This window comes from Mesocricetus auratus, unplaced genomic scaffold (assembly GCF_017639785.1).
Source record: "Mesocricetus auratus isolate SY011 unplaced genomic scaffold, BCM_Maur_2.0 Super-Scaffold_100004, whole genome shotgun sequence".
Taxonomy (NCBI): domain Eukaryota; kingdom Metazoa; phylum Chordata; class Mammalia; order Rodentia; family Cricetidae; genus Mesocricetus; species Mesocricetus auratus.
This window is the reverse complement of record NW_024429189.1, coordinates 39,478,185-39,732,850: the sequence shown is the minus strand read 5'-3', so window position 1 is coordinate 39,732,850 and position 254,666 is coordinate 39,478,185. Positions and strand designations below refer to the sequence as shown.

Below are 254,666 nucleotides of genomic sequence, written 5' to 3'. Positions count from 1 at the left end.
AGAGAGGGAGAGAGAGCTAAGCTTACTCTAGAGATACATATGTTTCAACAAGGTCACACCTCCTAATCCTTCCCAAACTTTTCCACCAACTGGGGACCAAGTTTTCAAACATATGATAGGGGATCATTGTCATTCAAACCACCACTGATGTGAAATGTAACAACTGTACTCTTTAAGCTCACCAACTAGATAGGGATGACCACTGTCTCCACTTAGTATAGTTCAACATCTGGGTACCGTGAGAGAGGAAGGGAAGAAAAAAATTAAAGTTAATGGTTTCAGAGGGCATGACTGTCCACATAAAAAATCTGAAAAAACATACAGGTACTTTAATAGCATCTAGAATTCAACATATTTCTAGAGTCCAGGGATATACCAAGAAATACAACTCTAAAGATGTTTATTGTAAAATATGAAAATAAGATAACCAGAAATAAACCACAAAGAAAATATGTGTACAGAAAAAAACGGTGAAAGTTAAAACTATTGAAGACTTGGAGACTTGCTCATAGGCCAGAAGTTCCAAATCTGTAAAATGAAAACTTTGTAGCTTAACAGAGTGTAGGAGAAAGACATATCCACATATTGATAGATGGAACAATAGCAGTAGGATTTTATATTCATTTATAAATAAAGTAAACTATGCTCTTAGAAAAACTGGGAACAGAAGGAAACTTCCTTAATTCATTGCAAATCCCATATTCCATGGTGATAACATGGCATCCCTCTAAACCAGTGTTCTCGCCCTTCCTAACGCTGTAACCCTTTAATACAGTTCCTCGTGTTGTGGAGACCTCCATCTATAAAGTTATTTCATTGCTGCTTCATAACTGTAATGTTGCTACTGTTATGAATAGTAATGTAAATATCTGATATGCATCCCAAAGGTGGTCATTGAGAACTGCTAAACTTAAGGACAATTATATAATATCTGCATTGGGTGGGTGCGGGGTCTAGGTTATGCAACAAGATAAGATGATAGAGTAAGTTACAGGCAATTTATTAGCATTAATAAGTTTGTGGAGCCTTTTAATTTATAAGATTAAAGGGAGCTGGAGAGATTGCTCAGTGGTTAGTGCTAGCTGGTCTTCCAAAGGACCTGACTCTGGCTCCCAGCACTCGCAGGCCTGTGATACAAAAAGCAGTATTTTATAAGCAGACAAGGCATGATATAGAAACCAAATGCTTCGGTTTAGCTGTAGTGTAAGTTTGTGAAATACCAGTCATTGTTCTGATCGACTGATAACATACTGTCTGAACCTAAAATTAGGCTCATGCAAAAGCCAAAACCAAGACAATGCTGTGGGTGTACTTACAGAACAGAATGTTTGAAACTATGATGGATTTGGGAAATGGATGTTCTATTTAACCTGGATTGGCTGATTGTATAATTCCAAGGCAGTGCTTTTCAAAATTTACTGTACATAGAGTTACTCAAGGAACATGTGCAGGTCCAGTGATGGGGATCTGGGAACTGAATCCAGTGCCTTGTGAATGCTAAGCAAGTGTGCTACCATTGAGCCTTTAGGATTGTTTTGAAAACAGTTTCTAGGCCCAACCTCCAGATCTTCTAATTCAATGCATATCAAAGGTAGGCTTGGAGAGTTTTAAAACAATATGAACTAACAATGGGCATTGTATTGTTATGAAGGTTGTATAGGTTATCAAAGGGGCTTGACAACTGTCTACATTACTATGGCTTGTGACTGAAGTTCAAAGGCTTCTAAAGTTGGCCAGCCAACTCCCTTGAGTACCTTTAAATGTTATTCAATATAGGACAAATCTAAACGGTCTGGAAAGTTTGCTCTCCCTGTTTCATTAGGAAGTTGCCAACAAGTGATTCATCTGCAACTAATCACATAAATATTTTTTATTTTATATAGACAGAGCATAAACATCTTCTTGGAAATGAAGGCAAAATCGGCTCTTGATTCCACTTGGCTGCACTCAGAGCCAGCTTTGTTCATTCACCTAATTTTTAAGATGACAAAACAAAAAAAAGATTTTTCAATGAATTCTTTTACAATACACTCTGTGAAGCCACTTTAGGTGCTTTCCTAACTCCCTGTCCCCAGAAAATAGCTTCAAGACTAGTTGAAATATGACCTGGGGTGAGGGGTGTTACTCAGTGGTATGATATTTACCTAGTATCCCAGGGTGGAGCCTCAGAACTGGGGGTAGAGGTGTCCTGGAAATGTAGATATATCTTTAAAACCATCTGTAAATGTAAAGTAAGAGTTAGATCAAGTCTTTTACCTGGGCTGCTTTTGAATAACTGACAAATAACCTCTGCATTTACCACACCGTCAGGACTGGTGACCTGGCCCTCAATGATGGGAATTTACATTCATTTTCTGTGTGTTAGGGCATGCTGTGGTGTGGCCTGACTTGGTAGTTCCCATGAGCAGAGGCTCCCTGAGACTACACAGTTCATGTGAGGATGACGTGGGCCATCCTGGGGCAAACCATCATCACCACCAGCAAATATGTGCAGCCCACATAGTTATGAAGGAGCAGAGACCTACCTGGGCCGACTCGCCTCTGTTTGTGACCCCAGCATTTTTTTCCAGTACCAAATCAGATACCTAATAGAACTGGGTTTTTTGTTTGTTTGTTTGTTTTTCAGGAGAAAGGGAAGGTCTCCTACTGGGGACGCCCAACCCCAGTGCCCCAGTATGTCTGATAGTAATTATAGCTGATCCCAACAACTGCCATTTATATTGAATCGCTGACTATACAAACTCCTGTTATCTATTATCCCTTTTGCTTTCTCTAAGAATATGGTTACATTTAAGAGACCAAGGACTGGAGAGACTAAGGACTGGAGAGATGGCTCCGAGGTTAAGAGCACTGACTGCACTTCTAGAGGACAGAATTCAAATCCAGCACTCACATGGTAGGTCACAACTCTGTGTAACTCCAGTTCCAGGGGATCCAACACCCTCACAGAGACATTCATGCAGGCAAAACATCATTGCATATAAAATTAAGTAAAGTTTAAAAACAAAACAAAACAAAAACAGGAATCCCAGACTGAATCTTTAAAAAAGAAAGAAAAGAAAAAGAAAATGCCTTCCAGTTGGCTAGGGTTGGTTACAGTGCCTTTGTATCTCTGTATTTAATATCCTTTAAACCCTTCAACGTATGTGCCATTTTTAAATTCTAAAATCAAGTCCAAAGAGAGGGTGTGTGTGTGTGTGTGTGTGTGTGTGTGTGTGTGTGTGTGTGTGTAATTTAAAGACAAGGTCTCCCTGTGTAGCTGGAAATCTCTGTGTAGACCAAGTTGGTCCCTAACTTGCAGAGATCTGCTTGCCTCGGCTTTTGAGTACTGGGATTAGAAGCACTTTAGTAATGTGGGAAGTATGTTAAAACCATCTGTATGTCAGACCCATTGTTTTTGTTGTTGTTTCACTTTTGTAACATATATACAAAGGTTAGATGAGCTTTGAAGAATCATAATAGTGCTGATAAGTCACTCCCAGGCTGGTGTAGTTGAACTTTAAGTACACAGGCAGAAAGTCAACTACCATTTTTAACCAAAGGGAAAAGATACATTCAAAGTGCAGATGGTGAAGATACCAAGTTCTCTGAAATTAATTTGAAGCCAAATATCAAACTTTTGTGGTTTTAAAACCAAATTGCCTTGATCTTCTCTTTTCAAAATGTTAAAGAATCATAATTGTACATTTTGTGAGAAAATACATCTGTATGACAGCAGCTAACTCTTCCATTCCCCAGCAAAAAGTCAGAACTATTTATTTCGGAAAGGTTAATCTCAAGTCAAGCTTCACTTTGTGCTTTAAAATAGTCTTGAGCGGGAAGAGTTAGGCAAAGCCTCAGGCTGATTGGTTTAGCGCCCTGGAGACTAATGTTATAGGTCAGGACATTCATCACAAAGCGAGTTTGCAGTGGCAGAGAACTTCGTGTGTCCTCCGCCCCCTTCAGATTTTTAATTGATTGTTTTACAAGCTCACCTCAGTCTAATTGCTTTTAACTTTTTTTCCCCCTTTCCCCTTATAAACCTATGGATTAGCGTCAGCCATGGAAATGTTACCAGTTACTGAAGCTGGTTATCCTCATCAAAAGCATCATCCAAGAGTAGGTACCAAGTAATGCAATATCAAAAGCATCACTATTAAAAAAAATAACATGCTCCATCTTCCTAAGAGAGTTATTAGATGTTACAGAATTCATTTAAATAGAAATTGTCTCTAGATGCGACTCTTCATCCCGTAATTATTTTTATTTTATTTTATTAATTCTACAAACTTTTCATTTATTCTTTCATAAATCAGCCTGAAGAGAGAGAGAGAGAGAGAGAGAGAGAGAGAGAGAGAGAGAGAGAGAGAGAGAGAGAGAGAGAGAACTTGGGTCATATGCCTCCATAAATATTTTCTTCTTCTCTTTCTTTTTCTGTTTGCCCCACTGCATTTTATTTATTAAGTTGCCCATATGAGCTTGGGTGATGAGTTATTTGTTTGAGCAAGGGCTTTCCCAATGAGGTCTGTGACTCCTCCTTGCCCCAGCTGAGGCCTCGAGCCTCTCCATTAAGTCCACTGGTTGGAAGACATTGTTGGATGCTAGATCATTGGTTTTTCTTGGTGAGGAGTTTCTGTAAGACAGAGCTGGCACCTTGGGAAATCATCTCCTGAATACAGATTTCATTTCATTCTCTTTGTCACCATCACCATGACCTAAGGACATAGAAAGATCAAGATCATAGTAGACCTTGAAGGAGAAAGATTTACCTTGTGATCCAAGAAGCAGGGACAGGAACTGATAACAAACAGCGACCTCAGGAGTTCATGGAGACAACCCAAAGCCTGGCAGGAAGGTAGTGAAAGCCTGAAGGGCTTGTCAAATACTCGCCAGAGGTAGCATTTCCAGCCTTCGGGCAGCTAACAGTGTCTGCTGATTTACAGGCCCTGTGAGCTCAGAAACCATCCAACCCCGGCTCCAGGAAACATGACCAGCTGTGTTATGGTCCTGGCAGCCCTTGGCACCTCCCAGCTCTACCGTCCCCTCACCTTTAGTGTTCTCATCTGGAAATGCGCAGGGACTGTCAAGAACATGTGGCACTTGTTCTGGCCAATGCCTGGCGTGGGTCTCCAGTCTCCCTTACTAAAATGGCTTACACATAAGTTCTGTCTTTGAGAAGTGTTGAGTTTCCTGCAAAGCCAGGTGATTGTTTTCTGGAGCGCCTGAAAGCCATTCTTCTGGAACATACTAGAAAGGAGGCAGGCCAGTTAGCAAACACAGGTGGACTAACCATACTCACGTTTTCTGACCCTCCGGCCAGCCTTTTGTGAACTTTTTGACTCTCCTGACTTCGTTTGTACGGCCACCCCTTCTCATGGCTACTTTCGCATTCTCTCTTCGAGATCACCAAATGCCTGAACACAAATGTGATGGGGAGAAGGGACTGCAACAAGGTCAACTCAGCCCCTGCCCTGCAACAATTGCTGAAGAGCTCAGTTTATACTGAACACAAGCCAGTTTTTTTTCTCCCACTGATTTCCTTGCATGTGAGGTTTACTTTTATATTTTTAAAAATAGCTTTAAAAATTGTCTTCAGGATGTAAGTCAGTTGACGCAGTACTTGCTTGACATGCACAAAACAAGCATGTCATTAAACTTAATATGGTTGCACATTGCTTATAATCCCATTACTCCAGTGATGCAGGCAGTGGGAGGAGAAGGTTGGAGTTATCCTCAGGTGCATAGAGAGTTTGAGGCCATCCTGGAATGCACAAAATCCTGTCTCCAAAAATAAATGAATGAGGTAATAAGTTTTGGAGGGTTTGAGACAGGGTTTCTCTGTGGCTTTGGAGATAACAAAATTTTTAAATGGTCTTGGGTTGAAAATATATCTCAGTAACAGAGCACTAGAAATAAAATATGTATTTCTCTTAGTGTGCACATGTGTCTATGTGGAGCATGTGGACACCAGAAGACAATCTGTGGGAATTGGTTCTTTTCTTCTACCATAGGGGCTCTGGGAGATTGAGCTCAGGCTGTTAGGTTTGGCAGCAGGTACCTTTACTCTCTGATCTGTCTCGAAAGACTCCAGGTAACATATTTTAACTGCAGAAAAATCAGAAAGTACTGATGCTGGAGGAGAAAGGAGAGAGGAGATGGAGAAGGAGTAGGGGAGAAAGCCATGAGCACCAGCACACTGTTAACCTGTCGCCATCAGCTTTTCCTCCTACACATACGCATATATGAAAGTAGGGTCGTAAGTAGTTACCAGAAGGCAGGAGGGACGGAGAGATGAAGGATAATGATGCTGCCCGTTCCTCTCTCAGAACATGGGGACAGCAGGAATGTGAGTGTCCTCAACCTCCCTTTAATCAGCAAGGTTCACATGCAGGAGACAACCCTGCAGTCAACCACATGAACTTTGTCCCAGACTATTGTCTGCTCTTGGGGGATCATTAATTTCCCCCTGGAAATCATTTGCTCTTCCTCCAAAACTGCCTATAGCCTCATGTTTTCCCATAGAGTAGTTAAGAACCTTCTAGACCTCACTAAAAGAGTAAATACCCAGCTTCCTGTGATGCCTTGTGCATTGAGCAAACCAGGAGTCTCTTTTCTTCCTACTCCATCTATTGTCAGTTCATTCCGGTGGGCTTCAGTATAGAAATGTCAGAGGACAGAGAATTTCCCTCCATCCTTCTACCATCGTCCTTTGTGGGAACACCAGACCTTGAGCAGAGACCCACTTCCCCTTCTGCCTGGGAGTAGGCAGCTGTAAGACAATGTTTAGTAAAAACATGTTTACTAAAAACGATACAATAAGTTCCTGGCCACTTCCCCTTCTGCCTGGGAGTAGGCAGCTGTAAGACAATGTTTAGTAAAAACATATTTACTAAAAATGATACAATAAGTTCCTGGGAAAGGCCTTCCCACGGAAACCGCCCTGACCTCGACCTTGTCCAAAGACTAACCGCACCTTCAAAAACCCACACACATCCACCTCTGGGAGAGCAGAACCAGCCAGGGTAGAGGAGAGAGCAGAAGCTTCTCTGGTGGGAGCTTTTCTTAGGAAGTTTTTCTTGAACCTTTTTGGAGCCTGTTTAAAGTTCTCTTTATATCATTGAACGAGTCTCTGTGTTTTCAATACCCGACACCCTCCGCACGTTCTCGGACACAGGCCGCGCAGCAGACGTGACAATTGGAGGTCCCACCGAGATCGTGAAAGCGAGGTAAGTGGACGGGGTTAAGAAACTATGGGGAATAGTTCTGGGAAGCTAGAATCATTACAGTATCAACTAAAAAAGTTACTTAAAGAACATGGGACTGCAGTCAAATCTAAAACCCTAGAAGGCTTTCTAAAATCCATCGAACGAGCCAGTCCATGGTTCATTACTGGGGGAAGCTTAAATATTCCAGATTGGGAGGAGGTTCGCCGTGATCTTCATAGACTTTTACGAAAAGAGGGATCTGAGTCCTTGCCCCCTACGACATTCTCCTTATGGAGATTAGTGAGGGGAGCACTTTTGACAGATAAGGTTCGTCACCACCAGGTAGTTCAGGACACAAAAGAGGCTTTTTAGAGTTACAAGAGACTGAGACTCAAGCCTCCTTGAGTTCAGGGGCAGAGAGTGATGATGAAGAGACCGTGACTGAAACTAGAGGCTCCATTGTTAGTGAGGATGAGGAGGAGTCTCTTAGTAACAACAAAAAATGGGTAGACATCTCCGGGCGCGACCCAAAAAGAAGGACTCCGGTCAGAATCGGTTATATCCTTCTCTATCAGACCTAGAAAATGGAAGTAGCTCAGACTCAGACTCGTCACAGTCTGAAAAGGAACGGTTACTTGCTGAGATCGCGGCCCTTAAAAAAGAACTAAAAAAGATTCTAATTAAGGAAAGACAGGACAGGGAGAGAAACCCTTCCCCATACTCTGAAAAAGGGACTCCTCCTATGAGATAACCCAGTCCTTCTCGGACCTGGAGGGAAGACCCAGAGGAGGGGTCCAATGCTGCCCGGTGGTGGCCCCGGTAATGGAAGTTCCAGACCCGAACAATTCTCGACAGATCATTCGGCGCCATGACCCTTTAAGTTTCAAAGATATAAAACAACTGAAAGAGGCAACTTTAAATTATGGAGCACAGGCTCCCTTTACACTTTCCTTAATGGAATCTTTTGCGTCTCTTAATTTGACACCTGGCGATTGGCAGCAGCTTTGCAGAGCAGCTCTGTCGGGGGGAGATTATTTGATTTGGAGAGGTGAGTTTCAGGAAAGATGCAGCCAGACAGCCCAAAGGAATGCACAGGCTGGACAGCCCCAGAGAAATGTGGAGATGCTTACCGGGAGTGGTCAATACGCCACCATTCAGCAACAAATGCAATATGACATCGCAGTCTATGCCCAAGTGGCAGCAGCGGCCCAAGGGGCTTGGAAAGCATTGCCTTCCAAGGAAGGAGGGGATCATCTGTCCAAAATCCTTCAAGGACCTTCCGAACCTTTTCAAGACTTCGTAGACCGTCTCAGTCAGGTAGCAGAAAGAATATTTGGGGGCATTGGGCCTGCGATGCCAGTCATCAAGCAGATGGCATTTGAAAACGCAAATAAGTATTGTAAGGAAGCCCTTCGCCCCTATCGCAATAAAAGTCTAAATGACTATATCCGGATCTGTAGGGACATTGATGGAAACTTCATCCAGGGCCAAGTGTTAGCTGCTGCTATTCGGCCCCAAGTGGGGAAAGAAAGACCTACTCTGGGAGGGAGAAAAACATGTTTTAGCTGCGGTAGGGAGGGACACTTCCGTAGAGAGTGCTCTCAAAATAGTACTGCGGGTCTCAAGAGACCTGGTTTATGCCCCCGTTGTCAAAGGGGATATCATTGGGCCAATAACTGCTACTCTAAAACTGACCGGGAGGGAAATTTCCTTCCTGCTAATAATAATCAGGGAAACGGGAGGAGGGCCCCGCCCCAGGGCCCCAAAACCAATGTGTACGGGGCAATGACCCCTGCTCTGGGCAGTGGCAGGACTCATTTTCTCCCCCAGAGCAACCCCTTCATATCTCAGAACTCCTTAGAGCCACCTCGGGGAGTGCAGGATTGGACCTCGCTCCCTCTGCCCGGGCAATCCTAACACCGGAAATGGGGATCCAGGCCCTCCCTACTGGGGTGCATGGGCCATTGCCCCCAGGCACGGTCGGACTACTTTTGGGACGGTCCAGTACTATTCTTCGAGGCATCCAGGTACACCCCGGTGTTATAGACCAGGATAGTGAGGGGGAGATTAAAATAATGACATCAGTGGGCAGTGGGGTTGTTGCCATCCCTGCAGGAGAACGGATTGCTCAGATACTCCTTCTCCCTACAGCTCCTTGTGAGGCTAGAAAAATTAAAGAGAAAAGGGGCAACCAAGGTTTTGGAAGTACCGGCCCGGCAGCATTTTGGGTAGCCACTATGGAGAACCGCCCCCAGCTTACATTAAAGATAGAAGGCAAGTCCTTTAGGGGCGTCTTAGATTCTGGGGCAGATTTCTCTGTCCTCTCAGATAAATTCTGGCCCCCCACCTGGCCGAAAGAGGAAGGGACAGTGACCCTCCAGGGAATAGGACAGGCTGTGCCCCCAAAAAGCCTCAGAATCTTAAAGTGGCAAGACTCTGAAGGCCACACAGGGCTTTTCCAGCCATATGTTTTGCCTGGCCTCCCTATTAACCTCTGGGGATGGGACCTCATGCAAGAAATGGGAGTGGTCCTCACCACTCAGGCACCCAAGTCCAAAAGCAGGGGCCCCCAGATGATGCAAGGGAGGGGCTGGAGCCCGGGGAGGGAACTAGGTAAACTAGAACAGGGAGAGGTTTGCCCTGTGACATCCCTCCCTTTGGAGACCAGGGCCCCAGGGGATAGGAAGGGTTTTGGCCATTTTTGATGAGGGTCACTGTTGCGCCGCCAGCCCCCATACCCATCACATGGCTATCAGATGATCCGGTATGGGTGGAACAGTGGCCCTTACCAGCGGAGAAACTAAGGGCGGCTCACCAGCTAGTTCAAGAACAATTGGAGGCAGGTCATTTGGTTCCTTCCACGTCCCCTTGGAATACCCCTATATTTGTAATAAAAAAATCTTCAGGGAAATGGAGGTTACTACAAGACTTGAGGGCCGTGAATGCGACCATGCAGCCTATGGGGGCTCTGCAGCCTGGCTTGCCCGTGCCTGTGGCCATTCCTAGAGACTGGCATTTGATTGTTATTGATTTGAAGGATTGCTTCTTTTCTATTCCCTTGCATTCTCAAGATAGTCCTCGGTTTGCATTTAGCCTTCCTGCGATTAACTTTAGGGAGCCTGCACTTCGCTTCCAATGGGTGGTGCTCCCCCAAGGGATGGCTAATAGTCCAACTATATGCCAGATTTATGTAGCTGCCTGTTTAGATCCCCTCAGACATAAGTTCCCTGATCTTTACATTATCCACTACATGGATGATATTCTTTTGGCTGCGGCCGAAGAAAGACAATGTTACATAGCCTTTGCAGAGCTACAGGAACTTCTGGAGGCCCGTGGATTTATTTTGGCTCCTGAAAAGATCCAAAAGAGACCCCTTATACTTATTTGGGTCATCAAATTCAACAAACTGGCCTCCGGCCACAAAGACTCCAAATTGATTGTTCAAATTTAAAAACACTTCATGATTGGCAGAGATTCTTGGGAGAGGTGCAATGGTTTCGCCCTTCTCTTTCTATTAAAACAGGGGCTCTTAAAGCGCTTTATGATATTCTTCCTGGAGATCCTGCTCCAACTTCCCCTAGACAGATTACCCCAGAGGCCAAGGAAGCCCTACAATTGTTGTTAAGAAGTATAGAGCAAGCCCACCTTCAGCGTATAGATTATGGGCAGCCCCTTGTTCTGGTTGTACTTTCATCTAGCTTTTCGCCCACTGCTGTGTTTTGGCAGACTGGTCCTATTTATTGGGTACATTTGTCAGCCTCCCCTAAAAAGGTAGTGACCCCTTACTATGATCTCATTTTACAATTGTTGTGGAAGGCACACAAGTTTAGCATTCAAACCTTTGGAAAGAGTCCTGATAAAATTATCCTTCCTTATGGTAAGGAGGAGGTGGAACATCTACAGATCTTCCATGATGGGTGGACCCTGTTTATTACATCTACAGGCGCACAGTTTGATAACCAATATCCCAACAGCCCCTTGATGTCTTTTTTCAAACAACACCCTGTGATCTTTCCCAAGATTTTAAAGGAGAACCCTCTAGTTGGAGCTCGCTCAGTCTTTACAGACGGCTCCTCCAAGGGTTTCGCGGTGGTGGTTTCTTCTCAGGTGCAGAAGAGGGTACCCACAGGACAGATGTCAGCACAAGCCGCCGAGTTGTTTGCTTGCTTGATGGCTTTCCAAATGTTTGAGGGAGAGCCCTTTAATTTATATACTGATAGTGTTTATGTTGCCAACATTGTTAGACCTTTAGAAACTTCTCCATATGTTCTTCCAACCTCCCAGGTTCGTTCCTTATTAGTTCAGCTCCAACATCTTATTTGGCAGCGCATCCACCCTGCTTATGTGGGATTTATTCGTGCACATACTAACCTTCCAGGACCCCTTGCCCAGGACAATGAAATTGCTGACTCCTTGACCCGCCCTAGGGTCTTATTTACTCAGGAGCAGCTGGCCCACCAGCTCCATGAGAGGTATCATCTAAATGCCCGCTCCATTAAATTTCACACTGGGTGTCCCTTATCCATAGCTACACAGATTACCTCTCAGTGCCCTGATTGTGCCCCTTATCATAATTCTCCCAATGAGGGGGTAAATCCCCGGGGCCTCAGGGCCAACCATCTCTGGCAAATGGATGTCACTCACCTGCCACAGGCAGGGAAATTAAAATATATGCATGTCTCTGTGGATACGTATTCTAAACTGATTTTTGCCTCTCTCCACTCAGGAGAGAAGATTAAAGATGTTATTTCTCATTGCGTGCAGGCCTTTGCCTACATGGGCGTACCCGATGCCCTAAAAACGGACAATGGCCCTGCCTATGCCAGCAATCGCTTTGCTGCCTTTTGCAGGGAACATCACATTGTCCATTCTTTTGGTATTCCTCACAACCCCACGGGACAGGCTATTGTGGAGCGCACCCATGCCACTCTCAAACAGTATTTTAAGAAAATAAAAAAGGGGGAGTATGTTACCTCCCCCAATATTCAGTTATCCACCATACTTTACATTTTAAATTTTTTGACTGTAGACCATAATAATTTGTCTGCTATGGAGAGACATTGGAACAAACCCTCCCAGTCCTTGGGATGGGTCAGATGGAAGGATTTGATTACAGGAAAATGGCAGCCACCCACTCCCCTACTAGCTAGGGTCCGAGGGGCTGTTTGTGTTTTCCCTCCAGGAAGTGAGAAGCCCATTTGGGTCCCCGAACGGTGCATCAGACATGTCGACCCCAATACTACTCCGGATACTAGGAATGCTCACCATGATAAAGATCCAACCATTGCTGAACACTCAGGTAAGGGAAATATGGGTGTTGGTGAAGATTCCCCCCCATGTTAATGCCAGTTAGTCATTCCAGCTCCCTGTTCATCAATTTTTATAACACCAATAATACATTGGGAGCGGCTGCTGCCAATGAGATTAAAAAGTCAGAAACTAGACATTCTGAGTTTCCCCTCCTAAGCCTGATACCAGGGTCAGGAAGTAGGGGAATCCAAGAGATTCCCAGCGGCATACGCTTTAATCCCAACACACCTTTATGCAAGTCCCAGGACAGCCTCCAAACAATACAGAGAAACCTGACTCAAAAAAAAATTGGTACTGGTATTAATTAAAGAAAAAGACAAAGACAAAGGTATATGGAATGGAAAATTTTGTTTACATTTAAGTTCTATTTTGTGAGTCATCTCTAAAAACTTTTGGCCAAAAGCCTGGCCTCTCTACCTTGCATCTACAGAGTTACAAGGAGTAGGTACGGCTGTACCCCATGACTGTAGCTCAAATGGAGGAATGATAAAAACATATAGGACTTTTTAACCTTTTTAGTTCAAGGATTGGCTGGAGTTGTTCTTTTACATAGATTTCAATTAAGGAAGCTTCATTGCAACAGACTAATCATGACCTAGGGAAAAAGGATGACTGAAAGATGCATGTATGTTCTGAATGTATGGTGTGGCCACACCGGTATGTATGAAATGTGATTGTGAATGCGTGAGTGTGAACTGCTTATATGATTAAAAGGATACTTAAATCCCTTCAAAAATAGTTAAGAAGCTACCTAGATTGCTTTAAATATAGCCAAAAGGAACATCCAGCCAGTCTGTTAATGTTTTAACAGAAAAATTTAAGATGCAAATGAGGCCTTGTCAGCTAGTGAGAGCTCTACAGGTTAGATTGGGAAAGACTGCTTACAGACTTCAAATAATTTTCAAAAGTTATTTGGACACAGTATAGTTTACAATCTTTGAGTGATTTTCAGAAGTTTTTGGGAAATATTTAAAGGATATGTCCTTTTTAATGGGCATCTACAAATAATCTAAGTAATAATCCCAATTTACCTAGATAGTTAACCAAGGAGGGTAGACAAATCCTTCTACTGTTATGGTCCAGCTTCAACAGTTCAAAAAAGAAAAAATTTTTTTAGAAAATAAAAAAGGGGGAATAATGACCCCAGTCCCCACATGACTCATCAAATAATACACTCCTCATTTAAAAATGTTATAATGTGAATGCCAGTGAGCTTCAGACAGATTCTGGCATGATGGAACTTGAGCAACCATTGCTCAGGTCAAATGGAGACATCCATACACTAGACAGTGGAGAAGACCCTAAATTGGGGTCGAGGGCATGTTTGTGTTTTCTTGTAGGAAAAGAATAAAGCTTCGGCAGCTGTCAGACCAATTAGTGAGATGCATGGAGCAGAGAAAAACTGGACCTGAGACCATGGGAGCCTACCTAAGCCAGTTTGAGTGAGATCTCCTAAATCAGTGTTCTTGACCCTTGATGTCATCGAATCTAGAGCCCAAGAAAGAAAGAAAACAGTTGGTTCGAGATTTCCAGTTTCTCAACAGACCTGCTGCATCAACCTTCCGGACCCATGAGTTTTCATCGTAAAGCCAACAGAGAAAAAAGGACCCATTTAAAGCATTTGGACATTGGTATGGACTGTGATTGAGTGGCAACAGCCTCTTTTCAAGATTTGAACAGGACATGGTCACTTGAAATATCAGACTTAGTGGTTCCTGTTTCTGGAATCACGACTAGGCCAGTGTATTTTTCTGGAGAAATGCAACTTGTCCTAATGTGACAACTATTGTTCATATTTTTCATAATGCTACATGTGTAACATCAATGATTGTACCTAATGTATCTGTGCAAGTGCACTTTCTAAATGCTTTCCTGAGCAGATCTTGAAACGATTGGAAACTTTATCAAATTGTAAATGTAAATCACATGCGGGTTACCCTTGTAACAGACGAAGGCTGGTAGAATGTTATGGCCCAGATCTGGTGATGGGTATGGTGATGGAGAGGCGCTATGTCGATGGGGGTCCTGGAAATGATGGCAGTGGCAGTAGGCATTCTGGCTTTATGCTGAGCTCAAACGTGCCTTGTTCCAGAGGCAAGAGATCCGTAACCAAGTATTGCTTAGCTTAGCCCATGGCAATCCCGATAGCCATGAAGGTTGGTTACAGATGATTTAAGGTTGGGGTATCTCCGATGACGGACAACCTGTGGGGAAGACCCCTCCCACCTAAAACAGGGGTTCAAGGTCCCCCAAAGACGGGAAAGGGAGGGTGACCCTACTTGACCTAAGCCAGGAGTGCCTCATTTGAAAATAAAAAGGGGTGAATTGTGGGAACACCAGACCTTGAGCAGAGACCCACTTCCCCTTCTGCCTGGGAGTAGGCAGCTGTAAGACAATGTTTAGTAAAAACATGTTTACTAAAAACGATACAATAAGTTCCTGGCCACTTCCCCTTCTGCCTGGGAGTAGGCAGCTGTAAGACAATGTTTAGTAAAAACATGTTTACTAAAAATGATACAATAAGTTCCTGGGAAAGGCCTTCCCACGGAAACCGCCCTGACCTCGACCTTGTCCAAAGACTAACCGCACCTTCAAAAACCCACACACATCCACCTCTGGGAGAGCAGAACCAGCCAGGGTAGAGGAGAGAGCAGAAGCTTCTCTGGTGGGAGCTTTTCTTAGGAAGTTTTTCTTGAACCTTTTTGGAGCCTGTTTAAAGTTCTCTTTATATCATTGAACGAGTCTCTGTGTTTTCAATACCCGACACCCTCCGCACGTTCTCGGACACAGGCCGCGCAGCAGACGTGACAGTCCTTCTATATGGAGTTATTGAGCAGACAGCTCTCTGGATGGAGGACCACTCCTCCAGCTGGGAGCTATAGCTCTCTGCCAACTTACGACTTCTGCTTTTTCATCTTGCTCTTGTTTTCAACTGCATCGTGCTCTTAATGCAATGGCCACAACCTCTGCATGTGTTGACTGGCAGGCCTCTCTTTGGTCAGGTTTTTGACCCAATAAGCAATGGCAAGGACAGGCAAGATTACTTACTGTCTATCACAATGGGCAGTAAGTTGGATGCTTTAGAAGTTTGAAACCAAGTTGTATATTAGAATGTACTAAAAAATAGCTAAATAGTTTGAATGTGTGAGGGATGTAGCTCAGTTGGTAGAGAATTTACCTAGAATGTATAAAGCCATCAGTTCCCCCAGAATCTTATAAGCCAGACATGGAGTCACAAGCCTGTGGCCTGAGCACTGAGGAAGTGGAGGCAGAAGCATCAGGAGCTATTGTGTGACATTATTCCTGGGGACTCATGAAAACATGACTAGTCACCCTGACAGGGAACAACAAACCAAAGTAATGATACCACCAAGAGCCCAAGTTAGTGAACCAATGAGTTTTATCAGGGTTTGTTACAGGAACGTGGGGGAAGAGTTACTATAGGACCAGAAATGACTCAAAGACAGCTGCTTCACCAAAAGTCAACCCAGCCTGGGTGAGAGCAGGAAATCTGGAGTGCACTACACAGCCCGAGAGAGGCATTTTATCGGATTGAAGAGAGTCCTTTCCAGGTAACTCAGAGGGCCTCTGCCTCTTCCGGGATGCTCAGCAGGTCTGAGTCTCTCACCTGTCCTCACAGCTTATATATACTTGGGAGGGAGATATAGTGAATCTGGTCAGTTTCAGGGACTTCCTGGTGCTATTTTAAGTTGTTTGCTTCCTGAGTTTAAACAGATCTTCCAGATGGATGGATTGTCTCATCTCCCCTTAGAACACTCTGTTGTTTCACTCCTCTGTAATCATTCTGTCCTAAAATTCCTGTTACTTCTGTAGGGTAAAAAGTCCAAGCTCCTTCCAGGTTTTGAAAAATCCGTGGATCTCTGATCTCAAAAACCCACCAATCCCAGAGCTTGAAATCCTACCAATCTCTGAGCATGCCCCAAGATCACAACACAAAATCCTACCCATCACAGATCACCCTGGAAAGCCCTGCTTCCCAAGAAACCCTATATACAGCCTGCCTTCTGCTCAGTTCTTTTCTTTTCTTTTCCTTTTTTTTTTTTTTTTTTTGGTTTTTTGAGACAAGGTTTCTCTGTGGTTTTGGAGGTTGTCCTGGAACTAGCTCTGTAGACAAGGCTGGCCTCGAACTCACAGAGATCCACCTGCCTCTGCCTCCCGAGTGCTGGGATTAAAGGCGTGCGCCACCAACACCCGGTTCCTGCTCAGTTCTTTGATTCTTCTTGCCTGAACAGAGGCAGCCACCCTCTTGCATCTTTCCCAATGAATGTCTTGTGTGAGGTTTGTTGTGTGGTGTGACTTTGTGGTATTGCTAGGCTCCAGACTGCCAGGATACATTTCCAACTGAACTGTAACACTTCCACAGGGGAAATATTTCCCCCTTAGAGCTGCAACACTTTAACCCATCAGAGTTGCAACACTTTCAGTCTTGCCTTCCTTTAACAGCCTGTGTTTTAACGAGCCTCTTTCTAAAATGGACACTTTTAATCTCATAGGAAACTGTTACACAATAGAAGCTCAAGGTTATCCTTTGCTACATAGGAAGTTCTAGGGCAGCCTAGGCTATACGAGACCTTATCTTAAAAACTGTGTGTGTGTGTGTATGTGTGTGTGTGTGTGTGTTGTTTTTAAATAAATAAAATGATTCAAGGGATAGTATAAACTAAGCTGAGACCCAAGAAAAGATGTTCATAAGAAACATGTAAGAATGTCTCTGTAGCCTGGTGGTGGTGGTGCACGCCTTTAATTCCAGCACTCGGGAGGCATAGGCAGGCAGATCTCTGTGAGTACAAGGCCAGCCTGGTCTACAGAGCCAGTTTCAGGACAGCCTCCAAAACAATACAGAGAAACCCTGTCTCAAAAAAAACCAAAACCAAACAAACAAAAAGAATGTTTCTGTACTAGTACAGGAAGCTAGGATTAGAAGTGCCAGGAACCGAATGAATTGAAGAAGGAGCATGAGTCTTAATGGTACTTTTTGGTTTTGGCTGGAGTTAGCTTTCTAATTTGCTAGGATTAGCCACTAGGAACTCAGGAAGTGGTATCTGCTAGCAAGGTTTCAGATTAAGGGAGCCAAAGCCTGATGTTCTCAAAGATATTAGAAGGTTAAAGTTATCCCAAAACAAAAGAAAGGGGGAGAGGAGGCAGAGAATTGAGGGGGAGTGTTGCGTCTGCTGCGCGGCCTGTGTCCGAGAACGAGCAGAGGGTGTCGGGGATTGACAACACAGAGACTCGTTCAATGATGTAAAGAAAACTTTAAACAGGCTCCAAAAAGGTTCAAGAAAACCTCCTAAGAAAAGCTCCCACCAGAGAAGCTTCTGCTCTCTCCTCTACCCTGGCTGGTTCTGCTCTGACCCCAGAGGTGGATGTGTGTGGGTTTTTGAAGGTGCGGTTAGTCTTTGGACAAGGTCGAGGTCAGGGCGGTTTCCGTGGGAAGGCCTTTCCCAGGAACTTATTGTATCATTTTTAGTAAACATGTTTTTACTAAACATTGTCTTACAGCTGCCTACTCCCAGGCAGAAGGGGAAGTGGGTCTCTGCTCAAGGTCTGGTGTTCCCACAATTCACCCCTTTTTATTTTCAAATGAGGCACTCCTGGCTTAGGTCAAGTAGGGTCACCCTCCCTTTCCCGTCCTTGGGGGACCTTGAACCCCTGTTTTAGGTGGGAGGGGTCTTCCCCACAGGTTGTCCGTCATCGGAGATACCCCAACCTTAAATCATCTGTAACCAACCTTCATGGCTATCGGGATTGCCATGGGCTAAGCTAAGCAATACTTGGTTATGGATCTCTTGTCTCTGGAACAAGGCACGTTTGAGCTCGGCATAAAGCCAGAATGCCTACTGCCACTGCCACCATTTCCAGGACCCCCATTGACATAGCGCCTCTCCATCACCATACCCATCACCAGATCTGGGCCATAACATTCTACCAGCCTTCGTCTGTTACAAGGGTAACCCGCATGTGATTTACATTTACAATTTGATAAAGTTTCCAATCGTTTCAAGATCTGCTCAGGAAAGCATTTAGAAAGTGCACTTGCACAGATACATTAGGTACAATCATTGATGTTACACATGTAGCATTACGAAAAATATGAACAATAGTTGTCGCATTAGGACAAGTTGCATTTCTCCAGAAAAATACACTGGCCTAGTCGTGATTCCAGAAACAGGAACCATCAAGTGACCATGTCCTGTTCAAATACTGAAAAGAGGCTTTTGCCACTCATAGTCCATACCAATGTCCAAATACTTTAAATGGGTCCTTTTTTCCCCTAAAGGGAAAACTGGCAAAATGAATTCTGTTGTTTTAAGGTGTGTCAAGGGCAGACAGTTAGTCTTTCCAGTTCTCTGTTGGCTTCGGGATGAAAACTCACGGGTCCGGAAGGTTGATGCAGTAGGTCTGTTGAGAAACTGGAAATCTCGAACCGACTGTTTTCTTTCTTTCTTGGGCTCTAGATTCGATGACATCAAGGGTCAAGAACACTGATTTAGGAGATCTCACTCAAACTGGCTTAGATAGGCTCCCATGGTCTCAGGTCTAGTTTTTCTCTGCTCCATGCATCTCACTAAATGGTCTGACAACTGCCGAAGGTTTATTCTTTTCCTACAAGAAAACACAAACATGCCCTCGACCACAAATTAGGGTCTTCTCCACTGTCTAGTGCATGGATATCTCCATTTGACCTGAGCAATGGTTGCTCAAGTTCCATCATGCCAGAATCTGTCTGAAGCTCACTGGCATTCACATTATAAAATTTTTAAATGAGGAGTGTTATATTTGATGAGTCATGTGGGGACTGGGGGCATTATTTCCCCTTTTTTATTTTCTAAAAATTTTTTTTGAACTGTTGAAGCTGGACCATAACAGTAGAAGGATTTGTCTACCCTCCTTGGTTAACTATCTAGGTAAATTGGGATTATTACTTAGATTATTTGTAGATGCCCATTAAAAAGGACATATCCTTTAAATATTTCCCAAAAACTTCTGAAAATCATTCAAAGATTGTAAACTATACTGTGTCCAAATAACTTTTGAAAATTATTTGAAGTCTGTGAGCAGTCTTTCCCAATCTAACCTGTAGAGCTCTCACTAGCTGACAAGGCCTCATTTGCATCTTAAATTTTTCTGTTAAAACATTAACAGACTGGCTGGATGCTCCTTTTGGCTATATATAAAGCAATCCAGGTAGCTTCTTAACTATTTTTGAAGGGATTTAAGTATCCTTTTAATCATATAAGTAGTTCACACTCACGCATTCACAATCACATTTCATACATACCGGTGTGGCCACACCATACTTTCTGAACATACATGCATCTTTCAGTCATCCTTTTTCCCTAGGTCATGATTAGTCTGTTGCAATGAAGCTTCCTTAATTGAAATCTATGTAAAAGAACAACTCCAGCCAATCCTTGAACTAAAAGGGTTTAAAGTCCTCTATGTTCTTTATCATTCCCCCATTTGAGCTACAGTCATGGGGTACAGCTGTACCTACTCCTTGTAACTCTGTAGATGCAAGGTGGAGAGGCCAGGCTTTTGGCCAAAAGTTTTTAGAGATGACTCACAAAATAGAACTTAAATGTAAACAAAATTTTCCATTCCATATACCTTTGTCTTTTTCTTTTACTTAATACCAGTACCTCCTTTATTAACCGTTACCAATTTTCATTTTACCCACTTTTAATCCATCCTCCAACTGAGGGTGATCTCTCAGGTTCCCCTTTCTTTCCTGACCTTGGTGTCAGGCGAAGGCCTGGAGATTTAATCCAATCCACCCTCCAACCTAGGGTGATCTCTCAGGTTCCCCTTTCTTTCCTGACCTTGGTGTCAGGCGAAGGCCTGGAGATTTAATCCAATCCACCCTCCAACCTAGGGTGATCTCTCAGGTTCCCCTTTCTTTCCTGACCTTGGTGTCAGGCGAAGGCCTGGAGATTTAATCCAATCCACCCCCTCAACTGAGGGCGATCTCTCAGGGTCCCCTTACTTTCCTGACCTTTGTCAGGCGAAGGCCTGGAGATTTAATCCAATCCACCCTCCAACCTAGAGTGATCTCTCAGGGTCCCCTTACTTTCCTGACCTTTGTCAGGCGAAGGCCTGGAGATTTAATCCAGTACCCCTAGCTTGGTACCCCTTTTTAACACATCCGCATAGCCTTACTGGCCAGCCTTTTAGATCTCTCAGTTCCCCTTTACTTTCCTGACCTCAGTGGATCAGGCGAAAGACTGGAGATTTTTTATTTTATTTCTTATTTTACCCTTTTTTTTTTTTTTGAGACTGGGTTTCTCTCTATCCTTTTGGAGGCTGTCCTGGAACTTTGGAGGCTGTCCTGGAACTTGCTCTATAGACCAGGATGGCCTCATTCCTTCCTATCTCTGCCTCCTGAGTGTTGGGATTAAAGGCGTATGCCACCAACACCCGGCTCTCTGAATATCATAGCAAACATCCTCCGAATCTGGGACATTTAAGCCTTCCCCAGTAATGAACCATGGGCTCCCTCGTTCAATCCATTTTAAAAAGCCTGCCATGGTTGTAGTCCCCTGTTCTTCAAGCAACTTTTTTACGTGATACTGTAATTTAAACTTCCAGGGACTATTTCCCATTGTTTCTTTTCCTATTTTCCTCCATCTGTCCCTGGCTGGCAAAAGGGACAACCCCGTCCACTTACCTCACTTTCACGATCTCGGTGGGACCTCCAATTGTTGCATCTGCTGCTCGGCCTGTGTCTGAGAACGTTCGGAGGGTGTCGGGGATTGACAACACAGAGACTCGTTCAATGATGTAAAGAAAACTTTAAACAGGCTCCAAAAAGGTTCAAGAAGACCTCCTAAGAAAAGCTCCCACCAGAGAAGCTTCTGCTCTCTCCTCTACCCTGGCTGGTTCTGCTCTGACCCCAGAGGTGGATGTGTGTGGGTTTTTGAAGGTGCGGTTAGTCTTTGGACAAGGTCGAGGTCAGGGCGGTTTCCGTGGGAAGGCCTTTCCCAGGAACTTATTGTATCATTTTTAGTAAACATGTTTTTACTAAACATTGTCTTACAGCTGCCTACTCCCAGGCAGAAGGGGAAGTGGCCAGGAACTTATTGTATCGTTTTTAGTAAACATGTTTTTACTAAACATTGTCTTACAGCTGCCTACTCCCAGGCAGAAGGGGAAGTGGGTCTCTGCTCAAGGTCTGGTGTTCCCACAGGGGAGGAGGCAGGGGATTGAGGGGGAGGAGGCAGGGGATTGAGGGGGAGGAGGAGGCAGATGGATGGGGGAGAGAATGGGAAGAGTGTTGGAGGTGGAGGGAGAGAGGGAAAGAATGGAGACAGAGGTAAAAGAAGGAAGAGAGGAGTAAAGAATGAAATTATTAATAAATTCTGCTTGCATGTGAGGAGAGTTCCTGAAGTTACTGCCGATTCTCACCCCCCCAGTCTGACTTGCTTGACACCCAGGGGCTAAGAAGCAATTCTACTGTGGTGTACTCCATCTTTGTTTCCCAAGTAACCTCATGCTTCTAATTTTCAAAATCCAAGATGATGGGGGAAGTCCTGTACATTTGTCAATAAAGTACTGTTGAGCCAATAGGAATCTAGATGGGTGGGACTAGGAGTCCAGGAGGATTCTGGGAAGGAGAAACACAAGAGAGTCGACATGTAACGCCATGGGGTAGGAGCCCGGAACTATTCTCCGGTAAGAGACATACTTAGATTAACAATTATGGGATAATTACTTAAAGCAGAACTAGTCAGTAAGAGACAAGCAAGGCCAACAGCTTCATAATTAATATAGCCTCCTGTGCGTTTATTTGGGGACTACAATGTGGCAGAGCCCAGGAGGCTGGCAGGGGATAAACCAAAGCGGCTAGCAAGAAAAAGCTTCCTTTTAACACCAAGAAACCAAGGTAGTAATGTAATTTGCCTTCTTCAATATCAGGTCTCTTCTGGATCCTCTGTGGCCAAGCACTAATTTTTGTGTTTGAACTAGACCTGAAGAAACCTAGAGCCAACCCAGATCCCTAAACACACAAATCCCTTAAAATTGAATGTGTCCATCACAGCAGTTCAGGGTGGAAGTCAATCACAAGAGCCCAAAAGAAGCCTGATAAATGTCCAAGACATAAAAAAAATACCTTTTGAGTGGGTATAATTTTTAGCATACCTGTACTCCTAGGATTGGGAAGCTAAGGCATGAGGATTACAAATTCAAGGCTAGCCTGGGCTACACAGATACAAAAAATTTGGAAAACCCACAAGAATTCTTTCCCTATTATAATGGTCCTGGCTGGAATACAATGTGTATTTGCTATGGTGAGGCTAAGGAAATTCACTTTTGGGCTGTGGAGATGGTGCAGTCAGCAAAGGCATTTGTCATCAAGCCAGATGACCTGAGCGCCAGCTCTGCAAGCCACATGTGGAAGGAGAGAACTGACTCCCAAATTATACCTCTGACCTCCACATGCGGACACTTGTATACAACCTCACACACTAAAGCTAAAAAGAAATTTAAAAAAATTAATTGTTGGTAATATTGGGGACTCAGGGTTTGTACTCAAAGCAGAGTAGGATCTTCTAAAGCAGTGTAACACCTTTCTCTCACCCTTCTTCCGGTGTTGAGTTTCAGTAGGAAAAACGTGCTTCGACACTGAAACTGCAGCGTTTGTGGGGAAGTCCTCAGAACTGTGTGTCGATAAGCAGTTCACTCTCAACAGTGGGTTCACTGGATAATGTCCCCTTTACAGGGCTGTTTAGGCGTGCGCATGAGTCCCTCTCCAGTGCGTAAAATCTTACCAATTGGATGTGAGGTGTATTTACAAAGTCAAAACACACCTTGACAGCCTCCCCCCGCCCCTGCCTTAAGTTTTTCTTTTAATACGGCTGGGAATTGAAAGTGGATCTGTCTGCATGCAAGGTGGGTGCTCCGGCACCCAGCCACATCCCCACCCTCCTCCCCTTTTACTTCTTGAGACACACGACCTAAGCTGCCCAGGCTGGCCTTAAGTTCCCTCATCTTCACAGCTCAACCTCCAGGTGGCTGAGATTACGTAGCCGTTGTGTTAGTCAGGGCTCTCTAGAGTAACAGAGCGCATGCAATGATCTGTCTACATGTCTGTATAGACAGGGAATTTATTGGAATGACTTACAGGCTGCAGTCCAGTTAATCCAACAATGGCTGGCCATGAGCGGGAAGCCCAAGAATCCATTAGCTGCTCAGTCCACAAGGCTGGGTGTCTCAGCTGGTCTTCTGTATATGCTGGGATCCCAGAGAAGTAGGTGAAAGAATGGATGTGCTGGCCGGGCAAAGAAAGGCAAACAGGCAGAGAGCAGAAACTTCCTTCTTCTGTATAGGCTCTCAGCAGGAGACGGGGCCCAGATTAAAGGCCTTCCTGCCTGAAGGTCATGTGTACATGTGTGGGTGTGTGCATTTGACTGCAGGTGCCTCCAAGGCCAGAAAAGAGTGTAGGGTCCCCTGGACCTGGAGTTACAGGAACCCTGATATGGATGCTTAGAATCAGAGGTCCTCTGCAAGAGCAGTCAGTATGTGCTGTTAACTACTGAGCCATCTCCTCACCCCCTGACCTCCCTCCAAATGGCCTCCTTTTTGATCTGTGTTTTTATCTAATCATCAAGAAAACCTGTACAGTGCACTTCATGAAACAACTCTTAAGTCTTTCCTGACACAGGAGTCCACATTACAAAAGTAAAATCTCCCCCAAGCAGGAAACTGTAGTTAGGTTGGGCATATAAGGGGGATAGTTTGGAGTGTGTCAACAAGTGTGAGCAACAGGAAACGCTCTGGGGCAACTTAGCAAGGTGTGTGTGTGTGTGTGTGTGTGTTTATGTGCAGGTGTGTGCATATGCATGCGTCTGTGTGCACACATGCATGTGTTTATGCATGTGTGGCTGTGCATGTGTGGGTGCGCATGTGCATGTGTGCATGTGTATTTGGGTCCCCGTCCTCGTTTTTACCATGTCAGGAGGCTACCTCCGGAATGAGGTCTTCGAGCTAACAGCCACCTGTAACTCCGGTACACAGGGTCTGACATCTTCTTCTGGCCTCTGCAGGCATCTATCCACACAGAAAATAAAAATAAAAAGAAATCATTGAAAAATAGTTACTATGGACCAGAGAGATGACTCAGAGGCTAAGAGCACTGGCTGCTCCTCCAGAGGTCCGGAGTTCAATTCCCAGCAACCACATGATGGCTCATAACCATCTGTAATGAGATCTGGTGCCCTCTTCTGGCCTGCAGGCATACGTGTAAGCAGAACACTGTATACATAATATAGTATAAATTTTTAAAAAGTATCTGTAACTGTTTTGGGGGTGGAATAACTTATTTATAGTGTTCAAGGAAATACTGTCCTTTGAAGGTACACTGGGCATATTGAACCTAGGACAGACACAGATGTGATAGTAGTGTTTTGACAGACTTTCTTCTGTTTAATAATGTCAGTGTAGCATTGGTTGGCCTTCTACCTATGTGTGGTTGAGAGGGACCCGGTGCTCAGGGCTCTTAGGAAGGGGCTTGCTCTTCAAACACAAACACAGATCCCAGCTTGCGTCCTCACTGTGCTAGCTAATGACTTTTTTTTTTTTTTAGCACATTAACTTCCCTCCCCTGAGCAAACTGCTCCACTGTTGAAGGACTGCTGTCATCACTCTGGTCTTCTTGAAGTGTCTGGATGCTGTTGAGCTAAACAATCCTTTAGGCCCCAGGGTGCTTATTTAATGAATGACACTGTGGAGTCCTACAGAAACACTCCCAGGTTCCTCCTGGTTGATGCCTCTGATCAGGCCCTGACACCCTGTGGGCTGGCTCAGTGGGGATCTTCACTGCAGCTCATCCATAGTGGCTTTCCGTTTTGTCTGTCCCATTCTAGAAGCCACGGGCACACCTGATGCTCTTCTCTTCCCTTGACGATTGGCCCTCCTGGTTCCACCTACATTTTAGGGGGAAATGTTAAATTGTTAATTGTTAAATATTTTAGAGCTAGTATTTTTTTAAAGATTTATGTTTGTGTGTGTTCGTACGTGTGTGTGCTTGAGAGAGAGAGAGAGAGAGAGAGAGAGAGAGAGAGAGAGAGAGAGAGAGAGAGAGAGAGAGAGAGAGAGAGGAGCTGGAGTTATAGGCAGTTGTGAACCACCATGTGGCACATGGGTTTTTAGAATCAAACTGGGGTCTTACCAAAGAGCTGCAAGCACTCTTTACCATTGAGACATCTCTCTAACCTCTTTGAGATAATCTTATTTGACTTTTATGAGACAGTTTGAAGTGAGAAGGTTGGCAGTATTTCAAATTATATGTGCACATCCAACACACCCAACACACACACACACACACACACACACACACACACACACACACACACACACAATCTATCCTTGCTAGAAGGAGAGTAGAAATAACAGCTGATGTGCTGAAACTGTCGTTCGAACCATAAAATTGTTAAAGAGCTGAGATCCAGTCCATCTTACATCACAGATAAAGCTCTGAGGCTGACGTGTTACAGAGGGCATCTACGACCGTACCAATGAGAACATTAATACTTGGTCCTGCTTAGAAGCAAATCTACACCTCCACCCTGTTGTTGGCTTGAGGAAATAAAATTTGCATTAGGACAACACCCAATGGTTGTACTGTAGACTGCTGCATTGGTGTTACAGTGAGAAAGGAGTAGTTGCCACAGAGATCCCAAGACTGCAAAACCTAAAATGCTTTCACCCCACTGTAGGCCTCCAGAGTCCTCTGCTTCCATCTAGCAGACAGGAGCAGGCACGGGGAACACGTAGTACTCATGAGGACACAGACGACACCAAGCCAGATGTCGCGGGGGGAGCAGAGGAAGCATTGAATGAATGAAGTCCTGAGTGAATGTGTACTGTTGACATGGGCATGGCCATGTCAAAGGCCACAGCCTCAGACCCGTGGGAACGTAAAAAGTGCCATCAAATGCTTCAGTGCCTGGAGCCCCAAGCTCCACTCCTACGGACCTGCCTGGCACATGTTCGTGGCTGCCAGCCTTGAAGCCGAACGGCAAATCTATTTTCGGCATTGCCAGTTCCTTAAAATCATCCAGTGTGCATGTGGACGAGGCTAGGAGGGACTCAGTGACCTCTCTCAGTGGTTTCTTTTTCTGGAATTCCTAAGTATGTAGTCCCAAATCTCTAGCTTGAGACGGTGAGTTTCGATACCGCTATTTCACTGCCGGGATAATTTTAATGCTTAGAGTGCAACGCGTATCTCAGCAGAAACTGTGAAATGACCTCCTCCCTATTTTGTGACCCTAGCAAACATAAAACGTAGAATGAAGCCATTTGGTATTTTCATCTGCTGCTCAGACCCACACTTATGCAAAGCAGTTGCTCATGCCATCGCTGCCGTTATCCTCGCTCTGAGCAAATCAAAGAGGAGTGGGCGAGCCCTGGAAGGAGATGGGTGCTGCGGGGTTCATGGTACCTTGTAATTTTTTAAGTGTCAGATTTGCTAATATGAGTGAAAGATAAACCCAAACCAAGGTTAATTAAAAAAAAAAGGTGCCCAGAAGCTTCCTTTCTACTACCTGGTACTCATTGTGCTGGAAGGTTCTATGCAGTCCAGCAGGAGAGAAAAATAACCAACAGTTTTACCCATCTGTGAACCCTGTGCTCTGCAATAATCACCGGCCTGGCAAGACATGCTCACATGTGCGATAATGGTGGGAATGTTATGGGAATAACCAGCCACTTTCTGGATTGATTTGAAGTCTGTTCCATAAGACAGAACTTATACCTGATGCTCTTAACTGGGCCAAAAACCCATTTCTGACTATGTTATAGGTCCCAGGGAAAATCTAATTATTATTTTCCTAAAAATGCATCTAGTAACAAATTGCCCTCTAAATTATTATCTTATATCTATATATCAATGCATCTTCCCCTATCAGAGAAACTTCTTAAAGATAAACAGATGGGTTTGGCGGTGGTGGCACACATCTTTAATTCCGACAGAGGCAGGAAGGTAGGGAGCAGAGGCAGGTGGATCTCTGTGAGTTTGAGAACAGCCTGGAGGACAGGCAGAGCTGTTACACAGAGAAACCCTGTCCCTGAAAAAGAAAGACAGTCAGAAAGAAGAGAAATAGATGGTGATTAACACAGAGACCTACAACTGGTCAGCACACAGAGAATAAAAGACTATGGATGTTCAAATACACCACACCCTCCTCCCCGAAAGTCCAGGGATCATTGTGGGAAGTTGAGGAGGTAAAAGATGTGGCTGTGGTTTGCCCCTTTGTCTCTCTGGTCTCTCAGCATTTACCCCTGTATGTGACTCTGGGTTTTTGTTACTAAGAACAGTTAGAATACACTGTTTCTCCCCGCTCCTTCCTATGTTCAGATCCAGATGTAAGCATGCTTTGGGATGTCAAAAGCCCACACTGGGCCCGCTGTCACTGTGGATCAGGATGTAGAGCTCCCAGCCACTGCCCAGCACCATGCCTGCCTGCTTCCCACCATGCTGATCCTGGACGAACGCTCTGAAACTGCAAGCAAGTCCCCAGTTAAATGCTCTCCTTCATAAGAGCTGCCTTGTCATGGTGTCTTCTCACAGCAACAGAACAGTGACTAACACTCGGTAAGCCCTCAGCCAGCCAAGTGCATTCCCAGCCTTTTAAACTTTTATTTTCAGAGAATTTTGCTGGCTTCCAACTTTCAGCCTCTTGATAACCCCATAATATTTGTATTAGTCATTTAGGAATTTCATACAATATACCCATCACACTCTTAGGTCCATCCTCACACCCTTGTGTGCCCTCTCGCAAAAAACGAAGTTCAACTTGTGTTGCCTATATATTCATTAGAGCACGGTCAAACTCCCAGAGACCAGCCTCTTAGAGATAACTGAGTCCTTCCCCACCACCCCCACCAGAAGTCATCGACTGTGAAGAGCTACAGGCACTTTAGCATCTTTATCGAAATTTTTTGTTTGTTTTGTTTTTCGAGACAGGGTTTCTCTGTGGCTTTGAAGGCTGCGCTCTTGTAGATCATGCTGACCTCGAACTCACAGAGACCCGCCTGCCTCTGCCTCCCGAGTGCTGGGATTAAAGGCGTGCACCACCACCACCCGGCCTTTATCGAACATTTTAAGGGCTCTCTTCATATCTTCCTTTCTGTACTGTTTTGTTTGGGAGGGAGAGAGGTTGGCACAGAGGGCTTCGGTCTCTCATTCTCAGTTACGTATCCGCAGTCATCTTACAGCTACAAAAGCAGCTTCCCTGGCCACGGCAGCTGGCGGCAGTAGAATCACGGACATCAACAAGCTTTCAGGCTCACGGAACTCTTTCAAGGAGACAACTCAGGAAATGAACCATTCCTCATCTCGGATATCTTGTTGCTCAGAGACAGGGATATTGAGCAGCTGGGCAACACATGGGGGGGGCACCTTTCCGCGCTCCCGGCTGCTGCTCACCGCCTTGCCCTCACTGCCTGTGAGCCAGGTGTTTGTGCTTGCAGCCTGAGGGCAGAGGCTTGGTGCTCTCCTCCCTCCCCCAGGCTAAGCGACGCAAGGCCTGCCAGCCAAGCGGTGGTACCATCCTAGTGGGTGGCGATGGAGCAAAGTGGCCCAGCGGTAGCCGAAGCCTGAACCATACTCCCTTGTCCGCAGGGTCTGTGCCCTGGGTCTCCAGCTCTGCTTCTCTCCGGGGCTGCGCACATCACTCTGTGAGACTGTTTTCTCTCTGATGCCTCCTGACATCTTTCCCAGGAGTGATACTGTAAGTAACATCACTATAGTTATTCTAAACTATTATGCATGTAATAAGATGAAGCAAATAGTTACACATTCATTAGGAACTAAGATGTTCAACACAAACGCTGCAAATATAAAATCAGAACAGTAAATACCATATAGCCCTAAAATTGAATTAGAAATACAAATGCACAACACATTTTAAATGGGAAAACATCCCTTAACTCTATTTACTGGAAAAGTCTGAGCAAGGGCCCAGACTGCGCTGTTTAAACACACCCCTCCCAACCTCATCACCCCCCAATGACCAGCACTTCTCAACAAAGTGTCTAATTTGAGCAGCAAATAATTATGGCCTGAACATTTAGTCATATTAAAAGACAGGGAGGTATAAAAACCGTGCAGTCATGGCTAAGATGTTCATTTTGAGAGGTTTCCTCAGATCAAATGGAGGGCAATTCAAGTATCCAGATGGATATTAGCTGCAATAGACTGAAGCCCATTTAAGTAGGTTTACGGTGATACTAAACAAACAAAATTATTCATCATTGGAAAACCCTAGGGACTCAACTCATACTTTCCGGGTGGAAAGGAAGAAGCTTTCCTCTGCCTTTCCTGGATAGATTATACCTCAGAATGATCAAATCACTGATAGGAGGAAGTTCTTCTAGATAGAGAACTTAAATTAATTAAACTCATTAATTCAGAAGAAATTATCAAGAAAGAATATGATTACCCTGCAACTCACTAATAAGTGATTGAATACAAACTGGTCACCATGGGCGCCTCACCCCTAGTGGAAGACGCCCAGGCATTGTGCGCCCCCTAGTGGAAGTCAGCTATTCACAAAGAATTCTTGAAATACATAGCCACCAGTCAGCCATGCCTATCCATTTCAGTTTCTGTTAATCTGCATTTGCTGTCCAGTAGGGTAGGCACTAGCCACTTGTGGATATGGAACTTAAGTGAATCGAAAGAAAGTAAAAACATCTCTACATCTGCTTTATCATCTCAGGGGCAGATGTGCAGTGTGGGTGTTTCCATCCCCACAGGCAGTTCCACTGGCTGGTGCTACAGGAACAACTTCCAGGATGCAGGAGGTGCACCTGGTTGAAGGACACAGGAAATAGATCCTGAAATGTTTGCTTTCTTTTGCTGTAGTAAAGATCATGACCAAGAACAACCTGGGGAGAAAGGACTTTATTTCAACTTAGAAGCCAGAGGTCAGAATCCGTCCCTAAGGGAAGTCAGGGTGGGAACTCAGGAACCTGGAGGCAGGAACTGACCCAGAGACTATGGAGAAATGATGCTCATTGACTTGCTCAACCTGCTCTGTTCTTCTACAACACAGACCACCAGCGCAGGGATGGCTCTGCCCACACAGGGGCCTATGGGGGCTCTTCTCATTCAAAGCACCACGGTGATCCTTCCATTTCTCTTTATAAATGCCAACTAAAGTAGATGAATAACCGACTATACTCTGACATTCCAGGCCTTTTGTGGGCCTAATACTCCCCAGAGTTTGGAAGATAGAAAAGAAAAATAAAGAGAAATAAGATATTCTCTGGTCCTGTTAGGTAGGATTTACTTGCATGGAATGATTACAGAGAATAATGAGAGAAATCCCAAGTAAGATTAAAGAGAGAGAGAGTTGAAAATTTAGGGATATATATATATATGTATACATATATATATATATATATAAAGCTAGGGCTTAATTCTAATTTAGTGTCATTGGTAATAACTGCTAACACTAGGGTATCGATACACATTAACCCTTTGCAGGAAGCACTCACATATCCTGTCTCAATCAAGTTCATTTGCAAAGATTGAAAATCTAGATCCCAGTGATTTTTTTTTACAAAGGGTGTTATACTGGGTGGCTTTGTGCGTCAACTTGACACAGCTAGAGTCATCAAAGGAAGCAGCCTTGGCTGAGAAATGCCTCCTTGAGATCCAGCAGTAGGTTTGTTCTCATTTAGTAATCAGCGGGAGGGTTGTGGTACCATCCTGGGCTGGTGATCCTGGGTTCTATAAGAAAGCAGGCTGAGCCGGGCATTGGTGGCACACGCCTTTAATCCCAGCACTCGGGAGGCAGAGACAGGTGGATCACTGTGAGTTCGAGACCAGCCTGGTCTACCGAGTGAGTTCCAGGACAGGCTCCAAAACAATACAGAGAAACCCTGTCTCGAAAAACCAAAAAAAAAAAAAAAGAAAGAAAGCAGGCTGAGCAAGCCATGGGGAGCTGCTTACCCTCCATGGCCTCTGCATCAGCTCCTGCCTCCATGGTCCTGCCCTGTCTGAGTTCCTGTCCTGACTTCGTTCTGTGATGAACCACTGAGGTGCAAGCCTACAACACCCTTTCCTCCCCAGCTTGCCTTTTGGTCATGGTGTTTCATCGTAGCAAGAGAAACCCTGAAGCAGGTATTTTGCTTCCACATCTTAACTAGCGAATCTAAGACTGCCAGCACAAGGCTGAGGGGTTGGAAGGGTGTGGTGGGGGGGGTGGGTCAAGACTGAACAGAAGCAATACTGTGCTCTAACTGTGGTGAGACTTGGAATGAAATGGTGATCTAGGTCCAGGTGACTCCTCCTTTGGGGACACTGCCCTGCAAACAGAAAGAACTGTCCCGTTAGGAGAGAGGGAGGGGGCACCCAATAGGAGAGTAACAAGGTAGTCATGGCAGAAGCTAGATCCCATCAAGGAGCTCCAATGGCCCAACCCACTGCTTTCACCCAATATTTGATCAACCAGACTTCCTACTGCTCATGCACATTTATCCCTCCTTATGTGGCTGGTGTGAGTTTAGAGTCTTGAGGTCAGATTTCTTTTTCCAACCCAGTTGCAGCCTTCAGTTTCAACGCAGACTCTACCAGGTAAATAATAAACCCCAGATATGAAATTCTCCCTCTTCCTTCCCTTCTCCACAGCTGGCTACAAATTTGTAGGGTGCACAGGAGGAGTGCAGGTGTCAGGTGGAACACTGGTCTGCACTCCTGCTAGCGCCCCGTAGGGGTCCTGGGTGACCTTTGCTTCTACTGTGTCTAGCTGGAGGCCTTCATCCCAACAGCTTGGAAGCTGGGACCACATTCTAGTTGTTCCTATTTTTGGGTCAGAGGTAGCCACTTCCGAGTTCTCTTTCCTTCAGTGTGTTTCCTGAACCATGCTGGCGCTCTCTGGGTTGGACACCTTGATCCAGTATGGGGCATCCTGACCATGCTGGCCTTCCTCCCCCGCCTGCCATCATCGCCCCATGCTGGCGCAGGAGCAATGCCACACTCTCCTGGGGCTCTCCTCAGCCCCCACCCTGCGGGCCAGGCACAACACCTTCACCATGTTAGCTTTAATTTTCGCCCTCAGCACCCTGCCACGGTTAGCCCTTGCTGGTTGTCCTGGGTGAGTTCTGCAATCTCCCTTGCTCAATATTCACTCAAGTTTCTTTTATTACATTTAGTTAGTTATGCGCTTTTTGCTGTGTGTGTGCACGCATAGCAGTCAGAGGACAACTATTGGGGGTTGGTTTTCTCCTTCCACCACATGGGTTCCGGGTATTGAACTCAGTTTGTCAGGCTTGGTGGCAGATGTCTTCCCCTGCTGAGCCACCTTGGTGGCCCTAGGCACTTTGCTCATGGCAGTACACAGCAATATGCACCTGTGCTCGCTCCTTATGGGGCCATCAGGGCCTCCACTCTAACAGCCTTTTTATCTTATTTATTTATATTTTATATATGAGCTCTCTGTATGTATGCATCCATGCCAGAAGAGGAGTCAGATCCTATTACAGATGGTTGTGAGCCGCCATGTGGTTGCTGGGAATTAAACTTGGTCCTCTGGAAGAGCAGCCAGTGCTCTTAACCCATGAGCCATCTCTCCAGCCCCCACTCTAAAAGTTTTTTCTAAACTCAGGCACTTCCTTAGCACCCCATCTCTAACTACAATAGTTCAAATAAGTTTCTAATTCGCGGGGACAAATTATTGAAGCCACAGCCCCAACCACCTCATTTTATGGGGATTCTCAGGATCTCCCCAATTTTAATCTTGTGTGGTTTGAAGGCTTATGTTCCCATGTAATACAATAAATAAAAGACCCAGAGATAGATACTGGGGTTCAAGCCTCAAGCTGAAAATCAGAAAAGCAAAGCAGTCGGCCACTAGCTCTTACTCTACCTCAGACTGAAAGGCGATCCTGGCTCCACCAAACCTCAGACTGTAATTCCAGACTGCTACCCTATCCTCAATGAGGCTGGAGAATGAACGCCAGTTCTGAGACCTTGCTCCCATTGTATATACCTCTCTAATGCTAGGATTAAAGGCGTGTGATGCCAGGTGCTGGGATCAAAGGCATGAGCTCTGTTACTCTTCACTGTGGTGTAGTTCAGTGTGGCCTTGAACTAACAGAGATCTGTTTACTTCTTAATCCTGAGTCCCAGGATTAAAGGTGTGCGCCTGGCTTTTATGGCATGTGGCTGACTTTGCTTTCTGAATCCTCAGGCAAGCTTTAATAAATGATAAATAATTTATCACCACACCTGTGAGCCTAGCATTTGGGAGGTGGAGGCATGACATTCATGAATTCAAGGTCATCCTGGGCTATATAGCAAGTTTGAGTTTGGGCTACTTGAGGCCTTGGCTCAAACAAACAGCACAGGATGATTTGGACTTGGGACCTTTGGTCATTTGCGCCTTTACTTGTTGTTTTGAGACGCAGCTCACTATGTGTGTAGCTGGCCTCAAACCTGTGCTCCTCCCCTCTCCTCTTGAGTGTTGGCATCACAGCCACGTGAGCTGTAATTGTCTTCAAAGACTGAAGAAGCATGGGGGGAAGTAAAAGCAGAGGGCTAAATGTCTTGAACTTGTCTCGGTAATTAGTTCTCTTTTGCTTCAGAAGAAATGGCGAGAAGTCTAATGTTTCAAAATCACATTAAAACCAAGTTTTAGTGTCTCACGCTCGGCCCTTGGGTAATTCATTTTGTTAAATGGGTCTGTGGAGGAAACAATTTCCTTCAGACAGACCACTTAGATGTCTCACTGGAGGGCAGATCCCCCCTTGCCCATTTTTACGTGCTGAATCCAGCCGATGCCGTGCCTCTCTGAGATTATTTACTTACTCCGGAAAATGAAAAGATGTCGTGGTCTGCGAACTACGAGGCCTTATTCTTTGCCTGCATATCATGTTGGTTTTTCTTCTTCCTTTTTTTAAAAAAAAGAAAATCACAAGGATATATAAAAGTTTTTGATGAATAGAACCCTACATTTTTAGGAGAAAATGGCTGGAACAGTTTGGGGCCTGGGGCCGCCTGTTGCTCTCTGGTGAAAGCTTCCCACAGCCTTGGTTTTATTCCATCGCACGCTTGGTACCAGGATTTACATGGCCGCCACGGGGAGGACAGCTGGATTTAGCATAAAGAAGAATAGCTGCTCTCTCCCTGGGGAGAGACAGAAAGGATAAGTGCATAAGGTACAGAGACAATATTATCAAGAATTATATTTCTGTTCAGTTCTTTTATTCCCTCTGAATCCCGGATTCTGTTGCAAATAACAAAAGCAAGAAACTAGCTGGCCTAGAGCCAAGGCCTGGGATTGTGGAGGAGGCTAGTGAGCCCTCACTAGCTGACAGTTCTGCATCCACGAATCAATCAATCATGGGTTGAAAACAGTTTTTAGAATGCATCTGTACTGAGTGTGTAGATGTCTTTTCCCGTGTAGTTCTCTAAACAATACCATGTAGCTATTTACATGGCATGCATGTTTTATTGGGTACCATATGTAATGAGGAGATGGCTGAAAGGGAACGGGAGGGTGTGCACATCACTCTTACGGGACTTGAACATCTTTAGATTCTTGTGTCTGGAGGGGGACGGAACAGATCTCTAACGGATGACAGTGAATTCCTCGTGGGGGAAACTGATGCTTATTGATGACACCTGAAGGGACATTAGCCACTTAAGCAGGTGACCCTGGCAGGCCTTCCCGTCTTCCCCACTCCCTCTGCCTTGCTAAAACTGTAAGATTACATTCCTAAAGCTAGCCACCAAGGTCTGTTTCTCCTGAGACTAACAAGATCCAGCTATCAAAGTATTAAAGTCCATCAATCAACGGCCCCCTTTGGCTACCCTAATTAACACGCCCAATTAAAATTAAACACCTCATCCTAACATGGGGCTTCCCCCTTACCTTTGTAAACTTTGCTTATTTGCCATGTCTGTCACCTCTCTATATAGGGGCAGTCCTTTGTCCTCCAGGACAGATACCCCTGCCCCTTTCTCTTGCCCCTTCCCCTTCTCCCCTGTCCCTTATCTCCTTTAGCCCCTCATCCTAGCCCATTCTAACACAGACCTCCCCTTCTCCTCTTAAAATCACACCTGCAAGGTCATTAGCTGCTGTGCTCCATCTGAGTCAGAAAGCAGCCACTTTAACTTTTCTCCTCTTCTTAATAACGGATCTCTCTGTGAGAACAGGTGTCTGGGTGTGGTTTGTGCCTAACCCGGAACTGGGAGGAGGGATCTGCCCCTGTGCTATATTATTTGGGTTTACTTTTTGTAAAAGCACAAATTAGTAACTATTTGAAAATAGGAAAAGAAGAATTTCTGCCAGAATTCTTCCTAGCAACACAGATCGTACTTTGTTAGTTTTTTGTGGTTGTTGTTTGGTTGATCCTTGGAGTTGTGTTTTCCAAATAGTCGTTGCTCAGGTATAGCCTAGCAATTCTTCTTATCATTTTACACTTATTTTGTATTTACTTTGCCTGTGGTGTGGTGTGTGTGTGTGTGTGTGTGTGTGTGTGTGTGTGTGTGATACCACATATGTGGAAGTCAGATAACAGCTTGTGAGAACCAAGTCTCGCCTTCCACCGTGTGGTATCTGGGGATTTGAACTCGGGTGGTCAGGTCTGGCAGCAGACTCCTTTACCTCTGAGCTGCCTTGCTGGCCCTAGTTTTGTGTATGGACCTTATTTCCTGGAGCCCTGATAAACACAGGTGCAGCCCAATGATTTCTGGGTTAGTTCTCTGGAATTTCCTGGCTAGCCATCCCCACACAGAGCTCTCCATCATTTGTTCCAGATTGGTTTCTCTGTTGCTGTGATAAAACACTGAGTAAAAGCATCTTGGGGCAGGAAAGAGCTTATCTGGCTTATACATCCTCATCACGGTCCATCATGATCAAAAGCCAATACAGGAACGTGGGGCAGGAACATAGAGGCAGGAACTGAGGCAGAGGACATGGAGAATGCTGTTAACCAGCTGGCTTCCTCAGGGTTGCTCAACTGTCTTTCTTACACAACCCAGAAACACCTGCCCGGGGCAACACCACCTAGGCCTCCTTCTATCAGTTAACAATGAAGAAAATGCCCACAGGCTGGTCTGCTAGGGGCACCTCTTCAGCTGAGGTTCCTTCTTCCCAGATGTGCCAATTTGATTAACCACTATGCATTTCTGGAGCCTTTTGCTTTTTTTTTCCTGGTTTAGGAGCAAGCTGGACCATCTAAATAGAAGTGGTGAGAGAAGTCACCCTGGTCTTGTCCCCAGATGCAAGGGAAATTATACTAAAGTTTCGGGTTTATGGCTGTTGCCATTAGATTTTTGTGATTTCCCTTTATCAGACCTTTTAGATTCAATTCACCAAGAATTTCTAACATAAAAAATGATTATTGGTTTGGATCTGGTAGCTCAAGACCATCATCCCAGCATTTGGGGGACCAAGGCCAGACTATTTCTGAACGTTGTAGGCCAGCCTGGGCTACAGACTGGGAGACTGTCTTTAAGTGGGGGTGGGCTTATTAAGTCTAATCAGTTGCTTTTTAAAAAAAAATCTGTTGAAATAATCCATTTCCATCCATCAGATAACATATTGAATGATGGTGAATGCCGAATGGGCTTTGTAATGTTAAATTAATTTTTATTTTAGACAGTCTCATTATGTAGACCAGGACAGTCAAAAACTCACTGACATTTTTCTGCTTCTGCCTTCCAAGTTTTGGTGTTAAAGGGGTGCAAACCATGCCTATCCTGAATTAACTTTATTGTGGAAATAAATATAGCTTGGTTCCAATGAATTAAGCTTTTAATATATTACAGGTGGAGTTTATTAATACCTTGTTTAAGGTCGTGGAAGGAGGAGTCTTCAGACAAGATGATGGGATTAAAGGAGTCTTCAGCCAAGTTGCCACTGGTCATAAAGTTCCTCAACTATTTACCCCACTTCATCTTTGATATGTTTTACTTAATTTTTATGATTTCTCCATAAAACCTTATGTGTGTTTTAAAGAAAAATTTCTAATATGCTTTTGTTGCGGGTTTCCACCTGGTTCCCATCACCGCTTTAGCCCTCAAAATAACACATGCAGACTCTATTAGTTACAATGCTGTCTGCCAATGTCCAGGGCTTCTCATTGGCTAGTTTTGTCTTAAGTATTAACCTTTGACTACTAATATATATTTCCATAAGGACTTATCTTTCTGAGGATAGCATCCTGACGCATCCTGTCTTCCCCAGGATCACATGGCGATTCCCACTTGTGACTACATTTCCCAGAATCCTCCTCGACTCCTAGTCCCACCTATCTTGCATCCCTATTGGCCAACAGTGCTTTATTTATAAGACAAACATATACACAGAAGGACTTCCCCCATCATGCCTTCATCTCTGTTGCCCTTGTAACTTGGGTCTTGTAAATGCATCTTCAGTAAAGTATAGACTTGAGGTTATATTTTGTATATCGATTTCATTTGCGGCTAACTTAACTCTATTATTAAGTCCATTTCTTTTCCTGAATAACAATTTTTCCTATGTGTCATGACACGAAGACAATAGGCCAACTTGGCCCTAGAGAAAGTCTGACCACAATTTCTGCAGCTGCCAGACAAGATTAAAACTGTGCCTGCATGGTGAGCTGATTGCGGAGATAATGAGACAGCAGGGCCACTGGGACGACTTGTGAGCACAGCCGGTGCTCCCCGTGCTGAGCCAGTGCTCCCCATGCTGAGCCAGTGCTCCCCGTGCTGAGCCAGTGTCTTCAATTTTAAATCTCCCTCGTCTGTTGGTTAAGAACTTGTTTCTTAGCCAGGCAGTGGTGGTGCACACATTTAATCCCAGCACTTTGGAGGCAGAGGCAAGCGGATCTCTGTGAACCTGGAGCTCAGCAGTTTGGATAGGAGTGCTGGCCAGTGAGCCCAGGGATCTGCCCACCCCTCCCTCTCCAATACTGAGAGTATAGTGTTGGGCCCCAGCCCCCACAGGATCTCTGTGAGTTGCTTGTCAGCCAATATCCACAGATGCATCCTGTTTCCTAGTCCTGGTCTTGTCCCACTGGCATCAACCTCTAATTGTGAAAACACAAACTCTTACACCTGGGATTTCTCCACTGTGCTATAAGTCTGTATATGAGGCTGCTCCCTCCTTGCAATAAACTCTCTCTCTGTCTCTCTCGCTGTCTCTCTATCTCTCTGTTTTCTCTGTCTCTCTGTCTGTCTGTCTGTCTATCTGTCTGTCTGTCTGTCTCTCTCTCTCTCAGCACAAACGGCCAGACGTCTTGTCTTTCATTTAAATCTCCAGGCTTTCGCAAGTACATTAGACTTGCTCATGGCGCAGGAGCCACAAGTGGACGTTCCACTGAGACCGGGGTGGGGGGTGGGGTTTGCGAGGGGGGAGCAGGGAGGGGGTAGAGGGGGGGAGAAGACCCTGAGAGATCGCCCTCAGAGGCTAGCAAGCAGAAAAGGATTTATGAGGGTGAATTGAAAATGGGTACCTCAACTTTTAAGAATTGTTAAAGAAACAAGGTACTGATATTAAGTGAAAGACAACTAAAAGACAAGTCCATGGTTTTTACGCTCAGGAGGCAGAGGCAAGCCGATCACTGTGATTTCAAGGCCAGCCTGCTGTACCAGTGAATTCCAGGACAGGAAAGAGTAAACAGAGAAACCCTGTCTCATAAAAGGAAAAAAATAAAAGAAATAGAGTAATAGTAATAAATAAGAAATAAATAAATAAGCCACGTAAAGTTGGGAAATACACAGAGAGTCTGTATACTGTATGCTATTGTGTTGTCTTTGAATTGTTCAATTGCTAAGGAAGGCATACCAACTGCTAAAATACACTTGATTATAAATGCTGCTGAATTAATCCAACTTATATATTTTAAAATGCTTTGACTTCAAAATTTAAGTATGAGAATATGTTACTTTGGAAAAGAGATTTTATTTGTTTCCACATTAAATGAAAAGCGATGGATTCCTTCCAGGCTAACATGGTTTGATGAAGCAAGACCCCCTGAAGCAGTGGACCAGGTGATCCAACATTCAAAACAGCTGGGACAAGGCATCCTTGTAGACTGCTACAGCCAGGATTTCTGGATTTTCTTAGAATCCCCATGGTATTTCAGTGCCCCCAAACAGCAGGAAGCAGTTTGGAGAGAACAACGCCGACATTCCCAAATATTGTTTATAAATGTTTGTTATCATTTAAATGGGGTTGGTTTCTTAGGGGATTATAGATGGCAGGCTGTTTAACGAATAAGCTGGGTCCCTATCTCTGGGCGTTGTTATCATATGCTTCATTTGGCTAAGGGGCCTCAGCACTAGACAAGCCCAGGCTCAATTTGTCACTTGAGGACCATGGAGAATCCTTCAGCTCAACTATGGTTGAGGCCACAGGAAAATTAGGCAGCCAATGACGGATAAGATTAAGGGGATGCCAGTCAACCTAAGACAGGAGGGTCATGCATCCTGGGTGATTTCTCCATTGATGGGTAAGGTTGGTGTTAGCGTCCTAGTTACCTAAGACAGGCGCTAATTTATATATAAAGACAGGGGAGATGTTGGGCCGCATCCCACGGGGTCTCTCTGAGTTGCTTATCAGCCAATAACCACAGGTGCATCCTGTTTTCTAGCCCTGGCCTTGCCCCACTGGCATCAACCTCTAACTGTGAAAACACGAACTCTTACGCATGGGATTTCTCCACTGTGTTGTAGGTCTGTATATAAGGCTGCTTCCTCCTTTCAACACACACACAGTCACTCACACTCTTACACAAATGGCTAGATGTCTTGTCTTTAACTTAAATCTCCAGGCTTTTGCCCGATATATTAGACTTGTTCATGGCACAGGCGCCACAGTATTGGTGTGTGCTGTAATGCCTAGCTTTCTAACAAGATCACTGGGACTTGAGTTCAGGTCCTCCTGTTTATGTAGTAAGTACTTTACTGACGGGGCCTTCTTCTCAGCTCTTTAATTTCATGTTTTGAAATTTCTGTTTTAGTTGTAGATTGAATCTTAATTTTTAAGATGATGGTATTAGGAGGTAGGGTCTCTGAGAAGACAAAGACTTTGCACTTGGTGTTAGCACTTTCACCAAAGAGACACAGGAGAAATTCTCCCACTCTTACCATGTGAGGATGAAGTGAGAAGTCTATGAAATGGGCAATGAGCTCTCACCAGACTCCAAGTCTGCCAGTGTCCTGGTCTTGGATTTAGCATCCAGGATCATAAAAAACAGATTTCCAGGGTTTATAAATAACAACGTTCAGCTGGGCAAAGTCATACCCTTATAATCCCAGCACACGAGAGGTGGTGGTAGCAAGATCACAAGTTCAAGACCAGCTTCAGCTACACAATGAGTTGGGAGCCAGCCTGGGCTACAAAAGGCCCTGTTTTGAAGACACCAAAAATAAATAAATAGCCTACCCAGTCTATGGTATTTTGTTTTAGAAACCCAAAGGTGTTGCAGAATATTTGGTTGCACTGTGATACCCCAAGACTGTTAATAGAGTGGACTTTGAATCAAGGGGAGGAGTCCATGACTAGCTGACCAGAATTAGTCATAGAGATTTTGGAGGACCCAGATAGAGAGACACAGTAAGAGACGTGACGGGGCTTGGAGAGATTCATGGCCTTTCAATCCGGGAAGGTAAAGAGAGAGGATCAGCTAGTCATTACTCCACTGCTTTCTTGATCTATCAAGTTTTTACCCCAATATCTGGTTCCCAAGTTTTTATTAATAATAGAAGTATTTAGATAAATGCTTCACAAAGAGATAAAGATCACCAGAAAAATGCAAAAATATTTAACATTGCATATAATCTTAAGGGGGCCTTCTATGTCCCTAATATCTATTATCTGTGCATAGATGTTCCCAGTCTCTGTAACAGGTAAAAAAATCCTCCTGTAGAATAAGCTTTCCCTTGGCATACCTTGGGAATTTGAGAGTCATTCACTCTTGTTCTTGGTCTGGCATACCCGTGTGCCCTGGTTCTAATGCCCGAGAGACAGCCCTGATCCTCTGCCCTGTAGAGCTCAGTGTGTCATACCTATAGTGTGTTTTCTTGGGTTTTAAAGTTGGTATATGTTTGTTTAGTCAAATTTTGTTATTGTTGGTGAGATAGAATATTCCTATGAAGTTGTGGTTGTTCGAATGAACTTGGCCACCATAAACTCATAGGAAGTGGCACTATTAGGAGGTGTGACCTTTTGGAGGAGACTGGAGGACACATGCCTTTGATTCAGACCTTGAGGCTGGAGGGCATACCTTTAATCTGGGTCACTCTGGGGCGGGCTTTGAGGTCTCTTTTTCTCAAGCTTCCCTCAGTGTGACAGTCAGTTGGCATCTTGTTGCCTGCAAGATGTAGGACACTGTAGTACCCCATGCTGCTGGGGCCTCTGCTGGGTCCAGCTGACATGAGAGGGGGAGTGTGGATTGAGGAAATGAATAGACAAGTGAGTTTGGAGGACACCTGGTGAATACCAGGGTTAGCCCAAGTTTATTGTTCAAAGATCTTTTATACTCCCATCAGAAGAGAGAGAAGGCAAAAGACTTCCTTTCCAATGCTACAAGGAACAGAGTAATTACCTCTTCAATACCCGAAACATCAAGTAATTATATCCTGAGTTAAGTATTCTGTTGTTTAGTCAGAACATGCAGCAACCACACCTTAGCCAAGCATCCTGTCACACTGACTTATTAGGCCAGACATCCTTGTTGTTTTACCTTGGAGGAGCAAGGGCAGGTAAAAACTCTCTGGCCGTCAGTCAAAATGGAACGGAGTCAATTCTGTGGGCTTCCGTAGGACACTCGGCTATTTCTCCAGCACCATGCCTGCCTGCCGCCATGCTGCCATGCCCCCTGCCATGACGGACTGAGCCTCCGAACTGTAATCGAGCCACCACAATTAAATGTTTCTTTTATAAGAGTGGCTGTGGTCATGGTGTCTCTTCGCAGCAGTAAAAACCTAGCTTTGAACTTGGGGCAATCCCCTGCCTCCAGCGTATCAAGTGTTGGGATTACGGGTATGTCCCACCATACTCAGCTGTATTCCTGATATTAACCCTGTATCTTAGGAGAGTGCTCAGAGCCCGTGGGCCCACAGGATAGGGGCCCAACCCTGTTACTATCGGACACAGTTTTTCGGAGTTCTGGCCTCTGCTGACCAGCCTCCCAGAAGTTAGCTGCCAGCTGCTGTCCAAACAAAGCTTGCCCCAGTTATGTTTGGTATGTGCAGCCCTCCAGGGGAAGATCCAACTGGGATCCTTGCAGTGCCTCTCGTATACCAGCATCGGAGGCTGGCTTGCGAAGTATCCTGTTAGAAGACACTGTTTTACCAACCCCAGTAACGGCTCCATAGTGCATAGCTAGCTTTCCTATAGGATGTGTGTCCCTGGTGTCAGTTTTTGTATCTGCTCTGTCCAGGTCCAGATAGTTCTAAGAGTAGCAATGTCATGAGAGTATGTGTTTTCCTTAGGTTAGTAATCCCCAGCCCTGGTAGTTGTGAGTAGAGAGAGTTTTCCACAGGAGATAAATTGTCCCGATCTACTGTGCAGACACGGAACTGCAGCCACCCGAATAGAAGCAGCATCAGCAAGCAGAGGTGCAGAGCCTAATTAGAGAGCTGAGGGGGGGGGGACGGGGACGGCAGAGTGGCGGGTGATTGATTGACTGCCTTGGTGGAGAGAAGGGAGCTCGGCAGAGAACATTGTGCGATGCTATTACGGAGAGCATAGCTGAGAACTGCCGGTCTCAGAGCGGAGAAGGAAAGTACAGAACAGATTGTCCCTTGAACCTGAACCTGACCTAGTTAATTACAGTGGGGAAAAGGACAGAGCCTGAAAGGAACCCCAGGGAGCTGACCAGACAGTGGGAAGCAAACCCACCTCAGAGGATAGGAAATGGAGTCCAGTGGCTTTAACACCTGTTAGACTATTTTCCTTGATAACCCTTCTTTGACATTGTGGCCAAAGGCTCCTCCTTCCTGTTGGTCAGACTGCCCTCATCGTTATCACCCAGATGGCTCGTGCTCACCCCACTCTCCTGATAGCAAAGAGAGCTGAAGGAGGGACTCTCGTTGCCTCTTAAAGGCGTGACCCAGAAGTTGCACGTATGATTTTGGCTTTCATTCCACTTTGAAAACTTCCACAGAGGCCCACACCTTTCAGCCTTCCTGAGAAATGGCTCAGACTTCTAAAATCTGAAAGGCTTCTTGTCCTCGGGCTTCCTATTTTCTTCCAAATTCAGTTTCCCCAAGCCCCTAAATCTGCACGGCAGACTCACGGTTGGAAGAAGTTGATGAAACAATTTTAAAAAGTGAGCCAAGGTGCATCTTCTTTAACACAACAGGGTTGCCCCACACTTAACTTCCGTTCCGCACCTGGAAGAAAGAGGATTCTCAATGCCGCTAGACAGGCGACGTCACCTGCTCTACGCTGAGCTGTTGCACCAGCAGCCACGGCTGGGAACCCTCAGGGGAGATTCCACGGCTGAAGGATGTGCCCACGGTGCTTTTAAGAGCCCTCAGTTTTCCCTCCAGCCCCAGCAGAGGCTTCTGGGGTGAACTCGATCTGTGGGTGTGAAAGACCCCTACCCAGGGCCCCCCTAGGAAAAGAAAAGCAAGGCCAGGCCGTTGCCTAATGAAAGAAACCCAGACCAGGTGTCTCACCCTCAAAACAGGATGTCTGTGATCACTATAGCAGTCATGGGACCCGGATAATAATTGCTGAAGCGTGCTGGGAACTTTCATATGACAATACTAGAAAACCTAGTCCTTGGCAACTACCCTGGCCCCCAATTGTGTCTGATCACTATAGCAATCATGGGACCCGCATAATAATTACTGAAGCGTGCTGGGAACTTTCATATGACAATACCAGGACACCTAGTCCTTGGCAACTACCCTTGCCCCCGTTGTGTCTATGATCACCATAGTAGTCATGGGACCAGGATAGTAATTGCTGAAGTATGCCTGGGTCTTTCATAAAGTAATACCAGGAAACTTAGTCCGTGGGAACTACCCCTGCCCCCAAGATGAGCCAATGAAATGCCTGTTACTTATGTAACCATTGAAACTCTATAAATATTGTACTCCCTGAAAGCCCGGTATGCTCTGCACCCGAGTTGCAGTAGCATCCGCAGGCGCCTGTGTACTCAATAAATCACCTCTTGCATTTGCAGCCAGTGGTCTGGCCCCGGTTCTTGGGCAGAGGGTTCGGTTCAGTGCCCGGCGCTTTGATGCTGAGGTTTTTCAGGTGGAGCAGAGAGATAGACTTTGTGAAGACTGGGGAAGATGCTTCACGAACTGAGACTCTGCAGGATTTAGGACGTGGTCCTGAACCTGGAGGAGCTCTTGCTTGTCTTTATGCTCTGGTGGACTGTTCAGGGCTGACTGACTCCATGTTTTTCTTCCATTTCCTAGCTAGACATGTTAGCCTCTAATCATGTTCCAGGCTGAAGGTCAGCTTGTTTTTCTGACTTGCTCTTCCTCTAAAACCTTGAGATTTACACATCATGAGTTATTTTCATTGTTTCGTGGTATGTTCCAAGAATTGGCTGACCATGTTTCATGGTATGTTCCTATAACTATCTGACCATAAACCCATAACATGTACCTTTTCCATTATCATAAAAATAACTACAAAATTCCACTTTTGTAATCACTTGCTCACCTGGTAGGAAGAGGCTACTCTGCTTACTGTGGGAAACTGAAAGTTTTGCCCAGCCTTAAATACATTTTTACCTTGCAACATCTCAGTGGTAGCTCCTGGGTTTTGACACCATGAGGAACCCAGAGTCTGTGGTTACCATCACAGGGTTTTAAAAACAGTGGAAACAGACCGGGCAATAGTGGCGCACGCCTTTATTTAGTCCCAGCACTCGGGAGGCAGAGGCAGACGGATCTCTGTGAGTTCGAGGCTAGCCTGGTCTACATGAGCTAGTTCCAGGACAGCCTCCAAAGCCACAGAGAAACCCTCTCTCTCTCTCTCTCTCTCTCTCTCTCTCTCTCTCTCTCTCTCTCTCTCTCTCTCTCTCACACACACACACACACACACACACACACACACACACACGCGCGCGCACACACACACACAAAACAAACCAACAAACCAACAAAAAACATAGTAGAAATAGTCATGGAAAGCAGAAAAGAACCCCCAATACAAGATATGTCAGAACATACCTTATTTTTACCTGTGCGTTTCTGTGTGTGTTGCATGCATGTACATGTTCACGTGTGTGCATGTGTTTGTGCAGTGCACACAGAAGTCACTATCAGGTCTGCCTCTGTCACTATTCACGTGTGCTTGTTAGTTTTTGTCACCTTGGCACAAAAGTCACTTAAGGAATCACCTCCAGCAGATTGTGCTGTGCACGGGCGTTTTCTTGACGAATGATTGATGTGGGAGGGCCCAGCCCACCGTGGGTGGTGACACCCTGGGCAGGTGGTCCAGGTTGTAGAAGAAAGCAGCCTGAGCCAGTCAGCAAGTAGCATACCTCCATGGCCTCTGCTTCAGTTCCAGCTTCCAGGGTCCAGCCCTGGCTTCCCCGGAATCATGAACTGTAAACAAGCAAGCTCTTTCCTCTCCGGAGTTGATTTTGGCCAGTGTTTTATCATAGCACCAGAGACCACACATGGATAGCACCTTCTTTTTAAGACAGAGTCACACATGGAACCTGGAGCTCACTGACTGGGGAAGACCAGCCGGCCGCCATCCCCTCAGCACTCGGACGGAAGGCCCTCAAGCTTGGGTGGCAAGCACTTTATTGACTTAGCCATCTCCTCGCTGCCCCCCATAAAAAGATATTTTAATACAAATGAGTATAATTTTGTAAGATTACAAGTCCTTTTTCATGCTTTAAATAAGGTTTTGTTTTTCTAGTACTTTTAGATTCATAAAAATGAAGTAGTTCAGTGTTCTCGAATGTATTTCCTTTCATATAAAGCTTTTAAAAATTCTGACCAGTTTAATAGGAAATTTTCTCCAAAATTTAGCCCGTGCTAGAGTTTTTTTAAGTCTACCTTTCCACTGTGAATACATAAGATATTTAGTAAAATCACCTCACAACTTTGAACCTCAGCTCTGTCACTTGTAGCACAGATGAAGCTGACATTTCAGAGTTGCCATGGAGACAGTGCAATGAAACAGATGCTGTCTATGTGGATGTGGTGATCATTCCAGCCCCTTCAGTATTGTGACCGGTTGGACACAGAGCGAGGTGGCGCGAAGGGGTTAATGTATTTAATTGTTGTGTTACAGTATGAGTCGCAGGCTCACCAATGAAGGGCTGCTGGACTGATGGTGGGGAGCGACAGAAATCCCTAACCAGTTAAATCTCCCGAGCAAGTGGAATCAGTTCCTTAAGACAACAACTACAAAATTAGCGGGTCTGTCACTTCTTCTAAGTAAAAGACTTTCTGAGCAAGGATGGGAGACTAATGGCTCTTCAGTGTCCCGAGCACTCTGCCTCTTGCCAGGGTTAATCTTGTCAATTCAGCCGGACTCCACCACCAGCTGCTGGACACACCTATGGCAGGTTTTCATGATTCCGTTACCTGACTTGTGGGTGGCACCTTCCAATAGCCAGATAAAAGAAGTCACAGAGAGAAGCTTTTCACTTCATTGCCTTCTGGTTTCACTGGCAAGTTCATCTACCCTCTTGTTAATTCTGCTGCTGCTGCTGAGTCCCGCCACTGATGTCAGAAACTTCTTTAGGCTTCCAATGTGGACTGAAGATCGGTGGCTTTCCAGGAATCCATTGGTCTTCAGAGCAGACGGTGACTGCTAAGGCCTCCAGCCTCAGAGACTGGGCAGCGCTCGGTTCTCAGCTTCTCTCCCACGAGGACAGTCTGGCTGGACTACCCAGAGTGTATTATGTGAGTCCATGTAGCACATCCCCCTGTAATATATATAATATATTCAACCAGTTCTGTTCCACTAGAGAGCCCTGACTAATGTTCCTCCTTGCTAGGATAAGGAGCAAAGCTGGGTAAGACGTGAACAGAAATTAGGAGTGAGGGACGAGATTTTTATGTAAGTGAAGGGAAATAAGGCTTCCCTCGCTTGCTGAGTAGTCGGGGTGTTTGCAGTAGGTTGTTAAACAATGGTAATCTGGGGTTTCTGAGCACTTTTTAAATGTGTCCACATTTCCTGCAATGAACAAGCACAAATGACAATGAGTGAGCCCGGAGGACATTATTTTAAATGACATAGACCAAGCACAGGGAAAAACCCCACATTATCTTACTTATATGTAGAGTCCCAAAAAGTCACCAAGGGCTGATGGGTTGGAGAGTGGGGTGGGAGGAAATGAGGAAATGATGGTTAAAGTACACAGAGTGTGTGTGTGGGAGGAGGGAGGCTCAGTGGATAAAGGCACCAGCTGCAAATAGAAACTGGGATGCAGCAACACACATCTGGAGCCCCAGCATTCCCATGTTGAGATGACGGGTGTGGACGCCTGAGGGCCAGCTGGCCTGGAGTATGCAGCATGTCACAAGAGAGACCCTGTCCTAAGGAGGCAGAAGGCTAAACCCGACACCCAAGGCTGTTCTCTGACATCCACTGTCAGTTACTCGGAGAAGTAGACTCCAATGTTCATCACTGGGGGACACAGCACCGCACTCCTGGGAACTGCAGGGATGCTTTCTCAAGCCACCTAGCCTGGTGGCGAACGCTTCTAACCCCAAGCACTCAGGGGGCTCAGGCGAGAGGGGGATGGCAAGTTTGAGGCCAGCCTGAGCTATATGGTAAGATCTTTGTGAGTGAGGAGATGAGGAGAGAGAGAGAGAGAGACAGAGAGAGAGAGAGAGACAGAGAGAGAGAGACAGAGGCAGAGACAGAGAATTTTTACTTCCCCCAAAGTTAGTGGAGTAATGTTAATTTCATTAAGTTAGAAAATCTAGTATGTATCCACATTTCAAAAACATATAAGATTGACAAACGTAATTTTGATGTTGTCTTTTAATTAAAAAGATATTTAAATGTCACATATTAACATTCAAAGTGGATGGCAGGTTATATTACCTGCTGAAATACAAATAGAAATAATATTTAGTTCATCTGACCAAAGTTTTTTAAAGCTGTGTTTCTCAGGAAACAACACAATTATGCTGCAGATTTCCGAAACAGGCCACCCATGAAAATAAACAGATGGTGGATGGGAATTTCTGCTTTGCTTGCTCTGGGGATCAGTGGTGTGGCACCAATTCCAACCATAAAACCATGCCTGGGTGCAATGACAGACACCTGGAAGCCCAGGGAGGCTGACTGGGAACACCACAAGAGCATAGGAGTTCAAGACTAGTCTCAGCCAGGTAATGAGACTCAAAAAAACTACCGCAAAGCCCACCACCCCACCCTTGGATTTTTCATTTGCACAATTACTAATTCAGAGCGGAAGCTGCTTGTGGCCACGTGGAAAGCAGAGAGCGAGTTAAAAATGAAGAGCTAAGCCATTTCTTCTAGAAAGTAGAGCCCGAGTGGACTGGTTTGGATGAGCATCATTGAAAGCACATGTCCAGCTCATCCTTGTCCCTTGTTACTGGGAACTGTGAAAGCGCATGTCCAGATCATCCCTGTCCCTTATTGGTGGGAACTGTGAAACCACATGTCCAGTTCATCCCTGTCCCTTATTGGTGGGAACTGCCCAGCTCATCATCTCTGTCCCTGATTGGTGGGAACTGTGAAACCACATGTCCAGCTCATCTCTGCCCTTTATTGGTGGGAACTGTCCAGCTCATCCCTGCCCCTTATTACTGGGAACTGTGAAACCACATGTCCAGTTCATCCCTATCCCTCATTGGTGTGAGCTGTCCAGTTCAGCCCTGTCCCTCATTGGTGGGAACTGTCCAGCTCATCATCTCTGTCCCTGATTGGTGGGAACTATAAAACCACATGTCCAGCTCATCCCTACCCCTTATTGGTGGGAACTGCTGTGTTGGATAAATTAGGATGTCTAAGATGAGGCCCAGGTGTATTTAGCCTTGTAAGAGTAGATGCTTGTCCTCTCTGCTGTGTCTCTAATACTACATGAGCAGCCCATCCTTGCCGGGGCTCCCTCTCTGTCTCTGACTCCTGGGTCATATTTGGTGTCCTATCGAATTGTACATGACCATGCTTCATCAAATCCAAGAGTAAAAGTAGCCATCCTCCTGTGTCACATGAAACCATGAGTCAATCCATTTGTTCCATGTTGCCTGTGCCAACCAGAGTGAAGGTGTGCTGGTGGCCCTACACCTGGCATAGCATCCCAGAGCCCAGCAGCAATAGAACTCACGTTACTTGCTGGCTTGTAACAAAGCTGTCATAAGGGGTGCAACTACATTGCCAGAGGGAAGTTCTAAGCAGAGGGACCTTGTCCCAGAGGAGGCTGGGGTGTGCCACCTTTCTGCTATATGGATGTGTTCACTGATCAGAAGTTCCTTCCAACATCACCTTCTGGGGGTTTGGGTTGTGATTGATTAAAACAGTGGTTCTTGGTTATTGACTTCAGTTGCTTTCCCGGAGGCCTAGAGTGGGTAGGCTTGCCAGCTCTAATTTTCGAGTCTATTCAGAATAATAAAAGTGGTTACTCTCGCCCCTACTACTAAGGAAATCCCAAGGGTTTTAAGATTTCTGTGCTGAAGGGGCTGGAGGAAGCTCTGAGTGAGTAAATATTCTTGTTGGCATAGAAATGACCTTGTTGAGGACTCCAATGCCTCAGCCCCATGGAAGTGGCTCCCCCAGCCAGCCTCAGGAGGTGTGGCAAAAGCTCTGCTCAGAGGCTGGAAAACAAGTGTTTGTGGATGTTTGACCAGTGTGTATAGAGACCAGCAACCCCAGCTTCCTCCATGGTGTTTACCACCTGAGACTACTCACCTACAGGCTAATAAACAGACCCCATGGGACCCCAGCTCTCCTGTACATATGTCTGTGTGTCTGTCCTTTCTTCATTCTCTCGAATCTCCCCCACCCCCCGTCAAGATTCCAGGGCCCAAGCCACTCAGCACTATTCCAGAACGAGAGATAATATCCTAAAGACGTAAGCTGTAGAAAATTTGGGTGTGTGTTTTGGGTTATTTACAGAGCACAGTTTTTAAACCCCTCCACTTCCACGGTGGTATCTACAGACCTTTGAGTATCTATTAAATTATCTCACAGCGCCCCGAGACTTCAGCACATGAGGCTTCTTTAGGTCCATTACAGGAACAAGGCCGGCTGGATCCTGAGTTCTCTGGGCTCCAGCCAGAGACTGAGCTCTTGGCCCTCAAAACCAGAGCTTCCTGCTAACCATACAGCCCCTCATACCTTGCTGTTAGTACACCCCAGGGCTGTGCTTGCACCCGAGGGTGTGGGTCTCCGTTTACTGGGAAAACAAGGCAATATCAGCTCAGAAGAGTCCGAAGACCACCGCCCTCTTCCTCTGAGAAGCTCGGGTCCTTGGGGAGTCAGAGGCTGGGTGGGTTTGTCTCCGCATTGATTTCAGCTGAACAACCCAGGAGAGGAACCACCCGCAACTACCTGTAACTTACCTGTCAACCACGCAGCCGTTTAACCCGTACCTTCTGTTTGGATAGTCTACGTTTGGCGTGTGTTTTCGGGAAATGTTCACATGCCTAATGCCCTTTTGGAATTTTTAAAAATACACTTTAAACTTTTTAGAGCATGTTTGGGCCCATAGTAACACTGAGTGGAGGTGCAAAGAGTCCCTCCATCCCTGTTCCCTCCATCCCTGTCATCCCCCCCCAAAAAACACGCACACATTCTTTGCCTTAAATTCCTCTGTGTTACATATCACAGTGTGTTCGATCCCTGAGAATATTTAATATTCTCTATATTTCTTCCTGGTCATATTTTCAGAATAAAAATTTACCATAAGGTATACAAAGAGAAGGGGAGCTTTTTTTTTTTTTGGTATATATCAAATTATTGCAGAATTTTAGTTGTGATTAGCATCCATTGTTTTTAATTGAAAATTGTCACAGTATTTCCCCAAACCCCATTTCTGAAAGAAACAACCATATCTAGTTCTAAAGCTAAACCTTCCTGGTGACTGAGAAACCAGAGGTGGCCTCTGCCCCCCTCCAAGGCTGCTATGTTGGCAGTCGTGGAGTTGCTGCCACCTGGTGGATGTTACTGGCAGCGCAGTCAGCGAGGCTGTCCCAGCCGGAGTGAGCAGCCGTGGAGAAAAGACCTCCAGTCAGTCACTTTGATAATGCTTCGGCTGAGCTCACTTATTACCTGGGAAGACGAAGAGCCTGCGCTGTTTATTATGGGTTTGTGGTGTTTATTAATCCACAACAGTATTGTTTTTGATAGACAACCTAAGATTAAGGCTAATAAAGGACTCTGGAATGTGGACTCGATAATTTTGTTGGCTTGAGAACAAAGAAGAAAGTCAGTAAATAGTACCTGGATCCTCCAGTAATTACTCCATCTTATAAATTACTGTTTTCTCCTGTTCCAGCCTACAGTCTGTCATTCTTGAAAGTATGATATATTAATTTTGAGCTAAGCAATATCCACAGGGAGTAATCAGAGTTGGCACCATACAGGTGTTTCCCAATGAAAAAGGTTACTACTGGAATTATTTATAAACGCATCAGGACGCTGAATGTTAACCGAATGATTTTTCATCTGCTCATCAAACCCAGGAGTTACTTATGCACCAAATCACCCCCCTCAGGCTGACATTCCAAAGGTCATACCTCCATCAGGGTGCGACTACCCTTCCTTGCTATCTTTTGAATTTCTCCTTTTCAAAGTTAGTTTTAGTTTGATTATTACAGAGTAGACAACTCCTACTGTGTCCATTCCCTGAATTTCTTGTTCATTGTTCCTATTAACTTCTTTGCACTTTTATTAAAATATACGTATCCATACACAGTATAAAACAGCTCTATACGTTTTTTTTTTAGCAAATGAGTTTTGTTCCTTGATAGTGTCATACATGTATAGGATGCACTCTGGCCACGTGCCCTCCTGTCTTGTTCCTCTCTTGCACCCACCAGGCCCCTCCTTGTGTCACCGAGTCCCCACCCCATTTTCATGTCTTGTTTTTACTTTGTGACCCACCAGGTGGGCATGGATTATGAGCTGTGTGTTTAATACTTTTATTATTAAGACATTGCTTTTTCAACGTATGAAACATTGGTTTGTGTTTGTAAAGCTTTGTTTAAATAGTCAGTCTGTCTGTTCATCTGCCTCCCTCACCTCCACTGTCTCTTTCTCTTTCCAATGTCTCATACAGCCCTGACTGGCCTGCAACTATGTAGCTAAAGATGACCCAGAACTTCCGGTTTTCTGTCTCCACCTCCTGAGAACTGGGACTACAGGTGTGCACCACCAGTGCCTGAGTTACATAGTACTGGGGTTTGAACCCAGGGCTTCATCTATCGCTGGTGGGCATTCTGTTGATGGAACTGCACACCCAGCTCTTGCAACTCTTTCTACGATTTGATTCCCCCCCCCCACTCATCATTATGGTTGAGAGACACACGCACGTCCAAAGGCTCTTTCTCTACAGATTCCTGGCATCCTTCCAGTGGCTAGTTCCCAAGGCAGACGTCCTGATGGCAAAGAGAAAGCAAATGCTGTGTCCCCTTCTGTGACCTAGTTTAAGAAGTCATGAAGTGTCTTAGTTAGAGTTTCTATTGCTGTGATTAAATGCCATGACTGTGGTGGTTTAAAAGAAAATGAACCCCAAAGGGAATAGCACTATCAGAGGGTGTGGCCTTGTTGGAGTGGGTGTGGCCTTGTGGAAGGAAGTGTATCACTGTGGAGGTGGGTTTTGATGTCTCGTATATGCTCAAGCCAAGCCCAGTATCTCAGACCACTTCCTGTTGCCTGCCTATCAAGATGTAGGACTCTCAGCTCTGGCACCATGTCTGCCTGCCCGCCACGGTGTTGCACCATGATGATAATGGACTAAACCTCTGAAAATGTAAGCCACCCCAATTAAATGTTTTTCCTTATAAGAGTTTCTGTAGTCATTGTGTCGCTTCACAGCAATATTGGGGAGGAAAGGGTTTATTTGGCATACACTTCCATAGCTCTGTTCATCATCAAAAGAAGTCCAGACAGGAACTCACACAGGGCAGGAACCTGGAGGCAGGAGCTGATGCAGAGACCATGGGAGGGTGCTGCTCACAGGCTTGCTCCTCGTGGCTTGCCCAACCTGCTTTCTTACAGAACACAGGACCTTCAGCCCAGGGGTGGCTCACCTGTGGGCTGGGCCTTCTTCACCAGTCACTGATTAAGAAAATGCCCTACAGCCAGATCTTATGGGGACGTTTTCTAGGTTGAGGTTCTCTTCTTTCGGATACCTCTAGCTTGTGTCATGCTGACGTAGAACTAGCCAGGACATACAGTACCACTTCTACCACGGGCGGTCTGTTGAAAGCAAGGCACGGAGGCCACACTGTTCCAGGGAATGCAGTTAGATTCTGCCCTCTGTTGGTAAGACTCACTAAAGAATCCTCGGGTATATTTTAAGACCATTGCAGTTATCCCACAGAGCATAAGCTCTTTACATTCTCCTCCAGCTGCAAAATGTACTCACTGCCCAGCTTAAGACCTTTAAACGGTGCATTTCCTGTAGCCTTAGCATCAGGCCTGAGGTCCACGACCTTGACATGGAAATCAAGTCAAGAGGTGGCAGAGGCTCCTTGAGTACTGCTGACTCAGAAATGGGCCAAATAATTGAGCTTTGTCTATTTAAACAAAGGGATCAGGGCTTCTGGGAGGAACGGGAGCGCCGCAGGCTCTGGGAGGCTGAGGAGAGACAAGAGCTGCCCTGTGATGAAGGTGGGGTCTCCCAGGCAACAGTCAGCAATGGCGTCACACCCTATCACTGTTTTCCAGACAAAATGTTGGGGGACTGGAGAAGAGAAGCCTTTGTCTGCATCTGCTATTTATGATGATAGATGGGTGTGGATTTCCTTCCACAGAAGACCAGCTCCTCAGAGCCATGTTGTGCCTGTGGGCTTTCTGAACAGGTAACAGAAAGGGACCAAGGAGAGCACTTAAGGTGGACTCATTTATCCTGCCCCAAGACTTTCCTTAGATGGCGTCCTGCTCTTAAATATCCGAGATTCAAAAGTCTAAAAATTCATTTTGGTTCTAGCCGATCGTAATTCATTAGCAAACCAAAACCATATGGATTGATTTCTAACCAGTTCTGTTGGGCAGAATGCACACCCCCTCCTACTCTCAGACCTCCTAAAGTTTCCATGGGGCTCTCTTAAATCCTGCAAGCCTCTTGTCTGCTTGAAAGGTCCTTGAACACCTCTGGGCAGTCAGCACTTGCATGGTTAAGACTCTGACTTTGCCTCTGGGGTGACCTGGTAGTGCCCTGGATTTGATCCACTGGAGGCAACTTCATTTGCTGCAGTAAACAGTTCCCTATTTGGTTTATTTCCCTCCTGCATTTCACCACAGGCACTGTGGAAAACCAGGCAGTACCTTCCATCCCATTCCGGAAATGGTGCCCTCAGGTAGGCCGTCATTTCATTCTCCTTTTGACCACAGGTGACAATGTTGCCAAACTTTTGCTTCTCTGATCACATCCCAGTAACATTTTCCTAGAGGGATCCCTGACTAATAAGTGAAGAACAAGGCTGGAGGGTTGGCTCAGCAGTTAAGAGCCAAGAGGGTCGGAGTTCAGTTCCCAGCACCCACAGCGAGTGGCTCATGGTGGCCTGTACTCCAGTTCAGGGAATCTGAATCCGCCTTTTGGCTCCTGTGGGTACTGCCCACATGTAGAACATATGCATACACTCAGGCACACACACAATAAATACACAACAGCAATAATGAAGAACAATGAAACTTTCACTAATACTTTCTGCTGTTGTTGTACCTGCTGTATTTTCAGTTTCTGTTGTGGTTAAAGTAACTCAAAACAGTAGCGCCTATCTGCTTTTGAGTCTACAGGCTGGGAAGAATCTGACGGGCTCCTTTCTATTCTCTACTCAGTGTTAGCTGAGCTGATGAGAGATAGGGTAATATAAGAAGGCACACATGTCAGTGACGATGCCAGCAGTGGTGGTGTCAGACAGAGTCTGTGACTGCTCTGTGACTCCTGTTCAATTTGCCATCACCGAATGGTGAACTGGTTGGGTTCCCAGGACCAGCACCCCAAAAGACAACCCCAGAATTAGTATGGTATTTCTGGGTTTGGTGGCGGCTACTTGCAATCCTAGCACTTACAAGAATGAGACCAGAGGAGTGCCTTGAGTTTGAGAGTGTGAATTCAAGGTCAGCCTGGGCTCCCTCACAAAACTGAAACAACATCAACACAAAGAAGTTACACGTCTTGGTTGACGTTCCTGTTGCTGGGATAAAATAACCTGGTTAAGGAAGAAAGGGTTTACTTTAGTTCACAGAGCCAGGTTACTGTCCTTCCATGGAAGTCACAACAGCAGGAGCTAGAGGGCATATCACTTCCACAATCAATGCAGCCACAATGCAGGTGTGCTAGTGCTTAGCCAACAATGCATGTGTGCTAGTGCTCAGCCAACAACGCATGTGTGCTAGTGCTCAGCCAGCAGTGCATGTAAGTGCTCAGCCAACAGTGCATGTAAGTGCTCAGCCAGCAGTGCATGTGTGCTAGTGCTCAGCCAGCAGTGCATGTGTGCTAGTGCTCAGCCAACAATGCATGTAAGTGCTCAGCCAGCAGTGCATGTGTGCTAGTGCTCAGCCAGCAGTGCATGTGTGCTAGTGCTCAGCCAGCAATGCATGTGTGCTAGTGCTCAGCCAGCAGTGGATGTGTGCCAGTGCTCAGCCAGCAGTGCATGTGTGCCAGTGCTCAACCAGCAATGCATGTAAGTGCTCAGCCAGCAGTGCATGTAAGTGCTCAGCCAGCAGTGCATGTGTGCTAGTGCTCAGCCAGCAATGCATGTGTGCTAGTGCTCAGCCAGCAATGCATGTAAGTGCTCAGCCAGCAATGAAGGCATGCTAGTGCTCAGTCAGCAATGCATGCGTGTTAGACCTCAACCCACTCTCTCCTTTTCATTTAATCCAGGGCCTCACCCAAGAAATGGTGTCATTCGCACTTGGGTGTGCCTACTCACTTTTGGTTAACCCAATTAAGAAAATTCAATATCTGCCATGTCCACAGATCAACTTAATTAATCTCAGTGGTCCTCAGCCTTCCTAATGCTGTGACTCTTTGATACAGTCCCTCATGCTGTGGTGACCCCCAACCATAAAAGTATTTCATTGCTACTTCATAACTGTAATTTTGCTATGGTTATGAATCATAATATAAGTATCTGCTGTGCAGGATATCTGATATGTGACCCTTGTGAAAGGGTTGTTTGACCCCCAAAAGGGGTCTGCCCTCACAGGTTGAGAACTGCTGATCTAGATAATTCATTGAGACTCCCTTTCCAGGGAATCCTAAATTCTCAATTGTGTTAAACTGAGACTTAAAACTGACCAGCACACACAGTACTAGATCTATGCCTCTCATTTTTTACAAGTGAATTGCTGCGTTTGGCCCACCTTTCAGGGGAGAAGAATTAAACCTTTGTTCTTGATGGGAGATGTGCCAAAGGATTTGAAGGCCCATTTTTTTTGTTTGTTTTTACGAGACAGGGTTTCTCTGTATTGTTTCGGAGGCTATCGGTCCAGCCTGGCCTCGAACGCACAAAGATCCGCCTGCCTCTGCCTCCCGAGTGCTGGGATTAAAGGCGTGCGCCACCACCACCCGGCTTGAAGGCCCATTTTTTGAAAGCATCAATAATAAGGTACTCATATTAGTTATTTTAACTGCCATGCTTTATATATAGCAATACCATTAAATAGCATTATAATAGAGTGATTGTGATTTAATATAGTTTTTGTTTATTTGTTTTTCAAGAAAAGGTTTCTCTATGTAGCCCTGGCTGTCCTAGAACTCACTCTGTAGACCAGGCTGGCCTCAAACTCAGAGATCCACCTGCCTCTGATTCCTAAGTGCTGGGATTTAAGGTGTGTGCCACCACTGTCCAACTTAATATATTGTTTAAAACTATATTAAGTGAAAAATTTTATGGTTATAAAGCCCCTCCCCCAAAACAAATTAACTAAAAAAATTCGCTTTTTTCTAAATGAGTCTTATGACAAATGTATTCAGAGACTAGTCATGTCTAATTCGTATTGCACTGATGGTTGATGGAAATTGAATTAGACATGCTAATTTCTGTACACACTGGTAGAAGCAGGCTTTGTGATGTAGAGCTGGATTAAGGAGGCAGGTTAAACTAATCGTGGTAGGAGCAATCTCTGTAGGGGCTGTCTTCAGGCCATAAATATCTGAGGAGTAAGCTCTGGCAGACATGTTCTGCACACAATGTCGACACCCATCCACACATGGGCCAGAAGGGAAGGCTTTGCCTTGTTGTTCTGGATCTGAGGATATTTCCCTTGACATGACCATGCTCATGTCAACAACATCCATTCAGTCAGGAGCTCACACACTCAAGGCTTCCTCAGTTCCTTAGATATAACTGTGTGCTACATTGCATGTCTAGTGCCTGAGGGGGTCAGAAGAAGGCATTGGACCCCCGCGATTGGAATTACAGATAGTTGTAAACCACTGAGTGGGTGCTGGGAATCAAACCTGGGTCCTCCGCAAGAGCAACAAATGCTCTTAATTGCCAAGCCATCTCTTCAGCCCCAACCACTCTGGATTCTCACAGAACGCAAAAATAGTTCTACTTTAATATCCAAAATAATGAAATCATCCAAAACAATGAAATTCATACGTCTACCTTAAAAACGATGATGGAGTTGAAACTAGAAAAAAAACTAGCATTGTAACTTCTTCCAAGACTCCTGTGCCTTTATCAACATTCCATCCTTCCTGCCTTCTGCTCCACTCTCTTTTGGTCTTCTAAGTTTCACACTAAGCTCACAGCTACACCTGTGCACGTATGTACATGTACACATTATGAGCTAAGATCAGCATGTGGAGGAGAACATGCAGGGTTTCTCTTTTTATGAGTTTTGTCACCTAGTATATTTTTCAAGTCCACCCAATCCTGACAGATTTCACCTTTACACCTGACTAATATTCATTTTCTATATTGCCGCATTTCCATTCATCTGCTGATGTGCGTTTGGGGTGGCTCCATTTCAGAGGTAGCCTTGTAATAGGACCCTTGGGATTATCATTTTTCCAGGAAATTATGCTGTGGGTTAGGACAGGCCAGCCACGGGGCCCCTGGAGCCAGAGGAGAGATTGGTCTTTGGGGAGGAGGCTTCCCTTCATCCTGGCCATGTGGTCACAGCTAACTTGCACCTGCAAATCTCCAGGCTTTTGTTCCATCCTTTCCACAAATCGTGACGCAGCTACAGGCAAGGTGGAGACAGGCAGAATTTCTTCTCTCAAGATTTGGCCAGAACTAAGCAAATCCATTTCCCCTGCCAATTCCTGGGTTTTGAGGTGATAAAGTCACAAACCTGAGGCTTCATTCGCCTCAGCTCTGTCTTCCGGATGAAGAAGTCCCACCTTGAGAGGGACCCTGAAGTTTCCACACCAGTCGGTGAAATCAGGCTTGGGACCACAGAATGACTGCATTGTAGATATTTAATTGTAGAATATGTAATATGCAATCTCCAAAGCATTGCAATGCGATGATACATTATTTATTATCTCAAATGAGCATTTTTGATACAAGAAGAGCGTTTCATTTATTTTATATAGTGAAGCATGAATTTATTTTGCTTTAAGCATTTGTGTAACAAATCAAACTGGCAATAATGGCTAGGAACATCTGACTTTAGCTCTCCATGAAAATTTATGTATTCCTGCCCACACGCAGTGACCTATATTTGCCTAGGACAACTACCAGGGATCTCTGACATAAGACAGCACTGAATTCTTAGGTCTCTCTCAAAAAGGGAGTGCTCACCCAGTTTTGCACAAAGGTTTGGGGATTGTAATTAAGGATTATGTTTCTATTGTGGTAGATGGTTTTCTTTGTGAATGTGTCGCGTTTCTTGGATGCCCCCCATCATGCCACACGCAGGCATGTTTGCACATGAGTGATGAGGTTACAACCTAATGTGAGCAGTTTGCTTTCCAGTTGAATGTCGCCCAAAGTCCTTGGTAAGCGCTCTGTCATCCAATGAGGGACAGCAAATTGATTTCACAAAATTGTCATTGTGCAATCAGGAAGCACAATCAAATTAGAATATTCCAGAAACAGAACAGGGCAAACCACTGTGCCTAGCAAAGAATAGAAATATCTTCCGAGAAACATAAAAATAGCTTCCCCTGATGCTATTGTATCCTTTATGTCTGTGTTTAGCTCACGCTGCTTTTCCCATGGAGCAAAACGCCAGCCTGTACAGATCCTGGCTCACATCACCACCTTCTCAGAGCTTGTGACTTAGCCATTGTGCACAGAACCAAATCGTCAGGAATAAAGACACCCACTGAGCTCTCTCCCTCGGCAACAGTGGTGGCAAACGCATAAATATTGCTTCGTTTGGACCGAAGAATGACAGATGTACATTCAGACGACCAGCGTTCAGACAGGCTATCGGGAATCCGTCACCTGGAACTGTGGTTATCTCCAGGGTTTTCACTTCATCCCCTTCCTCCACGCTGTTCAGGGCCAAGCGCTGTCTTTTCTGGTTCATGTTTTCTTTAGAAAAGAGATGTATTTGTACTGTCTTCAGTACTGTATATGTTTGTATGTTTGTGTGGGGGTGTGCACGAATGTCTGTGTGGGGTATGTGCACATGTCTGTGCGTGGGGGAGGCTGTGCACATGCATGCAGGTGCCTCAGCAGTTGGAGGTGTCAGGTCCCCTGGAGCTGGAGTTACAAGCTTTTGTGAGCAGCCTGACAAGGAATCGAACTCGGGTCATCTGCAGGAGCAATACCTGCTTTTGACAGCTATTCCCTGTTCTGACCTGTCTTTGATGAAATACTTAGTTTGTTCCCTACTCTTTGGGGGAGTAAGAGGGTTGAGACGGGGTCTCCCTCTGTTGCACAGCTGATCTCAAATTAGTGGGAATCCTCTTGCCACCGAGATCCCCAGTGTGCACCCCCACACCTGACTAAAACTTATCCTTTATTCTGTTATGGTCTCTCTTGTCAGCCTTCCTCAGCCCCACGGACCTTCTTCCTGAGGGCCCTCAAGACCACAACTACCACTCCACTCGTAAGCCATGAGAACTCTGCATCATTCTGTTTAAGGAAGGATAAGTAGGGGTGACAAATAGGGCTCAGTGACCAATAAAGTGTGACTTTAGTTCTAGCATGAGCCTCGCTGAGTGACTGTGAGCTGACCTCAAGAACTAACTGCTAAAAGGATAAAGAAGAGCCTGGTTTTGTAGAGGATAGAGAAACTGGGTGGCTTGTCCAGGGTAACACCTGTAGACCATTACATTATCCTTACGAGAATCCAGGTCTTCCTGCCTGGCCCATTCCATGATGCTATGCCTTCTAGGTTTCAGTGTTTGGCATCAGCTTTGGGAGATTGTGATGCCTTTGGGGACCTGTCAGCTAGCATCTGCAAAGTGGGCTGTCCCTGGGGCTAGGCTAGGTCTGACCAAGTGAGGTGTTTCTTTCCTGACGTTAAGAAAGTATTGCTTTTGTTGAAAACTATTCTCTTCCATTTCTTGTAAGATTAGACTAGGCAAAGACTAGGATCACTAGGCAGATGAGTGTCTGAAAATACATTCTGTAAAGTGCTTGTAGATATTTTTCAGCATAAAAGCAACAAACAAATTAAGGTGTTGCAGTGTGCACCTGTAAACCCAGCATTCAGGAAGCTGAGGCATGAGGGGCACGTGTTTGAGGCCAGCTTAGGCTACACAATGAGACTCTATCTCAAAACAAAACAGTAATAAATGTTAATTATAGAAAATATAGATACAATGGGGGCATTTAAGTTTTCCATTATCTTACTCTGCCCCAAAGATTACAGTTGTTCATTAATTATTTGTTATATTTCATTGCTAATTATGTATGTGTGTATGAAAGAGAGAGAGACAGAGAGACAGATCTCAATGTTGGGGTATCCTCCCCAGGCCCCATCTTGCTCTACATACATCTTAAATGGAATGATCTTCAGTAGGGGAAATAGGGCTGGGACACAGAAACAGGAGAGGGTAAGGAGACTAGGGAAAGACACAGTGGTGCAGGCAGAGAGGATTTAGTTAACTTAGGGCCACTCCCATAGCTTGCTATATGTTCCAGAGCAGCTCTGGGTACCTCACACTAGTTTCTCTCCCTCACTTACTTCCTGTCTCTCTTGCTATGCTAGTCTGTTTATCTTGGTTAATTGTTCATGAACATCAGCAAATATCTAGCTGGCAAAGTCTGCAAATTCAGATCTCAACAAGTGTAGAAGTCAGGGAAGAGAAACGAGGAACTGATAAATCCACCCTGGTGAGACTGGGTAATTCTGGGACCTGGGTTCTACAACCCTGAGGAAAAACACTTCACGCAGAGCAAAGGAGAGTCGGGGCCACAGGAAGCTTTTCCAATGCCTGTGGATCCCCGTGTCAGAGGGCAAGCTGGTCTTAGCAAGATAAAGTGGGGTGAGATGTTTGAGTACATCTTTCCGGGTTCTAGGCTGATTAAAATGACATTTGAAGACAGGGACTAGAGAGACTAGTCCTAAGCCTGGAACTTAGATAATCTATCTGCCATGCCATGGCCTGGTGGGTAAGACTCCTCGCCATTGGGTTTGTGTCCTGGTACCACGTGAAAAGCTGAGGGTAGCAATGTGCACGCCTAGAACCCCAGTGCTGTGGGATCAGACACTGGGCAATTACATAAGCCTAGCTCCAGGCTGTGAGAAATCCTGGCTCAGAAGAACAAGGCGGAGTGACAAGGCAGAGCACGTGACACCCTCCCTGGCCTCCCCTCCAAGTATCATATGTGTGCACCTGTACACACACACACACACACACACACACACACACACACACACATGCACATGCATCACACACTTGCATAATAAAAAAAGAGGATAATTTGCTCTGACATGACGTGCTAAAATGGTGTGCTATTCATTGCTGCTCTAAGTACTTTTCTGAAGTAATAACAATATTATTTTCACTGAATCTTTTTCTTATCTGTTTTAGTCACTGTGAAGAGACTCCATGACCAAGGCGACTTTTGTAAAAGAAAGCATTTAATTGGGGCTCACTTACAGTTTCAGAGGTTTTGTCCTTCATCGTCATGATGGGAAGCAGGGCTGGGGAGAAGGAGGGGACAGTTCTACATCTGATTCATAGGCAGAGAGGGTGAGACTGAGTCTGGCACAGGCGTTTGAGACCTCAAAGCCCACCCAGGGTGACACTTTTCCTCCAACAAGTTACTCCAATAAGGCCATACCTCCTATCCTTCTAATCCTTTCAAATAGTGCCGCTCTCTGGTGACCGAGCATCCAAATATATGCGCTTAGATAGGACAAAGAAAAAGGTGGCGGAACAGAGCAGCACACACGGCAGAGAGAAGCGGAAATAGAGATGTGGCTTTTACAGCAGGTTAGAGAGCGTGGTCAGAGCAGACAAAGGATCATGCCATTGCCAAGTAGAGCTGGTCCTCAGGCCACCACTGGGCCTGCCTCACCCAGTCATCCCCCACTAGGTTGATGCTACTGCTTGGCCTACAGGTCCCACTGTTGCTGCCACTTGCCCTTCTGGGAGGAGGAGAGCATGTGGGCGTGGCCAGGGCAGCCAGTAGCAAGAGCAAGATGAGGTGTAACAGCCCGGAGCTCGTGCAGGTCTCAAAGTCCATGTTAAAAAAAATGCCTTCACCTCGTAGTGAAGGTATTTAGTTCCATGCACCTATTTCTCCTGAATTGGCTTTGTCTGTGTTCTGTGCTGAAGTGTCAGGCTGACAGCACACATTCTTCTCCGCAGAATTGCCGCTTGTTCAGTGATAGAAACTCCAGCGTGCTGACATCTGTAAGCCTTTGGCATTCCGCTGCCCGTTTCTACCTTACAATGAAAGTCAGACTCTCATCTGATCCTGCAAGATGTTTAAAGCAGGTGCTCTTTCCCAGGCATCCGGTTGGCTCAGCTAGAAGTTGGAAGGTCACCTCTAGCAGTGCTGTTTGGATCAGCTTTTCTCCAAGCAAAGCAACACAATTATTCTCCAGCCCTTAAAACAAAAAGCTCTCGGGGCTGGAGAGATGACTCAGCAATCCAGAGTGAGCTTTGCTCTGTCAGAGCCAAGTTCAGTCCCCAGTGCCTACCTCAGGCAGCTCAATTTTCTGTAACTCAGATCCAGGGGACCCAATGCTTACTTCTGGCCTCCTGCATTCATGTGCATAGTCCTAGACACACACACACACACACACACACACACACACACACACACACACACACACACACTTAAAAATAATAAAGATAAATTTAAAAATCTCTTAAAATAAATAAAACAAAAATATGGCGTATTTCTCAAATTGACAAACCAAGATTGATATTATAAGAACTTTAAATTCATAAACTCCACTTGGCCTTTATCCAACATATATGTGAGGTAGACTCCAAGCAACTCATCCAAAAGTAAAATAACAGAGTTTATCCACTGCTTATTAACTGCCTATTAGAGCAGTTTAGACTTTTGTTGTTGTTTTTGTTTTTGTTTTTTGAGACAGGGTTTCTCTGTACTGTTTTGGAGGCTGTCCTGGAACTTGCTCTGTAGACCAGGCTGGCCTCGAACTCACAGAGATCCCCCTGCCTCTGCCTCCCTAGTGCTGGGATTAAAGGCGTGGGCCACCAATGCCCGGCTCGGAGTTTAGACTTTTTAGAGCAGTGATTCTCAACCTTCCCAGTGCTGTGACCCTCTAATACAGTTCCTCACGCTGTGGTAACCCCTACCCATAAAATTATTTCATTGCTGCTTCATTTGCTACTGTTATGAATTGTAATGTGAATATCTGATATGTGACCCCAAAGGGGTTGTGACCCACAGGTTGAGAACCACTGCTTTAGGGGCAAGTAACAGAACCTAGAATCTCTTCAGGTTTCTATTCATGATATTCAAAACACAAGGTACACTGATAGATAAACTAAAACATAGCTATATGCAGTGCATTGTCAAGTGAAAAGGCAATCCATAGGAGTCCATTTTGAAATGACCCAGGCATTGATGGAACTGGAAAGACGGCTCAGCCACTAACAGCACCTACGCTGGTGCAGAAGAAGACCTCCTGGAAATAAACAGTAAGCGCGAGTCTCCAGACAGGAAGGGCATGACAAGAGGCTTGAAACATCAGAAAGTAGTGACCGCAGCAAGAGCAAAGATATGGGGTGAAGTCAACAGATTTTCTTCTAATCTTGGCTTTTCTAACGTTTCTTCACCAGTACCAAGAATTATAAATAGCTCACACCCCCACACAGACACAAAGGCATACACATAATCAAAAGCAGATATTTTTTAAAGTTACTGTGAGCAGCTGTTTAAGAGGCACTGCACTGGACAGACTTGTTTGTGCTTTTCTCCCCATTTATCTGCAGGGTCTGCAGCACCCTTCCGCGTTGCCATGGGCTCCAACTCGGGTCCTGCGCAGAGGGGATGTGTTTGATGTCTCACTGCCTCCAGCATCACAGAAAGACAGGCACTCAGAGCGGATAGAAAAAGCTCTCCGTACTTTCAGTGAAAGAACTAAAAAGAAAGTAACCCAACTGAAAAACAACTAAAAAATAAATCATGGGAAAGAAACTTCGAGAAAAATGATTATACCCACTACCCCAGGACAAACAGATAACGCACACAAAAAGCTTAGAAGTCGCTTTTTATTGCTATATTAAAGGTCAAGAAAAATAGATACATGTATTCCCTACAAAATTATAAAATAGTCAAGACAATACTTTTCCATCAATGTACTGAGATGAAAAGACAAATTTATAGATAGAATTATTTCCCACGTAAAGTGTTCAGTAGCTAGCCCATAAATGAAGAACAGTCATTTTCTCCACTACGTTCCTATTAGACCTAGAAGCTATAGTAGTTTCCTGTCGGAGTTATCTTTTTAAAAATGGACATCTACAGCTAAATAATCCATCACATTACAAGTAGAGTTGGCATAAGGCATAACTTCCTCCTTTGCATTTTCCATGTGCGGCCGTGGCCAATGAGTGTGCACTCCAGCTCTGCAGGGAAGAAAGCCTAATTAATATGAGATGCACAATTGATGCTGCTGTCCTTCAGAAAACAGAGACTACTTGTCACCAGTCCTTAAAAAGTATGCTTGCCTTAATATATCATTCCATTCTAAGTGCACAGATTCAAAGAAAACCACACTGCTAACAGGAAGAACGTGCCGTGGAGGGTGGGCTCTGTTTGACACAAGCACAGGAAAGCAGCACGCTTTTGATGACATTAATTCAATATAGTATATTCATTTGGATTGCTCACCAAGCCCTGGGAAAGATAAGGCTTTCATGTTGACGTAGATCAGTGTTGAAATAAAGCTTTCTTTCCTGAAATTAGATTATGGGGTAAGCCAAGCCAGATAATCTCTGTAGAGGATATAAGCTATAATTATTTGGGGAGGTTTCAATCACTGTTTGGAATTGATACCCAGGGCTTTCTTCTCCCCTATTCTTTGCAGACTTTTTAATGTGATATTTTTTTGGGGGGGAGATGCTTTAGGTAGGAAACATCAGCTTTTGAAAGATAAAGGTATAATTATCATTGGAATAAAGAGCCCATTAAAAGAAGAGTCTCAAATAGAAAGATCTTTTCGATATATTGTGCTATGCATCCTTTCACAAAAGCTGGAGAAGAAAAGAAGTGCCTCTAATATTACCCTCACATTAGCCCACTTGAGAGAAAAGAGAGGGCTGAGATGAGGGGTGCTCTCACGCTCCCAGTGGAGCTATTCCAGTGCCACGCAATCAGCCTTGCACTGAGAGCCTCCGTGGGCCCACCAGGAAAGGAAAGGTACCATGATTCTTGGGGCTCGGTTACGAGCCTGCAATTCCCCCCCAAATCACCCCAGGATTTGACCCAGCTCTTTACAGTGAGTCATCGTTTAGCAAACTGTTTGGTGTAATTACTCCTACTTAGCACTATATGATCTTTATTTATTTGTTGGGCTTCTAAGATAGGTATCATGTATCCCAGGCTGGCCTGAATTCACTGTCTAGCTGAAGAGTGACCCTAGGTTGGTCCCTCATAGTCCTTCTGATGCTGTTAGCTGATTTTGGGAATGGAATTGATTAAATAAGAGGAAAGAAATGATGCACTGAGGGAATTCTGAATTGTTATGAAGTTTAAGAGCTCTGATAGACTGTGAGTTGTACTTGGTCTTTGGAAATAACCATATTTGTGTTTTGTTTTTTGAGACAGGGTTTCTCTGTGAAACAGCCCTGGCTGTCCTGGAACTCGTTCCATAGACCAGGCTGGCCCTGAATTCAGAGATCCACCTGCCTCTGCCTCCCGAGTGTTGGAACCAAAGGTGTGTGCCACCACACCTGGCTGTGGAAATAATCATATTAGCTAAAAGGATTTTTCACTACACACCAAACATGTTGGGTATATTTTGCTGTAAACTACAAGTTTTTTCCTCCACATTGTGTTTTATGTTGTCTCTGTTTTTTATTTAAAAGATAGAGCTGTGCTAAGACGTGGTAGCTGGTGACTCCTGGCACATGCCTGTAATCCAGCATTTGGGAAGTGAAGGCAAGAAAGACTACATGTTCAAGGTCACCTTAGGTTACAAAAAGAGGAAGGCCATCTTGGGTTTCTAGAGACTCCATCAAAAACTCAAGAGAAGGGTTCACTATGTTGCCCAGGCTGGCTTTGAACTGATCCTCAAACATCAGTTTCTCAAGTAGCTGGAACTACAGGCTCACACATCCATGCCCAAGTGTCACAATCAGAAAACAGAGTGAAAGGGTGTGGAGCACTCCCTGACCAGCAGGAAAGACTACCACCAGACAAGGATTCTTCCCAAATCACGCTTTATTGGAGCCTCTTGGTTGAAGGGAGAGCAGGAAGCGAGGGACCCCGAACAAAGACTGCAGCTGCTTATATAGGAGCTGAGGCAGCGTGCAACTGTCCTATTGGTCGAGCACCCCTGGCAGCCACCTCAGGCTCCCTGATTGGCCCAGCAAGCTGAAGACACTGAGCATGCTCGAGCTGGTGACTCTGGTTATGACCCTATATGGAGTTGTTTACTCCAGCCCTGCAGGGGCCCAGTGCCATCTTGGAATGGCGGCCACAACTCATGGCTCCCTGCAAAAGGGGAAAAAAAAAAAACCAATCTCCATGAGTTGCTATTTCTGCAGTTATTACTGCAGGTTTACCTCAGAGCTGACACAGAAGTCTGACCACTGAATTTCACTCCTCTACTAAGAACAAAAGTCAGGAGAGGAACTGCCTATGGCCCCAGGGAAGGACAGCAGCTAGGATTGTGAGGGACAAGCACTTAATCTTGAAGGCTTTCCTAGCCCAGACCTTCCTGTCAGCAAGACAGATAAATGCCCTGTTAAAATTAAAAGGGCGTCGAGGCAGGCTGTGGCTTGTGGAAGTGGCTGAGGCCCCAAGGTCTTCATCTAAGACTTTATGGCGCCTTTCCCACTCTCTACAGGGTCTCCTTGGAAGAGGACCAAGGGTAAGGCAGTGTCCTGTAACAACTCCACTCAGCGACTTTATTCGGGGGTGGACCACAGTGCTGCCAGGAAGTATAAATGGGAAAGGAGCATAGTTAAATGGAGGACCACCGACAGGGGAGCCAGACTGCCAGGGTTTGAATGTCAGTTCCATCAGCTTAGGAGGTATGTGATGTTGGGCCAAGTTACGCACCTCTCCAAGCTTCAGGTCTTTCACCTAAAAACGGGGCTGGTAACAATACCTGTCTACAACGTCTGTCTGGAGACTGAAGGAGCTAGTATGTGTAAAGTGCTTAGTAGGAGAGTTCTGGCACATAGTAAGAGCCAGGGCAGCACTCTGAAAAATAAAACAGAAACTTGATGGAAAGCGTCGTCACGGTGTGTGGGTGAAAAGCGGTTCTTTTGGCTTGAGCTCAGGCGTGTTTGCATTGCAAGAAGTTCAGCTGAACTGTGAAGAAACCAGCTCCTGGGAGTCTAGGCACTGGGCTGGGTGTAAGAAAATCTTCCAGGTCTAACCAGAGATCTCTTTAGTTGTCTTTAACCCAGAAACTGCTCCAAAACACCATCATGAATACTCTCATGTTCAGGGCCCAGGTGAGCCCGAATTAGTTGGAGAGGGAACGGAAGGCCACCATGGGGAAAAGGGAACTAATTATTTCCCTCAAGTGCCGCTCCCCGCAACGAGTTTTACCCACAATAGTTGTGTGGCATAAGGGTCCAAACATTGTTCCAGCTATTTGTGATCTTATTTTAAAAGTCAGGACTGGTTCTACCTCGTTCTGAAATTGCTAGGCTCCCAGAATTAATGGGGCATAGCGAGAAGCCAAGGGTGCTGCTAGCTCGGCAAACAAGCCGCTGGCAGCGTGTCCAGTGAGGGGGTCCTCAAGAACACAGAAGAAACAGTCACTACTTAGGCGGATCACATTCTTTTACATTTGGTAAGTTCACAGGCCTCACAATACAATCTCTCTCAGGAAATCCTCCCTGGTGACCACAGTATACATTGGCACTGCGAACCCAAGTCACCCAAGGCTAGGCAGGAGAAGCTGAACTGTAGGTCTGACTTTGGAAGGAAGCTACATGGCTGTCCATTTCACATGGTGGATCTCTGGCCAGCGTCATCAAGGCCGAGGGTTCTTTTCCTGGCTGCCCTCTCGCTGCTTAGCTCCGCGTCTGCTGAGTCTGGGCTGTGGCTGGTGCTTATCGCCATGGCGCCTTCCATTCCCTCCGCGCCTCCGTTTGGCTGAAGAAGGATAGAGCCGGGTTCTCTGGGACGTTTCCACTGTGGTCTGGTGACAATCCAGAAGATGAGGGCTCCAAATACCACAATCAGAAGGCCCAGGGTATTTGTGAAAACACCCTCTGGTGGGAATGAATGGTATGAAGGATTTTTCCTATGAAGAAAGAGAAAGTGGACCCAGTTATGAGCACACTGCGTACACCGAATCCACCTGCTCAGAGTGAACCACGGTACAGATTCAACATAAATGTCCTTGCAGCATGGCATTAAAGAGACATTTAGGTTATCCTGTGATTCACACTGTAAAATACACTAAAATTCCAAGTAAGAAAAAAATACATATAGCACTTGGGATACCTCATGTCATTTAGAAACCCGAAAAAGATTCAAACAATAATGTATACATACTATAATTACAGTTAGTTTTAAAAAATATGCATCCCCAAAAGATGAATGCACAACTCATAACCCCAGTAATTCTGTTTTTAGTAATATTATATACTATGTGTATGGGATGATAAATTATATTTTAAGTTTAAATTTTAATAATAAAATGACTATGGAGCTAGAGAGATGACCCAACAGTTAAAAGCATTGCTGCTCTTCTAGAGGACCCAAGTTGGTTTCCCAACACCTGCAGAGCGTCTTACAACAGCCTGTAACTCCAGTTCCAGGGGATCTAATGCCCTCTTCTGGCCTCTGAGGGCACTGCATGTATGTAATAGACACACTCATGCCAGAAAAAAATAAATCTTTTGAAATAGCTATCTATATTATATTTCCCCAGTGAGTAAGTACTTAACATTTTCTAGCTTAAGTACTAAGAGAAAGAAGGCTACAAACTTACAGGACAAAAAACAGCTTCTCTGTCACTCCCATGAGGACTGTCGCAATCACTGTTCCGAAGAGGAGAAGTCCAGAATACACATGTATGGGCATGACGACTGCCCGGAGAGACAGCGGAGCCCATGGGAGCAGAAAGATCAAAAAGCCTAGGACAAGCTGAACAGCAGAGCACAATGGTTATCATTACCGTCAACTTTAAATTATTCTTCTAGCTGGGTGTGGTGGCACACACCTTCAATCCCAGCACTCAGGAGGCAGAGGCAGAACCAAGGGGCAGAAAATGAACAGCAAACTTCTCTGTGCACAGTTCCAACACCCAAAGGTAACATCTAGAATAATCCTTGTCTCAAATATCCTTTTAGGAAGTGTGTGTGCGTGTGTGTGTGTGTGTGAGAGAGAGAGAGAGAGAGAGAGAGAGAGAGAGAGAGAGAGAAAGAGAGAGAGAAACAGAGAGAGAAAGAGACAGAGAGAAACAGAGAGAGAAAGAGAGAAAGAAACAGAGACAGAGACAGAGAGAGTCTCCCCAGGCTGGTCTCAAGCTTTGAATCCTCCTGCTTCAACCTCAGCTTCCCAAGGGCTAGGACTGAGTGTGCCCAGTTTACACAGCTGATATTTTTGAATGTATACATGGGCACCTAATTTTTCTAATTTTTTTTTCCTTAACAGTGTATCTTGGGGATCAGCAGATACTTTCATTTCAACATATTTGTCTAGTTTAATTGTTTAATAGTTAATACTCCATTTTAAAGGATATAGAAATTTGTTTACTAAGTATGAAGGGAAACATGTTTCTTGTTTCTTTTTTTCTTTTTCTTTTTTTTTTTTTGTTTTGTTTTGTTTTGGTTTTTTTGTTTCCTCTCCCTACAACCAAACAGAAGACACATAGCTCAATCTGGTCAGCCTACAAAGGTGATGCCAGGCATGACGTCATGACCTTTGATCCCAGCCCCTAGAGGCAGGGGTGGTCAAATCTCTGAGTCCAAGCAAGTTCCAGGACAGCCAGGGCTACACAGAGAGACTTTGTCTCAAAAACCAAAACCAGGAAGAAAGAAACTGACGGTATGTTTCACAAGGAAGAACAAAGGCTGCCCTGGCCGAGTTAGTTTCCGCAGCGACTAAGTCTGCGGTGGACTTCTTTTCAGAGACCGGTTAGATCCCTGCACACGCCGGTCTGTTCCACCTCCACACTTCTGTTAGTTTGGTCCCAGCTCTTGCCCAGTAAGTATTCTCCTCTCTTTGAGAAAATAAAAGATGATGTAGTTGCTATCCGATTATTGAATTATTGATTTAGGATTTACACGTCTAATGAAAAAGTAAAAAGTAGAGAAGACTGAAGAGATCACTAGTGTAATTGTTCCTTTCTCCTGGTACACAGCATGGGGAGACTGAGGAGGGCAGGAGAGCCAGAACACAGGCCGGAGGGGGGTGGTCCAAAACCTTGAGAACTTAGAGTCCATGCAATTTGCATTGTGATGGATGGAGAGCTTTTGATGGACTGTGGGCATATCATACTGTTCACTTAATATCCTAACATCTGAATATACTGTAATGGGCCCAGAGCATGTCTTCTTGGTATTTCAAAATATTCTCACAACTCCTCCAGTGACTATTAGCATCAAAAGTCAAGCTTCCCGATAGCCACAGTGTGCTTTCTGTGTGGAACTATATATAGTTCAGCTCAATGAAAGCTAGGAATTTTGTTTGGTAGCTCTCTGAAACACAACTTTGTATATTTTTTTGGTGGGGGGTTTCCAAGACAGGGTTTTTCTGTAACTTTGGAGTCTGTCCTGAAACTAGCTCTTGTAGACCAGGCTGGTCTCAAATTCACAGAGATCCACCTGCCTCTGCCTCTCAAGTGCTGAGATTAAAGGTGTGCACCACCACTTCCCGGTTGTATCTATTTTTTAGACCTTCTGGTGAAATACATAGTTCTTACATTTGTTTTTTTGATCATTTGGTTTTTTTGGTTTTTTTTTGGTTTTTTTTTTTTTTTTTTGGTTTTTTGAGACAGGGTTTCTCTGTGGCTTTGGAGGCTGTCCTGGAACTCGCTTGGTAGTCCAGGCTGGTCTGGAACTTACAGAGATCTGCCTGCCTCTGCCTCCTGAGTGCTGGAATTAAAGGTGTGAGCCACCATTGCCAGGCCACTCAAAGATCCTTACTATTATCTCATTGATCTCTGTGAGTTCCAGGTCAGGTTCATCTACAGAGTGAGTTCCAGAACAGCCAGGGCTTCATAGTAGTGAGACCCTGTCATGAAAAACAAACAAACAAACAAAAAAACTTATACAAATGATAAGTCACAAAAGAAATGAGATAACATAGTGTAGCCCATTTGCATTTGACAAATTCAGAGAAAATACTTCATTATCTATTCTATATTGGTGAGTTGTACCTAATTTATTTCCTATTCTAATTTGCATTATCAAATTATCTTTTAATGTCTTTCAACCTTTACACTTTACTTACATAAAGTATCTCATTTCTTTTGTGACTTATCATGTGTATATGTTTTTGTTTTGTTTTGCTTTTTGTTTTTTAGGACAGGATCTCACTATGTAGCCCTGGCTGTCCTGGAACTCACTCTGTAGACAAGGCTGGCCTTGAACTCACTCTGTAGACAAGGCTGGCCTTGAACTCACAGAGGTCCTCCTGCTTCTGCCTCCCAAGTGCTGGCAGTACACAGTCAGTCATGTGTCTGTCGTAATCCTGGAGGGCACAATGATTCCAGTAGGCAGGAAGTCAGGCATTTGCTTACAGAGCCTTTCAGCAATTTAAATCTTATTTTTGCTTTTAAAGAAGTTAGTAAAAAAATAAAATAAAATTACATTTCAAAGGGAAGTGGGAGTATTATGGAAGGCTTGGCTTTGTTGAAAGTGTTTCAAGATGTGATGATGCAAACTTACAATCCGTGATAATTCACAGTACTCTTTATTTTCTTTTAACCATCTCAGTCTTACCACCTTACAAGTGAAGACAGAAATTTATAACCTAGTGAACTCAAAAGCTCAAGATCTTCTGTCCCAAAGCCAACAGCTTCCAAAATGTGATTATAGAACACATGACCAGGAGAGCATAAGCCTCAAGTGCCTAAGAGATGCTCTTGAGGCAATTCCTGAGCCCCACACAGGCCTGCTACGTCAGACTTTCTAGATGCCAGATATCTGCCTGTGAACAGGATGTCCTGGTTACTTATGTATGTTTAGATTTGAAGACCACAATCCAGAGAGCAGGAATCATCACTGTGGACACAGTTCTTCACACACTGGATCCTGTCCCGGGAGGTAAGGAGAAATAAAATCTAAAAATGTATTACTTAGAGATGAAAGCAAAACATAACATGATCTTAATCCTGGTTTGTTTGCTTGTTTGGTTGGTTTTGGATTTTCGAGACAGGGTTTCTCTGTATTGCTTTGGAGCCTGTCCTGGAACTTGCTCTGTAGACCAGGCTGGCCTGGGACTCATAGAGATCCGCCTGCCTCTGCCTCCTGAGTGCTGGGATTAAAGGCTTGTGCCACCAACTCCCAGAAAAGGTTTACTTTTATAGAGCCTGTTTTAAACAGTTAAGCTTTACCCAGTTGGCTATTACTCTCTTTAAATATGTGAATATCTCCATTGTGCTATCTTATCCCACCTTAAGAAATAGATGTGTTAGCCCAGGCTGACCTTGACACTCACTAAGCAACTGAGAATGACTTTGAATTTCTGTTTCTCTTGCCTTCAGTTCCCAAATGCTGGGGTCACCGGCCTGTGTCACTGTGCCCTACTGAAACAGTTGTCTTTTTTTTTTTTTAAAGAAGTATATGTGAACTTCGAGACATTTTTACAAAACTTTTATTGCAAAAGTCATTCATGAGAGCAGGACACAGATATACGGCTAGCTTTCATTCATATCAGATATTGTTTGCTTTGTGGGAGACAGGGGTTGGAGGTAGATTTGATAACTCAATTTAGTTACCGGTTACATGGAAGCTTTCCCTACCTCCCCCTCCATCCTTTGCTATTCTACATATGCATTCACGCCTTCATTTTCCATAAATTTTGAAACCTTTGCAATTTTGAACTGGAAGCTGTCTTGAGTGCTAGGTCTGCTGCACAAGATGAGGCAGCTCCCTGCACTCCTCGTGCTCACTGTGCTTGTGTGGGGCTCGCTCTAACACAGCCAGGTGTGGTGGCACATGCCTGGAATCCCAGCACTTGGGAAGCTGAGGCAGGAGAATGACAGCAAGTTTCCACGGCAGGCTGGGCTCCACAGTAAGACCAGTAAGACTTTATCTTTCAAACAGGGGCTGCGTGTGTGTGTGTGTGTGTGTGTGTGTGTGTGTGTGTGTGTGTGTGTGTGTGTGTGTGTGTGTATGCTGGAGAGATGGCTCAGTGGCTGAGGGCATTTGGTGATCTTGTAGAGGACCCAGGTTAGTTTCCCAGCACTTACATGGCAGTTCACAATCTCCCCTACTTCCATTTACTAGGGGTCTGATGCCCTCTTCTGGCTCCAAAGGCAACAGGCATGCACATGGTATACATACATACATGCGGGCAAGCACTCATACATGAGCTAAAAATGAATAAATCTTTCTTTAAATCTTACTGTCGTGTCTAATCTTGTGTTATTCACTGATTGTTCTCAAGCGTGAGCAGACACCCGAATGACCTGGGAGAGTCGCTACACAGCAGATTTCCATCCCCAGTCCCGTGGTTTCTTTCTAATCGAGTCAATCTGGGTGGAAGCTGAGAGCCCACGCTTCTCATTTCCCTGGAGATACCAACGCTACTGCCCTGGTGACCAGGCTTTGAGAAATCCTAGCTTCCTTTGTATCCAAGTCATGGTTTTTACATGCAAGAGCAAGCTGACACTTTGCTTTCAAGGTGAGAAATTCTAGCCAGCATATGAAAAACATGCCCATGGCTGCCCATAAAGCAGATTATGGCCACTGAAATGGCTGATCTGCCTCTGGCCGATACCCTACAGATCCCTGCTGCATCACCTTTCCATTGCGTGCCCCTGGCAACATCCCAGCCTGGCTCAGCCCTAACCGTGGCTGCTGGGTCCAATGGAGAGATGGTACCCAGGGAGGCTGCATCAGTGGAAACTCCTGGTTGAGAGGAGCTCAGCTCTGCTGTCAGCTCCACCAACCAGACCTCCGTTCATGCTGTCCTCCTCATGATCACTTCCTCTTGGCAGGCCAGGCGCTGCTTCCGAGAAGGGCTTTGGTGTGCTGTCAGGATACCAAACAAGTGTTCCAACCCAAGGACTCCTCCCCTGCTTCAGTGACATCGAATCTGGTGTTGCATCTCTGATTTTTCCAGCGGCTCTACAGCCTGCCTCTGGAGACCTGCTTTTACTTTATTGTGTCTTTCCAGTTCTCACATAACCCTCGTTTTCTGGTGGCATCCTGTCAGTATTTTCACATGCCAAAACTTCTCTAATGAAAAGCAGAAGAAAAAACCCACACAAACATTCCCCAAATCTCCAAATACCAACTTCACTCATAGCACTGCTCAGTGACTCATAGACTGCACATTGCCCGCAGTCTTCCTACTCCACTTGCCCAAAGGGCCTGGCAGAGCTTTTCTGCTTCCTCTTCAATCCACCACTACAACCTTGCTTCTGCCCTCCAAGGTCATCACTGACTTCCTACCACCAGTCCTGATGGGCAATTTCCAAATCATGTCTGCAGATCTTCCCTCAAGTCCTGGGGGGGGCTCCCCCCAACCCCGTCCTCTTCTCAACCGCCCACTAACCCTCATCCTTTCAATCGCTTTCTTCCCAAGTCTACTCTTTAAGTCTCTCGCCCTAAATATCATTGGGATCTATCACCCCTCTGTGCCAACGTATCCCTCCTCTGAACCCCAGAACCCCGTCCACTAGACTTCCTATACGGATGCCTTGACATCTGCCAATTCACATTCACACCTGATGGGGAAGTCCTGTGTATATGTCAATAAAGCACTGTTGGCCAATAGGGAAGCAAGATAAGTGGAACTAGGAGTCCAGGAGTACTCTGGGTAGGAGAAACACAGGGAGTCAAGATGTAACCGCCATAGGGGTAAGAAGTCCAGACCCTTTCTCCAGTAAGAGAAATACTTAGATTAACAATTATGGAGTAAATACTTAAGTCAGAGATAGCCAATAAGAAACAAGCAAATGGCCAACAGCTTCATAATTAATACAGTGTCCTGTGTGATATTTGGGGACTACAACGTGGCAGAGCCCAGGCGACTGTTGGGGAAAAACCAAAGCGGCTGGCAAGGAAAAGGCTTCACTCTACACACACCCGTTGGCAGCCTCGATTCCTTCCTCTTCCTCAAATATAACAAACTCTTCCCATAGGCTAGAGGACACTCTGATCTTTCAACCTTAGGACTGTGGCCCAGGTCTCAGTGGAACCTCCTGTTCCTCTTTATCATCAGAGTACTCTCCTAGAACACTTGGAACCCACCACCTACCAAATACCCAGTTACTCGACTCTCTCCAAAAGCATCACAAACACAGAGAATCTGTCTCTCTGAGCCCGTGTTAGTCTTGTGGAATGATGCATGTACCTGCTTAGGAAGATACTTCACTGTAACAGATATTTAACTTTGCTAAATACAAATTTCATTGACATAAAATGCATGGTCTTGACCATGAAGAAGATACCATGACCCCTAGTAAACATGAAAGCTGCCTTTTTCAGATCACAAAGGCGCCTGCCACACGTTTACACTCCAGTGACAACAGTTAACATATCATTTCAATGTGTTCTGCCCAGGGTTGAGCCTTTTCAAGCGTGATTTGCTTTTGATTCCTGTGACTTTGTGAAGGATCATAAGCCTTACTTCCGTAGGTGAGAAGTAACTCACCTAAGGTCACCACCTACCAAATGTAGGCACTGTGTCAAACAGGTCTCGCCTACATGGTGGCATTTAGTTCCAGTATTTGAGAGGCAGAGGCAGGCTGATCTTTAGGAGTTATCCCAGTCTATATAGGGAGTTCTTGGCCAGTCAGAGCTACACAATGAGACCCTGTCTAAAAACAAAACTAAACTAAAACCCAAATAAATAAGAAACAAAACAAACAACCAAATGAGCAAACAACAAACAAACAGAGGTCTCCCTAACTGCAAATCCTGTGTTTGTAAACACTGCCTGTCCTTTGAATGTGGGCAAGGAAGAAGCCACCAGCCAATGTCCCTTGCTCTAAACAAAACCAAGAAGTGTTGTGAAACCAAATTTCTGAGAAGTCCAGAGAACACAGAGGAAAAAGAACTAAGAATCCAGATATTTCAGAACACAGAGAATGTCCAGATGATCAAATAAATTTTCAGTTCATTGTTTAAAAATTTAATCTGCTGATGCCATTGATTATATTAGTGGATTAAAGAAGAGAAATAATGTTTATGTCAATAGAGAAAAAGCATGCAATAAAACCCTACATTTACTCCTGTTATACATAGAGTAATGAAAGCTTCTTACAAAACATCGATAGGAGATGGAAAGCAAGACTACTCCACAGTAAACTCTTAGAAACATCCTTCCCGAAACAGGAGTCAAGGATTCTTATCTCTCATTCCACACACTTCTACACACTTCCAGAACATTCCCCAGTTCCTCCTGTGCTGTCTAGGATGTGGAGATCTAAACACGTGACAAAGCTGCCATTGCAGATGGATGGCGAGAGCAGGGCCGCGTCACGGAAAGATGCCGTGAAAATAATACATATGGAGAAAAATGAAGGGGAAGTACAAAGTCACAGCACATTCCACAGCAGATTCCAGATGGGGTAAGAGCTTAGATATTATTAATAGTCTCAAGGGGATGGAGGCAGGGGCAGCAATTTGAGTTCAAGGCCAACCTGGGCCACATGGTAAGATCCTCTCAGAAAACAAAACAAACAGAGGGAGAGAAAGAGAGAGAGAGAGAGAGAATGCTTTGATATAAGTTAGGATGGGGAAGGTGGGGACTTCATAATAAAGTCATAGAAAGAAAACAAAATTGAAAAACTGTAACCCTACTTGGAAAATGATTCACTTGGCTGCACTGCAACCAAGAATTTCTATTTATCAAAAGAGAGAGAAGAAAAGTGCAAGATTCAAATTGGAAGAAAATACAGTAACACATCTCAATAAAAAGGAAGCTGATTCAGAATCCATGTAAGTCCTTAAAGAAATACAGACCCATTTTGTTATGGACAAAAGAAATAAACAGGTATTAGACAATGAACAAAGTAAGCATGAGAACCACAAAAAGAAATATTTTATTTATTTTCTTACAATCTAAAGTTTTGTGTGTGTGTGTGTGTGCGCGTGCGTGCGTGCGTGTGTGCGTGCGTGTGTGTGTGTGTGTGTGTGTGTGTGTGTGTGTGTAGATGTGCCTTGGTGTGGAGTGTTGAAGTCAAGAACAACTTGTGAGAGTTAGTTCTCTCCTCCCACTTTGTGGGTCCTTGGAATCAAACTCAGTTGTCAGTCTTAGCAGAATGTGCCTTTATCCGCCGAGCGTCTCACCAGCCCAAAGACATCTTTTTATACTCACTAGTTAGAAATTAAGAGTTTGAAGAGGAGAAAGAGGGTTGTGAGTTTGAGACCAGCCTGCACTACATAGTGGGATCCTGTCTCTAAAAAAAAGGCGGGGAGCTTAGGGGCTCAGTCAGTATAGTGCTTGCCTATTGAGTTGGTTAGTTTTCAACTATTAGAGTAATCTGGAAAGAGGAAACCTCACTTGAGGAATTGCTGCCATCAGACTGCTTACAAGGCAAGTCTGAGGGGCATTTTCTTGATTAATGATTGTTGTGGGAAGACAGTGCCCACTGTATTTATAGCACCGTTGGGCAGGAGATCTTGGATGATATAAGAAAGCAAGCTGAGGAGGCTGAAGAGATGACTCAGAGGTTATGAGCACTGGCTGCTCTCCCAGATGACCCAGGTTCAATTCCCAGCACCCACATGGCAGCTCACAACTGTCTGTAACTCCAGTTCCAGAGGACTGGACATCCTCACACAGATGCACAGGCAGGCAAACTGCCAATTCGTGTAAAATAAAACATGTAAATTGAATTTTAAAAAGCAAGCTGAGTGGGCCAAAGAGAGAAAACAGTAAATAGCATATACCATGATGGTCTTTGCATCAGTTCCTGCCTCCAGACTTCTGTCCCGAGGTCCTGCCCTCGCTTTCCTTGATAATAAATAGACAATAACCTGTTTGGTTTTGTTTAGTGTTTCATCACAGTAACTGAAAATCAAGCTAGGACGCCTCACATGCACAAAGCCCTGGGTTATCTCCCAGTGCCACATAAATGGGGTATGGTGGTACACACCTTTGGTCCCAGCACTTGGGAGGTGGTGGCAGTAGAATCAGGAGTTAGATCATCCTCTGCCACATGGTAAGTTGGAGATCAGCTTGGTCCCATCAAACAAACAAAAAGTCTAGATGGCAGCGAACGGAATGAATTAGTTGCTCTAAAAAAGCTGTGGGCTGAAGAGGTGGCTCACTGGTTAAGAGCACTTGCTCTTGCCAGGAACCTGTGTTTGGTCCCCAGCACCCATAAGGCGACTCACAGTCATCCATAACTCCAGTTCCAGGACATCTGATGCCCCTTTCTGGCCTCCAAGGGCACCAGGCATGCTTGTAGTGCACATACATACATGCAGGCAAAACACTCACACATGCAAAAATTTTTAAAAAATTATTTTACATAACATGTAAAATAAAAAAGTTAAAATAAAAAAATTAAAAGTTGCAATTGAATTTGGAATATAGTACAAACCTTTTTAACAAAGTTCAATCAAAGAGGTCAAAAGAATGTAGTACTTTTCCGTTGCAGTGATGATATACAATGAGCAAAGCAATTCATAGAGTGAGGAGGAGTTTATTTTGGCTAAGAGTTCCAGCAGGAAGAGACAGGAATGGTAGCAGGAACAGGAAGTTGAAAGCCGCCACCTTCAAAACAACTGCCCAGCAGGAAGAGTGAGCTAGGTGTGGTGGGAGGCCTCTGCTCTCAAAGCCTACCCCGTGACATACTTCCTCCAGCAAGGCTGTGCCACCTAAACATCCCCCAAAAGTGCCGCCTGGGGACCAAGTATTCAGATGCCGAGACTATGGGAGCCGTTTTTCATTCATTCTACCGCAATGAAGAGCACATTTCTATCTTGTGTCAATCTACTGATTGACAGAATGTGGTAAAAGTATAAAGCAAAGTCGGAGAGCAAGGAAAAGAAAACTCGCGGAGGCTGGGGACTTCTAGAGACAGGAGCAGCTCCAGAAATGCGTGATCAAGACTGGGTGGTAGAGGGTGGGCGGCCCCTGTTTCCCGAACTAGGTAGGCTGTGAAATCACAGACGTTCCTATAGTTATGGTGGTGATTCATAACTTCTATATACGCATGCATATGTGTACAAACGTGGGCTTGTTTGATTTTAATGTCCTACAAGCTACATCCCACAGGGAGAAAAGAATCCTGGACTTGAAATGTTGACAGCCCATCAGGCTGTTGGAGGTATTATAGTTTGCCTTCTTCTAGTTTGTTAATCAAACAACCCAGACACCAACTGTTTGGCAGGCAAATCCTGACTTTACGGTGAACTCAAGCCCCAGAGAACATTTAATCTTAAAATCTCTCTTCCTCCGAATTGGCATTGTTGCTTGCATTGAGCTGAAGGAGCACAAACTGACCTCATAAACTAAGATAGCTTTGCGTGGGAGGCGGGGAGCAACGTGGCTAAGACTGAAGTGTGGCTCTTGGAGACTTAGGTATCCTGTCCTCCCTACAAAAGTGGTGGCCGCAAGACACAGCATTCACGGTGCCACTGTCTTCTTCTCTGGGATCTGAAAACTGGTTCCTCATTACCGTGGATTTATCCTAGAGGCCTTGCACACACCCAGCTATGATCTGCCACCGAGCAGCTTCCCCAGTCCTTACTTTTCATGTTGAAACAATGTCTTACTAAGTTACCGGGGCTGGCTTTGAACTACTGATAGCCCACCCTTAGTTTTCGGTTTGTTTGCTTTGCTTTGTTTCCCCGCTGAGCTGGCCTCTTTTACTCTTTTGGTAAGCTCTTCAAGCCATGACAGCCTTCTGGGGGCGAACCGTGCAAGATCCCAATGCAGACACAGTACGATGCAGACGCAGTACTACTCCAAGCACCGTCTTTTCCCTTTGCTGAGGCTCACAATACAACCTGGATTCTGGCTTTCCACATTCTGGTCTCAGAAGTGCTTTCCGCTGCACCAGTTACCTGAAGAGTCTTAGCTTTCTAGAGGCTCTTACCACCAGGCTCCAACTCTTCTAGGAATACCACAGAATGGGTTTGCTTTAATTGTGATAACCCAAGATGCGTTCTCTCAAGCAAGCTCAAGTGCCAGGGCAAGCATGTGCCACAATGCACTCGTGGAGGTCTGAGGACAGCCTGCAGGAGTCAGGTCTCTCTAGCATGTAGGTCCAAGGGACCCAGCTAAGCTTGTTGAGTTTGGCAGCAAGCATCCTCGCCTGCTGAGCTGTCTCAATGGCCCCAAGCCTTTTCTATTTGGTTGACTTCTTTATCGTTAATGTTTAGTGTTGCTTACCCAATGACACATGGCATGTAACTATTCCCACAGTTTTTAAGTCTTTTCTGTTTACTTTGATGTTTTATGTCACAAACATTTTAAAAAGCAATGTAGTAAATATGCATTTTCCCCCTAGATGACTTTTGGATTTTTTTTGCCAACTTTCTAGCATCCCCTATCTGACACCACACAAATTATACACATTTTTTTCTCTTTTCCTTGTCTTTGGTTTTTGAATTTAGGTCCTTAACCTAGGGGTTTTTTTTTTTTTACTATTATATGATATAGTATGTATGGTTTTTTAAATGCGCAGAATCTGTTAAATAAGTGTTATTATAACATGAAAAAGTTCTTATACATACTTGGACTTTTCTAGCCTCTCTGGCCCTTTCTTGTATTTGTTTTGTTTGCTGATAACTCATTTGAAACAAGGAAGGTGTTCTTTCATTTCATTCTGAAAAGCTTCTTGGTTATTTTGGTTATTTATCCTTCTGTGTAATAATTTTTCATGATTCCCACTAGGTTCACATTGAAAATTACATTAAACATAGATATTAATTGAAAAGGGAAAGATATTTCTACATTACCTTTCTCTTTCAGTATCATTGTATCGCTCTAATCTGCTTGTGGTGGTCTGAATGAAAACGGCCCCCATAGCTCATAGAGAGTTGCACTGTTGGGAGGTGTGGCCTTTATTGGAGTAGGTGTGGCCTTGTTGGAAGAAGTGTGTCACTGGACGTGTGCTTTGAGGTCTCAGAAGCTTAAGCCAGACCCAGAGATCTGAGAGAGGCTCTGCTATCCAACTAAAGCTATTTCCTTATTGATTGGGAAGATTACAGTGGGTGTGGAGTTTTTTTATTCTGTATCTACCTCCTGACTGGCTCCTTTCCATTTCCAACTCATAACTCCAGGATGGCTAATAGATCCAAATAACTAAGAGTGTCCCAAGAGATTAACCATTATTTAATGAAAACACATCATGATTCAAGGTTTAAACAATATATAAGTATCTAAGAGAAAAATGACCAATGTCTGGTGAGAGGGCTTGCTTTCTTAAGTAGTCATTTATTTTAGGACAAGCTTTGAGGAGGTACGTACCCATCTAGAGTCTCATTCTGTAGCCATAGAAAAAGAAAGTTCACAATGATACCCAACTAGGACGTTGCTATACACTGTGCTAACAAGGAAGGACAATGAATCAATGCCATTTGCCAAGATTTCTCAACAAAGTGACAAAGAGCCAAAAGACTCAGAACATTAGCTTTTACTCTGTGGCATAAAACTGGCAAGGGTCACATGCCATTAAATGTCTTTCCAGTACAGTGTTTTCAGAATACAAACCTTAAACAATATATGCAAAGAGTAAATAAAATCATATAAGTAAAACAGAATCACCATGCCTTTAAGACCTTGCAAAAAGGTCAAAAGAATCAGTGTTGTCACGTAGGAAAGGTTAACCTAAAATGCAGCAGAGAATGTGCTAAGGGAACACATAGCTTTCACCTAGGCTACTTAATCCTGAACGTGGAATTGAAGCCTGGGCAATGCTAGTCTAGATGTTAGGAGATGGCACCTTCCCTACCTACAGGTGTCAAAATGACAAATCACACATCTGAGTTCCCAGGCTGTGAATTCTGAGGTTCCTTGCCCCTTGAGACAGGAGTTATTCTGGGCACAAATGAAAGAGTAAGTTTAGAAGACATCTACAGTCACTGGGCTGTTTTGCTCTTTGTTCATGTACACAGCAAGACACTGACCTGTTGGACATAGAGTATGACGGCCGTCAGTCCAACCCAGCTGTGCAGACTGTACATGTGGGGGATACTTCGGGCACTGTGGTAATCAAACACGGCCACTACGGAGATGATGGCGAGGACGGCAGCCACAGCATTTAACCCCGCGTGGATGGATTTCATTAGGAGCTTGCTGCACTTCCAGGTCCATGGCAATCTGTACACGATGATGGCTAAGGAAACAAAGTAGTTTAAAAATCGACACAAAGTAAACCACTCGGCAGTCTCTTTTGCGGAACTTTACCCTTGTCCTCTGCTTCTCCCAGCCTCCCTTTCTCTCCTCACACCTTCTCAGCCTCCCATGTTGCCCCTTCACTCCCAAGTGTTATGCCCCAAAGAAATAGATGCACACATTCACCAGCAGACACCATTTATAGGGGCCCAAATGTCTGCTCTCAGTGCGTGGGCTAGTAATAGATCCACACTATGGAATAATATACACAGGAGACAGTGAATGCACCTTATGTGTACTTCTCAACATATACACTAAAATTCAGTAAGAAGCCCTAGAGCATTTTAAGTGTCCACATTAACTAGCATACAATGAACTTTTGAACTTTTTCTAATTTGTCACAAAGACAACAGTGTGCCCTCTCCACCCATCTGATCCATGTCAGGAAAATTCTACCTCTTTGGAAATGTGTGACAGATTGAAAATTCTGAATAATGTCTTTTGGAAGGCGGGCTCCACTCTATCAGTTGTGGTCCATGTATTTCTTAATTCCAGGAAGTAAGGAAAAGGACCCTGACACTATCAGAAACCAATATAATTTGGGCATATTAAAATTTCTTAGTTTGGAGAGATGGCTCCTGGTTAGAGTACTTACTGCTTTTGCAGAGGACTCGGGTTCAGTTCCCAGCACCCACATGGTAGCTTACAACCATCTGTAATATACAGCCACATCTGGGTAATACCTCTGACCTCCTCAGAGAACAGTCGTGCATATGGTGCAAATACATACATACATACATACAGGCACACATACAGGCAAACACTCATACACTACAAATATGGGTGCGAATGTGACCTTGTTCAAGTTTTCACTGTAGAATACCATGAGTTCCATCCTGTTGTCCCATTCCTGATGCTTTCACCAAGAGGACAGTATTTCTTTTACTTAACCCAAACTCCAAGGGATTGTTGCTCTCTGGTCAATGCGTCTGTGTGCTTTATAAAAATGCTCATTGAGGGCTGCTCAGATGACTCAGGAGGGCAAGGCACTTGTCACAAGTCTGATGACCTGAGTTTGAGCCCCAGAACCCACAAATTGTCCTCTAATCTGGACAACTGTGCCCTGTCACCCCCCCACAGACGTATACACACAGAGAGACTAAATAAATGTAATAAAAGCATGCTCATTACTGATTGATCTTGTTTCCTTGAGGACAATGAGACCCACTGTCTAATCATTTCTGGACTCGGTGAATCTCTTCGAGCCAGTTATCACAGCGCGGCTAGCTCCAGTCACTTCATTTCGTCTCAGCGTTTTCCTGCCTTGCTCTTTCTCCCTTGTGTCCCAGAGCCTAACACAGCCTCACAGTATGAAGGCCCGTGAGGGTTTTCCAAAGTCTTATTTTGAGCTAGTTGTAGATTCGCATGTAACTGTGAGAGCTCATACAGAAAGTTCTCAACACTCTCCCTCCAGGTCCCCTGGGCATCTTACTTACCCAGGACATCACAGACAGGACACCCACACCAGTGTGACTTCCTGCCCTGATAAAGGTTTCTCTAGCTCCACCCACTTGTGTGTGTGAGACCCACAACATTCTTGATAATAAACATACACAAAGCTCTTTCAGCAAACTGGCCAAAATCTAGAAACCAAATTAGTGTCAGCTCAGACACCAGGTTATTCTCCTTTTCTCCTTTAAGTATCCAGGGGCATGTCTCATATAAGCATGGAGAGTGGACGCCTCTCTCTACCCCATGACTCAGTGGCCTTTAATCTATAACATGAAGCCTTTAACAATCTGTGTGATCTGAGAATAGCAAAATTAGTGAAGTGAAAACACACAATACAGAGACACGTAAAATAACTGGAGATATAACACTCAGCGGTAGACCACTTACCTAACCGAGGCCCTGGGTTTGATTCCCAGCACTGGGGGGTGTGCAGAGATGGGGGAATTACACATTCATTCTCTGGTTTAATGTCGTTTCACACACACACACACACACACACACACACACACACACACACTATCAAACATTCAAGGACAACAAAACTTCTGGTAAAATGTTTTTTTCTTTCCAGTACTACAGGCAACATAGAGGAATGTGCCAAAACTTCACATAAAACTGAAACCAAAAAAAGAACAAAAAACAAACAAACAAAGCCCGAAAAACTGAAACCCACCTCGTGCTCCCACCACCTGGCTCAAAACTTGAGTTTTAAACCATTTGCAATCATGTAAAAGTGTGTTTGCTTTGCCGGCTGTTGCTTTGTTTAGAGCAGGATCTCACTGTTACCACCCAGGCTGCACTTGAACTCCTGACCTCAAGGAGCCTCAGCTCTCAGGTGGCAAGCAGTTTTAAACTGGTTTCTCGATAACGTTCTTTCTGCAGTAATGGCAGGGACAGAGCATATTTAAGCCTTCACTGATGGCTGTGGTCATTTTCCTGAGGGGAAAGCCTGAGGCCGTTCTGAAGTGGGTTACCTGCTTTTGTCACTGATCCAAATGAACCCAGACAACTACAATTTTAAAGCCTTGGTGGTACTTTTCCATCTCTTCTATTGTTTCCTCTCAGGCTAGGATTCTCATGAGCTCTAAGTTCAAGCCTAATTTTTTTTTGAAATGTGGTTGCTAATCGTAACATACGTTATCTGTGTGGTCAGGGCACAGGGATTTGTGTGTGTGTGTGTGTGTGTGTGTGTGTGTGTGTGTTATTTTCTGTGTGAGTAAAAGGATTCCTTATCGTTTTAACAGTAAAAGGTGTTTTATAAGTTTGTGAAGGTATAGCCAGTTAGGCTCCACCCGTCACAGGCAGCTGTGTGATGTGAAGTCTTCCTGTGAAGGACTCAAGGGGTTTTCCACATCTGCCCAGGCTTCCCAGAATCTGCACAGCTGAGTGTGTTCAAAAGGCTCTCTGGACAAGTGAAGGGTGGTGTAAAAATGCTGTTTACACATTTCCCAAAATATATAAATATCCAAAATACCGTGGGTTTAAGGAAAACTGGGTGAGCTTAACAAATCAGACCACATTTTTAAAAGAGGAAGCTACTCCTAGCAGCCGTGAAACTGTCTAGAGAGTGGCATGTATCAGCTCTTGCTCCCCAACCCAACCTAGACTGTATTCCTGAGGTTGGGTGAGAAGGAAGGAGAGGGAGCAGGAGTGGGGTGATGAAAACAAGGGTTCTTCTGGGGGCTCTGATCCGAAGGGCCATTCCCACCAGGAAAGGAGGGCAAGCGTGAAATGCAGGAGAAAGACACTCCCAGGGCCCTCCAGAGGAAAAGCAATGGGTGGTAGAACACGCTACTGTAAAAAAGTTAAGATCAAGGGGGAACTCATAACTGCATGTAATTTTCCTCAAGTCAAGACAGAAATGCAGTCAAATTATTAGCAAACTTGTTAGAGCATAGTTGCATAATCAAGACTCAGGATGTAAGAAACTATACATTCTCTAGGAGGTGATCTCTGGATTGATGCCCTCGCTCCTCCCATCTACATAAGCAAGTGTCTGTCACATGTAAAACCCGAGTCTGTCAAACTGAGATCAGGTCAAGGATAGAGGACTTAGGGGGCACATAAGTCCCCAGATACAGAAAATGCCTGATCATAGTTCTCCTATGCTTAAACCTTGTGACTCATGAAAGCACAAACATGTCTATAAACATGTCTTGCACCTGTCACATACTGGGAAGTCACAAAGTATCTGCGGAAAAAAAAATAATGAAGAAGCAATTAATTCTGTATTCTCAGCACATAAATAGATTCTCATGTTTGTTCTGTTTTGTTTTTGATTTTGTTTGTTTGTTTACTTTTGTTTTTTTTTTTTTTTTGAGATAGGGTTTCCCTGTGAAGCCCTGGCTGTCCCAGAACTCACTTTGTAGACCAGGCTGGCCTCAAAGTCAGAGAGATCTTGCCTTTGCCTCCCAAGTGCTGGGATTAAAGGTGTGCACCGCCGCCGCCACCACCTATTCTTTCAACTTTGTTTTTTAAAAGTAAGATATAGCTGGAAAGGATGGTTCCCACCTGTATTCCCAGCACTGAGAGGTAGGAGGATTATTGCTAGTTCTAGGCTAGTCTGGGCTACAGAGTGAGTCCCAGGCCACACTGGGCTACACGATACCCCGTTTCAAAAAAAGATATATTTAAACATTTGAATATATTTAGACCATACAACGTGATCTTTTGTTATGTATTATGAAATGGTTAGGTTAAACTAGCTAACTAGCTGACATCTCAGTTTTTGTTGCAATAGGTCCTCTTCTAAAATTTGTGTGTGTGTGTGTGTGTGTGTGTGTACATGTACTGCTGCCCATGTGTGAAGCTATAGGACAACTCTCAGAAATCAGTTCTGCTACCATATGGGATTTGGGATCAGGTCATCAAGCCTGGCCACAAGCACCTCTATACAGTGCACCATATCACCAGCCCAGATCCTCTTTAAAAAGTACTATCTGGGAGCTGAAGGAAAGGCTCAGAGGGAAAAGTGCTTCGTGTGTAATCATGAGGACTTCAGTGTGGGCACTGGGGCTGGAGACAGGTCCCAGGGGCTTCTTGCTGTCCAGCCAGACTATGCAAATTGGTGAGTTCTCAGTTCAGTGACACACCTTATCTCACAAAATAAGGTGGGGATGACAGAGAAGGATACTTGAAGTTGCCCTCTAGAAACACATGCACATACATGCCTAAGTGCTCCAACACAGACATGTGTACATATATACCACAAACACACACACACACACACATCACTAAAATGCCCAAATCAAAAGCTAAAGACAAACCGCACTACAGACACAAACGTTAGTTTATATAAGATCAAATGGGACTTTCAAATAAGTAAAAAGCATTTTGTTCTTGGGCCCACTTAACAGCATGAAGGGATTTTAAAACTAAGAGTAACTCATTGAGTTTGAAGTACATGGGAATTTGAAATCACTTATGAAGTCTCTGTAAACAAGGTGGGCCTTACACTTTCCTTCCTTCTTAGAATAAAGTATTCTTTTCCCTTCTGGCAGGACATTCATAACAGCGTCATCCATCCTTGGAACCCATTTCCCTGTGTACCTGCTTAACCAGGTCCTATCCAGAGGGCCTCAGCTTTAAAAAGGGCAAAGAGCCCTCTTTAAAATCCTGTAATGGCTATAAGCCACAAGTTTGAAACATGCTGGAATACCAAGAAACTGAAATGAGCCGGGTGATGTGGATGCTTGGGATCTGGCTCAGCATTCTGGCAGGGAGGCAACCAAAATTACAAAGGCAAATACTAGCAAATGTATGTATGAAAAGTATCAGGGCAGGAAGAATTCATCAACTGGCTAGATGTGTTTAATACTGAGGGGTGACTTTTTCTTTTTATATTTTACTTATCTTTATTTTTTGTGTATGGATAGTTTGCCTACCACACACAGGAAGTTCCTGAGGAGACCAGAAGAGGGTCTGGATCCTCTGGAACTGGAGTTACAGACAGCTGTTAACGATTGCATGGGTGCTGGGCACTGAACCCCAGTTCTCTGGAAGAGCAAACTGTGCTCTTAACCACTGAGCCCTTTCTTCAGTCCCTGTCCAGGAGTTTTATATTGTTAGACAATTGGTTGTATCAAAGTACTGGGCCTGATTTAACCTGGTTGCTTGACCATGGCCAAGTTTATGATTGCTCAAATAAGGAGCTGAACAGATTATCCCAGCCAGTTCTAAACATTAAGGGATCCGGTGTCACCCTACACTCAACTGGTCTGGAACTTGGTTTGTAGACCAGGCTGACCTTGACCTCACAGAGATCCTCCTGCCTCTGCCCTTTGAGTGCTGGGACTAAAAAGGCATGTACCACCATTCCCAGCTACAACCTACACTCTTTAAAACAAAAATGTTACTTATCTCTAAATCAAATGGAAACAACTTATAGAAAAGACAAAACTAACTACCTCTCTCCCTCCCTCCCTTCTTCCCTCCCTCCTTCCTTCCTTTCCTTAGGACCCAAGACATGCTAAGCAAAGACATTATTAAGGATTGACATTCCTAGCCCACTGCTCATGTTTTATACAGTATTTGGCATATAGCAACTTTTTAAAAAATTTATATATATGCAATTCAGGGCACACACCAGTTGTCTCAGCACCCAGGACACTGAGGCAGGAGGATCACTGCTAGCTTGAGGCCAGCTTGGTCTGCATAGTAAGCTCCAGGAAGCCAGGACTACAAAGTGAAACCCTGTCTCAAAAACAAATGCACAAACAAATGCCAATCAACTGAATGGGATAATACATGAAGAAACTGGATGAAAAGAGTAAACTCTGGATGGTATAAAGACTGCCATCACTGAGCTTTTGATCTCTCAAGAAAGTTTCAATACTAAGAGAAAGATTTCCGATCTGTCATGGTTAGAGGGAAATTGCTGAAGCTGATCTAGGAACAGTTTAAAAGCTGCAAAGTCAAGACTGAACCCCTTGAAGGGATCTGGAGGATACAGGTTGGAATTTGGGAATTTTGTTCATCCGCATACTGTCGGGAGCTGTTCCTTCACTTATTTAATTTTAATTTGGAATAATTTTTAAAGAAATTTTAATTTTTATTATTTCTATTTTTATTGCATGAGCATGTATGTCTATGTGAGGGTGTTAGATCCCCTGGAACTGGACTTACAGACAATTGTGAGTTGCCACATGGTACTGGGAATTAAACCCAGGTCCTCTTGAAGAACAGCCAGTGTTGTTAACCTTGGAGCCATCCCTCCAGTCGCTATTATTTTTAATTATGGATAGCCATGTGAACGTTAGTGTAGGTGCCCACAGAGGCCAGATGAGTTGGATTCCTCAGGAGCTGTGCCTGATGAGATAGATTGCTGGGAACCAAACTCAGGTCATCTAGAAGAGCAGTATATGCTCTTAGCTGCTGAGCCATCTCTTCCCAGCCCCCTGAGCCAGTTTTTAAATATTTGTGCTCTCTTAGAGAACATGGGAGAATCTAGCAGCTACAGACTGGCATCCCCACATAGCTACACTCTGCTGTTGCTAAGTGGGAGCTCCTGTTTTGCCAGACTTACGCATGCCAGGCCTCACCGCTCCACGCATCCCTATATTTAGCTACGTGAGGATGTAACCTGTGTTACCTGTCCTCATAAAAGAGGCGCTTGTGTACAGTGGTATTAGGCAATGCCACTTACAATAAAAACCCCTGCCTGGTGATCCGTGTCTATCCTTTGAAGAACAACGAAAACCCCATAAATTCTTGATGAGAATGGCAATACTTTGGGTTTCCCAGAGAGCAGTGGCAATTGTTACTATCTTGAGTTTGTTTCCTGAGGCAAATTACCATAAATGTAGCAGTTTAAAAGAATCAAAGTTTGGGGTCTTCAGTGTGGTGGTATACGTAATTTTTTTAATTTTTAAATTTTTTGTGGTGATATATTTTTTATGACTTAGTAAAACTTGCCTGAGGATTCAGAAAGCAAAGTCAGTCACAAGCTATAGAGGTCAGTGGTGGCACACATCTTTAATCCTAGGACTCAGGAGACAGGCATATGGATCTCTCTTGCGTTCAAGGCCACCCAGGATCTCTCTTGCATTCAAGGCCACCCAGGACTATACTAGATTGAATTAGTCTAAAAGTAACAGAGCTCAGGGGCTCAGAGCTGGCATTCATTCTCCAGCCACACTGAGGATAGGAATACACTGAGTCTCAGGAGTCTCCAGTCACGTTGAGGAGAGCATAGCAGTCTGGGATTTCAGTGTGAGGTTTGGTGGAGCCAGGATCATCTTTCAGTCTGAGGTAGAGTGAGAGCTAGTGGTCAGCTGCTTTGCTTTTCTGATCTTCAGCTTGAAGCTTGAACCCCAACATGTGTTTCCAGGTCTTTTATTTTTCACATTACACTTAAAATGGCTCAATAGTTAAGAGCACTTGTTGCTTTCACAGAGGATCTGGGTTCAGTTCCCAGAACCCACTTGACAGCTCACAGCTGTTAGTAATTCCAGTTCCGGGGGATGGAATACCTTTTTTTTTTTTTTTGGACAGGGTTTCTCTGTGGCTTTGGAGGCTGTCCTGGAACTAGCTCTTGTATACCAGGCTAGTCTCGATCGAACTCACAGAGATCCGCCTGCCTCTGCCTCCCGAGTGCTGGCATTAAAGGCGTGCGCCACCAATGCCCGGCGTTATACCCTCTTCTGACCTCCTCAGGCATGCACATGGAACCCATACATATACGCATGCAAAACTCTCACATACATAAAATAAATAATTAATTAAAAAAGAAGAAGAACCAAAATGTGGGCCAGCAACATGGCCCAGTGGGTAAAGGAGCCTGCAGTTAAGACTGATGGCCTGAGTTCAATTCCTGAGACCCACATGGTGGAAGGAAAGAACTGACGCCCATAAGCTGTCTTCTGACCTCTACACACACACACACACACACACACACACACACACACACACACACACACACACACACACACGGTGCTCGCGTACATACACAAATAAAAAAAGTAATTGCATTTTTTCTTTTCTCAGCTCTGAAGGGCAGGATTTCAGAAACAAGGTGTTGACCAGGTTGGTCCCTGTGGAGAATTCGGGACAGTGCATCACTTCACTGCCCTTAGCGCTGGTCTCTTAGCAGGCTGCCCATGGCTTAGGGTACACCTCAGCCTGCAGGCACAGCATGCCACTCTCTGCCCCTCTCCTCCTAAGGCCTTCCCTCTGAGACTTTGTCTCTAGGCCCCTTCCCCTTCCTCTCATAGGGAAGCCAATAACTGAATGTGTAGCCCATCTTCAGCCACGGACGATCTCACTTGAGGGCCTTAATTACATCTGAAAACACTCTATTTTCAAATGAGGGCACATTCTCAGTAGCTGGGATTAGGAGTCAGATTTACCTTTTGGAAGTCATTTTTCAAACACCATAAAACCCTTACAGGGATCCCGGGTCTATAGGGCATCCTAGAAGATGCTGGGTCCTGTGGGGTGTGAGGTGTTTAAGATCTGATCCTGTCAGCACAGTATGTATGCTCTCCTGGTATCTGAGCTGTCTGTCACCCAGGAAAAGGAGTGTGGGGATGACTAAGGAAGTCTGTGGATAGCAGCTACATGGACTGTTGTCCCCGGGGTGCCTGTTGAGAAGTGCTGTAATCTCTGGCTCCTTCCCTGTGTCCCGCTGAACTAGCTGGCTCCTTGGAGTGGTGGCTCCACAGGTCTCTTGTGTAGCAGAAAGATGAAATGATTGACTGGAGAAGGTTCTAGAAAGAGGAGGGGAAAGGAATCATAGACTGCCGTATTGATGCACATTTCAAGTTCTATGGAAAGGTACCCAGAATAGAGTCAAGGGTGTCAGGGTTTTGTGTCTAGGGCTTATTTACTTAGTTCATTAATTGCTTTATGTGTATAAGTGCTTTACCTGCATGTATGTATGTATACTGCATATGTGTCTGCTACGCTCAGAGGCCAGAACAGGGTGTTGGACCCTGTGAAACTGGAGTTACAGATGGCTGTGAATGGCCGCATGGGTGCTGGGATCTGAACCCAGGTCCACTGAGCCATCCATCCAGCCCCAAATGGTGTGGTTTTTAAGGATATAAAACATTGGAGCTAAGCCAACGGGGGAAGAAATTAGCAGTGGGAAGTGTGTGGGTTGGTGTGGAGTGCTGGGCAGTTGTGTAGGCCAGGTGAGACTAGGTGCAGAAGGTGCTCAGGGAGTCACAGGCTATCAACCAAGAAGCTTGGGAACAAAGATGCTTTTCCATTAAGGCGGGGCTCCTTCCTTCCCTGGCTTTGGCTAAGTGGCATTTCTAAACTGCAGAACAATGACTGGGCAACGGGATGGTGCCTTTGCTTCAGATGCTGTTATTATTATTATCATCATTACAAATGAGTGGCTGTAAAATTGCATTTTGTTACTAACAAGTTAATGATGAGACAGGAATAACTCACTCAACAGTTATTTATTGCCAGGCGTATAGCTCAGTGGCAAAGCACTTGAGTGGCATGTGTAAAATAGGCCTGGATTTGTTCCCAGCACAGAAAAAAAATAAAAGATACTTCTAATAAACAGGGGACAGAGGCTTGGAACACAACTCTGTAGTAGAGTATTTGCCCAGCATGGACAAGGTCCTGGATTCACTAATACCACAGAGGAGAGAAAATAACGGGAAAAAATTACTGACCTATCATGCACTTCTAGGTACTAAGGATCCAGCAGGAGCAAAATAATTGTATTTAAAGTGCTCTATCAGTTCCATCATTAAGTGATTCAAAGGTGGGTTTTGTACCAAAAACATGTTTCAAGGTGCTCTGGACTGTCCCTTGACACTCTGTAAAACCCCCAGTTCCCAGAAGCTGGGAGACTTTGTTATCAAGGCTACTTCCCCAAGGCTCTTGGAGAAGTCATCTGGGGACCCTCTCCATTATCTTCTTTGCTAGGGTTTGGTCTATGAGCCTTTTTCAAATATATTTAAGTGATCTTGGAATTTGGTCACTTACAGCTGCATTATGAGGCTATTCCAACTGCCTTTAGTAACTGCTCTCTCTTTCTGTTAGCCTTTTAAATGCTACTAACATGTAGTTTAATTTTCTCACAAAACCAACCTGAGATTATTACCCTATTTAATTTCTCTCCCTTCAGCTTCTGTCACAAAAGCAGTTGCATGTACAGAAAGGAAGGAGTATAGAATTACCAAGACTTCTTTTCACTAATGTAGACAACTGAATTTTCCACTTTTCACTGAAGAATCCATTCCAGCATGCTGAACCTTTAAAAAGGTTAGCTATCATGGAGCCCTTTCCATTGTGGCCTCCTTTACAATGGCCATTTCTCTGGTTTCCCTGCAGTATATTTATTTCATAGGAAGTATTTATTTTAGAGCATACAAAGCCTCTTCTAAACTCTTCCTCATTCATGCCAGAACTGACTAGATTTCCCATTAGTTGGAGACTTTATTTAGCATAGAATAGTGGCACACACCTACAGTCGGTGGTGCGCACCTGCAGTCAGTGGCACACATCTGTAGTCGGTGGCGCACACCTGCAGTCGGTGGCGCCAACGGCACGCACCTGTAGTTGGCGGCACGGCCTGCAGTCGGTGGCACACATCTGTAGTCAGTGGCACACATCTGTAGTCCCTGGACTTGCAGTACTCCAACAAAACCATCCCTTAAGCACAGAAACTCAAGGCCAGGCTGGACACCATAAGAGGTGTTATGTTCATTTCAGAACTCCCATAATCTGTTATACTTTAGGAACACATACATTTCCCAAAGTATATTTGGTAGGGGCCGGAGGGGAGAGATTTACCTTGTGGCTTTAAAAAGAAATTACTTTATGTGTATTTTGCCTGCATGTATGTATGTGTATCACATGCATGCCTGAAACCCATGGAGGTCAGAAGAGGACTAGGAACCCCTGTAACTGGAGTTATGGATGGTTGGGAGTCATCACGTGGGGGTTGGGAATTGAGCCCAGGTCCTTTGTAAGAGCAGCCAGTGCTCTTAACAGCTGAGCCATCTCTCCAGCCCCCTCTTTGTGATTTCCTCCTTCAGCTTACTCCATTCATAAAGGTTCCAAAGGACCCATCTTTATTCTCAACAGTTTCAAATACTATTTACTGTTTGCTTGATGCATATGTAAAATATTTTAAACTTAGCATAGTGACTGTGTACTAGCCATCAAGCATCATCTCCAAGAGCCTAAGAATCATAGAATAACTCACATCACATTCTTTTCTAGAAATGTAACATCTTACAGCATAAAATGTCTATCCCGAGGCAGTAAAATGCCCTGGACAACATGGATAATCTTTGACCCATGTTTATCTCATAGCCTCTAAAGTCAGCTTCAGGTGTCTCCAGAGGGTTTAGGATGGTCAACAGTTTTTCTGACTTCACAGTGGCGTGAAAGCCCTGTGGACTCTGTAGATACTGTACTTTAAGTTTTGATCTACCTAATCTGATTTTGATCTAGGTAGTGGCAAACAGCCAGCCACTCAATCACAAGACACTCTGTAGTGTACAGTCGCTAAGCCATGAGTTGGGTGTAGTAAATACATTCTCAGCTTGCAACTTGCGATGGATTTACTGGGGATGCAAGACCATTCTAAACAGAAGAGCATCTGTGTTTGCTCCTTCCATTGGAACCTTTCTACTGCTGGGCTAAAGAGTATTCGTGGGCCAATATATGGAAGAACTAGTGAGAACTGTTCTCACCAGTATGAAAAGGCTAGTTTAGGCTCCTTAACTGAATCATGTGACTAAAATGTGCAGTGAACCTGGGATCCTCGTAAAAAGGACTGATAATGTTGACAAACCTCGGGACACCAGCACTAACAGACTGACTAAGCTTTGAAGAGCTTTGCCTAAGAGTAGCAGATGGAAGTTTCCAGGATTTCCATATACACACATTGCTCCAAAGTAAGTAACAGATTATGTTCAAAGTTTAGAGAAAACAGAAATCCTTTTAGTAAAAGTAAAATGGATCCCAACATGAATGGAGAGTCTCAAAGTATATTTTAGAGGAAGTTTTGGCTTCCTAAATTGACCACTTTTCAAAAAACAGGCATGCTGCCAAAAAAGCATAAGTGAAAAGTGTTGAGGGGAAATCGTTGAAAACAAGGTGCTGAAAGAGCTTCTGTTTCCCTGGGGGCATCATCACCTCCATGTCTAATAATGCATCTAGTGGGGACACAGCAGACGCTCAATAGTGTTAGAACCTTTGTGTCTGTCTTCTCTTGGGAAAGTCAGGTAACATGTGCTATGATCTGAGTTTTCCTCATCCTCAACTACAGGACACAGCCCAAACCACTGAGATGATGTTTGGGACTGCTTGATTAAACAGAAGGTATTAGCAGCTCTGGCCAAACTGAAGAGCTCCACCACGAAGGAAAGAGCGCTTCTTGTGGCTGGAACTTTGGAACTTGGATATGTTTTCCTCAATTTAGGGTAGTGACAAACAGCTGGGAACTGTGCAACGAAATGGCTTGGACGCCCACCTCACACCGGAGAAGCCTCGGTAGGCTGAGCGTAAGACCCTCCCTCATATTTCTGTAGAAGGTTGGCCATGCTTGCTGGAGGCTGTAGAGCAGGTTTAAGGTGTGCGGGGGGGGGGGGGGGAGGGGAGGGGAGTGGGGACCGATGGTGCGATCACACAGAGAGAGACATTTTTGTCTAGGAACGAAGCCAGCATTTTTTTTGTGTTTGCTTGTTTGTGGGACTTTCAATTTTGATGAAGAGGTGGCCTGTGTAGAGGCCAGGCAGGAGGTTCCAGCCCGCTGGAAAGTCAAAGTTTCTGCGAACCAAGCCCAGCACAATGACTTTGCTTTTCTGAATGCATTCTTAGTGCATTGGAAAAGTGAACTGGTGTTGTGCCGCATTGCCTGAATATGACAGTCAAGTGGCATTGCACAACAACAACAACACACACACAAACACATACACACACACACACACACACCGGCGGCGGCAAACCGGACCCGGGGCGACCAGCCATCCCTCAAGGACAAGCCCTGCTCGCATCTCCCACCCAGATTGGGCTGCGGGCCCTAAGGAAACTCCAAGGAAACTCCGCCAGGGAACTTTCGCCACATCAACAAGTGGAGCGAAGCCAGGCAGCAGCGGGGAGTGCTGGAGGCGCCCGGTGCTCGGGAGGAGAGGACAAGGGGAGAGGGTGGAGGAAAGGACTCCTCTGGCTCCCGCTGAGGATGCTGAGCGGGCACCGGCGCTCCCCACCTTGCTCTCTGCCTCTGAAACCTCAAGTTCAAGGGCAGGCCTCGCCAAAGCATCGGTTCCGAGACCCTAACCGCGCAGGCCCTGTCTAGTTTCGTAGATTTCTCGCAATCCTAGATGGCGTCCCGGTCCCCACCGCGCAGTGACCCCGCCACCGCCCTCGAGGGCCCCAGTACCGATGCCCTGGATGAAGACGAAGCCGGTCACCGCGAGCACCGGGTGCCAGTTAAACTCGAGCGCGCCGCCGTCCCAGCCAAGCCCCTCTCGGTAGTGCAGGACCCAGACGAGCACGAAGATCACCGACAAGAAGCCCACGAGCAGCGCGGACACCAGCAGCCCCAGGAAGCCCCGGTAGCCCTCCATGGCTGTCAGCAGCCCATGCTCCGCGACAGACGGCGGGAGAACTCGGCGCTTCGGCCGCGGCCTCGGGGTACTGTCCCGGCGGCGGGGCCGGGGCGGTGACTCCTCCGCGCCGTCTCCGCCCGAGGGGAGGAGCTTCTTCGGGGTAACAGGCTTTGGGGCCTCCCCAGGTGCCGCGAGCTCCGAGTCGCCCTCCCGCCCTCCACACGCCACCAGGCTAAGCATCCGACCTCCCAGGGTGTGAGTCAGGTCTCAGGCAGTTCCCCACCTGGAGAGCGCCGGGGAGCACAAACCTTACAACTCTCTTTGAACCCTTCCCGCCTGGATCCCTTATTCGTGGGACCGGCAGTGGCACCTGCTCTTGTTACCAGAGAGGCACAGATCCATTGGATGCGGTTAATGCCTATGGTTTTAGTTAAGAAAAATTCCTTGCTCCCGGAGGATGGAGAGAAAGAACTGGGGTAGCAGGTGTGGGTAGCAGGGAACTTGGCCTTACCTAGTAAAGAAGCACCGGTAGAGCCGAGACTGGCAGTGGTGCTCGCACTCCGCCATCCCTCAGAAGGCTGGGGCAGGAGACTAGCCACAGATGTAAACCATTCTAGGCTACATAGTGAGTCCCAGACCAGCCTGGCGACAGAGACCCTGCGTCAAAATCAAAACAGAGAAGGGAGAAAAGAGAGGGCCCAAAGTTCGCCTAGCATGCACGAAGACCTGGGAACAGCTCTGAGACCCTTGGGGGGGGGGCAAGGAAACCGCTGTGGCAGTGCACACCTGTAATTTCACCACTGGGAAAGTAGAGGCAGGAGGATCAGAAGTTTCCTATCATCCCCAGTTACAAGGAGGGTTTGAAGCCAGCCTGAGATACATACTACGAGTAGATCTCAATAGTAAGGACAATAGTGACAGAGAGAGAGAGACAGACAGAGAGAGAGAGAGAGAGAGAGAGAGAGAGAGAGAGAGAGAGAGAGAGAGAGAGAGAGAGAGAGAGAGAACCAACAGCAACAGAAAATAAACCACCTGCAACCTGCACAGGTAGCTGCTGCCCTGAACTTGCCTAGAGTGGTAAAATGGATGTAAAAGATGTCCGCCTGCCCAAACCTTAAACCTCCCCTTGTGACTTACCTTGATGAAGAAGGAGGTGCTGGCATCCTGCCCTTCCAGGTGGGCCAAGAGCAATGTCAGCATTATGCACTGCTCTCAGAAGAAAAGGGTTCTGGGTACCGAGGCTTCTGAAGTGCAGTTGGACATTCTAGTCCCTGGAGAGCCTGCAGGAAATATAGTATGGGGGGGAGTACAGGAAAAAGTATGTGTGTGTGGTGAGGGGGGGTTGCACATCAAGAAATGGTTTTCCAGAGAAAGGTTTTAGGAGCCAGTGAGAATGCTTGGTGGGTGGGTAAAAGCACTTGTCACCAAGCCTGATGACCTGAGTGTGATCCCTGGAACCTACAGGGTAAAAAGGAGAAAACCTGCTCTGCAAGCTGTCCTCTGACCTCTACATCCATGCTGTGCTGCTGGAAGAACACACACACACACACACACACACACACACACACACACACGTACGCACGCACACACACACATGCACACACACACACATGCACACACCAAACAGATGCTTAACAGTAATTTTAAAATAGTAAGAAAATACAAAAATTATTTGAAAGCTTGCTTATTTGGATTTATTTTTATATTGAGAGTTTTGCCTGTGTTGGTCTGTGTACCACATGCAATTCCCACCGAGTGCACAGGATTTCCTTGGATTGTAGTTGCAGAGTTGTAAACCTCCATGTGGGTGCTGGGAACTGAAGCCTGGTCCTCTGGAAAAACAGCCAATGTGATAAACAGCTGAGCCAACTCTCTGCTCCTAAAATATTGTATGGTTTTTTTTTAATAAAGGTTTTAGGCCAAGGAAGTGGAGTGTCAATGCCCTGGTAATAAGGCTGGATTAATGGATACAAGTGTGAGGCTCTGGTCTGTACCCACGACATTAAGCAAATGGAAGGAAGGGAGCTACATCCACAGTTCAAGGCTTCCTGTGATCTGTCTCGGCCTAGCCCACATTCTTGTCACTTACCACCGCCTGACTGCCCCTGAGCTGCCTATTGATCTCTTTTCCTCTACATTTACCAGACATCCACCTCTTCCAGAATCCCTGCAGTCCTTCTAGGCCCCAAACTATATTACTCCCAACCACATCCCCATTCGGTGCCCACACCGCTTACAAAGATGTGATATAATGCCCCATGGCAGTCTCCACTCTCCAGACGGCCCTTTCATCTTCTTTGGCATGTAGGAGTTACTTGACAAATGTTTGTTAGACAATGAATGTGTCTCTAGGGTCTTGACAGAGAATGGACCACATACTCAAAATGAGCAATTTGGTAATGAACAGGACTGTCTACGTTTGTGAGCAGGACATGGGAAACTTCATGGGGTTCATACTGTCCCAAGGAGATAGCAAAGAGGGTTACCGGAGTCCGGAGAGAAAACTGGGGAGGGCAACATTGTGTGAGAGGTGCAGCCAGCTTGCAGGGCCTTCGAAGGAGAAAACCAGCGGGGAGGTAACTAGTCCACCTTTACCCTCCCTGCCCATCTCCTGGAGAGGTCCTCTGGTGGCTAAGCAGAACCTAAGCAGACATCCCAGGGCTGTGATGTATCTCTTACAGGTCAGCTCCCCCAGGCACAGAGCAGAGTTGCAGTAGGGGCAGGCATGGGGACACCTTTCTTCTTACGTGTACCAAGTGTAGACAGAGTTTCTGTCCTGCCCTGTCCCACAGCCGTTTAGTCCCAAATAAACACACTGAGATTTATATTAACTATAAACTGTTTGGGCAGGGGCTCAAGCTGGCTCTCTCTTCAATATTAACCATTTCTATTAAACTTACGTATTGCCATAACAATGCTCCAGCATGTTACTTCTTTGGCAGCTATATGCCGTCTCCCTTCCGACTCTTCTTTGCCTTCTTCCCAGAATCCTCCTAGTCTGGTAGCCCCACCTATACTTCCTGCCTGGCTGCTGGCCAATCAGCATTTATTTATCAACCAATAAGAGAAACATATATTCACACCATAGAGAAGGCCATCCCCCCTCAAAGAAGTCCATTATTCTCAGGGCTGGAGAGATGGCCCAGCAGTGAAGAGCACTGACAGCTCTCCCAGAGGACCTGGGTTCAATTCTCAGCACCTACATGGCAACTAACCACTCTCTGTAACCCCAGAATCTGACATCCTCACACAGACATACAAGTAGGCAAAATACCAAAGTACCAAAAATAGGGACAAATAAATTATTATAAAAAAATAAGCCCATTATTCTCAACCCAAAAAAAGTTAAACATGGTGGTTTACTTTCAGCATAAGTAGACCATATTGTTACATTTCCATATGTTGATTGTGTTGGGCGGCCTATTTGCTCCTCCATTCTCTACCTTTGGCCTCGCCTATGTCCAGGTTGAGAAGTTCTCAACCTTCCTAATGCTGCCACCCTTTAACACAGTTCCTTAAGTTGTGGTGACCCTCAACCATAAAGTTATTTTAATTGCTATTTCATAGCTGGGCCTTTGCTAACATTGTGAATCATCATGTAAATATCTGTGTTTTCTGATGGTCTTTGGCCCATGCTGTGAAAGGGTCATCAATCCCCAAAGGGGTTGTGACCCACAGGCGGAGAAATGCTGGTCTAAGCTTTCCTCGTCTTATGGCTTCTAGTTGTGTTTGGTGGATGGATGCTGCTGACAGGTTAAGGGTAGGAAGGACCTATTAGTCCCAGTGTGTCTCCTTGTCTGTTCGTTTTCCTTTCTGTTGGAACTTTCTGATGTGCTCTCTTCCATATGGTTCTCACGGGAGACGGACTGCACTGCCATGCCGCCTTGCCTCCGTAGGCTTTGAGTTCCTGCAGTTGTTTGTACCTGGTTCTCATCTGCCTTGCTGGGATGCCTTCTGTCTGTTTGCGCCTCTGAAAAAAAGTCATTCAACCATCTCAAAACAAATCCTTTGTGTGAACCTAGTGTTTCCTGACGGATTCTGACTAATGTGAATGGAAAACTAGTGATCCCTGGAACCCACTCGGTGGAAACGGAGAGCAGGCTCCCTGCAGTTATTCTCTGCCCTCCGTGTGTGTGACACATGTGCACCCCAGTCCCCAGTAATAAAATGTAGAGTTCTACAGGAAGCTGAGTAAAGGACGGAGAGCCGGTATCAGTCTCCCCTTCATGGTGGGTTAGTGTTTCGCCGGTAATGGACCGCTGACATTCTGCCTGATAAATGGAGGGATCCATTCAGTGGAACAAAAAAAATCAAAGATGAAATCCCAGTTTCTCCCCTCCTTTTCCCTAGACGAGTGATGAGGGGACCAGAAAGTTGTCTTCTGTACTGCTCAGAAGTAGAGGGCCTGCCAAGAATTCATGAGGTCCTGGGAGTTTGGTCTCCAGCACTAAAAGAAAGAAAGGAAAAAAATGTCCCAATCACTTGTCCAAGGTCAAGAGACTCACGGCTGAGTCTTGGGTTTGTGACGCAAGCCAAGCCCAAGAAATGGTCAAAGGCTCCTTAATGAAACAAAAGGATTAGCGATTTAAAAGCACGAGGTTGGAAGCCTGCTAATGGGGTGGATGTGCTTTCATCACAGGAGGCATATCAAAGACAGGCAGGTAGGTTATCTCCAGGAATTCGTTTACCCTGGGAGGGGCCACACCCTGGGTCCAGCACACCACATACCAGAGATGAATAATACCGAAAATAAGAAAATACAGCGAACACAGCTTGGAACAGTTGTTGACAGAGTATTTAACAACACGTTCATGCAGACAGATTGAGGAGGTTAGAGTCTAAGATAAGAGTTAGCAAGGAGTGGAATGCCCTGAAATGTGTTTCTTATAATAATCAAGCTCCCACATGCAAACCAAGTTTTATAAGCACACTGGGCTGTGTGAGTGGGGGTATTATACTGTGTAAGGAACTGCACTGTGCAATTAAGGAGGATTCCAAACCATAGCTCTACCTCTGGAGATTTTTACTGGGGCCTTTCTGGTAGGTTTTATAATAACAGAAATAGGTATCCTAATGATAACCTTCCCATCACTCACACATTTTTTAAAGGGTTTTCATAGGCAGTATACCTCAGAAATAGATTCCCAGAATTTGGCCTCAGACCTCAGGGCCTTAGTGAAGTTTGAAAGGATGGTGTGAGCATGAAAAACAACTCTCACTAGAACAGTCTTGGTCTCTCTCTCTCCCTTTCAAAACATGTATTTATTGTGTGTGTGTGTGTGTGAGAGAGAGAGAGAGAGAGAGAGAGAGAGAGAGAGAGAGAGAGAGAGAGAGAGAGATCGGAGGACAACTTGTGGGAGTCAGTCCTCCCTTCTACTGTGGGTCCTGGGAATTAGGACACAGGTGATCAGGCTGCTTTACCCATTGAGCCATCTTGCTGTTTCCAGAGAGATGCTAGATATTTCTAAATAAAATTTATGGGCAAATAGTTTCAATGTATCCTACTAGATCTTGGGGAAACTTAATTGTATCTTTGTTACTGGGTGAACGTGTTTTTAAGGAGAAAATTAACTGGTCTAAGTCCAACTTTCACTTGTTTTTCAGAGCAATCAAAGTAGTTTTTTTGAGACAGTCTCTCACTAGAACCTGGGGCTCTCTGATTAGGTGGAGCTGGCTGTCTTGTGAGCCCCAGGGACCTGCCTGTTTCTGCCTCCCTAGGGCTGGAATTACAAGCAAATGCCAGCAGGCTTGATTTTTTTTTTAATTTATTTTTTGAGGCAGGGTCTTATTTTGTGGCTCTGGTTAGCCTGGAACTGGCTATGTAGATCAGGCTGTCCTTGAACTCACAGAGATCCACCTGCATCTGTCTCGAAGGTGCTAGGGGTTAAATGTGTGTGTCACCCAGTATGGTGTTTGCTCTGGAACTTTTTTCTGTAGGTGCTAGGTACTGAACTCAGGCCCTCATGTTTGTGTGGCAAGTGTTTTGCTGACAGCGCTATCTCCTCAGTCCTCCAAATTTTACTTTTGTTCCAAAATAACTTGGCTCCCATCATTTATGTGTTCATTCTATCCAAGCCTAGGTCTTTGAGGCTCCAGGCAGACAACAGGAAGCAATTTGGAACAAGGCACCTGAGCTTGCTGCTAGCCTGCTGTGGCATGCACAGGGACCAAAAGCTGGGCTATAATTTGCTAACTAGTGACAGAATAGGTTTAGTATTATTTAGGGTCTTAACTGGGTGGATGTGAACAAGACACAGATGGGGAAAACAACATTTTTATTTTCATTAACTACTGAATGAAACTGAGCAATGTCTTTATTTATGTGGGTGGATGACACTTTTATTTGCAGTAGCTATCACTTAGCTACAATTGATACTTTTATGGCATAGATTTTTCACAGATATCATCTGATCTCAGCCTTTTTTTCAAAGTAACACTAGTTATTACTGAGAATTGCAGTTAGATCTTATCATTGAATCAATGCCAACAGATACTTTATTACATCAAAAATTTATTTTTATCTCCAAAATGTTAGCAATTCCTTTTCAGGTGTGATTGGTTTCCTAAAACTATGGGTTTGGGACTTTAAATGCACTTCAAAACAATCTTTTGAGGGGGAGGCCTTATTAGCTTGCCAAAGGAGTTCAAGTCACACAAATGATTGAGAGTTCTTGGGCAAAACAGCTTCTAGGGTTTATTTCTGCTTTTAAATCTATAGAGGGAACAGCTGCCAGTCAAGGGAAGGACCAATTAAATCAGATTCACGTCTTACCAAGTCCAATTACCATCCTAATGTCATAGGAGTGTAAGGAAACAACACTTGAACGATTTGATAGTTATCTTAGAAAAAGCAGTCTAGAAAAGCCTTGTATCTTCTTAACCCAACAAGGCTGTGGAATCTGAGTTCTCCCGACTCACACTCCCAAAGGAAGAAAAAGTCCATCTCTCGATAGCTTAGTTTTTATTTACGGACAGTCTGACTGATGTTCTGTCAGCACAGAGTGGCCTGGCCAGAGCTGCAGTCGGGCTGTTTGTTGTGGGCACCTTGATTTGCTAGGCCTTCCTTCTGCCTGGGCCCTTTCCTCCCCTGACTTCATCTCCTTGCCCCAGCACTCAGACGTGGGTTCTACCAAAGCACACATGAGAGCATCTTTCTCTCACTCCAGACTCAGAGGGATTGCCTAGCTCTTATGTGAAGCGTTGGTGATCTGTGCTGATTAAATATGAAAATTATGACTGCTTAGTCATCACTTAGTATATGTCAGATGCACGTTTCCACCAATTTAATGCTTACAGCAATCCCATTCCACAGATGAGGAAGCCAAACCACAAGGAAGACAGTTCTTACAGACAGAAAACCATAGGGTTGTGGATCAAACGTAAGTAGTTTGGATAGAGCCTCACTTATAGACACTGCTATCCTGATGGCTATTTAATGAATTCCTTATTTGTTGGCATCAACATTTGTGCTTTTATAGGTTTTCACTATTCATGAACATCTTTATGTATTTCTGGATGCTTTGGAGGAAAATTTTTAATTGAAATTGCTGAGACAGCTCAGCCATTAAAGGCTAGGCTCATAACCAAAAATATAAAATATTTTAATCAAATAGATAAACTGTCTCACAAAAGGTTGTTGCAATTTTACTGTAACAATATCATCGTGGTCCTTCACACTATGCCCAATACAGTGTGCTACTGTCTCTCTTTTAAAGCTGTTGGTTAAGTTGATGGGCATTGCAAGCACCTACACTTACTTCTGAGAAATTAAACCAGGCTGGGGTTGGAGGGGCCACAGCAAGACTGAGGCTATGACAATTTTATTAAGAGCACTCAGAATTTGTGTACCCTTATCAGAAACAGAGTACAGTGGTGATTGCCGGGATTGATACAGTAGTCGTTGCCAGTGTACAATGATGTTTCCAAGCTATACAGGGAACACAAGATTAATATCTAAGACCAGCTGTCCTGTCAAGTTTCCATGCTTCCTTGCCTTCTAAGGGAACACACAGAGAAACACAAAGTGACCTGAACACTTCACTGCCTGAGGAAACACTTCACTGCCTGAGGAAGTGCCTCGGTTTCTCAGGAACTGGAAGGCACACAGTGCCCCAGGAGCCACAGGATCTAACCTGAAAAACCTAGGATGCATGCCTCTTAAGGCAGTTAGGCTAAGCCAACCCCATGGTTCCTGGCAGGACAGAACAGGACATCTCATTTCATGTGTTAATTAGCTTTCTGTCACTGTGACAAGTACATGGGGGAAACATTTTAAAAGGAGAAATCATTTACATTGGCTTACAGTTTCAGAGTTTCACTCCACAATTGGCTGACTCCATTTTTGGGGGATGGGGTGGGGAGGCAGAATATTATGGTGGAGAGAGCCCCAAGAGTGAAGCTGCTCATCTCCAGAAAGCAGGGAGGGAGAGAGGGAGAGAGACAGAGGCAGAGACAGAGAGAGACAAGAGACAGAGAGAGACTGAAGGAGCTAGGCATAAGGATACTTTGCAGGGCATGGCCTCAGAGGCTGACTTCCTTCAAATAAGTCCTACATCCTATCTTTCTTCCATGGCCTCCCAACAGGCCATCATATTATGAATCCATTAAAGGATTAAACCATTGAGTCAGAGTCCTTATGATTTAATCACCTCTCACCTCTCAATGATTGGATCAACCAACTGGGGACCAGACCTTCAGCATGAGTCATAAGCATATTTGCAGTATAACATTATACTTTGTATTTCTTTGTGGACAGACAGAGGTCACACATATTAAGTGATTGTGTTCATTCTTCAATGATTGCTAGTCTTTGCTATAAGAATTCGAGTATGGACAGAGTACCTCCCCAAAAGGCTTGGTCCCTAGGACAGTGCTTTTAGGAGGTAAGATGGTTTCCACAAGGCAGGATCTAATGAGAGGTCCTATAACTTTGAGGGTATGTTCAAAGGGATCATGAGACACCCTTACTCCACACCAGCCTGGCTGTAATATTCTTTTCCTAATACATTATTAGTATAGTATTTTGGAAAGATTTAATAGGAAAAAAGGTTAGTTCACTGATCATAAGGAGACAGTGATTTTCTATCACAAGACACTGAATTAATTGGGATATTTTAAGTCATTAAAACTGTTGTCATGAACTATAAGAATACTTAAAAAAACAAGTGGGAAACTTGAAAATGACTGGATAATTTTATCTGGGCATTAGTTTCTTTAAAAGCATATTATTGACTTGGTAATGGGATAATGGTCCTGTTTTAGGAGTTGTTATCTTCAGAGATTTATACTGAAATATGTACATAGAAAACAAATCATCTCAGAGTCTTTCTCTCTTAATGACCCAGTGTGGAAAGATATGGAATGATGGAGTAGATGAAAAAAAACTATTGTTATGGATTCACTGTAGTGGTATGTATTGTAATTTCTGTGCTTAAGAGAAGGAAGGATGATCAGGAGTTTGAGGTCATCTTGAGCAACTTAGTGAGTTTGAGGCCAGTTTGGAAAGTATGAGATGCTCTCTCAAAACACAAAACCAATAACGAAACAAACAAAAAAAGATAAAGGGGGTGGGGTGGCTGAGCAAAATGTGTTATGTGTAAAGATCATATTACAGATCCTAGGTCAATTCTCAGCATCCTCTCCTCCCCTGAAGATTATTGAAGATTATTCAACAAATATTTATAAGCAGTGGTGAAGTTAGCATTAGAACCAGATGCCTGACTGTCAAGGCTTCTGTCTCAGGTTAAGAAGGGGATGAGCCGAGGCCAGGAGAGAGGATGGCTCAGGAGTTAAGAGCACTGGCTCTTCCAAAGGACTTGGATTTGATTCCTGGCACACATAGGGTGGCTCACAACTGTCTGTTAATTCCAGTTCCAGGGGGCTGGACCTCCTCTTCTGGCCTCATTGGGCACCAGGTATACACATGATCCACAAATGTATACGCAGATAAAACATTCATACACATAAAATTAAAACATCTTTTAAAAAGGCATGGGATCCTGGCATGATAGCTTACGCCGGCAATCTTGGCCCTGGGAGGGTGAGGCAGGAATACTGCTATGGGCTCAAGGCCAGCTTGGACTACACGGAGTTCCAAGCTATCCTGAGTTTCAGAGAGACTATGTCTTTAAAAAAAGACAAGGAAAGAGAGGGGAGAGAAGTGGGAAGAGATGGAGAAAGGGGGGAAAAAAGGAAGCAAGAAGGAAAGAAGAAAAAAACAAATGAAAGGAAGCAAGGAATGAAGGAGGGAAGCAAGGAAGGAGGAAAGGAAGGAAGAAAGGAGAGAAGGAAGAAGGAAGAAGGAAGGAGTAAAGGAAGGAAGAAAGAAGGAAGGAAAGAGAGAAGGAAGGAAAGAAAGAAGGAAGAAAGAAAGGAAAGAAAGAAGGAAGAAGGAAGGAGGAAAGGAAGGAAGAAAGGAAAAAAGAAGGAAGGAAAGAAAGAAGGAAGGAAAGAAACATTTCAGGGCTAGATATGTAGCTTAGAGGGTGGACTAGCATGAATGAGGCCCCGAGTTTGATTGCCACCATTTGATAAAACCTGGAGTGATGCACACCTACAACCCCAACACTCAGGAGGCAGAGGCAGAAATTCAAGGTCTTCCTGGGCTACAGTGAAGTCAGTCTGGGCTACATGGTACCATGTCTAAAAAAAAAAAAAAAGAGGAGAGGAGAGGGGAGGGGAAGAGAGGAGAGGGGAAGAGAAGAAAGGGGAGGGGAAAGGAGGGAGCAGAGTCAGTGCAATTGAGAAAGTCGCAGCAGATTTAAAATAATAAACGGCGAATGTCTTATCTTCCTGCCTCCAGCATGAGGCCAAGTCTGGAAGTCCAGAGTCCAGGGCCCTTTCCCCCACATCCCCACAGTCTACAATTCCCACACCAGGGAAGGAAGTCCAGAGTTCTCTGTGTCTTGAGGGCTACCAGTTCTTGATCCCACAGTTCAGTCTTAGAGGCTGATCATACAGTGTGGTGCCGGTGCTCTCGCCAGGGACATCTGGTGGGGTTGCATCATTGCAGGAAGATCCTCCAGCAAGAGGGAGAGTTGAGAGATAGAGTGAGGCTGGGCAGGGACCATATTTTCTCCGTGTATTAGTCGCATTTCTATTGCTGTGACAGCACACCATCACCAAAGCAACTCACTGAGGCAGAGTTTACATGGGCTTATGGTTCCAGACGGTGAGAGTCCATGATGGCAGAGGCAGCAGGCACAGTGCCTGGGGCAGAAGGTGAGGGCTCACATATTGAACCTCAAGCAAACACTGAGAATGGCACATGGCTCTTAACCCCAAAATGTGCCCCATGTAACATACTTCCCTCCAGCAAGGCCACATCTCCTTAATCTACCCAAACAGTGCTGCCAACAAGGGACCAAGTATTCAAACATTTGAGCCTATGGAAGATAGTCTCATTCAAACCACCCCAGTCTGTAGCCACTTCATTGAGATAGCTAACCAGGGTCTTGTGAAAACTACAGCCAATTTTCATACAAGAGCAGTACCCTGATTTATTTACCCGCTGGAGGCCCACAGTCTTAGGTTCCACACCTCCTAAGACTCATACTAAATGCCCTTGGTAAATGTACCTAAGGCATGGACACAACAGTACCCACCTGACAGCGTGGTGTACCCCTGTAATCCTAACACTTGGGAGTAGTGGCAGGATGATCAGGCTACATGAGACCCTTCCTCAAAACAAGCAAAACGTTAAGAAAAAATGCTTTCCTCTACTCATGAGGCCAGTGACTGTTAGGAACTATGGTTTGAATCAGCTTCAGCAAAAGTTGAATATGTTGGTTCAGTAGAAGTGAAGGCGTGTAGGAAGTGGACCCTGTCCAGGGTCTGGGGCAGACATGGAACCCTGGCCTCATCCCTTCCTCTGCAAGTCTGAATGGTTTTCTCCTATAGACTGACTTTCTCTGTGTCTCTCAGAAGAATCTGACCTCCAGCAGGTCTGGACTTCATCTCTCCAGTTTTCTACTTCAGAGCAGGAATCAGGGCTCTTTCCGAAAAGACCCAGAGAGTAAACACTGTGGGCTTCATGGTCTCTGCTCCAGCTCTGTGACTGCAGTGTGAAAACAGCCACAAGTGATGTATATACACACATGCATACCACCATGTTCCAATAAAACTTTGATCACACACACACACACACACACACACACACACGCGCGCGCGCGCGCTCGCGCGCACACGCACAGACTGAACACAATTACATAAGTGGAATATACCAAAAGCTCTCAGTTCATCAGGAAGATAACAAGCAACCCACACAGAAAGTGAGCGCATGAGTGTGGTGGGTGGTGTGTAGTCCCAGCATGGCTACAGAATGACACTCTACCTTATTAACCTCTTTAAAAAAAGCCAGGTGTGGTGGTGCACACCTGTAGTCCTGACACTCAAAAGGCAGAGGCTACAAGGTCAGGAGTCCAGGGGTAGTCTCAGCTACACAGCAATTTTGAGACCAGCCTGAGCTACAGGAGACTAAAACAACAACAAAAAGGCCAAGGGGCTCCGTGGTTTAGAGCACTGGCTGCTCTTCTGGAGGACACATTTGGTTTCCAGCACTCATACTGAGCGACTCGTAACTGTCTGTCACTCCAGTTCAAGGCGCCTCCAAAGGCACCCAGGTACATAACCTCCCACCCAAATACACATAATAAAATCCAATAAAATCTTTTAAAAAACTAAACCAAACCAAAAAAAATTGGGCAAATGACTTGGACACTTTATACCAACAGTTTTTTAGATAGTAACTAAGTGCATGGAATGATATTTGAAGTTGCTAATTGTTAGGGAAATACAAACTAAACCCACAATAAGACACTATTATACACTTAGAAGAATGGCCAAAATAAAAATAGCTATGATACAAAATTCTAGAAGGATGAAGAAAAACTGTTTCTCTCATCCATTGGTAGTGGGGATATAAAATGGTACAGATACTGTGTAGATCAATCTAGGAATTTCTTATGGTGACTTATGCTCCGTGGGGATGGACACTTTTCCACCCTGACTGTTGTATGGTTCTCTATATATGAAGAATGTGGTAGATTATACACACAAACAGAAAAGACTAGGACACTGGTGAGACCTGGGTAAGGTCTGTGGTCTGGTCAGTTGTATTGTGTCAGTGCTTTTCAAGGTGTTCATAATAGTGGATACCAGGGGAAGCTATGCGATAGGTACTTGCTCTTCCTACACTTTGTAATTCAGAGAGTGTACAATTACGTCAAAAGACACTTTGACTTCCCTCTCTCTCTCTCTCTCTCTTTCTCTCTCTCTCTCTCTCACGTGAACATAGCAGCTTTATTCATAACAGCAAGAAAACAACAGCAGAAACAGCCCAGGTGCCCATCAATAGGAAAACAGAACAAATTGATATATTCATGTAAAATATTCAGGAATTAAAAAGAATAAACAAGTGATGCTCCAACACAGTGAATTTCACAGTCGTGCTTATAGCTCAGTCTTGGATGCGACAGGGTCAGAGCAGGAGTAAGTGATGCTAGGGTGGCCTGGGAAGGGACTTCAGAGCTTTAAACCTTGAAAAGGATTCGGATTATACAATCACAAAATCTCAGCAAATTTATACAACGCCCATGCATTTCATTACACATAATATTAAATAAAAATTTAAAATATAAAGGAATAATACATTTACTATATGCATGCTAATGTACTGGAATGATCTGACACTTGTGATTTATTTTGAAATGCACTGAAAAGCTAAGTAATAAAAGAGAACAGAACCTATGTGGTTGATGTTTGATAACACACAATAAAGCTATATAAACTTCACTGTACATATAAAATCTTCATCTAATATAGATAGACCTTGCTTAAAATACACAATTCTCCATGTGAGCCAGATTGCACAGCAACACAGGGTACAGACATTAGCTCCTGAGTTTTGTTTACGTTCTAAAATGTCTAACATACACAAACATGGTGAGAAAGAGAAGAAACTGTAAAATATCATCACTACCATCACCTTTTTCTGATAGGATCTTGCTGTATAGTCCTTACTAGCTTAGTGCTCACTAAGTAGCCCAGGCTGGCCTGGAGACTGTGGTAATACTCCTGTTTCTCAAGTGTATAGCCAACAGTCAAAAATTATTGAATTCAAGCTAAATTATAGTAAGAATAGCTATTAACACTGGGATTTATTGTCATCACAAACTATCATTTCTGAAGTACTTCCAATTATTGAACAAAGAGCCATCTCTCTATCAATTTATGCATAAACTCTGCTTTATCAAAATTTAGTCAAAAATGGAAATTATCTCACACACACACAACTTACTAGGAGCTGGGATGTAATAAAAGCATTGCTTAATGTGCATAGAGGACTGGGTTCGATCTTCAGCACTGGGATGGAAGTGCAGACCACACAAAACAAACAAAAACCATCCCACTCTATTGAAAAGGACACTTTCCCACGTCCTTTTTTTTTTTTTTTTTTGGTTTTTCATGGAAGGGTTTCTCTGTGACTTTGGAGGCTGTTCTGAAACTAGCTCTTGTAGATCAGGCTGGTCTTGAACTCACAGAGATCCACCTGCCTCTGCCTCCCAAGTGCTGGGATTAAAGGTGTGTGCCACCACCGCCCAGCTCCTTAATAGCTGTCATTATGCTATGGGACTTTGTACAAGCCTCACATGCTTCCTTGTACAAAGGGGAGAAAACAATGGCTTACACCTGAAGTGGGTTACTTCAGCAGGAATACTTTAAATGTATGGCGATCTTTAGCAGACAGAAAACATTCAGTGTACACAGCTGGGCATGGAGGCTCACTGCAGTTCAAGTACAGCCTAGACTACACAGTAACTTCCAGGGGTGGTGGGAGGGAAAAGGTGAGGGAGAGAGAGAGAGAGAACATGCCCCCTTTTTGTAAAAAGGATACATAAGGTTTAATAAAATGCTCAGATGTTGGGAAACTATGGAATATCTTTATTTAAACAGAAAAAAAATCATCTCACTTGTTAGTTCAATAGCAACAGTGACAGGATTTGTTTTATGTTTCTCCCAGAGCTGTGATAAACGCTGCAGAAAATCAAACAGTAAGTTTGGCATGTCGCTCTGAGACTACAGCTTAACATCTATACTTGCTGAGAGAATAGACCCTACTTCAGAGTGAGCAGGTGCAGACACTGACAAGCCCATACCTTGTGGGGTAGCACACATTGTTTTCCTTGCTGCTGCTGCTACTCCAGCACTGGGTACAGAACCGAGGGCCTCATGTGCAGCAGCCTAGTGCTCTACCACTGAACTCGGCATGAGTGGCATCTACATTCCCTCCATTCTTTTCTATCTTCAGTATCTTTTGCTATCTTTTCCTATCAACCATCCCATTACCAACCATGCAGCTGACATTCCCATAAACTGACAACTGGCCAAAACTAAGCAGCTGTAGCTAATCATGTTAGGTGGACACAGCTCTCTCCTCTCTCTCACACACATACACCTCTGTGTATGTGTATGGACTTGTGTGTGTGTGTGTGTGTCTGTGTGCACATTCGTGTGTGTGTGTGTGTGTGTGTGTGTGTGTGTGTGTGTGTGTGTGTGTGGTATTTGTGGGGGCCAGAAAAGGATGTTAGATCCTCTGAAGCTGGAGTTACACGTGGTTGTGTAGCTCAGTATGGCCTGTAGGCATGCAACTCAGGCTAGCCCCCAATTTGTAGCAGCCCTCCTGTTTCAGCCTCCCATTTGCTAGGATTACAGGTATGAACCATCAGGCTCAGCTTACACTATGAATTCCTAGTGGTCATGCTATATATTTAGACTAGAAATAGCCCATTCCTTCTCTCAGAAATGTCTCAACTGCCTTTCAGAATACATGAGTTTCTTTCTACTAACACACACACACACACTCAAACACACACACAGAAATGATTTAAAGGAGAAGAAACTCGATTATCACCAAAGATTCTCTGCCAAGACTGAAGTCGAAAGACATACTGCTCCAAATGCTCACAAACAGAGCAAATGCTCGCCCATGCAGACCTACACAGCATCATCCTTTCTTCTCTTGGCTGCTGCTCTTCTCACTGGATTTGTTTTTCAGTGTGTAAACTTGTGGGTTAGGTGTGGTGTGCATCCCAACACTTGAGAGGTGGAGGCAGGCAGGTCTCTGTCAGTTTGATGCTAGCCTGGTCTACAGAGTGTAGCAATGCAGTTGGAGGCCTGGTCTAAAAACATCCTCACACACACATACACACACAAAAGGATGCATGCACCAAAAAACAAAACAAAACAAAAAAACTTAAGCAAACAAAAGAACCCCGCCCAAACAACAAAACAGCAAGGTGTAAATATGCTAGGCAGGGCTGGGCACGTGTAACTATTGACTGCTCTGTAATTACAATGCTGTCTCTAAAATGCTCTCAGAGCCTCTAAATGAGACTGCAGTAAATCCAAATACAGACTCTTACATGTTACACCTTGCTCACAAGTAATTACCTTCACATTCTCCTATGTAGATGGCAATTCTACATAGGATCAGATTCAGAAAGATTTCTTTTTAGCTCACATACGCTCTCCTTATTCTATGATGTCAATGTATATTAATGTCCATAATCTGGAAATGCAAACGCACGATTAAAATAGTGAGTAAAAGTGCCTTCAGGTTATATACACGAGACGTATTTTTTTGTTGTTTTGTTTGTTTGAGACAGGGTTTCACTATGTAGCTCTGGCTGTCCTGTAACACTCTGTTGACTAAACTGGCCTCTAACTCACAGAGATCCTTCTGTCTCTGCCTTCAAGTGCTGGGATTAAGGTGTGAGACACCACTGCCCAGCCACAAAATATTATTAAACATAAAAAAGAATTTCATGCTTTGACCTTGCACCCATTCCCAATGTACCTGCAAATATTGTAAAATCAGGGGGGAAAAGTGAATTGTAAAACAATTTTGGTCCTTAAGCATCTTGGATAAGAAATAGCCACCTGTAACTTTTTCCTATGCACAAAAAGATGATTTTGTTTCCTTTATTTCTTGATTTACCAACTCTTTGATTTTTAAATAGATAACACCTTTCTCTTTAGTCCTGCTATTATAATCAATTAGAAACATCTTTGCAGATTATCAAGGGCCAACTGGACAGAATCCACTCTTAACATGGCGTCAGGATAAAATGAAAAGACTTTTATACAAATCTTCCAAGCTAAAATTCCATATTTTAGCTTAAACTTGAATCAAAAATGGTTTACTGCTGTTCTTTTATGCTTTGTTGAGACAGGGTCTCATGTAGCTCAGGCTGGTTCTGAACTCACTACATACCAACCTGACACTGAACTCTTGAGTGTCCTGCTGCCTTTGGGATTAAGGCTTTTTGTTTTGTTTTTAAGGCAAGGTTTTGCTTCAGAGTCCAAGTTGGCTTTAAACTTGCAGCAATCTTGCTGCAGTTCCCTGAGTGCTCGAGTTACAGGTGTGAGCTACCTGCCCTGACTGATCTTCCCTTGTTTTATGGTTATTCTTTTGAGGCTAAATTGGAAAAATGAGATGAACATGTGGGTTCTGAGCAACTGGATTTCTCAGGCTGGGAATGTAAATATCCACTTTTCCCCTATTCTTAAGTTACCTTTATCTAGCACTCTGAAAGGTGATTACTGGAATTCAAGTGTCAAGCTTAAATATGTTCTAAGAAGAAAAAACATTCATCCCAAGAACAATCAAAATTCTCAGGCAGGAAAGAACTCCTCCTGGGGTTTCAACTGTGCTACAAGGAAGAGGCCACCAGGGGCCAGCAGTGCATGGAAGTGGCCCAACAGAGGCCCCTTTATATTCTTGACAGATATGAAAGTATTGCTAAACGAAACAGATTTACTGAGTGAATAGGATGGAAAATAAGACCAACATCTTTAGATGTATTAGGAGCTAAACAGGCTACAAATCAAGAAAAGCTTTTGTTTCAATTTTGCTTGGAATTTTTAATAACACAAATATTCAGTGCTGGGAGATAGCTCAGTCTGGAAAGCGCTTGCTATACAATCAAGTTTGAGTTTGACTCCCAGACCCCCTGTAGATATCTGGGCTTGATGGTATGCTTTTAACCTGGTGCTGAGGAAGCAGACAGGAGAATCCCAGACTAGCCAGTCAGACTATTGTAATCAGTGAGCCCCAGATCCCAGTGAGAACCTATCTCAAAACACAAAGTAGATGGCTCTTGAGAACATTCCCATTGGCTGACTTCTGGCCTCCAAATGTACATGTCCACATGTCCACATAAACACACCTAAGTGCACTGGTATAAAGATACACACACACAGAATACAGTCAACGAGAGTATCAGGGCATGGGAATAAGATCATACAAGAAATGGTAATTTGAAAACCAGAATCAATTCTTGATATTGTATAGAAACACACTCTCTCTCTCTCTCTCTCTCTCTCTCTCTCTCTCTCTCTCTATATATATATATATATATATATATATATATATATATATATATATATATATTTTAACCAAGAAGCTGTAATGGTTTTTGGCTCAAAAGTATGTTTTTACATTACAAACCCTATTTCTAATCCTTAAGCAAAGCTTGGTATAGAGTATATAGGACTTATTTATCTTTTCATTGTCATTTTGAGAACAGGTTTCATGTAGACCAACCTGCACTTAAATTTGCTATATAGCCAGTACTGGCTTTGAACTCCTGATCTTTTTGCTTTACATGCCACATGCTGGGATTCATGTGCCACCACACCTGGCTTTTATGTTTAATATTTTTATTTCTGCTTCTCTCTCCTAGCCTTACCAATTAAAACACTATAGTAGTCTTTAAGAATCATGTTAATTATCCCTGCATCAATGATGTCTACTTGACACCTAAATTTAACTGTACTCTATTCCCTAGCATTTTATATTCACATTAGCACCTTGTCTAAAAATTTCAAAATGCTGAGGCTCTTGGGACAGCATTCTAGAGAGCATTTACATAATACAGAGTCCTCACTGCCTTATGTGGCAAGAGTTTAAGCTAGTCCTTTGAAGTTAGTACAAGACCTGTTCTGGAAAATACTGCAGCATGTTCCATGCAGATGAAAAGGAGGACTGGACACAGCCGGTAGGGTGTTTAACCAAATGTCTCAAGCTACGATGATCTCACTGTCTTAGTCCTTTCTGTTGACAATGTCTTCTTCTTCTCCAGGGTCACAGACCATCTGGTAAACATAGCAGCTGAAGACCCGGTTGGGTTTCTGTTCAATGTGTAGCACCAAATCTCTGTCAAAGTAGACTTCATGGCTATATGTCTGTAACAAAAACACAGTCACATGGGGACTGCTTTTCACAAAATCATAGGTACTGTTGTGTCACCAAAATATTATAGCAGTACCCTAGGAACCTTTGTATGTATACAGATGTGGAACAGTTGCCAGAAATGGATTTTTCATTATTTATGTACATGCAGATGACTAATAGAAAATTAGAGACTGGGAAGAGCTATGGACTTAGGAGCCAGAGTACCTAAGCACTGCACATTGTCTGACTGCATGAGCACGTGCATGCACTCGTATGCTCAAGTTCCTTACTGACAGAAAAAGGCCTAGTTCCTTGTAACTTTTACTTTTGTATGTGTGCTGTGGAATGTGTGCTTGTGTGTAGGCCACAGGGAGATGTCAGGTGTCTTCCTCAATCACTCTCCACCTTATTCATAAGATCCAGAGCTTAATGATTTGGCTAATCTAGCAATCTTGCCTCACCGCCAAGTCAGGGCTATCACACCTACCAGCATTTATGTGGGTGCTGGGGATCCAAACTTGAAGTTCTTACATTTGCACAGCAACTGAACCATCTCCCCAACCTCCTTGAAACTTGTTTACTGCCACCACCAACTCATTTTAGGTGGTGCTGGCAAGTGAACCCAGGGTCTCTGGTATGTTAGACTGACTCATACTCTCCCAATGAGCTACATCCCCAGTACATGCATATTTTATAGTATTTGGAAAAACAAATATTTCCAAGTGCTGGAAACTCAACTTGCTCAGATAGTGCCTCTTATTAACTAGTTGTGGGAGATAATTACATTATAATTTCATTTAAAAAATGTTACCAAACTTAAAATTTGAAGGAAAATGAAAGAAAGGAAATAACGTGCCTCAAAAACTTCAAGAGTACTGGTACGAAGGTAACTCTAATGATAAAAGGAAGAAGGCTTAGGACGTATTCATTTTGTCTTGCATGTTGGACAGTAACTTCTTTCATGTAGTCACGGCACAGGTAAGTCTGGCTGACAGGGACATGTTCTAATAAATGGCACCTGAAAAGTAAACTCTTACAACGTAGTAATCAATGGTATACATACCACATCCCATGACTCCACCAATGGGATACTCTTGAGTAGGGTCCCGTACTCATTACAGTGGAAATCCAGGTGAGCTTTTCCTTCGGCATCTATTTGAGTGACAGCTACTACAGATAGCAAGTCCAACTCATCCTCATAGTCCACAATTTTGAAAGTCTTGGAGATAGATGAAAGTTGGGTCAATTCAAGTTAAATGAGCTAGGAATATTCTGTATTTTAAATTTAATTATTCTATCCCAGCAGAAAGAACAAATGGATGAGAGAATCAGTAGAAATGTTTCTGTATGTATATACCTGTAAAGCATGGGCCATTCCCCAGATTTTCAGGTGTTAAGCAATATCCTGGCGACTTTGGCAAACAGAACCAGAAAGAATACTGGATCCCTTGGAATTGGAGTTGTAGGCCTTTGCAGGATACACAGATTGTAACATGGGTGCTGGGACCTGAAACTGGTCCTAATGATTGACTGCTGAGCTGCCTCTCTAGCCCAGCCCAAAAGTATTGCCAGAACAACATCAACTTCATGGCTGCCAGTGTTTTGTTTTCCATTTACTTCTACAGGGATTGAAGCTAGGAGCTCACACATGCTATTCACTTTACTGTTGCACTATATTCATCATTGGCCCTGAAGAATCTGTCTTTTAAGAAAGTGTGTGTGTGTGTGTGTGTGTGTGTGTGTGTGTGTGTGTGTGTGTGTGTGTGCGTGCTTGCTTGCTTGCTTGCACTCTCTGGGAAGAGAGTTCTCTTCTGCTGCCTTGTAGGACGCAAGGATTGAGCTCAGGCCATCCAGTCTGCACCAGCCTGTGCACAGTGCTTCTATCTGCAGAACCATCTTGAGAGCTAGCTATTGAATGCATACCTCACAAAAACAGTAAGCCAATCATGTTTCCAAATTATTTGGCCCTAAAAACTTTACTACAAATGATGCAGAAGATTCCAATTAGGAGAAGGTGGGTGACACTGACTGAAACAACGCTTACCACCCCACTGCAGGGATCCCCTATCTAGTATCTACCCCAGGGCCGGGAAGCATTAATTTGAATGAAAATGGCTGCTGGCTTGGATTGTTATCTTTGACTAAAGAGTACCTCTTGTTCTGGGTCATCATCCAGAAGGTTGACATTTCTTTTCACCACACGTCCAGAAGCTGTAACAGTGACTAAGTTTTCATTCTATCAGAGGGGGGAAAGGAAAATCAGGACATGCTCCACTACATGCAATCAAAGGCAACAGTCCTCAGAAATGTGGTAAAACCAGCTGGCCCTTCCAACACCCACAATCCTTCAGCTGACTGAGAAAATTCCAAATTAAATTAATTTAAATCTAGTTTTCAATCCTTCACTCAGTGAAAAATAATTTTAATAAAGGTTTTAAATGGATAAAATGTTTGAATAGGCAAAAATTAATTAATTAAAGGTTATAGATTTGCTCTTCACTCATCCTTCTGACTTTTGCCTTAGCACAGTACAGACAACTAAAGGTGGACCTGCTTTCAGAAACTTCCTACTTCAAGGGTCTTGGCTTATACACTAGAGGAAAAATAACATCTACAGTTAATGTATGGTATCTCGTTCTAAAAGATTTATACCATACCTAGCCCTAATTTTGCACAACTTTTTAGAACCAAAGATTCACAATTCATCACTAAAAAAAAAAATCGAAGAGAAAAAAAGAAATAGGCAAAATAAATTCAGTATAATCAACTGTCTTCAGATCTCTTCTGCAAGTGAGGTTAGACTAGCGACTCAGGCAGATGCTGCAGAGCTGTGGTTGTCTGCAGCGTGGCAGGAAAACATGCACATTACACGTTACCTTGATGGGTCTACAGAAAGGACATTGATATTTCTGACTTACTCTGTCTTCTCTATTGGCCCAGATGACAAAATCTTCAGAGATCTGATGCTGAGAACTATCATTTTCTACCTCACTTAGCTTCAAGACTCTGAAAAGAAAAAAGAATTCCAAGAACTCAAAATTGCAAAACACCATCAAACCACCAAAGCTGCCTCAAATGAAACTCAACAAATGAAACCTGCAGCAACTCACTTCTCCTCCACCGACTAGTCACACTATTAATCTCATCAGCAAAATCTGCTGCACTCCCACTTGTGAAATGGGAAAGCGAAGCTGTGATGAGCAGCACTGAAATGGTAACACAGTGGCTTCCCCAGGCCTGACTCATTTTTCAGCAGTGTAATGACACCGCCACGCAAACCTCACCTCTTCCTGCAGCAGCCCCGTGTCCCACCCCTAACACTGGAGTAGGGAGTTGTGCTGTTGTTTCTGTAGCATACATAGCTAAGAATAGCACTTAGGGTTAATAGTGACTGAAGCAGGACCAGCAATTAACTGGAATGCAGGACTTTCCAAAGAGAGTAAAATCTGCATCCAACAATACCATGTTTTTTTAGGATTATATTTAAAGATTTGGATTTGCAGAGTATAAATGATCTCATGGGTCAAGATGATTAATTACGAGAAAATAAACTAATTTGCTTCCCACCCACAGAAATCTGTTCACACCATTAAAAGCTTCAAAATCACACTGTTGTCAAAGCTCTAAAGTCCCAATGCAAAGAGAGCAGCAAGGAGGAGCCATCATGGCAGGGACAATTGGATAGTTCACAGTTGACAACAAAGAAATCAGATAATGGTTTTGTTTTTGTTTTTTGTTTTCTTTTTGGTTTTTCAAGAAGGGTTTCTCTGTGGCTTTGGAGGCTGTCCTGGAACTAGCTCTTGTAGACCAGGCTGGCCTCGAACTCACAGAGATCCGCCTGCCTCTGCCTCCCAAGTGCTGGGATTAAAGGCGTGCGGCCACCAACCCTCAGCTAATGTTTTAAACTGATGAATAAGTTTTGTTACTTACTGGAAATATTCAAAGGGCTTTATCTTTAAAGACCTGGGGGAGAAGCCAGGCTTGGTGGTGCATGCCTTTTATCCTAGCACTTAGGAGGCAGAGGCAGGCGGATCTCTGTGAGTTCAAGGCCAGCCTGGTCTACACACTGAATTCCAGGACAGCAGGACAGCTAGGGCTATATAGAGACCTTGTCAAAAAAAAAAAAAAAAAAAAAAGTTTTTGGCATGAGACAGATGAATGGTCTGGGTTAGTATATAACTGGGGTGGAGGTTGGGGGAAGGATAGTATACTTCCAGTTTTTTATATCAAGGGAATGCTAGAATCAAACAGGAAGAAAATCCAGAGTGAGGAGAGAAGACCTAAATACTGAGGGTAAGCATCTGTTAGTGGAAGTCTGGGTAGAAGAGCAAAACCATGAAAGATTATAACAAAGAAGGCTGAGAAGTAGGAGAAAATATTTTCTGTTAGGGAAGCCACTTAAAGACCATTTTAAGGTAGAAGGTGGACTTGAAAGAGGACAGTAAATACCAGTCTATGAGCTCAGAACAAAGGCAAATCACCACCTTTCTCCAACGGTACCAGAGACTGGACCAGGACCACACTCACCACAGGAAAGTGCTCTACTGCTGGACTACAAGTCCAGCACCGCTCCCCCTTTCTTGTTTGTTTGTTTTTTAAAAATAGAGTCTCACGAAGTTGCCCGGGCTGGCCTTGAACTTGTAATCTTCTTGCCTTGGCCTTTTGGGCAGCTGGGATTTCAAGCCTTGCCACACCTGGCTCTGCTATCTTCTCTCTCATCAGTCTTAGAAAATGAAGACCTGTTTAGGTGTGTGGCACACTCTTATAATCCCAGGAGTCAGGGAACAGAGGCAGAAAGACTATGAGTTCAAGACCAGACTGGGCTACAGATATATGCAGTCAGTATGTAATACTTATAGACAGTAATCATAAAGCTAAAGAATTAAACCAGATTGTGTAGACAATAGTCCCTCAGGAAATACTCCGTACAAGCAAATTTTTCATAAAATTACAATGGCTACAAGCAAAATAAAAAAGTCAATAAATGCTATAAAAATTGCTTTTGATTTTAAAGTACTAACAAAATTACTTACTTGACTTGATTTGGGCCAACATGTATAATTCTTCCAGAAGCATCAGGGTGGAAATAGATCCAGTCAGATTCTAGTGAACAACACTCCATTTCTTGGATCCCATTTTTTGCCTGATGTTGGAAAAAAAAATTTAAGACAGGGATTAGAAGGGTAAATAAAATTTCAAATCAACCTTTTTGGTAGCTCCCAGATATAGGAAAGAAAATACAAGGCAGCTGAAACGGGACACAAATTCAGAACATTTCAAGTCAGAAACTTCATAGATTTACCCTGTGCCATGGATAAATAACAGTAACCCAAGCTGCCGCCTCTCCTGCATGTGCTATGCATTGGGGGCTGTGGTGATGCTTCATCACTGTTGGCATTGAATTTTAGTAACACTCAAAGCAAATATCAACCCCACACCGAAACAGGTCTTCATTTTCTAGGGCTGATGAGAAAGACGATAGCTGAGTCGGGGGCATAGGCATGAAATCCCACTGATGGCTAAGAGACTGATACACAAAGAGAACAAATATTTGCCCAGTGGTTTGAACCTATTAAACAGTAGATCTGACTCCAAAGTCCATGAACTTTCCATTACTATACATATGCAGTTCCCTCAGCTTCCTCCTCCCAACCCTACCCACAGCTGCCTGTCAATCAGAAGAGTCTGTACATTCACATAGACACGTAACCAAACCAAGAGTCTCTGACTCAGGTCATATAATCTCCTTGGATAAGTCAAATATTAAACTCTCATATCTGAGAAAAGAGTCTAATACTAATGAGCATTTAAGACAAGAATAGCCTTATTCTAAAATATGTAGGTATACTTAGACATTAAAATAAAGAAAAAAAGCAAAGTAGGTGTTGCTTGCCTTTAATCCTACCACTTGGGAGGCAAAAGCAGATAGAGCTCTAAGAGTTCAAGCCTGGTCTACAAAGCGAATTCCAAGATAGTCAGGGGTAAATAGTAACATCCTATCTCAAGAAAGGGGGGTGGGTGGGCACTGTACGACATATGATTCATGTGTACTCATGTTTTACCTTCTATACAGCAGTACCGGGAACTAATAGCAGTGTGCATCCACTAACTTCTGGCCTTGGTAATTATTTATACATGTGCTAAAATACAGGCCTGACCAAATGCTATAATTGTCATTAGTGAGCATGTGATAGGTATGCTTAAAGACCACTTATTTATTTATGAAAGAACACATAGGATAAATTCTTATGTAAGAATATATGCTTAATATATATAGGATATGCATTGTCCAATGTTTGACTGGATGCAAACTTAGGTGGAATAGAGGGTAATAGGTACTGGTGATTGAAGAAAATCCTGGTTGAGAAGTGAACACACCAGGACTTGTAATGGCAGGAAAATTCTTTGTAAAATGTTACAAAAGGGGGTTTCACTGGGGGAGGAGGACAACAGAGACTGTTACATGTGAGCTAGAAGTGAGAAAATGGAGAGAAAAATGTCCTTACAAAAGTAAACTAGAAGACCCTAAGACATTAGTAGGAGAAGATAATAGGACCCAAGACTATGCTGACTTCCAACATGGTGAAAGGTGGTGGCCCGTGACTCTAAAAGCTACTGGAGCCAATAGTGACTGACTTGCAAGGACCCTGCCAGTCATGGGTGTGGAATACACTGAGTTCACCTCATAAAAATCGAATTTATCTGATATAACAGGAGATTCAGGAGTAAATGACATTAAGTCAGCAATACAAACAAAGATGAGAGTTGCAGCATGGGTCAGTGGGTAAAGGTGCTTTCTGGGCAGGCCCAGGACACACAAATAGGGAAAAAAATCTTTGGGAAGTATATACAACTTGAAGGAAGAAAATGTATCCCCAGCCATGTCTGGTCATGTAGACCTCAAATGATTAAATGGGAAATCAAGAAAAGAAATCATACTTTGAAAGAAAATTAAGATGAATTGAATTGGTTAAACTTTTACTGTTTTGCCATGAGCCATTTCTTCCTGTGGTGCCAGAAGCAACTTGAGAAAACCCTTGAAAACGTACCATTTCAGCGCCAGCACTGTGTGAGCTCCAGAACTCCATCTGGTTCTGCTCTCTTCAAAATCAACAACACATTCCACAGCATTTTCAGAGGCAGCCTGAGTACATTCTAGCAACAGTTCCCACGGCAGCATCTGAGAGATGCTTTCCCTGAGAACCCTGCTGTAAAACTGTTAGAACAAAACCCTTTACTACGTATGGTGACACGTAACTACTGTCACGGCAATTGGGAGGCAAAGATGCGAGTATCAGATGTTCAAGGCCAGTCTTGCCTATGTAGTGAGTTTGAGGTTAGCCTGGGTTCCATGAGTGTCTAGGACAGGGAGGGAGAAATAGAAAGGGAGAGAAAGAACAAGAATCCTTGGTGCTCTGAGACCTTTCAAAAATTCGTGTTCTAAAAATCTGGGTGACAAAACAATATTTCCTATGTTCTCTGCATTTTAAATTGTTCACAAGTGCAGAGTATGGTGGTGCACACCTTTAACCCCAACACTGGGGTAGCAGAGGCCGGAGGATCTCTAAGTTCCAGGCCAGCCACCTCTACATGGAGACCCTGTCTAAATGAGAATGTAATACCTGGCCATATTGAGCTATGAGAGGAGTAGGGAATAAAAATTCTAATATAAATTTACTACTAAAAAGCTGAGTACTCATGATTACCAATGAATTATCTTTTAGGGCACAAATATGGAAGACTCCTTTCTGTTTCTTCTTATTAGGTGTGATGATGTAGTGCCAAGGATGGCCTCCAATCTGAAATGCATTCTCCAGGGATGAGACTTCAAAGAGTGGAGATGGTGAGTCTGTAAAGATGAGCAAGGGAAATTTATTAGCTTCTCATTTTGGGTGGACTTGCACCATTCATTAACTAAGTTCAACTTTTCCTGGTATATATACATACTTTATGAAGTTCCATTAATGAAAAATTACTTTGTTCAAAGGAATAAAATGCAGTCACAAAAGAAGGTTGTTGTTAAGAGAACAGAAAGCTAGTAGAAAACAAAGTTAAATTTCTAGGCATGTATTTTGGTGGGAACTTGAGGCCTACATGAAGACAAAACAAGGGGGGGTGAGGCTGAAGATGCTTATCATGGGGTGAGGGAGACAAACACATAATAAAAACTGCAGCCATCCACAAGGATCTATGTATAAGACTCTGGGTTAGCCACAATGTCAACTCCCTGAACAATCGAGGAATGTAACCAGTGCTAATCTTTCAAAGGCAAGGAGGCCTTCCATATCATAGTGTGACAGATATACCCCAGCAAATATACATACAAAAGCTGTCCTGTGTTACATTTCTTGTATAGAAGAACATTAGTCTGAATGAATGCAACCATCTAGAATGGGGTCTGCCACAATGGAGGCTTTATTGAAGAGTAGGCATCACTACCAGTATTACCATCAAACAAGCTAATTTTTACAGACATATCCAATCAGTCTCTTGGGGATGGACATTAAAGAAAATTTTGTTGGTGCTTTTTTCTCTTCCTCTTTGATCACGGTTTTAATTACAACATAACAGATCTACTCTAAACACTGTAAAGAGAAGGTATTGTAGTGAGGCCACAATTCTTTTGTGGCTATAGATTACACTGCTCATCTATAGCTTCCTGATTTGTGCTTCGATCCCCAGAGTACCTGGTTTATAAAGCCACTCATCTTCAAGAGGTTACTTTCAGAAAGATCATTCATGTAAGAGTTACATGTCAAAATGGAAATGTGTGCTTTGTTAGGGCTCTTCTTACTTCTGAGAGCTATACATAGGAAAAAAACCAAATAATAAAAAGTAGTTTACAAACAATTTTGGGGAGAAAGAACAGGTATAGATATCGTTATTGCAAATATATTAAAATACTTCAAAACCTTTAAGAAAAGGAAAATATCTTTAATAAATAAAGGTCTTTTCAAATAAAAGAAAAATAATAATATTCCAATATAATAACAGCTAAAAGGCTTATGTCAGTAAATCATGAAAGAGATTCAAATGTCATGTGGTAATAAACTCAGGTTCAGTTCCCAGGACTCTATCTACAATTCAAGTTCCAGGGGATCCAGCACCCTCCTCTGGCCTCTGCTGGCTCCAGACATGCATACAGTGGCATATATACAGCAGAGATTTCCCAACATGTTTGTACTGAATGCAGGAATTATTTCTGAGGTTAGGAGGTATTGCTAACTTTTCATTAAGCTGCCCAATTCATTTAAAAATGAATAATTTTAAAGCATTTATTATAGACACAAATGCTAAAAAACAGTTAATAGATATAATAACATCATCATGTGATTGGTCTCAAAATAATCCAGTGAGTGTGTGGAGTAGAGGGAAGGGTAGGATGGGAGCAGAGAAAAACTAAGGCAATATTAGACAAGAAGTAAAAGAATGATGGGCATGTGAGAGTCTTTGAGTAATGACTCGAGATATTCAGTCTTTTTTACAAACACGGAATGGCTGTGTGCCTGCTTATTCTCAGGTCTCCTCCTTTCTCTGGGTCCCTCTGTTGCCCTTTTCTTGCCACTTTATGGGAATAGTCCATAAGACAGAACTTCAGCCACTGAGGAATAGCCAAGACTCCCCTTAAGTTGGGGATAAAAAACATAGGCCACATTGCATGCTAGCTAGCCCAATTTTGGTCACAGCACACTCTTTTCACAAAAAGAAATTGCCTTGCCTGGTTACTTTCAATTTGTTCATGTGTTTCTTTGTGTAACACCAAGATTATTCATTTCCAGCAATGGGAACATTTATAAAAAGGCATAGGACAACAAAAACAAAAACCATTTATTTTGGACTTCATCGATAGCTTAATTGGTTATACTGGGTAGTTTTCATAGTTTATATGATTACCATCTGCCACTAAGCAGAACAGTCTTTTCCTTTCTTGCATCTTTCATTTCTGTGTTTTGACCTATTTGTTGATGATACAATGGCAAATAATGATAGAGAAAAAAATGCCTGTTTTATTCTGGTTATATCAGAAAAACTTTTGGAAGTTCACCTAAAAAAAACATAGTGTTTATTGGTTAAGAATAGATGAAAATGCTCTTAGCATCATAATGAGTGACTCTTAATGAATTAAGAATAGAGACCAAAATACTAGGATAATGGCCTCTTTTAACTGGACTGCAGTCATCAAGCTGTCCTTGGATCTTGGATGCCCGAGAGGAGATCTGGACAGAGCTGCTATCTCCACAGTGTGTGATAGACACTCAAACACCGGATATAATTTGCTAATTTCCTTTAGCAGATAACCCCCCATCATTAAATTATATTGTTCTAAAACAGGAAACAATCTCAAAGACTATGTTTTTGAACATTATTATTTTACTCTTTTTTTTGAGACGGATATCATGCAGCTCAGGCTGGTCATCAATTGCTGGCTTTTTACTACATTACTGAATTTAATAAATTGGGGTGGTTTTTGCTTGCTTATTAGTTTGTTTTGGAGGAGTCTGATGTAGCTCAGGCTGTCCTCAAACTCACTATGTAGTTAAAGATGACCTTGAACTCCTGATCCTCCAGCCTCTACCTTCCAGGTGCTGGGATTTAGAGATGGGCCACCATACCTCGCTCAGTAAGTAAGTTAAATGCAGAACTTTTTTTTACTGTCTTCATTGAATCATGTATAATCTTCTTTTTTATTCTCCATAGTTCTAGGATCTGTCTACCTTTAGTTAGCATAGCATTAATATTTCCTTGAAAAAAATTTAACAAAATTTAAAAAAAAATCCTTATGTTATAAGGAAGTTAAGATGGTATGAATCACCACAACTCATCATTTTCCAGACAGGGAAATCAAGGGATAGGAAGGTGAAATAACTTCCAGTATCCTCTGGCCTTCATCCCAGTGAACATGGACAGAACTGTGTTGACATTTATTCAACAGTAAGATATACATGCTGTATGGAAGTAAAATGAGCCAGTGTACAGTCAGAGAGAAGAGTGTGGGTGCTTTCAATGCAGAACTATTTACATAAGCACTTACTTTCTTAAGTTGAAAGATCCTGTATAGCAGTCATACCTGTGATCTTAACATTACAAGGAATGCCAAAAGGAGCCTCTCCTACAGTCCCAGTAGTCCCGCCCTGACTGCATGCACACCCTAAGTCAAGTTTCTGTTGCATGAACTAAAAACAAAACAAAACAAAAATGGTGGCTTTAGAGCCTAATTATGAAAAAATAGTATCTACATGTACATGACAGAGAAAATGTCTTTACTCAAGTGCCTTCTGTTCATCATCCCCATCCCTCTTGCAAAGGCTACTGTGTCTTTTCATATTTCCATAACTTAACTGTGCAAGCACCTGACTTGTTAAAGACAGTAACAACAAACTTCAGTGCAAGTCTCATACTGAGGGTGACATGTCCAACTGAAGTTTTCTCTACCTGTTCGATGATGGCTTGGAAGCTATACAGTCTGACCAGTCCCGAGCTGTACATCACAATCAATATTCCATGTGACAAGGTAGCATCTGTGACATTCGCGAAAACCTAAGGGGAAGGCAGATGTCACTTAAGAAAAGATCAAAAGCCAATCCTCCCAGTATTCAAAATGTTTGTATTTCCTGCTTTATATTCAGGTCATTGTTGCTGCCTCACCTTAAAACTCAATTAAAATTTAGCAGCTTGAAGCTGGAATGTTATTAGAGGCAAGCAGCAAGCCACTAGATCCACAGGCTGGAGCATCAATGGAAGTATTGCATGCAGGGCTCAGAATGATATCTCAGCATCCATTTACCATACAGCTTTGTCAATACAAGGTAATTAAAAATTCTACTTTCCATGGAACAGTGGTATACAGTGAGGTCATGTAATTTTAAATGAGCATTTATCAGGAATATCCAAAAGAGACTCATTTACACTAAAATGTTCTTCATAAAAGCAAATATTCATAGCGGCTTAAAGGCAAAAAAAAACTGGACATTGAAAAGTAATTACAAGAGAAAAGGCCAGTTGCAGATCCATGTGTGTTTGTGTGCCATGGGTATAGTGCATGTATGTGTGTAGGTACACAAACCCATGCTCCTGTGCGGTACAGGATGACGCTGCGTGTCCTGTTCTACCACTTTCCACTTTATTCCCTTGAGACAGGGTCTCTCTCACTGAGTCCAGAGCTTTCCACTTTTGCAGCTAGGCTAGCTAGCTGGGCAGTGGTGGAGCATGCCTTTATCCCAGCACTCAGGAGGCAGAGGCAGGCGGATCTCTGTGAGTTCGAGGCCAGGCTGGACCGACAGCCTCCAAAACAATACAGAGAAACCTTGTCTCGTAAAACCAAAAAAAAAAAAAAAAAAGCAGCTAGGCTAGCTGCCTGGCAAGACCTGGGAAACCCCTCCTGGGCAGTGCTAGAGTTGCAGGTAGACACAGCCATACCTGGACTTTATGTGGGTGCTGAGGATCTAAACTCACATTCTCATGATTATACAGCAAGCACTCTTACCCACCAAGTCATATTCCTAGTTTCCAACTCCAGATTTTTGTCACTATTATGTTCTTGAATTTCTATAGAGGTTGGATTTCTCAACTGCTTAAAAAGCAAAACCATAAAGAACAAACCCCTACAGACATTTATTGAGAATAAGGTTTTGGCTTACTGTTCCCTAAAATTTCTATTCTTGAATCTTGTGATGATTTTCTCTACAGCTCTGAGAAAGGACACGATTCTGTGTCTACTTTAATATTCAACAAAAAGCAAAGCAGGCAAATATTTATAGGACTGGAAGCTTTGACTTCTATTCAAGGAAGATTACTCAGTGAAGATGTAGCATGGTAATAAGTAGCTTAAGCACATGACTGCTCAAGAGCTTCACCCCTGTACACTTTTAATACATATAATAAGTGAAAGATGCGCTGTAATCCTGAGGGACGATAATCAAAACCAAATCCCTCAGTGATTATGTTGGGTACATTAAAAATAAACAGGAACAACTTTGGCTTTGCCAGTCTTTTTGAGTTTGTTCCCACTGTAGAATGTAATACACATATAATTACTTAATCCACAGCATAAAGAAAACAATGAAGTTACAAGTTGGGCTTTTTGTCATTTTCCTAGAAAGATAATTATGGTTTGCTTTGAGTTGGGTAGCTCTTAGCTTCTTAATTCCCTACTCCTGGTTCCACACTTTGAAAAAGAAGTACTTGGGTAATTCAAACATTTTTGAATTAGTAAACAGCTGCTCAACTTCTAATACAATATACTGTCACAATGTCTCAAAATACTTAAAAGTGACTAGCAACACAAAATAAACTATAAGTGATAACTACTATTTTTCTTCAATTTATGCAATTTAGTATAAGCTTACATAATAGGAAATGTTGAAATAGATTTATCTTGTTTGCTAATGAATAGTAGCAGATTCTCAAGATCTTGTCTCCTACAGTATTTTCAGTGTTTAAACACTAGTACAGGAACCCTGAAGACAACCTTTATACAAAGTGAGAATTTCTAAAGAAAAGTAGACTATTGACTCTTTTACTCAGTTGAAATTTGGCCCTTCTTTTCTCAATGTAGTCCACCAATCAAGACAAATGGGAATACAATAAAAGCCCAAACTGAATGAGTTAGGTAATTTATATATTCTATTACAAGTCTTGTTTATATACTATAAAGCAAGTTTTAGACCTGTGCCTTGTAATTAAAATGAGACATTCTGTTGAAGCCTAATGATCATTTTAACAAGCTTTGACATATTCCTTTTGAAAAAAATTCCTTACGCATTTCATGATTTTATAAAATAGCAGCTTGCTAATGACCACAAGTTTCCAACACTAATAACACTAACCATCTGAGAGGCATAAAAACAAGCAGGAAGCTTAGACTTCTTCCCAAGCCAAATGTTGGCATTTTGATTTGAAAAAAGACAGATCAGTAAGCATTTTATAGACAGAACATTCCCAATAAAAACATCTAATAAATAAAGATATTACACTTAATTGTCAATAAAATATCGCACCTAAGTAATTGTAGTGTGCTGATACACAACTTTAATTCCAGCACTTGGGAGACAGAAGCTGGTAGATCTTTGAGCTTAAAGCTAGCCTGGTCTACATAGTTACTTTGTTAGAGTATTTAATTTTTATGAACTTTCCTTTAAAACAGCAACAAGGTTATTTAGGACTACATAGTGAGATTCTGCCAACCAAAAAAAAAAAAAAAAAAAAAAAGAAAGAAAGAAAGAAAGTTTTCTTACCTTTTTGTTGATCTCTAGAATCCCTACAAGTGAAAAGGGCAAAACCCGGAATACAGCAAGGTACAACAAAACAGGCTGCTGAGTGCCTGCCTAGAAAAAAGAATAAAATTATAGGTAGCTCTACAAACTTCAGAAGACAACTGTCTTCACAAGTTCAAAATATTCATCTACTTAGATTGAAAAGTTACTTCACCAATAAAGCAAGCATACTTAACAAGCTTGCCAATCATCCAGCTCCTTACACACGAAAGTGCACAAACAGAAAACTCTACAAAGGGAAACATAAGCATTTCTTACCATCAAACTGATATGTATTTGTTCGTAAACTGGAGTTCTAACAATGAGCCTAACCCAAAGCATGGTGTTACCATGGTCATATCACTGAAAATACTTGTATTCTGTGACTGTATTGAAGACAGACAATATGCCAATAAAAGCTTGAGTGATTTATCAACTTGGAGAAGAGAGCTCCATTATCTTGTAAAAACAAGCTCCCAACAATTATTCCCATTATGAAATGCAAAATAATCTCTTTACTTCTCTAGTGCAGAATTCAAGGGAGTATCTTCAATTTAGGGGTGGCACAGCTGTTGGCCCCATCACAGCTTGAGCAGAAGTAAGGTTTGAGCATGAAGATAATCAATCAAGACCACAGGAAATAAAAGTTAAAGCACCAACAAATACACAGTGTGATGTTTAAAGCCCTAGAGACCTTCCCTTTTAAAGAAACGCACTTTTACTAAGCTAAGTGCCATGTACCTAAAACCTAAATATTTATATATTGTGGGAACATGGTCTCAAATACAGAAATGCTTATAAGACTTTTAATAACATTATCAGGTGGTAAATAAAAGCCTTCAGAGTTAGATGAAATCCCGGTATTTAAATTCCTAAACAGACACATTAGACCACACACTTCTAGAACTCTCATGAAATGTTGTGTTACTTTGTTAGAGTATTTAACTTTTATGAACTTTCCTTTACCAAAGCAAAGAGCTACACAGTGAATGTGAAAAACAGCAACAACAGACAGCAACCCTGTCTCAGGCCGGCCACCTCAATAATATGAGGAAACGGTCAAGGAGACCCCAGTAAAAGTTATGTAGTTAAGGTATGCTATTAATGTGACTGGGCAAGATATGGGAAATATTTATAAATAACCATCATTAAAAGTAAGTTTAGGTCTGGTGAAATGGCTCAGTGGTGGTGTTTAATTCCTGCAAGCTACATGTATGCTGTGACATGTTCTCCAAGCACCACACATAGAAATAAATTAGTGTTATTTAAAATTCTGAATGAAGTTTAAAAAGTTAATCAGTAGCTTATTTGGTTCAATAGGATATGCAAAACCAAGGAAGCAGGTAAGAGGAATGGAAAGCAGAGTGTGTGGAGTTGATAAGGGAATATCTGATGTGGTTATTTAAATAAGGTAAAAGCAGATGAATTTTTAAATTTGTGACAAGTTTCTAAGTCAGGTACAGTAGCACACACTGGTAATCCCAGCACTTGGTAGGCTGAGGCAGGAGGATCCCAGTTTGAAGACAGACGAGGCTGTACATTCAGACTCTCTAAAAACAACAACAAAAAAAGAAAAACAAAAATAAAAAACCAAACAACAACAAAACCCAAAACCAAAAAACCACCCCAAACAAAGAGTCACCCTAGAATTCTAAGTAAATTACCTGATAGTCAATGTTACAGGAATTTTTTTCCTAACAGCTATGTTTTACATTAAATACAAGAAGTAACTTGAAGACAGATCTTGCCAAAGGCAAACAGAAAATAACTGCTTCTCAATACAGTTGTTTTTACAAATCCTGTCTTAAGTAAACCTCTGAGGAAAATAAAATCTGTATTTTATAAAAATGCTCAATTAAGCCGGGCGGTGGTGGCGCACGCCTTTAATCCCAGTACTCGGGAGGCAGAGGCAGGCAGATCTCTGTGAGTTTGAGGCCAGGCTGGACCGATAGCCTCCAAAACAATACAGAGAAACCCTGTCTCGTAAAAACCAAAGGAAAAAAAAAAAAAAAAAAAAAAAGCTCAATTAAGTCTTTCCTTATCATTTACAACACAAACAAGTTCCCTGTTAAGTCTAGGCTTTACAGATTGTGGGTGATGCTTTTTGGGGGTGGGAACAGAAGCTCACCATGTAGCCCTGGCTGGCCTCCTGCCTATGCTGAGGTTAAGGCCCTGCACTACCACGCCTGGCCAATTCTGGGTGGTTCTTAGAGAGAACAGCAGAGGGGTGTAGTTCAGCACAGAGCACTAGACCAGCGTGCACTAGGTCCCAGGTTCAATCCCCAGAGCCCCAAATTAAATAAACAAAAATAAAACAGAGAGGCGCCCATTTGAACAGTTTGCTTTGAAAGAAAAATGATCTTCAAATTTAAACAGCACTCTTCAGTCACCAAAGGCCATGAGCTTTAACAAGTGTGCAAATGCTTAGTCCTGCAGACCTGCCGGGCCATTGCTGAGCCTTTGTTCTGAGCTGACTTGACTGCAATGACCTCTTGAGGAGTGTCCCAGCTCAAGTACCTTTGGAAAAAACAAAGAGGAATTTAGAGTTTTGGATCAGTCCCTCTATACTTAAAATCAAAGCATTATTTTTTGTTTACCCACCTATCTACTTTTGTTTTACATTTTGCTTTTTGAGATACAATTTGGCCTAGGACGCTTTAGGTAATCCAGGCTAACCTTGAACCTGCCGTCCTACTGCTGAGTGCCTCTCCTACTGAGATGACAGGCATAGGCATAAACTACCATGTTTGGCTTGGATATATAAATTATAAAAGCAAGGTAATCTGTATAAAAAAAATAAATCCTTACATAGACACTTAAAACACAAATCTCTCTGTCTCTCAGCACAGGGTTTTCTGTATAGCCTTGGGTGTCCTGGAACTCACTCTGTAGACCAGGCTAGCCTTGAACTCAGAGATCTGCCTGCCCCTGCCTTAGAGTAAAGGCATATACTACTACAAACTGGCAAATTTTAATTCTTCTAGAGTTTTTAATTTAAAAAAAATTTTTTTGAGACAAAGCCTCAAGTAACCCAGGCTGGCCTTGAACTTGACATGCCACTGTGTGGATAACTGTGAAAGCCTGATCTTCCTGGCTCAGCCTTCTAGGTGTTGGGGGATTAAGAGCATCTGCTGCCAGTCCAGCTAAAAAGTTTCTGAGAAGGATGTTGAGATGGCTTAGTGGTTAGGAGTACTTGTTGCTCTTGTAGAGGATCCAGGCTCAGTTTCCAGCACTCACATGGTGACTCACAACCATCCATAACTCCAGTTCCAAAGGATCTGATGCCCTCTGACTTCCATGGGTACTGGGCACACACAAAGGAAGACGACTCACAAAACATTAATAAATAACATGAGACTTCTATAGAAGCATTTTTAACTAAGAGCATTCCAGCATTAGAAAGTGAAATAACCAGGGCTGGAAACCAGGGCTGGGGTGCAGCTCAGCTGGGAGAGGGCTTGCCCTGTAGGGGTACAGCTCAGTTGGGAGAGTGCTTGCCCTGCAAGCACAAACCTGGCTTCACGGCCCGTACAGAATGAACTAGATGTGATGGTGGCTGCCTGCAATGCCAGCAGTTGGGAAGAGGCAGGAGTTCAAGGTCAGCTTGGGAGCCAGTTTCAAAACGCAAGTAAGCAAACACAAAAACAAAACACCCTCCTGCACACAAAGAGTCACTCCTAATTTATTTTTATTTATTTACTCTTGGTTTTTCAAGACAGGGTTTCTTTGTGTAGCCCTGGCTGTCCTGGAACTTGTACAGGCTGGCCTCAAACTCAGAGAGATCCACCTGGCTCTGCTTCCCAAGTGCTGGGATTAAAGGCATTCACCATTTCCAATTTTAATATAAGAAGTATTAAAAATACTACTTTTACAAATTGCATACTTAAAATCATTCTAAAATGTACATCTAATTATAAACTCATAGTTAAGATTGCATTTCTTGGATTATACTAGAACGGAGAACTCATTAGCCATCTACCTCTAACTATTATGTATAAGATAACTACTTATTAGGGATACAAAGATAAATAATGTAGGGCACTAGCCTCAGATCTTCAGACAGAGAAAAGTAAAGGAACAAAAAAAAGTAGTTCATAGACTGGAATCATAAAATACATTGGAAAAATTGGGACAGAAGGCAGGACTGAAGAGGGACTTAAGATTCCCTGGGCCACAGGTCTCAAAAAACTTTAAATAATAACCTCATAGTTGATACCTGAACTTGCAATAGGAAGCAAGGTATATTTTCTCCAGGATTTCCCCCGTGGTTGCTGATATACGAAGCAGCCAATTATGCGCAGTCAGTGCTATGAGTGAGGACTTATAATCTGATGGGTTGGGAAGTATTTCTCCCTAAAACAAAAGAGAGAAAGAGATTTAAAAAAAACTGCTTGGCTATGAACAATCTGCAGTACTCTGTGTTCAGAGAAAATGGCTAGTTACCTTGTCAAATAAGTAAACCAGAGAACTATTAACTGCACAAATGAAGAAGGGAAAACAAGACTGTGGGTTGTTACTTTAGCCTTTATTATTTATTGCTTTTAAAATGTGTCATCATTATTGTGTGCCTATGGGTCAAATCACAGTGCACATGCGGAGGTCAGAAGACAACAGGAAGACTGTCTTCTTCTTCCTCTTGTTTGAGACAGGGCAGCCTATCTAGCCTTGGCCAGTTGGGACTCACTCTGTAGATACGACGCCTCTGACTCAGAGATCTGCCCGCCTCAGCCTCTTGAGTGCTGGGAATCAAGGCATTTGTCACTATGCTCAGTTCTCCTTCCGCCTTGCTGTTGGTTCTGGGGATGACACGCAGATTGTCAGGCTTAGGTCTCTGAGAAGCACTTTCCCCACTGGCCATCTCACTAGTCTTTTGAACTTACTAGATGAGTTTATTCATGCATACACACAAACGAACATACAAGGTTTACACACCACCTGGAAGAGCTCACTCAGCATCGCGTACCAAGTATTCCCCAAATGCAGCCAACAGTAACAGTTAGCAATGCTGTTGCTGTGGCTAACAGAGCTACTGAAGCTCTTAGAATCAAACAGTAAGAGTCACTGTTTTGACATGGTACAGGTCTGATGCAGAAGGGAAAAGAGGAGCAAATGTTTTGATTTTCGGTTAGCAAAGTTATGAACTGAGAAGTTGAAATTACTGTGGCATTTGCTTCAGTAAAACACAAACAGGAAAGCAGAGGCCATAACCTCTGCATAAACTACAAGAGCTGTCTTCCTTCTCAAATTCCAGGGAAACAACTGTTTGCTTGGCTTTATTTGTTTATTTTTGTTGTTTCTTAGGCAGACCCTGTGTAATGCAGATTGTGAACTGGTCCTCCTGCATTCACACTGATGTTGTAATTTTTAGACGTTATTAATTTTACTTAATTTGTAGGCAACAACACGAATGCTTTACATTATAATGTCTTATGTATCATCTCATGTAGACCTTAAAGTTTTAAACCATCTACTATCCCTACCTAGTTTATTAGGGAGACATTTGGAACAAGTACATATTTGAACTATTCTCTTAAACCCAAAAGTGGCATTTCATACATTATCTCAGAAACAAAATAAACACAGTACTAATTTTAAAGTAGTTTTGCATACGTATATTAAAAAATACACTGTTCCTTTGAGTTCTTCATAGAAAATCTTGTGTCACCACAAATAAAAACAAAATCATTTAAATGTTTATAAAATGAGAATAAGAATTTGGTTAACTTTATTTTTCCAGGACTGCTCTATATTTTGGGTGTTTGAATTGGTATATTCAAACTTTCTCAATTAAGAAACCTATCATTTCCTTAATCCCCCTCAAGAAAATAGATTAAAAGGCTTTAAATTGTTTAGAGCACATTATTTACAGCTTTTAATTAAAGAGGAAGAAAACAGGCTTCAAACTTTCTAATTTTTAAAAAAGAGACCTCTATGAAAAGAGAGTAATTATAGGGAGAATGACAGTTAAAAAAAATTACAGCTCTATGGAAAAACAGCCTGGAAAAAAATTAACATTAAATTCAGACTATTGCTGCCCATGGCTTAGATAGTACTTTTGGTCACAGACTGGGAGTTCTCTTAAAAAGGAACCAGACATGATTAATTCACTTCAGTGTGTCCTTAGAGCATTTCCTAGAAACGATGCCTTGGAAGACAAAAAAAAAAAAAAAAGGAAGAACTGTCCGTCAAAAAAGGGCTGCGATGAAAGAGCTTGGCAAATGGTTTGAGAAGTAGTAGTATTAAAGATGGAGGAGGAATTTTTCAAGTATCCTTGTTTATTTTTCCCCCAGATCAATTCCTCTAGCTCCCCTGGTATCTGCATGCTCACGTCCCACACAAACTGCCCTGAAAGGTGCACACCCAGGGCAACGCTGGCCTTGTGGGATGCCTTTTGCTATTGTAGTTTTCACTTTTATCCTATTATTTTTCTAACTATACTCATAGATGAAATTTATAAGAATTTACTTTCAAAGAGCTACATAATAGCTGTTCACAAGAATGATTGTAAACTACCTTACATTATAAAACTTTTGATCAGTTTCTAACTTTTCAAGATTTCTAAATGATCTCTAATTTAAAATTTTTCATAATAAACTGAACATGGTGGCGCACACCTATAATCCCAGCACTCAGGGGTGGTAGAGTCCAGGTTTAAGTTCATCTCAGCTACATACCAAGTCTTAAGCTAGCCTCGGCTTATACATGAACCTGTTCAAAATAAGTAAATGAATTCCGAATACTGATTAAATTTTATTTGTGTGTGTGTGTGTGTGTGTGTGTGTGTGTGTGTGTGTGTGTTTACAATACTTAAGAAGAGGTCATGAATTTGAGAGGGAGAGTATGTAAGAGGGCATGGAAGGGATTGAAATGGGGAGAGGTCGGGATAGAGATGATGGAAATATAGTATTCATGTATAAGATTTTTATAAATGAAATAATTGTAAAAATAAATAAACAGACAAAACATTTAAGACTTGGGAAGCTTTAAAACAACAACAACAATCCCCAATGCTTCAGAAAGAAATCTCACCACTGGGCATTCCCATAATAAAGCATCCTCAATTTTTTCTGATTTGGAACATTTTGGCATTTCATAAAGTTTTCTTGGCTCTGATGCAACACTGGGAAAAAGAGAAAACAAGTATTATTAGTTTTACACGAAGCAGTCTTTGCTGAAATTTGAGACATTTCTTTCACATGTCTGTAGCCCCAAATTACAGCTTTTATTGTTTTCCTTAACTGTTCTCTTTGGCATTTTTCTGATCAAATTCATAATACATAAACACAGGAAAAACTGTAAAAAAAAACAGTTTATAAAAATTATAAAAAATAAGTTTATAATAGGATCTAGAGAGATGGCTCAGTGGTTAAGATCACTTGCTGTTCTTCCAGAGGACTCATTTGGTTCCCAGCACCCACATCAGACAGCTTACAACTGTCAGGGGATCTGATGCATCTGGTCTCTGCAGGTACCTACACACACACACACACACACACACACACACACACACACACACACACACACACACGTAAGTAAAATTATATAGTTTATACAACAATAAAACCACCAAAAACAAGCACACATTTTGGTTCATCTTCTAGATGTTCCTTGTGTAAATGGAACTACCTGGACATTGCATTACAAAATAGCATTATACTGAATTCTTCTATCCCTAAATATTTACTATAAATGCCTGTTGAATCTATTGAGTTCATTCTATTGCTCTGATACCTAAAAATGACAATGTACAGATTGAAAAGTTCCTATTATATGTTAGCTAGTTTTATGTCAGCTTCAAGCAAGCAAGAGTCATCAGAGATGAGGGAACCTCAATTAAGAAAATGTCTGTGGGCTGGAGAGATGGCTCAGTGGTTAAGAACACTGGCTGCTCTTCCAGAGGTCCTCAGTTCAACATCCAGCAACCACATGGTGGCTCACAACCTCTATAATAGGATCTGGTGCCCTCTTCTGGCATGCAGAGCACTCATACATAAAATATAAATACATAATTTTTAAAAAGAGAGAAAAATGTAAGATTAGATCAGGCTGTAAGTACACCTGTAGGGTATTTTTTAATTAGTGACTGATGAGAGAGGGCCCAGACCATTGTTGGTGGTGCCAATCGTAGGCTAGTGGTTCTGGGTTCTATAAGAATCAGGCTGAGCAAGCTAGAGGGAGCAAGCCAGTAAAAGCAGCACTCCTCTGCATCAGCTCCAGCCTCCATGTTCCTGTCCTATTTGAGCTCCTGTCCTGACTTTCTTCAGGTATGAACAGTGATGTGGAAGTATAATCCAAATGAACCCTCTCCTCCCCAAGTTTCTTTGCTTTGTTTGTTTGTTTGTTTTTCAAGACAGGGTTTTTCTGAGTATGGCTTTGGAGCCTGTCCTGGAACTCACAGAGATCTGCCTGGGTCTGCCTCCCAAGTGCTGAGACTCCTACCACTCCCCTTCCACTCTCCCCAAGTTTATTTAATCATGTGGTTTCATCACAGTAACAGTAACCCTAAGACACACTAGTGTGAGTAAACATTTGTGGATATCTATGTATATTTTATTCTTTTCAGAAATATTAAATATGCATCCAGTTCCACTATCATCGGACATTGTTACCCTCCAGCAACTTCAAGGCTGGACTGGGGTATCCTCTAAGGTACTTCCAGGCACCAGGCTCTGTCCCCAGAACTATACCCACCCATTCCCTACCAAAAAAGTGAACATTGTAGCCTTGGTGCTTACTTTTGAAACAGTATTCGTACTATGCACAGGCTGTTCTCAAGGAATCTTCCTTGCCTCAGTTTCCCTGGGCCGGGGCTACAGTCTGCCACACCCCCAGCTAGTCTCTACTTGTTTGAGAACTACTGAGATGTGGCCATAGATGTTTTCTTTTAATTGATGAACTTTAAAGTTCAACTACAGTGAAGAGAAACAATTTTTAGGATGGCATTTTATTTGCTTCTGATACTCTCTCAGTAACTCAAAGGTTTAAATCAAACAGAATGTCACAGGAGCAAAAGCAATCTCATGTGATTCTAGCTTGGGTACAACACTCCTCAACAGCACAGTGAAGAACTCCGGTGTCTTTAATCACTAGGAAACTAATCAATAGCATCTACTTTGACCGCACTTTTAAAAATCAAAACAACTATCTCTGGCTTGGGAAGGTGATGACCTGGCTTTTAAATGGCACCTAACAGTCACTGTTGATATTGCCAGGTATGATGATGAACATCGTGACCATGCAAGAAATTGTCAGGACGTCCAATGCCAGAGTGACAGCCTTAAAACATACTGCTGTTAGAAAAACTGATGAAAATGATTACAGGACAAGCAAGGAAAGCCTTTGGTTGTTCTTAGAAAAGCACACAGAGAAGCATTTCCTCAAGAAAACCCCCTGAATTCAGTAAGAACAGTAGGAGCCCACAGTGTCTACATCAGGCACAGTGCCTTCCTTCCTCCTTCCAGCCCAGGAAGATGGTATCACAGCTCTCAAGCAGAATAACAGGACCATGACATCACTTCTCTTTCACTGTAAGGCCCAGACTGGCCTTATCTTCCTTCCCTAAGCTGAGTATTCCAGCCAGCCCACCTGCTCAGCTCCATAGTTGGCTTGAAGACTGCCTGGGCAGAGAAGCAGTTCCAAAACAGACAGCCGACAGTTCTTTCCAATAAAACTCTGACTTTATCTGCCACAGATGTGGAGGAGTTCAAGTATATGTACACTCTATAAATCACTGGAAGCCATGTCCAAGGGCGAATGGAGGGGGGTCATGGGTAGATTCACTAGCACTAAAGGCTAAATTGTAGATTGGCTGATTGACCAAAGAATCAAAAAGGATTAACTACTAGAGCAGTGATCCTGATCCTGTGGCTCATTGACCCCTTTAGGATCACATATCAGATATCCAGCACAACACATATTTACACTGCAATTCGTAACAGCAGTAAAGTTACAGTTATGAAGTAACAATGAAATAATTTTATGGTTGGGGGTCACCACGACATGAGGAACTGTATTAAAGGGTCTCAACATTGGGAAGGTTGAGAACCACTGCACTAGGGTCAAGTCAAACCTCAAAAATGAAGTTTTTATCTAATCCAACAAGAAAACAACTCAGATGTTACCATCTCTGAGAACAACTCAGATGTTACCATCTCTGAGATGGCTCAGTTGGTAAAATGCTTGGCATGCAAGCAAGAGGACCTGAGTTTGGATCCCCACTTCTCATGGTTTCTGTCACTTGTAATCCCAGAGTTGAGGAGGCGGAGACAGCAGAATTCACAGGGCTTGCTGGCCAGACCGTCTGCTGGAAACCTAGCTTCCTGGTCCAGTGAAATAAGACCCTGTCTCAACTCCTGAAGAATGGCACTGGAGGTTGACATATTTCCTCAGCACACACAGACAGGAAATGTCCATAATTTTTAGAGACGCAAAGTGAAGGACGTATGTTTAGAATATGCTTTAAAATATTTAACATCAAGATCAAGGGCCAGGCAGGGGTGACACACCCCTTTAATCCCACTACTTGGGAGACAGAGGCAGAGGCATCTCTGAGATAGAGGCCAGCCTGTTCTACAGGTCAGTTCCATAATAGCAAGGGCTACACAGAGAAACTATGCTTCAAAAGTTAAAAAAAAAAAAATGACAAAGAAAGAAGCAAATCAATATTTTTTAACCTAGTTAGTTGGCACGGAAGCATCAATTCACTGTGGCTTTCCTTGCAGCCTCACCTGGAATGGCTGTAGATGAGGTTGTTAAATTTTATGCATCTATAAATACTATGCTTCTTTTTGAATATTTGCTCTTAGGGGAAAAAAAGTAAGCACTTCTTAAACAAAATACAAATGCCTGTCTCCTAAGTAGCATCTAATATTTGTTTTGACTCTGATCTTTTAAATGTTATAAAACAGCAAATAGTGCTGAGCAACATATTATTTTGCCTGTGCTATAATTTTGTGTGAAATAAGTATTTACAAAGATGAAACCTGCAACTTTAGTTTTAACAAGGTTTTAAAATCGCATGCATTTTCCACCTAGTTTTATTATGGGCTCTGTTGTTAAAATGTCTAGGTTTACCCAGTAACCAGACACAAGCCGTGACTCAACGATCCCACGTGGATCAGGGAGGGAAAGGGGGGTGAGAGGTAACCAACCCATGCAGAGCAGAGAGAGAGAGAGAGATAAGATATGAGAGAGAGAGACAGAGGGAGGGAGGGAGGGAGGGAGGGAGGGAGGGAGGGAGGGAGGGAGGGAGGGAGGGGGAATGATGATGAGAGTAAAAGAGACCTTAAGCGGGCAGGGCTCAGTCCTTTAAAGGGATCCTTTGCACCTGCGTGGTTCTCACAGAACTCTGGGCTGGCCAGAGTGTTGCCTGAGTGCATCCTTCCAGGTAACAGGAGGGCAGGCCAGCGTAATGCCTGAACCTTTCAGGCTCCCTTTTCCATTTTCCTATTTCACTAAGTACTAAAGAAGCCACGTGGTTCTATAAAAACTACGGTCAGGTGAATTACAGAAAAAAAAAATCACCATCAATAGTTTACCTGCTGACACAGCACCGGTAATTGTCAAAATATATTCTTCCTCTCTCATAGGCTATAGGTGACTTGGAATGAGTTGTCCAAACATTCTTAAATTTTGTACTCTCCTAAAAGATACAAAGAATTTCAGTTTAGGAAAGAACTCAGCACCCTGCTATGGAACCATTTTTAAGTGGGTCATTCAAGTCTACTGTTTTCAAGTACATTGTTTTTTATTTTTCCTCCCTCTGCCCACACGTGTTGGTTTAACTGGATGCCCAACTTTTAAATCGATTGCTTGCAGGAAGGCAAGAGCTTTTAAAAACTAAAGCCATGAGGCGGACCTGTAAGCATCTATTTACTAATACCCTAGTTGGCTGACACGGATGCCCCTCCCCACTTATGACCCTCAAAGGAAAGCCGAGCGCGTAAAAAAACCAACTGCACCCCGGGAGGAGGATGGACCCCAGGCACGCCGAGTACGGCGGGCGTCACCTGGCACACCAGCTCCCGCAGGATGCCCAGGTTCGTCCTCTGCACCACGCCCGCGTCGCGTGCGAAGAAGCCTAGAGTCCGGCGACTCAGCCTGCGGCACACATTGGCCTTCGGGGTCGGGCCCATGGAGACTCGGGGTCCTCGGGGCCGTGGAGGGGCGCGCCCCTCACTTCCTCGAGAGGTGGCCGCCGCCACCAGCTACTCTCAAGGGAAGGCTGACGCGGGAACCCCGCACTGGGCACTCGGGGACAGAGAGCAAGAGTTAGCACCACTCGGTTTCAGTGCAAATGAAGAGAACCAACGGCGCCTGCACGGCCTTTCCCGCAGCTCGCGGGCTCTCGGGATGAAGGCAGTACCTCGCGGCCCGCCGTAGCCACGCCTTCTCCCGGAAATGTAGTTCCCACGGCCTTTCCCCGTTTCTTTTTCCCAAAACTACAATTCCCGTCAGGCAGAGCGAGGGCTGTCTTAGCCCCGCCCCTCCCCGCCCACAGTCCTCCTCTCCCGAACCTGATAGGCTGCGCCGTAGGGCTGCGCGGTGGGTCGGGTCGCCTTCCGGGCTGCGCGAGGCTAGCCGGGAGACCCTTGGGGGCGCTGTGCAGCCGCCTGCTGGTGGCGCCTCATCTCTGGGTCCTGCACCCGAGGAGCAATCCCTTTCCGCCTTGGTGGTGGGAAGCCTGTCAGTCCTACTTTGGCCCCGCGAGGCTCTGGCCACGTGTCCAGGGGGACCATCCAAAGGTACGCCCTGCGGCCTTCCCTCCGCCGCACGTGGGACGTTGTGGATGAGGTTGACTTAAACATTTGGTTGTATAAACACTTATGCTTTTGTATTGTAATTAGTGGTGAAAGATGCTGGTTTTCCCACCAAAGTAGTATTAAATTTCTCTTTCCCAGTGGTCCTCTCTACTGGTTTTTATGGTGCTTGCTGTGTTTTCCTCTGCCTTGCTTACATTTTCCCCCCCATATAGGGAATAAAATACGAAATGCTTTCTTTTTTTGGTTTTTCGAGACAGGGTTTCTCTGTGGCTTTGAAGGCTGTGCTGGAACTCGCTCTGTAGACCAGGTTGGTCTCGAACTCACAGAGATCCACCTGCCTCGAACTGAACAATTTTGATAGTACAGGTTGATTTACCTAAGTAAAAAATAACATTCTCTGTTAATTAGCTCTGCCTGCGTGTGAAAATTCCCAGCACACTAAAATTTCCATAACTGTGTACCAAATGCCACCATTACCTTGCTGTAAACCTCTGCCACATATGCTTGGTATATCACTACTTAGGTGAACAAAGAAAAAGTCAGCAATCACACCACCTTTCTGGTTGACAGCTTAGAAGTACAATACCGGATGAGTGTGCTGGTCACAATGTAAGCCCTTAAGTTTTTTTGTTTTGTTTTGTTTAAAGGAGGGGGGGGGTAGGAAAGGAAAGGAAAAGGAAAAGAAAAAACTGTCTTTTTACCCTTGATGCATTTTCTTCAGGGTCTGGCTTTTTTTGCTGATATTTCATGACTTGCTTATAGCATAGGGTGGAGTGCTTTGTATATTTTTAGAAAGCTCTACAATAGTTAATTTGGTCATTCATGAATGCAGCTGTCACTGAGAAAACTGGAACCCAGAAAAATATATCTGGATTTTCTTTGGCTGTAGTGAAATGCAAATCATTGCTGAATTGCACTGATCATCTCTCTTCTTCCTGTAGCTCTTATCTCTCAGTGCTCTCCCACAATGGTCCAGCTTTTATATCATCTCTCTTCTTCCTGTAGCTCTTATCTCTCAGTGCTCTCCCACAATGGTCCAGCTTTTATATCATCTCTCTTCTTCCTGTAGCTCTTATCTCTCAGTGCTCTCCCACAATGGTCCAGCTTTTATATCATCTCTCTTCTTCCTGTAGCTCTTACCTCTCAGTGCTCTCCCACAATGGTCCAGCTTTTATATCATCTCTCTTCTTCCTGTAGCTCTTACCTCTCAGTGCTCTCCCACAATGGTCCAGCTTTTATATCATCTCTCTTCTTCCTGTAGCTCTTACCTCTCAGTGCTCTCCCACAATGGTCCAGCTTTTATATCATCTCTCTTCTTCCTGTAGCTCTTACCTCTCAGTGCTCTCCCACAATGGTCCAGCTTTTATATCATCTCTCTTCTTCCTGTAGCTCTTATCTCTCAGTGCTCTCCCACAATGGTCCAGCTTTTATATCATCTCTCTTCTTCCTGTAGCTCTTATCTCTCAGTGCTCTCCCACAATGGTCCAGCTTTTATATCATCTCTCTTCTTCCTGTAGCTCTTATCTCTCAGTGCTCTCCCACAATGGTCCAGCTTTTATATCATCTCTCTTCTTCCTGTAGCTCTTACCTCTCAGTGCTCTCCCACAATGGTCCAGCTTTTATATCATCTCTCTTCTTCCTGTAGCTCTTATCTCTCAGTGCTCTCCCACAATGGTCCAGCTTTTATATCATCTCTCTTCTTCCTGTAGCTCTTATCTCTCAGTGCTCTCCCACAATGGTCCAGCTTTTATATCATCTCTCTTCTTCCTGTAGCTCTTACCTCTCAGTGCTCTCCCACAATGGTCCAGCTTTTATATCATCTCTCTTCTTCCTGTAGCTCTTATCTCTCAGTGCTCTCCCACAATGGTCCAGCTTTTATATCATCTCTCTTCTTCCTGTAGCTCTTATCTCTCAGTGCTCTCCCACAATGGTCCAGCTTTTATATCATTTCTCTTCTTCCTGTAGCTCTTATCTCTCAGTGCTCTCCCACAATGGTCCAGCTTTTATATCTGTGCTTATCTTTCACATAACTTTTTTTTCAGGATTTTTTAAAAATGAATTTGTTTTTTACATTCCAATCCCTCCTCTCCTCTCTCTACCCCCACTCCCTTCCTCCACCTCCCATGTTCTCCCCGAGAGGGTAAGGCCTCCCCTAGGAAGTCTACTAAGTCTGTTCCATCACCTCCTTGAGGCAGGACCAAGGCATCTCTCCACCTCCAAACCCCTGTGTCTAGGCTGGGCAAGGTATCTCTCCATATAGAATGGTCTCCACTAAGTCAGTTTGTGCATTAGAGTTAGATCTTGGACCCACTGCCAGTGGCCTCATATATTGTCCCAGTCACACCATTGTCACCTCTATTAAAGGGGTCTAGTTTGGTCTTATGCAGGTTCCCCATTTGTCAGACCAGAGTCAGTGATCTCTCACTAGCTCCGGTCAGCTGATTCTGTGGGTTTTCCCATTATGGTCTTGACTCCTTTGTTCATATTATCGCTCCTCCCTCACTTCGATTATACTCCAGGAGCTTGGCCATTAGTTGTAGATTTCTGTATCCGCTTTCATCTGTTTCTGGAAGAGGGTTCTAGCTTCTCTGGGGTTGTTGATTGTAGGCTGGGTATCTTTTGCTTTATGTCTGGTATCCACTTATGTGTGAATACATACTGTATTTGTCTTTCTGGTTTTGTGTTACCTCACTCAGGATGATTTTTTTCTAGTTCTGTCATTTGCCTGCGGATTTTAGGATATCATTGTTTCTTATCACTGAGTATAAAATATACCACATTTCCTTTATCCATCCTTTAGTTGAGGGCATCTAGATTGTTTCCAAGATCTGGCTATTACAGATAATGTTGCTATGAACATAGTTGAGCAAATGTCCTTGTGGTGTGAATGTGCCTCCTTTGGGTGTATGCCCAACAGTAGAATTGCAGGGTCTTGAGGTAGGTTGATCCCTCATTTTCTGAGAAATCACCATATTGATTTCCACTGTGGCTGTGCAAGTTTGCACTCCCACCAGCAATGGAAGAGTGTTTCCCTTTCTCCAGCATAAGCTGTCTATGGTGTTTTGATCTTAGCTATTCAGATTGGTGTAAGATGGAATCTCGGAATGACTTTGATTTGCATTTCCCTGATGACCAAGGATGTTGTGTATTTCCTTAAGTGTCTTTCTGCCACTAGAGATTGTTCTGTTGAGAATTCTCTGCTTAGATCTGTACCCCCATTTTTAATTGGATTATTTGGTAGTTTGATTTCTAGTTTCTTGAGTTCTTTGCATATTTTGGAAATCAGTCCTCTGTAAGATGTGGGGTTGGTGAAGATCTTTTCCCATTCTGTAGGGATCCATTTTGTCTTGCTGACTGTGTGCTTTGCTTTGCAGAAGCTTCTCAGTTTCAGGAGGTCCCATTTATTAATTGTTGTTCTCAGGGTCTGTGCTGCTGGTGCTTTATTTAGGAGGTGGTCTCCTGTACTTATGCGTTCAAATGTATTTCCCACTTTCTCTTCTATGAGGTTCAATGTGAGTGGATTTATATTGAGGTCTTTGATCCATTTGGACTTGAGTTTTGTGCATGGTGATAGATATGGATCTATTTGCATTCTTCTTCTACATGTTAGACCAGCACCGTTTGTTGAATATGTTTTCTTTTTTCCATTTTATATTTTTAGTTTCTTTGTGAAAAATTAGGTGTTCATAGGTGTGTGGGTTGATATCAGGGTCTTCAATTCGATTCCATTTGTCTACCTGTCTGTTTTTATGCCAATACCAACCTGTTTTCATTACTATAGCTCTATAGAAGAGCTTGAAGCCAGGGATAGTGATGCCCCAAGATGATCCTTTATTGTATAGGATTGTTTTGGCTATCCTCAGTTTTTTGTATTCTCATATAAAGTTGAGTATTGTCCTTTCAAGGTCTGTGAAGAATTGTGCTGGGATTCTGTTGGGGATTGCATTGAATCTGTAGATTACTTTTGGTAGGATTGCCATTTTTACTATGTTGATCCTACCTATCCAAGAGTATGGGAGATTTTTCCATTTTCTGATATCTTCTTTAATAATTTCTTTCTTTAAAGACTTGAAGTTCTTATCATACAAGTCTTTCACTTGTTTGGTTAGAGTTTCCCCAAGGTATTTTATGTTATTTGTGGCAATTGTAAAGGGTGACGTTTCTCTGATTTCCTTCTCAGCCCATTTGCCATCTGTATATAAGAGGGCTACTGATTCTTTTTTTTAGTTAATCTTGTGTCCTGCTACACTACTGAAGGTGTTTATCAGTTGTAAGAGTTCTCTGGTAGAATTTTTGGGTTCACTTGTGTACAGGATCATATTATCAGCAAATAATGAGAGCTTGACTTCTTTTGCAATTTGTATCCCTTTGATTTCCTTTTGTTGTCTTACTGCTGTAGCTAGAACTTCTAGCACTATGTTGAATAAATATGGAGAGAGTGGACAGCCTTGTCTTGTTCCTGATTTCAGCGGAATTGCTTTGAATTTCTCTCCATTTAGTTTGATGTTGGCTGCCGGGTTACTGTATATTGCCTTTATTATGTTTAGGTATCTTCCTTGTATCCCTATTCCATCCAAGACCTTTACCATGAAGGGGTGTTAAATTTTGTCGAAGGCTTTTTCAGCATCTCATTAGATGATCATGTGGGTTTTTTTTTCTTTCAGTTTGTTTATATGGTGGATTACATTGATGGATTTTCATATGTTGAACCATTCCTTCATCTCTGGGATGAATCCTACTTGGTCATGGTGGATGATTTTTCTGATGTGTTCTTGAATTTGGTTTGCCAACATTTTATTAAGTATTTTTGCATCTGTGTTCGTGAGGGAAAATGGTCTGTAATCCTCTTTCTTAGTTGTGTCTTTGTGTGGTTTAGGTATCAGGATAATTGTAGCCTCATAAAAAGGGTTTGGCAATGTTCCTTCTGTTTCTATTGTGTGGAATGACAATGAGTATTGGTATTAGATCTTCTTTGAACATCTGGTAGAATTCTCCACTGAATCCATCTGGGCCTAGGCTTTTTTTGGTTTCCTTAGGAGTTATAGGTGTATTTAAGTTGTTTATCTGTTACTGATTTAATTTTGATATGTGGTACTTATCTAGAAAATGGTCCATTTCCTTTAGATTTTCCAATTTTGTGGAGTACAGGTTTTCAAAGTATGACCTGATGATTCTCTATATTTCCTCAGTGTCTGTTGTTATGTCCCCCTTTTTGTTTCTGACTTTGTTAATATGGATATTCTCTCTCTGTCTTTTGGTTAGTTTGGATAAAGGTTTGTCTGTTTTGTTGAATTTCTCAGAGAACCAATTCTTTGTTTCATTGATTCTTTGCATTGTTTTCTTTGTTTCTACTTTATTGATTTCAGCCCTCAATTTGACTATTTCTTGTCATATACTCCTCCTGGGTGAGTTTGCTTCTTTTTGTTCTAGCACTTTCAGTTGTTCTGTTAATTCGCTAGTGTAAGATCTGTGCAGCTTCTTTATGTAAGCATTTAGTGCTATTTAGTGCTATGAACTTTCCTCTCGGCACTGCTTTCATTGTGCCCCATAAGTTTGAGTATGTTGTGGGGTCATTTTCATTAAATTTTAGGAAGTCTTTCATTTTTTTTTCTTTATTTCTTTCTTGACCCAGTGGTGGTTCAGTTGATCATTGTTCAATTTCCATGTGTTTGTGGGCTTTCTGAAATTAATGTTGCTGTTGAATTGTAACTTTAAGCTGTGGTGATCTGATAAGATACAGGGGTTTATTCCAATTTTTTGTATCTATTGAGGATTGCTTTGTTACCAAGTATGTGGTTGATTTTTGAGAAGGTTACATGAGGTGTTGAAAAGAAAATATATTCTTTTGTGTTGGATGGAATGTTCTATAGATGTCTGTTAAGTCCAATTGAGTCATACAGAACATCTGTTAGTTCCCTTATTTCTCTGTTAAGCTTCTGTCTGGCAGATCTGTTCAGTGGTGAGACTGGGATGTTAATGTGTGGGGTTTGATTTGTGACTTAAGCTTTAGTGTTGTTTCTTTTACAAATGCAGGAGCCCTTGTGTTTTGGGTGTAGATGTTCAGAATTGAGATTTCCTCTTGATGGATTTTTTTCTGTGATGAATATGAAATGACCTTCTTCATCTTTTTTGATTGACTTTAGTTTGAAGTCTATTTTATTAGATATTAGTATAGCTGCACCAGCTTGTTTCTTTGGTCCATTTGATTGAAAAAAATTTTTCCCAACCCTTTCCTCTGAGGTAATGTCTGTGAGTTTGAGGTGTATTTCTTATATGCAGCAGGAGGATGAATTCTGTTTTCATATCCAATCTGCTAGCCTGTGTCTTTTTATAGGTGAATTGAGACCATTTATATTAATGGATATTAGTGACCAGTGGTTGCTAGTTCCTGTTATTTTTGTTTTTGTTGTTGATGGCATTGCGTGTTCAATTCCCTTCTTTGGGATTTGCTGCTGTAAGCTTATCTATTTCCTGTGTTCTTTTGGACATAGGTATTTCCTTCTGTTGGCCTTTTCCTTCTAGTACTTTCTATATGACTGAGTTTGTGGATAGTTATTGTTTAAATTTGGTTTTATCATAGAATATCTTGTTTTCTCCATCTATGATTATTGACAGCCTTGCTGCATAAAGCAGTCTGGGCTGGTATCCATGGTCCCTTAGTGTCTGCGTAATATCTGATCAGGACCTTCTGACTTTCACTGTTTCCATAGAGAAGTCAGGTGTAATTCTGATAGGTCTGCCTTTTTATGTTACCTGGCCTTTCTCCTTTGCAACTCTTAATATTATTTCTTTATTCTGTATGTTTATTGTTTTGATTATTATGTGGTGAGGGGACTTTTTTTTTTTTTGGTCCAGTCTATTTGTTGTTCTGTAAGCCTCTTGTATTTTCACAAGTATGTCCTTCTTTTGTTAGGGGAAGTTTTCTTCTGTGATTTTGTTAGATATAAAGTTATCTTCAATGCCTGAAATTCTCTCTTCCATGTCTTGTATTCTGTTGTTTATGCTTGTATTTGTGGTTCCTGATCGTTTACTCTGATTTTTCATTTCCAGAATTCCCTCAGTTTGTTTTCTTTTTTGCCTCTGTTTCAGATTTCATGTCTTGAATCATTTCCTTCACTTGTTTGATGGTTTTTTCTTGGTTTTCCCTAAGGGATTTGTTGATATCTTCCAATTTTTTGTTTGTCTTCTCCTCCATTTCTTTCTTTCTTTCTTCTCCTCCTCCTCCTCCTCTTCCTCCTCTTCCTCCTCTTCCTCCTCCTCCTCCTCCTCCTCCTCCTTCTTCTTTTTTGAAATTGGATTTCTTTGTATTGCTTTGGAGCCTATCCTGGAACTCGCTCTGTAGACCAGGCTGACCTCAAACTCATAGAGATCTGCCTGTCTCTGCTCTGTGCTGAGATTAAAGGTGTGTGCCACCAATGCCTGACCTTTTCCTCCATTTCTTTAAGAGAATTTTTCATTTCCTCTTTAAGGGTCTCAATCATCCTCATAAAGTAATTTTTTAGATCATTTTCTTCTACTTCATCTGCGTTGGATGTTCAGGTCTTGCTGTTGTAGCAGCACTAGTGTCTAGCGGTGCCGTACTGCTCTTTATATTGTTGAGTGTGTTCTTGCCTTGTTGTCTATGCATCTCTTCCTCTAATATAGGTGTAGGAGAAGCTTGTGCTTCAGGGGTTTTCTCTTTCTCCAGTTGGTACAGTTGGGGGCTGTAGCTCTGTTGACCACTCCTTCAGGCACAAGTAGGGCAGAGCTTTTGGTGAACACTCCTTCTGGTGGAAGTAGACCCCATGCTCAGGTGGTTACTCCTTGAGGTGCAGGTGTGGCTACACCACGGGTGGATGCTCTTCCCATTGGATGTGTAGATGGGACTGAGGGTTCAGTGGTCAATGTAGTAGTGGGGTATCTCCAACCAAGAAATGGCAGGGGACGCTGATTGGGACACAGGTGCTCTTTTTCAGAGGAACTTTTTGCAATAGTTTCTGGAAGCTGCTGCTGGAAATGGGTCCTGTGGTTTCACCTGGTGGTCATTCCTTGCTCTTGGGCCTGAAGCTGGAACCTCCCTCTGATGCTGCTCCTGGGTCTGAGGCTCATAAACCTCCCTCTGATGCTGCTGCTCCCAGCCTGAAGTTCAGGCCTCCACATAAGCTTTAAAACACCACTATAGTTGAATATTACAACAAAAACAATAGCAAGTAGTGGACATGTGATTCTGCCCTCCACTCATTCACTTCTGCGTGTAAAACGCCAGCAGTGAGTTATTCAGTGGCCAGACACAGACCCCACACACACACATGGTGGACATCACCTTCATTTGCTGCTCCGTTATAATGTCACTGTCCATCCTGGTTTGAATCAAAGTTCCCCAGTTCTAACAGATCCAATTGCTTGTCTCCTGGGAACTCAGTAAGCTTGAGAAGTCTGTGTACATGTTTCTCCATCACTTGCACTCTTACCAGGGTGGTACTTCAAGGCCGGTTACCTCTAAGTGTTTTCCATGTCTTCCTGAGTGGTATCAAGCTTGACCCGTAAGTCATCATAGTAAGTGGTTTCTCTCACCGTTTTCTACAGCCAGTGAGCAGTCTGGAGCTATGGAGGAGCAAGAAGGGACTGCATAAGTGTGCACAGCTTGGGCAGCCTCCACCCTTTTACCAAGCATTGTGGGATGTTCCCTTCCTGTGGTATTTATCTTACCACCAAGCTCCCCAAGGAAAGTCATTAGACTGTCTTTGCCTCTCCCACAACCAAGTCCTTTTGGTTCTATTTCTGTCCAGTCTTTTCATCTGAGTAGTTTAGTGCCTTCCCACTTTTGTCCTATCATTAATTAGCCTTCTGACTGTTCTTTCTGCCTATACTTGGATATTTTCTATCCCAACCTGCCACAGTTTTTGTAGAGTGATTTTACTAATGCACAAAGCTGTCACATTGTTCTTCTTGGCTCCTAGTCACTCACTGCAGAATGTTTCAAACCAGAATCCAACCCAGGATCTTCCATTGTTAAACATATGTAAATATAAAATGATAAAGTCCTATGTTCCTTTTATGCAACTACATTACCAGGCATTTATAAATTAAATGAACATAACTATACAACCAGTAAATTTAAGTGGATGCTTACTCACTTTGATCATTGATACTGTTTTGCTAGACCTTAAAAATTAAAAAAGTCAATGAGTTCTTCATGCATACTGTTCTTACACTGAGATCTATACATGTTTTTCTAGTGTTACAGATTACTCAGTGCCCCAGTCTTTATGTAAACCCCGGAAAAACTTGGTCAGTGTGCCTGGACTTTTTTTGACCCTCACTGGCCATCATTTATATGCAGCAGTGTCTTACTCACTTTCCTACGGTTGTAATGAAGCACAACAAAAGCAGTTTGGGCAGCAGAGGGTTTATGTAGCTTATACATCGTCAATCAGTTCATTGAGGGAAGCCAAGGCAGGCACTCAGACCCCAGTAGGAGCTGATGTAGACGCCATTGAGGAATGCCGCTTCCTGGCTTGCTCCTCATGGCAGTGCTTAATCTGCTTTCTTTTTGTTGTTGTTGTTATTTCTTCTTCTTTTTATTAAGTTATCATTTATATTCCAATCCCAGTTACCCCTCCCTCTTCTCCTCCCTCTCCCCCCACTATTCCATCTGCTCCACAGAGAGGGTAAGGCCTCCTAGGAAGTCTACTAAGTCTGTCCCATCATCTCATTGAGGGAGGACCTCTTCACCTCCACATCCTTGTGTCTAGGCTGGGCAAGGTATCTCTCCATATAGAATGGTCTCCACTAAGTCAGTTTGTGCATTAGAGTTAGATCTTGGACCCACTGCCAGTGGCCTCATATATTGTCCCAGTCACACCATTGTCACCTATATTAAGGAAGTCCAGTTAGATCTTATGCAGGTTCCCCATTTGTCAGACCAGAGTCAATGATCTCTCACAGGCTTGGGTCAGCTGGTTCTGTGGGTTTCCCCACCATGGTCTTGACTCCTTTGTTCATATTATCACTCCTCCCTCACTTCGATTGTACTCCAAGAGCTTGGCCCATTGGTTAGTTGTGGATTTCTGCATCTGCTTCAATCTGTTTCTGGAAGAGTATTTTAGCTTCTCTGGGGTTATGGATTGTAGGCTGGGTATCTTTTACTTTATGTCTGGTATCCACTTATGAGTGAATAATACTATATTTGTCTTTCTGGTTTTGTGTTACCTCACTCAGGATGTTTTTTTCTAGTTCTGTTCATTTGCCTGCGAATTTTAGGATGTCATTGTTTCTTACCACTGAGTATAAAATATACCACATTTTCTTTATCCATTCTTTAGTTGAGGGGTATCTAGGTTGTTTCCAAGATCTGGCTATTACAGATAATGTTGCTATGAACATAGTTGAGCAAATGTTCTTGTGGTGTGAATGTGCCTTCTTTGGGTGTATGCCCAACAGTAGAATTGCAGGGTCTTGAGGTAGGTTGATCCCTCATTTCCTGAGAAATCACCGTATTGATTTCCACTGTGGCTGTGCAAGTTTGCACTCCCACCAGCAATGGAGGAGTATTCCCTTTTCTCTACATCCTCTCCAGCATAAGCTGTCATTGGTGTTTTTGATCTTAGCCATTCTGATCTGTGTAAGATGGAATCTCAGAGTGGTTTTGATTTGCATTTCCCTGACGACTAGAGATGTTGAGCTTTTCCTTAAGTTTCTTTCTGCCATTAGAGATTGTTCTGTTGAGAATTCTCTGTTTATATCTGTACCCCATTTCCTAATCAGCTCTCTTACAGAACCTAGGACCACCTGTCTAGGTATGGCCTGACTCACAATGAGTTGGGCCCTCCCCTATCAATAACTTATTAAGAAAATGCCCTACAGGCCTTCCTGCCTACAGCCTGATCTTATGGAACAGCGTTCTCAACCTTCTTAATGCTGCCACCCTTTAATACAGTTCCTAATGTTGTGATGACCCCAACCATAACATTATTTTCATTGTTACTTCATAACTGTAATTTTGCTACTGTTCTGAATCTTAATGTAAGTATGTGTGTTTTCAGATGGTCTTAGGTGATCCTGTGAAAGGGTCACCAACCCCAAAGGGATCTCGACCCCCAGGTTGAGAACCACTGTTATGGAGCCATTCTTCTCAATTGAGGTTTACTCCTCTCAGATGATTCTAGTTTGTATCAAATTGACATAAAACCAGCAGGACCTTTGCATTACTCAGCACTTGTGGCAAATGTATAGTTTGTTGAATATAACCCAAAATGTGGGACCTGAAACCCTGGACAACACTCAGTTGAAAGGTGGTCATCAATATGATCCTGACTATCCTTTTGTTAAGATTCTTTTATCTTTTGAAGATTTTTTTAAAGATTTATTTTTTTATTATATATATAGTGTTCTGCCTGCAGACCAAAAGGGGGCATTAGATCTCACTACAGATTGTTGTGAGCCACCATGTGGTTACTGGGAATTGAACCCAGGTCCTCTGGAAGAACTGCCAGTGCTCTTAACTGCTGAGCCATCTCTTCGGCCCCCAAAGACTTTTTTTTTTAGATCAAGTTGAAAATAAAGGTTTCTTGCGCAGGCTCACTGGAGGACACATGCATTGGTCCCTAAGGGTCCATAGAGGATCCATCAGGACCACTCAGTGACCTGTATAGGACATGGCTACATCTCAGCCTCACCTCTGACTGTGCTTCTTGTCTGTTTCTGTTCTAATGTTTGTCTACTTGCTCAAGCCTTTCTACCCGATTTTCTTTAGAGTTCCCTTCCTTCTTTTAGCTATTAGGCTCAAGACTCTTCCCAGATGGCACAGTTCTACTTGAACCCTTCCCCTGACCCCTCCACCTAAGCAGCCTTGAGTGTGACACCATGCTACTCTGCATGTGCTTGTGGCACCTGAGCTAATCTGGGCAGGAAAATGAGCTGTAATATTGTTCTGCCTCTTTAGCAGACTACTTAAAATGTGGTTAATCCATGTATATATTGAATGAATGAGTAAATGAATGAGTGAATGAATGACCTACAAAACCAATGTGTCAAACTTATCGGCAACAAAGTGCTTTTAGCATCAATGCAGATTTTGTCTCCTCTTATGCTTTAAATCAATAGGAAGCTACAATAGAAATGAGAAATACAAATCCCTATGAAGTCTACTTTTAAAGCTGGTCACGATGCTGCACACTTTTAGTTCTAGCCCTTGGGAGGCAGAGACAGGTGGATATCTTTTTTTGTTGTTGTTATTGTTATTGTTTTTGTTTTTCAAGACAGGGTTTCTCTGTGGCTTTGGAGGCTGTCCTGGAACTCGCTCTTGTAGACCAGGCTGGTCTCAAACTCACAGAGATCTGCTGCCTCTGCCTCCGGAGTGCTGGGATTAAAGGTGTGCACTGCCTGGCCAACAGGTGGATATCTTAAGAGGTTAAGGTCAGCCTGGTCTACAGAGGGAGTTCCCAGATAGCTGAGGCTACATAGTGAGACCTTATCTAAAAAAAAGAAAGTAGGCGTTTTTCATATGTAAAAGGTAAAGTAGCATTAACAGACACAGCTTATAATTACAGATTCTCTAGTTTGGGGGGGTTGTAAAATAAATACTGTTTTTTTATCCCTTCTTTGTTTTATGTTGTTAAAATATCTGCTCATATTATTTGCTTAAAGAAAGATCTTTTAGCTAAATATTTAGCTCTCAGGCTTTTGAATATTTTGTTCAGAAACAAAATTTGAAGCGAGGCTATTGTAGGCCATTGTTCAACAGTTATTGTCCTCTGCCGGGCCACCTGTTTTGGCACAGAGCATAGCAGTGACTGTGATAGGAGGACCAGCTGGACAGTACTCAAGGTTGCATCTAATCATTATTGATTGAGAGCATTGATTTTCAGGTAATCACTGTAAGGAAAAAGGGAGCCCCACTTTAGCCAGAGTGGTTGGAGAAGGCCTCTCTAAATCTGGGCCTTGAATGAGGAGGAGTACTGCCCTGTGAGGGTCTCATGAAAGAGACGTGTGGTGGCTCATACTGGTAATCTCAGAACACAAGAGGTTGAGGCAGACCAGTCCATGTGAGTTTGAGGCTAGCTTGGGCTGTGAAATTGCAGCAAGAGACCCTTTCTCAAACAAAGGCAAGTGTCCCGGCAAAGGGTGCTCAGCTGCAGGGTGCTAGAGGCCTGTGACAACAAAGCTGTTTGTTCTACGCTGTCCAGAAGTCGGGCGTGGCTCTTTTGTATCCAGGAGGGAGGTAAACTCAGAGCAGTAGGTAGGGACTGAGTCACAAGCAGCCTTTCAGGCTGAAGGAAGGAGTTTGCATTTATTCGTTGTGACAGAAAGCCACAAGAGGCTTTGAGAAGGGGAGTAGCATGATCTAGTTGTTTTAATAACTTCAGTTTGGTTATAGTGTGGAGAATGTACTGGTGGACCCTGCTTCTTAAACCCAATTCCCACCATGATAGGATCCCATGTCTGAATGTGGGGGCTATGGAAAATTTGCCAAAAGTAAAAGGTTTCTGAATGCACAACCAAGAATTAATTCAAAAATCGGGTGTGTGATGGGTCTGAGGGGTTTCTGGCACTGCTTGTCTGTGTTGCAGCCTTAGCTCTGAACACACAGCGTGCACACTTTAAACTGCACCTGCTGTCACACCAGACAGCACACTTCCTGAAAGGCATTAGCTCAGACTCAAGGCTATTGTATGGTATGGATTGCAGTATTTTTACTATCTATACAAGCTCGTCTGTTCTTGCAGAAACATAATGGTTTAAGTATAGTAAACAAAGACTTTTCGTATTTCCCTACCATCATTCCTCAGCATGTGAGAATTCAATTATTATATCGTTAGACTATACCATGTTGGAATGTTTGTTTGAGATTTGCTGTTTGGGTTGCAGACTTGAGTTTCATAAGTAAGTTATGAAATGAATTTTGGCCTGTGATTAGGACAGAATTTCCAACAATATCTGAAATGGACCTGCCTGTTTGCACTAGGCATTTATGCAAAGTGGTATTTCAGCATTTATAATTATAAAATATATATCAACTCTGAGAAAACTTTGAAGATGTTCTACATCCTATGATATCAAACACTCAGCTAAGATTCCTTTCTTATTTATTTATATGTAGCTTATGTGCAAATGCATATGTGTACTGTGGTGTGTGTGTGTGCGTACGCGCGTGCGCGCACGTGTGCATATGTCTGTGTTTATGTGTGTGTACATGCATGTAATGGCCAGAGGTTGATGCAGGTGTCTTCCTTGATTTCTCTCTGCCTTACCTTTGAGGCAGGGTCTCTCATTGAACCCTGTGCTCACCGATTACCTATGACAATCTGTCTATCTCTACTTCTACTTTTCTGGGATATAGATATACACATCCACACCCTGCATTTTTATTTGGTTGTTGGGGGTATATGTAATATATGTCTATATGTATAAAAGCAGCTTTCAACTTAAATAGGGTAAAAAATATGTAGATTTCTCTATAGGACTAAAACTTAGTGGGTTTTGTTTAATAGGTCTTTAACTTGATGTCACAAAAATACCCCCCTTTTTTCTCTAAAGGCTTTAAAAATGTGTCTTTTCTATTGAAGTCTTTAATTAAATGTGGGAATGATGTAAATTAGTGGTCTAGCCACTTGTCCCAGAACCATTTATTGAGTAGTCCTCATTTCTATGTAGAGCTGCAGTGTTAGCTTGATTGTACATCAAATTTCATATGTGGTGACTTTATCTGTCTTGTGTTGCTGTAACAAAATAGCTGAGGTTGGGTACTTAATAAAGAAGTTTATTTAATTCTTACTTCTGGAGGCTGAAAGTTAAGATCCAGTGGCTGAATTTGTGTGTCTTCCTGTGAAGGCTCCCTTGACTGCATCACCACTTGGTTGATGGCATCATGGAGGGAGCATGGATCAGAATGAGAGATCATATGGTGACAGAAAGCCAGAGATTCAGGGGCCATCCTTGCTGTTTTTCTAAGAACCAGGACCTGCCCAAGGTTTGATAGAAACTCTGTTACTCCTTCTCAGGAACAGTGCCTCTGGTGGTCTACTAGTCTTCCAGTAGACCCTACTCTTAAAGGGTCTGCCTCCTTTCCACGCTGGGGACCAAGTTTCCCGTGTGTGAGCCTTTGGGGACACATCTGAATCATATGTAAGCCATGGCATATCGTTGGGGTCTATCTCTAGTCTCTGTTCTGTCCTTTCTCTTGCTGAGCTAATAGCTGACTAAATATTATAGTTAGTTTTGTAACAAAACTTGGCAGCTGTTGGGACAAGGTTTATACCTTATTCCAACTCTTTAGAAATGTCTTTTTTCAGCTGGGCGTTGGTGGTGCACACCTTTAATCCCAGCACTCGGGAGGCAGAGGCAGGCGGATCTCTGTGAGTTCCAGGCCAGCCTGGTCTACAGAGCGAGTTCCAGGACAGCCTCCAAAGCCACAGAGAAACTCTGTCTCGGAAAAAAAAAAAAAAAAGAAATGTCTTTTTTCCCCTGTTTGTACTTTTTGTTTTTAAAACCCCTGAAGTTCCACAGAGATCCTCACTAGAGGTATTTATTGTCTGTCTGTCTATCGATCTATCTATCTAACTCTGTGTGTATGAGTGTGTTGCCTGAATGTGTGTATGTGCACCACCTGCCTGCCTGTGCCCACTGACATAGGATGAGGGCATTGGATCCCCTAAGACTGGGATTATAGACAGTTGTGAACTGCCATGTGCCTCTAGAAACTGAAGATGGGTTTTCTGCAAGAGCAGCAAGCAGTCTTAGCTGCTAAGCCATCTCCAGTACCCCTTGGGATTTTGATTGGGATATCAAATTGAAGAGCATGAAATGCCTACCCATTTCAAATTACTCTATAAAAAATCTTTCCTGGTTTCCTTAGACCTTTTTTAGTTTCTTTGAAGTTTGATGATTTTCCTTCAAGGACTTAAATATTTTGCATCTTCTTAAAATATCATATTTTTAACAAATGTTGTAAATGCTATATGTATATATATGTTTGTTTTGCTTTCTTGAAACAGGGACTCATTGTGAAGCTTCTGGGCATCAAGCTTAATCTTCCTGCCAAAGTGTCCCCATGTTGGGATTACAGGCATGCACTACCATGCCTGGCTAAAAATTAAGTTTTAAATTTGATAAAAATTTTGTTTTATTACATAATGTATTTACTGGGGGAGGGGAGCATGTGCTTGCCATGGTGCACATGGAGGCAAAGGACAACTCCCAGTGAGTTTTCTCTCCTACTATGTGGGTCCCAAGGATCATACTCTGACTATCAGGCTTGGTGGCAAATACCTTTACCTGCTGAGCCACCTTGCCGGCCCAATTAGATTTTTTAATATTACTCTTGTTGTGAGTATATAAACATGCTATGTCTTCTGTAGGTTGAGCAACCTTGCCAGGCTTCCTCTTTAATTGAAATAATCATCACTTGTGGGCTTCAGGAGTTTTTCCAATGTTGATAATCGTTCAGGACATTGTGACAGTTTTGTTACTTCTCTGCCCTTTATCTTTTACTTCAACTTCTTTTTTTACTGTGTTGACCTAAATTTGCAGTTGAGTTTCTACTCAGTTAACAATACTGATAATTGACTCCAGCATTTATAAAGAGAGTAGCTCCCGCTGAGAGTAACATTGCTAGCAGCTAAGGGTCTTGATAGGGTTCATTTTCTCTTCCAGTTAAAGTTAAAAAGCAGTAAGAGGGCAACAGGTAGCAGTGAGGAAATGTCAAACACAAAAACAGGATCAGTCAGAATCAGCAGTGTACTGGGAGTCAGTAAACACATGCATTGGACACACAGAGAAAAAGTCCCCTGCCATACACACACAGAAGGATAACTCAGGAAGTGGAGAAACCAAGGGCTGGGGTTCTGAAGGGTCTTCCTCCTCTGACTTAGGGTTGGTCATTTAGAGAAACACAGGATGACTGATGACTCATAACCATTGTGTAAACATGTCTTGATCTATCTAGATCTTCCCATCTGTCTGCCTACTAGGGAACCTGTAATGGGAGATTGTCTCCATCTATCTTGGTCCCAGTTTCTCTCCGCCCACCAGGTCCTGGCAGCTGCTTATGAAATAACCACTCAGAGACTTAATATATGTTTATAATTGTTTGGCCATTGGCTTAGGCTTCTTACTGGATAACTCTCTCTTAATTATTAACCCATCATGTATCTTGATTTACTGGTGATGCCTGGGTCTCTTGACTCCCCAGTAGCTACATGGTGTCTGCCCCTTCCTTTTCCCTGCCTCTTTGTTCAGAATTCCTGCCTAGCTAAATTCTGCCTGTCCATTGACTGAAACAGCTTTATTCATCAACCGTAAGAGAAACATATTCACGGCATACAGAGGACACCCCCATCAGGAATCTAACTCCTAGTCCCTTAGCATTGCAGGTTGCTGATGGCTCCTCTTTATCAGGTTAATAAAATTCTCTCCTGTTCCATATGGGCTAAAAGTTTTGTTTATTTGATCAGCTAGACATTGGATTTTGTCCATGCTTTCTGCATATCTGCTGCTGGGATCTATGATTTTTTTCTCTCTATTTTGATTATGTGGTAAAGTACATAAATGCACTTCATAATGTTAGACTAAATGAATCCATTTAGATAAATGTGGTGACATATTTTGTTTTGTGCATTGTGGGCTTTGGGTTGCTGCTGGCTCCAGTGCTCAATCAGGTCTGGAATTTTGGTTTCTGGAAATATCTTTCTAGCTTGCTGGCTCAGTGATGTATGTTGTTAACATAATATGTATTTTTGTTTGTTTACCCAACATTTTGGGGTGTTGCTTAGCAGAGAGGCTTTCTGAGGCACCAAGTTCACCAAATTTCCAGAACTAGATTCCATTTCCTCATATTTCTACCATTAAAGCTTTAGTCAACACAGAATAGAATCTACATGACTCCAGCACCCCTTCAGCACCACACAAGTACTCCCACTTAGGGCTGCAGGGAAGGATTGTGTATCGGAAAGAGCATCAGAGCAAGAGTCAAAGTCATGATGTAGCGACAGCAGCAGCATCTACTAAGATCTTGGAAGCCACCTCCTCTCTCTGGGTTTATTCAGTCATCCGCTGAGTTTACAGTCCAGAGAGAGAGGAAGGGAAGGAAAGAAGGAAGAGGAGAGGGGAGAAGGAGGCAGTGAGGGGAGAAATAGAGCTTGCATTTCCCATCCTAAGAGGAGAGGCTGTAGCAGGCTCGACCTCTAGCTCAATGTAGATGCAAATGTGTCCATATGTAAGCACTTAGAGCCATAGATGGGGAATCAGGCTGGTTTGTTATATACATGTATTTGCTTGATTTGTCAGCCAAGAAGTACAGAAGCAAAGATAGCCTAATAGCAAAGAGCATACTCAGTGCCCAGACTCTAATAAAAGAAACAAAGGTTCTTTGGAGAAATGGCTGGTTGTAGTGTTGGATCAAGAATAAACAAGATGGGCTTGTAGCATCCTGCAGTATCAGAAAGTATAAAGTGGTAAAAACAGAAGCACAATGATAGAGGTGTATCTAAGGAATATCTGTGCTTGTGAAGGCCATATGTTGACTTTGGGGGCTTTGCTGTTGTTCTATGTCTTAGTTAGGGTTTCTATTGTTGTGATAAAGCACCATAACCAAGAGGAACTTGGAAAAGAAAGGGTTTATTACAGCTTAAAATTTTCTGGTCACAGTCTATTGCTGAGAGAAGCCAGAGAAGCCAGGGCAAGAACTGATGACAGGAACTGAAGCAGAGGCCATGAGGAGCGCTGTTTACTGGCTTGTTCCTCATGGCTTGCTCAGCCTGCTTTCTTATAGCAGCCAGGACCAAGCCCAGGGTAGCACCACCCACAGTGAGCTGGGTCCTCACATCAATCCTCAGTCAAGAAAACAATGCACCACAGGCTTGTCCACAGGCCAGTCTAGTGAGGGCTTTTTCTCAACTGAGGTTCCCTCTCTCAAAATGACTCTAGCTTTTGTCCTTGTCATTGGCACAAAACTAGCCAGCATATCCTCTGTCATTCTCTAAGTTTTCAGACAAGTTTCTCTCTGAATTTGGAACTTGCTGTTTTGGCTAGGTTTTTGGCTAACAAGTCCCCTCTCTCTGCCCGCCAAGCTCTGGGGTCACAGGCATGCATGGGTGCACCTGCATTTCTGGTAGGTTCACTCATGACTTCACTCTCTGTTGCACCCCTCAGCCCCCAACCACACTCCTTTTTTGTTTTTTAAATTTTTATGTTTTGTTTGAAGAGTTTATCCCAGTATATTAATGTGGCCTTTCCCCTGTTCCTTTTCTGCTCGCTCTCTCTAAAAGTGTTTTAAAATAGCATATGTTATTATGCATATTAATGAGTTTCATTGAGCCACTTTCGTTCATGTACATGATGTATTTCAATCATATTCACCCTATTACTCCCTTTTGTCTCCCCCACTTCTACTAATCGCTTTCCTCTTCCCAGCAAGCGTGCACTTGCACACACACACACAGTACACACACACACACACACACACACACACACACACACACACACACACACCTCATTTTCTGCTTCCAAGTCTTTGTTTTGACCCAGTGAGTTTTATTAGTGTGGGCACCTCACTAGCTGGACACCACTGAAGGAAACATCTCTCTCCCAACAACCATCATCTGTATAAAAATACTCAGGGAAGGGTGTGGGGTCCCGTGAGCCCCTCCCCCTCCCATGACACGGTATTGACCAGCCCGATTTTGTGCGCATTGTGTGCAGGTAATCGCAGCTGCTGTGAGTTCAAGAATGCAGTAGCCATGCTGTGCCTAAGCTCAGCACTCTGTTCTGCTCCCAGTCACTTAAGGCTCTCACATGTACTCTCCATCCCTTCTTCTGCAGGGTTTCCTGAGCCTGGGAGTGGGGGTGAGAGAGCTCTCCTCTTAAAAACATCCTGATCCTTAGAGTGGAAGTGGCATGGAGGTCAGAAAACAATTGGAGTTGGGTCTGTTTTTTCACCTTTGTGTGGGTTCCAGGGACCAGGTCACCAGGCTTTCACAGCAAGTGACTACTTGCTGAGCCACCTCACCAGCCCTAGATGTCCCACCTATGACTAGACATTTGGCAGTCATGTTTTCTCAGTATTCTGACCAGTTAAGGGTCTTCAGTCTCCTCTAGCCAAGGCTGACACCAGCATCCACCTGATTGCAAGCCCCTCCCTTCTTTTTTTTTTGGGGGGGGGTTTTCAAGACAGGGTTTCTCTGTAGCTTTGGAGGCTGTCCTGGAACTCACTTTGTAGACCAGGCTGGCCTCGAACTCACAGAGATCCGCCTGCCTCTGCCTCCCGAGTGCTGGGATTAAAGGCGTGTGCCACCAACGCCCGGCAAGCCCCTCCCTTCTTAAGTCTGCAGTTTCTTTCCAGAGGCTACAGTGCAGAGGTGGCCAAGGTTGGGGGAGTGCCACCGCAGTAAAGAGGCTCATCAAGGACTGCCTCAGCCAGGCGATGAAGACCAACATGAACTGTGGTGAGCCATGGGGAGAACAGTGCTCTTGATGGGATGTGTGTCTTGGGGATATTCCCCCATGAAAGCCATCCCCTTTGGATGGAGGTGCAGCTCAGTGACGGAATGCTTGCCTAGCATGTTAAGGCCTGGGTTTCTGTCCCGGCCCCAAGACTAAACCCAAACAAACCTCATCCTTACTGTGGTCCTAGAAACATTCTACAAAATACCCGCTCATCAAAACACAGGGACCTTGAAATACAAGAAAAGTCTTGCTTTCAGCAACAGAGTCAGAAGATACAAAGCCAGTTGTAATGTGGTATCCTGGCTGGGATTGTGGGAGGGAAAAGGGCCACGAGTGGGGAATGAAGGCACACAGATGAAGTATGAAGTAGGAACCTAAGTTGTAATAATGTTTTCCTTGGTAACAAATGCACCAAATTTATACAAGAGCCGCATGGGGAGGCTGTGTCAGATATTTGGAAACTCTGTTTATCCTTAACGTTGCAGGAAATGTAGAATTAAACTTTTCTTGACTATGGTGAATGGCTCTGTAGAGAAGCTTAGTGGTTAAGATGAGCACAAGCTGGGTCTAGTGGGCACATACCTTTAATTTGGCACAGGCAGGGGCAGGGGAGCAGGGGCAGAGGGCCAGGGGCAGAGGGTGTCCATGCTTTCACAGTCAGTGTGGTTTACATAGCAAACTCCAGGACAGCCAGGACTACTTAGAGAGACCCTGTCTCAAAACAAAGCAAACAAACGAAAAGATGAGCCCACATACTAAGCTGCTGAGGTTCCTTTCTTAGCCTCATTGGTCACCCTAATAACCAAAATTATGTCACATCTCCCTGTCTCCATTGCTGTTTCTTGTTTCCTCCATAAGAGTTATCTCATTATTATTTATGTGTATGTGTCTATGTGCCTGTGAGTGAATATATACATGTGTGTGCAGGTCCCTGCATAGGCCAGAAAATGGTGTTGGATGCCCTGGAACTGGAGTTCCAGGTGGTTATGGACCCCCTGATGTGGGTGATGGGAGCCAAGTCTGGGCCCTTTGCAGAAGCAAGCACTCTTAACCTCTGAGCCATCTCTCCACTGCCTTCTGTTAAATAAGTTCTTCAGCAGTCTAGCTGAGATGATACATGGGAAGGATTTGGAGGACTGTAGCAGTCTGTATTAGTTCTGTTTAAGTCTGGGGATTGTTGCGGTTACAGCTGGATTTCATTGCGTTGCTCCTCTTCTGCATATTGACTTGGGGATTGTCATGCCAACAGAGCTGCATTCGCAATGCTGAATTTGCAAGACCAGAACTTGAGAATTCCTTTTTTTTTTAATGTATATGAGTGTTTTTGCCTGCATGTATATCTGTGCACTATGTGAGTGCCTAGTGCCCAGGTTGGTGACAAGAGGGTGTTAGAATGGTTGTAAACCACCATGTGGGTCTGGGAATTGAACTTGTATCCTATGCAAGAACAAGTGCCCCTTACTACTGAGACATCGTTCCAGTCCGAGAATTCTTAACCTTAGTTTCCTGCTTTCTGTGAGGCAGTGACTGAGTGATGCCAAAGCTATGGAGCCTGGCAGGGGCTTCTGTCAAGGAGGACAGATGCCTTCACTGAGATTCTGAAGTTAACTTTTTGGTTCTTCAGCAGATTTCTGATTAAGCTGCCCTGTTTTTTGCTTTTGTTTTTTAAACACAAGTTCTCAGGTATGTAGCACTGACTAGTCTCAAACACACCTCTGTAGCCAGGCTGGCCTTGAACTTGCTTCCTGCCTCTGGCATCCAAGTGCAGGTGTGTGCTGGGACAGGGTGACAGGCAAGCGAGGTAAGCACACTTTACCCACTGAACCATCTTGTGGCCCCTTCCTCCTTTTTTAATTTTTAAGACAAAGGCTCAGCTATGTAGCCCCGGCTGACCTGGAAGTCAGGGTCCTTCTTCATCTGCTGGGATCCTGGGATTTCTTATTACTGCTTTAACTTAGTATACAAAGTCCCACAACACATAGGATGGAATATATTTTCAGGACAATTTGATGTTTCTCTTTGATGTGGAGATAGAAAGCAAATAGTCTGGAGTTATTTCTTTCAGCAAGCACTTCCAGGAACTAGTTCCCAAATTCCTCACTGAAAAAAAGAAAACCAAAAAACAAAGGCAAATAAAATGCCTAATTGGGAAGTTGTCTTTCTGGCGATGCCAGCAGAGGGCGCACGCACTTTCCCAGGTTTGGGTAGACTTGACTGGGGCCATCTGTGTTTTCTGTCAGATGATTAACAAGTACTATAAATGAAAAAGATCGTGGTGCATCAGAAGCACAGTTGCTAAACGAGGAGAGAAAGCAGCCATAATGTCAATTGGCAGTATGGAACTGTGGTCACTAGAGGGCAGGGAGGGGCGGGAGGAAGGGGTGCCAGGAGATATCCTATATCTGGTACAAAAAATGGAGTAAACTGCCATTCTGCTCATAGTATAGTGGCTGTAGCTGTGACTTCTTAGTATACATTTACAAAGAACTGGAAGAGAGCCATTCAAAGGTTCTCCGCACAGTGACATGATAAATATTTAATAATATAAAATGTTAACTTTTCTTATTTGACCATTACATGTATTTGCATAATTTTGAAGGAAAACAAAAAAATCAAGGTGAATAGGAAGCTTCTAGATGACCGGACTTTGACATCCTAATGGGGGCTTCTGGGACCTTTCAAGAATGAATACAACCTAGTACCCAGACCAGCCTCTTCCCCTCCTCCCCCCTATGTATGAATATTATGTAGAACTTGTTTACTAACTCATTTTAAAAATAATTTGTTTGATAAGTACAAAGGTAATTTGAGGATTTTCCCCCCTTTGGGAGGTGGAGACAGAGGATAAGAAGTTCAAAACCAGCCTTTGTTTGAGGCCAGCCTGGGTTACCTAATACTCTGTCTCAAAACAAACAAACAAGAACCAATCAACTGCCCGACCAAACCAGGAAGGAGCATGTTAAGAGGCGCTGAGACCACCTGTGAACCTGAGTCAGAAACCGGCATCCTAGACCACGTCTGCACATTTGTGTCGGTGTAGGCATACCAGGTCCTGACGGGGGCTATTCGGAAGCCTTTGTCCCTCGCTTTTCTCCCCACCTACTCAATCAAACGACTGGTTTCTGTATTAAGTTTGAAATTTTGACAACATTTTGCACAGATACTTGTTTTTCCTCTTTATGGATATGCATTTACTAATCTAGCCAGTACTATAAAAATAACTATAATTTTCCAGCATATGTACAAACAGTGCTGTGACAAATTCTTAATATATTCTGATTATTTTACAGAACATCTTTCTAAAAACGGAATTTTCCATCATGTTTTCTTATGGTGATGTATACTTTTAATCAAGAAGACAGAGGCAGAGGCCTAAGCAGATCTCTGTGAGCTCAAAGCCAGCCTGATGGACATAGAGTTCCAGGCTAGCCTGAGCTACATAGAGAATCAAGATGACAGCTATTCATTGTTCTGTTTTGTGGGAGGAGCGAAGTTTTCACCCCTGTGACATGTCTCCGTATTATGTGTTTTGTGGGAGGAGCGAGGTTCTCACCCCTGTGACATGTCTCCGTATTATGGAAAATAATAGTTTATCCATTATAGTGGGTCCTCCAAATGTTGACATTGTGTCCTAAATGAATCAAAAGTTTCTTACCCTTAGCAAAGTGGTGCACAAATATTGGAAAGCTACTACCTCACAGTGGTGGACACACATTAGAATTTTAATTTAACCTAAAAGCCTGAATTTTATCAAAGGCAATGTGTGGTGTCTGTTGTTTTCCTGACAGACATACCTTGTTTATTTTTGAGGAAGTACATGACAAAGTAAGAATTGTGCTCTGTGAAGACACTTTTTGTGACTCCATTAAAGAAATGTGTGAGTATGAGTGGTTCCCCCGAGAGCACAGTTAGTGAAGAAGACAGAATTCTCAGCATGGCTTGTTGACGCTCTTTGATTCAGGCCAACCTGCTGTTACAATATCCATATTGTCTACACACCGTTGGGGACTATGGCAATTAACAAAAGGTAAATAACATCATCATGAAAAGGTAATAACATCATCATGAAAATGTATTAACATCATCATGAAAATAGTTCCAACCTCTGCAGATCCTTGATAGGAACTGGGTGCCTCCATGGACCACACTCTGAGAAACTGACTTCTCAGCGGCTCATAGCAGCCCATTCTTTCACCTGATTATTAGCTTGCAGATAATGTGTGACTCAGTTCCTATGAAATTTGAGAGTGTTTGGGGGGGGGGGGGCTTGTGAGAAAGTTTCCTAAAAAGAGACTGAAGAAAGATGTGATCCTTTTCTTTCTCTGGAGGTTGTGATATCAGGGTGATAGCTGGAACTGCGGCAGCCATTTTGTAACCAGCAACAGGAATCAGCCTTATGGTGAAGGTCAAGGAATCTCCAAAGATTTAGGATTAGTGATAAACATTTCTGAGTGGCAGTTTGCATTTATTTTGTGAATGACTATTCATGGCATTAGCATATTTTCTACTGAGGTCATTTCTCCTTGTTTCTAAGCATTCCTAATAAAACATCCTAGTAGTTTACAAATAGCCCCACCATCTTTTACAACATCTTCAAAATATTTTCTCATGTGTTTTGTGTGTGTGTGTGTGTTGCATACCTGTGTGTGCATGTGTCAGTCAAAGGCCTTCCCCTCTCCCTCTCCCCCTTATGGCCTTGAGACAGGGCCTCTCACCGAACACTGAACCGGAAACTCCCTGTTTCCTCTAGGTTGACTCAACAGTAAGCTTTTGCCATCTGCCTGTCTCCTCGCGGGGGCTGCAGGCTCCAACAGCTATGCCTGGCTTTTTATGCGGGATTTGAACTCAGTTCTTCGTGCTTGCAGAGCAAGCATTTTTACCACTGAAACATCTCCCCTGCCCATCAGTTGGTTTCTTTTTATTTTTATAGTTTGGTATCATGCTTAAAAGATTTTTTCCTCTATACTTTTTAGAAATAGTTACCTTTTCTAAGCCCAGATGATATAACTTTAAATTTTTTGCTATTACATTTATTTGTTCCTTGGTGGAGTGGTGTCCCCATGTGTTGTGGCAGGTGTTTGAAGGTCAGAGGTCAACCTGAAAGACCTACCATGCAGGTCCCAGGGATGGGACTAAGATTGTTGACTTGCCCAGCCACCTCATTGACTTAAGATGTGATTGCTTTATGTTAGAAGTGTAATTTATATGCAGTTGTCTGCCCTGACCCGTGGGCACAAGTCAGTGTGGGCTATCCTGGGGGGAGACAGATGGGGACAAGAGACACAAGAAATGGGAGCAAGACAACATGGCTGATCATGCTCGTTTACTGAGGATTTCCTTACAAGCTTATATAGGGGAATGAGGTGGGAGGATGGGGCAGAGGAATGCAGGATATTGTTATAGGCAGGAAGCAATAAGAGATGGGTTATCTTTGGTGCATAGCTTGACCGCAGGGGGTCACCTGAGAAATGGCTTTAGGCTGAGAAATGGAAATTTACTGAGACCTGGTAATTGGGAACTTACTGAGGCTTGTGCTTTGGCCTAAAGACTCAAGGTCCCAATAGTTGTCATGTTTGATGTGGAGCAGAGAAATAATATTTCCCCCAAATGGCAGGTAGCCCACTTTATTTCTTGATATACTTTTTTGAATAATCCATTGCTCTCCAATCCACTGATTCAAAATACTGGCTCTTACAGACTATCTAATATGTATTTTTGATTTGTTTCTGGACTTCCTAACCTGTTGCTTTTGCTGTGGCTCTACCCTGGCATTAGACACATGACCAGGACTTACTGTTTTATAGGGTGCTACAAGGTTTGCCCGACAGGTCCACTGCCATTGTGCCGTCCTGAAGTCCAGCCCAATCTCGCCACAGCACCCTTTTTCTCTCTGGTGTTTTCCTGACACTTCCTGTATGTTTATTTCCCCAAATGAACCCTTAAATTACTTGTTCAAGCTCCCCCAAAACGCTTGAAGAATTCCAACTAGAATTATTTTAATTTTATGGATGGTTTTAGAGAAAATTTACTTTTTCTTTTATTTAACAGTCATAAATCTTTACCTCCAGAAGCTCACATATTATCTTTTCATTAAAATTGTCATTCATGCCATTCTACAGAGTAACATAGCTTAAACATAGCTTTCTTCCTACCAGTCCTGTAATGCTATTTCTTGGTGTCATTTATATAGAGATCCTGACCAGCCTGCTGTGTGTGTGTGTGTGTGTGTGTGTGTGCGCGCGCACTCTAATGTTTTTTTTTCTTTAAGAACATTTTTTAAAACACTCAGTTCATATATCCAGATAACTTTGGCTTGTTCAAGCAGAGTCTGCACTGAGGACTCTCATTTGTGGTGTTACAGTAGATGCTGTGAGCCAGATTTATGAGCTTTGACTGTTGAAGACTGTTTAAGGAAGCAGAACACACCAGAAACTGTTACCGTAATGAATCTGATCTCTGGAGCTGGTTACTTTGGGAATTTATACATTTGTAGCAAAAGAACAGCAACACTCTGGGAAAACAAAGGCTATTGTCCTAGTGCCAAGAGCTCGCCTGGTTGAGACTGTGGAAGAGGAATGAACTGCTGGGAACTGCTCCGGAAATGGAATTTCAAAGCTATTCCATTATTATTTGGGAAATAGTGATCTCTTACTATGACTTATTCAAAGGGACCTTATTTTGATCACAGATACAGTTTAGTTAAACAGCATTACCTCCTGCACACCCATTGTGTCTTGGAGTTGGCTGACAGGTTTTATGTTTTGGTGTTGTTATTGTTGTTTTAAAAGAATCATCATTTAATCAGATTGGTTTTGTGTTAAATAAGATTCAAGTTGCCCCAGGCAGTATGGTTGGCAGTGTTTCAGCTATCTGGGAAAATGGAATTTGCCAGCTTTCTAAGGCCATTTGAAATAAACAAACACATTTCTTTTCATCCACATTATGGATTTAAAAAGCATGTGTGAACTAGCCTGGTATCTTAATTACCACTTAAAATATTCCTATAGAGAATATGCTGAGAGTGGGATGTAGCGGTCTTGCTATCACGCTTGCCTGGCATGCACGAGGCTCTGGGTTTGATCCCCAGCACTACTTGAAAGTAGTCCTGTAACCCTAGCACTCAGGAGGTGGAAACTGGAAGACAAAGTCCAGGGTCATCCCTGGCTACATGGAGTTTCAGGCCAGCCTCAGCTAGGAGAGCCTGTCTCTAGGAGGAAGAAGAGAAAATGTGCTATGAGCCCTTACCACCATCTTACAAATGATTTTTAGGAATAAAACCATTTGTAGGCTGGAGATGGCTAAGATTTCTGTATATGAGATGAAAAGATAATTAATAGTCTCAATATCTGTCATGACATTATAATTCATGGACTTCACTGAGCCTTTTTGGCTTAAAGTACTAGAGATTAAGCCAAGGGCCCCACTGTGCTAGGCAGGTATTCCACCAACTGAGTTATGGGGCCCAGCCCTAAGCTCTTCCCCATGTACTGGGTTGTCATGTTAGCTTACGTGGTTTCTTAGGCTAAGGTTTCTTATGTGTCAGGCAGTAAATGCCTGTATTCTTTTCCTTGGTTTGTAGGCTGTCTGCCCACATCCCAAAAGTGGCCTTTCAGGGTGAAACCTAAGTGACCGTGAAGCTTTGCCTGGAAGGTGTCTGAGAAGACGATGCCTCCTCACTTAGATGCTGGCCCAACCAGTTCATTACAGGTGTTCAGGGAGATCATAGCCATGGCCATATTTACAGCTGCATTCCAGCTCAAGGCTCCGTTCAGAGGACTCTCCCGGGATGTCTTCCAAGATGCTTCCTCTTCCATGTTATTCAATTCTGCCCCGCCCCCAGCTTCAGAGGTCTATAATAGGCCCTTATTTTTCCAGGCTCCTTAACTAGTTTCTCATCTATGCTAGATCCACCTGATCTTCCCCCTGTGCTATTCCTTAGGGGAAATGAAACACATGGCAACTGCCTCCTCTTTCTGTTTCTGCCCGCACTGCTGCAGCAAGAGACTTGGTTTTACTGTCAGTTTGACTTGTACCAACTGAGCCGTTCAACACCTAATTACTCGCAGTGGTTGGTAGGGATTAATTATTCATTAATTTTATTGTGTGTCTTTCTCTTCTTCAATCGTCAGTCAGTATTCCTTAAAAATGTTATGGAGGACTAGTGAGGTGGCTCCAAGGAAAAGATACTTTGGACCAAGCCTAATGATCCTGGTTCAGTACCTAGAACCAGAACCCAGATATTAGGAGAGAACCAACCTCCTTCTATCCTCCATGTGCACATGGCACGTGCACACACACACACACACACACACACACACACACACAAATAAATAAAAACAAAGTCTTTTTAAAAAGAATTAACTACATTTTACACCTGAACCTATAGGTTTAAGCAAAGTAAGTAGCTCTTCCAAAAATCAGGGGGTTGAACTTGGGGCTGATCCTGTTATCAGCTTATCCCTCTTTCCCAGCCCACTTCAATAAGCTTGGTCTTTGGTCTTTGGCCTGCTTGGGAAGTGGGGACTAGCTAGAGCTCTTAACATTAAGAAGCCTCTTGGCTGAAAGCTTGGTCCTTATCTGCAGAACCCTGTGGACACTTTGAGGGCCAAACTAATGCCAACTTTGGTAACATTGGCTAGCATCAAAAGCTAACCATGAACCCAGCAGTATGCCCATGCCCTATGCACTATACCTGTACCTCTTGGAAGTCTCCTGTATTTTGAAATCATCATATTGGCCACATTTTATTGGAGAAACTAAGATGATCAAAGTTATCATGCTGGGAGTTGTCAAACTAAGACAAACCCTGGATGCAGTTCAGGCCAAACCCTTCACCACTTCAATCCCATATGCTCCTGTCCGTCTTGGAGTATTTCTACTACTAAGGAGAAGGAAGAGCACAATCTTCTAGAGTGGAATTTCCTAACACTGTATCTCCCAGTGTTGAGAAATAAGGGACTGTTTCAAGGGAAAATATTCAAAGGCTCATGGGTTGACATAAAATGTGTTTACTATATTGTCTGTGAACACAAATCTAGGTATGTGCTCTTTGTGCATAGAGCACCTATTCATTCAACCATAAAATCGGAATAAGTACAAACACTATGACAAACACAATAAAACTCAAGCTAACAGCATTATAGTGTGACTGCTGTTTTCCTACGGAAGCTAAACCGCAGCTCTCATTATAAACAAGGCAGCGGCCATCACCACACAGGTTCCTTTGACTGCAGCCCATCTGTGCTGTTGTGTACTGTGTGTCTGCTCAATTCCCTCACCGCCTTTCTCTATTCAGAATACTGCGGAATCTTTTTACAGTGTGCTGTATACTCAGATGCATCATTTACATATTACATCTGTGCTGCTTGTTGCCAACAAGATCATAAAAGCAAACACAGGCGTTGAACGAAGCAGCGGCTACACATGTGCTCCTGTTGATTTCGCCTTTAGATTATTATCATCATAAAAACCCAGTGAAATTATCATGGCATCTTTGTTTGACAAAGCCTACTTGAGAAGATATGCCCATGGGGAAACTTTGCCGACTGCCTTTCAGAAGACTGCATTAAGGTGGTGAACAGAGGGAGTCCAGGTTTAGGCTTTTCTCCATTCCCAAGTGTTTTCTTTTCAAAGATATTTGTGGCTTTGTGGTCTTAGCCATGTTGTAAGAATCTCTCACTCAAAACAGCATGTTCTCCTTGTTGTTACAGTGTTACTGGTTTTGTTACTAGGAGATACAGGGTAGCCAGTTTAGAAAGCTTAATTACTAAACCCTTTCTCCTGTCTGTTTCCTGCCCCCTTGTTCCTATTAAACCTGGGCTTCAACCACATCGAGTCCATCAACAACCACATCAAGTCCATCAACCCACCTAATTCTTCATACGCTGCTTTCATTTATTTGTTTATTGCTTATTTTATTTACTGGGGAATGACCTTGACTTTGTACAGGTTGGGTAAATCCCCCTCTCCCCGGTTGAACTACATCCCCAGCCTCTAGTGGTTGAGACAGAAGATCAGGACTTCAGGCCAGCCTGAGTCTTTGTTTCAAGTGGGAAAAAGAAAGAATGGCTAGATTTAGTGACAGATAACAGAAAGCTCACATTGATTTCAATGATTATGGGAATTTGTTGGCTCAATGAGGGAAATAATTAGGGTTTCTATTACAGTGTTGAAACATCACAACCATAAAGCAAGTTGCAAGTTGGAGAGGAAAAGGTTTATTTGCCTTATAATAACATATTGCTGTTCATCATCAAAGGAAATCAGGACAGGAACTCAAACAGGGCAGGAACCTGGAGGCAGGAGCTGATGAAGAGGCCATGGAGGAATGCTGCTTACTGACTTACTCCCAATGGCTTGCTCAGCCTGCTTTCTTAGAGAAACCCTGTCTTGAAAACAAAAACAAAACAAAACAACAACAAAATCCCACAGTTTGTCAGTTTTTAAAATGGGACTAGTGTACTTTCTCAACTTTCTTTTCAGGCACTCAGTTACCGCTGCTTACATTACACTTCTATTTATTTATTTATTAGGGGGACATACATAGGCCAGGTCCCTATATGTGGAGGTCAGAGGACAACTTACAGGACTTAGTTCTTTCTTTCCACCATGTAGAGCCCAGGGATTGAGCACAGGTCTTCAGGTTTGGTGGTAGGAACCTTTACCTACTGATCTGTTTCACCAGCCATCTTTCCTTTTTTTCTCCTCCCTTCTTTCTTCCTTTTCTTCCTGTCTTTCTGCTTTTCAAATGCTAATCCTTACCTGAAACGCCCTGGCTTTTACCTTCATCTACCTGACTACCCCTTACTTTTATTTTCTATTTTTACGTGTGTGTATATAAGATGTGCACATGTATATGCATGCTTGCATATATGTGAGCACACGTGTGTCAGTACGCACATGCATGTAGAACATAAGGTTGATGCTGGGAACAACTGCCAGTTAGGTTTCTACCTTACTCAATGAAGAAGCGTCTCTCAGTCAAACCCAGAGCTCACCGATATGGTTAGTCTCAATATCGCTTCCTCTGGGAGTTTGGAAGACCAGAATGCCAACAGAAATGTGGACAGTAAAGGCTGTTCATGAGATTTCAGAGGGGTCAGGACTCTCCTGGGAACTAGAATGCGAAGAGCTTACTTGTGTTCTATGTGAATGGGCTTGGCCTTAACAGGGCATAGTATAAATTCAGGTTTAAGGCAATTATGAGTAAGGAAAACAAGTAGGCTAATACAGTTCCACCTTCCGAGGCTGGCATATAGGGAAGCTGCCACTTTCACTCTGGGTCAGGGATCTGAACTGTCTTCATACTTGCACAGCAGGTATTTTAGCCGCTGAGCCATCTTCTCGGCCCCCTACTCAGTCCTCTGCTCTCAACACAAATACCGAGAAAGTATCAGGCAGTCATTTGAGATGCAGGTAGTGGCCTACCTCACTCATTCTCCCATGCTTTGCCTGTACTAGATACTATCTATGATTCTATAGCATTCTGTTTTATTTTGATAGGGTTTCTGGTTTATCTGAGGCAGCCCTGGAACTTGTTGTGTTGCTCAGGCTGGTCTCAAACTTGAAATCCTCCTGCCTCAGACTTCTGAGTGCTGGTATTATGGGTATGAGCCCCCAAACACAGCAATTGTAGTTCTTTAAAATAGAACTTACACGGTGCTATCGCCTCTGTCTGTGTAAACTCATCTTACTTTAGAATTGTAGAAATAACCGGCCAGTGGTGGCACACCCCTTTAATCCCAGCACTCAGGAGGCAGAAGCAGGTGGGTCTCTGTGAGTTTGAGACCAGCCTAGTCTACAAGAGCTAGTTCCAGGACAGCCTCCAAAGCCACAGAGAAACCCTGCCTCGAAAAACCAAAACCAAAAAAAAAATTGTAGAAATAAATCATTTTGGACACTTTTATTCATTGAGGATATAATTCAAGTTTTTTTAAGATCTAGTTTGCATTTATGACTGGAAATTTTATAATATTCTATCCCAGCTAGGGCAGTCTTATTGATAAGTGCAGTCCAAACGTGACCAAGTAAATATTGCATCTCGGTACAAGTGTCCTCTGCTACCTAGTATACCTAAAGATAGAAACCCCTACAGGGAATGGGGAAAGCAGGGCAGAACTCCAGGATCTTACCCGTGTGAGCATTTATCACACTTGTAATGGCTGCGAATAGATGAGCGAGCGTGCGTGTGCCTGAGGGCCATTTATCAGCCCACCAAACTGGCTAATACTTCCAAATGTTACCGTGACATAGACATGTAAAATGACAATTGGATGAGTTTAAACTAGTTTTATTCTGAGCCAGCATAATGTATACCATGGCACTCCCAGAGTGATTAAAATAGTAACCCCTTCAGATATTTTGGATCAGTGGGCTTTCCTGAAATCCTTAATTTATTCTTATCCCGAGTCCTAGCAGCCTTCCTTTGTGTAGCAAAAGATGTAACCACCACCCAGGACAGCCCTGGAGAGCAAACACTAACCATGAGACTCCCATTTTGAAGCTGCAGGGCGACTGACGTCATAGCATGATCAAAGTGCTCTGCAAGCACTTACTGTAATTATTGTTGTTGTTCTGTTCTTGCTAATAACCTTATTTATACCCCGAAATTATAATCATGCAAGGAAAGATTAAAACAAGATGTGCGAGTTATGGCGCTGTTTGCCTTGCAGATGGTCACCCTCGGAGTTCTCTGAAATTGCCAGGGTTAATTGAAGCTTCAGTTTTCGCTTTAGTGTAGTCGATACTTAAGTGTTTCTTACCTGATGGCTTTTACTCTCCAAAACAGTGCAACAATAGCACTTTAATTCCCTCTCATTAATGCTAGCCTCTCAGGTGCTGTTTAGTGCAGCTCTGTCTGGATGACTTTGTGTCCCAGAATGAAACCTCTCTACCAGCTTCCCAGCTGAGAGGAAAAGCTTAACAGTTAACAGAGGTAATCTGTTTATTTAAAAGAGACTCAGAACCCAGCATACTCTGAAGGGGAGTTAACTTTTAAGTGGTGGGCAGACGTTTAGCATATGATTAGCACGCTTCTCTCCCTCGGGTTCCAGGGAGCTGACACAACTGGGAATCATTCTTGGGGAGTCTTACAAATAGGTTTGCCTGGAGCCAGCACAGCGCTCCAGGGGTAAGTCTTAAGAGTTTCCCACAAACAGGATTTCTTGCTCTGTTTCCTTGGCATTCCCCTCAGCACCTCAGTCTCCCCTAAAAAACGGGGAAGTTAAAACTTCCTTCCTCCGCTCAGCTGTGCTGCTTGCTTAATGGAAGGACCTGTGGTAAAATGGAAATTTCTTTCCATGATAAAAGTCTCTTGAGGTTTGAGCACTGAAATTTAAAAAAAAGTACTCTCCTCTTCTGGGGCCGGGGTCGCCTAGCTGCATTCCTTGTTGGCTGTTTGATGAAGGCCTAAGAGAAGGAACTCTGGCCTTCCTTAAGTCAGTTTTGAAAAATTAGCAACTGGTTGAAACCTAAGAATCAGTACTGGGATACCTTGGGTATATGTGGTATTCAAAAGTAGTAGGCAAATGAGTTGATAGATAGATAGATAGATGATTGATAGATGATAGATAGATAGATAGATAGATAGATAGGTAGGTGATAGATTGATCAATCGATCAAGGCTGTCCCAACAAAAAAGGACAGAGCAGGGAGAGGAAGGGAGGGAGGGAAAGAAGGGTAGAGCATGGCTTCTATAGTTAGACTGCTTGCATTGGAATCAAGATTTCATCAATTCCTAATTGGGTGATACGAGACTATATTTAATTTGTTACTTCAGGTCAGAGCATGAGTTTCCTTTGTCCTTTATTGATTCCCCCAACCCCTAAATAATACCCTTGATGGAAATGGAGATTATAACTAATTGTGATTAAAAGTATTTGGAGCTGGGCTTGAGAGATGACTCAGAGGTTAAGAACACAGGCTGCTCTTCCAGAAGTCCTGAGTTCAATTCCCAGCAAACACATGGTAGCTCACAACCATCTGGTCCCTCTTCTAATGTGCAGATATACATGCAAGCAAAATACTATATACGTATTAAATAGATAAACATTTAGAGGTTGGCCTGATAGTTTAGGAGGCTCATGGAGGATTTAGAGTTCAAGGATTGCCTGGACTACAGACTGGCTTTAAGTCTAGACTAAGTAACCTAGTAGGGCTTCTCAGAAAGCTTTTTAAAGGGTAGTGGGGATCAGGGAAGGGACTAAGAATCAGTAGTAGAGCACTTGCCTGTAACATGTGGGGCCTTTGGTTCAATCTCTAACACCACACCAAAAGACAAAACAAAGTTTGGGTGGGAAATGTAAGTAGCACTTATAGGCTATTTGCTTATCATTATTCCCTGGGTTGTGTAGTATAATAACTGTATATACAACATTTACATTGTATTCAGTATTATAAACAATCTGGGGAAATGCAGTGGAGAAAGGGCTTAGGCCCTGGTTTTCCACTTTTTATCAAGGGTCCTCTGAACAACAAAAGTAAAGTAGGAGCCAGGCTGTGGTGGAGCACGCCTTTAATCCCAGTACTCAGGAGGCAGAGGCAGGCGGATCTCTGTAAATTCAGGGCCAGCCTGATCTACAAAATGAGTTCCAGGACAGGCTCCAATGCTAGAGTGAAACCCTGTCTCAAAAAACCAAAACAAAACAAAAAAACAAACAAAAATAAAACAAATTAAAAAACCAAAAATAAAGTAGGTCCAAGAAGATGGCTATGTCACTAAAGTGTTTGTCACATAAGCATGAGGACCTGAGTTCAGTTCTAAGCATCCATGTCAGAAAAAACAAAAAACAAAAAACAAAACACCAATCCTGGGCATCGTAGCTTGTGCTTCTACTCCCAGTGCACAGAGGTGGTGACAGGTAGATCCCTGGAATTCACTGGCCAAACAGAGACCTTGCCCTCAGAAAAATAAGTGGAGGGAGGGAAATGGCCATGTAGGTAGGAGTCCTTGCAGTGAAAGCTTAAGGACCTGAGTTTGAGTCCTTAAGCACCCACATAAGAAGCCATGTGTGCCTATAGCTCATGTGGAGAGTAGAGGAGGGATCCCAGAAGTCCACTGGAAGCCACCCAAGAGTAAGCTTCCAGTTTGCTAAGAAACTGTCTCAAGAGAATGATAGAGGCACACAGTATTCTCCGCTCTCCTTTGCATGAGTGTGCATGGACACAGGTGTGCACACACACATACATACACACAGCATGAGAGGAATTTTTATGTGTATTATATACATTTTACCAATCCCAGTAGACTGTGTTGTAGTTGGTATGGGTCTGCAGCTGTATGAATTACTGAAAAGGAGGGTTCATTTTAGTAGAGGACAAGGCATTTGGCAAAAGTGAGTTGGAGCAAACTGTTTCCCACAAGCTGTCCTTTCAGCACTGCTGCCTCTGTAACCAAGTGGTGATGGTGGTGGTTAGCCCAATGGCCTGCCCCTGGCCAGTGGGTATCAAATCCATCTTACCCTCAGCTTGTCATACTCTTTACTGGACCCAGCCCATTTCATGCACTGTTTTCCCCCCCTCAAATTCCAATGTAGGCAGATACTTACTGTTATCATTGGTGTTCTTTTTTTTTTTTTTTTCTAGACAAGGTTTCTCAGTATTGTTTTGGAGGCTGTCCTGGCACTCACTTTGTAGACCAGGCTGGCCTCGAACTCACAGAGATCCGCCTGCCTCTGCCTCCCGAGTGCTGGGATTAAAGGCGTACACCACAAAGGTCAGGCTATCTTTGGTGTTCTATTGGTGCACTATTTCCTTATAAAGGGAAGCATTTAATTGGGGCTTGCTTACAGTTTCAGATGGTAAGTCCACATCATTATGGTGGGGAGCGTGGCAGAATTCAGGCATGTAGTTGGAAGTTCTACATCCAGATCCACAGGCAGCAGGAAGAGAGAGACAGTGGGCTTGGCATAGACTTTTAGACCCTCCAAGCCCACCCCCCATGTGGCATACTTCCTCCAATAAGGCCACACCTTCTAATTCTTTACAATAGTGCCACTCCATAGTGACCAAGTATTCAAATATATGAACCTGGGGGAGGGCATTCTCATTCAAACCACCACACCTGACTACAACTAGAGCTGGCAGGAAACCTGTTGGCTAATCACAGTACACCTCTGTGATCTTGGAGCATAACCAGTGCTACTGGTGGTGACACTGTCAATCTGATGCTTGTGTGAGTATTCTCTCCAGTTGTCTATGAAGTCTTGGCCTTGAGCTCTAAAGGGCTCTGACATTTGTACTCTTGTTCACAGTGAGTTCACCTTGGCCCTTATAGGATTCACGTGGAAGGGTCACTGCCGGGTACTGAGCTGAAAACGGGATAGAGGTAGGAAAAGAAATGCCACTGGGTGACACGGGCTAGAATTTAATGTGGCACATTTGCTTGAGCTAAGGGAAGGGTTACAACCACCTTTCCAGATGCAGAAGTAAACAAAGGTCAAAACAGGTAACTAGGCTGTGTGGAGGTCTTGTTGCTCTATTTCTCTGCTTGGAACTGGAGTGCCATAAACTAAATACAGTTTATTAATGATGGGATACCTTCTGAGAAACATGTCAGTAGATGATTTGTTGTTATGTGCACATGATAGAATGCACTACACCAGTGTAGATGATATAGTCTCCCTTTATACCTAAGTTGTATGTTGTAGCCAATTCTGCTAGATTAAAAAAAACAACTATGAACAACGTTCCTGCACTGCTACCATGACTACTGTAATATAGCAGTCTTTGTCTATCTACACATAGGAAAGGTGTGGTAAAATACTTGGTGGTGGGAATTTTTTTCCCACTATAATCTTTTTTTCTACTGCAATTTTAGGGAAACTACTATATGCAATTTGTCTGTAACCAGCATATTGCTATGCAGCTCATGACTATATCAGCCTCAGCAATTAAAGTATAATAAGGAATGCTCAGAAAACTCTTGCCTAGGCTTTACCTCTTAGATATCCTCAAATTTTATTCCTAGCAAATTCTTTATAACCTGAAAATCTAATGGGAAGTACCATCAGTGAGAAAATTGTATCGTAATGATGTGGCCCTATTCAAACCTTTTTTTTCATACAAACTCATTTTAATTCTCCCAGTGATGCTAGCCTCAGAAGAGAAGCTAAGAAATGTTCTCATCTGCTGTGGGGTTTTGTACTGTTGGTATTGGTTTTTGTTTTTCTTCAGTGTTTGGTGTTCACTGGTGAGGATGTATGTACCAGCAAATCTCTTTGTAGGGAAGCTGTTTGGTTTTTATTGTGGATAAATACATACACCTAAAAGAAGATTTACCATTTTAATCCTTCTAAAGTGTGTGGTTTGCAAGCATTAAACATTCATGTGCAAGTATTACCAGCACCCATCTCTAGGACTTTCCATCTTCCCCGATGGAACTGCACCCAGTTTCTTGGTCTAGCTCGTTCTGTTTTGATTCACATATGCATTAGTCTGTTGAGGACGTGGATTTTGTTTTGCTATGCTTTGTGAGACATAGTCTCGCCAGGCTGGCCTCACACCTTTGCTGTTCAAGTGCTAGGATTATAGGCATGTGCTTCCTGTCAAAATTGCATCTCTTCAAGGTGTGCAGCAAGACATTTTAATGTCGCTGCATGTATGTAGTGAAATCTCACTTATGTGTGAACATGTACCTTTTAAAATTAAATTTTAGGTTGGCATATAAAATACTGGATTTGATCGTGAAATCATCATACATGGGAAGAACACATGCCTTTAAAATTCCTGTTGTGCAGTAGCTCTCTAGGTTTGCTCCTCCAACATACAGCTGGATGTGCTCTCCCTGACATCATTTCATTTCCTGTTTCCTGACCTGTGCCTATTAGACGTTCTCCCCTCTGCAAGCACCACTCTGCTCTGTCACTGTGGATCTGATTGCTCTAGAAGCTGTCTTTAAGAGGAACAATAAAGCGCGTGAGCATTTGTGACTGTCCTGTTTCCTTAGCCTGACTGTCTTTATGATCCACCCCCTATTGTAGCCTGTGTCAGAATACAGTGTCGGGTACTTCTTATTCCTCCTGAGAACACTTCAGGTTGCTTCACTGTTTGTCTACAGTGCCACCGTGAAGCTGAGTGTACAAACATCTTTCAGGTCCCTCTCTGCTTTCATTCCTTCTGAATATATACCCAAAAATGGAATCGCTGGCTCTGGGTCTAATTTTTGGGAAGTTCACGATACTGTTTCCATAGCAGCTGCATCATTTTACATCCTATCAGCAGTGTGTAAGGTTTCCAGTTTCCTTATATTCTTGCCATCACTTGCATTTTCTGATTTATTCTTTACATATATGTGCATGTATACACACACACATACACACACAGAGTGTATGTTAGTCATCATGATCTTGTTTTTATTTAAATTGTAGACTCATTTAGTAAGTTTAGGCTTGCTTCGGTTTTTTTTTTTTACTTGTGACGTTTTAGAAAGTTATTATTGGTAAGTTTTTCAAAGATATTTTTCCCATAAATAAATGAATAAAGAGTTGTCTATAATACCCATTTAGTTTTCCAGTATCTATGGGGTCTTTTTCTTCCTTTATGTCAAATAAGTACCATTTTTATGCAGTCTGTCAAACAATCCACAAATAGCCATGCTCTACTTCAAGAAGCTGACAATTTAGTTTGAGAAGTTTAAATACATTAAAATTATGTATTTAAAAGATTTTTATGTTTCTGTTGGATTTATTAAATATTTATTTAATTAAGAAGATAAATAGCAGTGCATCACCAGATGTGGCTATTAAATATGATAAAGAAATTAAAGAAATAGATGTCTGTGTGGTTAATTAAAGAAGCAGCTGCCCAAACAAGGAAGCTGCCACACATTCAGGCCCTGGCCATACCGAGCTCTGTCTGCCAGCCAGCAGCCTGCAAGGCACACACTCCTGACATTTTGCTCGTAACCAGTTATGTCCAGTTATGTCTTTTGTGTGGTCATTTACAGTGAGAGAAATTTTGCCGTCTTTTACTGTTTTTGAACAGCAGTTAGTATCACATGATCATTGGAAAGGTGGAATCACATTTAGATCCAGCTTTCCTGGGTGGGAATCGTTTGTATCATTTTACATTTTTGAGCATGAATTACCTGTCTTTGTGGGTGTAATCAGTTCTGCTCTTCGGCATACAGAACATTTTATGAATGCATTTAATGCGGAAAGGTCTAAAGATAGTTTTGTAGGTAGAATTTTTATCGGTGTTGTGTGGTGTACTGGCTGCAGAAAGAACAAAGACACGTGAGGGTAAATGTGGAACTGCATGGAGAAGGAAAAGAGACCAAGAGCCGGGGCAGGCACTGCTCACGGATGGAGCCGGAGCTGGCACTGCTCACGGATGGAGCCGGGCAGGCAATGCTCATGGATGGAGCCGGGCAGGCACTGCTCACTGATGGAGCCGGAGCTGGCACTGCTCACGGATGGAGCCGGAGCCGGGGCAGGCACTGCTCACGGATGGAGCCGGGCAGGCACTGCTCACTGATGGAGCGGGGCAGGCAGGAGCTGGAGCCGGGGCAGGCACGGCTCACTGATGGAGCCGGAGCTGGCACTGCTCACGGATGGAGCCGGAGCCGGGGCAGGCACTGCTCACTGATGGAGCGGGGCAGGCAGGAGCTGGAGCCGGGGCAGGCACTGCTCACTGATGGAGCGGGGCAGGCAATGCTCACTGATGGAGCGGGGCAGGCAGGAGCTGGAGCCGGGGCAGGCACGGCTCACTGATGGAGCCGGAGCTGGCACTGCTCACGGATGGAGCCGGGGCAGGCACGGCTCACGGATGGAACCAACCAGTCTTCACTGCCTGACTAAACCCCAACAGGAAAGCCTTGAAGATTGTTGTGAAAGTATAGTGAGATGTTTTTGACATTCTGAAGTTCATCTTCAGTGGGGTAGAAAGGGTTGCAGTTTGATGTCTAACGGCACATCTGATCGCCTTGGTGCCTGTCACGTACATCTCACCTAGCACCGTTTCTATGGACTGGTTACGGCAGTAGGCTGAGGGCCGTGAGGAACAGCTGAACCGCCAAACAGCAGCACAGTGTTCACCGAGAGTGTCTTTTGAACACTTCCATAAAGATGTGAGAGTGACGTGTTTACCAGAATAAACTTAGCATGGCATAGCCTTTAAAGTTTAAATTGTCAACTTAATTATCAACACCAGCTTCAACTGATGATTCTTCTCTTGAGTCAGAATTGAGACATGTGTATTGTATGGGGAACAATATTTTCAGTATTATTGACCATTCTTAAAAGTATCTATGTATACACTGTCTCAGACCCCCTGAACGTGGGTGTCAGTTTGGAGGTCTGGTTAATCTATGGGGCCTCTGGTAGTGGATCAGTATTTATCCCTAGCATATGAATGGACTTTGGGAGCCCACTCCACATAGAGAGACACTGTCTCAGCCTAAACACACCGGGGAGGGCCTAGGCCCTGCTCCAAATGATGTGACAGTATTTGAAGATTCCCCATCCATGGAAGGCCTCACCCTCCCTTGAGAGCAGAAAGGGGATGGGATAGGGGACAGGTGGTGGGTAGGGGAGGAGGGGAGGGAGAGGGAACTGGGATTGACAAGTAAAAAAAAGCTTGTTTCTAATATAAATTTAAAAAAGGAAAAAAGTATCCATGTATTAACTACCAGTCCAGGAGAATGGAAGGTTGTTCCATCATCGAGTAACTGTGATTTCCTTTATCAGAAGCAGGTCTGTAGCAGACCTTTTCTTTTTTAGTTAGACATATTCCTAAATACTTAATCTGGGGGTGGGGAGTGGGAGAAGGTGGGGGGAGTTTTAAATGGGATATTTTCCTACTGTTCTCCTTAGAGAGTACTTTTTTTTGTTATATGTGGAATCTATTTTTTAAAAACACTGATTTATGTATCCTGCAACTTTATTGTAGTTGTTTACTAGGTCTAGGAGTTTTCTTGGGAACCCAATAGGATCTTTTAAGTAAAGAACCATGTTGTCTGCTGATAGGGATAGTTTGACTTCTTCCTTTCCTACTTTTATCTGTTTTATGTCTTTGTCTTGTTGAATTGCTACAGGTAAGACTTCGAGTACTCCAAAAATTAGAAAGAGGAGAATGGACATCCTTGTCCCATCCCTGAGTTAGAGGGAATGCTCGCAGATTGCCTCCGTTTACAATAATGTTGACTATGGTTTGTTGTATATAGCCTTTATTACTTTGGGGCATGCTGCTTCCCATTCCTGAAATCTCCAGAATTTTTCTTGTGAACACAAGTTGGAATTTGTCAGATGCCTTTTCAGCATCTTTTGAAAGAATTATGCAGTTTCTGTCCTTAAGTCTATTTATGCTATATTACATTTATTGATTTACATATGTTGAACCGACCTTGCCTTTTTGGGATGAAGCCCATTTGGTCATAATGTATAATCTTCTTATTGTTTCCCTAAATTTGGCTTGCAAGTATTTCCTTGAGAATTTTTACATCTATGTTCATCAAAGAAATTCATCTGTGGCTTTCTTTTTTTTTATTGTGTCTGCTTGGTTTTGGCAAACTGTTTTCATCCTTGTTGACTAACTAGTTACCTGTTTGTGACTTTGCAGGTCATTTCTAGGATGAATGTGATTTGGAGAAATTATATTTGTCGTCTGAGGCAAGGGAAGGTGCCACACAGATGTCAGAGTGGTGTCCACCCGGCGGCCCCTCTGGGGTCAAGGATTTTAACTGATCCAGCCAAAGTTTTCGAGCACAACATGTGGTAAGTCTTTCCTCAACATTTTATTTATTTATTTATTTATTTATTTATTTATTTATTTGGGAAGCATGTGCCACACAGCACATGGGGAGGTAGAGGACAACTTTCAGAACTCTTTTCTCCTCATCCACCATGTAGGTTCTGAAGACCCAACTTAGCGGCAAGCACCTCTACCCATTGAACCATCTTGCTAGCCCAGTTCTTACTTTTAAATTAGATATTGTATATGTTTGTTAGCTAGATTTTTTCAATATGATCAAGGGAGGATGTTATTGTTTGTTTTTTGTTTTTTGGGAACAGAGTCTCTCCTTGTTGTCTTGGGACTCTCTGTGTAGAACAGGCTGGCCTCGAACTCACAGATCCGTCTGCCTCTGCCTTCTGAAAGCTGGGACTGAAGGCATGTGCCGCCACACTTGGCAAGGAAGGATTTTTTTTCTTTTAAGTTGATGATCTAATTTAGGTTGTAGAAATTCTGAAGCCAGCATAACATGTTGCAGATTCTGAACTTCTTTGCAAATGTAAAGTGGAAGTTCCCTAGTACATCCAGCAACCTTGGCATCCTTGCAGACCCCTGGCCCTGACTGGCCAGTCTACTGATGGAGCCAGGGGAATAGGCCCTTTTCTAAGTAGGACCCTTTTCTCTGTGGCCCTGTTGGTTGAACATATCATGCTTCTGCCTCAGCCTCTTGAGTAGCTTGTATTACAGGTCTCAGTCCCTGGGCTAGAGTTCCTGGTGGTCCACAGGGCCTTCCCTCTTCCCAGATATTTGTCAAGTGCACATTCAGTACCCTTTGCTTCTCAGCATGACTCTGATTCATGCTTGGAAGAAAATCATTCTATTTGGGAAGATGGGTATTTATGAAAAGGTTAATAATTGCAACACAGTGCTTCAAATTCTAAGGGTTGAGTGTTACAGACTGCCATGTAAGAAACAACTTGGGGGAAGGGAATAGCAGGAGAGGAGGGAGGGGAAACTGTGGTCCAGATGTAAAAATAAATTAATTAAACAATTTTTAAAGAAACAACTTAATAATGAGAAACTGCTTCTGTATGGACATAGGAAAGAACTTTTTCATTGTTTTGAGACAGTTTCATATATCTCAGGCAGGCCTTGGGCTTGCTCTGTAGCAGAGGAGGATGTAACCTTGGTCCCTTGTCCTCCTTGTTCCCACCTGCCAAGTGTTGGGATTACAGGGAGAGCCACCATGTCCCACTAAGAAGATGTCTCAAACTGGGAAAACCTGAAATTAGGATTGTTTAGTTTGTCTCCAGTACTTGGGGCAGTGCTTAACACAAAAGCATTTGTTGAGAGCCTAGTGTGGTGATACAGGAAGTAGAGGCAGGTGGGTCTCTGAGGCAAGTGTCTATATAGCAAGTACCAATCCAGCTGGAGCTATGGGATGAGACCGTTCATTTCCACACACCCCCAAAAGTATTTGCTTATATATACAGCATAGCTGGAGCAAGGGCATCTTGCTGGGTAGAAATATAAAACACAGATGAGGATATGTAAGACGTTTTCAGGAGATGCTAAATAAGATTGTCTGCTTTCTTTCTTTCTTTCTTTTTTTAAGGCTTTTCCAGGAGATCGGTGAATCTGATCTCTAGATTCTTATCTCCAATAAGGTTGGAGTGGTATAGGACAGAAGTGGGGTAGAAGCAAGGTGACATTCAGGTACCACAGAATCACTGAGGAGGGATGACACTAGATCCTGTTCTTGCTGACAGCATCATGGACAGGTCAGCAGCAGGAAATGGCCAGTGAGGAAGACCCTGAAGGAAGAAAAAAAGAGGAATTGGCAGAATCAAGGGAATGGAAGAATTTGATGTTGAACTTAGGTCACTGGTAAAAATAGGTAAACTCCCATAGTTTATTTTGGGAAGAAGATTATGTAGATAGTTAAGATAAGCTTTGAGAAGGCATTCCGCTTCAGATGTCCAAATACCCTGCTGGATCATAGCCAAGAGCCGAGGAGTGACTGAAATGCCTGGGATACAGATCCCACTGCCAGGGAGAAGATGATGTGTGTGCGAGGGCTGAAGATGTACCCGAGGAGGCTGCCAAGGAAGAGAGAGAGCATCAGCTCATTAGCACTGCCAGCTCTGCAGCTGAGCTCTCTTCAGGGAGCCCTACTGGGGGGCTCGTGGTCTTGACTCACCTTATGGAAAATAATTTTAGCACCCGTGAGTATGAAGCCAAGTCAATGTTGATTAAGTAAAGTGTGGGATTTATGAAGAACAAAAATAACACATGCTGGGGTGGGTGTAGTGGCACATGCCTTTCATCCTAGAACTTAGCACGCAGGTCTCTGTGAGTTTGAGGCCAGCCTGATCTACATAGTGAGTTCTGGGACAGCCTGAGCTTCATAGTGAGACTTGACCTCAAAATAAATGAATAAATAAAACACTTGCTGAGATTTAAGTGGTTTTAGAGGAAGAGAGCAGGAGGATTAGAAAGAATGCCCCAACCTTAAGAATAAGGCAGTTGTGCACACCCAAAGTGAGCGCTGCCTTCTGCCTTGTGTTTTGACAAGATATACATACATACATACATACATACACACACACACTACACACACACATACGGCTTGGTAGGTTTTAGAGTTACATTGTTCGGGGATTTAAAAGATTAAATTGTCTTGTTACACTTATTTTCCCTTTTGCTTTTTTTAAAGTAGTTTTTTGTTTTGCTTATTTTTAATCTAAAGAACTTTTCTTAGTAAGTGAGATTTTAAGGTGCTTTACAAGGTACATTGTAAAACACAGGAGGCTGGAGAGATGGTTTAGCAAAGGTGCTATGCCAAGCCTGGTGACCGAGTTCAATCCTGGGACCCACAAGGTGGGAGGAAAGAGCCGACGGCCACAGTTGTCCTCTGACCTCCTTACATGTGCTGTGGCACACAGGAGGGTACAAAACATAGCTTAAAAGTAAATTTCCAAGCATAGTAGCATTTAAGGTTAAAAGTGTTTTTCTTATCCATCGTCCACAGCAGATACAGGCATATGTTTTTACTATATATATAGTTCATAATCTTGCTTAGAAGATACCTTTTAGAAAAAAAGATTTCAGTCCATTGCAAATGGTCTGGAAGTTCTAATTAAGAGAGTTAAACCAGTTCCCAGGGAGAGGGGCTCCTGCTCCTCCATCCGAAGAAAGTCCTTTCTTCTCCCTGTTTCTCAGATTGCCTCAGGCCAAGCATGAGGGTTAGGGTCTGCAGTGATGGAAAAGCAATTTGGGGGTTTCTTAGGAATGCAAGTGTTTATTCATTAGTCCTGTGTTGTGCAATAATGATAGCCACTTGACATGTGACTAGTCTAAGTTTAGTTGTGCTGGAAGGGCTGGGGTGATGAACTTAGTTATAAAGTCTTATCACACAGGCCTGAGGACCCCAGTTCCATCCCCAGGGTATACCTGGGAAAAACCAAACAACACTGAAGATGGTATCACATGCTTGTAACACCAGCGCTGAAGAGGCAGTGACTAGCATGTTCCTGACACCCTGGCCAACCAGCATAGCTCTCTAGCCATTGAGAGACCCTGTCTCACAAAGCAAGATGGATGACCCCTTAGAAATGACAGCTGAGTTTGTCCTTTGGCCTCCACATGTGCACACACACACACACACGCTATAAGAGTTTGAAAAGTTAGCATAAAATAAAAGGTAAATTATCTCAAGTTTTATATTGAATTTCATGTTAAAATGATTGACATGTTGGATTTTTTGAGTTAAATGGAAAAGTTTATAAAAATAATTTACCTGTTTTGTTTTGTTCTGTTTTCCTGAGACAGGGTCTCATTATGTAGCTCCAGTTGGCCTCAAACTCATAATCCTTCTGCCTCAGCCTCCCCAGGGTAGACATTATAAGCTTCTTTTCACTTACAGTTATTTTGTTTTTTGGTTTTGGTTTGGGGGCTTGTTGTTGTTAATTTTGTTGAAGAGGTTGCAATAGGTTTTCACATTACCAGGATCTCAAATCATAGTTCAGGCTGTCCTAGAACATATTAGTAGCTCAGGCTGGCCTCAAACTTGAGCAATCTTCCTGCTTCAGCCTTCTGAGTAACAAGATTACCTGTGTGAGTCATACATATGGCTTAAAAAGACGTAAGTTAAGTAGAAAACTTGAAGTTTTATGTGTAGTTCACATTATATTTCCTTATAATTTACAAAAGGCAAACTAAACCACCTTGACTGTCATTCATAGTGTCTGATATTGTAGGCTGTGAGAGAACATGGGTGCTCTCCCAGGCATTGAGAACTCCAGGGGAACTCCCGGCCAGGGAGCACATGGTTCTCCATAAGTCCTCAACCATTCTCTAAGATGTCTGCTCTCTTTCCCCTCTATCACCACTGTCTAGTAGCCTGAGATCCTTGCTCTCTCACTCTTACTTTCTGCCTCATGATGGACTCTTGGGAGCAGCCTTTGGTTCCGGAGGGCTTGTGGCTTTGAGGACCTGAAGAGTTACTGTTTCTCTCAGTTAGAGACGTGGAGACATGGTCCAAGATTTTCAGTCCATCAGGAACTAGAGTTAGCAGCCCTGGATCTAGCTAGAATATCTTTCCTTCAGTATGAAACCTTATTCAAGTGGCATTTTAACATGAGATTTCAATATTTAAAAGGCAAAAACACAGACTTAATGGTACACACCCATAATCCCAATGCATGGGAAGCTTGAGGCAGGTGGGTTGCTGTGAGTTAAAGGCCAGCCAGGGCTACACAGCAAAACTTTATCTTAAAAGAAAAAAAAAACAACAAGGTGAATGAGTGGATGGATGGGTGTAAAAGCAGTCCCACTTTAAACAAAGCAGAGACCTGGGACGTGTCTGCCTGCGCACTGGAAGAGGGCATCAGATCCCATCACAGATGGTTGTGAGCCACCATGTGGTTGCTGGAAATTGAACTCAAGACCTCTGGAAGAGCTGCCAACGCTCTTAACCACCGAGCTATCTCTCCAGCTCCTGCCTCCCTTTTTATTTTTAAAATTTATTATTGGGCTGGTGAGCTAGCTCCGTGGGTGAAGGCACTCCCCACCAAGCCTGGGAACCTGAGTTTGGTGGCTGAACCCCACATGGTGGAAGGAGAGAAGTAACTTCTGTAGGCTGTCCTCCTGTTGTTTTACACCACCCCATCACACACACACACACACACACACACACACAGCATGCATGTGAGTGCACACACACACAATCAGTAAGTGTGACTTTGAGCATTTATTGTTGCTGCTGCTTTGGCCCTCTCAAGACAAGGTCTCACTATGAGGCACAGACTGGCTTCAGTGCTGTCCTGCGGCCGCAGCGTCCTGACTGCTGTGTTTCAGACTGATTAGCACCACCACGCTCAGCTTGCTTTTGGATTTTCCCTATCCAAAATCCTCTCATTTTCCTCTCCGTCTTCTTTAAGAATGTGTTTCTTGTTTTGACATGTTTGATTTTGAAAAAGATGTTCCTAGAAAAGTGCAGTTTACTGCATGGATCAGCCTGTATAGACAGTATGTGTACATGTAAAACAAGACTGAGAGTCAGTGGTTAGCTTTATCGTGGGAGCTGTGCACCCATGTTTTCTGGGGTTTTTTTTTCTGTTTCTGTTTCTAAATGTTGTTCAGACTAGCAGAATTGATTTCATGACTCCCCAGAGGGTTATGACCTTTAGTTAAGAAAACACCGAGCTAAGCCATTCTCTGGAGACTCAAGGTAAGACCTGGATGTTGCAATGTGACCTGTTACATAAATCATGGAAATAATGGACCATTTCCAGGATCAGAAGAGGTACAGATGGCAGGAGTTCTTCATTACATAATCTTCCTTATGTAATCAATGTATTTACTATCTGAGCCTTAGATCTGTAATACAGTTTTAATCAATAAATATTTCCTTTAGCGTCCTCTAGCATGACTTCCCTCAAAAGACACTGTGTAGACATGGAGAGCACAGACTCAATAGTTACCTAATTTTGAGAAGCCACTTGATCCATCCAGAGCTCACATTCTTCATCTGAGAGATAAGATAGTAATCATAATAACCACCTATGAGGTATTGTAAGGATTAAATGACTATATATAATGTAAAATATCTACATATAGTATAAATAATATACCACCTAAGAATCAGCTATCTTATTAGTATTATGATCTATGTACATTTTATGTATATTTTTGGCCTTTATTGACTGAACTGTGTCTCCAACCCTGTACACTTTATTTATACAACTGTTTTTGTGTTCATTATTAGTCTGTATGGTTTTCCAGTGAACTTAGTCAGCTCTGTTTTATAGCTGTAGTCCCTATTTACTGGTGCCTAGTAGCCATATCTTAGTAGTAAATTGGTGTAAAATTGGAAGAGCCAGTCCTTCCTACCAGAAGAAAAAAATGAATATAGTGGCTAAAGGTAGACTTCAGAGTCCACAAAATCTAAGTTCCTATCTCATGTGCCTCTCTGCCCAGTGGGCTTCACAGTCTAAGAGATCTGAATTCATACCCGCTGTGTATCGCTGTTCAGCTGCATGAGCAGGTTCATTCATAGGTCTCCTCTGTCTAGAGGAAACAATTGGAGGATAGCTCTTAGCAGCTCTGACTAGAGCACTCTAAAGACTTCCTTATCATCACTGTCTGGTGGAGAGTGGAGATGCATAGTTATGAATAAGGAACGTAAAGGAATGTGCTCTATCATGGCGATTAAGACAGCACCGCACCTCAGTTTCTATGAACAGGCGACTCGACGAGGAGTGTCCAGACAGACATTTATTTCTTCCTTTTCTTTTAAGATTTAGTTTTATTTTATGTGAATGAGTGTTTGCTTTCATGTGTATTTACATATCACATGCCTGATGCCTGATGTCCAAGGAGGCTAGAAGAGGATGGTGGATCTCCAGGAACTGGAATTAACAGATGTTTGTCAGCCCCTTGTGGGTGCTAGGAACCAAACTCAGGTCCTCTGGACGAGCAACCAGTGCTCTTAACCACTGAGCCATCTCTCCAGCCCCCTGGACCATTTCTGAAGCACTCAAGTAGACCTGCTTAGTTAGATGAGAGGCTTCTTGTACCGAGAAGGATGATGTAATGAAAGAAGGATTGAGCGACTCTGGTTGGTCCTGTCTGGTAACCATGAGGCCTGGGTCCAGTCCCCAGCACTGTAAGAAAGAGCAGGGGAGGAAACACTTAGGAAAACTAATTCAACTCTTCTTGAGGTATTTAAGAGTAAACCATTGTGACACGTGGGATATCCTTTACCCTCATTGTTTGTATACAGATCCAGGCTCCACGCTGGACTAGGTTCTGTGGAGCAGCCAAGGAGTCATGCTCACTATGCTAGTCTATCCCACAGATACACAGGGGCCTTCCAGATAAAGAAAATGGAATGAAAGAAAAATAAAGAATTCCTTCTCAACTAAGTGGGTGAGAATTAGTAAAAATCAAGCAGAACTGTACCCCCAAAAGACATACATACAGAAAAGTGGTGGCTGAGGAAATTATAAATGATGAATTCTTATGTGACTCAGTGGCATCTGACTTGCCTGCATCCCCGAGAAGCCGTCCTGGGTAGGACAGCCGACTAGTAGACTGCAAGACTTCTTCCCGATACTCAGCAGGCATTGGTGGAGGTTGGATGAATCCTTGAAAAGAAATGCTCTTAACGTATCGCAGGGGGATCCATGGCCTCAGCAAAGCCCATCATTTTCTGGGCTCTGTGCTGAACTGAATGGTCCAAAGCTCAGAAGATACTCCAAATGGAGCATATCACACTCTGACTAGGTGAGGAAGCACAGGGCCTGCATGAAACCTTTAAGAACTAACCGCACGATGGCTGTTGAGATTCCAGTGTGGAGAGAGTCAAGGTGCAGCTCTCGTCATGTGTTACACTGACAGGATAACTTATGCCAGCTGCCTTGGCTGTGTCATCCAAGTCAACTCCAAAGATGTCAGAGTGGGTGGTGGAGGTACACCGGAGGAAGGCAGTGCCCCTCCGAGGGCCAAAGCTGATGACGGCATCACCAAGATGGCTAGCAACCAGAAAAATCTAAGCATTAGAGTGAGGTGACCATTTAGGAAAGACAGTTCAGGATTGAGGTGGCACCTTCTGCCTCTGCCCTCCCTGGTCACCAAAGCCCTCAAAAAAACTACTCAGAGACAGTGAAAACAGAAACAAATGTTAAACAGAATGGGAAGAGCACTTTTAAGGAGATTGTCAGCTTGCCTGACAGTCTTTATCTAGGCAACACCCTGCAACTATTAGAGACCTAGGGCTTGCCCGTTCTTGGGTTGCAGGGTTCAGTGTTGCTGCCTCATGGCTTCTTGGATGACATCAAGAGTGGTACAGTAGAATGCTCAGCTGCTTAGGAACCCGTCAATAAAAGATCACTTGACCAAACAAGGGAAAGCGCAGGCTGCAACCCCCATAGAGTCTGCCGGTAGCCTTCCCCTTACTCCACTCCTCCTCACTCTTCCTCAGGCCACAGGAAAAGGAGAAAGCCACAGTGTTCAGCCTCTGGAATGGAGCTTACAAGCTGAGATGAAAAGGTCTCTGAAAGCAATACAGTATCTAGGAAATTCTATGTACAGAACAAAGAAAAGAGAGGAAAGAAAAGAATGTAAAATTTAAGGTAGTTTATACGTTCTGATATTTTCTTTAAGGAGTCAAGTCATACATGCCTGGCCTTCCTCAGCATGATTATTCTCAGGTTTATCCATGTTGTTCAATGTATTAATAGTTTGTTCCTTTTTATCGATGATCTCATAAGCAGAATATTTTTAATGTTCTTGAAGTATAATAATAAAAATCAAGCCAATAAAAATGAACAAAGACAATTATCACTTTACCAAAGAAGATACACCGACAGAAATAAGCTCTTGGGAAGATGCTCAGTATAACAAGTCATTAGAGAAATGCATGAGTCCCAATGAAATACAACTTCATACTCATTAGAATAGCCAAGATTCTAAACACCAACCATGCCAAGTGTTGGTGAGAATGTGGAGGGACTAAAACTCTCTACACTACTAGTGGTAATATAAAGTGGCACAGCCACTTTGAACTGTAGCGTGGCAGTTTCTTGAAAAGTTGAATGTGTGCCTACTATTGATGCACACAATACAGGGTTGGAGATATGCCTCAGAGGTTAAAAGCATTTGCTGCACTTCTAGAGAACTCGAGTTCAGTTCCCAGAATGATGTTGAGCAGCTCACAACTATCTGTAACTCCAGCTGCTGAGAATATAACACCCTCTACTGCCTCCATAGGTACTTACACATATGTGGCAAACATACATACACATGAATAAAAAATAAAAAGATAGCCGGGCGTTGGTGGCGCACGCCTTTAATCCCAGCACTCGGGAGGCAGAGGCAGGCGGATCTCTGTGAGTTCAAGGCCAGCCTGGTCTACAGAGTGAGTTCCAGGACAGCCTCCAAAACAATACAGAGAAACCCTGTCTCGAAAAACCAAAAAAAAAAAAAAAAAGATATATACAACATGTATGAAATTTAAATTCCTATAATGAGGAAAAGGCTTTATGGATGGAGAATATAGTAGTATCCCCTCATCCAATTTCAGTTATGCATGCTTAGTTGCAATTTAAACCTGTGCAGGGTACTTTCTGTACTATTCTAGAAAGCACACATTAATTTTTAGCGATATAGCTACAGGTCAGTGAGTGCTGCTGAGGGTGGAGTGACCTGGCGAGAAGGGGGGGGGGAGTGAAATGGAGGAATTTTGCTTTGTTTTTCAGGTTTTCTTGTGTTTATTTGAGGCATAATCTCATTGTGTAGCCCAGGCTGGCCTCCAACTCTCCCTTCTACCTCATTCCCCCCAGTTCTGGAGATGGTAGCTTGCACAAGCAATGTTTATATGCGTAGGATTGGTTAAATTTTAATTTTAAGGAAAGAATGCTCCCTACCTATTGCATTTCCTTATCTGCCTGGTCCATTGTCTATGCTTTAGTACAGACTGGAACCCCTCAACAATTTTGGGTTTTACCCCATCATTTTCATCAATGACTCACATCTCAGCATCTAATATGTAATAGGATTCCCAATAAATATTTAATTAGAGAGGTCAAGACTGCTGGCTACCTCAAGCTGGCTCCCATCCCATTGTATTTAGACGTGGAAGCTTCAATTTTTTCCATGTTATGTTTATATGTCATTTAGTCCTAAATAAGAAACTGACTTACTACTAATAATAATCAACTGAGATATTTATATGGCTAAAAAGAGAAGTAGGCATCCAGGAGTCAGTAATATAAATTAGCCTAAATAGTGGAAAAGAAGATTTAATTGAAAATAGTTCACATCGTAGCTGATACACCTGTAACAGTTGCAGCTCATCCATTCTGGGAGTTATACTCTTGCACTAATTAACGTCTCTGAAATCACGACACTTCTTACAATTGATGACATCTTACAGTTGTAATTGGAGGAGGGTTTTTTTCCTTACAGGTACAGAAAATAATAGCATCTTAGTTTGATGAAATAGAATAATTATAATTTCAAGCACTTAATTTGAATTCTGTTTTGAGAAGTATTAGTCTTACTTGATTAATATAAAGCAGAGAGACACATACATCAGGATTTATATGCAGAGTATTTGTTATCCTGTTAGAAAAGCAATGAAACCTTTTGAAACATGGATAAATGAGCAGTGGATATAGAAAGTTGAGACAGGAGGAAATACCTGTGAACACTGGGGGGAAATGCCCAGTAGGAAAAGAAATACCAGTTGAAACAATAAGACGCTTTTTAGACAGACAGCGTCACATCCAAAGGCAACACTCAAGTTTGATGACAGCGTGGTCTACTAGTAAATTCCAGGTTATATACTGAGATCTTGTCTCAAAAAACAAAACAATTAAACCAGAAACAATGTGACACCTTTTAAAATACATTTAATTTGCACAAAAAAGTAAGGGAAGGTAGGGAAAGGGAAGGGAAATAAGCACAAGAAGCTGGACGTTGGTAGCGCACGCCTTTAATCCCAGCACTTGGGAGGCAGAGGCAGGCGGATCTCTGTGAGCTCAAGGCCAGCCTGGTCTACAGAGAGAGAGAGTGCCAGGACAGCCAGGGCTACACAGAGAAACCCTGTCTCGAAAAACAGAAGGAAAGAAAGGATAAGATAGCAGTTCTGGTAGTGTTGTGAATTACACTTCTCTGTTACTAAATTGTTCTTTGACAGTTTCACACATGTATGTAGTCAATTCTGATCACACTCACTCTGTCCTCTCTTATCCCCACACCAACCCTCATGGAGCCCTCCCTCGTGTCTTTCAGTTGTTCTTTTTGTTTTGTGACCCACTGAGTTTAAGCCGGGCCTTCTTTTGAACATAGGTATGGAGCTGTCCACAGAAGCATGGGTTATTCACTAGTGACTACAGTGCTGAAGACAGTGACTTCTCCCAGTATCCAGTGTTCCCAAGAGAGGGAAAGGGTCTCTGTGACCTTTCCAACCCTGTGCTTTTGACTAGGTTTATACAGTACCAGGCATGAATTCCCTCCTGTGAAGGAGCCTCAAATCCAATCAAAAGCAGTTGGTTCCCACATAATACTCATACCACTATTGCGCCAGTGAGCATGTCTTGCCTGGTGGGTTGGTGTTGCAACATACATCATCTAGAGTTGGTAAGATGCCTGATGACTTTTCTCCCTCAGCTGCCCACACGACAGCCTCCTCTAGTTCCATGCCATCTGCCAGGCACGGAGGAACCTTCAGTTCAGTCTCAGCTCAGGGTGGATACTGACTTCAGCCATAGGTTGAATATGTAGGTCTGGTGAGAAGCCAAGACCCCTGGCAATAGCCAGCGTTGTTTGGGGGTTGCTGAGGCCTCCTGAACAACTCAGAGAAAACATACCGGACCTGGCATGGGGTTCTTATTTGATCACCCATGACTTCTGGTGGGATTGTCAATACTCAGCTATGCAGAACACCTCCATTCAATCTCTCTCTTTCTCTTTCTCTCTCTCTCATATATAAATATATGCTTATGGGTAGCAGGCTTTGCATGACTTCTTTGCACAGCCTTAGCTTTATAAATTACAATTATCTTTTCTTCTTTTTTCCCTCTGCTTCTTTTTTCCTATCTTGATCTGAATAATTTTTTTCTTCTCTTTTTTTTTTAGTTTTTCAAGACAGGGTTTCTCTGTAGCATTGGAGCTAGTCCTAGAACTCACTTTGTAGACCAGGTTGGCCTCAAAGTCATAGAGATCCTCCTGCCTCTGTCTCTGACTCCCGAATGCTAGGATTAAAGGCATGTGCCACCACCAACCAGAGATCTGAATAAATTTCATACTTTGTATTCTGTTCCTTCTACTGACTCTTTAGCTGTATGTTTCTGCATTTATTTTAGGGGTTTTTCTAGACAAAGGTTTCAAACACTTTGGTCACAAGACCTCTTTATACTCGTAAGTCACAGAGAACCATAAAGACCTATTATTTATGTGAATTATGTCTGTTCTATTATTTTTCATAGTAGAAATTAAAATGGACATTAAAATATTTTTCAAGCTAGGGATGCACACCTTTAATAACAGAACTTAGGAGGTAGAGGCAAGTGGATCTCTGTGAGTTCAAAGCTAGCCTGGTCTACGTAGTGAGTTCCATGCTAGTCAGGGATACATAGGAGACTCTGTCCCAAAACTAAAAATTAGCTCCCCCAAATATATATGTGTGCATGTGTATGTATATGTTATATATATATGTATATATATTCATTTCAAAACAATAATAAAACCATTATATCTTCACTCAAATTGCATGTGTTAAAGAACATATATATCTATAAATTCTCAGAAATATAGTGCGGAAAGATTGTTGCTGTCCTAAGATTTGCATGTCTCTTAGCATCTGATTTAGCTGAGGAAGCTGGAGTCTCACATCTGCTTCTGCATGCAAATTCTGTAACATGTTGTTTAGGTTGAAGGGAGTTTGTTCTCACACAGACATGTACGTATAAAGTAGGGTATTTTTGATAGCCTTTAAAGAACAATTTATATTCATGTGTTTATTTACTTTGGTTAATAGGAGTTGGGCCTTGAACAGCTACCCCTGCAGCCCTTTTTATGCATTGTGTTTTGAGCTCCCGGGCTGGCCTTTAATGGTTTGTAGCCAAAGGAAGCCTTGAACTTGCCCTCCTCAGCCCGGCTTCCCAGCTACCAAGGTCTACAGCCCTGCACCACCGGCCCGCTCAAAGTTCTTCTTGGTATTCTACCAGATACCAGCGACAGTTCCTTAGTTACAGTGTGGGTTATAAGGATAACCCGTGTTCTGGGGTGTTAGAACCTGTTGGTGCACTCAGGACCTTGGAATGGAGTCTTTACCTGTTTATCATTCCATAACATTGAACATGGATGAATTGCATGAGATTGGTTTTCTGCTCTGTGTAAAATCCCCAAATGTTAACACACTTCATTGTATGATGTTTAAAAATCACATTCATTAGTATCACCACCAGTTTTATCAGAAAACTCTGTATTAGGAAGCTATCAGAGCCATGGTGGTAGATGCATATTTTCAAAAATTCTAAATTTCACTCAAAACTCCAGATTTATCACTGGCAACAAATACTGGTATTTGTGTTTCTTGAAGTGACAGGCTCATTTCACTTTCCTTTGAGAAAACATATGCCAAATACCCAGATAACTATAGTTTTATTTGTAGTTGTTCTTTCAAGTAAAAATAGCATCCTATAAAAAAGTTAAGTCTGTCTCAGTACTCAGACACATAGGAAAGCAGCTGTATCTGTACAGGGCACATCAGCGCTTCTCCTCTGTATGTGAGCACACCAGGGCTTCCCCTCTGCAGTGTGAGCACCCCAGGGCTTCCCCTCTGCAATGTGAGCACCCCAGGGCTTCCCCTCTGCAGTGTGAGCACACCGGGGCTTCCCCTCTGCAGTGTGAGCACACCGGGGCTTCCCCTCTGCAGTGTGAGCACCCCAGGGCTTCCCCTCTGCAGTGTGAGCACACAGCACTCCCCCTCTGCAGTGTGAGCACCCCAGGGCTTCCCCTCTGCAGTGTGAGCACACCAGCACCTCTCCTCTATATAATGTGAACACACCAGGGCTTCCCCTCTGCAGTGTGAGCACACCGGGGCTTCCCCTCTGCAGTGTGAGCACACCGGGGCTTCCCCTCTGCAGTGTGAGCACCCCAGGGCTTCCCCTCTGCAGTGTGAGCACACCAGGGCTTCCCCTCTGCAGTGTGAGCACACCGGGGCTTCCCCATACAGTGTGAGCACACCAGGGCTTCCCCTCTGCAGTGTGAGCACACCAGCACCTCTCCTCTATATAATGTGAACACACCAGGGCTTCCCCTCTGCAGTGTGAGCTCACCAGGGCTTCCCCTCTGCAGTGTGAGCTCACCAGGGCTTCCCCTCTGCAGTGTGAGCACCCCAGGGCTTCCCCTCTGTAGTGTGAGCACCCCAGGGCTTCCCCTCTGCAGTGTGAGCACACCAGGGCTTCCCCTCTGCAGTGTGAGCTCACCGGGGCTTCCCCTCTGCAGTGTGAGCTCACCGGGGCTTCCCCTCTGCAGTGTGAGCACCCCAGGGCTTCCCCTCTGCAGTGTGAGCACCCCAGGGCTTCCCCTCTGCAGTGTCCTTCCCCATACAGTGTGAGCACACATCCATGCATACCCTCTACACTGTCTTGAGCTCTGTGAGTTCACAACAGCCTGATCTATGTAGTGAGCTCTAGGACAGCCAGGGATACACAGAGAGACTCTGTCTCAACTAAATAAATATGTAAATGAATGATAAAGGCAAAATAAAACTTACATTTATGTTTCTGTGTATCAAACCTAGGCTTTGCGCATGCCAGACAAGCATTAAGCTTATTCCCTCCTGAGACGCCTGTGGACCTCCCCATAGACCTCACCTTCTCAACACCCCCAACATCTCCAGATGGGAGGGCATGCCTTCAGCACCTGAACCCTTGGGAGACAACTACACTCATACCATAGCATTATTATCCCAGACACTGCCGTTTGGATTTTTTACCTGTTCCTCAGCTGGAACAACTTCTGTGCTCTTCTACAGCATCCATATCTGTTAGGTATATTGGTGAATTTTAAATTTCAGTTGTCATGTGTGGATTCATTGTAGACACTCCATTTCAAAAGAATTGCTTCCATTTCTTTGTGGAGATTTCCCTAACCCTTCATTCTGACGGTCTTTCCCCTTAAATCTGTTTGCACAGGTGGGCCCCAGTACCCCAGGTGGGCCCCAGTACCCCAGGTGGGCCCCAGTGCCCCAGGTGGGCCCCTGTACCCCAGGTGGGCCCCAGTACCCCAGGTAGGCCCCAGTGCCCCAGGTGGGCCCCAGTGCCCCAGGTGGGCCCCAGTGCCCCCCCAGGTGGGCCCCAGTACCCCAGGTTGGGTCCCAGTGCCCCAGGTTGGGCCCCTGTACCCCAGGTGGGCCCCAGTACCCCAGGTGGGCCCCAGTACCCCAGGTGGGCCCCAGTGCCCCAGGTTGGGCCCCAGTACCCCAGGTGGGCCCCAGTGCCCCAGGTTGGGCCCTGCACTCACTGTGCAACCACAGGTTCCCTTGATCGGCTGGCCTTCCTGTTTCCACCTGAGCACTGAGATTACAGGCATGCACCACCATGCTTGGTTTACAGCACTGGGGGGGTCAAACCCAGAGTTTTCTGCAGTCAGTGCACAGTTTGCCAACTGAGTTAAATCCCCAGGTCCTCGCTTGGTTTTTTGTTTTGTTTTGCTTTTTGTTTTTGTTTTTTTGTTTTTGTTTTTGTTTTCAATGTAGCAAAGTTGGAATGTTCCTTTAATTTTAACTAGAATTCAAGCTCAGGCATTAAGAGAGGAAGAGAGCGCTGTGGAGTGGGTTAGGCTTCTGGAGACACAGTGCAGGAATATCCTTTAAATCTTTACATTTTAAAGTCCTCTTAAAGTCACTGTATATGAATTCATACTCTGATAATAGATTTCCCCATCTTTGTTTATTGTTGCTTTGTCACTTTAGTGACACGTCTAACCATGTCTTATTGTGTGAGGGCTATCGTGAATATCCTGCAGTCTGGATCCTGTTGTCACCTTCCAAGATGAGCTATTGTTTGCCAAGTTCCCACCAGATGCTGCTTGGGTCAGGTTCAAGTTGTTTTGTTTCTATGTTGTCTTTGTTTTCTTGCTAGGTAACTCAGGCTGCCTCAAACTTGGAATTCTCCTGCCTCGGTGTTAAAAGTGCTAAAATCACAGGTGTGAATCACCATTCCCTAAACCTTCCTTTTAAGTGTTGTTAGCTGTCTAGTTAGTGCAGCTCTTAATTCTTTCTGAAAAGTTTCTACACCCTTGGTAAACCTCTCCGCAGATGCAGCAATCCAAATCAGACCGAATGAAACGGAATTAGAAAAAGCCCACATTTAATGGATACAGCACTCCTGGATGGCCTTCCAGTCCTCCAGAGAGGAGGTGGGAAAGGGAGACCAGAAAAACCACAAGTCTGTTTTCTGAGGGGCAGTTTAAATACCCTGTGGGAGTGGTCTTGAGCATCTCTGGGGGAGGGGTCATCATTTGGCAGGCTTTCTGAGATGCAGCAAGGTTTGGAGAGAGATAGGGGAGGAGGCTGGGGTGACATTTCCACCATAACACTTTCTCTAATACAGGACCTGACCCGCTCCCATGGGGTGTCAGCCTGCTCCACTCTGCAGCCCAGTGTCTCCACACACCACTGTAGCTGCCTTTCTCTGGTCAGTCCTTTCTCCTCCACTCTTACACCCAGAGTCCTTTCTTCCTGCTGGCTTCTCTGGAGCTTCCCCCTGTGACTGAGCACAGGAAACTCGCACCGAAACCCAGAAGAGCTCTCTGCAGTCTGCAGGTGTCCTGGCCTCTAACCAGCAGCTTCTGAGTATTCTGCTACACAAGCCCTTGTCTGCCGAGCAGCTGTGATATCTTGCTCTTCAGGGAAACAGCTGGCTACTCTGTTGGGCTCCACCTCTACCCCACCACAGAGAAATGTTTCTTCACATAGGATGCCTGGGTGACCATGAGGACTTACCTTTTGTATTTCTCTTCCTTAAGGGCTGTAGTCCTACACTGTCTAGTCCAGTGCCTAAAAATATTTACTTCAGATATTTGTCCAGCATTCTAATTTTATAATAATTATGGCAAGAGACTGAGCCCACTACAAGGCGTATTATAGACAAAATCAAGTCCTGTACAGCTAATTTAATTTATAATGAAGGTCTTATAGAAAAATAACCTTGTTACGGAATTAAGAATTATTAAAATAGTTTTAGGCTGAAACTAGTAAACTATTTCTTTCTTTAACCATAATTTTTAAAATTTTCTAATTACCTTATACATTTGTTAAATTATATGTGGACATGGTGGCACGCACCCATAATCCCAGTATTCAGGAACAATATGAAAGAGTTTATTAAATAACATGAGGTTTAAAAGCAGATTGATTTATTTGCTTCTGGACAAGATCTCAATATGCAGTCCTGACTGACCTGAACTATGTAGACCAGGCTGTCATTGAACTTTAAGAGATCTGCCTACCTCTGCTCCCCTCATGCTAGGATTAAATATGTGTGCTACCACATCCAGCAAAAAGGCAGATTCTAAAATTACATACTTACAATTACATCTTTTTAAAGTTATTATACACATTAATAAAGACTAAATTATGGACAGTTATGCTAGTGCAAATTATTGTACACATATTGACTAAAGGGGAATAACAATTATCCTAGAATAGGAAAAATTTAAATTTTCTTTAATATTGTAAAACTGCTTCAACTTGAGATAACTTTACTTATATACAAACCTGCTTGACCCAGCACAGTGACACCCATGTCTGTGATCCCAGCATGTGAGAGGCAGACTTCTTTGAATTTGAGACCAATCAAGGCTACATAGTTAAGAACTTGCCATCAATCAATCAATCCATCAATCAATCAATAAATGCTTACTTGTTAAATATTTAAGTGTCTATGTAATATCTCTTTGAGCCACCATAATGTTGATTCTGTTAAATCCTGTAAAACTTTGTATTTGAATTTTTTTATAATCCCTCACCTTGCAAAACTTTATGCAATGTTTAATCCTCCCACCAAGTGAAAGTGTTGTTAGCATGAAGCCTGCTGCCTTCTCAAAACTAGCCATTTGAGGAAGGCTGTGAGGTCAGGTCCCAGCCAATAAGAGAAGACTCGATCACTGCTGTCTTAGAATAAAAACCAAGTGAACTCCTGCCCTGAGCCCTTCATCTGGACTTTTGCAAGCAGCACATCCTGGTGATCAGATGCAGTTCCTGGAGACACATTAATTGGAATGGCAGTGTCTTTCTTTGAGACCTTGAACTCACTTCTGACACCACTGAGGTGCGCTCCATGTTCTTGCTATTATAGGTACTGTTCCCGTAATCATCTTTGTACAGATATTTTCCTGCACAGAGCTCCACTGTTCTTTTGAGACACTTCATTAATAAATTCCAAGGTGTGCAATTTATGAAAAAGCAGTGGAAAATATTTTTACATTGGTTGTTAAAAGCATGGCTCTCTGATTAGCTGATTGTCACGTGCCTAAACCTTAAAGAGATCTTTAGTGCTGGCTTCTGGGTTCTGCTACAGAGGAATCCAATTTCTGCTGCTAAGAGCTGCAGAGAGTCTGTGTAAATGCAGCAGGGACATCCATAGCTGCTGTGGGGGATTCTCTTCCTCAGAGCACAATTGTTTGACATTCTTCTCACTTCACAGGTAAAGAACAATGTAAGGAAGTTAGGAGCAATTGAATAAATAACCACATCTATTAACTACTCAGAAGTAGAACGGTTGTCCCGGGACTTGTTTCTGTACACTAAATGAAGGTTTGTTTTTCGAAACAGGTTCTCTCGATATAGCCCAAACTGGACTCAGACTGTGTAGCGGAGGCTGGTCTTGAGTTCTCACCCTCCTGTCTATTTATTGCTGTGATGTTGCTCTTTAGGAAATGGGGTCTCACCATACTGTTGAGACTGGCACCTGCTCAAGTGAGTCTCCTGTTTTGGTCTGAGTGTTTGGCGCTATGGGCAGCATTCCTATGACAATTGTTCTATTTTCTTTTGTATATATTGTAGATGTTCATAGATAATTAACTCAACCCCAGCCTTAGTCATAATAATTTTTAAATGACTGACTTACTGATTTTAGTGTTATGACTGTCACATCAAAAGTCTATTTATATGTACATATAAACAGTATGTAAAATACAGTTGGTAGCCCTAGTTTCTATGTGATCACCTCTTTATAGTAACTAAATAAAAACAAAAATCTATTCTAATTCCATCCTTTAGAACAAATGATGAAGGTGCTTAGTGATAGTTTGGGTTGTGATTGGGTTCTTAAAAAAATACTTGTGGTTAAATTTCACGTGTGAAATTCTTTTGTATTTTCATGGAGACCTCCAACATCCTTTTTAAAAGAACAGAGCTGGGTACAATGGTTTGAGTCTATAATCCCAACATTCAGGAGACTGAGACTGGAGGATTACTGCAAGTTGGAGCCTGCCTGGGCTTCATAGCAAGATACTGTTTCTTTTTGTTGTTGTTGTTGTTTTGTTTTGTTTTGTTTTTCTTTTAAGGTAGTGGGGAGGGGAGGAAAGAATGAACCAGTTTCTCACCTTTCAATAGGGGTGTTTATAGCTAGGTAACTAGGTCACTGGAATGTGCTCACATATCTGATTGCATAAACACCGCTTAGAATAGAACCAAGCTTCTCACCATGCCTCCCAAGGTCACTCCTTATTCTGTCATTTTAGCCCTGCTTTACTAGACATTCATGGTTATGTCTTTACAGCCACGCCCAACTCTTCCCTGGTGTAGCTCGTGTCTAGATCACGACAACAGACTTTTCAGTGTCTTCCTGTGTTCTTCCTTCTGGTTTCCCATTACTACCACCTTAGTACTAAGGTCCATTACCCCTGAACCACAGCAGTCTAACTGATCTCCCTGAAGCTCTTCCACTCATGATCTTGCTCACCACTCTCTGAAATCCCAATTACCCAGCTCCCAACTTCACCAGCAGATGCTGAAGAGCAGTGGATGTTTTCACTGTTCCCTGTATATATCCTGTCTGTATTGCCAGCCTCTTGCTGGGAAGAACAGTTGCCCCCTTACCTTTCCTCCATCCCAAGCCCAAACCCACCTTTCTGTTCCTCCTGTTTTCCCAGATACCATTGACCGGCTGAGCTGCCATTTCCACCCGTCAGTGCTAACCCTGCGATGCCGCTGCACCGTCATTTCCCTTCTTCTCTATGTGCAGTGAGAAATCATGCCCTTGATGAACAAGGAGGAAGTCTTAGAACACCCAGTCCACCCAGCTACCTTGATAGGCACTAAGGAGTGAAGATGGACTTAGACATGACTGTTGTGGAATATTGTTTTACTATGCAAAGATGTATTGCATTTGTTTAACTATGCAAAGATGTGTTGCTGTTTCACTTTGCCTGCCTAAGGCACCTGATTGGGCTAATAAAAAGCTGAATAGCCAATAGTGAGGGAGGAGGTATAGGCAGGGAGAATAAGTAGGAGAAGGAATTTAGGCTCAGGAGAAGAAAAAAAAGAGACCAGGGAGACGTCAGGGGCCAGCCAGTCAGACCCAGAGGAAGCAGGAAAGGAGGACATACAGAATGAAAGAAAGGTGGAAAGCCCTGAGGCAAAATGTAGATGAACAGAAACAGGTTAAATTAAGTTAAAAGAGCTGGTGGGACAAGCCTAAACTATGGCTTGAGCATTCATAATTAATAATAAGTCCCCCATGTCTATTCAGGAGCTGGTTGGCAGCCTTAAGAAAATTCCAACTACACATGACCCAAACCTGTGTTTGAGTTCAGTTTCTGCCTGACTATATTTCTATTTCCTCATATAAAACAAGCAGGATTATAACCCTTTAACAGAAGTTCTGAAAAGATCAAATAAGACAAATATGTGAAATGTGTTTTGTGTGACTCCCGACCTGTAATAAATAATAAGTGGCAGAGATTCCTATAAGGAGTATGATCATGCCAACTGCTCAGTTAATGTTTGCCAGGCACCATGAGCTGCCAAGAATTTTATTTACTGCTTTTCGTTGCTCAGATGATTACAAATACGGTATGATAACAAGGTCAGAGTCTGTGCATGCATGTGTGTTTATAGGTGCATGTGTGTGCGTATGGAGGCAGAGATCAACATTGGGTGTCTTCTTTAGTTGCTGTCCACCTCATTTTTACGAGACAGAAGTTTGCAGACTTGGTTACACTGGCTGGCCGGTGAGCTCAGGGGTCTACCTGTCCCAGCCTCTACCCCTGCCACATTGTTTCTTGTAGCTATCTGTGCTGGCTGGTATAACATCCTTGGTTTGATACAAGCTAAAGTCATCTCACAGGAGGGAACTTCATTTAAGAAGATGCTTCCATAGGTGGGGTAGATTGGACAAAAGGTTATACTGTGTGGCACACCGCTCCCAATGCTACAAGGATTAATGAAGAGGTGTTGGAGAGGAGGGAAAGAAGGAGAAACGAAGAGGGTTTGTTTTTGTTTGCTTGCTTGCTTTGTCTTACTTAGTCTTGATTTTTTAAAATTTTCTTTTGGGGGGTACCGCAGGGACGAGGGGAGGACATGAGGGGACCGGGAAGTGAGTCAAAGTAGGGTGCATGATGTGAAATTCCCAAAGAATCAATAAAGAAATTGTTTTTTTAAAATGTCTCCATAAGATCCAGACTGTCTGCAAGCCTAGAAAGCATTTTCTTAATTAGTGATTGATGGTGGGCCTGGCCATTTTTGTGGGTTGGCCATCCCCAGGCAGGGGGTCTGGTTCCATATAAAGCAGGCTTTGTGAACCACAAGGAGCAAACCAGTAAGCAGCACCCCTATATGGCCTCCGTATCAGCTCCTGCCTCCATTTTCCTGCCCTGTTTGAGTTCCTGTTTGAGAAACCCTTTCCTCCAAGTCCTTGCTCACGGTGTTCATCACAGCAATAGCAACCCTAAGACAGTCTCAATAAGCTATAGGGAACTAGAATATAGGGTGTTTGATTGTTTCACTGTTTAGAAAAACGAGTTACTTCAGGAAATATAGAGGTTACTTTTACTCCAAGAAGATACCTCCTCCTCTTCCACCGCTCTTCCTCCTATTCCTCATTCCCTCCTCCTCCACCCCTCCTCCTTCTTTGTTGTGGTTCTGGGTTTTGAACCCAGGACTTCATACACAGTATGTAACAAGAAACATTTTTATAGCACAAAATACTATGTTCTCATACAAAGAGTAACTTCTGAAACTAAAAATATATCAGGTGAGAGATTTAAGAAAAATGGGTCTTTTACATCCCATATCAAGCCCTCTGTCATTTGGCTCCATGGTGGCACACACTTAGAATCCTAGCAGTTGGTAGGCTTAAGCAGAATCGTCATGAGTGTGAGCACAATGAAATCTGTCTCAAATAAAACAGCAACAACAAAACCATCCTTCATTTAAATATAAGTTCATCTATTCCAGAAATTGAAATAGCTTATAAGAAAAATGAAATTTAAATTACTTTAAAAATTTAGAAAGGAACTAAATGTTATGAAACTCTATTTTGGGGCTGAGGAAATGGCTCCGTGGGTAAAGTGCTTGCCGTGCAGCATGAAGACCTGAGCTTGGGTCCCTAGAATCCACATTGGAAAGGATGTGGTGGTACATATGTGTAGCTCAGAGCTGGGAGTATGTGGAGACAGACTCACTAGACAGTAATTCCAGCCAAATGGTGAATCCAGGTTTAGTGAGATACTCTATCTCAAAAACTAAGATATAGAATGATGGAGGAGGCAGGGCTGGAGAGATGGCTCAGAGGTTAAGAGCACTGGCTGCTCTTCCAGAGGTCCTGAGTTCAGTTCCCAGCAACCACATGGTGGCTCACAACCATCTATAGTAGGATCTAATGCCCTCTTCTGGCATAAAGGCATACATGCAGAGTACTCCTGTACATAAAATAAGTAAATAAATCTTAAAAAAAAAAAGAATAGAGAGATGGAGGAAGACAACTGATATTGGCGTGTCCACATAACACACACACACACACACACAAGCACGCACTGGTGTGCTTGCACACATTTCGGGCACTACAGTATCAGAGTGTGTGTTGTGATAGGAACATTAAACCCTATTAAAGATGTCCCTGTTCTGAAGTTAACAAAAGGCAGTAGGTTTATCCTTAGAAGACAGGCACCAGATCAGCCCGCAGACAGTCAGGTGCTGGAAAGTTCTAATGCAGCCATTTCCCAAAGGTGGCTGGCTTGTCCCACAGCCAGACTTAAACAGAAACCTGTAGGAAGTGCAGGGTGGCCCTTAGCGCTAAGAGGAGCATTCAACACAAACCAAGTCTGTTTGACATGGAGTCACTTTGTGTGCCTTGATCTAGGCTGTGAGATGGAGTGCCCAACCACATGGTTCTGCCTTCCTTGCTTGTAAACCATATTTTGCTGTGTTTTCTTCTTCTTAACAGGGATTATATGCAGTGGTCTAAAGAAGAAGAAGCAGCAGCTAGAAAAAAAGTAGAGGAAAACTCAGCCACACGAGTTGCTCCAGAAGAACAAGGTAAAACTGAGCTCCCCATCATGTCTCTGCATTTGAGAGCTCTTAACTTACACCCCAGCCAGTCAACCCATTTGCTCCCTTCGGTGGGATTCCCAGCTCTTCCCTTGTAGGGACCAAAATTAATGAAATAAATTATGTATTCACCCTATAATTGGTCTTTTGGTAGTCATATTGCTTTTTTGGGAGATATACATATGGGTGGCATTTTAAGCAAGATATGGAAATATAACTTTAAAATTTCCTTCTAGCTATGCCACTCTCAGTGTGTTATTGTGCATTTCACTTGCTAGAAACTTCTAACAAATTCATAAACTTTAAGTTAAAAAAATGTCATATCAAAATATTGCTGACCTTTTAGGATAAGGGAATGTGGGGGGGGTCAGAGGTCGATTTCAAGTGTCTTCCTCTTTCACTTTCCACCCTGTTCTTTTGAGACAAGATCTGTCACTGACTCAGGAGCTCACTATTTCGGGTAGACTGGCCCACAGTGAGCTCTGTCTCTACCCCCCCCCCCAGCTCTGAAATCACAGAAGCATGCTGCCACACCTGGAATCCTAACTCGGGTCCTCCTGCCTGTACAGCAAGCTCTTTCCCCCACTGAGCTACCTCCCCAGCCCAGGAAAAGGGTTTTAGCAGGGATCAAAAGCAGTTATATCGGGAGACTTTGTATTCTGAGTCTAATTCAGGGAAGGCCCTGACAGCTTCATAAACTTGTGAAGTTTGGCTTGGGCTACTATTAAACTACTAGAAAATGACAAGTGTTGAAAAGGATGCAGAGAAACAGGAGTCCTTGTGTACATTTGATGTGAATGGTATAGCCACTAAGGAAACTGCTGTGAGGCTCCTTAAAAATTGGTGGCTCATACCTTTAATCCCAGCACTCAGGAGGCAGAGGCAGGCGGATCTCTGTGAGTTCAAGGCCAGCCTGGTCTACAAAATGAGTTCCAGGACAGCCCCCAAAACAATACAGAGAAACCTGTCTTGAAAAAAACAAACAAACAATATATATATATATACATATATATATACATACATACATACATACATACATACATACATACATACATACAAATATATATATGGAGGGGTTGGAGAGATGGCTCAGGAGTTAAGAGTGATCGCCATATTGGCTGCTCTTGCAGAGGACCCTGGTTCCATTCCCAGCACCCATATGGCTGTTAGCGACTACCTCTAACTCCAATACCAGGAGACTAACACCCTCTCCTGACCTCCATGGGATTCAGGCATGCATGTGGAACACTCACATATACTCAGGCAAACATACAAATAAAATAAAACTGTTTTAAAGATTTAAAATAGTACTCCCCTATAATTCATCAGTTCTCTTTTAGGATATATCCCAAAAGGTTCATAGCACAGTCTCAAGGAGGTATGTACATTGCGTGTTCATGGCAGCAGTCTCCATGATAGGCAAAAGATAAACACAATCAAAACACAAGTGTTTAAAACAAGCAATACTATTGAAGACTATCCTGTTCATAAGTTAATGAAAAGACAAGTAAGTTAGCCTTAGAGGAAAGAACTGTGCCTTGCTAGTACCTGGGTAATAATGCAACAATGTCAAGATATTCTGGGGACATGGATTCAGCAGCCATTTCCCAGAAGTGGCTGGGGCCTGTGACCACTGTAGATAAATGGGTAATAAAACATCCTACATGATGGGGATGCCAAGGGCTGGTAGGTGAAAAGGAGGAGCTATGCAATGGAGTTAGAGTTAGAGCTGGCATTTGGGAAAAATCCCAGGTCTGTTTCACAATGTGAACACACCTGATTCTGTGGGACCATGTACTAAAGAATGGCTAAGATAGTCCATTTTATGTGTTTTCAGCACCTTTAATCCCAGCATTGAGGCAGAGACTGGTGAACCTCCCTGAGTTTGAGGCCAGCCTGGTTCTACAAAGTAAGTTCCAGGACAGCTAGATCTGTTACACAGAGAAACCCTATTTTGAGATCCCCCTCCCCAAAATAAGTACATCAAATAAAATGTTCAGAAGTGGCCAGTGTCCCTAGTCTCTCTTCCTGACTGCTGTACTCTCCGTATGCCATCTCCTACTTTATTTTTTTTTAAATGGTTTCCTCTTAGAAGCATCTTCCTCCTTCCCTCCTTTTGTTGTTTGTGTGTTGGCATGTTCATGTGTGCATGGGTACATATGTGTGTGCATATGTATGTGGAGACCAGAGATCCACCAGGAGTACTGTTCCTCAGTTGCTATTCTCCTTTGTGGGGGAAGGGTCAGGCAGGGTTCTCTCTAGACTATGCCTCATGAAGGAGTCTGGGCTGGCAGCCAGGGAGCCCCAGCAACCCACCTACCCCTGCCTCCTCATTGCTAGGATTATGATACGTGCTACCATGCCAGGTTTTGTTGTTGTTTTGTTTTGTTCATTGTTTGTTTGTTTTGTTTTGTTCATTGTTTTTTGTTTGGTTGGTTGGTTGATGTTGTTCATTGTTAACGTAGGTTCCACAGATCAGCTCAGGTTCTCATGCTTGAGGAGCAATACTTCATTGCTGAGCCAGCTCCCCAGATCCGCCTCTGCCTACTTGGTACTGAGTTACAAGCACATGCCACTGTGCTCGGTCGGCTGGTTTTACATGAGTGATGGGGACAAAACTCCTTACAAGCAACCAACTAAATTAACTCAATGTGCAGCACTGGCTGGCCTAAACTCAAAACATAAACCAAAGCATCCTCCAGTTTGCAGTGATCCTCCTGCCTCTGCCTTCCAAGTGCGAGGATGCATGGGCTTCTCTCTCTCTCTCTCTCTCTCTCTCTCTCTCTCTCTCTCTCTCTCTCTCTCTCTCTCTCTCTCTCTCCCTCCCTCCCTCCCTCCCCCTCTTTCAAATAATAGTTCCTAAGAGCCAAGCTCGGTGGACAGTGGTACATATCTGTAATCCCAGCACTTAAGAAACCAAGATGGGAGGGTTACTATGAGTTTGAGGCAAGTCTGAGCTACATAGTGAATTTAGAACTGGCTTGGGCTACCTGGTAAGATCCTATCTCAAAAGTCAAAAATAAATAATTTATTGAAATACCAAATATATACAGAAATTTATATAATTCACAAAAGAGTTCTCATGTCGTTTGCCAGGTTTTCATGTCAGGGTAAGCAGTGCTGACATGGAGAGACAGGCCACCAGCAGCATAGCAGCCTCCTTACACTCCTAACCAGCGTTATTACTCCTCCATCCCCTCACAGCTCTCGAAGTGCAGCAGCTTCCCCCAACACCCCCCCACACCTTCACCCTGCAATCCCCCTTCCCCCAGGCTTCTAACCCATGGCTTTGGGTGCTACTCATTCTGCTTTCTTGATCATCCCTGTGGCGGTGTCCAGTTTTAGAGCATGTTTTGGCATCAGCAGGCTGTGGTGCCTGTGCACCAAATCCAGCTTACTGAGGTTTTGTTCGTGTGTGTGTGTGTGTGTGTGTGTGTGTGTGTGTGTGTGTGTGTTTTCACAGGAGTATGTAGGTCTGAAATTGATAGGTGTGTCTTCCTCAGTAGCTCTCCACTTAATTTATACAAGCAAGGCCTCTTGCTGAAGTTGGAACTTGCAGATTGTGGCTAGTCTAGCTAGTAAACTTGTCCCAGGGATCTCCATTCTCTGCCTTTCTGGCGTTGGGATTACAGCCAGCTGCCTCACCTTTTATGTGATTTCTAAGGATCTGAGGCTCTGGTCTGAGGAGTTGAACTCTTGCATAGGCACTTTATCGACTGAAACATTTCCCTAGCCTACAGCATGTTTTTATAAATAAAGTTTTATTAGAACACAGGCATTCTCACTTGTTGACATACTGTCTGTGGTTGCTTTTGAGCTGTTTGGTTCAAAAGAGACTGTAAATGTCACATAAAGACTAAATATCTATCTGGAACTTTATAGAAAGGCTCTTACAAACCTAGAATTCCAGTCTTAGGTTTACCAGCTATCCAGAAACTCCCGGGGAGGGGGGTGTTCTACTCTTCCTTGTAAAGCACATAGTGGAAATCAAGAGAAACACTGTTGAAATGATATTACTCTACAATTTCTGGAATTTGAAACAAAGGTATCTGGAGAAACTAAGATAATGAGACAGCCTCAGCCTTGAGCTAGCAAAGGAGCCAGTGCCAGCCTGCCTGGCTGTCTGGAGTCATCCGTGACCTATGGATCCTTTGGCACTGTTCGCTACTCCTTAGTTGCAGTCCCTCGGCATCAGAGTGCCCTGGGGTAGACAGGAAAGACGGGCCTCTGAGCCCAGTGGAATTATTCTATTTTTATGAGCCCTAACTGGGCAGCCCCAGAGTGAGTGTTGGAGTTGGACTTACACCAGGGGCGGTGTTGCCTTAAGTCAGTCAGCATCATGTTCTTTCTCAGGAGCTCTGTCAGTGTCGCTGAGGAAGTAGACCTGAACTTCTTTGCACAGACCACTTCTACCTTACTCAAGCTTTGCTAGTGGCCACCTGGACGTGGCCTGAACTAAGTTCATCATTATCACCTGTTTTAATTCATTTCCAGGAAATTAAAACTTATCCACAGTATTATTTGCACATTATCATATAATATGAAAAACCAGGGATTTCTTTCTTAACTTCCTTTTGAATTTTTTGTTCAGAACTTAAATAGAGCAGGACTGATAATGTTAAAGTTCGGCGTGCGTGGCCGCCTACTTTGTCCTATTTGTGCTAACAATGAACTTGAGTGAAGCTAATGAGGTTATTCTAGTGCCTCAGAAACCTCAGTAAAGGAAAGAAGCAGTTCCTACAGAACCATAGTGCGACCAAAATAGAAAGGTGATGCCTGGCCTCTCTGTAGAAGAGGAAAAGCCGGCACGAAGGCCTGCAGTACCACTTTGAGGCATTTGATTTGCTTTACTATGACAGTCCCTTCTGAGATCTTTCTGGCTACTGTGAAGATACAGAACTAAAGTAGAGGTTTTTGCTGGGTCTCCTCTGCATCCTTCTGCTCAGTGCTCTGGGCTCCACGGTGTCGGCAACCACATTGCAGGAAAAGATGCTATGGGGGTTATTATATTTAAAGCAAGATGTAGCTAGGATTGTCAGGAGGGTACCTGAGAAGGAAAACGGTGTTCTGAGCAACCACGGTAGCCGGATATTCCAGTGACAGCCAGCTGCTATCAGAAGCTCTTCGAGGGAGGGATCGTAGACCCCGTAGAAGTCTTGGGTGAGACTTCTCATTTGCCTCTGATGAATATGGGTCAAGGGAATAGATCACTTTTCTCCGCCCCCAGACTTAGTGAGATCCTAAAGAAGCTCTGCGAGAGTCCCCCGAGTGTCTGAAAGAGCCAATTCTCTGCCATCACAAAGGGTTCCAGCCGCAGAGCATTGTGGAGCGGGCGCACTGTTTATTGATCTTATCTCCTTTATTAATGCCACTGGGAGGAAATACTGGTTGTTCTTCCAAGCTAGCCAACCCTGTCACATTTCTTTTGGTCCCAGTCACTTTCCCTTCTCCCATTTCTCACCTATTGTCAGAGCTGTTGGTGAAAACAGAAGCTAGAAAACACCCTCACAATCTGAAAATAAGATCTTCTGCATGACAGATAATCGCCTTTCGCTGCCGAATGGCTATGGGCTCATTTGTATAATGAAAATGTATAGATCCAGGCTCTAGTTAGCAATATTTCTTTCAATTAGATTGCCCAGATTAATGATTTTTAATTCCATGTTTTCTTTTCCTAATTACTTTTCAATTTTATTATTGCTCATATTTCTTTTAAAACTGGTTTAACCTAGAGAAATAAAAAAGATATAATCAGCATTTTTTGCGTTAACACGATTATATTTAATAATTTCCTTAAAACATCTCCAGTGTGCTATATGTCAGCTGGTCGTATAGCACGTGTAAAATTTGCAGCCGCTATCTCAACTTTAAAATGTCTTTTATGTAAATGAAGTCACACCTAGGATGAGTTGTCTACATTCGACAGGTAATAATAAAGGAATCTACGCTTGGTGCTGTGAATACCTTACCACCAAAGAGAATGTTCTATGTGAAGAAAAATACATAGGAGTTAAACACTCTGTGCTGGTAAATGCAGTGTGCCTGCCTGTAAGACGACTTTGACTCTGAAACTTCCATGCAGTGCCCTTAGAGTTACACTTTTAATTTTATAATTTTAGGAATCTTCTTTTATTAGACAGTGAACTTCCTTCAGTGACATGTGGAAATTTCCAACTTTGAGAGTTCAGGTATTTGCGTAATTGATGTGCAAAAATAACTTTAAATTGCTTTTTGTTACATAGCAACTTAGAATAAATTTTCAAATTTGTATTAATCATATCATATATGCCAGATACATAAATGACATAATTTGGTTTTTCAGTTTTGGTGTTCAGTGCGATTCAGATGACTTATGAACCTGTAAGCATGGTTGTGCTAGATTCCTTGTTCTGCTCAGCTGTATGGGACTTAATAAATGAGTAATTGAGAACTTTCCTCATCAGGCTATGCTGATACAGATCACTATAACCCTTTTATTGTCATTGGCATAGACGATTTATCCTGGACAGCTAGCAGCCTAGGACAACAAAAGAAAAAAGTGTTCCTCCAAGGAAAATTTGTCATCATTCGCCTGCTAGTGTCAAGGCAGCTCAGCTTTGAATTGACTCTTTGTGGTTCCTGGCCTGAACTTGTGGCAGTTAACAGCCGAGTGAGCCTGAAGTTTTTCTGTCATGGCCAGAGAGTGGCACCTGTGGTCCCTGTCTTTACAGGCAGGCACACTTTCGGTTCCGGAAATTCAGTGACACACTGGAGGTGTTTGTTGTCTCAGGTCATAGTTATGATGAAGTTGATTGCATTCCTGTAGAGTCCTGGAAACCATTGCACTCTGGGGAACTGTGGACTTGCCAGCATCGATGGAAGACACTGCTGGGTGCAGTTGAAAATGCAAGCACATTCCCACAATGGGTGCTGACTCTAGAACATTGTATGGTTCTGTTGCTAATCCTGAGTTCATCCAATAACTTCATTCAGCTTGTATTTTATCTCATTGAAAGAACTGGGCTTAATTGATTCTGTACTCACCTATTAGTGAAGGCTTAAGTCCAGTCAGCATTGGTTTCACAATTCACAGTTCACTTAGATTTATTATCACTTGCATTGAGGTTTTAGTTTCAACTTGGTGGTGCTTTATAATTGGGAGGAAAAAAAGAATCAGAAAAACAGGTTATCTTCAGGGATATTTGGAGAGAGCACATACTTTGTATTAGGGAAATAGTGCTGTGTGATGGCCAAGAACCAAGAGCTTTGAAATTGGACTGACTTAATCACAGTCATAATACTTCCCTTTCTGGCTAGGTGACCTTGGGGGAAAAAAATCTCATGTCCTTTGACACTGAGTTTCTTATCTACAATTGGAATAATATTATCTATCTGAAAGATATTGTTAATTCCAAATTGTTGGCTCCCCCCCTCATAGTCGGCCTCTCTCTCTCTCTCTCTCTCTCTCTCTCTCTCTCTCTCTCTCTCTCTCTCTCTCTCTCTCTCTCTCTCTCTCTCTCTCATTCTTCCTCCCTCCCTTCTCTCCCTTTTCTCCTTCCTTTCTTCCTTCCTTCCTTCCTTCCTTCCTTTCTTTCTTTCTTTCTTTCTCTCTTTCTTTCTTTCTTCATTTGGTGTGGCAAAGCCAGAGGATAAAAATGAAGCTTCATGGGAAGAACCCAAGTTTGTTCAATGTCCAACACACAGCCAAGTGGGAATTTTGGGCTCACAGATCTCATCGCCTGACCGGTAGGTAAGTCATAGATTTGGGATAAGTGAAATGAGAGGGAGAAGACGAGGAACAAGGGGAGAGAGGAGGATGAGAAAGATGAATGGGATGACTGTGATTTTTTAAAGTGCTTTCTAGGCATGTATGAAAATGTCACCCATTATTTGTGCAGTTAGTTAATGTAGGGAGGAATATCTATGTTTTTTTCTGGGAATGGCACTGTCACATCTTTTAGAGTATGGTGATTCTTACCAAGGCAGCCTGCTAGGGTGTCACTTCATATGTAAATTAGGTCACTAAGAACAGGCTGCCAGAAATCATGATCTTAGTGCCAGTTGGTTTTAGCTAACCCACCTGAAGAGAACATCCTGTTCCCAAAGAAAAACAAGATTAAGACAAGGTAGAAATTCAGCTAGGCCAATAAGCAGTGCAGCAGGTAACAATACTGTTAGGACTAAATGGGAAAAGCATCTAAGAAAAGCATTTGACACACACAGAGCCTGAAATTATGTGTCATTGTTGTTTTTTTATTTGTTTGTTTGAATTTTTGGTTTGGTTTTGTTTTTGAAACAGGATCTGTCTATGTAGCTCTGGCTGACCTGGAATTCACAGAGGTGTCAGGATCTCTGCCCCATCTCTTGAGGCCTGGATTAAAGGGGTTGAGTTTAAGTGCCCGGTGTGTTTTTATTTGAATGTAACTTATTACAGTTGCATCATTCCAGATTAATAACTGGCAATGCTTGTTTTCCATAAATTTTTATATGTATATTTATACACACACATATGGGGGCTTAAGTAAGCTGTACAGATTCGCTGATTCTTATTGAATCACAATTCAATAAGGCAAGGGGAATGGATAATTCACATGAGGTTCTGTGTTTGTGTTTGTGTGTGTGTTACATGCATGTAAGAAGTGTGCAAGTGTATATGTCTGTATGTGGGCATGTAGAAGCTACATGCAACAGGTTACATGTCTTTCTCTAGTACACTTAGCCTTATTATCAGTAAACCAGAAGCTCACTGTTTCCTGCTTGGTTGGTTGGTTGTGTTTTTTTGGGTAGGCTGGTTTACTAGCTGGTGAGTTCTTAGACTCTACGTGTCTCCACCCCCAGTGCTGAGGTTACAGAAATGAACAACTGTGTGAGGGTTTCCTGTGAGGAGCAAGTGTAGTTACCCACTGAGCTATCTCCCCAATCCCCTACCCCCACCCCCATTACTATTCTTTATCTGCACCAACAGCTTTGCAAAAGATACAGCTATTAATAATCATTATATTACCCTGTTCCAAACTTTCATCCACTCTGAATGAATATAAAATAAATGTCAAAGTTGTCACCAATGTCTTAGCTGTTGTATGAGTGTTGTTCTTATTATTATCCTGTATGTGTCAGGTGCTGCATAGGTCTGCCCTGTTTTGGCCTGCATTGTTTGCTTGCTCATTTCCAGGCTGTGCATTTGAGATAGTTATCACTTCTTTCCTACAATAAATAGAGATGTTTGCACATACTGTTGTCACGTTACTCTCCTGAATTCCCTACTCTACCCTGGTTAATTCTTAAGGGAATACACCTTGAGATCAGCCACGGTGTAGTGATAAATTCTAGTTAATGGTGATTTATCTCAATTCACTTCATAAGTAGCTTCATATTGAAAAACTATATCTTAGAGATACGACTAAATGTGGGTCTTGTTAGCTTTAAATGCAGGTCTTTGAGCTGCTTTTTCTTAGGTACAAAAATCTGTCTGCACAGAGTGAGTTATGCAAAGAGTTCTTAAGACAAAGGAAGATAAGAAGTTGTAAGAAAGCCCTTGGGAAATCTGGAAGTTTTCTATTTCCTCCTGAGTCTAATTTTCGGATGCTGTCTTGTTTCCTTTCACAGTACACAGGTGTACTTTGATTGTTAAAAGTGAACACAGACAGAGCTATTTTCAAGATAAATATGTACTTTGGACTGACCATAAATAGACTTCCTTTGGTTAATGCAGATGTGATGATGGCTTAGACTTAATAGCACAGAATTCTTTATAGTGAGCGATAGGGCCCACTGCCATTCCTCAGACCTTAAATGCACATGGAATGCCTGTCGTTACTTCTGTTGCCAGAGTGGACTCGGGAAGTGTGTGCCTGGATGAGTGAAGGCCTATGGGACAAGACCATAAGCATAAAAAGGAAGGAAAACTATGAGGGCTCAGGACAGTCAGTGAAGAACACTGACTACAGGCAGCTACATAATTCATAGGTTGAAAGTTTTTGAAATTATGAAGGGAGGATTCCATTATTTTTATTTGTGTTTTAGCATTATTTGGGAATTGATGGTAAACACACATGGATCAAAACTAAACAAAAATTCTCCATTAAACCACAAGCTTCTAAAATTTGCTTGTTTCGTTTTGTTTGAAGTGTGTCCCAATTTGTAGCCAAGCTGGCCTTAAACTCGTGACAGTCCTCTGCTTAGCCTCCCCAGTACTGGGGCTACAGGCATGAGCCACCATACCTGGTGCTGTTGTGTATCTGTACATGCTAGTAAGTATGTGAGCACATGCACCTGCATGCTTATGTTTTCTTCCTCTCCTCCTTCCTTCTAGTGAATGGCATAATATACACACTGCCCGGTACCTTACTTTTCTCCAACACTAAACCTTGGAGATCATTGCATACCCATTAGGAAGCTTTTGCAGACTTTGAAAGCACTTTTAAAATGTCATGAGTCTGTCTACTGGGGTAAAGGTAATCCTTAATTCATGAATTAAGCCTAAGGATTAACCTTGTTACATAATTGGAGTCAAGAAATAACAGTTCAATAAAAGATAGAGTGAGGAAGCTATTTCATTTGCTTAGCTTATTCTTTCGTTTATTTGGTTTTTATTTGAATTTGCAAACCTCCATCCTCGTCACAAATGCTAAACTTAAAGATATGTGCTATCATGATTTGTTTGCGGCAAGAGTTTTTCGATGCAGTTCAGACTGGTTTCAGAATCTCAGGCTAGCTCTAGCCTCCCAAGTGTTGGAATTACAGGCCCTTGTTGCTGTGCTTGGCTTGAATCATTTTGTTAATGCAAGGTAGAGATGGGAAGAAACAAACGGCCTAAAGTTCTGAGACCATTGACATAACTGTGGTCCCTTAACCCAGGGATGACGACATCCCTAAGAGCTTGTCTATTCAAGAAAACATCAGTAATTCCCTTGGAGACTTCCATTAGGAGACGGCAGTAGAAAGAGATGCCTCTGGATTTGAGGTGTGGAGGAGTGAAATTATGGTGTGGCCTCTACAAGCATTTTCATCTCCTTTCTTCAAATATAAAACCAGGAACTCAGTAAGAGTGAACTGTAACCCTCTTGCTCTAAACTTAGATCATTTATAATTCTCACATTCTTTCTGATTGTCATATTTAAAGTGCATTTGTAGAGACAGACTGGGACGGGGTACTTTCTCCAAGAAAATAAAAAGCCACACAAATACTTGATTAAAAATATGTTTGTTAGGCCAGGTGTGTTAGTACGTGCCGTTAGCCTCAGTACTCAAGAAGGCAGATTTCTGTGAGTTTGAGGTCAGCCTCATATACATAACAAGTTCCATGCCAGTCAAAGCTGCATAGTGAGATCCTGTCAGATAGATAGATAGATAGATAGATAGATAGATAGATAGATAGAAAATTCAAAACTCAGCTGCAGAAAATAATTCTTAAAGATTCTATTCCTCACAAAATTGAATAGGCAACTATTGACAGAAAAATAGATTTTTAAGAGTAGGATTAAATATCTTACATATTGATCTTTTGAAAAAAATTAAATGAACTTTTGTATTTTTGCCTTATATCAGGTAAGTAAAATTATTATAATAATATTAAAATATTAAATTTAAAATGCAATTATTGATAAATATATGTGTCTTAGTCAGTGTTCTATTGCTGTGAAGAGACACCATGACCATGGGCAACTCTTATAAAGGAAAACATTTAATTGGGGCTGCCTTATGTTTCAAAGGTTTAGGCCATTATCATTATGACAGGAAGCATGGCAATATGCAGGCAGATACTGTGCAGGAGAGGTAGCTGAGTTACATCTGAATCAGCAGGCAGCAGGAAGAGAGGGTGATCCACTGGGCTTGGCTTAAGCTTCTGAAACCTCAAAGCCCACCCCCAGTGATATACTTCAATAAGGCCACACCTACTCAAACAAGACCACATGTGGTGGGAGATCCAACTAGCCGCATCTGTGGCCCTGACGGATGTGGTCATAGATTTGGCTTTCCTCCTCTAAATCCAAGCATGTTCTTAAAATAAAATTCAGAGTTTCTGTCTTATGTCAAGAAACCAATTGCTTTAAGACAGAAGAAAACAAAATCTAGGGACTGTCATTTGTCTAAACTGGGTTCTCTCTATGAAGGCCTAATTTCCCTCATATCTATTTTCATCCTTATTGTTGCCTTTCTCAGTATGCATACCTATAAAAGTTGAAATATCTGTGTTCATAATAATGTTTAAGTTTTCCACAAGGAACCAAATCATTTCCTAACAGCAATCTTTGAGGTCTCCAGAAAGAGGATGAGACACCTCTTCATCGATTCCACTTGATCCTACTTGATGCCTTTGGACTGACAAACACCACCCTAAAACCGGTTTGGGACTTCATTGCTCTAGACTAGCTAGCTGAAACAGTGCACCTTATTACAGTCTGGCCAGAGCTTCAGATAAGGACTTCAGTCAAGCATCTCGGGCCACACAGAGACTAGCTACAAATGTTATAGCTTGTCCTCTCAAGACTTTTGTTACTCTAATTTTTTTTTTGCTACAGGATCCCATGGAGTCATTGTCGCCCCATTACAGCAGGAAGTAATTCTGAGAAAACAACAATGTTGACATTAAGGGATAATATACACCTGCATAGGGTTGGTTTTTAGTTGTTTAGGGTTGGGTACGGAAGGTGATGTTCAGACTCTCGGGTATCTCTTTTAGATAAGTTTAGGGTATGGATGGGAAAGGTATGGTTAGGATGGGATATAGGTAGATTAGCATATCTTCTTGTGAAATACCTTAGTAATTATTAGCTATAGACAACTTACATTGTTATAGATTCTTGTATGATGTAACTTAAGTAAAATTAAGTTTGTATTCCTTTCTCGGATAATTTGTATATTGTGTTTTGTCATACTGTGTAAGGTCTTCTTTCTGTTTACAATGTTTTGTGTACAAATATCTTTGTCATATTCTATGTATGTGTGCTTTTACATATGTTTAAGATATTTTGTATATTGATACAATTTGGGAAACTTTTATCATGTTGCACTATACATTTCTACCTCTGGTCAAGCTATTTCACTTCTACCTCTATTTTAGAGATTTACATATATACATACGTGTGTGCGCGCGCGCGCGCGCACGTGCCGCCTGTGTATATAGTTATATTGTTGAAATCGTGGTCTTTGCTAAATTATTTTGGGAAGTTTCATCCATTTGTATAGCTATGTTCTTGAGTATTACAGATTATCTTCACACATGTTTCTTATATACCTATGAAATTAGTCAGACATAGATGTTTGATCTTCCAACTCTTCATATACCTACAGAATATGGATTTTAATTTTAGTACTCTGTTGACATGAGACATAATTGCTCCTGACAGTACGAGCTATTCCCGAGAGTATGTTGGGCTCTCATGTCACTCCCTGCTTCGGCTAATGGCCTCTTGGGCAAAGAACTGCCCCCACCTTGACCATTGACTAGACATGCTGTCCTACTGTGCTTACAGGAGATAAATTAGAAGACTGCTGAACCTTGCCAAGCCTTTCTACCTCCCTGCCTCTGTGTTGGTCAGTCTGATACTCCAAGCCTTAGCCAAAGATAGTTGCCCCTATGCTGCTGTGAGATTTTGGATGACTGTCCAGGTAGTCTGCTGTTTCTGTCTTCGCTGAACCTTTGGAAGTTGCTCACTTGCACTTCCTGCCTACCCTAGTATTATTATCTTCCTTCTCAGGTCTTTGATGAGGTTGAAGATTAGACTGTCATAATTATTGTTCTCTCTTCCTAGATATAAATTTTATTTTTTAATTATTATTTTAATTTTAAATAGCTTGTTTCACATGTGAATCCCAGTTCCCTCTCCCTCCCCTCCTCCCGCACCTTCCCCCCCACCGTCCTGCCCCCAGCCTCCCACCCTATCGCCATTTCCTTCCACATAGGGGATATCTAGAGTCTGTCATTTCACTCAGGGCAGGGTCCAGGCACTCCCCTAAGAGTCCAGGCTGAGAGAGCATCCCTCTTTGTGTTATGGACACACGAAGTCCGTTTGTATTCTAGGGATAAACACTGATCCACTGCCCAGGGCCCCATAGGTTGCCCAGGCCTCCTCACTGACTCTCACATTCAGGGGGTCTGGATCAGTCCCATGCTGGCCCCCCCAGCTGTCGGTCTGGGGTCCAAGAGCTCTCCCCTGTTCAGATCAGCTGTCTCTGCTGGTTTTGCCAGCCCATTCTTTGCCAATTTGCTCATCACTCCTCTCTCTCTCTCTCTCTGTCACTGGGTTCCTTGGGTTCAGTTCAGTGTTTAACTGTGGGTGTTTGCCTCTGCTTCCATCAGTCACTGGATGAAGGCTCCAGGATGGTTATAGACATCAAGTTCATTATCAGGAATGGGCATTCGAGGTGGTCTCTCCACTATTGCTTAGCTTGCCAGTTGGTGTCATCCCTTTAGATCACTCGAGGTCACACTGGTGCCTGATCTGTCTTCTAACCTATGAGATACAAAGCTTCAACTTTCCGCTTAGGACAACTCTATTGTAATCTCTGCTAAGCCTCTACCCTAGGACTGGATACATGTCCTTGCTTTGTTGCTTCGTTGGCGATAGGTCTTAAGTGTGTTTGTTCTTACTTTTCCTTCTCCTAGTGACTACTTGATATTTGCTATTTTTGTATATAGTTTGTACCAAGTCTAAATCTTTTTTCTTTAGACTAAAAGGGGAATTGTAATGAGAGATCCAACTAGCCACATCTGTGGCCCTTACCATGCATGCCCCTATGGGCGTGGTCACAGGTGCGTGTTGAGCTTGTGGGATTTGGTTTGGGGTCCAGGTCAGGCTTGCTCTCTCTTGGTTTCAGTCGGGTCATGGAGAGCAGCTGGGCATTGATCCTAGGAGCTGGAACTTGTGGGTTATTAGTTTCTCATGTAAGTGACTTCTCCCCACATAAAATTAACCTATATTATCTAGTCTCATGCATCTTCATCTGTGCATCTACAGCTACATACCCTAATCCTTTCAAATAGTGTTACTCCCTATGAATCAATGGGACCATTTACATTTAAACTACCACAATATGTAATATATTTACAGTATTCTTATTGAATATTTTAAGTTTTATTTTAGGTTGTTCTAGACAGGTTTCTCTGTGTAGCCCTGACTGTCCCGGAACTCACACTGTAGATCAGCCTGGCCTTAAACTCAAAGATCTGCCTGCTTCAGCTCCCCAAGTGCAGGAATTAAAGGCATGTGCCACTACATTCAGCTTCATATTTAATTATTAAAGGTACTTAGTTTCCAAAATAGCAGCCAATAGTAAATGCAATTCATAGTAAAATGGATTTTTTTCCCTCTCTGTTTTAGTTAAGTTTGAAAATGATGCTAACAAATACTGGAACACATTTTACCAGACTCATAAGAATAAGTTTTTCAAGAATCGTAACTGGCTGTTGAGGGAATTTCCTGAAATTCTTCCAGTTGATCAAAACACTAAAGAGAAAGTGGAAGAATCATCCAGGGATCAAGTCAGAAGCAACTTCTCAAGAATGCAGGGAACAGAAGTCCATTGTCAAAAGAGCTGTGTCTCATCAGACCCTCCAAGCAAAGGAAGATCTAACTTTTCCAACCTGGACTTGGAAGAACACAGTAAAGGGCCTGGAAAGACAGAACGATTTCCTGGTAGCAGTGCCACTTTCCGAATACTGGAGGTAATGTATCCAAGCGACAAGACAGGAGGTGATGGAGTATGAAAGTGTACACCCCATACTATTTTATGAATGGTCCAGATTGCCCAGGAAGAAAGACCACACCTAATCAAACTCTCAGTGCATGCAGAAGCAGTACTCAGGGCAGACTCACATCTTTAATCAATCAAGTTTTAACTTTGTGGCTTTATTTTTGTTTGTGTTACATTTTCCCCTTTTAATTTGCTGTAATTTCTAACTTGGAGGCAGTTTTTAAATGCTGATAAACTTTTGGTTTTCATATTTGGTCTTTCTTTTCTACCCCTTTTGGGGTGAAACAAAAAGTAAGCCAGATGTTTAGTTTGCTGTAATCTAGTGTAGATAGTGGTTTTCCATCTTTCTGATGCTACAGGTAATAGCTGTTGATTCCAGAGAATCTGCAAGAGCACATAAGACAAATACAGTTAGTCACAATCCCAGGAACAAGTTATTTAACCCCTTTTTGCTTTGGTTTAGGTTGTATGTGAGCTTTAGACTTTGTGTTGTTCTATTTAACATCACGTCACAGACAGCTGTCCGCCCTTAATCATTCTCTGGGAACGTTTTCATGACTGCACTGTCTTCTGCAAGTGATATTAGCATGATTTTACCATGTCATACTACTGGCGTTAATTATTTCCTCAGGAAATGTCTTTGGGTGTAGACTTTACTTGCATTTCCTTTCCCATCTTGGGTTAGATTTTCTAGTGTATAATATTTGGAAACTTTTAGAACTCTTAAAACAGACTCCTAAACTGCTTTCTAAGGTGCTATACTAATACTAATAGGCACATGTGCCCACAGCCCAACACTCAGGAGACAGAAACAAGAATATCATACGTATTCAAGACCAGCCTTCTCTCTCTTGCTCACTCATATGAAGATTTGAACCAAAGGCCTTGAACATGATAGACAAGAGTTCTACAACCCAGCCCATTTTGTGACAGGGTCTCCGAAGTTGCTCAAGCTGACTTCAGACTGACTCACTCTGCAGCCCAGTCTTCTTGCCTCAGCCTCCTGGGCTTCCAAAATTACAGGTCTGCAGTTCCAGACCCCTTACCCTGCTTTGTTTATACCTTTTTCACCTCTCAGTATGTCTCGTGGTTCTTCAGATATGGAGAAGCCACATGTTATTTGCACTCTGTCCATTCCTTCCCTTCGCTTGTCTGTTTTATGAGTACTGCCCTGTATCATAGCTCCTGCAAATGCTTTATTGCACTGTGGTGTCTGCAATGCATTGTGCACCTATTCATTCAGAGGGCTTCGGTGGCTTTGTAAAGATTTACACAACCGAACTTTGATTGTTACTCCTGTGATTTGTTTCTTCTGGCCTTCCTTTGAGTTTCACAAGTTCTGCCATACCCAGAAATCTAGTAATCATTTATTTTTTAATAGAATATCCAATATTGAAAGTGAAATGTAATACATTCACATTTGTTTATTCTCAATTTTAGGTTGGCTGTGGTGCTGGAAATAGTGTTTTTCCAATCCTGAACACCTTGCAGTGAGTTTTAAGTGTTTTCCCCTACAAAATCTTATATATTTATAGGATGTTGAAAAATTCTGGAAATACCTTGTCGTGCCTATGCCAAGAGTTCTGGATTCCAATACAAACCATGACTAAAGCAAGTTTCAAAAGACACGTTCTTAGTGGCTAACATCTCATGAACTGGGGAGCATCCTGAAAAAGCATTCCACAGCCATGGGTCTGAAGTAGTTTTTAAACTTGTGTTTACGTAGAAGACAGAATGAGGAAAGAGCAAGGGATGCCATCCTTCCACCAAGCTGTGCTTTGCTTAGCGTCAGACATAGTATGCTCTTCCTGGGGACCAGATGGTACCTTACACAGAGAACTAGGTTTGGAGCACACACCTCACTCCTCATGGTAAGGTATCAGCGTCGCTTGAACACACACACACACACACACACACACACACACACACACACACACGCATGCACGCACGCATGCACACACACACACACACACACTCGCACCCTTTGCACAGCAGATTGTTGTGCCTCGACTCAGTCATCCTTAGTGGTAGCACCGAGCACAAGCAGGAAAGTAGAAACAGATGGAAGGTAGAACTAAGTGAGGACAACACAGACATCCTCCATACGCCCTCTTCGAGGTCACCAGCAGTCTTGCCTTGGTGTTTTAGTGTTTCTGTGATGACGCCACCCCTTACAAGACTCTCTATACATCTCTCCAGTTCTTTCCTCAAGTTCGCACAATACCTTTCACGTCATTTCCCCGCTAAAATCAACGTAAGCACTTTTCAGAGAACTTACGGAGGTGAGGCAGCCCCATCACTCTGACATAGCTGCTGTGCAATTTCCATTCTGCATGCATATTTTTTAACTTAACAGTATGATCTTTTTAACTTTCAATTACAACTATGTAAAAGCATTTGGGGAGGCAAAGAGCAGTACAATGAATTTCCATAAATCCACCACCTTGATTCAACAATTGTTAGCATAATGCCAAACATCATGCCACTTCCGGATTCAGGATGGCATCTCCAAAACATCGGGTTATTCATCGATGCTTTCGTACACCCAATGTAACTTCCAATGCTTCCCTAATGTTGTCTACCGGCAGCTGCTGGGCCGGGCATGGGAGGTGCTGTCGAATGGGGATAGTCATACTCTTGGTGTTTATTGTCTTGTCTCCCCTTTTCTAGCTTCCACGAGATTAAGTTTTCTAGCCTCCTGTATCACATGACCAGGTCCCTTCACCCTAGTGACTTCACACTGGCTCTATGCCTGTTCTCAAGCTATTACTAAGAATGGCGTTCTTAAATTTCTTGAGTCTCTATTTTGTATATCCCAGGTATGGTATAGCAAGAGCTCAGTAGGTATTGATTATTAATTCTGTATTAGTTACACTTTCACTTCTCTTTTCTCCTTCCTGCCTTCCTTTCTTTTTCTTTGTTTTTGTTTTTGTTTCATTGTCTTTTGAGACAGGGTCTCTCTGCATAGCCCTAGCTGTCTTGCTCTGTAGACAAGGTCTGCCTTTGCTGGCTTCACCTCTTTTTTGAGTCACTCCTAATGGAAAGTTCTGAGTCCCTCCCTGTTCTGCACCCCTTCCTGTCCTCTCTTCCCACCACCCCCCACCATTTTCCTTTTTTTTTTTCCTCATCCAACAAGATTTTGCTATAAACATCAGGCTGGCCTCAAACAAGATTCTTTTGTCTTCATCCTCCATTACTGGGATTACAGGTGTGCTTAATAATCTGGAGAAATAATTCATCTTTAAAAGCCAACAGTGGCCGGGCGTTGGTGGCACATGCCTTTAATCCCAGCACTCGGGAGGCAGAGGCAGGCGGATCTCTGTGAGTTTGCGGCCAGGCTGGACTGACAGCCTCCAAAACAGAGAAACCCTGTCTCGTAAAACCAAAAAAAAAAAAAAAAAAAAAAAAAAAGCCAACAGTGACCAGCCTTCCAAAGGGAGAATTAAGCACCCCACCCCTAGGATTAATGTGTTACACTTTGAGAATGTTTCACCATAATTAGACCATTGGAATGGAAGGGTCAGATCATTCTCCAAGGATCATTTCTTTCTTAAGCCTACTCCAAGACAGTCTCTGCTGGTGTGGTGTGGTTGTGACGTGCACGCCAGTTACTGGGAGAAGAGCCAAGGCAGTCAGCTGACTTTACAGAAAGGCTTGGAAGGTCAAGGGGTGGTCACAAGGCTGCAGCTTGGGATGCTGATGCAGTCAGAATTCCACCTCAGAGGTCAGGCTGTCACCTTGATAGGACACATGGCACGTGCTTTCCTTTAGCTGCGAGACCATTCTGTTCTGTCACTACTCAAAGGTAGATGGCAGGCCTTTCATATGTGCTAGCTAGACTAGAGTTCAGAAAGACATTCTGAATTATATAGACATTTTTAGAGACATCTGAGTTTTAAGTTACTGGGAGGCAGAAGCAGGCTTCCTTAAAAAAAAATAGAAACAACAGCTATAATAATGGTTGACATCTGTTGAGTGCTTCTTTTCTGAGCCATGAACCTTTTAGAAACCTTACCGTGTGAATCGATTCAGCCCTCACAGCTACCTTAAACAGTAGACTTACCTTTATTTAAAGATGGAGAAACAGAGTTACAGACAGATTAAGAAACTATCCCCAGATACATTACTTAGTAATGGTGGAGCCAGATGTTAGGTGTGGAGCAGCCTGGTTCCAGAGGCCTTTTCTCCTCAACCACAGCATTCTCTCTCTCTCTGTCTCTCTCTCTCTGTCTCTCTGTCTCTCTCTCTCTCTCTCTCTCTCTCTGTCTCTCTGTCTCTCTCTCTCTCTCTCTCTCTCTCTCTCTCTCTCTCTCTCTCTGTCTCTCTCTCTCTCTCTCTGTCTCTCTCTCTCTCTCTCTCTGTCTCTCTCTCTCTCTCTCTCTCTCTCTCTCTCTCTCTCTCTCTCTCTCTCTCTCTCCCCGGTGTCTCTCTCTCTCTCACACACACACACACACACGCATCTGAGTGCTAACTGAGATAAGTGAGCACATTTCATAGGCATACAGCACTCAGTAGCTCACAGGTCACGTGGTGCGTTTCATGAGAGACTACAAAGCATATGCTAGCGTAAAGCACTGAGATGTACTTACGTACTTCTTTCTTTTTTTGAGATGGACTCACTCACTCTGTGGCCCAGATGACCTTGAACATTGACTCTTCTTGCCTCAGCCTCCCGAGTGCTGGGAGTAGAGTCAGGCTTCCCACTTCCCAACAAAGCATTGTTTTTATGGGAGACAAATGAAAAACTAAACAAAACCAAGTGCTGTGATCTTTTACTTTAACTTAGTGCTGGTTAACTTTTCACAATCAAGTCCTACTTGTTATACTTCCATTAGTTGGACAGATGTTAAATTGAATGCAAATCCTAGTGTCACAGACTAGATTAATTATATGTGAATTATAGTATTTATCAGCACATAGCTTTTAAGAGTATAATCTAAGTCTGGGCTGCTAAATTCGTAGTTTTGCTTGTATTCCTTATTTACTTAGAAGTTCACCCTGCCTGAAATGTCTCTTGAACCAAATGAAGAGGCTTAGGCTGTGCTTCAGACCTCTCTGCATTCTGCCACGGGCCGGTTTGGGCTCTTTAGACCAGAGTACTTCTTATTCCTGGCATGTGATTCCCACCTTAAGCCCTTGTGCCATGCTGATTCTCAGTTAGCAATCCCAACCTGTCCCTGTAAAGCTTTCCAGACTTAGACACTTTGGAATGCTGGTCCTCTCGCCCCTGTAAAAGTTCTATGAAACCAGCCGTGTCCCCAAATAAACAATCCACAAAAGCCAGACCCATGCTTACACCTACAGTCACTGGGTAGTGACACACTCACCTGTTTTCAGCAATCCAGACCTTTTCTAAGCAGCATGATACAAAGATTGTTTGATACCAGCATACAGAGTTTGTAGTATCTGACTGTTCATGAACAACGCAGAGTCCAGCCATCATTTCTGGATTTCAATTAAAGGCCAAGTAGAATATGTTTAACTTTGGAGGCCAATTAAAATTAGTGAACATTGCTGTGTAAAAAAAATTCTGAAACTGATTTTCAGAAAAATTAAATTCATAAAGAAGAAGCAAACCCAGGATTCCTATATAGGCCTGCTTGGCTCCAAAACCCACAATCTCAGTAGTTGAAATAGGTAACTTCATTTCCTACTTCATATTCTCATGCTGGGTATATATTAGGTTCAATAAATGCTTGACAATAACTTGAAGAGATATCCAAGCATTTGTGTTTTAGAAATTGCATTTACTGCCATGATAAAATTATATGTATTTCTGCCCCGTCAGAACATCAGGGCACCTGTCTGGAAAGGTTCAAAAGTTAAGCAAGTTGCAAATAAAAGAAGACTGAAGGGCACAGGGTTCTGAGGGTCTTGGAGAAGGCAGAGCTGTGCATGCCGGGCAAGGTGGGAGTGTGGGCTTAGCTGGTTCCACATGCGTGCGAGTAAGACATGGGCGGGCGCTCCTTCAACACCGGACAGGAGTTTCAAAGTTGCCCCGCGGTGATAAGTGCTTGCCAAGCCTTTCCCAGTTTGAACATGTCTGCCTCTGGATTTAAATGCCTTTTCCATGTGCATAGGAACATTCCAGGATCCTTCCTTTACTGCTGTGATTTCGCCCCTGAAGCCGTGGATCTTGTAAAGGTATCCTTTGTAAGTCTTTAAAGAGAGGCATGGGCTGAGGAGATAAGATAGATGACCGTCAGGAGAGTGCTCACCATGCAAGCAGGAAGACCTGAGTGCAGATCCCTAGCACCCATGTTAAAAGCTGGCATGGGAGGTGAGCACCTGTCCTTCCAGCACTGAGAAGCCAGAGACAGGAAGATCCTGGGGCCTCTGGCCAGCCGACCTAGACGAATCACTGCCTCAGAACACAGGCAGAGGGCAACTGAAAAGGTCAGCAGGTTCTGACAGCTGACCTACACACACACACACACGTAGACACACATAAATTAAAAAGAAAGAGCCGGGTGATGGTGGCACACACCTTTAATCCCAGCACTTGGGAGGCAGAGGCAAGTAAATTTCTGTAACTTCAAAGCTATCATGGTCTACAGAGTGAGTTCCAAAACAGCCAGGGCTATATAGTGAGACCCTGTCTCAAAAAGCAAAACAAAACCCAAAAACTAAATAAATGAATAAATGCTTTGAAAGTTCTTACTTGAGAGTCCTGAAGAGAGTGACCTAGCAGTTAAAAACACTGATTGTTCTTCCAAAGAACCTGGATTTAATCCACAGCGCCCATGTGGGGCTCACAACTGTCTCTTACTCCAGTTCCAAGAGGTCAAACACCTGCTTCTCACTCAGTGAGCATCAGACAGGCACATGATGCATAGACATACATGCACAAAATGCCCATACACACAGAATAAATAAATTTAAAAGGTGTAATTTTGGGCTGGAGAGATTGCTCAGTGGTTAAGAGTACTTGTTGCTCTTCCAGAGGACCCAAGTTCAATCCCCAGCATCCACATGGTGTCTCACAGCCATCTGTAACTCTATTCTTATAGGATCTGATATCCTTTTCTGGCCTCTGTAGACACCAGGCACAGGCATGCATGCAGGCAGGCAAAACACTCATACACATAAAGATAAATTAAAAAAAATAAATCTAATTTTTTAAGGGTCTGTTTGCTTTTAATTCCTCTGTGTAGCTCTAGCTGTCTTGGAACTCACTTTGTAGATCAGGCGGGTCTCAAACTCACCGAGATCTGCCTGCCTCTGCCTTCCAAGTGCTGAGATTTAAAGGTGTGTGCCACCAACTGTCTGGCTTTGTTTTTGTTTTTTTAGGGCAGCTTGAAATAAGTTAGCAGAACACTGAACTAGAAATGAAGTGTGTTCAAGTTCACAGATGAAAGATGCTTGAGAGGAAAAAATGTTAATTTTCTATTACATTTATTCATTTTGTGGGAAGGGAATATACATGCCAGGGGGCTTATGTGGAGATGAGAGAATAATTTGGGGGAGTCAGGTCTCTCCTTCCACCGTGTGGGTGCGTGGGTCTCGAGAGCAAGCACCTTTACCAACCGGGCTATCTCACTGATCCAAGAAAGTTTTTTTTAAGTGACCTTTATTGAAAAGAAAGAAAGAAACAATAAGGAAAAAACCTCTGAAGGTCTGCTAACTCCTGTTTTTTATTCCTCCATCATGACAGTCACATGCGTCCTACAGTGAGGCCCAGTGTTCTGCCTTTATTCACGATGTGTGCGATGACGGCTTAGCCTACCCGTTTCCAGATGGGATCCTGGATGTCATTCTCCTCGTCTTTGTGCTCTCTTCTATTCACCCTGACAGGTAAATGAAGACGAAAGGGCAACGCTAATGTGTAAGGCTTCTTTATCAGTCGTGGTTTTTAGAACTATCAAAGCAAAAATGACAATCCCAGAATTTATTATTTAGTGAACTCCGCTTTGTTTAACATGCAGCCTTTTAAATGCAGTTTCTTCTTTCTTCATACTTTGAAGAGAGAAACTGGTCAAATGCTTCATTAGCGAGCTTTCTGTCACTGTCAGAATGAAGACAGCATATTCTGGCAAGACACATACCTATTAAAAGTGACAGCACTTCAAGGAAATTACAGATGCAGAGCAGCCTAATAGACTCCCAGGAGGGAGATTGTACTAGGTGATCAGAGACAAACATCTTTGATTTAGTGTCTTCTTGAGTGTTTGGGGAGAGGTGGGTTGCAGTCTGTGCGGTTTCACACAGGTCCAGGGAGCGGCTTTTGAACTTGTATTTTAAAGAAGCATACAGAGGAATCATGGTTATAGTGATTTGACAAAGTATGGTTCATTTTATGGGCATGTGCGTGCGTGCATGTGTGTGTGTGTGGTGTGCGTGTGTGTGTGTGTGTGTGTGTGTGTGTGTGTGTGTGTGTTACTGGAAATTAACCTTAGGATCTTATGCATGTCAGGCATGTGCTTTTCTACCGAGTATCCCTAACCTCTTAAGTATGACTTAAGTTCTTAGGTTTACATGAAGTTGGTTTTCATTTTTGATTTTTTAGAGTCTCACTGTATAGCCTGTGCTGACCTTGAACCCTATCCAGCCCAGGTTGACCTCAAATCCCCAGTGACCCTCCTGCCTCAACTTCCCCACTGCTGAGATAACAGGCACCCACAGGACTTGTGCTTTTGTGAGATTTCCCGTCCCTCCGCCCCCTGGAGAAGAGGGTACAGATCTGCATCAGAGATTCCTTTTGCTTGCTGGAGTAATCCCTTCCCACAGAAGCATGAGTCCTACATGCTAAGTTGCTGGGGCCTTTGCTGGCTTTTTAATTCCCATCCAAAGCTGAGCACTTTACTACCTTGATTCCCAAATTAATCAAAAAGGAAGTTGTATTTATACCTGGTGCATAGATTAGTTTCCATTAAGCCACTTTCCCCCTCCGTTTCCACGGTGCATTTCTTTCCGGATAGTATGTTCACCTGTTGGCACTGCTGCAGACTAGTGAAAACGTCGACTCTGCTTTGCTTCTGTATATGAATAGTTAAAAGGATGATGTAGGTGATAAAGAGAAGGAGTTCCTATTTGGTGCTCAAAACAGGAAATGCATAGATTCCAAAGAAGACTGCAGAAAGAATATTTGAGATTGGTTCTGATAATGTATTTTATCATGATTTGGCTTGAATATTAATAAGGGGAAACAGATACCATAGGATGATTACCTTTATAATAGAGTATTCACTCTGTGTATTACAAAATAAATTCAAATGTATCATGTCAGCACAACTTTTTTGCCTATATGGAAATGATCTAAAACTAAGGTGAATGGGCTGGGTGTAGCAGTGTACACCTGTGCCCCAGCTACTCGGGTGGTTAAGGCACTGGAGCCCGGGTGTTTGAGACCAACCCAGACAACACAGGGAAACCCCACCTTGAGACCTTTTAACTGAGTCAAAGTGAGGTAAACCAATAGAAGAGAGGCAATAAAAATAAAGAAATAGTGCTGCAGTGTCTTTAGGATCGTTTAGGACTATAATTGTGAATGTACATCCAAGAACATTCTAGAAAAGTAACTCATTGGGAGCAGAAACAAAGAAATGGCAAGTAATCCAGCTAGATCCTGAGCCTAAGGATAATCATAAATCATAAGAGGCTACAGGAGGAAACTAATTGTCTTTCTAGTTGTTGAAGTAAAAGAAAATGTAAGATGCATGCTATAAATAAAAGCAGAGTGAGGAGTCAGCAAACTGGTGAGTTTCTGTTGTTCGTTTGTCTGTTTTTATCTCTTTTTCCTTTCCTCTCACTCTGTCCAGGACCAGGTAGGGACAGTGATCAACTGAAGTGCTTGGCATCCCAGCACTTGGACGAGGCGGGTGGATCTCTGTGAGTTCTAGACCAGCCAAGGATAATGTCTTGTCTCAAGAGGGGTGTTGATGATTAATATCAGTTGTAAACTTGACAGAATCGAGGATCACCTGGGAGATGGGCCTGTGGAATTAAATCTTGAGTGCATTAATTGGCATGGGACGGCCCATCTTACTGTGGGTGGGGCCATGCCCTGGGCAAGAGATCCTGGACTGTACAAGATGGAGAAAGCAAGCTGAACACTGTGGTGCACTCATGGTTCCCAGCGTTCTGACTGGATGGGGTGCGACCGTCTGCTTCAAGCTCCTGACTCCTTGATGCCCCCACCATGGTAGTGTGGAATCTGAACTATGAGCCAAAGCAGACCCTTTCTCTCAAGTTGCTCCTATCAAAGTGTGTTATCACAGCAGCAGGGAACGTGGTGATGTTTTGTTTATGACCTAACACAAAAAGCTTTCCTGAAGATCAGAGTGCAAAGCTAGTCATACTAGTTAGCCATGGAGATCAGGGAGTGGTGGTACCCACCTTCAATCCCAGCAGCCACACTAGTTATCCATAGAAGCCAGGCAGTGGTAGCATGTACTTTTAATCCCAGCACTTGGGAGACAGAGGCAGATAGAGCTCTGTGAGTTCAAGGCCACCCTGGGCTACATGAAACTGATCCAGTCTAAAAGAGAAACAGAGCTCATACAAAAATGATCTCAGCACTTGGAGTGACACCTTTGATCCCAGCACTAAGGAGGTGGACACAGGAAGGGACATGGCTGGGTGGAGAGAGGAATATAAGATGGGAGGAGACAGGAGCTCAAGGAAGTCTGAGGGTTTGTAGAGACAGATGCAGTCTAGGCAGTCAGTCTGAGGATTCCTAGGGCAGGATCGCCCCTTTGGTCTGAAAATTCAGTAGAGGTAAGAACTAGTGGCTGCCTGTCTTGGTTCTCTGATCTCTCAGCTTTCCCGTTACCTGACTCTGGGATTTTTATTAGAATTCACGCTACTAGGGAAAGCAGCTAAGGCAGGGACCGTGTCCCAGTCTTGTGTTTCCTGTTTCATTCCTAGCTTGGTCATACATGGTTCCCAGGCAACCAAGAGGTGATGGAATGACGGGGAAGCCACTCCCACTCCTGTCCTCCGTACACACTCAGATGGTACGCGAGGGTTTACACAGTGGCTGCATAGTGAAGTGTTTCATTTCTTCTATATTTTATTTCATTCTTATTTTACTAATACATTCAGGTATTTTTCTCTGTACTTAATACATTTACCTTGAAATTGTATTTTTTAAGGTTTAGATTTTTAATTCATTGCCAGAGACCAATCAGCACAGCATTAAAATGACCTAAAATGAACAAAGAATATAATTTTTCCCTTCATGTACATATGCTTCCTTCTTTTTTTTTTTTTTTCTTGTGCTAGGAATGGAACTCGGGTCTCACACATGCTATAGGTCTGCATCCTTCCATGGAGCTTGGTAGCTTGGAAGGTGGCAACATGAATACCCAGCTTATATTCCAGTTTTTAAAAAGAGCTTTTCACTAAACATTCAATCTCTTTCTGTTGTATTTTCCCTCTGTTCAGACTTATTTTTATAGTAACTTTTATTTTCTCCCTGTCTACTTTCATTTCTATTTTTTAATTTTTGTTTTGTTTTGCTTTGGTTTGGTTTTTGTTTTTCGAGGCAGGGTTTCTCTTGTAGCCCTGGCTGTCCTGGAACTCAGTCTGAGTAGGCTGGCCTGGAACTTAGAGATCCACCTGCCTCTGGCTCTCAAGTGCTGAGATTAAAGGCGAGTGCTACCACCACCCGGCTGCTTTCTTTATATGTGGCAGAAGCTGGACCCTCCCCCACTATTCCACTAAATGTAGTTTAAGATTTTAAATTGTGTGAGTGTGCGTGTGTGTGTGTATAAGAGAGATGTGTGTGTGGTTCGGTGTGTTCCACAGCATGTATGTGAAGTCAGTTCTCTCTTGTCATACTTACATGGGTCCCAGGGATCCAACTCAAGTTGCCAGGCTTTTGTGGCAGATACTTTTACCTGCTGAACCATCTTGGCAGTCATGAATGTTGTTTTAAATGAAAGGAATTTATAAATTATCTGAGCTTACCTCATCTTTTCAGAATAAGAAAGCCTCGCACCTTTAATTGTCTTAAATAAAGCAGAGGCAGAGCTGGTGTGGTGGCTTACTTATGTAACACTAGCACTCAGGAGGCTGAGGCAGGAGGCTGAAGAAAGTTCGAGGCCAGCCTAATCTACATAATGAGTTCCTGACCACCTTGGGCTGTGGTGTAAGTCCCTGTCTTAGAAGCCAAAATCAAATAAACAAACAAAAAAGAGGCAACAAAGACTTGCAGGGTGAGCTGCCATTTCCCTCCCTTCCCACAACAGGCAATGGCAACAAGTTCTGTACCTCATTGTCATTCCCTATGGGCTCCGTGAGTCCTCTTCCCTGGAGCTCTGTGGGCAGCTAATGACTGTCACCCAGCATCCACAGATGACCTGAAGTCTTTCTGGCCCCAAAACATAGGCCATGGACACAGATTTATCTTAGGAATCGTATTTGATTGCATGCTTCAGATGCAGATGAGGAATGAACACGAATAAAACCAGAGCCTCCTGGTGTTGAGCTGGGAATTGGGAAGTGACTACAGTCAAAAAAAAAAAAACAAGAATAAGGAAAAAAGAGTTCTTTTTCTTTGAGAGGAAACCTTGTACACAAAGGCCTTCACAGGCCACAGAGGCCACTGTGCTGTTGCGTTTGGTTGGGAGAAAAGCTCTGGTTAGAAAGCAGTAGAAACACCATTGGAAGGATTAATCCTGAGAACCCTGTATAAAATAAAACTTTGCCCTCTGGATTAAAATCATGAAACCCTTTTTGGCAATTAGGTGATTTGCCAGGACAATTGTTTGAAGTCAGACAACTCATTGATAACATCCATGGAGAATTAACAGGAAGGATATGTAGTATATTAGGAAATTATTCTGTTTGTGGGCTTGATGGGGGATAATTGGCAGTCCCAAGGTACTGCCAGAGGGAAACAGGAAACAGCAAAGGGGAGAAGGAAGAAGAGGGAAAAATTGGAGAGCACATGGATAAGATAGTGAAAGAAAAAGAAAAATAGTCTCTCCATCTTGAGAAGGATGAGGGTGCCTTTCAACTAACAGACGAAGTCAGGGCTTGAGGAGATGGCTCCAAGGGTAAAGTGCCTGCTATGCACGACTCAGGACCCCAGTTCGAGTCCAGGAACCCAGGTGAAAAACCCAAACACGCATGGATGCTGCCTATAATCCTGGCATTCGAGAGGCAGAGGCAGAGACAGGACGCAGGAGCAAGGTAGCTAGTTAGCCAAGCGGAGCCTAGGTTTCATGAGAGATCCCGCATGATGTCAGCTGTGTGCTTACACATAGATGTGAACATGTACATACATGCACACGCGTGTGTGCCATACATATATGCACAAAAGGGAAGGAGGGAGGGAGGGAGGGAGGGAGGAAGGAAGGAAGGAAGGAAGGAAGGAAGGAAGGAAGGAAGGAAGGAAGGAGATGAACTAACATGGAGGAAAGATGACCTGTTTAACTGGTAAATTTGGAGTGGCTCTGACATATTGTTTTATTTTGCAGAAAATGAAGTAAGTGCCTTTACCTTTGTCTCCTACTGTATTTAATGGCTGAAACATAAGTGGAGAGGGGTGGTTGAGTTGTCTGCTTGGTTTGTTTGAGACAGAGTCTCACTGTATTGCCGAGGCTGGTCTGGAACCCATGATCCTCCTGCTGTAGCCAAGTCTGGGATTACAGGTTTGTGGTTACAGTTCAGCTATGACACGGGACGTCAGACTCTGGAGCTCCCGGCTGAGTTCAGTTTCTGAAAGACTTAGACTTCTGAATTTGGTTCCTTCAGATACAAAATGCTTTTGTGGGTTGTCTGTTTGTTTGGGGTTTTTTGTTTGTCGTTTTGGTCTGTTACATGTATGATTTCTTTGACTTATTGAAATCTTCTTACTTGGTCTTCAGGAAGGTTGACCCTAGCATATAAAACATTTCCACACAGGTTATCTTACTTTGTTTACCTAGGATGCAAGCTGTTGTCCACCGACTGTCCAGGCTGCTGAAGCCTGGAGGAATGCTATTATTTCGGGATCATGGAAGATATGATAATGCTCAGCTTCGATTTAAAAAAGGTAGTAGAGAGTTAAGTGGTTAAGTGCTCTTGAAGAACATGGGGATTTGGGGACCAGCACCCACCCCAGGCAGCTCACAACCACATGTAGATCCAGCTCCAGGGGAGCCAACGCCCTCTTCTGACATCTTCAGACACCCACACACATGAGTATATACCTACACACAGACACATATATACATAATTAAAAGTAAAGATAAACATTTTTAAAGGTAATAGTATATTGAATTCTAAGTTGTTCTAATGTGTTTTGGGGAATATAAAAATATTTCATGTCAGATTATTTTGATTTATCTTGTTTTTCAAGGAACTATCAAGTTCTTCCTTTTTATTATTTTTTTTAGGGCGTTGTTTATCTGAAAATTTTTATGTCCGAGGAGATGGTACCAGAGCCTATTTCTTTACAAAAGGTATGCTGATGTATTACCCAAGGTAAATGATGAGCTATGGAAACTCTCCTCAAGTAACCATTCTCAGGGAGACAGACATTGGAAGCACAAGGCCTCAGCAGTGATTAGACACCCGATGTCTTCATGCCCTGGTGCTTGTAACAGTTCCACATAAAAGCGTGTAAATAGCCTTTGCCTTTTAATCTTCTTCCAGTAAAATTACTTTTCAAGAATCACTTGTTTCACTCTTACACTAGAGTAAAGGTGCAGGCTGTAATTTTAGAGATATTGTTAGCCTGGATATGGAAAAAAATTGATAATATGCCACAGCCACAGGAAAGAATTTTATTTTTAATCTAAAGAAAATTAGTTCTCACTAGTGAATTTCTTGTCTTAAACCAGTACTTTTGACAGCACCAAGTGAATCCTGCATCCAAGGGTTTCCCCAAACTTAATAGAGCCTTTTATAGTATGTAATCTTGGGTTGTAAAACAAAGGCTCATGAAGGAGGCACATTTCAAAATATTGAAAGCTCTAGCCATAGCTCGTCTCACTCTAATCTGCCCTGACCCTGCTGGCCCTGTCAGTGTGTTTAAACTTGCAGTGGATGGGGAAGATAAAAGAGCGCCTCTTGGTTTTGTGGGTTTCCTTCACCTAGCTGTATAGTGCTTCTCGGTATAAATGGAACTTGGGTGAACAATCCTCCGTGATGACATGGGTCCTTAACCTCCCCTCTCCCTTGTCACGTGTTGTATCTTTGACTGCCATGTTTGTCTTAAAGGGGAAATCCACCATATGTTCTGTGAGGCTGGATTACATGAAAAGCAAAATCTGGTTGATCATCGCTTGCAAGTTAACAGGAAAAAACAAGTGGCAATGCACCGAGTGTGGGTTCAAGGAAAATTCCAGAAACCGTTGCACTGGACTCAAAGGAGGTGAAATTAGCAATCTCCTTTCTCACAACTGAGCTATGTATCATGCTAAGGTGTGAAACCGGGGTGTGATGTTGTTCAAAGTCTTCTCCAATGACAGCAGGAAGATGAGCGTCTGTGGCCCTGCTGCTGCACTGTCTGTGCTCTTCGGACATTTTCAGTGTATGAAAGGATTGTCCCACCCACCCTCTGTGCTTCCAGAACTTGAAGTACATGTTTGTTTGGTTTTGTTTCATCTAGCCATGTTCCCTTGAATTTTATGATTTTGAATTAAATTACTAATAGTTTTGAAAAATGTAACCTGTCCATTTTTTAGAAATGGGGAAAACTATCGATTTTATTACTGGGCATAGGAAGGCATTCCCAAACAGTGGAGCTGCTCTCTCTTGTCACACAGTGGCAGAGGCTCAGCATGCCTTGTTTTAGGGGAAGGTTTATTGGGTTTTTTTTTTTGTTTTTTGGGGGGGGGACTTATTTGTTTGTTTGTTTGGTTTGGTTTTCAAGACAGGGTTTCTCTGTGTAGCCCTGGCTGTCCTGGAACTTGCTCTGTAGACTAGGCTAGCCTTGAACTCACTGAGATCCTCCTGCCTGTGCCTCTTCAGTGCTAGGATTAAAAGTGTACACCACCAGCTGAAGGTTTGTTTTTGTTTAATTTTAACCTATTTTCTCCATCCCCCTTTTTTAACCCCTCCCCCTTCTTAAGTCTAAAATACAATTTTAGTTTCTCTTCCTTTCCAGAAATGGGAACTATGGCCTTTGTTAACTCCCTTTCTGGCTATTCTTAGATGTACAGATCATTGCTAAGACACTGTCAGACTGTGGTGGTTGGTTTTCATGCAAACTTGACACAGGCGAGACTCTCCTGGGAAGTCTGCAGATTGTCAGCTGTCTGTGAGTTTGTCTTAATTGTGTTAATTGATGTAGGAAGACCTGCCTACTGTGGGCAGAACCATTCCCTGGGTTTTAGAGCTGAACTGAGTAAAAAGTGAGAAACTGAGCTGAGCCCTGGCGTGTCTCTGTTCATTCTCTCTCTGCTCTGTAACGTGGTGAACTGTAATCTGGATTTGTGAGCTAAAATAAACCTACTCTCCCCTAAGTTACTTTTGTTGGAATGTGTGAGTGTGTGTATGAGTTTGAGTGTGTGTGTATATGGGTTTTGCCTAAATGTATGTCTGTGCTCCATACTGTGTGTGCCTACTGCCTGAGAGGCCATCAGTATCTCTGCTAGAAGAGGGCATCTGACGTGGAATAATCTTTTTATACACTGTGAAGATGTATCATTCCGATTGGTTTAATAAAAAGCTGAATGGTCAATAACTAGTCAGGATTTTTCAGGCACACAGAACACTGGGAATTGGAAGGGGGAGCTGCCAGCCAGGTGTAGAGGAAGCAAGATGGGGAGTACAGATTAAAGGTAAACAAGCCACATGAAAGAATGTAGATTAAAAGGTAAGGGTTAATTTAAATTGTAACAACTAGTTAGGAACAATCCTAAGCTAAGGCCGAGCTTTCATAATTAATAAGTCTCCATGTCATGGTTTGGGATCTGGGTAGCCGCTCTTCTGCACCTAGACTTATAGGTGGTTGTGAGCCTGTTGCACGACAGACTTCTCCTGGGAGGAGAAAACACACACTTGTCTACTCACCACAGATAGGGAGTCCATGACAGAACAAGTACAGATACCACCAAAGTTCAACTTAGTGAACTAATGAGTTTCATTGAGTTTACTTACCGTAATATGGGCAAGAGGTTTCTTACAGGAGTAGAAATGACCCAAGGACAGCTGTTCACCGAAGCCCAATCAGCATGGGTGACAGCTCACAAAGCTGGGGACCTGGCACACACGGCACAGCCTGCAGGCCGCTCAACTGGTTATAGAGTGTCCTTTCCAGATGCCTAAGTTGGCCTAAACCTCTTCCAGGCAGCTCCACTGGCTTTGGCTTGCCTTTACTATTTACTCTTGAGAGGGAGGGCCTAGTGAATCTAGTCAGTATTAGGGACTTCCTGAAGTTGATTTGAGTTGTCTACTCTTTGTCTTAACTCTGGGGTATGGAATGTTTCAATTTGGAAGAAGCTACTACATGTCATAGCTGTCATGTGGGCATTGGGAATCTTCTGGAAGAGCAGGCAGTGATCTTAAACCCTGAGCCATCTCTCTAGGTCCACTGTCGGGGTATTTCATCATGGAAACTAAGGCATATATTCAAGAAAATTTTCCTAACAACTAGAAATGTATTTGTTCCCTTGCTTCAGAAAGAAAATATGTTGGCTTGCTATTTGCCCTTTGTAAAAAGCAAGAGTTCCTAAAACAAGTCCCTTGTTATGCAATGTTTACTGAATGTTTCTGTTATGTGTTGTCAAATGTTGGAGTCACAACTTGTGTCCCAACTCAGGTCTGTTTATCCATCTTCAATAAGCCAATTCAAAGAGCCAAAGTAACCAGGTGGTGATGGTACACGCCTTTAATCTCACCACTTGGGAGGCAGAGGCAGGTAGATCTTTGTGAGTTTGAGGTCATCCTGGTCTACAGAGTGAGTTCCGGGACATCCAGGGCTACACAGAGAAACCCTGCCTCGAAAAATAAGTAAAACAAACAAAAAGAGCCAAAGTAAAGTAGAAAGCAGAAAAAGGAGACTAACTCAATGTGGACACATTGAGAAGAAGGACAGATAGATCCAGGGGACCTCCCCAAGTACAGATTTTGAGGTTCTAAAGTAAGATCAAAGTTTAAATAGAGGGTTGAGTGATGGGGGTGTCCTGTGTATATGTCAATAAAGCACTGTTGGCCAATAGGGAACCAAGATAAGTGGGACTAGGAATCCAGGAGGACTCTGGGTAGGAGAAACACAGGAGAAACACAGGAAGTCAAGATGTAACGCCATGGGGTAGGAAGCCCGGAAACCTCTCTGGTAAGAGAAATACTTAGATTAGCAATTATGGGTTAAATACTTAAGTCAGAGCTAGCCAGTAAGAAACAAGCAAGGCCAACAGCTTCATAATTAATATAGCCTTCTGTGTGTTTATTTGGGACTAATGCAGCTCTGGAACAGGCTGGCGGGAAGGCTTCCCTTTACAGTTGAGGATGTGCTATCAAAGAATTCAAGGGCTTGTCACTGATCTAAGCAATCAGCAGGTGTTAAACTTGCCTGGAACAAACAAATGCACAGTTCTGAAAGCAGTGGTCTGGAAAAATCCAGGTCCAAAAGTTTTTTTTTACTTATTTGTTTGCTTGTTTGAAACAATCTGACTTGTAGCCCAGGCTAGCCTCAACACAGAGTATGATCCTGCTGCCCTGGCCTCCATGGTACACAGATTTCCAGGTGTGAGACTTTTCAAATCACTTAGAAGTTGGTTTCCAAGAAGACTGTAATGAGTCCATTTGGGATTGTGGGTTTGTAACCCGATAGTGTTAGGATTCAGGCATTTTGCTAGCCTGCTTCCTGTCGCCTGGCTGGATGCACTGAGACAAAGGTCCTATGGCTGCTTCATCACTACTAGGTGCAAAAAGCCCTTTAAAGAGTCAAGCTCCGCCCATTCCCTCTTTCTCTTTCTGCTGCTCCTCTGAAGAGATGGGCAGGCCCTTGGTGCTTGCGCTCTCTCTCTCTCTCTCTCTCTCTCTCTCTCTCTCTCTCTCTCTCTCTCTCTCTCTCTCTCTCTCTCTCTTTCCCCCTCCCCCCTCTCCCTTTTCTTTCCCCATTCCTTTCCCTTCCCCCAATAAAACTTCCTATGTAAGCACTGTCTGCTTGGTGCTTTTATCCTCACGTGCTGAGGGGCTTCCTGCCAAGGTCTTCCACGCTCTGTATTATAGCAGATAGAAGTGAAGATATTCCAAAGATGCACTTGTGTCTGTCACTCTGACTATCAGACTGTTGGGACGGTGGACCCTATAGAAGTGGGACTTTGCCCGGCAACCTCATGCTGGGAGAAGAAAAGGGCATCAGCCGGAGGGGCGGGGCTTGTCTGTTCTAACAACTCACCACACCACCCTACAGAATAAAGCTGAAGCCCAGACAAGGGTGTGTCAGCAGTGGGTTGGCCCACACCTTGATGAGACTGCTTAGATGTGCCTGTCTTTGGCCCTCTATTTAAACTTCAGTCTTATTCTGGAAGATTTAGATCAACTTGGGGTTTCTTAGTGTCTGTGTCCCTCTTTCAATATGGCCATATCAAGTAAATCTTTTTCTGGCTTCTGCCTTTTTTTTTTTTTTCCTATTTTTTTGTTTTGCTTTGAGATAGGGTCATGAACTCTTTAGCTCTGGCTGACCTGGAACTTGCTTTTTGGACCAGGCTGACCTCAAACTCACAGAGATCCACCTGCCTCTACCTCCCTAGGGATGGGATTAAAGTTTGACTCTTTCAATTGAGTTATTGAGGATGGATGGCCAGACCTGACTTGGGGCACAAATTGTAGCCCTAAGTCTGATAACAGGTTGACCTCGTAGCACACTGTGGCAGAACAGCTAACTTGACGGTATCCCCAGAACACATGGAGTCATGCAAAGTGCTCAGTCATCATCATCGTCATACTGCACATGCAGGTGGCAGTCGTCACCCTTCTAAGGAGGGAGAAGCTGTCGGGAGAGTAGGGATCCGGGAGGAGGTGGGCCTGTTCTCAGAGTACTCAAATTAGGTCAGCCCAGGTAGGGCATTAATGAGGAATGGTGCTGAGAGCTGGAGCAAGCCAGCTTGTAAACAGACTAGAGCATGTGACTTTTAGTCTCCAGACTGGGCCATCAAGTTGGTTGGTTCGTTTCTGTTTCCTTCCAGCCATGGTGTTTTACAAACATAGTTAGACAGGTTTGTTGAAAGCTTGTCTACTGCATATAAAGTGATGTGAGGGTCAGTGATCAGTAGTGAGGAAAACCACAGGCTGATTCTGGATTAAATTTGCCTTTGGTGGCAAGTCCTCAGAAGTACAGCTATCAAGGTTTCTGTTTAAATATGCACACATCAGTAAATGGAAGAGTCAGAATTTGCCCCAAAGAGTGTTAACTCACTTGTATTTCATAATTAAAGTCTACATTTAAAAGCCAAAACAGCCATGAACGTATTACATACAACAGGGCAGTTTAGATAAGTTAATGTTGCTATGGGAACCCCAACAGATCTTCTCGTGTCTCCATTTAAAAACCATGGCCCAAGGTGGTTTTTTAAAAACAACAGAAGGTAGAATTATTCGCACATTCTCACACATGTAAATTGTACTGTCTCTCTCAGTTCTAAATAGCAGATTGAAGCCAGCCTCTTGACTGGCTCAGTAAAATTCAGCTTCATATCTTTCTATAATGTATTACAGCATGTGAGTTAACCTTTAAAAGCTTCAAAAATACATCACCCAAATTTGGACTCTGAGACACAAACTGGGCTGTCTTGGGCGCTCTCCAGCACAGATCTCCTAATCTTTGAACATCCCCACAGTAGCCCCACCCCCACAGACTTGTTTGTCTGTCAGTCCCTTTTCTACTTAGCTACCTGCATCAGCCTCCTTGTAGGTTTGCAGCCAGACGGAAGCATAGATTTAGGCAGAGAAAGCCAAGGGGAGAAGGGCCTGTTTGGAGTTTCGCCTGCAGATACTGAGAAAGCATGAGGTGTCACAAATGGATCTGTTTGGGTATTAGCTTAAAATAGCTGATAACTGCATGGAATCTTAATTCCCCTCACATCCATAGAGCTAGGACCATGGTTAGCAGAGGCTGGTATTTTAAAATCCATTTCTAAGGGAGCTGCATTTCTGAGAGTCCATTTCCCTCTGACAGAAAAAGGTATGTTCCTTCATCTTCTTACAGAGGGAAACAGGGAAATAGATTAAAAGTGCACACTCTGTTTTCTCCAACTCTGAAAGTCACTTTGGAGCACTGTCCACCTGGGAGCATTATCCTATGAGATCTGTTTGGAAGGTGGGTGAGGAGGCCAAGGCAGGGGGTTTCTGTTGGTCCAGGTTTCCCGTTCCCTATTGAAACACTCAGTTGCCATTGACTTTCTGCTAACTACTTGTTTGGGTTCCAGACTGAACACATCCTGATTCCTCCGTGAAGTACTTGTAAATCATCGCTCCACTCTAGTTACTGTGTGAAAATTCACCCCTATGCAAATAACTGCCTTCCTGGGGACAAAACCCACAGTCATCTGAGCCCATCCCGAGGGTTTCATTCTCTCCGGAACTGCTTCTCTCTCCTTCTATGGTTTCTAGCTCATGAAGATCTGGAGCCTGAATATATCAGCTTTGTTACCTAATTGGTTCTGATGTTTATTATGCTTCTCACAAGGGCAGATGACTTCACATTTGCATCGCTAATGGACCTCTTACAAAGCCTCTCCTCCTCCTCCTGCCTGTTAGTCATCAGTAGACTACACGTTGGCAGTGGTGTGTGTGTGTGTGTGTGTGTGTGTGTGCGTGCGCGCGCGCGCGCGCGCGCGAGCGCGAGTGCTCCCCCCTCCCCGTGAGAACACACTGTAAATTCCAGAGCACTGAATGTGTGAGGTATTGATATTAATAACACTTACAAGGCAGCATGCGCAGCACTCCACAGACCCTTTTCAGTGGTGTTTGAGACGTCATGAAAGAAAGTACAGTGCAGTGGAAAGGCATTGCCTGGCATCTCCCGGGAAAGCCTAGGTTCCAGGTCCCACTGAACCACCTCCCTGCTCTGCATTCAGTGCTGAGTGTTGATTGTGTATACAGTAGGTACTTATTGGCTTCCCAAGGGCCTGCTAATTAGCTGTTATCGGGGCCATTTAGCAGATGAGATTGGGGCTCTGAAATGCTGGGTGACTTGCCCAGGATATTAGAGGTATTGAGTGGCACAGGCAGAATGGAATTGCCTGACTCCAAACCCCTTCTCGTTTGTGGGCACACAGGATGCTGGGAAAGATGCTGGAAAAGAGAGAGCTTCTGAATCCGCTGCAGAGCTGATGGGGGTTTGGCTCAGAGGAACCTCGTGGTTCCTTCTCATTGGAGATCCAGTCGTTCTGTGGACTAAGTAGGTCGCACTTGTCCGGAGTTATAAAATGGAAAGGAAGGCAGGGAAATGACCTGTGAAGAATGACAATGCAAGAAGGGAGGCCTCAATTGGTTCTCTTCAGCTCTGAGTCTGCTCAGCTCTGCTCCCACCCTGTCCCCCTCCCCCCCCCGCAGGCCGGGCCTTGGACTTGGCAGCCTCCTAGCAGAACACACATCACTTACATACTCCTCAGTTTTAGTTTAAAGGGACAAAAAATTTAAAAACCCCATGCTTCAAGGAAGGGGAAAGGCCCTTAAAACATCTTCAGAGGGATTCAGCTGCTCTGTAAGCTACAGTCTGTGAAATCAGGAAGTGGGAGTGATAAAGCATGCGTGGAACATCTTTATTTAAAACATTGTATGTACATGAATGCCACATTAATGCCAACTCAAACATGAAATGTGTATCCTTTCTTGGAATATGGTCTGGGATTTGAAAGGCACAAAGGTATCCTGCAAGCTGCCTTTGGTATGGTTATAGATATAAATAGAAGTAAAATAACACTTGTGTCTTCCTTTTTAATGAATCTATATTGTGGCCTCAGAGCTACAGAGGCGAGTAGATGCCAAAATCTGCCTTTCATTAGCATATGCCTTAAATGACAGGGAAGAGGTGTTGAAGACAAAATTACTTTTTCCTATGAGTATGAATCAGCAACATGCAGCAACAAGCAAGTAATAATAGCTCTGCAGGTGAGAGCCTGCCGAGGGCAAGAAAAATAGCATCAGCCAGGAGAGGAAAGATGCAAGTGCACCTGCACAGGGGGTGCAGGAGGCCAAGGGCACGGCTCCCCTGAACACCAACCACAGCACAGGTCTCAAGCACAGGGACCCCGACTCTGGCAAAGCAGATTGGCATGAGATAGATGGAACACATTAAAACCTCCAGATGGTCAAAGACAGCCCACCCCGGGCTGCTGCTGTCAGAGGCAGGCTACAGGCGCCACTACTTGGCCAAGAGCTTAAAACAACAGCCTTTAATTCCCTGTTGCCCACAGCTTCACAACCACTTAACCTTTCCTAAGGAACGGCTAGAGCAGCAGTTCTCAACCTATGGGGTGGGGGGCGAATGACATTTTCACAGGGATCACCTAAGGCCATCGGAAAACAGTTATTTAAATTATAATTCATAACCACAGCAAAATACAGCTATGAAGTAGCAACAAATACTTTTATGTCTGGGGGATCACCACAGCATGAGGAACTGTATCAAAGGGTCACAGCTTTAGGAAGGTTGAGAACCACTAAGCTAGAGGCACCTGAGCGTTATATAAAGAGGTGGGGGGTCTGCACTGGGCTTGAAGTAGTCACAGTGTCCAAATAAATAGCGGTGAACTTGGCATCTCAGTGCTCTGTGTCGTAACTTTGATTTTCTCTGATGGGGCAAGGACCCCCTGGATGGGGGCGCGGGGGGGGTGGAGGATGTGCTTTGCTCTCAGATGTTTCAAAGAAAGCCAGCTGTTGACTGCCCGTAACAAGCCCCAGTCTCTTCTCTTCTACATGGGCGGATGAGAATGGCACCAGGTAAAATGTGATTTGTGTTATAAAAATTCCTTGGTGCCGGGCAGTGGTGGTGCACGTCTTTAGTCCCAGCACTCAGGAGGCAGAGACAGGCAGATCTCTGAATTCGAGGCCAGCCTGGACTACATAGTGAGTTCTAGGACAGCCAAAATATATATTTTTTTGAGACAGAGAAACCCTGTCTCTCTCTATATATATATGTATATATATATATATATATATATAAACAAACAAAAATTTCTCAGCAGTGTGTTTTCAACCTATTGTTCCTTTTGGAGCCACTGCCTAGTCCTTTCCAAAAAAAAAAAAGAATTTTCCCTCATTAATCTTTGTGTATCGAGTATGGTTGTTTCAAACCACAGTGGGAGGGAGCACTCACCGTCCAGGCTTTTTCACTGGGGAAAACTGTGCTAACCTGTGGCTTCCTAAGATTCATGGTGAGATGCCGTTGAGTTGATTGTGTTAGTGGGTTTTAATATTGTATTTTAATGTTCTGTACTTAGCACAAGCCACACCATGCAATCGCTGCCTCATTTCTCTTGATTCCTACCTCCTTGGAGTAATGTCCCCCCCCACCCCACCCCCGAGTCCCTTTCTGCCTAACAGAATGGTCCCTCTCCACCCTCTGTGGTCGTGGGTAGCTCCTGCAGGTGTGTCGAGACCACAGCACCCCTGGGCAGCACTGGGAACTCAATACTAAAAATCGCCGGTGAGAAAATGGCTGCAACTGCCTGCTCAGCACAGCGGCACTGAAGCAAGAGGAAAATTTCTGCCTCCAAGAATAATTGCCTTTCTCGACTCTCATAGTTCTTCCTTCACGGTCCTCATCTATTTTAATACATACCATCCACTTTGAATTTCTAAAAGACAGGGTGGGGTCCCCCCCCTTAATCTAAATGAAAGGTAAGATTTGGGAATCCAGGAAGTTGCCTGCCTCCTCGTCCTCACATGTGTGTCTTCCTAATCACCCACTCTCCTCTTCAGCAGCTATCTTTCCTAATAGAATTCTGGGACTCTGGAGATTACGGAGACAAAGCTTCATTATAGCCGGCTTGTTTTACTCCACTTCTTGTATGCCTTCCCATCCTAACTCGCCCTCCAGGTGCTGCTTTCCCTTGCCAAATGGTGCAAGGAAATGCTCTGCACATCTTTTATTTGGGGGGTGGGGAACCAACCATGGATACAGACATCCCAATCCCAGGTTCTGCTCATTTCTTCACTGGCCTTTAGAGTTTGGTTCGTCGGGGACCGGGGTGCGTTTGTCACCTACAGTGCCAGGAGCCGGGTGCCCGCAGCCCTGTGCTGAAGTGAGAATTAGATCCTGTGCATTCCCTGGGTAAGCAAGCTAACCTGCCCTCATGGGTTTTATTTTGTGTTGTTGTTTTCATGTTCTTCCAAGTTTAGATGTATGGTCATTTAGTTTTGACTTAAAAGAAAAAGGTATACATTTATACTTCTAATTGACACGTGGTAATTGGACTTATTATTGGCATATACCTTGGCTTTGAATTTCAGCTCGCTTGGCATGTGCTGTGCTTCTACGCTACTCCTCCTGCTCCAGCTTTGGCACCTTGGAATGCATTTGATAGAGCTATTTGTCGTGCAGGGTGTGATAAGCTGGTCGTGTGCACAAGGAGGGTCTCAGGGACAGAGCAGGGCCTCTCTGCAGTCTTCCTATCGTCTGATGCCCTGCCCAGCACATGCAGAGGTCACCCCGATCCAGCTCTTGCCAGTTTCCTGGCTGGTGTGGAAATTGGAACACCAAAGATTTACAACTAGGATGACCATGGTCCAAAGTCCCTGAGTTTATGAAACCTAGTTGATTTTGTAGCTGAACATTTTATTTCATATAGGCTTTTAAAACCATCTGTACTTTCTTCACTGTGGCCCATTTATATTGAGTTTTGTTCTAGTCATACAACGATATTCTGTAATTGTGTTTACATATGGATAGAAAGTACGTGGGGGTGGTGGGTAGGGGTGAGGATGGACCTCGGGTTAAGAACAGTTGCCCTTGCAGACATGCAGGTTTGATTCCCAGCACCCTCATGGTGGCTCTCAACCATCGGTAACTCCCATTTCAGGCGATCTGATGCCCTCTTATGACCCCTTTGGGCACCAGGCATAATGTGGTTCACAGACAAGCACAAAAGTAAAACACTCAAATAAAACAAAATAAATAATTCTAAAAAAATAAAAATAATTAAAAAGAAAGGAAGGAAGAAAAAAGAAAGAAAGAAAGAAAGAAAGAAAGAAAGAAAGAAAGAAAGAAAGAAAGGAAGGAAGGAAGGAAGGAAGGAAGAATTAGTTCCAGATTCAGCCTACTTAAGGAGTTAACTAATAGTTATTGTGTCGGTAACCTTCCAGAGAGGTGTGCTGAAGTCTGTAGTCACATATTAACACTTCTTTTACATCAGATGTTTGGGATGGGAAAGTTGAGTGATGAAGGGGATGGAAGCAGAAAACTGAGCAACAAATCAGAGGGCTCAACTCTGACAATGGTGGACATTATCTTTCTTAAGGATTTGATCTACAATATACAGTATGGGGCATATAAGGGCCATATTCAGGGAGGTTCGGCCAAAGGCAAGGCTCATGGCATAGGCAAAGTCCAGATGAAGAAGCATGTCATATTAGTAGAGTGATAAGGAGGCCACTACTAGGGAGGGACAGCTACGGCAGATGCAAGGGGCACATGCCAGGGGTGGGGGTGGGGTGGTGCAGGGGGCTGGGGGAAGGAAGGCATGGTCACAGATGAGCTAATGTTGCTCCGGTAACCCAAATGGAAATGCAAGGTCAGGGAAGATTATAGCAAGAGTGGCTCCCAACTGAGTTTCATGGAACTGAACTTTGTCCTTAAATAACCCCTGCCTGAGCTTGAAGAAGACCAAAGAGATGTAACTGAGCCACAGAGTTAAGGAGGCTGCAGGGGCATATGCTTTTTTCCATTTACCTGGATTTTATGATTCTACAGAAATGGTGGGTAGGGCGTTTTGATCTTGGTAATTTTTAGAATAGACGCTTCCCTTTATCTGATTCTCACCATTCCAGAATTCTTAGACTTGTGGTCGGTTTGTTTTCCTCCATGACATGTCAAGTCCATTGATTCCTGAATCTAGGGAGATATAGATCAGATATATTCAGAGGTATTGAAAGGAGTCATTGGCCAAGCCAGAAAATCCTCAGGCCTAGTGAAGGAGAAAAGCCAGATTGCTGTTTCCTGAGGAAACCAGTTAGGAATTAGAGAGAATGAAATGGCCAAGTAACTCAAAATTTTCTATCCCTCTGTCAGGAAGTCAATGGAGGGTAAGTGAATAGCTAGGATAACCCATAGTCAAGACTAGTTTGCTGGAGTCCATATCATCTGGTGAGTTTTCAGAGAGGACCAGAAAGTAGCATCTATGTCTCCTGCCTATGTTTCCCATTTCAGAGACCTACTGAGATACGGAAAAAATGGAGGTCCACATTCTAGTTGGGCTGGTTAGTGTCTCAACTTGACACAAGAGAAGGAAAGAACCTCAACTGAGCAGTGCCTCCCTCAGATTGGCCTAGGGCATTCTCTTGATTAATGATTGATGTGGAAGAATCCAGACCACTGTGGGTGGTACCACCCCTGGGCATGTGGGCCTGGTGTATGGAAAGCTATCTGAACAAGCCAGTCAGCAGTGTCCCTCTGTGGCCTCTGCTTCAGTCCTGCCTCTAGGCTCCCACTTGAGCTCCTGCCCTGACTGCCCTCAGCGACGGAGTGTGTGATGTACAGGTATAAGCCAACACCCCTTTCTCCTCCAATTTGGTTTGGTCAGTGTTTTATCACAGCAACAGAAAGCAAGCTAGGACATCAGTTCTATTGCTAATAACTAGGACGCATGGAAACAATCGCTCATACTTCCTAATACTCAACCCCAGAATCAGGACCCCTGCCCAGCCAGTCACAGGACTGCACTCATGAGAAGCCAGTTACAGAGCACACTGTTCCGTAAGAAAGAGTGGGTAAAGCTCAGTCCCATATTCTCACATTAGGCAAGGTATCCCTCCTGTCCTCCCAGGGAGGAGGGCAGGGCCACAGCCACCTGTGTCAGCTGCTGTCCCTTCCCTATGCCAAGTAACAGCATACTCACACATACTGTGGAGTTCAGAATGTTCTCACTTGACCTTTCCCTCCTCCTTCCGTCCTCCCCCTTTCTCCCCATCCCCTCCGCCCATCTCCCTCCCCCTATCCCTCTTCCTCCTTCTTTCTTCTGCTGAGGAGTCTGCTCAAGGAGATGCACCATCATATTCTTCAGCTTCTACCTGTAAGCCCAAGGTCACTCCCCTGTCTTGGATATGGGAGGAATCCGCAGCCCATTAGAATACAAGAACTACAAATTAAATGGGCTCCAAATTTGTAACTTGTGGCTCATGCCGGGAACTCTAAGCATGAAAATCTTTGCTAAGATGACAAATAATAAAATAAAAGGCTGAGGGGTTCAGTAGTTTTGCCTTGCCTATCAGCTCTATACAAATGGCTGGCTCTAGACCAGGGCTTTCCAAATTATCTGAGCTAAGAGACCAGTCTGGGGCAAGAAGATGAGTTCAAGACCTGCCTGTCTCAAAACAACAGTATGTTCATGTGTGTATTTTCTTGTGCATATGTGTGTGTGTTTGTGTATGTGTGTATATGCATACATGTGTGCATGTGAGTGTGTAGGGGTGTGTATGTGTTTCACGAGATGATATTTTAAATGCTGGGTTAGTGCCAAGTTTGTAGAACTAGGAGGAAAACTAGAGACAGATAAAAGATTGTTATTAATGATTTGTTTATAAGAGTCATGATTAGAGACTGGAGAAAATGTGCTTATTTCCACTAAAAGGAAAGAATGATAACTCTGGGGTAGAAAGAAGTAAGAAGAGTTCTCAGGAGAAACATGGGGGCTCTGGTAGGTAGAAATCCTGGCTTCACTCCCACTGTGTGTGACCTTACGCAAGACACTTAGTACCTCCAGACCCCAATGTCCTTAATTGTCAATGAAGACACAGCTTGCCTGCACACCATGGCAATGACCAATCACACACGATCCAGGAGGTGACCAATTCTTAATAATGGGTCAAATACTGACATATGTTTGTAATAATCATACACTGACTCACATGATTATAATAGAGTTTTTGTTTTTTTTGGAGAATGGTTTTAACTTGATTAGACTAAGGAATATTTAGATATCTGGCAAATCCTTGTCTCTCAGTGTGGGGGTGAGAGTGTTTCTGAAGGAGATTGGTGCATGACCGAGTGGACTGAATTGGGGAGATCGGCCCTCAGTGTGGGAAGGCTTCATCAGCGGGGTGTCCAGACAGAATTAACAGGAGGAGGGAAGACAAGCTCCTTCTTCTAGAGAGAACTCTTCCATTGGAAGTCTAGGATGTCTGTGCTGGGACTCTGGGACTTGTGTCAGTAGCTCCTCAAGTTCTCAGGCCATCAACCTTGGGCCGAAAGTTCCATCATCCACTCCCCTGAGGCTCCACCTTGCACTGCTTACTGACAGATGTTCGGCCTTCGTAATCACATGAGGCGACTCCTCTGATGAATCCTGAATCCCTTCATGGTGTGTGTGTGTGCTACTAGTTCATATGTGTGTGCATTTGGTGTGCTGGAGT

General features: G+C 43.4%; 3 protein-coding genes across 10 annotated transcripts; 1 reads left to right on the top strand and 2 right to left on the bottom strand.

The window, feature by feature from the left end:
- Positions 1-65,193: 65,193 nt before the first annotated feature.
- LOC101837645 (cytochrome b reductase 1) lies at positions 65,194-97,836 on the bottom strand. Of its 3 annotated transcripts, XM_040745551.1 has the most exons (5): positions 97,466-97,836; positions 83,391-83,599; positions 70,118-70,272; positions 69,111-69,424; positions 65,194-65,564 (listed from the first exon to the last, which is right to left on the bottom strand). In XM_040745551.1, exons 1-4 carry the CDS (start codon positions 97,650-97,652, stop codon positions 69,124-69,126), a joined length of 852 nt encoding a protein of 283 aa, XP_040601485.1. In that variant the 5' UTR covers positions 97,653-97,836; the 3' UTR covers positions 65,194-65,564; positions 69,111-69,123. The 3 variants fall into 3 exon arrangements, with proteins under 3 accessions (XP_040601485.1, XP_040601484.1, XP_040601486.1); XM_040745550.1 differs by lacking the exon at positions 65,194-65,564 and having other exon boundaries at positions 68,941-69,424; XM_040745552.1 differs by lacking the exons at positions 65,194-65,564; positions 83,391-83,599 and having other exon boundaries at positions 68,941-69,424.
- An 18,234-nt stretch (positions 97,837-116,070) lies between these two features.
- Positions 116,071-143,508, bottom strand: Dcaf17 (DDB1 and CUL4 associated factor 17). 3 transcript variants are annotated; one of them, XM_040745544.1, is made up of 14 exons: positions 143,081-143,504; positions 142,658-142,761; positions 138,150-138,240; positions 135,337-135,473; positions 133,559-133,637; positions 131,103-131,192; positions 128,302-128,406; positions 127,937-128,042; positions 124,575-124,717; positions 121,902-122,011; positions 119,787-119,874; positions 119,021-119,104; positions 117,932-118,087; positions 116,071-116,879 (listed from the first exon to the last, which is right to left on the bottom strand). In XM_040745544.1, the coding sequence occupies exons 1-14, from the start codon at positions 143,252-143,254 to the stop codon at positions 116,739-116,741; spliced, it is 1,608 nt and encodes a 535-aa protein (XP_040601478.1). In that variant the 5' UTR covers positions 143,255-143,504; the 3' UTR covers positions 116,071-116,738. The 3 variants fall into 3 exon arrangements, 2 of the variants coding, with proteins under 2 accessions (XP_040601478.1, XP_040601479.1); XM_040745545.1 differs by having other exon boundaries at positions 143,129-143,502; XR_005877183.1 differs by lacking the exons at positions 116,071-116,879; positions 117,932-118,087; positions 119,021-119,104; positions 127,937-128,042 and having other exon boundaries at positions 119,842-119,874; positions 143,129-143,508.
- Positions 143,509-143,641: 133 nt separating this feature from the next.
- Mettl8 (methyltransferase like 8) lies at positions 143,642-240,808 on the top strand. Of its 4 annotated transcripts, none has more exons than XM_040745549.1 (10): positions 143,642-143,863; positions 185,858-186,012; positions 209,434-209,525; positions 224,954-225,183; positions 226,653-226,702; positions 231,293-231,365; positions 232,867-233,006; positions 239,087-239,193; positions 239,537-239,602; positions 240,363-240,808. In XM_040745549.1, the coding sequence occupies exons 2-10, from the start codon at positions 185,870-185,872 to the stop codon at positions 240,518-240,520; spliced, it is 1,059 nt and encodes a 352-aa protein (XP_040601483.1). In that variant the 5' UTR covers positions 143,642-143,863; positions 185,858-185,869; the 3' UTR covers positions 240,521-240,808. The 4 variants fall into 4 exon arrangements, with proteins under 4 accessions (XP_040601483.1, XP_040601480.1, XP_040601482.1 ...); XM_040745546.1 differs by having other exon boundaries at positions 143,643-143,863; positions 224,840-225,183; XM_040745548.1 differs by having other exon boundaries at positions 143,644-143,863; positions 224,840-225,183; positions 231,293-231,356.
- The last annotated feature ends 13,858 nt before the right edge of the window (positions 240,809-254,666 follow it).

Excerpts from the sequence above, each read along its gene's own strand:
- Mettl8 (XM_040745546.1), top strand. The coding sequence starts at position 185,870 with ATGAATGTGATTTGGAGAAATTATATTTGTCGTCTGAGGCAAGGGAAG. Across the intron at positions 233,007-239,086 it reads TCTTCTATTCACCCTGACAG|GATGCAAGCTGTTGTCCACC; the intron begins GTAAATGAAGAC and ends TTGTTTACCTAG. Across the intron at positions 239,194-239,536 it reads TCAGCTTCGATTTAAAAAAG|GGCGTTGTTTATCTGAAAAT; the intron begins GTAGTAGAGAGT and ends TATTTTTTTTAG.
- Dcaf17 (XM_040745544.1), bottom strand. The coding sequence starts at position 143,254 with ATGGGCCCGACCCCGAAGGCCAATGTGTGCCGCAGGCTGAGTCGCCGG. Across the intron at positions 135,474-138,149 it reads TATTATGGGAATGCCCAGTG|GGAGAAATACTTCCCAACCC; the intron begins GTGAGATTTCTT and ends CTTTTGTTTTAG. Across the intron at positions 118,088-119,020 it reads ATGATGACCCAGAACAAGAG|ACTTTCAAAATTGTGGACTA; the intron begins GTACTCTTTAGT and ends TCTATCTCCAAG.
- LOC101837645 (XM_040745551.1), bottom strand. The coding sequence starts at position 97,652 with ATGGAGGGCTACCGGGGCTTCCTGGGGCTGCTGGTGTCCGCGCTGCTC. Across the intron at positions 83,600-97,465 it reads CGTCTTCATCCAGGGCATCG|CCATCATCGTGTACAGATTG; the intron begins GTACTGGGGCCC and ends TTGTTTCCTTAG. Across the intron at positions 70,273-83,390 it reads TCATACTCTATGTCCAACAG|CTTGTCCTAGGCTTTTTGAT; the intron begins GTCAGTGTCTTG and ends TCTGCTGTTCAG.